This window comes from Myzus persicae, unplaced genomic scaffold (genome assembly GCF_001856785.1).
Source record: "Myzus persicae strain clone G006 unplaced genomic scaffold, MPER_G0061.0, whole genome shotgun sequence".
NCBI classification, from domain to species: Eukaryota; Metazoa; Arthropoda; class Insecta; order Hemiptera; family Aphididae; genus Myzus; species Myzus persicae.
Genome location: NW_019103749.1, coordinates 1 through 266256, shown reverse-complemented (window position 1 = coordinate 266256; position 266256 = coordinate 1). Strand labels below are relative to the sequence as shown.

The following is a 266256-nucleotide window of genomic DNA, read 5'->3' as shown; positions in this document are numbered from 1 at the left end:
AACATGTTACATGTTTATCGAACATATTTTGATATTATTTGTTATATATCATTATTTTTTATCTTTGACAAACGTTTTTTTAATAAAATATCATTTCAATATACTATTTTTGTCTAATTTCTATTGAAAAGACAAATTTACAAAAATTATTACAAGGGTAAAAATTGCCTAATTATTATGAATGAAGTGTAATTAGGGTCATAAAATGAAAAAAATTGTTGTTAAAATTATTTTATATGGCGTGATAAATTTAATGTAAGACAATATCATTATTTCATTATTTTTTTTTTATTTTCTTAAGTAAAATATTTTTTGGAGTACTTATGGAGATTATAGTAATCAAATTTCGGACAAGTATAGGCAGGTTTTTTGGCAACAAGTTGCGTCAATCGCATCGGCGATAAGACCACTAACACGAAGTTAAAAGTAATAATTAAAAATGATTTCTGTGTCGACGATTGCCTCACCGGGGCAGATTCATTGATGGAAGCAATTGAATTGCGTGACGAATTAATTTCAATTATGCGAGGTGGGGGATTCGAATTATCAAAATGGACTACGAACCATACAGATTTATCTCAGAATCAAAACAAAGATGAATTAAAGACCGTACCAATGGATAGAGAAATCGTGAAAACTCTAGGTTTATACTGGGAACCGAAAAGTGATTACTACATACGTACGTCGTACAAGTACCGTAAGTAAAAACTGAAACAACAAAAAGACATATTCTTGACGGCCTAGCAATGTTTGAATTTTTTTTTGAAATGTTTAAATTTAAATTTAAAAAAATTATGGTAAATTGAGTGTATCTTATACCCATACTATTGATTAAAAAAAATACAGTCAGTAGAATCAACATAAACAAATATCCGCCGAAATTGATAGCCGGTGGAATCAATAAATAAAAAAGCTCGGCGGAATCAATAAATAAAAAACCTTGGTGGAATCGATAGCCGGCGGAATTGATATTAAAACGGCGGAATCGCCGGAATCGATAAAACCCTGTTACTTTACCCATTCGGCTTAGTAGGTCCGGTAATATTGGTGGGTAAAATATTGTTGCAATAAGTTTATGGCGTTGCAACAGCCCAGTTCTATCACACATACAAGTACAGCAGGAGACATACAATAATTGTCTAAACGAGCTCAATTCATTTAGTATACCTCGTTAGCTGGGCTCTGACAAGAAGAAATTAATAGAGATTACACGGATTTGCTGATGCATCCACGAAAGCACACGGTGCGTGTATATATGTTACGGGCAATGTGGAATACCGGGCAATGTAAACCACGAATTTTTTTTTAACCAAAGAATATTATTTTTTATTATTATTACACCTATTTATAGTATTGATTTTTTTTAAATAAAATATTAATTTATTAAAATTAAAAAAAAAAATTTTTTTTTTATTTTAAAATCATTATTCATTTTATTCATTTATCATAATACAATAAACTATGAATTTTTCGAAACATTGTGTATAAACTTATTTTTGTTACTTATGGTACTGCCTATTTAAAAATCAAGTGTAGAAAAGCAGACAAACTATGTAATTGTAAGTGCCATGGTTCTAAAACTTGTTCAAATAAATAGGTAAAATCATAAAAATAAAATGATGATACTTGTTATTTATTTATTTTTTTGTTTTTCTATCAAAATATTCGTATTATAGTACATGAATAAAATTAATAATGATTGTTTTTAAAAAAACATTATATTATAAATATGTAATGATAATAATTTATAATAATAATAAATAATAATATTAGTTGGTTAAAAAAAATTCGTGGTTTACATTTCCCGGGCAGAACCACATTGACTGGGCAATGTACACATTGGCCGGTATTCCACATTGCCCGTAAAATGATATATATGCACACAACAGATACGGATGGCATCGTTAAATCGCAACAAGTAGGTGCTAATAACTTAAGTCTCGTATGGCGCCATTAAAGGTTATTTCAGTGCGTTACATGTTCCAAAGCACAGCCAAAAAATGTATCGCTTGTAATGGGTAATCTGCCCACGCTCCGAGGTAGTTTAAATATATTTTTTTAATATTAATAGTAACAGCCATACTACATTTAAAGTAAAAATACGTTAGCTGGTTCAATTAAAGACAATTTTTTGTTATTAGATGTGTTACCATTTGAGTCTGTTTATAAGAAAATAATAATTGTATATATAATTAAAAATTTTGAATCATATCTGGATATTAATAAGGTAATAATTAAAAGACAAAATAGAGCATTTGATGTTAAAATGGAATATCCTAAAAAAACGTTTGGTCAAAAATTCATTGATTATCTAGATCCAAAAAATTATAACTTAATGCCAATAAATATAAAAAAGGACATATTCTTTACAGAAGGTTAAACGTATTACTACAGGAATGAAGATTCATATTTGGTTATTTTCAATACTTTAATAAATTATAACGAAATATATTTTAACTTTGTAATTTAATATTAGTATAAGTATTCTAATTGTATGTATTGATTACTAAATTCTTGTAAGTTTTTTTTTCTACTTATAATTATGTTATATAACTCTCTACCACCATCACAAGCATGTGATGGATAATTTTTGTTTTTCTTAAAATAAAAAAAATAAAACATTGGGTTGGTTTTGACGCTAGGGTAAAAGAGATCAAAAACCCATGGTTTGACATAGAAATACGTCTTTTCTTATTTTTTTGTTCAACTTGATGACACTTTTGAGAGGATGTCTACGCACTATTTTTTGCTCATTGTGTCCCACGCGCAACAAAGCAAATTTATGTTTTGCAGAACCAACCATTATTAAAGTAACAACATATGGTTGGTTCTGATACATTAATTGTTTTGTTGTGCGTGGGACAAAGAGAGCAAACAGTGCTCTGACATCCCCTACTGATCTTTTTATTCTATCCCATAAGTCAAGGTTTTCAACCTATCACTAGGTAGTTTTTCAGCTGATTGGTCTAGTGACTTTTGCAATTCAAGAACCTTTCGTACGTATTCGACATTGTTAACCTAAATATTCTACCTCCACACTTCCTATTCTCCCTCCCTACAAGTCTCACTCACTCTCCCCTCCCCCCATCACTCTTTCTCCCTCCCATTTCTCTCTTTCTCTCTCTCTCTCTATTCACCCCTTTTTTCCATCTCACTACCCCTCACTCTCTCTCACACACACACAGTCTCTATAGTGCCTACAGGTCATCGTACCTGATAATCGGTGAAAATATTTAAATATTACAAAAATAATTTTAAATTAAAAATTTAAATAAATTTCATACCTGACCAATTTCCTAATTTTATTGATAGCCGGAATAGCGTTATACCAGTAGTTGCAGAACAATTAAATTGAAAAGTCGGGGGCAATACAAACTCTGATCATTTCACAATATTAAATAAATCTACTGAAAAATAAAAAGTACATACCACATGTTTTCTGCTATACAACCAAGTCTTTGAAACATTCACGTCAACACATTTCCCACTGTATAATATGACATTGTATTCAAAATTGGCAAATTTTCACAGACGAATACCATCTCTGAAAAAAAAGCAGCCTATATAGTAAAATGTTCAACAATATACGTATGAGCTATTTGTTATTAGAAATTACTTATATTATATAGCTAAAATAATCTCTTTAAGTTTTAGCTTTTATCTTACCTATACTTATTATTATGTGTTAATTTGTGTCTTAACTATTTTATTCAAGAACGTATAAGTTTTATACCTTACGAAAGTCATATTTCTTCACTAGGCATCACGGCAAATTAGTTATCTACTAGAACTCTGTTACTGGTTCATTTTTATTTTAATAATTGTATAATACACAGGGACTAGTTACCATTACTGATTAGCAAGTGTGTTTATTTTATTTCAATATTTTATAAATATCGTTCAAATCAATTATTTTTATTATTAATTAATTTATAATACATTAATTCCTGAAATATTGTGTTTAAGAAAATAAATAATTATTGCAATAAATCAGAGTTAGATAATATGTTATGTGAGTACCTATATGTAAAAAATAATTTAGTATAATAATAACTGCAAGCCTGGGCTAGTTGATGAAAATTTTTAACTGAGTTAAGTTAAGTCGATATGAAACATTTCAAAAAGTTTTAAGTTAATAGTTCTCCTAATTTTATTTTTAATTCAGTTAAGTTAAAATTGATTTGGATTCCATGACTGTAGCACGGAACTGTGCCATACAGTTAAAACCAAATTTTGGTTTAGAAGAAATAAAAACCATTATTTCAAAAAAAGTCTATCCTAATATTCATTCCTTACTTAAAGTAGCCCTGATACTACCTATCAGTTCTGCATCATGTGAACGATCTTTTTCTGCCATGCGTCGTATTAAAAACTGGACTAGAACATCTATGACACAAGATCGTTTCGGTTATCTTTCTGTATTGCACATCGAGAGAGATATTGTTAATAATCTAGACCTCGATATTATACTAGACGAATACTCAAAGAAAGACCGTCGTATAGATTTAATATTATAGTAAAAAATGTGAATAAAAAATATATAATGTAGAAAATATAATAACATATAAATTGATTTATAATATATTATTATTAATAAAAGAATTAAAAATTAATTTTAAGTGACTTTTTGTTCTGGGTCTACATCAAGTATGACTTTTTTTGTTTCTGTTTTTAAAATCAATTTATACTGTCCTGTGTAGACCCAGAACTATGGTTTTTGTTTTGTTTTAGTGGTTAGTATAGGCAAATAGTGGTGTTAGGTCCAATCGAGTCACAAAAAAAACCTGGAGCTTAAGCACCCCCTACTTAAAATGTCTAGTTGCGCCAATGATTTGGAAACTTACGACTAACTTTTTTTTTTAATGTACATTAATAGCCAGTTTTCTGGTTTTAGACCTCTGGTTTTGGTAGCATCATCAATAATAATAATTTTTACTATATTTATTATTTTATATTTTATAAACAAACTACGCAACTACGACTTGATAAAAAATAACTCATTATTTAATAAATGTTTAGCAATAAAAATCAGTTAAGTTAAAAATGTTAAGAATTGAAAATTATATTTAAAAAAAGCTGCAGTATGTGGAGGTCGCTCTGCTGTATATTAGGTTACAATTGGGTCACTGAAATGGATGGTGTTAAGTTTGAATTCAACGATAAAAAATCATTGTATACGGAAAAACGATTCTGAGCGAAGACGGTCTGTCAGTCTGTAATATTACTCAATAATTTAGTATATTCGATGATATTATTGTGATTAAAGAATTTTGTTAAAATTTAAACGTACCTATGTATTTTAAATATTTTTAAACTAATATTGTAAATGTATATCAGGAGAATTGTATTGAATTTTCAAGCTTTTTTGCCCAACAAATACAATTTTATTAAAATTTTATTAACCTCCTGAAAAAAACTAAATAAACTAAAAAAATTCAAAATTCAAATTGTTTGTAAACAGCAAAATTGCATTAAGTATATGAATTGAAAATATATCAAAATTATGTGAATTTCAATATCTGCAATTATTGGTTTTTTATTATAAAAAAATAAGTAAAAATCACTACATAAGAAATGAAGTGAATATCCAATGTTGTCAAAATTTAAACATCAAATGCTTATAAAATTTTAATTCGACTTTCCGGTAGAATTTTTTTTTTTTGGTAAAGGCAGACAAACTTATAAAGAATCTTGTATTAAGTTTTAAAAACTTAGATATAAAACGAAACATTTATATGAATTTCTAACTCAAAATATTGTGCACATTTTCGTGACTTTTACTTATTTTGTCAAAATTCAAAGTTTAAACTCTTATAAAAATTTGTTGTCAAAATTGTATGGTTTATAGAAAACGCCGTTATAATTAATATTCAGTAAAAATTCCATGTATATCTACGGTATTTTTTTTTTTTGAAAGTTACATCAAAAACCAAAATCGGTTTTGTCGAAAACCGGGTATCCGTAAAAATTCACTTTTTTCCTTAATTTTTTTGTTTGTTTTTCTTGCCGCTTTTGAAAACTATTGAGAATTTTTTACTTTTGACCCCTCGAAGTACCGATACTATTCAAATTTCTACCAGAAAAGATGCTTGTCGAAGAAAATCTAAGCACTTATACTCTCCCAAAATAACGTAATGACAGAAACAAAAAAAATAAAAAAATAAATTCTTATGGACATGATCATTATGTAGCGTATGTACGACGTGTAAATAGATGAGAAGTGCACAATGATTTGGCAAAAAAAATTAAAAGTACCCCTAGTTCAATAAAAATAAAACCACATGTAATTTTATATGTGAAAGAGTAAAAAAAAATATATGTACATTGGTACAAAAGTCAACTATAGTAATAAGAGATGTCTTTTTTTTTAATTGAACTATAAATTATAATTTATCTATTTATTTCATTACTATATTTTATTATATTATATAAAGATACCAATACTAGTATAAAAGTATAATATTTTTCATAATCACTCGTACGAGTTGATTACTGATTAGGATAGTGAGTTTACCACTCTGTGAACATTTTTGTTTTTTAGATACAACTTTAATATAATGTAATATTAATATATAATAGAACAAAGAAATATATATAACACTAAATTAATAATGTCCTGTATAATATGCTAACTTTGGATTTAAAAAAATTTATAAGTTATAAATTAAAATTGTGTCTTGTGAGTAATCACTTATAACGGGTATTTCTAAATTAAACCGTATATTAAATGTCTATTTCAAGTAGGTACTTAAAAATAGGTTATAATTATAAAATAACCCTACGATCAGGGAGCAGAAAAACGACGACGACGAGCGGCGTTTGTATATTATTTGATCTCTCGTATTTTATGCATTTGCTCTCAGAAATAAAATATGTGTCTACATAGGGGTAGCATATTATTTTTCATGAAATTAAATTTTTATTTGAAGTATAACAAATAAATTTAAGCACCAAAAAAATATGAAACCAAAATTAATTGCTTTAAACATTGACGCTTTCGGGCTTCGGCGGAATTCCTGATATTGTGTGTGCACTGCGGAAGGAATAAATCAGAAATACGAATGAACTTTTAAGTCTTGAAATATTGAGATTTATTATGAAAAAAAAACCGTACGGATCGCTTCATGTTTCTTGTTCATGTCTGCAGCTTTGCTAACTGAAATTTTAGATCGATTGCGTTTTTGCAACTACTTCGACAATCGCCACGGATTGTATTATAATTTATACTACGTCAATATGATAAAACCATAGATATATGGTATATTACAAATTTTTATATCAAGGAGGTCCGTGTTTGAGATTTGATCAACAAGATAATGAAATGAGGTATAACAATAACCGAAATAGTTTATAATTTTAAAATTTAAATTACAAAAATATATTATGCACCCATTATTTTAATTTTTAATTTAATAATTAATAAAGGTGGTGTTTAAATATTCGAAGCACAAGCATATTTATTTATGAGTTATTAAATACAAATCTTATTGTAATAAATGTGATTACTACTTTTTAGATGATTTAACATATCTAAAAGTATTTTGTGCCTAATCCATCACATTTACCGTTTACCGACTATACCCACTATAACTTGTAAAATTCCAAGTTAAATCGTTTCTCTAACTATCTACTATCTATCTACTATCTATCTACTCTCCCAAATTAATGTGATGACAGAAACAAAATAAATAAATTGTAAAATCAATACATTCATCGCTCCGCTCGGAATCTAAAAGAAGTTAAAAAGTTAAAATTTACATAACTTTAATTTTTTAACTCGTATACACCCAGGTTTGAATAACTACAAACATTTTGAATATTTGAACGCCAGTGTCTATTTATTTCATTACTATTTATTATATTATGTAAAGATACCTGTACTAGTATAAAAGTATATTTTTCATAATCACTCGTACGGGGTGATTACTTTTTAGGATAGTGAGTTTACCACTCTTTGAACATTTTTGTTTTTTGGATACAACTATAATAAAATGACATATTAATATATTATAATAGAACAATGAAATATATATAACACTAAATTAATAGTGTCCCGGAACAGCTAACTTTGAATTTGAAAATAATTGTAGGTTATAAAATAAAATTGTGCCTTATGAGTAATCAGTAATCACTTATAACGGGTATTTCTAAATTAAACCGTATAATGAATGTCTATTCAAGTACTTAAGAATAGGTTATAATTATAAAATTACCCTACGATCAGGGAGCAGAAAACGACGACGACGAGCGACTTTTGTATATTATATTTTGATCTCTCGTATTTTATGCATTTGCTCTCAGAAATAAAATAATATGTGGTACATCGTACATAGGGGTAGCATATTTTTCATGAAATTAAATTTTTATTTGAGGTATAAAAAATAAATTTAAGCACCAAAAAAATATGAAACCAAAATTAATTACTTTAAACATTACTTTAAACGACGCTTTAGGGCTTCGGCGGAATTCCTGATATAGTGTGTGCACTGCGGAATAAATCATAAATACGACTGAACTTAAGTCTTAAAATATTGAGATTTATTATGAAAAAACAAACCGTACGGATCGCTTCATATGTTTCTTGTTCATGTCTGCAGCTTTGCTAACTGAAATTTTAGATCGATTGCGTCTTTGCAACTACTTCGACAATCGCCACGGATTGCATTATAATTTATACTACGTCAATATGATAAAACCATAGGTGATAGGTATATAGTATATTACAAAATTGTATATCAAGGAGGTCCGTGCTTGAGATTTGATCATTAAGATAATTCAATGAGGTATGACAATAACCAAAATAATTTATAATTTTAAAATTTAAATTACAACAATATTTAAAGTACCTATTATTTTAATAATTAATTAAGGTGGTGTTCAAATATTCGAAGCACAAGCATATTTTTTTATGAGTTATTAAATAAAAATCTTATTGTAAATAAATGTGATTACTACTTTTTAGATTTAACATAAAGGTATTCAGTGCCTAATGTATCACATTTACCGTATACCGACTATACCAACTATAGTTTGTAAAATTCCAAGTTAAATATTTTCTCTGAATACTGTCGAGCACGAAATTAATAATTAATATTTTTTGTATTAATTTTGAGTGCATTGGTTAGGTATATTTTAAGCTATTCGAGATTATTTAAAATTTAAAATTTAATTATTTAATTTCCAATGGATATTCAATAATCAGCAGAGCGACTTTCCCAGTCCTTTATAAAATGATTTGATGTTTGATGTATGACGGCGTCACTTTAATTCGCGGTTCGACCACAAGCAGACGGCATAGTGATATTCATATCTTACTAAAAATTTATATAAATTAGAAATAAAAATTGTTGAATTTTGCGGGACATAAGAACTCCCGTGTACTGTACTACTGTGGTATGACTAGTATGTACAACACTATTTATATCTATTTAATTGTATAAATATGTTATTATTCAGCGACCTGGATATGCCGTCGTCGTTTGTGCTATAAGCGTATTTTTTTGTGTTGCGCGCTCGGGAACAAAAAATATGCCCCGACTTTACCCGGGTAGCAAATTGTCTGTGACAATAAATTTTGATTTTGAGACTAAAAAGTAAAATATGTAAGCCCCATAAGAATAGGTAATCAAACTTATACATCAACCTATACATCGACTCTTCGGGTATTATATAGCTGCAAGGCCATAATTTGAGTGCAGACGTCATATCGACGAACTTCTTTCTTCATTTAAACCCGAACTGAAAAAATCGAGATTTTTTGTAAAAATTACTTGAGTAGAATGAAATATGTGAGCAAATGTTTAATGTTGCCTTACACATTTCTCTTTTGTTCAATGAAATTATTAGAATTGTGAATCGTCTCCGACGAGTAACGACGGTCGGCTTTTGCCATAGATGATAGATATAATATAATATGTTGTTATCAGTTTTCGAGTTTTTGAATTCTTTGGATGACACGATACACTTTTTATTTCAGATTCCGAAACATAATATTATTCGGAGTGTTTAAATCTAAACAATTCAGAACACGGACCTCTGCGTATATTCCATTTAGATACACTACTGTCGCGAGTCCATTTTTTTGTCCGGCATCTCACAATATTGTTTTTAGTCTTAACGGTTAAACTATAACTTAATATAAAACTCTAGAAGTGTCGGGACATGAAAAAAATTCAAAATTAGGCTTTGAAATTTACAGATGTAGTAAAAAAATGGATACTTTAATAGTGAATATAATATTCTCTCTGGGCTCGGCATTAATATGTTATCAAACAATATTATACTTTAATAGTGTGCAGTATTTGCTAAAAAATTGTGTGATTATTAGGGCTAGGATTTTAATGACCCAAAAAACCTAAAAAAAATGACCTTAAAATAACCTAAAAATGAACTTAAAAAATGCCCAAAAGATAAAAAATGATTTTAAAATGTTATAAAAATGCATTATAATTATTAATTAATATTTCGGTAAAAAATTATTTAAATTATAATATTATAAAAAAATAGCAAAAAAAATGTTAATTTAGGATTTTCTTGATATGAATAATAAAGTTTGAAGTTTGGACTTATCATGCAACGGCCAGCTTAAAATTTTCTGAAAAAAACAACAAAAATACTATAAAATAAAAAATATATACGTATATTTTTTTTATTCTGAAAATTACGTTTAAATTGTATTGTTGCATTGGACAATCAGTAGCTCCTTCAAATTTTCAAATACAAATGACCGCCGATTATCTGCTAGCAATGTTTTGTAGCATGAAAAACTTTTATAGTATCGAAGTTTATTGTTGTAATATATAAGTGGTTTTATTATCGATAACGAGTATTAACACACTACTACACACTGTACTCTCCACATCACTGTCATTTAATTTAACGATTAAGATAACTCGAGGTATCGAAGATTATTCTCTATACTATCTCTATAATTGAAATATTGAATATGATATTATTTCTGTTATAAATTCAAAACTTTTATCGAGAACATCTAGTGTAAATGAAAATGTATAAAAATATTACCTAGATTTCAAAAAAGTATAAAAAATCCCCGTAAAATTGAAAAAATGACCTAAAAATGCTAAAAAAATGACCCTAAATCCTTAAAAGTACAAATAATGCAAAAAAAAGCAAAATAAAAACTATAAATTTGGACTCGAATATGACCAAATCACATTTTGTGCTTGAAAATCTATGTCCTGTAAATCCTAAAAAAAAATGCAAAATCCTATACTATCCTAGCCCTAGTGATTATATTATACTACTACACTATAGCGTAATAAATAATGTAATATATATACAGCCGTGTAGGTACCTAACTTAGGCTCTCACATAAAGGTAAGTGACGGGGAAAAAACCTTATGACCAAGGTTCGGGACTTATAGCATTTGCATACTTTTTTTATTTATTGCAAAATGTAGCAGAGTGCGAAATAAATTCATACCAAATCTAAAATTTGAATGTGCATCTTTTGCATAGTTCATACATTTTGCCGGAAACCGCTTATTTTTACGTTACTGTGCTTAATTTGCATATTTTGGAAAATTTTCCGAAATTTCAACTTCACAAATTTCACCCCATCTAAAAAAGAAATTAGTAATGCAACTTACTCGCAGTCTTATGTACCTATTTGCTATATACAACTCACAACTCCTTATAATTTTCTTGGTTTGAAAGCGTGCCATTCGCCGTTGAAAAACGACTGTGTTTCAACTGTGCTACGTCGAAAACTATACCAAAGAAACCATAAAATATTAATAGCAACGTCCTCCTCGTCGGACGACATTTTGACGACTACTTGATATACTTTGATTTGACTAACTATGTTTTATTTAGTGAGCGACAACAATGCTTTATTATGACTAAAGCAAAATGACTAATTAATATGACTTACATTTCTTCAGTCAATTTTGCTTTACCAGTGTGCGAGTGATCGCTCTTTTGTATAGCGACGACGAGTGTGGCACATATTTATTTTCCGTGTAGAGAATTCGTTCTAGAATCTAGATTATTATTATTATTGCGCGAGACGCTTACCATAACTTTAAATATTAAATTATTTAAAATAATATTTTATTATATTTTGTACTTATTTTAGATTAAATGTGTTCGAACGAAGTGTATACTCGTATATTCTTCTGCTGCAGCGATGTCCTCTCCCTGCTCCACTCGAGCGGAATAATACAGTGCATATTGGCAATCACGCAAACAATTGTATTTTCCTATTTTTTTTTTTCCGTTTGGTCCCCGCGTCAGAAGTACAATAAGGCGAGAAGCGAAAAAAAAAAGGTCGGATAGACAAACAATAAGAATTAAGAAATATAATAATAAGTGTGTTCACCGATTATTTTGTAAAGTATTTGGAAAAAAAATTTAAATCCAATGCGCCTTGAAGAAAATTCTAACGAAAAATATTTTTCGAATCAGACCACTCTGCGGTGCGTGAAGGGTTTTCTTGTAAAGCGTGTTTTGAGCAAAAATCACGCTATTCATTTTTGGTCGACAGTGAGGTTGACATTGAGAGCAAGCTGCACTCACACAATATTACACTCACACTAATCAGCAATTATCATTGAAGACAAACACAAATGTAATGAGAGACGGCAACAAGGTAAGGTTATGTAACAAAATTTCATTTTGTCTAAATATTGCCCCTTAATTTACTATATAAACTCACAAACTTTATATTATAAAAATATTAATGTGCTATGTTATACAACAGCGCATATTTCAAGCAAGGCTATGAATTCATAATTTACAAAGCGTAGTTTGCACGTGGTTTGTTTCGCCATATAGAAGAGGCTTATGGTTTGATGACTTCGGTGTATCTAAGTATATATAAGATGTATCGTGTATATGTATGCGAATGTACATAATATAAATATAGGTAAACATGTATAATTATTGAGGCTTTGGTATAATTTATAACAATTTCTTAAAGCGAGTATAAATCAGCTGACGTTCGGAAGAAACTTTTCGCATCCGCGTTAATTTTATTATGTTGGATGTATAATACATTAATACTGCACTACTGCAGGCGTCTAATAGTAGTAGGTATAAACATATTATAAAATAATATTATCATGATGATAAAACGGAAATTGTGCCGCGAAAAACCGGGGAAAAGATCCACGGATGGAATATTGTATAATATTAACGTGTCAGAACTCGTGTTATTTATGTCCGGTTTATTCCATTCGGATAATAACGAACGTAATATATTATAATAATCGTAAAATATGCACATGATAGGCAATATAATAATAATAATAATAATAATAATAATAATAATAATAATAATAGTGCATATATTTATATTATTGTTATACTCTATATTAGACGTGAACTGTGCATGCCACAACAGACTCGATTCAGCGGCCGATAAATTATTGCTTGTTGTATTGCGTATAATATAACTTAAACTATATATCATGTGGAAAATGCTTTTATAAAATATTGTTATCCTTTTCGAGTTAAACGCATTTTAATACACCCTACACATTATATACACGTAGTTAAACGTGAATTTGTAATACTTAGCAAAATGTGCATTTGAAAATTAGAGCTTTTTTATATTATATATTATAATATACAGGGTGTAAAAAAAATACCTGACAGATGAAAAATGAAAAATTGATACAATAGTCAAAAGTATGAAAATTGTATGGATAGTAAATGTTTAAGAATTCACTTATGTCTGAAAATTCACAAAATTAATATTTTGAAAAAACTAATTAAAATTAAATTCAAGTAGGACTTATACTTAAAAAAATATTAATACTCTTTAGACTGAAAACAAACTAATTAATTTTTAAATTAGACTTACAAATTGGCCGTTTGGTATAAAAAAAATAAAAATGTAGACCTTATAGGTACTTGAAGAGCGATCGTGTATGAACTACGAACAAAATAATTGTTTTTTTAAATATTGATTAGAGCAAAAGTTATTTAATTTGTCAAATATTTCTATGACAACTAGTATATAGTCTGATTATTTTATTTTTATAACATTACCGGCCGAGGCCCAAAAATATAAAGCGATAGACATAGGTATTATGATAATATAAAAAATGTTTACAGCTATTTTAATTAGAATAATAATATTAATAGTAACAATAATTATAATAAAACATCCAGTTGATAAATAGTTTAATGACAGTTAAAATCGGAGTCTTAAAAAATAATAAGAGAGAGATTTTAGTACATAATTAGAAATATAAGATTTAATAACAAATGAACAAGTACAAATCTAGTATTACAAGGGGGGGGGACTTTAAAATTGATTTGCGAAACTGTGAAAAGAGTGTAAGACTGTCGATTGAATTTGATAAAAGTTTAGAAAGAAGTGATATATTATGATATTATAATCCTTTAATTCAATTGTATGTTATTGTACATCTTTGTACAAATTATTCATCTTTATTTATTTTGCTTTAATATATGAAAATAACTCATCTTCTATTTTTGACTCGACATGATAATTTTTATTTTAAAGGTGCATATTTTAAAAGTTCAAAAATCATATAGAAAAACTCGAAATCGTATAAACATTGAAAACCGCAAAATGCCGCAAATTATTTTTCATTTGTGATTTGAGTTCATGGAATATTGACCAGATGTTGAGACAATAAATACAGTGCATATTACAATATGGTTAATTATGTATGTTGTAGAACACATGTCAACAAACACCTTTTATATAAGTACCTATATTTATCATATATTATTACACCCATGTATCATGTATATTCTAGTTTTTTGAACATACGTAATTTTCGTGCTTTATATAGATTATAAACAATAATATTTGGTGAATGATATAATCTTATATAAATTATAATATAATATACACAGTTAAAATATGGAACAAAAACATTCAATTTTTGGCTAAATTGAATTTCATTTATGTATATGATCAGACCGAAAAAAGATTTTAAAAAATATTTCGGAATAAACCAATATACTGTCTTTGCTTATTTGGATGAATTTTTGCTTGCCGCCGTCACCCCTCATCAAAAATCGAGTAGATCCCCGAGTAACTACACAGCTGGAGGCCAATGCTGCAGTTGCGATTTTCTACGGTTTCGACCGAGTGCGCGGCTTGAGTCGTTGAACTTTTTGTAGCAATATTAGACTTAAAAAATCGAAAAAACACATACGTTTTTCGAAATATTTTCCTTGTTCTCTCGTAGTCTTTTGTTGTCACCGCCACATGTATATTATATATTATTATATGTGTACGCATTAAAAAATTATATCAAACCGTCGATAATCTGACTTGAGCACGCACATATAGTGCACGATGAAGTGGATAGGAGGGGAAAATAAACCGGGAAAAATCGAGGAAAAGTATACTACCGCGACACACCCGCTGTCCTAACCTGCCGCCAATTGCGTACACGCACGAGTCTCATTACATATGACATATAATATTATATACACATTATTTATTACTCGACGCGTCGTCGTCAAAATTCACACGAAAAACTACATAAAACACCTTGTGTGAGTCGTATAATGGTGATTATGACACTGTGCACATTTTATACCTTAAATATTACTTAGGTACCTACCTAAACTGCGGAAAATGATTATTATAACTTATTGGTGGTTATTATTGACCTAAAAAAATACTTCTATAGTTCTATTTATTTATAGTAATAATACATATATATTATTAAACGTAACTGCTTAAGCGTTGTATAGTACTATTATACATATATAAGTAAAATGGTAAGTACTTTGTCTATTAAAATTGATTATAAATTATAATCGATGCTATAACATACCTGTTTGTATGTAAATGGCATTGCCACATGGAATTGTACCATTTTTCATATTGCTTGCCCCCCTCCCCCTCCCCTCAATTGACCTACATAAGAGAAAATACAATTCATTTGTGTGATGTAATGTGATATCCATTATTTTAAGATCTGTGTGTGACGCCCATCATGCAAACATGTCATGCCGTGTACATTATTTATAAATCTACTATATTATATCCATCTAAATATTTATAAAATGTACTTATTGAAATTTAGTTAACATTGTTTTATTTCATAGGTATGGAAAAATAAACAAAAGGTGTAGAAGATTGAAACATTGGCGTGTTAGGTATTATTATATTATCATCATCGGAACTGCACGCGTACACGCCTTCTCTGGTCCCATAATATTATTATTAGTTATTACTCATCATCACACGTCATATATACGTAGGTGCTTCTTTATAGGTACAGTGCAGGTATCGATCATCTCTGCATCGACCGACTTTGTATTATGATTAGACAGATAGTTTTAGATACCTATACCTCTACCTATATACGTATAATATAATAATGATAATACCATTTCAGTGGGTGAAGGCGTTTTCAAAGACGGCCAAGCGACCTAACTCCGCTATACCACCATACCATATACCCATATACCTATATATGATGCGTGCTTTGCCATACATTAAGGAAAAAAATTACACTTCATCGATGGAAAATAAAAAAAACCCAACTCGTAATGACAAGCCACGCTCACACCGCAAAACCACATTTAATCGTTTCCGTCGAAATGAAAAACGCACATTTTTCTAACGGTCTCCGTACTATACAAATTACATGGGTACATACATAATATAATATAAAGTTTCAACGTGTATAGGTAACAACAGGCAACAGCGACGCATCATATTATTATAAATCATACACTTTAACCATATACCTAATAATAGAAGGTACATCACAAAAATTGTGTTACGCGAGCAAATGGGCATCACCGAACGGTATTTTCCTGAGGTATTTCTCAGTATTTTTTAAGTCTCCATCAGTGGTTCTCAACTCCCTGCGAAACTATTGTAAAACATTTAATTGTTAATTTATTAAAACTACGAAAAAAAACAATTTACATACACAAATTGTTTATAACTCAATAATGATAATGCCTTCAAGTTTCAACGTCATAATATAATAATACTTACATAAAAATAAAAACAAGTAAAATAACAAACTTGCCGAAGAATAAACCTTATTTACACTGTCATCTAAGAATACGATCACAGGAAAGACAAAAAAGTATTATATTATTTGATTAGGTAATGAGATATTTCTAGAAAACTCTTGTATTATTTTAAAATTTGAAGAAAACAGGAAAAGTTTGAGTTATTAAAATGTTCGATAAATCGAGTTTAATATTGTACCTACCTAATGTAATTATTTTAAGGGAAATTCAATTGTCTTCAAGATTACGAACAATTTGACTAATTCGAGACATTAAGTTTGATATAATAATAATAATAATAATAATAGCAAAATTATATTTTCAAAATATTGTAGAAATATTGCAGTACAAATATTCCAAAATATTTTAAATATTTTTGTTTTGGATTGGAAACTTTTTAGTATATTATTGTATTTTATATACCTACACAATATCATATTTTTCAAAACATTTTGATACCTAAATAATGTTATGTTATTGTCATATTATATCACCTTATTTTCACACCGATTAACAGTAAGTCGGTATTGTTTCAAAAGTCAATAACAATAAATAATAACACGTTGTATAAATATTTTATGCTATTATAATAGTTTAACCATTGAAGTTGATTATCACAGTATTTTTTCTTTCTAAAATAAAAACATATAGCAATTCTTAATAAAATCAATACATTCTTCGCTCCGCTCAAAATCTAAAATTATTTAGCATATCTATATCTAATTTTAAATTTGAATGTTCAAAAACTAGAATTTTTTTATAATACCTAATATAAAAAATTAAAAATTAAATTAAATATAAAATTAAATAATAAAAAATATTCTATAAAATTATATAAAATAATGCATATGTTTTTTTTGAATATTTTTACAGTTTTTGAATATGTACGTATGTTTTTAGAAGCCTATTCGCATATAAATGCATATAATATACTTTAAAAAAATGATTGTATTTTTCAGATTTTGTTAGTGCTTATGTGTGAACATATTTTATTATTTTTTCAGCGTTTAAAGTTAAGTAGGTATTATAAGAATTAATAGTTGTTAAATAGCTTTTATGTCTGAACTATTAAATACATATTTGGGAGGGGGAATTTATATCACATTTATATTCATAAAACAATAATACTACTAAGTACTACATAGTGAAGGTAGTTACCTAAAAATAAATCTTATATTAAATAATGTGTTCTACAATTCTATGTAACACTACTTTTGGCCTTTGTATTCTAATTAATAATTAGTAATTAATATAGGTATCCAACAGATAATAAATACTTGTACCTAGAGATATAATAAATTATATATTTGATAATTAATGATAATATTTTTTTTATATAAGTTATTAATAAAATAAAATAAATTAATACATACAGTAAAAAATTCTAAATTTGAATATGAATTATGACATTTAGTTTTGTAAAAACATGCCAGTGGATGATTATGGAACAGGATGCCCTGTCAAATTTTGTTTTCCAGACAGTGTAAGTGACTGAAAAAATAGATGGTGATCCCTATCAAACTCAGATTTTATTTGTATGCAATACCATATGAAATTATTGAAATTGACATCGGCACAATTGAGACTGCAGAGTACATACACGAAAATTATTTTTCAATCAAATTAAAACGAAGGTTAGCGTCACCAAATCCAAAGTATAAGGCCCTATAGTAAGTCTGGTGATGCACCGCGGCATATTTCAATGCATAGGTCGTTATCATGAGACTTGCACAGGCTCTTGTGTACTCGGCACAAATGACTAAATTCACAAGTACATTTGTATTTACTGTCGCAACTTCTCGGGTCTGCTAAATTGCTAAATATAAAAATATTATACAATGTTATATACCTATAAAATATAAATAGTAGCTGAAAGTACTAACGTCTTTTGGCCACATTATTATTATCCGCAATCCTCCAATGAATTTAGCAATGTCCACTGCATACTCATCATCTTTAAGTGATATAACCTTCATCGTCTGCAAATATTATATTTTCGGTGGAAATAGTTACTAAATAATTATGTTTACGATATTATTGCTATATTACTATATTCATTGTTTCACCAATTAAGAAAATACGTACCTATACATAAATATATCAATACGTTGTAAGGTGCATACTCGCTTGTTCGTGATAGCTGTAGCCTGCAGAAGATGACGAAACCCTCTCTATGCGTGTGTCCAACTAATTATAAATTATGATAATATTATAATGTCAACTTCACCATTTTTTTTTTGTTTTTTATGTCAATAAATAATCAATATTATAATCATAATCAGTGGCGGCGCAAACATTTTTATTCATAATAGGTAGGTTTATGTGGCAATATTGTTGTTGTTAAACAAATTAAATAATCGCAAGTCGGCTGTGAGTTTTAATATATTTTTTTAAAATACAAGATATGTAGGTACAATGTAAAGTAATTGTTTCCCTGTATATATCATAATTTCTATGATTTCTTGTCAAGCAAAGGGTATTTGTTTAAGTTATAACACTATAACATATATAGCCATATAGGTATTATACTATTATATACATAATCTATAAGGAATACGCATATTCATCATGTTCCGACGGCATGAGTGCAAGACTATTATTTTATCAATGGCTCCGTAGTTATCATATTATTCGTATAGACAAAATAGGTGCTTAAGTATTTTTTTTTTTTAATTTTTAGGGAATATATAATGAATATTTATCACTTGATTCAAAAATTATGATGTATGAGTGGGAGAGAGGGTGGAGCCTCCCTTTTTCCCCTTAAATAATTTATGAAGATATTAACAACCAGTTATTGTCACCATGGGTGTACTCATACAGCTTTTACCTGATATGGCAATATTTATAGGTAATATCGATGGTATAGTACTGAAGTGCACAGGTGTGGTAAGTGACATAATTTAACAAACTGTTCAGTAGAGGAATTTGAAAGTGTACGCTTCGATATGCCACAGTACCTACTGTGTACAACGATGTGATTAGAGTATTTTGAGGTAGAAAAGAAATTAGGATTAATATAGTAACACGATTTTATAAATATACATGATATATATATTATAATATAGGTACATACTACGTAGAATTTAAGAGTTTTTACCTATTAATTACATAAAACTTAATATAATATGAATTATATATATATTAAATTCATAAGTATACATAATAATAATATAATATAAAGTTCAAAACAAACATATATTATTGCTTTTGTTTGATATTTTAAATAATGTTATTATCACTAATCAGAATCACCTTGTTAGAATTATGGTTACTGTGGTGTGGTGCGGTTTTAACCAGCTGGCGGGCTCATCGTCGTATAAACTATAATATGTAACGTTACATGAATTGTTATTACAATATTCAGTTCTTTTTTAAATTTATAATGTTTTATTTTTTACAACTATATCTATGTATCACTAGTTTAATATTTCCTATAGGAAAATAATATTAGGCAATTAATGATAAATTAACGACTAAATAAAACTAAAAAAAATAAAAATAAAAATACAATATACATAATATTTATTATTATGTTTAAAATTGTACATTTCGAATGGGGCTCATATAATATGATACACGTATAATATTATTACCATAGGTACTTAATTATAATATTATGTACGATGAGGAGACGGAAGAAAAGTAAAAACAAATATATATAATAGTTAAAATAGTAAAACCATCATCAAACGTCAAAAAAATAAAATATATAAACATGATTTTCCTTTCTTTTTCTCGTATAAAATACATGATAACGACGTGTGTGTATCATAAACGGATCGTGTACCACGGGCTGGTAATGAGGAGGGAAGGGTGCAATGCTGACGAAATAGTACACGATAAAAGATGAAAAACTGTAAAGCGAATATCGGTGGTTGATTTCTACAATATCCGTTCAGACGATGTGTGACCAACATCTCCTTTGCACAAATAACAAACAGTCGAGTCGCGTTCTATAGACATTGCGTTCAAGTCATAATAAAGCGATACAATTGTTCGCGTTTCGTTAGAAATATAAAATGAATCGTGTGTACACATAAATAATAATATTATACACAAACGCGCATAATTATTATAACGCAGATAACAATAGATATATACATCGATTAATATAATATGTACACGGTTGTATGACGATCGAGCTGGGACCTCTAACCTAACCGTGATGGAACGCCGAAATAAAAATTGGCGTTTTTCAAAATAATTGTTGTAGATACGGACAGATTACGAGATTTACGAGCGCCGGGCGAGGGCATCGTCCTATAATAAATTGTGGTTCGGTGGAAAAATCTTTTAACTTCTGTCAACGTCGGGATTTCGGTAAGACTATCTATGTACACTCACACGTATATTGTGACGATAGGTCGCACGGAGGTTGGGCGACGTCTCGCTGGGTGCAAAATAATCTACCGGTAAATGCAGTTACAAATGTATACTATAAAACAAATAATAATAGTTATATTATAAAATCTCCCCGACCAAAAGGTCACCATATCGAGGAAGCACCTAAACACGGTTGATTGGCAGGCGGGGGTAATTGTATATATTATAATATTATATATTGTAGTATAGCACGATATAATAGTTATATTATATTATAATAATATATTAAAAGTGAGCAAATGCGATACGAATTTATCGACAGCTAAAAAGGCAGTAGAGTAGAGTTAGGTACTAAAAATAACAATAAAATAATAATACAAATTTAAATTTAAAAACAAAACTAGAAACAGAAAGGAAAACAATGTACTTATCTAAAGATGACGCTGACGATCACGAAATCGAACGAATGCACACACCTTCATTAGTTTATTAAAAGAATGTTATATTTAATGTCAAAATAAACGTTTGGTCCGAAGCAGCGTTTCTGGGAGTGCTGGCCGATTTTTTTATATACTCATTATATCCTCATGACGATCTCGCGAATTCGATTTCGCGCGTGTGTGTTTTGGATATTCTATAATCTTCATCTTTTCCTTGGTTCTCTTCTTCCTCCTCCTCCTTTTGAATCATCTCTATTCTGTATATTATCTTATGTACACGACCACGATGAACAGTGATTTATGTATTGAATATATAATAAATAAGATGATCGTAGATCACCGCTAGGTCGAAAAATTAAAAATTAAAAACGTTGGTCAGACTGTGTATTGTTTTATGTATTTATAAATGGTTAACGTTTGAAATGGTGCCAAAATAGAAGGACACGAGAGTTAAGTAGGTACCTGAAAAAAGTAAAACAAATACATAATTACTACAAAATATACTATGTAGAAATCACATTTATGACAAAATTATTATAATGCGCACAAAAATACTAATAATAATAATTGTTATATAGTGCTTTTTTAGAGTTCATCTTTATCTTCATCGTCATTTATCTATTCTGGTGACAAATCGGTTCACTACGCTAAGGATTTTTTTTTTAAATTACTCGAAAGCAATGACGGTTGAGAGGCTTATAATATATTTTATACATAGATTCTATTAGCGCACTTATGTTGTCTTGTTAGTTTTTTTTAATCATTTCGGAATTTGGATTACGTAATTCTATCACTGTCCGCAATCGACTTGTGTTTTGTATTTATTACTTAGAGGTTAGAAGTACCTACTGACTTACGATAATCATAAAAAAATCTATAATCCATATTTGTTTTAAATTCTATAAATATTTAAATATAATACACGTTGACCTATTTATGTACCACTGTATATAGAGTACATATATTGACTTCATTAGAAGATGGAATAGGAGTAAAATATATATAGTAAATATAATACGTAAATTACAACCTGAAAAAACATATTTCCGGACATTAACAATCCAGAAGACAAACATGTTTCGATTCAGAATAAGTGTTTACAGAAAAAAATGCATAAAAAAATACCTCAACTGCATCATATTATCATCTTAACATATTACATTATACATATATGTATAAATATAATATACCTATAGTACATATATTAAACAGATTTGCGATAGTTGTGTCACGGCAGCAGATAAACGATTATTATATTATGCATATTTACAATTTCGTGATTATTGAAAATCAATAAAAAAATATTAAAAACTATGTTTTAATAGCACGCATACCTACATAATATTATATAACAAAAATATACAACGCATATTTATGATAAGATTTAATTCAAACATCGCGGCAACTTAGTGAATATAATTATTATTAGAGTTCACGCGATGTAAAGTTTATAGAAATAATAATCTGGAGAAAAAACCGAACGTGTGTTCATTGGAAATTCGAAAGAAATGTGTAAAAGAGCAACTGCAGGCGTATTGTTGAAAAAATATACATTTTATAATCGGGCCCGTAAAAAACCATCAGATGTCTGCATATCACTTCTACAAACGTATTTTATTAGTCACACGCCATCGGGAAAACTTTAACGACCTCGCAGAGGCGAGACACGCAGCGACTGACGCTCGTTCTCCAGTATTCTACGTATACACATATTAGGTATTACCATAAAATCGAGGTACCTAAATACCTAATCTATTTAACTGCCCACACTAATTTTCCAAGAATTTTTTATGTTTTGAAATATTTTTAATTAGCTTAAAATAATTTTAACTGATTTTTAGATTTTTAATTTGCTTAATGATGTTTATTCATTTTTAATTTTATTATAGAAAGCAGAATACTTTTCTCAACATTCATAAATATGGAATATTGAATTCATAGTTTCTATATTTAATTGCCCTTAAAATTTAAACGGGCAATGGGCATATTGCTGGAACATAACTTACAAAGTACTTGTATTGTATATAACTATATATTATTATCTATTCGTTAATGCAGTTGAACTGGGAGAGAAATTGAGAATCGATGTCTTGGGATAACACGAATAAAAATCTAAGGTTAGGTTTATATCTACTCCGTTAAAACTAATATGATTTGTATTTGTCATGAGCCATCTTTCTTACTACAGGACAGACAATATTATGATGTAACATTATTTATTATACGGTAAACCACCCACAACTGCCGCCACCGTATCTTAATCCAATAACGCGTTTTCGACTCTAAATAGGTATACATTAACTATACATTCTACAGTGATTTGTATCGTACTAGTTATAAATAATATTATTAATTTAGCCGAGGCCCAACGCACAAACTTTAAACTTAACAACCCATTAATATCCGAACATATAGCATTGGAAACCATTAAATTCTACTTTTGGAATGTATTTACTCGATAGAACAAACTCTTAACATAAATCATTGCCATACCATGCGATTTCAACGAGAAACGGCGATAACGACATTTTTGTAAGTAAGTAAATGAAAAAAAATTACCTACAAATTAATCTGTAAAATATTCATCATATTATATATTATATTTATTTATAAAGAACCAATCTATTTCTCAATAAATTTATATTTTTAGAAACATTTTTTTTTTATATGACAGTACCTAACTATATTGGGGATACTTTTTTTTTAACGAAAGCATGGATTTTAAATTTAGAATATTTTTTTTTAATGATTTGATTTATAAAACTCCACAATCGAAAAAGTAGGTTACCTATAAATCCCTAGGTCCTAGGGACTAGTAAATTAGTTACTATTTATTAATTGAAGTTATACCTTATAAGTTATAAGAGTCTATAAGTACCTATTAAAAGTTTAGATGAGCTGAAGGTGTACCAACATTTTGAGGACATATTACGAGGCGAGATGATAAAAACAAATAATATATAGAGTAACCACGCTGTAAAGCGCAGCACCAGAGTCGTCAACTGTAAGACAATTTGATGAATAATGGGTTAAAAAAATCACAGAAATCATAAAATACAAAATAACTCTGAGACAATTTCCATACAATAATTATCATAATTCATAAGCAATGATTGCATTATATTACCGAACTATATTATGTACTATAACATTATAACAATCTCATTTAACGATGGCTAGAAGCTGTGGGAAAGAATCGTAAAAACGATGTCATAAAAAATTTAAGTTCCATCTTAAATGACAAAACTTTAATCATACTAGACAGAATTGTAATAGTGTATTTGTATTGCACAGAGTAGATAAAGAAATTTACCTCGGTAATAGGTTTGTCATAATAATATCATAAATCTAAAAAATTCTTAAAATAATTATTACTGTGTTTGCTTAGTCGATTGACATCAATAAAAATTAATTATAAGCTATGTCACAAGATGTAATCAAATTTTAAATTTTGTTTCTTTTCATCACCAACTATATACAGATTATATAAATAATTATTATTTCACTATAATTATTTGGCTCACCGTGTTTTTTTTTGTATTTTATAGACCGAAAATATATTTCCTTTTTAGTATAAATCAAAAATTTAATCTTTTACAAATAATAAAAATATATACACATATATTGCCACAAAACCGGGTTTTTATGTCGTCAGATCAATTAAAATATATGCAGGGTGTCCACTGTCCGGTGAGGATATATTCATTAGCTGTTGAGGGGGAATCGTCTACCGGACAAAAACGGGTTTTTAGCGCTTTACCCATTAATTAAAAAAATAATTAAAAATCATGAAATGAAGGAAAATAAATTGTTGAAAAATCAAAATGTTCAGAAAAATAAACTCAACAAAATTGATATCTTCAATTGTTTCAAATATAAAAAAATAAATAGTTAATTTGTTGACTTTTTAACCAAAAATTTAAATTAAAAAATAAATTATATGTAGTCCTTGTTCATGGGAGTCTAGTAAAAAAAAAAACCGATTTATGATATATTTATTATATTAAGAGATATCGCCAATGGATAAATCTTCATGGGACACCTTGTATATTTGAAACATACAACCCTAATTATGTTACTAATTTTGGTTGATAAACATATAATATCAATTAATCATAGCCATTAGCCAATAAAATATTACTAAGTTGTATCTATATCATGTTGTATAGATTAAAATCATTGTTTATAAAAATTACTTAAAATATTATTTAATAAATACTTACCATAAACAGTGGTATTTAAAAATGTCACTAGAAAAGTCTTTGTAATTAGGAACAATATAGCATTCCTACCACTGCAATCAAATGGATCAACTACTGATGAAGTTCAACCAGTTTATGAAATCCATTACTGCCCTTACAGGCATGTCTGACGAGAGAGCTTTAACTCTTAAATTTCGATCCTCTGTCAGCAACACAACATCCCTAAATATTTTTTTGGGTTCTCCTAAAGCAAGTCAAAAATAAATAAAATACTATTCCTGTACTTTTATAAATGCAAATTTACCTTCCACTGGTGGATTTTCTACGGGTAGTTGAGAATTGTTTTTACATAGACTTAAACAAGTTGCCAATATTTTATCATCATTATTTCCCACCTAAATAATAAACAGCCATTAAAATGAGATTTAGACATTTTAATTTCTAGACCAACAAAGCATACAAAATTGTTTTCTTCTTCAAAACATGTAGTCGATTTAAAACTTGACCCTTTGGTTGTCACAAATTTCACGGCAGCTGAATCAATGTTTTTTAATATTTTTAAAGCCTGTTTAGCAGCGTCACACACTGTATCTCTGACCCATCCACCTTTAGCCAATCCTTCCAATTCAATAAGTACTAGTGTTGAAAGATAAAATTGTGTTAGTATTTTTTTTTATAATTCAAGTAAATCAATAATCTGAAAAATCAGACTTGTCTAAATAAAATGGAATGACATTTTGTTGCAATTGTGGATTTTTCATATTAAGATCAACCAATTTCATAAGAAAGAAGAATACAAGCTTGTCCATCAAAAATAGTTGTTTCATAGCAGAACAACATGATGGAATCAAGAGATTTTGCATTAATCCAAGACGTGTTATTTTCATTTTTAAAAAAGTTATGGGTTTGGTACAAGTTGGGTTTCTCAAACAACTGATTCAATTAGTATAAACTTGATACAAATTTTAATTATTATCATTCAACTTACCAACAGTAGGGATCATTAGAGTGCATGTATGTTCTTGTGCATGTGATAAAGAATATATTAATTTCTCTAGTTGTGGCAAATAGTCAATAAAACAATTGGTGTCTGGAACCACAAAATGCGGCTTGATTTCAATTTCAATACAATACGAAGCTTGTTTCAATATTTCCTAAAAGAAAAAAAATACAATAAGTTTACAAGCACTAAAATATATATAATATATTTATTAAAAATGAATATAATTCAATAAATTTCATACTTGTACACGTTTTTGTCTCAGTTCTTCGTTCCTTTGTTTCTGTTCCAATTCTTCTTTTCTACTTAGAAGCTTCTGTATTTCATTTGAGATTGGTTTGGCCTGTAACTCCGATACGGATTTGTCTTCAGATGGTCTTGATTTTAAATCATTTTCCTCATCAATCCAACTTTCAAAACACATTTCTTCGTCTTCACTCTAAAATAAAATATTATCAAATATTAAACACTGGATGGCAAATATATATATATATATATATATATTATATAAATAATATAATTACATCATCTTTGGGACTAGCTGTTTCGACAACAGAAATATATTCACTTGCTCCAGTATCAGTTTTATGTAATTTAAATACAGGTGGTTCAGTTCCACACAAAAATTCTGTGCCAAAGAACAATATACAGTTCACTCTATGGGTGAGCTCAGACAGGACCTAAATATATTTTATTTGTTTATTTCTAGATATGTCAACAATGATATTTATAAATTAATACTTACTCTATCTGAAGTAGTTGTAATAAATATAGGTTTTAGCTCGTAACCAATTATTGGTGTAAAACCACTAAACATAGAATCTTCAGGCAATTTAAGTTGTTGTCTTAAACCTAAAATGTATTAAACAATATATAATTTATGTAACCTCATACGTCTTTTTATACATCCGAACAAAACAAATAGATTTTTTCTCTTACTTGGATCACTTTCGTCAGGCTCATTCAAAACTAATTTGAAATGCTCCTGGAATTTTTCCAAATTGTTTACCAGAGAAGCTAATCGACACCAACAATCTCCAGTCCCACTGAAAAATATATATTGAGTGCAAAACATGACAGAAAATAACACAAGATGCATCTTTTACAACCAATAAGGGTAGTCGGGTATTGAACAACAACCAAACAACACATGGCTGTTGTGTACAGTGCATAGTTTATAGTGAATTCAGGCAGAGTCAAAAGTTTAGGGGATCGCAAATCCTCTGCATTTTTCATCAAAACAACCTTAGAGACTGATAAAAATTTAGGTACTTCTAGTGAAAAATGTAAAGATGTTTCAATTGGTAAACAAGTCTTCTTTACATGGGTCTATGCATTTATTTTATATTTTTAGTATCTTTTAAAATACTTAATATTAAAAATTGTCAAATTTATAAAATGTAAAATATTTATTCTTGTCAAAAATTTGCTAAGAATAAAATATTCCTCCGATTGATGGAAAGTAAACTTGTTTACCAATTAAATTCTCTTTACATTTTTTAAATCAATCGACCAGAAGTACTTGTATTTTTGTCAGACACATAGATTTTTCACATTCATAAATCAGTTTTGAATATTTTGCTCTGATGAATTAATGAAATGTGCATGAGGGTGTGTAATAAGGTTGATACGAGTGATTGGGAGGGAGTTTACACACACTAATGATAATTTACAACTCACAGATCTGTACTATTTGAATGTATTCAGTTATCACCTATAATATTGTCTATACAAAACCCCTTAAAAATTGTGCCTTTGCAATCCCTTTAAAATAATAATAATTAATTACTATGACCTGACATATGTATTTTAATATATCCAGACAATTTGACATTTTGGACATACCTCAGGAAAAATTTTGAATTTTGTAGTAAAAATTATAACTAATTTTAAATATTCAAGCAACATATGTTTTAAACAGTATCATAGGAATATCTAAAAAATAAATATAGAATGTTTAAAATGTCTTAAAGCATTTCAACAATATTTTTCCATACTGAGTTTACTGCTTGTCCCTAATATTTTAATAATACTGTGTCATGCTTTCAAGCTAAATATGGGGAAAATATAGGGTGCCATACAACAAATATAGCCCCAGGGCACAAAAACTCTTAATCCCGACCTTGCAACTACCCTGCATTGATTGTAGCATAATGATTTTTAAAAAAAACTTACGAGAGTTTATAATCCGAACACGATGGAGGAGGATTCCATACTTTAGAATTGCAAAGAAGCCAATCACACCATACCTAGATTAAAAATAATTTGAATTAAACCTTCCTTGATTTTAATTTTAGATAATCTAAATCATACCTTAATTGGCGGTAACAGAAAGTCTATGTCACTACCAATCAACTGTTTAGCTGTAGATCCATCATCTTTATTCAATATGTCTTTCAAAAGTTGATTGCATCGGTCAACAATCAAGCTAAACATTTGCAATGACATTGCCAATGCACACTCGTGAACGGTAGACCAATATCCTTGTTCTACATGTGTTTCTATAATAAACGAATTGTATACAAATAAACAAAACAGTACTTGATTTGTTGTGTTGTTAAACTGTTTCAGTGAAATTTATTTTGTTTACCTTTTGGACGACTGTATTCAATTGAAAACATGTTCAAAGCCAAATACTGCAAAAACCTTGTCGGTATGATTGGTATTGGTGTATTTGACAATAATTTACGAAATTCTCTTAACATTTGTAATGCTGTATCTTGAAAACTCTCCATACTAAAAATTAAATACAGCTTTAATAATTATAATTTACATTAAAAAAAATTGATGTTAACATTTATTATTTAATCAATCTTTCAAAAATGTATTAAATTTTTCAAGAACAAAAAGTAAGAACTTAAGTTGAGATACAGTAAAAAATTTACCTACTTATAAATTTAGCAATTAGTGATGTATATAATAGATTATTAAAATAAAAGGGTCAAGTAATGTTTAGTTAAAATACTCTGTCTAGCAAGACAACAAAAATATATAGTAGAGTATAAGCAAACAAGGGGGTTTTATTTACGCCTATGAAAGAAACCAAGGACTAAGGTTACTGGCCTTTACATTATATAAAACCAACCTAATGATAATGAGTAAAACACTAAGTTAAAACAAATATTTTATGTTGTACATAAAAAAAAAAGTTAATTTATAAAAATTTACTTTTAAAGGTGGAAGTTTGGGATCCTCTATAACCAGGTGTAATAAGTGAATTGATAATTATAAAAGCTCTTTTAATTAATTAAATAGTTATTGTTTTATAAGTTAGTGTTCAATATCCACCAACCAAGAGTAAGCATTATTTGGAGTATTTTGAAAATGACAAAGGCATAAATGATAAATTATAATAATACCTACTAAATAATTTTGTAGATTGGTTCTGAATACATACATAGGCGAAAACAACCCACATTGTATAGGGGGACTAACCCTCCTCCTAAAAAGAACTTTCCAAAAATTATGTATGCTTCGCATTAACTACTAACTTTTAAATTGAGGGTATTGGCAGAAATTTATGTGAGACCAAATTCCCTTCCCCTATTTGTACAAATGGATACAAATATATTATGTTGAAAAATGATTCAAAAACACATTGATAATATAAAGTAGATTTAAATGAAATTGAACTTACCCAACTTTAGTAAACAGCTTTCCATGAACATGGAGAAAACTTACAATAAACCTTTTATTAACCTGTAAGAACATACATTACATTAAATGTTAATTTATACTATTTAATTAAGTTGAACATAATTTGCTTATAGCCATAAGTATTTATTTACACAGTTCTACATACATAGTAGATACAAAAAATTAATTTTAAAATAAAATGCCAATTTACTTCAGACTGAGACAGTTTTGACAGTTCTTCCTCATCAATGTCTTGATTTGGTTCAGTGGATGATGTTGTTCTGTGAGAACGTTTACTGCCATCTGGGTGTATCCATATTTCTTTCCTTCTTTTACTGTATTTTTCTTTGGATGACATGGAACTCTCTTTTTCTTTAGCTTTTTCACGTTCACGTCTTTCTCTATCTTCTAGGCGTTTTCTATCAGTCATTTCATACTGTAACAAATAAAAATGTAAGGAAATGTAAAGAAAAACTCATTAAACATTATCTTACTTTTCTCCTATATTCTTCAAATAAAGATAATAAGCTATCTTTTGCTGACTGAAAAGGGTTTGAAGCCATCAAACTTCTCATGTAAAAATATACAGCATCAAGTTTTCGTTTTTCATACACAGCTAGTAGCGCTAATTGATTGTAAGGTCGACCGTTTTTAGGGTTTATTTGGTTGGCTTTGGTATACCATCTAAAATTATACTTGTGAGACAGATGTTACAATTTACATTAGTTCAATCAATACTTACTGTTTGGCAATAACATAATTAGTGCTATGATTCATGATATCTTTATACCTTGCCAAGTCTCCTAACGATATATATAATTTTTGAGATGATATTAAAGCAAGACCAATATTTCCAAGTTTTTTTGTAGACAGGCATGTCAGAGATACATAATCATCCAAATTAAAATTATAATGTTTTTCCAACAGTTTTAAAAGGTCATTCATATACTTCATACCCTAAGAGCATTCAATATTTTAATTAATAACTATTAATTTTAAGATTAATTTCTAAATGACTTACTTCTTCTATTAAATTCATTAGTAACGAGGTATAGTCTTTTACTAATTCTGGTGAGTCTTCATTTATAAGCTTTTTTAGATGTTCAATAATATTGTGGTAAAGGATTTTCCAAAAGTGTGTTTCAATATTTTCTCTTTGGCAAAATTTCATGTCTGATTTTAAAAGCTCTTTTAATGAATCTTTTAAAAACTCCCTTTAAATAAAAATATAATATTTATCAAACTAAAAACGTATAAATATTTCTAAGTGATTTGAGTCTTGTACAAACCTGCATGAATTAATTATTGGCCAATTTTGAAGCATATTTGGTTCAAAAACTAAATTTCCTATAATAGAATCAGCTTTTTTTATATCCAATAACAAAACTGGATAAATTGAAGCACGGTAACTAAAATTTAAAACTATTATTAACACACATGATTATAAGTTTTAAATTATTTAAATGGCCCTACATATAGTTGCGGGGGAAAGGATTCATCAAACCTCACCCAATTTTATTTTCAGATTATCAATGCAAACTTAGAAATTTAGCATCACTTTTTATCAAAATAATATACACCCCCCCTCTCTAAAACTGTTCAGAGTACAGCCTTGTTTAAATATTTATTTTTTTTAACAGTACCTTTCTGTGTATGGATCATACCAAGCGGGCGGTGCACTACCATAATGTGCACCTGAGTATTGTTGAGCATTTGCATTGTTAATATTCATTGGAAAATGTTCTTTAGCATGATGTGGTTCTATATTGGCAGGTGGATAACCAGCTCTGACATTTTGTTGTTTAGGAGATATCACTATTGGTTTATTCGGGTTATTTGGATTAAATAACTGTTTTGCTGGATACGAAGATTGGTTAGTTGTGGTTGTAACTGTCTGTTTTAAATAACCACTTAGACTAAGTGACTTGCTATCAGTAGAATTGACATTTACATTAGGTGGTAGTTTTATAATACCACCAATATTTTCTGATTTATGTGGTGCAGATTTTTCACTGTTATTTCTATAATCAAAAACAAAAATGTTATGCATATAAAAAAAGTAAAAACAATGTTTATAAAACTAACCTGTTCCTACGATTTCGAGAACGATTCCTCGATCGGTCATTGCTACAATTTCTAATAGATTTAGATTTTTCTTTTCTCCAACTTCCACCATTGCTATTTAAGTTTTCAGAATTATCATTACTCTGAGAATGCCAGTTAGAGTGAGTACTGCTAGATGGTTGGTCACGTAGAGGTAATGTATTTATACAATTTCTATCCTTACTGACACTCCTAATTAAAATATATGATTATTAAATTAAAATTTGCACATGAGCCATATGATTTGATTTATCACTTACTTCCTCTGTTTTCTATCTCTAGGAGAACTTGATGTCTTTTCAACAGTTTCTAATCTCTCAACTTCTTTTTTTGAATCTTCTGCCACTTTGGACATGTTTTCAGCTCGTTCCACTTCTTCAGCCCAATTCTATAAAAATGTTAAATGTTAAACATAAAACATTATTCTATAATATAGCTGTATAAGATAAAACTTACGATTGTACCACTAGGGAGTAAAACTGCACTTTCTATGGATTGCTTTGTACTAACAGAATAATTGTTTTCAGTATTATCCCTAGTAGTATGATCTACAGTTTTAGATTCATGATGACTACTATAGACTTTAGCAGGTAAACCAACACCTCGTTTACTTGATTCAGTTGAACTATTAACAGTATTAACAACTGCAGGTTGCTGTCTCCTAACTTCAGTCTTTGGTGGAGGTTGATTAGAATTAGTCCTATAAAATCCCTGTTCATGTCTTTGTGGTTCATTGAATCGACCCTTACCACTTCTTGGAGGTAATGTTTGACTTCTAGATTGATATGAACTGTTTTGTTTAAGTTCATCTTGAGATGGAAGTCCATTTGTTAACAATGCTTCTACTTCCTCCATAGAGATATGATAATCATCACAAAATTTTTTTCGCAATCTTGGAGGCAAATTTTCATAGTTCATTAAAAGCGCAGAATGTATTGGTTTACTAGGCACTTTTTTTTCTTCTCGTTTCTTACTACTGAAACTATGTGTCTTATCTGGGATATTTTGTACTGAGTTAACACGTGTATTAATATTCTTGGTAGGTATAATATCACTCGGAGTTATGATTTTTTCTGAAACAGCTGGTTTTTCATCAATTTTTTTAACCACTTTAGGAACAATCACTACATTAGGTGCTTTATGTGCTCTCCAATTATTATCATCATCACCTTTGGAATCGTTGGGATTTACAAAGTTTACTCGTGGTCGATCTGATCGTTTATCACTACTCCATTCATTAGGTGGCTCATAAAATAGTTGTGTTTTCTTTTGCTGTTTCCGTTTTAAATTGAATGTACTGTAATTATCAGCAGCCACACCGTTCATCTTTTGACCTCTCGGAAAATTTTCTTTTTTTCTACTTGGATTTTCAAAATGTTTGTTTGGTATAAAATCACTCTTCTTGGATGATTCAAGGTCACGATCAAATCCAGACCGTTTATCATCATCTTCAACATCTTGGCGAGAATTACCACTTCGTTTTAATGGTCCACTTCCAGGCCTGTATATTTCTACTTCCCTAGGAAACTTGTCCTTCCTTCCAAATTTATTACTCGAATCATCGCCTATATTAAAAAAATTGATTAAGGAAAATTAAAATTAGAAGTAGGTATGCACATAAAACTATCAACATAAATTTCAAAATGTTCAATATTTAATAAATACATAGGTACTAAAAAAAATACATTTTAAATTAATTAACAATATTCAAGTAATTTTTACTTATTGATAGACATTTTACAAATTGCAAGTTAAGTTTATATTAAATGTATGTTTGTTTACTAAGGTTAGATTCTGAAAGGAACTATGAATTGATTGTACGTTAATGAGTGTGATTTTTACTTCTATTCTCAAGTTTTAGAAAATAAAAATAAAATGTAATCTACAACCTTCCTTTCTAATTGGTAATTTTGAGAGTCAAGAGTAGAAACTTCTCAAATTTCCACAAAATAAATGTTGTTTTTTTTTGTAGTTCAAAAAGAAAGAACTGTAGGGACTTGAAATTTTCTTGAAATAATTAAATTAACTTTTCCTAGACATGATATAAATTTAAAAATATTTTGGCACTTTCCGAGCTATTTATAAACAGTTGCAAAATTCAGACTTTAATCGATTTATAACATATAAAAAGTTTTTTACCAATCAAAAAACTAATTTAATTCAATGTTTTCTATATTTTTTTCTTGCAACAATTCTAAAATATCAAAAATGTCTATTGGTCACAATTTCATTTTTATAATCATTAAAAGTTTATGATGAATAAAATGAAAGAAAAAAAAGATTATAGCTAATTTTACAAATATTTGTCTGATTATAACTAACAATTATCTTATTGACAGACTGTTACACGAGGAAGTGCAAGATAATTCTTGTTTACTTGATGTACCCAAGTATTTGACAAAAAATTGTAATGAATGAATAAATATTCATAGGAGAGTAAAAATAATAATTAACAGATATAAATAAAACAACCAAAATCAGACCACAACCTATGTGTTTATAATACAAAAATAAACTACTAAAAACCCTTATTATTATATTATTACTTTTTTTGTTTTGTTCAATTTAAATATAGAGATCTCAAGAAACTGAGTTCCAAAAATAAATATGACTCATTAAATTTGTAAAGCCTGAATGATTATGAAGTACAACCGGCCAGCAATTCACACAGAATATACATGGGCAGTCTATAAAGACAACATAGTTCAAAATTACATGAAGTAAAATGATACAATGGTTATCTCAGAGACCAGAGTAAACAAAAACTAAAATGCTAACTCGTCGGGACTGTGAAAAAAAGTTATCGAAATGTCACCGAATTTAAATTTTAAAGAAAAAAAAAATAACAAGTACGTTTCCGAGGAAAACTAGCTTCGCCTTCGCGCGGCCTTCAAAGGGTGAGGACACTATGTCTAAGGTGGAGAGGAACAGTCTCAACAGATTAAACGGCATTTGTGGTTTTCAGAGAAATTCAAAACGGCTTAAAACGCATATGGCCTCCACGCATCGGGACATTGAGTTTCGAACGGTAAAGCGCGGTACCGGATTCATCAAACTCACCTATGGACATACGCGACAGATCTCCATCAAGATTGGCCATGGTCAGGACTATAATAAACACAACTTCATTACTTCCGTACGACGAGTCTTCGATAAAATGGTCGAGGAAAATACGTACTAGACAATCGAAAATAAATATTAATATTGTTATTGTCGGCAACCGGACGAATTGAATGCGAATCGTATTATTATTTTTTTTTTTACTCATTAGTCGTTGTTTGCGCATAAACAAAAACAAATGGACATGTCTTATCAAAAGTAATGCAACGAGTGCCTTTATCACAGATCGTGGAAAAGCGTAACGGGTGCTGCAGTGCGGCCGGGCCGGGGGAATCCACGGCTGCCCAAAACAACGCACAAGCCATCACTTCCCGCTTTATTTTGAATATACCGTTGTTCGCTGATTAGCATAATAATATTGTAGTATTTTTATTTGGTTGCGGGAAGACGAAAAAAAGGTCAACTCGTCAAATATGTGCTCAATGTATTAAATAAGACAAGTTTATCAATAAAAAAATATCAAAAAAATTAATAATTGTAAGTGTTTGTGATTTTGACAAAATTCGGACTTATAAAAAAAATATGTGACTCTTTACTTTTAATGTCTCCAAACACCCAGCTATAAGAACAACTTATGAAGAACTTTATATAACACTTTTAAGCTTATCAACCAAGAACTAAAATTTCAATAGTAAATGTATCAAATTCATTTTACATATTTTGAACATTTAACCAGGGCTTAAATCAAAAAAAAATAATACCGTTTACCGTTATATGGATATCAAACGTTATGACCAAATTACTGTTTAACGTTATATGATATTAAACGTTATGATCGATTTAGCGTTTAACGTTATATGATATTAAACGTTATGATCGATTTATCGTTTAACGTTATAAAGAATTTAAACGTTTATAAAATGTTCCGTTTAACGTTTAAACGTTTTAAATATTAATTATTTATAACTTTTAAACTTTATGAAACACTAGTCTTGACTCTTGAAAAATTGGGGAGGGTTATATTATAATACTAATTATAACTTACTCATTACTTTTGTTTGTTACTACTAGTAACTTACTAGTTACTTCAAATTTATATTTTATAATTTAGGTATAATGAAATATATATATAAATATTAAATTGCAAGATAGGTACACGATGACACAACACATCATAAATTCATAAGTGATATATTATAATAACTAATAAGTATTTGTGATTATAAATTAAAATTCATAAGTCATAACATAAAACTATAAAAGTACCAAAGAAAGAATTTTAATAAGATAAAAATAACTTCTTAAATCTTAAGTGGAGTCACACGGTTGACTATGACTCCCATAGAATTCAGTTTGATTCATAAAAAAGTGCAAAACAAAAATTGTGTGGTTCTAGTGTTCTACACTTTCTTGTTCGATTGTGTCATCCAATTTCCAACTAGGTCCCACTTCAGGACCGCACATGTCTCCTCTTTGAGAAGGGCCAGAAGGGGAGTAGTATCATTATGCATATAGTGTGATGTATTATAAATACAATATACAAATATGAATAGATCTTATGATCTCCCTAGTCCCTACTAGGTACCCATTTGATATGAGCATTGACAAAGACCTTGAGAACATTTCAATGAACAAATACAGAACAAAAATTATCTTAAGATTTGGGAATGGTAAACAAGCTGACCCCGCGCAGAATACCCCACCATCGACTTGGAACCATTTTCATTATATTGGTAACCTTTGGGTCTAACATTATGTTAGTGCACCGAACCATTTCCTTGTTTTTCGGAGGTTCAGACTTCAGATCGTTGAGAACCAAGACCCAATCAGCTGATCGAGTTTCGCTTCTATATTGTTCTATGGCATTACCATCTCAGGTTAATACTTAATCACCGTGATACTATGATGGTAGTTACCTCAGTTTGTAGTATTTGTACTTGATATGCATTGCATTTGCATATAACTTGCTGTCTTAAGAATCTAATTTCCGAGGACATTATTGGTTTTTATTTTTGTTTATTCTTCGCGTCGGGATTTATGTTTTTCTCAAAATAACGAAGTTTTCTATAGGTACCTATAATAAATTAGGTAATAAACGTTATTTATAAAAAGTAACAATAAGTAATAACAATAATATTGGTACCATAATTATTATCATTATTGTTACTTTTTATAAATACATTACTAAGAAATGTAGAATCCGTTGAACGGGTTTAATACTATTTACCCAGACATTATTTATAAATATTTTCTACTTTTGTAAGAAAGCCTAAATATAATTGATAATGCGTATTATTTCTTTGAAATATTTATGGCTATTTTAAACGTTCATAGTTCCATGTACATTTAATTAATTTTGATTAGTACCTAATATCATTGATTATAAATACCTACGCCCAGTGAGCAATCTATAGTATTTATAATCAATGCTAATATTAAAGTCACTTTATTATTATAGTCCTATCAAGCAACAGTTCTACAAAACTAACTAAATTCTAATTATATTCTATAGATAGTTTTTAATATTTTCGTAATTTCCTTTGTTGTCTGATATGTTTGTTATGATTCAACATTTAATCGTTAATCGTTTTTTGTTGCGTTATTCGATATTAATTTTAATCGTTTATCGTTTCTGTTCCGTTATCCGTTATCCGTTTCAATCGTTTATCGTTTACCGATATGTTATCCGTTATTCGTTTCAATCGTTTGTCGTTTACCGATATGTTATCCGTTATCGATTTCAATTGTTTTTTGAATCGTTTAACGTTATACTCGTAACGTTATGAAAACGTTTTGAAGCCCTGCATTTAACAGTCAATCGAAAATGTTAATGAATTGTTTCTAGTTTCTATGATTAATAAATTTTGAATAATAAAAAAATAACAAAAAGTCTCAATGAAAAATCATTATTTTTTGTAAAAATAATCAATAAGATAAACATTTGGCTTCAAATGCTCATACTTTAAAAAAATATGCTACTTTTCGCCAATGTTTTGTTTAATTTCAATGAACAACCTTATAAAAATTTAAAATTTAGCTTAAAATCACATACTGATATCTTTAGTAGTGTTAAAATTGGTATTTATTTTGCTATAATTAAAAAAATATTGTTTATAAAAACTTTAAACATTCTGCTATTAGATAAGTATCTACTTCGGAACTCAAACACGGGTGGGCGGGGACAGGGACAATTATCACCTGAGTTACACCCACCCGCTGGCACCACTCAAAAAAATTAATTAATAAAATACTCCACTTGGTAATGTAGAGTTTAATAGGTAACGTACGAGGCGTCAGGCGTATGTTCTAAGCCGACCTGGAACAGAACGAACTTAGGGGAGTATTAAGCATTTACATATAGTCACGGTAAGCACTTATCGGCGACGGCATTTTTTTTTATTTTTTAGACCTAAGACTTAATAAAATTTTGTTTTATGGTTGTTCAGTGGGTACATTTTTTTTTTTAAATGGTTTTTATAATTATTAATTATCAATTATTACGTCGGTGAACTGCAGTTGACCGCAGCTGATAATTATTAGAATTACAAATGTTGTCGTAAAAAACCGTTTGCCGATAAATTTAGTTAGAATGATACGGTGTGATTACAGGTCGAGATAAACTTAGAGCTCAGAATAGTTTATCGTCTTGCAGCAAAATTAAAAACAATAAGTCAGGCATATGACTTATTTTGCAACCAATTTATGGTGAATGGTGATAAATAAATGTGTGTCTTTAAACATTTCCGACTTCCAAAATGAAATATAATGCTAAAAAATTCATAAGAACATATAAAAATTATTTAGAAGATTCTTTTGCGTTAGAATTTATTCATTTTAAATTGTATTTAAACACTAGTAAAAATCGTATTGTTAAGAATAACACAGCCCCTTTAGATTTATATAAAATAATACGTGAAGATGATCTTATACTGATGTGTATGTTGAAGATATTTCAAGATTTATCAAACATTCATTATTTTATTCATTTTAAGGAACTATACAGATAATTATGGACATTTACAGATAATAATTACTTTCCATAGTATATATTTCCATATGCATGCATACTTTTAAACTCGTAATACATTTAGTTTCATTTTTAAAGTATTATTTAGTTGAATAAATATTAATAATGTAGTTACTTGCTGTTTGCATATATTTTTTATAGTCATAAATTATATTCATTTATATTATCTAAAAAAAATATACCTAATTCATAATTAAGAAAATTGTATGGAAACTAGACATTTTTTTGTACAAAAATTAAAAATTTAAATAAATAATAATTTATACTGTAAACAGTGTAAACTTCAAACATGCATTTTTTAGAAAAATTATTCACACAAGTTCCCACTTGCTCTGGTATTCGCTCAAATTTTATAATCAGTAGGCTCTACCGCCAAAATGGTAAATACGCCCCTGTATAAAGATTTTAATAGACATATTCAGTATGCACATAGATACATTCATATTATTATCTACATATTGTTTTGTGTATAAAATTTGTTCTCCGTGGGAAGGGGGGAGGAGGTTGTGATTTGACTCCAATATCCACCCGGCCATTGTAGATACGCCTCTGAAACTAAATAGTAAATACTATTATAATCACTGACGCTGCAAAGTTGTGGAAATTATTATGTTACATATTATATTTATGAATTTATTACAAAAAAAAAAAAAAATATATTGATTAACGTGCACTATTATGAACATATTATGTGTTTGAAATGTTATGTACAATATTATCAAAACACGCGTGTAATTGTGAAATAGTATGTACCCACACTTACGTACATGATTATGTAATAACTAATATATTATTGTAATATTATACGTGATTAATAATATAGGCAACATGATGATACCTTAAAAAAAACAATAATCTCACAAACTTATTATTTTTTTTTTACCTTGAAAATTGATATTACATTAGTCTGTCCATATATTATATAGGTATAGTATATACCATTACAAACTAATTTTTCTATTCTATTTTGTCATGCTATATATACTGGCATTTATGATAACATAACATTTAGGGCCCGTCCAGATTTGACGGCTTTTTAGAGTTCGGCACGGCCGCGCGTTTGCGTCCGCCGCTTGCCGCAAGACAAATACGTGTCCAGTCGATGCGCCCGATGCGGCATATATTTTTCGATTGTAATGATTTAAAAAATAATTTAAATATTAAAAATGTATCAAAATAAGTACTTTTGTTTTACGTGGTATCGATAACCGGAGGTGAAACTGCTATTGACATTGTTTCGCCTAAAATTAAAATAAGTACTGATGCTACGCGGCACAAGGGGTTCGGCTTTTCTTTGACGTAAACCACCTAGTAGACTGATAAGTGATCAGATATTTTGCCACGTGGCATCCAAAAACCCGCAAAAACGATTTTTTGACGTCGTAATCATGCAAAAAGCTGCTATTTTGTTGTCACAAGTCGAGCTCTCTACATCATCTTCTCCAAAATAAAATTTGAAAATTAGTCAAATCAAATTATTACGCTTAACCATAATCTCCATAAGTGCAACTGATGCAGAGGGTTCTTAGCATCCTCAAATATTTTGCTAAATCACCACCAAATAATTTGATTCATTATATATGTACTATGTGTATTAATTTATATAACGCATTAATGCGGTGAAAAAAATTGTTGGTAGACTAGCATAACACAAGAACGATTTTCAAACTCATCACTGTTGAATTTATTTCAATATTTAACAAATCAATTAAAACAGAAGACAAAAAATTGCTTTAATATGGATAGTTATAAATTATAATCATTAATCTTTTATTTTAGTACCTATAATTGGTTATCATTAAAAATATTGTGATTAATAGAATAAAGTAATTTGTATAGTAAGCTTTGTAATATAATTTTAGCACTTTCAAAATGTTAGGTCTAAAATTGCGCTTATGCAATAGATGTATTTCATTTTATATAGTTTGTGTTATGCTATAATCGATATTTTTGCACGATAAAAAAAGAAAATGCGTACGGTTGCAAAAAGTTGGAAGTTAATAGCAAAAATCGGTACAAGTCTTGCGCAGTTAAATACTTATATATCATCCAGTGTCTGGAGGGGATGGTACATATATTACATGTAATACCTAAAATATACTTCCGACTTTCCGAGTTTTTTTTATACAATGTTTGCGCTTGTGCCTGTGGTTTTACATAGGTAACAAAAACCTACTTACAATTTTCTTCACTAAGCTACCAAACCATACCAAGAACTTCATATCTAAGTCTACAAACAGGGCTCAAACATAAAAAATTGAGTGTTTATGGAGACACTTAAAAGTAAAATATAATGTAAGGTAACGTGGAGCAAGACACCTACTCGGCAAGCAAATACAGGAAGAATGGAGGCATTCAGTCAATCTGACCAATGTCTTCGAAAGTTTTTTAAGAGACATTATAAAAGACTCTTCTGTATAGAGTACATTTTTGTCTGAGACTGAGCATCAGTTATGGATTAATCTTATTATACTGTCTTAATATTAATTATGATTAAAATAATTTACGTTTATTATTGCAGTGACGACTAAAATAAAAAGCAAAATATAATTTTTTTATTATTTCAATAATTTATGTTATTTTTATATTATTATTTATTATTTATACAATAGATTTTGAATGGAGACAATGTGACATAGTACACTCACTTGCACTGCATCCTTTTGACTGCAGCACGTTAAGTTTATAATACTGTTAGTACTTATTTACTTATTATGTAGGAAATAAAAATAAATATTAATATACAGAAAAATACTTTTACTATAGCGTGATGGGCGTAGAAAATAGACTTAGGGTGATACAAATTATAGTACCTATATGCGTCAATAGTATAGACGTAAAGTAAAGTATATTAGATTATTAGGTATATTATACTACCAATATTACTAGCTATTATATAACATAAAAAAGTTTTTATATTGATCATAATATCATGTATGTAACCAGGTAGCTGGTATATAGGTGTTTGTGTGTAAACATTATAAAACTTGAAGAATATACTCGAAAAATCGTTTGCAGTCATCTGCAGCATGACAATATTTTCATCAATCGACGAAAATTCTTCTCAGCATAGTTTCACACTATCAAGGCTACAAATGCCTACAGTGCGTCAGTGCGTGTAGTAAAGCTGCTTGAAAAATACGTATTTATTAATTTTTTTCTAGTCTCGAAGTTCGACGTCGTTGAGTGGGTGAGGTCTTTTATGCCATAAATCGTAATCACGTGTCTGACCTCTATTTTGTCTGATGATTTTAGAGCACACTTAAGATAACTAATATTAGTCGTAATAAAAAATACACAAACGGTTATGTAGGGCACCACTACTCCCCGATTACTAGGTGCTTAACACTGCAGCACCCGTCCAATCTATACGGCAGTTGATAACAGTATGGTATCATGGTGTAATATAGATCAGTGGTCACTGATTTATACTGCTGCACTGCAGTCTATATGCGTAATATAAAATCAACAATATTGTACATAATATTGTATGCATATATATAATTTAATTACAGACGTTTTGTATTCCCTCCACAAATAGATTATATCATCTCGAAAGCTAATTTAAGAATGAGAAAAAAACCGAAAAGTATTACGTTTTTGCCGTTTGTAATTCATATTATAGCGGGATCCAGTACAATTCATTATACACCCGTAGGTGTTCCTTGTGACAAGTCACAATAATTGAGTTAGGTACCTAAATCATTTCGTAACCATGATTTCGTACCTGACCAATTGGCTGTTTGACTACATCTTTCTGAGTTTGATTATTGTTTGTACGTTCCTTTACTATTATACGACGTCGACGTACGATACATGGAGGAAATTAAATGTGCCGTTCGCAAGGCCAGTGCCCTTTTTCGGGAATATATTCAAAATGTTTACGGGCTTAGAGCACCAAGTAGACGCGTTCGGACGAATTTATCAACAGTTTCCCAATGAGAAATTTTGCGGTTTCTATCAAATGAGCACACCGTTTTTGATGCTTCGCGACCCGGAGTTGATCAACACGGTGATCATCAAAGACTTTTCATATTTCACCGACCACGGAATTGACATGAACCCTTCGGTGAACGTAATGGCGAGAAGCTTGTTCTTTGCGACCGGACAAAAATGGAAAACAATGAGACAAAAACTGAGTCCGGGATTCACTTCCGGTAAGCTCAAAGGTACGCACGAACAGATCCGAGAGTGTAGCGATCAGTTGACAAACTGTATTTACGAACAATCCAAGGAAACCGATGCCATCGAAGTATACGAACTTGTCGGCAATTTAGCCACCGACGTGATTGGTACGTGCGCTTTCGGCATGAAATTGGACACAATTAATAACGATAATTCGAGCTTTAGACAAAACGTAAAGAAAGTGTTCAAACCCAGCGGTAAAGTAATATTCGCTCAAATACTTGGAGTGCTATTCCCGAAAATCGTAAAGTTCTTAAAACTTCAAACTTCTCCAGTGGATGTAGATGCTATTAATTTTTTTCATTCAGTGTTCGGCGAAGTCATTGAGTACAGGACCAAAAATGATGTGGTTAGAAACGATCTAACACAAACCCTAATGAAAGCGAGACAGGATTTGGTGATAAGCAGTGACTATAAGGGAGAAGGTAAGAATAAAGATTTTGAAAGATTAATGATAACTTATTATAGAAACATAAAAATCCTAATAGTTTATTCGAGTTTCGGGTTTTGGGTGCCGGGTATATTCGGGTGTTCAAACACCGGAATAAAAAAAAACTAAGCAAACTTTTGGGTGCAATAACCGTCGTGATTCGGGTTAATATTGATTAATAGGGGTGTTGAGTAATCTAAAAAAAACATAATTTATAAAAGTTATTTTTATTAGGTATTTTTCTAAAATTGTTATTGTTTTAATTAAATTTATATTTTTGGTATTTGGTCTCTATCAATACGACAATACAGTACCTATAATGTGTTTGTTGATACTAGACCAGACCCGGTCTACACGAGACGTCCATGGACACAACATGTGTGTGAACACGTCAATATTTCATATTGTCATTGACTGTATTTTGATTTATCCTAATATCAATTATGATTGAAATTATTTAATATACGGCTATTTAATCAGAATCAAACGATGGAATTAGATTTTAATTTAAAAATAAAATATTTATAGTATTTAGCTATAATTAATATTGTGAACACTGTCTTATTATTAATTATATTACTAAGGAAATATAAAACAACTAGCACAAAATTGAACTAACCACGTAAAATAAATCAAAACTAATAGCACGCTATTGAATCTTATAAACGAAAATTTGGTATTTCGTACGTGTGTAAGACGGAGACAACAAATGTGTCCTCTTAACATAATGTTCATCACACACTATTATCGTACATATTATGTGATAATCATCATAAGTATTTAGACTATTAATAATTATAAATTTTATATTTATTTATAGAAAAGTATTGTGAATTGGATATAATTGCAAATGCAATGTTGTTGTTTACGGCCGGTTCTGAAACTGTAACTGCCACAGCATCTTTCTGTTTTTACGAATTGGCATTGAATAAAGATATCCAAGACAGATTACGTGCCGAAATAATATCGTCAAAAATAAAACACGGAGGAGAGCTGAATAGTGAATTTTTGGAAGATCTTCATTACGCCGATATGGTTTTAGACGGTAATAAACATACGTATAAGTATTTAAATACCTATTAATAATAAATCATCTTGTAGAGTTTTGACGTAGATACACTCTAGTTTGAATTATATTTTTTTAGTAACGTACTACATTATGTTATTTCAGAGACTCATCGTAAGTATACCATAATTACCGCCCTGTTGAGAGGAGCTACACAAAATTATAACGTACCCGGAGAGTCATTATTGATTGAAAAAGGGCAAAAAATTTTAATACCAATTTATAGTATACATCACGATCCAAAGTATTATCCAAATCCCGATACTTTTGATCCGGAAAGATTTACTGCGGAGGAAAAATCTAAGCGACCAAATGGTACATTCTTACCATTTGGCGATGGACCTCGCCATTGCATAGGTATATTGATATTCCATGTATGATTAATGATTATACGAGATATAATATACACAACTTTACTCTCCATTCATCATTTTTAATTATGCAATATTGAATTTTATTTATAAATGATAATATGTATTTTTGCAGGAAAACGTTTCGCTGAACTGGAATTGAAATTAATTCTATCAAAAATATTATCGAAATTTGAAATTTCACCTTGTGAAAAAACGGAAATACCGCTGCAAATGAAAAAAGAACGTGGAATAACTTCACCAAAAAACGGAATTTGGTTAAATTTTAGGACGATTGTGGATTAATACTTCATAATTTATCTTAATATAAAAAAAATTGACTTCACATTTTAAAAAGTAACTAAAATAATTTTTTTTTTGTTTACGTTGTTGATACAATGATATATTAATATTATTCCTACATAATATTTGATTGCTTTAACTTGGATATAATTAAGTATTTGTTCAATATTTATAAATTGCACGTTTTTAATAATTACATTTTATAGATCGAATAAATAAGTTATTTATGACGTACCTATTCGAATTCGAAATAACATTAATTTAGAATATAATAATATTGTATGAATATATTAAAATATCATGATGACATGCAGTTACTCATAATATTGAAATTTGATGTAATATTGTGATAATATTTTATGGCCAATGGTTTTATGTGACTACATTGTTATGTTATGTGTGTCTACAGTTCTAAGTCACTGTCTGTTGAAGATGTTTTCAATTCATGATCACACTATCAGAGGTGCATTTGGAAATTTGCACCCTGGGGCAATATATATTTTAACCAACACTACCCTCTCAAAAAAAAAAAATTAAAACAACACATGTAAATTGTTGAGGTTAAAGTGTAAACACTTTTCCTCCAAACGGTCTTTTTACTATTTTTCATCATTTATAATAATACAAATTTACAATCTCCTGAGTGTTTCATTTGCAGCAAAAATATTAATAACATGATTATAATTAAGTTATGTTGTAATGTCATTTTCAATTTTTATAGGAGTTGCAAAACTCCTAACCGATTTGTATGTGAACCCGATTTATGTAAATTAGGTATTATCATGTTCAAATTGTTTCATGTTTTGGTAGATACCTAGAGGCTAATATTACTTTAGAACAAATTACAAAATTATAAATTTTATAATAAAAATATACAATGTGTATAGTGTATATATATTATGTATAGATTGATTTATTTTTTTATCATAAATATATTCGAAAATTGCCAACCATTTAAATTTGTCTCCGGGAAAAATTATTTCGCCTTTCCTCCCTAAATGCGCTCCTGCATATTATAACAATCTTAATACCTATATGTTATGTGATGGGCCCCTCTCAATAGGTTCTATTATACAAAACAAATAAAATATGTGTGTGGCAACTAAAATTGTCTTGTCTGATTATGACTGGCAAACAAATTGCCTCATCCCCGGTACATGTTATTATACCATACGTCACAGATAATAATATGTGGATTATACAAGTGCACAAAAACCAATAATTGCTAATCCAATGTAAGTTATATTCATTATTCGTAAAACAATAACAACTACATTTTGTAGATCTATATTAGGTATTATAATATCGTTATAGTGATACAAGCTATAATATTAGTATAGGTAGATATAGTTACTATTAAAATGTTACGATTGATTTACAAATTAAAAAAAGCATGTAGAATTAAATTGATTTTATCTGTAAAAAAATACTTGACTATTGTGATAATTTAGATATTAATGAGTAAATCACGAATGGCTCCTGGTTTTTGTTAGTTGATCAAGAAGATCAAGAAGGAAAGGATGTTTTAGAATTCTAGATGCTCATGCCATCACAGCATTATAGACAAAAATAAATTAAATTAATAACCATTATAATCTATATAACCATTATTACGAAACTAAAATAATATTTTTCTGTCTTAGTCATATTATATGTTGTTGCATTAACTGAGTATTTGAGTACACAAACAATACATGTTTAATATTTAACACAATCGTTATTCGTTATGGAATAAGTTGTAGATGTTCAAAGTGTCAGAGGTAGCTCTAGGGGGGCCTCTCTCAAGCCTGTAATGTTTCTAAAAAATTGTATATTTCTAAAACTAAAATTACAAAAAGAAACATAGTACAATATCAAAAGTTTTTTGGACATTATGACTTAGCCCCATCCCCCCCTCATTCATGTCTCTGGAGCCACCCCTGCAAGTGAGTTATATATCAGCAGATCTTCAGGATTATTTCAAGTCACAAATATTGTATCACGTCTCTGATGTTTTTTATATTTCAGGTAACGTCATACTGTTTATAAATATACTTTAAATTATGCACTTCAAGTGGAACATAGATGATCAATGAACAAATATGTAATAATCTAAGAAGAAAACATTAGTAAATATGCAAAACGCCTTGATTGTTTTTATCTCGGGTTAAATAAATTAACTTAAATACATAAAAACTATTAAACCGGAAAAAATTAGAAATGGCCTACGATATGCTGTGATAGCAGTATAATATACGTAGGTACTAGTATTACTTATTAGAGTAATCCCCGTATGACCGTATGAGAAATATAATAGCTATAGACTTGATAGTTATCCACCTATAGCTATAAAAAATAGGTATCATAGATTTTTTTTTCCGTTTGAACCGACAGCAGAGGAGGATCTGTGTAAACACTACTACTCCTAAGGTATCATAGACTTATCTGATATCGATATAATATAATACAATTTTTAAAAATGAATCATACAATTTCGTTTCATGCTTATTATAGTGATTGTACCCTGACCTAATGGCGCGTACATACTAGCGTAACAAAACGGAGAACTTGTAACCCATAACAGTGTTCGTATGTCATCATTTGCGTGTAACAAACCACCGATCCGCCGAATGTCGGTATTTTGGCGAAACATCAAAGGGTGATACTCGTTCACAGAACATTATCAATGTTGTTTATTACTATGTCTGTTGTCTGTAAATAACGATATTAAAGTCCATTGATAAATTAAATCTATCTGCAGTAGCTAAGCTGAAAGACAAAACAGACAATCTGGTATAGATAAGTATATAGGCATAGGTACTTAACGTTAACAGTTAACATAGCTACTATAAATATGTAAATGTGTAGACAATTTCAATACTAACCCACAGTTCATTCAGCCAAGTTACTATGGTCGCCAATAAAAATGATTTCGCATTTAATAAATTCGTTATTTGATCCCGTCATCTTAAGTCTGATTAGCATTTGTACGTTACTCCACTTTATTATTCGACGTCGACTTACGACAAATGGAAAAAATTTAATGTGCTCCATACAGATCCAGTACCTCTGTTCGGAAATACATTCAAATTGACAATTGGCTTAGAACGACAAGTAACATCGTTCGGACGAATTTATCAACGATTTTCCGATGCAAAAATTTGCGGTTTTTATCAGACGAGAACTCCGTATTTGGTGATTTGCGATCCAGAATTGATCAACACAATTATGATCAAAGATAAAGAATTCTCGTATTTCACTGACCACGGTCTTGGCAGTGACGAGTCGACTACATAATGGCGAGAAGTTTGTTTTTTTCCAAAAAATGGAAAACTATGAGACAAAAACTCAGTGCGGGGTTCACGTCGGGTAAGCTCAAAGGAACACACAAACAAATCCAAGAGTGCAGTGATCAGCTGTTGAAGGATATCAACAAGGAATCCTGCAAAAAGGAAGCCAACGGTATAGAAGTGTACGAAATTGTAAACAATTTGACCATCGACGTGCGACGTCATTGGAACTTGCGCTTTTGGTATGAAATTGGACACCATTAACAGTGAAAAAAACTTAAACTTCAAAATATACGTAAATAAATTATCGAAACCCGGCAGTAAAATAATTTTCTTCCAAAACCTACTCGGAATCCTGTTTCCGAAAATCATAAGGTTGTTGAAAATTCAAACAATTGACATCGATGCTACTAATTTTTTTCATTCAGTGTTCAGAGAAGTCATCGACTATAGGACTGATCATAATGTTGACAAAAACGATATTGCACAAACCCTGATGAAAGCGAGAAATGACTCGGTGTTAAACAGAGACTCAGCTGTAGACGATGGTGACGGTAAGTCATAACATTTTGATAAATGATTGACAATTATATGTGACAATAAAGGATAACGTATATTTATTTATTTATTTACCGCCCAGGAGCCCAATTTATTATAATTATTCACAAACATTATTAAATCTAATGGATGTTAATATGTGAAACACATGCCCAACTTTTACAATTCGTTGTTTAATATGTTATTCAGCTGTTTTAAAAATTAATATAATTTTATGGAGTTTAACTTTTAAACTATTTATTGATTTTATTCCTAAAGTCGCAGAAAACTATTGCGAATTGTATTTAAATGCGAACGCGATGTTATTGTTTGCCGCTGGTACAGAAACTGTAGCTGCCATAGCATCTTGTTGCTTATACAAGTTGGCTATGAACAAAGATATTCAAGACAAACTTCGTGCAGAGACAATCTCGACAAAAACAAAATGTGGGGGAGAGCTCAACAACGCATTTTTGGGGGATCCTCATTATGCCGAAATGGTTATAAACGGTAATGCATATAGGTATATACGCCATCGTGTACATTTTACCGATATTATTTTGAGATATTTTTGAGTATGTTTATTTTAGATTGTAACTTTAGTACCTATAGATGAACAATATTAATTAATGTTTATGGTACTGTGTTCCTAATTATCAACTTCGTTGAATAAGCCTAACCAACAATTTTATTTTCAAATTATAATAATATGGTATTGTATAATATAAATAATTAAATTATTTATAGTAGATATATGAAAATAATATGTACTTTCTACTTCTTATAGATGCTCAAATAATCGGTATATTATATTAATAATATTATAATCATCTTAGGGACTGCTTCCCATTTTGTACGTCTCTACCAAAAAATATCCTATTTATTATTTGAAATATATTCGAAATTTGAATATCATATGCTGTACATTTCCCAACGTAGACATTATATTACAAATATACTTGTCAATGTCAATATGCCAAGCACGAACACATTGTAGAACTGAACGTCCATTTTCCGCACTTGAACATATGAATGTTTAAAACTCGCATGAGGTCGTCTTTAACTCAAGAAAGACGGCAGGATTCATTATCATAACTGGGAAATGACAATCAACCGGGGTATTACCAAATAATTAACATTTAATGACGTAATTTGCTAAATTTGCAAAAAAAAACCTAGAAAAAATGTATATATACTAATGTGTATTGTAAATTGTAATATTGTTGTAATACATTTATATATAATGAATTATGTTGATATTAATTAATACATTTTTCATTTTTATCAAAATGTTTGATTAAAAAGGGCCCTCAAAGTTAATAGTGCGCAGGGCCCCTATTTGATATTTCTCTCGAAATCAGAGCCTGGGCGTCACAGCTTTATAAAACAATGGAGCGTCCAGGTTCTACATACAACTCAAAATTAATTTAATTACATAATGAATATTACTATCGTTATTGTATAGTATGTATATTTATATAATAACATTACCTTTCAAAAATACTAAATATTATACCTAGGTACTATTCCCAACTCAACAACAGTATACATAGTACATATTAGTAGGTACTGGCGGTATTTTAGAATACCAGTATACCGTATTTCGGTAATTACCGTTGTTGACAAAAATAATGTACCACTGTAATTACCGAAAATACCGTAGATACTGGTAGTAAACAAATACTGCGGATACCGGTATTCAAATTTAAAATACTGTTAGCCCTAAAATATATGAAATTTTTTAAATTAATTTTTCCTATTCTAAATAAATTGTAATATTTGTTCAGAGACTCTACGTAAGTACACCATAATAGCGACATTAACGAGAATAGCTACTCAGAATTATGAAGTACCCGAAGAATCATTATTAATTGAAAAGGGACAAACAATTTTGATACCAATATATTGTATACATCATGAATAATGATCCAAAGTATTATCAAAGTCCAGATACATTCGATCCGGAAAGATCAAGCGGAAGAAAAATCTAAAAGACCTAATAGTACCTTTTTACCGTTTGGCGATGAACCTCGTCATTGCATAGGTAAACATAAATAAATTATTAATATTATTAATATATTTATTTAAACCGGTATAAACTGGGTGATTCATTGATCATTGAACACTTATTATTTCAAAAAGTAAATACATGATTTTTAAAAAAAATGTTTACATGTTCTTATGATCTTTAAAAAACAACATTTTTAAAATATCTATATATTTTTTAATAATGTTTTGTAAAGACTAGAATCCATGTAAAAAAATATTTTCAAAAACATTAATACTTTGTGAATAATGGGTGTTTTGAATTAAGTTAATCACCTGTTATTCCAAATGCATGAATAAAATCTACGTAAAAATGTTCGAAAAAAAATGTAGAAAATCAAAAATGTTCGTAGTAAAATAGTCCAAAATAAACTGTTCTAGGCAAAGTTGTTTAGAATCGATAATTATAAGATATATATATTATATAAACAGACGAAAAAGATGTTATACACTTATACATTATACCTAACTATAAAAATGTATTTACAACATTGATTTACATATTTTTCTTTGACTTAATTTAACTAATTAGTAAAAATTAATAAACTATAATGTATATTATTCCTCTTTTATACCATTTCGAGTTTTAATACTTTCATTTTTTTTTTGACTGTGGGTATTTTTGATATATCAGACTATTTTAGTATTTGAACATGCACATTTTTAATTTAAAAAATTTCAGAGGACATTATTTAGTATAGAAATTTTCACCTCGAACTTTCTTGATTTCAGATATTTTTTCACGAACATTTTTAAATATTTTTTTCTCAGACATTTTTGTAAGGTAAGGCATGAATAATAAATAAATTCTGTAGTCTTCATTGATCATTATTCATGATGATATAATACACTATATTTATACCATATACTAATTCCATTTCATTTAAATTGAATTATTACATGAGAACGTTTTGCTGAATTAGAATTAAAATTACTTTTAATCGAAATTTGAAATTTTACCATGTGAAAAAACTGATATTCCTCTTATGTTTAAAACGGAACCTGGACTAATTGCACCAAAAAACGATATTTGGTTAAATTTTAAAACTATTGTAAGTTAATTAAAAGGTTAAAAACACTTTTAACTCTTACAAATAAATTATTTCAAAATGTAATATTTTTTAGTTGTGGGTATATGTTTTAATTTTTAAGTAATGTGTTATTATGCGTTTAGTACTTAGTTTTATTCCGTTTCTCGACACAAACAAAAACTATGTACTTTAACTATATTTAAATATTCTCTATATTCTCTATATTTTAAGATTCAATGATTAGTATTTATTTTATCTGTGATTATCAAACTATATTTTTTAATGGTTGGTCATTTGCTATATGTTGATGTACCTAAACTGTTTTACAAAATTTGCCTTTTATATTATATTATTGCAGAGTAAACATTTTTTTTCAAATGTCTTTGCTGAATTCAACATTTTTGAAAATACAATTTTTGGATTTATCCAGTTTAAACTTATCAATATAATATAGGTATATCGTATGTAACTACAAAATACAAAAATATAGAATCATCGCAAAAAAAAGATTTCATGGGTTTGTAATGAATGTTTAAATTATCTATATAAGTATCATGTTGTGATTTATGTCTTTCAAAGTTGACTATTTACTGTGAATTTGTATACGAATTAAAATATATGGTTACAAATTTTTAATCTTTGTTATTTGTCATTGCGTGTATACCCATATTGCCTGCCGCCGTGGTATTGTAAAAAACAACTTCAATGGTGTGTCGTTCAAAAATGTTCGACGATGGTGCTTATTTCTTATCTATATTAGTATAACTATATAACTTGTGTATAAATAGTCCCCATTCACCCAAAACACTGTCACCATGATTTTTGACTTTTTGTGAATGGTGCATATATATATATTGGGTAAATTATGTACATGCAAAATACCTCAATAATGAATAAATATATAAATTTAATTTCAAAACCTAATTATAGAATTTGGATGTTATATTCTAGTTCTAAGCGGAACGATAAATGTATTGATTTTACAACGATGTAAGTTTTTATTTTGTGTTTGTGTTATTTATAAAATGTTTATGGAAGAAAAATGCTGTGATTTCCAACTTTGGGGATGGTTACTAGCTGACAGAAAATTGGAACTAGTTGGAGTTTTTAGCTTTAGTTTTATCCTTGCACCTAAATAAAGATAAACAGTGTTCAATGTGTAAAAATCCTGACAATTTAATACGTGGTTTCGTATATGTTATTATTATAGCAGTTTAAAAGTATTAAAAATACATAAAAAGTACGGGCTAAACACTTTTGAAAAAATTCATCAAAATCACGGATGTTGACAAATTATTTTGTAGTTAAAAATTGTTCGAATTTTATAGCTAAAGATCATTTAATTTTCTCATAAGTACAACATCTATTATGGTAAAACAGATTGGTTAGGTACCTACTTTCTTCCTTTTAATGAAGGATTTCCTATTTATGTATATACTTAAACTATGAGTGTATTAAATATAAATATAATACACTTTTGATACACAATAAATATATTTTTTGAGTTTTAGGGGGATATAGGGATTAAGCCCTCTCATGAACCATTAGATACATGCTATGTATTCTCCACATGTACGATTCGATAGTAAAAACCCATACAGACCGAAAACTAAAATAATAATAAAGTGAGAATAATGTTTAATAATAATTTATAATTGGTAATACAGCTAAGATTACTAATAACTAATAAGTATAAATAGTAATTACACATTTTCTTGTATAATATAATACATATAATTTGTAAATCATACTCAATGTTGGTTGTATAAGATGTTATTAAATAGTGAAGTGCAAAGGACTTTTTAATAAATTATAATTATTGAAATGTACACCTTTAAAACTTTCTACGACCTCAACAATTCAAATGCTTATACATTTATAATACTCCATGAAATGTTTTGTAGGTATAATATATAGGTATGGTCCATTACAATGTTTAAGTTTTTATACAAAGTTTTTAACTTGGTATACATATAGTACTTCTAAATAATAATAAAAAAAAATCTTACATTTACATCTAAATAATACGAGTAGTTAAGTTTGACAAACCTGATATCTAAAAATATATTATATTTTTGAATTTTTCTCATTTAACTATATACAAAAATAAATAGATATTATATTTCTCATATAAATAAATAACAATAATACCTATATAGTAAGATGTTTTGCAGGATAGTTATCTTATTAGAGAAACTGCACAGTCGTAAAATACTATCAAAAATATAACAAATCATAAATCTTTAATAAACCAAAATATAACAACAGGATGTATAAAACTTAATGTCGATTATTGTTTTTGAAAAAGAGTTATCAACAACGCGACGTTATTCACCATAAAAAATGTGTTTGGTTATTGTCGTACAAACATGGTATACTTTGACGTGACTTTAACTGTGGGCGGAGAAAAATAAGACGATTTTTGTTTTTTTCTGTGTTGTCAATCGTTAAATTCAGTTTAATTTACCAAACGACGATGGTGATGAAGACGGCGTATATTTTTCAGAGGTACCGTAATCCGTTTTCATCTGCATGAAACTTCGAACACCGACTATAAAAATATTTTATTATATTAAAATATTTAGTTAATACGTCATTTTAATATATATATTACTATATTATAGTCCAAATAATGCTAATATTCCACGTTCAGAATATCGATACCATTTTTTAAAATTTTTTATTTATTAAAATAAAAAAATTTACAATTTGTGCATAGTGTTCGTACAATAAGCAAATAGGTTCAATAATGGAGAATATTTATATGAAACTATATTTAAAAGGAGGGAGGCTATCCAGTGACAGAAACTTTAAACAATTTAGTAAATCCCTGCACCAGCGTCTTTTTAAGCGCTGGGTGGGATTATTGGTCAGTTGGCTCCACCTTGAATAAGTGGGTTGGTGTGGGTGGCTAGTTTAGAGTGAAATTTTTTGAAATGGTAAGATGCAACTGAGGTAATAGTTTCAATTTTGAGGTCACTGTGGAGTGTGTTGTTAGTTACATATTAGGGTGGAGACGTCAGTAAACGGAGAGTAATTGATTGGAGTGCTTGAATTGTTGTTGTTTGGGATGATTAGGCACAGTCCCATATCAGTATTTCTTAAGCCCTAGGCTTAGGCCGTAAATAGGTAAAATTATTGTTCAACGGGGACTGACTTCAAGTGACCGGTGTTTCAATATATATTTTGTGGATTGTGGACTGTAGAGAACACAGGGGACAGGGCTATGTATTTGGCATATATATCATTATAATAATATTATATACGATCAGTATAGTGTAGCCAGGTATGCTGTATGGAAAGGGAGGAGGCTAAGCCCGAATAAATCCCCATTCACAACTTTTGTAAAATAATTTTTTAAATATAATATAGGCTAAAATAAGCTTGGTCAGTGGGGGGAGGGGAGGGGGGGTGAGCTTCAGCCCCTTATCCACTCTGGTTACAACTCTGTAGATGGTATACTACTTAGTTCGCTATAACATATGACTATATATTATGTACCAGTGGTACAGTACCACACAGCGATTAACACGCAAATATTAAAATGATTTTGATTTACCGCTTTCATTTTTAGGTTCATTCCACGGCTGTACCTCCGCAGATCCGAAAATGATATAAAAAATACTGGAGAAGAACAGTATGACGGCTCCCAGCGTGAACACGACCCTCCACTCGTCTACCGAAGTCTATAAGAATAAATATAATGTAAGTGTTATAATTCACTTAAAAATAATGAAAACCCGAGATTCCAATTATTAATTGTCGTATAGACGCTAAACGGCTATGGCTATAACTCGACGACTCGTGTACTTATTAGTAAAAAAAATAAAACACTTTAACGCAATATACTCACTTGATCGTGTACTATGAACCCGCAGACGGTGGGTGCCATCACACCGCCCAGAGCGGCCACGGCGTTCGTGAAGCCCATCAAAATCCCGGCATAATTGGGTGCCAAATCGAGGTGATTAATGTTGAAACCCACATTTGTACAGCAGCCGATGGCTACTACGAACACGTACATACATATGGCTGCGTTTGCATCTTCACCCATGTAGCCAAGGACCACAAGACCCAACGCACCGCCGCTCATCCCTATACGCGAACATCAAAAATAACGTGACGGTATAATATTCTACGCTTTTCGTGCACATATATTATAATATAATACATAGGATTTCATTTAAATCGTTCTCGGTGAAAAAATTTGGTAACAATTGATTAAAAAAATTAAACTCGATTGCTATAAACATATATTATTGCGTATAGCTTTTTATTTATAGCTATTATTTTACGTATAAATGAGTATTAACAATATAGTAATTATAGGCACAAAGAACTTTAATAAAAATATAATGATAATAATAGAAAATAAAAAAGAATGTATAAATAGATACATAATGTGAACTAATAATTTGAAATATAATATATATTATTCTTATTATGTTGAAGTGTTTTATATTTTTTTCTGACATTTAATATTCAACGTGAACTTATAGAATTATTATTGGATCAAGACTATCTACCTTTTTAATGCGTCAAAGTAAAAAATAATTATAGTAAAAAAATATTTATTTCAATTCTTATAACGTTCACAAAATCTATTTACTACAATAAATTGAAATTTAATTATTTTGAATTAGTATACATATTGAAGATTAAAAATAAAATATTCTTTTAAACTAGTTTTTACTTTCTATAAAAATATATGATTTGGTATTTAGAAAACAAATAAAAATAAAATTGAAAATTATTTTATGTATTTGTTATGAAATGATCAAAGGTGCAGCTCTATTTTCTGGATGTCATTTTACATTAATTTGAATTAAATTAAAATATAAACGATTTTAGTTTATTTATTAAGTACAGTTTTATCAAAATACATACCAACCATTTTCTTCAGTCCCTATTTACAATAAATCGATGTTACACATTACACAGTTAAACTACTACGTCTATATATTATGTTATAAGTATACAAAAATGCAACGTCTATAATATTACCCAAGGTATTCCAAAATTTACGCGAAAAGGTGAGAGAAGTCACATTTTTTTTGTTCATATAATCGGCAAAATATGTAACTGGAAACTGACACAGCCACATAGCCAAGTAAGGTAATGCAGATACAAGTCCATCCTGAAAACGTTTACCACAATTTGTACTCATTAATGTGGCTAATACATCTCGTTCTGTCATTTTAGATTCTGAGAGGAGCGATGAATATATTGATTTTACAAATGATGTGTGTTTTTTTAGTTTTTTAATTTTTAATTTATTTTTATTTTTGTGTCTGTCATCACATTTTGGGGTTGTAAAAGTGTTTCGATTTTCTTCAACAGCAACTCTTCTGGTAGAAAAGTAAATTTAATTGGTGCATTCAGGAGGTCAAAATTTAAAATTTTGAAAATCACAAAAATTCGAAAATTATTTTAAGTTAGAAATTCATAAAAATTTTTATTTTTCAATCTAAGATTTCTAAGAAAAGCAAGTTCAATTTTTATGAGCATTTTAAGTTGAAATTTTTACAACATTGGATATTCTGTTACTATTAAATATAAAATATCTAATGAACATAATATATTATTTTCTGCCGTTCTTTGATTATCATCGCACAAGTTCTTCTTTATACTAAAATATCCACTGTTTTTCAATATCAAAACTTTGCAATTCATTTTCTATAATTTTGAAGTCGTCTAAGTATAAATTTCAAAATATACCTGATTGTCTTTGTCTAAATGGATATTATTTATCGACTAATACACATATTTTATTTTAACGTTCGGGCTTGCAAATAAGCAAAGCAGTTGCATAATATAATATAATCATTAATCATACAAGCTAGTTCATACCGATTTAATGTCGAACTTTAGTACAGCACTTATAAACGTGGGCATTTCACTAAGCAGCAACCAAAATCCACAATTGTGACCAGCGTGTGAGATCGTAACAGCCCATACTGGCATTGAAGAGAATATCTCTTTCCAAGGAGTTATCAAGTTCTAAGACGAGCAAAGAAAATAAACAGTCAAGTGATTGAGTATACAAATTGAAAAAAATGTTAAACAATAGTCAAGTGGAGTATATTATAATATGTTACTAGTCACATAAACAACCCCCCCCCCTAAAAAAAAAAAAATTGTTTGTTTTTTGTATAAAACGTGCTTACTGTCTGCCAATAATATAATTAATATACTCTTATTATTTTAGGATTCGCATACCTTTTTTTCCGACACCGTTTGGGTTAGTGATGACTTAATGTAGTTTTTCTCAGATTGCGTAATTAGACGATGTGTATCTGGGCTTTCTGACCCAAGTAATAGCCATAATATTACCCAAAAAATTCCAAAAGCGCCGCTGAAGTAATAAATTGAGGGCCATCCCGATCGAGTACTGGCCAGTATTCCAGAACCAACTAAAGTGACAACAGTGCCAAATTGAAGACCTAAAATGGAAATCTGAAATTATTACTGAACTTTATAACAATAATTATTTTTTCACACGAGGCTCTTCAAAACATCTCGAAACTGTTTCAGGGTTAAGTCAAATTGTATCGTTTGATTAAAAATGTATTTATACCCCTATACGAACACTGGCCTATTAAAAAGTACTACGGGAACTTATTACATTTAATATCACTATTCACTATCATAGTTTACTAAGAAATAAATTTAACAATAATTTAACAAAATTATAGAAATATTATAGATAAACGTTACATCCCAAAAGTAGGTAACGAATAATAGTTTATTTAGTTTATAGTATCATAATATTCTTCCTCCGGCAAATCGGATTGGATAAACTATTATAATATAAAAAGTATGTAAATTCGTCACTAATATTAATATTTATAATACTATATTTTATTTATAATTTAATCTTTTACTATACTATTCTTATGAAATAAAAAATAAAAAATGTCACGCTTGTTGATAATATTTGGTAAAAAAGCAATGAACCATTATGCCCATTATGATGCCAAAGGTTATTTTTCTCTTGAAAAAAAAAAAAAAATTTATTTCGTAGTATCTTTAATCATAACGTGAATTCAGTTCTAAATAATTTATTCTATATTTCCGTTTTCTATATTAATTATTTTAAATAATATTGTCTGTAAAACATTCATATCTTTTTCACTGTAATCAATTTAAATAACACAATTTATATTCAAAAATAATACAATTAATAATATATTGATTTAAAGTAAATTTTATATAATGATTTTACATGTGAAAACAGCATAGAGTTGGCGTAAAATCAGTACTTTAATGTCTTACATCTATATATAAAAGTAATTTTAAATAATGTATAAATATATACAAGTTATACAACAATTTTATAAAGTATTTTTTTATGAGTAAAATTACAAAAGTATTCGTTATTCATATAAAATAAATAAGTATCAAAATTTCTGTTGGTAAATATTTTTTAACTGTTCATAAATAAAATGTCAATATTTACATACACTACCTACCAGAATAATATATTATTTACGTTATTTTAGTTGTAATTACAAGTTTATGTTTTGCATACTTATTACTTACTATGCATTACCATATAAGATTTTAAATGAGCTCAAATGTATTTGTTAAAAAAAAATAACCATAGTTATATGTGAAATAGCACTATATACTAGATACTTGGCACATAAATTTAAATAGTATTGTAACCATTTCTCATAATTTATAATTAATACTATTTGTTATTTTATAATTTATAATTTTTACTTAATTTTAATAAATATTTTAAAAGTTTATCATTGTTATTTGTTATTCAAAATCTATCGTAATATAGTGTTCTTAAATTACAATTTACAACTTCATAAAATCAATGTTTTCATAAAAAGTTGTCTATTTTTTATTTCATTAAATGCACGACATTTCCTGTTCTTTTCTTAATATTCAAGAAAAACTAACAAAAAGTAGCAAAAGACTGGAAAACTTACGTAACACCAGATCCTAGAAAATCGATTTGGTTTTTTCTTTGTAATTATTCAGAAAGAAATAACCGTAAATACTTAAAATAAATATTTAATAACTATATCAGCATTTTCTATAGACATGTAAAAACTAATTTTTTTGGTATACTTATTATTTACATGTTACATCACGAATCAATTTACACTATTCTACACTATTTTACGTATAGGTACTAGGTAGTTACTATTTCGGTATAAAGTTATATGTAATAGGTATGCAATGTTTTTGGAATAAATTCAACTAACTGAATTATAATTAATACTTGTAAGAATTATAATATACAAATATTATAAGTATATAAGAACAAAAAATATCCTTGGAAATAGACAAACTGATCCAACGGCATCCTTCAGAATCGTTTTTCGTTTTGTGACATTATTTAATTTATTTAATTCAAATTTAACTCATTTTACATTAGCATGACCTACTCAATTATGATATATTCACTTGTGGATATATGACACACTGAGTTCCAAGCTTTTTTTCTTCATATTATGTTATAGTAGTTATTTATGTTGTTTATTGTATCATGCATAATATAATATAAACATAAACACGATTAATATTAAAACTATTATTAGGTTAAGTAAACATTTATATAATGTGTAACAAAATTTAGTTTTAAGTCTTAGTGTCTTAGAAAGTTTTAGTAGATGTAGCAAAATAGAAACTGAGTTAAGTGAGAATAATTTAGAAGTGTTAGGAGTAGACAAAATAAGTTGGTGCTTCAGCGCAGTGATGCGGTCTCTGTAGAATAAAAAGCAACTAAATATTCTATTTTGATTATTGTGTGTGTAATAGTGTGCATTGAATCACCTTATACGACAGTTGTCAAATCATATGAATAAATAAATTAGAATTAATTAAGAACAATTAATAATAATTAAGAAAAATTAATAAAATCATAGAATAATGATTGAATATATAATCATAAGTATATTTATTTAGGTACTAATTATATTAATAATCTCAAGTTTTATTTTAGAATGCAGGATCAAATTGACAGTTGCAAATTACCATGCATTGTTTGCTGCAAACCAGTTTAGGCTAGCCTAAGTATATTATCTATACTATGATAGATGTATAGGTACATGTACGGTCATAAATCATAATCACAACATATTTATGCAGATTATAGTTGTCTAAAGACTAAAATATGTGTTCATTAGTACTAGTATTATTATACCAGTTTCATACAAATTTGATAATATTAAATGCAATATCTCAAAAAGTATTGGTTTTGTATTGATGTGTGCTTACTGCTTTTTAATTTAACAAGGTTACTTCCATTTTATTCACTGTAGTACCAGGATCCAGGATACTTCAATATCTAGCATTGAGGGGTTTCTGATAAAAAATTAGATCTTGTTGGAACTCTGGAGGAGACAAAAGTAAAAACCCCTAGTTTAAATTATTTTTTAAAAAAATTCGCAAAACAATGGGTATTTGCCGTAATTGATAGTTCTTTTGTTATAATTCAAAACAAATGACGGTAAGAACGGAATTTTCATTAAACATTTATTATAGAATTTTTTAGACATTTTAATGTATTTTATAGAAATTTGATTTTTTTCAATTTATTTATGGTAAAATGTTTGTAGTTTGTTGATAAAAAAAAAAATCACGAACATTTAATACAAGGTTCCTCATTAGTGGTTCTTAAAGCCTGCAGTTTAGACTAATTTTAAGCTGTTTTTACCGTTAACCTATTCACAACGTTCTATAGAATGCGGTATATTATATTATATCATATAATAATAAATAATAGTAATATAATATGACCAATATTATCTCCCCTCCCATATTCTCCTATCCTACTCGTATGTACAACACAGTATGTAACATAAAATGTTAAGAAATTTTTATTGGTCCTTATTGGTACTTATAGTGTCAATAGATAAAAACAAAAGGACAAGTAGGTATTCTTGAAGAATTTATGATTTTTTATAAATCAACAGTACAGAGATGTATGTCATGGGGTTAATAGGATTACATTTCTCCGAGATACTAAACTCATGATAGCTGTGCTAGAGTTTTAAGTTTTAATACATCGATAATAACGTATAGCAGTAATGTATGCAACAGATTATGTGTGTATTATACATTATGTGCATACACAGATATCTACTTAAGCGGTTACAAGAGGATTGATTACGAATTTAATACAAAGTTCATTGGAATTAAATGTACTCACTTGACATTATATTATTTATATGTTCAATGTCCTTTAGTATACTCATTAGTCGTTATATATTTCGCATCAGTTATATTTTTATAAAATAAAGTAAATTATATTTTTCAGTTATAGTTGAGCTACATATTTAGTCGTTTAAATCCAATGTATTCATTTAGATATAAGTAATAAGTATACTATAGTAGTATAATGTCAACTTTCAAGTTAAGTTTGTAAACGAATTAATAATATCTTCTATTTTTTTAAATTTGAATACATGTTTATCAAATATTTAAACATGTATCAATGTACTCGTATGTATAATATAATAACTATACTTGCTGTATAAAAATATATATCCTTAAGTATGGTGAAAAAATAAGTATAGAGATAATATTATGAAATTATTGTAGTCATATTATAGTTTATAGTCCCAACTTAATAAATTGATACGATTATATAAATACCTAAGCCTATATGCATGGGTCAGATTAATTTAGGATGGTTATTACGGACAAATAATAGTTTTCGAGTTGATCTTACTTCTGAAGAGGCCTCATATGAGAGTTCAATAAAATGGTTTACCTCCCAATACAAATCCAACGAGACGACCACGTTCATTCGGTGGCGCCCACTTGGCGCTGATACCATGTATCATTGGCATGGTGAACGCCTGTATATAAATAAATGTATAAAATTTTACATAATACATTATTGAAACATAACATTAAAATAATGTTATTGTATTCACATAATGTAGATTAATACACGTGGATCAAATGAACAGAAACCAAGTAGGTATTAATACGATATATAATTTATATTTGTAACAAAATTGTTAGGTACACCTATTAAATGTATGCATATAAACGTAGCTGTCATTTAATAAATTATTCGTAAAAATAAACCTGGATTTCTTCAAATATTTAATTAATGTTCGTTCAATTTACATTATCTACATGATTTCCTGATTTTTTTTGTTTGATAAAAATCAAAATTATTACTATTATAACAATTCTACACTCATACCTGAGTAAGGCCCTGCAAGAACCGAATAAGTACAAGCACCGGCCAATTGAAAGCGACCACTAATGATGGCGTGGCTAGACTGAGAGCTACAGTCAACGTCATACTCATGGCCAATAGCATTTGATTGTTGTATCGGCGACCGATCATGGCTGCTGGCAGGTTCATGATGAGATAGCCCCAAAAGAATGCGCTTAGGATCAAACTCTTCGTATGTTGTGTCCAATTGAATACCTTTTGATCCACATTCGCAGAATATATATAGTATTATAGTACAGTGAAACCTCTAAATACCGGACACTCTTGGTTGCTGAAATTTTGTCCGCTATTCGGAGGTGTCCGCTATTCAGAGGGTTCAGTTTGTAGAAAATACGTAGTTTTCTCCCCAAAAAACGTCCTCTATTTGGAGGTGTCCGTTAGGGAAAGTTTCACTGTATTTATATCAGGAAATCAAAAGGTCATAAAAAATTGACAATATATGAAATATAGAATATGATTGGTTAATGTGAAATAGTCACAAAATTCTTACTAACAGGAATGTGGTAATGCGTTTCGAGTAGGAAGTCAGTAGAATTCTTGTCAGGCGTCATAGCTACTATTGCGACGGATATGCTAACTCGCAACAGGTAAGCTGCGAAAAGGCATAGAAACAATAAAAAACTCTGCAGGTATCGAACGCCAGGAATTTTTCCACCTATAAGAAATACAATAAATTATATATTTGAAATAAATACACATGCCTACTGCAGTGGCGCATAGACAGTATTTTCAAAATGAGTCGCTAATTCAACTCACCCACATCAAAAGTTATTATACTTATTGATAAATGTATGATTTTATAAAATATTTATATAAAAAAGGGGTAGCTACCACAACACCATAACACATGGGATGTGTGCCACTGTACAGGTACCTATATAAAACATAAAATTTACATACGTCTATAATAATAATACTATATCTGAAATAATAAATGGTAGTACTGTTTGAGTGAAATTGTAACATATATATATCTTTATTTGTTATAAAACCTGGAAGACAATTTGTATCTATCTATGAATATACGACTCATATTAATATTGTGATTACATTTTGATGTAACAATTATAATGCAATCGTAAAATTATACTTCAAAACATAATATTATTACTCAACATAGTTGTATTGCATATAAATATTCTGATTAGATAAAGATTCAACTTTGTGTTTAGTAGAGCCGATGATCAAATTCATTATGTTGGATTTTTAGTTATTTTATTTGATATCTGGTAGCAACATATTAATATTAGGTAAGTCTTAACACACGTTATTATTATATTTTAGAGAGGGAATTCCTATGAATGTAATATATAAATAATAAATAATATTAAAATAAACATTATTTTTTAATCGTTATAGCGATTATGAAAATTTAAAGTTCAATTTCTATTGTAGGTACTTATGTTATAATCACCCTCATTATTGTATTCATCAACCGTCGTCAATTATAGTATGGGAGCTGTAAAAATATTGTGAAGACACTAAACAGGATCCGTATGATGAAAAAGTTTGAATACCTCTGACCTAGGTACTTAAGTTTTGAATAAATACAAATTAATATTTACGACTAGGCACTAATCTATAGACTATCTCATTGACCATGTCCATGAAAATTGAAATTTCCATGAATATATAGGTATTCAAATTGGATGCACTGCAAGGATCTTTCATCAATATCTCATAAGAAGAAAATGGAATAACCCCATCAGCATCAGTTTCGGTATCCATCTTAATATCTTGCCTTATTTTAATCAAACATAGCACTAATAATAAGATTAGACTGGAAACAAAAATTTCCAACATCCTGTTTAAACTTCTCAACCGATTTACCATCGAATGAATTATTAATACTATTCATAAAAATATAAAATATAAAATAACCTAATAAAAGTCTACCGACTATCTATTTTAGATTTAACTGAATATATTTTTAACAACGTTGTATTATAAAATGGTGTTATAATTATGATTGTAATTAAAATATCGGATGACCACAGTTGAAGACAAATATCTAAAAGAAAAAATACATAAATAGCAAATAACTGTTTAGGTGCCGACACCAGAAAAAAATAGAGGAATAAAATATGTTGAATTATCCAAGCATAAACTAACTGTCCAAAACATGAATAACCTGGTAAAAATAAATGTTATTATTTTGCAAAATTACATTTTTATCTGATTAAAATCATAGCAATATTCTAATATATATTCCCTGTAAAACAGCAAATAAAAATCCGAAGGATTATCATTGAGTCTAGCTATATATTATCATAGGCTATAGGTACCCTAATATGTTTACAATATTTAACTATCGCATGTCTTTGATCATCTTATGAATCTGTGTTATATTAATCAGTTACATATTACATACATACATATATATATAAATACCTATTTATGAATATTGATATATTTAAATCATAAAGACAATTAAGTATTTATAAATATTGGAGAACTTAAATATTTGGTCATGACTCATGAATGAGTTGTAAGGTCATTTATTGTGCTGTTTAGATGTTTAGTGATTATTATATTATATAGGTACACAAGCCATCACAAATTAAATAATAATAATAATAAATAGATTCTTAAATATTTGTTTTATACGCATTATATTATAGAGCAATTAATTATTTAAAAAATAATTAGTAAATATTTACTATCAAATATAAAGTAACATTCCCAGGTATATAAAATAATACATACATTAAAAAAAGAAATAATTAATGACTAATAATTTGCGTTTGATATGTGCTTAAAATTTTAATAATAATGAACTTCTTGATTTTGCGTATTCATGAGGCAGATTATCATGTACTTTTTTTAAACAAATTATTAATTTACATCCAAACAGAACAATGTTTATAAGTTATAATAATAAATACATAATTTAGTTTAACAAAAAGCCCTTTTTTGTATACATTTTAGTTTTTACAATAATTGAATAATGCGTAATAATCAGCATTTTACATCATGTTTTGATTATTTGCATTCAATCTTAATTCTTAATACATAACCATGTTTGATGAATTTATTATTGTATATTTAAATAATATCTAATAAAAAAACTTTGTACTGATTTATAATATTTTTGTTTTTAACAATATTTACTATTTTTCATTGATATATTATAAATCTTCATTTTACTATTGGGTAGGTAATAGGTATTAATGGACGAATAAAATTAATAAATTATAACAACGAACGGGAACGATATCTACGATAAATCATTATCTATAATGTTATCTATGGCCATGAATCATATCACTAACTATTGTGGTTGAAAGAGTGGATTAATATGCAGATTATTATAAATTAGTCTATTATTCTGATATAATATGTTATGCTTCGTACAAATGTACAATCAAAAATACTATTATAGATAATATTAGTAGATTTGAATAAAATAAAAGAGCTAGATGTACAAATTATAGATACTATAGAGTATAGACCATTAGAATATGTATAGACATTTCATCAACGGAATCAATAATGATTTTTAAGTCACAGTTCCAAAATCGTTATTTTTCCTCAATTTTGTCTTTAACTTGTACAAGCAAACCCTAGATATTGTTAAATATTTTGATTAAAAGTTAAAACTACGAGTATGGAGTATACCGTGTTTTCATAACTTAATTTTGCAAAAAAAAAATGTATAATGATGTTAATGTATGGATAATGATGTCTAATGTGTGTATTTTAATATAATATTCCTTAATCCTCAAAACAGTATAGATTAGGATCATTCTGTATAATATATCTATTGAATATAGCCGATAGGGCCCATAGGTAGGTAATATTCTTTTAAAATAACTACTATTTTGGACATATTTATGACTTCTTTTAAATTTCACAATTACCTGATAATTTGTTAGAACATTGTTCATTTAGTTTAAGTTGCTTAAGTACAGTGGCGGCATTTAGGAGTGTAGTATCCATCCCAACCCCTCCCTCCACTTAATAATTTCGATATCATATTATCATTCATAGTGTATACGAGTAACGTCGAACTGAAAATATGTTACTCCCCCTCTGCATTCTGTATGACAAACTAAATCCGGCACTGACATTGGGTTGAGTAACATGATCAGGATTTCATTTTATAAAAATAAAGATTATTGTAGAAATAATTCCATAAATGTAAATATTTAATACCTACGGAAAATTATTTTCATTAGCAATATGAAACGAACTTAATAATAATCTGAAAATCACAATACATTATTGTTTGTAACCTTGTGCTTTAAAACAAACTATAAACATATTGTAGTACTTACGTAGGTATATGGCCAACAGTATTATATAATACTGTTATAAAAATGTTTAGGATTTTCGTTTCAAATAACAATTTATTTATACGCACCATGGTTTATGTAGACCATATAATAAAAGCATAAAGCCCCCTAGGGTGCAACCCGTATCATATTCACCCAATACTATACATCTGTGTATTTTTACTTTAAAAGCTGTGGTCTAGTAAACATTATACATTTCAGCGTAAATGATTTTCCAGAACAGTATTACCTACATAATAATATAAAATACAAATACATATTTTAATTAGTGATTCACAATACTCACAGACAGTGGCGTACATTCAAACTTGCTCTGAAGGGGGGGGGGGAACAAAAACCTTCCCTTTAAGAGTACCCATTTTCCTTATCAATCAAACACGTATTAATAATTATAGGTAAAGTAACTAAACAAATACAAAGATTTACATAACTCATCATGGCATGCTATTAAATATGTACACGGTATATATAGAATATTATACGATGTATATAGTATGAGTAGCTGGACCATTAAGTCTTCCCTATTAAAATTAATTACAACATTAAATTTAATTGATTATAAGCATTAAATTTCAACTTCAAAATTTGTTGTTGTTTACTGATTACTGATATTTTGATATGAAAATTGTAATTAATATCAGGAACCCAAATTTTGCTCAAAATGTCTTCTATCTCACTTTACGTTAACAATTTATTTGTGTAATGTGCAATGTCTAAAATTTTATAACTGGATAATGTACAGTTAATATCTGTTGTCGAAGATGTGAACTGAGTGATTAGTGTATCAGATGTGGATGAAGGTGATAGTAGTGAGGAACTGATAACTATTGGAGTTGGATTCAATAAATTTGACAATGAATTCATTACTGAGGGTGGTTTTGAAAAAAAAATTGAATTTTCGGTTGTTTTTTTCAGACATGACTACTATTTATTTTACTTTCAAAACCTAAAATATATCGAATGATAACGATGTGATATTAATGATTAAATAATGGTTAGTTAGTATGCCACTTTATTTTGCTCTACAGTTTACAGTAAATTAGTAGCTAGGAATATAAAAACTGCATAATGTATACTTTAAGTTCAAAGCGTAACAACGAAATTACAAATAAATAACAATTCATCAATAATATCACAATTTTTTTTCTATGGCCCTAGAGAGGTTTGAACCCGAACCCCTCCTCGTATGTACGCCACTGCTCACAGATACAATTTTTAAAAAAATTGACCAAGAAGGTATTAGCTGTATAACATATGTCGAGTGGTCATTCAGTAGATCCTGTGATGGATGTGTTCAAATTCTAGTTAAATATAGGTAATTTATCATTATATACGAAAAACGATTCCGAGAAGAATCAGTTTGTCAATCTATATAGGCATATTACTAAGTATATATTTAAATATTGAATTACGTATCTATTATTTATAATACTATCATAGTAATTTATTTTACTATTAGTAATAGTTAAGATGTTATAAGGTGTAAATAAGCAATAGCATCCAATTAATCCAAATACTTTTAAAATGTCAAAAAATTGTGTATTGAAAAATATAAGTATAAGATATAAGTATCTTTTCTGATTGGAAAGTAAATCTAGTTAATATCTACTTTGGGAGCGTTAGGGGGTTAAAATAAAAAAATTCCCAGTCTTTTCTTTTTACTAGTTATTGAAAAACAGAATTTTTTCGAAAAAACTTGACTTTTTACGCATACCTACCTTGTTTACTAAAAAATTGACTTTTAATTTTGTTTTAATTTAAAAAAAACGAATAACCACAGATATTTGAATTATTCACAAAGCTTATAGATATTATCATTTTATAAAAATTAATTAATTAAAATATTTTGGCTAAGTATACCATTAATCTATTTACAGGCATTTTAAAATTTCTAGTTTTATTAGATTTTTTATGAATAAAGGTCGAAAAAACCTTAAAAGTTTAATAATATGTTTTTCGTGAGTTTTTTAAATAGGAATTTAAAAAAAAAATGTAAATCTACAGTAATTTTTTATGAGCATTTGAAGTTCTAATGTGACGAAATTCAGACTAAGAATAACGATTTTAGTTATTTCATTGTAATTCATACTTCATACTTGGCCACTCTTTATTTTACACGTATATATAGTTGTGCATATTCCAACTCTATATAAATTTCAAATTTGGTTTTGGTTGTTTTCAATAATTAGGATGGAAAGTACATTAATTTGTATTAATTTGTAATTGTCAGTAATATTGTGAAGTTTAAATTAATTTTGCATCTTAAAAGAATGTACCAGTGTAACTTACAGAGCATAAAACCCTACGCTAAAAATATGTACTACATGTAAATTTATATGATTTACTTGTTATTAACCTTATTATTTAAATACCACGAGTCTATGACAATGAGTTTAAAAGTTTGGCTTTGATTATTAAGTATATAATTTAATTTCTAGTACCTCACTATTGCATAAAAAAGTTTTCAATTTTTTTAGTTTCCAGTGTTTTATATTTGTCAAGGCAATCAAAAAATGAATAAATAATATTTAAAAAAAACCAAGAAAACAATTATGGATACCAAATATAGGTATATTGAAATATAAAAAGCATTTTAGATAAGACATCCAGATATCCGAGGGGATTAACGATTGCACGAAAAACGAAGCTTCTTATTTTAAAATATTATATTATATTCATAGCAATTCAATGTAAAATATTAACTTACCACCTGCAGGTACACCTATAAGATAAGACATGTAATCCTATCAAACTGAACGAAGATCAAGAAATTTTAATTTTTCTCAACCCTAGTTTCTGAAAACAGAACATTTTTCGAATAATATATTTTTATAAATCGATTTTATGATTTAATACTTATATAGGTATCTAATTTATGATCTTTAAAAGCCCCGTGTTCACGGTTGTTTTGTTTTTACATGTGAAATGATAGTGGGCATCAACTAACAGCTGCTACAGTTATAAGTTAAAACACTTGTGTGAGGTGAAATACGTTGTATGAAAATCTGCGTTATAATAAATAATAATTAAACAAGCATATATTTAGCTGTCAGAAATAAAACACACAAACACAAAGTCCGTGATTTCTTTATTTACTATTCATACCATCAGTATACCTTCCTAGTGCCTACAATATATTATCGTACCTATTATTACAAAGAAGTAATAATGTACATATTGACATATTGTATAGCTTATTAGTATATTAATTTATGACATAAAATATATACAATATATTCGTCAGGGGTGTCGTGTGGTGTTGAAACAGTTAGCATTGAACTAAAAAAAGAATGACAAATCATCACAATACATGTTGTATTTGACTTATAAAAGCCGATTTAGTTTTCACGATCGGAAACGTAGTTTAGTTGTTATGTAGAAATATAGGATTTTAATTGTATATAAATAACAATTTATATTATAAAGGTAGGAAAAATGTTTAACCAGCGGGCATAGACACGTCTTTCAAATTTGCAATTTTTTTATGTTACCTATTAATAAATTGGATCATTTTGCGTAAGAATGTGTAATCAAATCTCTGCATATGGATACCCTAAGCGCTAAAACTTTAAATCTATTGTCTCCAAGTCGTCTTGCCTTCTTGGGTAGGACTGTATTATACTCTTGTACAAAAAAATAGCACACAAGGTCAAACAGAACAATATAATTATTAACATAGATAATAATATATATTTATTTTATCAACCAAGTTAAAATATATTATAATATACTAATAATCATACGTAATGAGGTAGATTAGGAAGCTTAGATATCGGTAAACATTTATAATAATGTATATAGCTGGTGGAGTGACGTTGACATATTTTGACATACATTCAAGATTTACATCTACTACACGTTATAGGTACCTACTCAAGATTGGGTGAAAATTGTCTTCCACAGTAGCGGATTTCTCTATTAAACAAACGACATAAGGTAAAATAATCTACAAAAAGCTTATAATATATAGGTTACCCTTCATTTTATGCAAACTAAAAAATAATAATAGTAACCTGAACGGGCCTGCTAATACTATATAGTTAAAGCCTTTAAATTATAATTAATATATATATATATATTAAATTAATTATGGAAACAAAGAAGGCTCGATGGGGGAGATAGGTACATCACTTAGGCCTAACCCCAGAAATACACAACTATAATAATAATATGTACCTACATAATACACATAGATAGGTATCAGCAGTTACATTATAATACGATAGCCTGGTATAATTATTAATTTATTCTTATAGCATTATACAATACGAGATTGCTTACGTTCGGAAAATTCATCTTCGAGCAGACGCGCTTTGGACTGCATTTCGCTGCAGCTCGTGTTGGTGGATTAAACGGTGATTATGTGGATATCAAAAAACGGTAAATTAATTGCCACGGTAATACGTATGCGGATATATTATTATAATTATCACGTACAGACGACGAACGAGGAAAATAATTTATAGTGACGCGCTAGAAGCCGGACGACAACGACAAGACTCGTTCGCGCGACGAGACGGGACTGATGCGCTTTCGGCTTTGACGTTTGCTCGCGATAACAATAGGTACTAATGCAATGTTACATAGACGCGGTATAAAGTGTTCGGTTATCGAAGTTCACTTGCCACGCGGTTCGGTAACAGCGGCACCTGGCTCCCCACGCCTGTCCGGTCGACTTTGAGAGCAGATAACGCGCGACATAATTATTATGGCAAAATGATATTACCTACCTACCTGGGTACCTATACCGTTTATCACCCGATTTCAACAGCATCGCATTATGGCGGTTTGCTCGAAAACATACAACTCATAAGATAATAATATTATATCATTACGATGATGACGTGAATAACCAATTTAATACTAATTAACTTTATTCCAAAGTGAATTTTGTATTATCATACACAGGGGCGCCATTTTGCTTTTCGTATGGCTCTATGTCCGGGAGTAGGCCCGACGGCCTAGTTCGTACGCTTATTTAGGGGCGGCATTGAGGACACTCGTTAAATAGGCGGTATTTTTTGACATCATTATGATAAAAGGAACCCCAAAATTAAGTTTAGCCTACGTATAAAAAATCACAAGGTCCTGCCCTAATCATAGAAATAGATACCTATAGCCACCCAGGTCATTTGGAATGGAATGGTGGCGGTTTTTTTAAATTGTTTTTTTTTTAAATATGATGGTTAAATATCGTTTTAATAATTAATAGAGAAATATGTAAGTAGAATTTCAATAATAATAAAAAGGGATTACATTTGATACCAAACTGCTTTTAGTTTTCAAACTGGTTGTTTAAGGTAATAACCTGGTAATGTTGAAAATTTTCCGTTTTTATCACTCAAAAGTCAAAAGTATTAACTTTAGGCATAATTTTCTACCAGAAACCACGTATTTACTACTGACAGCGCGGATAGCCATGGTATCGGCCCACCGACTTTTTGGATTTTAACTCGCCCAATTTTTAATAAGATATATGTTATTTATTATTAGTCATATTTTACTGTTCAGAATTTGCTAGATTCAAATGTTTTTGCCCATATATACCTAAGCCGGCACAAATTTTACGCGGCCCACTGAGTTCGACTCTGTAACTCTTTGGGCTTATTCCGTATCCGACCGTGCAGGTATACGTATACCTTCCTATCTACTAGCTACAAAAAAAATAGTACCTTGAGTTTATTTTAAATCTGTATGTTCATATAATTATAAAAATGTAATCTAATTTTAAATTGATTATTTTTTTTTTTTTTTTGATTAAGGCTTCAACTACTAAGGTCATACGCCTGTGTAGGGGGGGGGGTGGTTGTTTGGAACACGTTTGTATGTGAGCAAGGATGTGTTGCTAAAAACCCGGATGGTCACCCATCCGAGTGCTAGCAACGACGGCTGGTACGTACGCTCAGAGCGTTGCCGCAGATTGAGCGTACGACCGCACCTCACCAAGGCACAAATTGATCATTATTTATATTACTTACTATAATTTAAAAAAATGTCTTTTTTTATGAAATTAAAATGCAAGTGCCTACATAACATTTTAAAAAATAAAATGTTCATATTACTATAAACATTAAATTCTAATACATGTATTATAACATACTTACATACTTATCTATTTGTATTCTAGATTCGATAACTCATATTTGTTAATTGTTATATACTTATATGAAGTTATTTATTTATTCTAATTTTCCTGTTAACAAGTAGCAGTAATAATACATAATATTAAAGTTATTATGATTTTGCATTAAATAAAGGTCATATGATAATAATAATAAAATTATTATGATATAATTATAAATTATAATGTTTGATAGGAATAACACTATTCACCGTACGGTGAGCAGTAGGTTCCTTAGCTTCGGTTAAAAGGTTTTTATTGATAATTTGTACTGCAATCTGTTTTTTACCCTTATTATTTTTTAATTTTTTAATTACAATTACCATTTGTTTATTTGATCAATTCTATTGTTTGTTTACTTAAATGATTGTTATGTTGTATTGTCCATATTTATTTATTACTATAAATTGTTATTTGTTTTATTCAATTGATCTTCCAAGCCCGTTAATAAATAAATAAATGTTATTACAGTCTTGGATGAGTTTAAATGTTCAATGTACTCGTCAGGTATAGTACTGGAGAGTTTACAACCGGAAGAGCTTATACTTTTACAGGTCATTAAAATCGGAAGAGCTTACAATAGCCACGCCACGTTGCTAATTCATCCAAATTTCCCCTAAATTGTGCCTATGATTATATTAAAAAATCAATAGTTGTAAGTAGGTACTTTTCAGGGTACCTATCCAATAAAATGGACTCTTGAAATTTATTGTGTATATCACTGTACTTAGTACATGATAGTTGTTGTGTGTCAATGTAGACGCATCCAAATATTTTAAATTATTAAATGAATAGCAGGTACATTAATCATAAGTCTAGGGCTCGAAAGTTGTTGCATTTGCATGTTTTTTTTTGGACCGTTAGATTTATTGCTAAGTGAGCTAGAAATTCATTCTAAGACACTACGAAAAACATATCAAAAGTTTATAGTGCATATTTTTGAATATTTAATGATTTTTAGAGTTTAGAGCATATTTATTCATTTTACATTTTTTTAGAGTATATTTTATAAATGATAATATATGGAGATTAGTAAATTAAAAAATAAATAGATTCATATTAAAAGAATTTATTAGATATTCTTGTATCGTATTTTTTAAATTTCCATTTGGTATCAAAAACAATGTTTTTCTTCTATTGATTAATATAATGTATAAATATTTATAAATTATAACTGCAGCTTGCTTTATCTAAAATAGAATATTATATAAATATTAAATGAATATAAAATAGAAACAGCTGCAATAGAAATACGATGATTTTCTATAAATATTTTTCTAAGGAAATAATTCAATGATTATTGTTGATGTACTGATGGCATTAATAGACCTACTGCCGAGATATTATTGTCAGTTCCGACTTATACGTATTTATTTTATTCAAGGAACATTTTGAAGGCATTTTTATATAATTTTTTTGTTGTTTAAATTATGATAAAAAATTAAAAATAAAAATTATTTTTATTACTTTGCTTTTTCCATATTTATAATTTTATAGAATATTTCTGTAAAGTTTTTGTTATCAGAAAAACATGAAAATTTTGTATAAAAAAATAAAATATAAGTGCATATTTTTGGAGCATATTTGTACTTTTTTAAGCGCATAAGAGCATGCATATTTAGTACTTTTTAAGTGCATTAAGTTCCGAGCCCTAATTCATAACATATGACATAGGCCTTGTTGAATGGCACAACATTAGGTACCTACCTAGGTCCTACGTATTGGACCACTAAGCAACCACGGGGACATTGCTCTCACAAAAATTACGTCTTTATTAAGTTTTTGGATAAATATTTAACATAATTTTCCATTGAAAACCCTATGGTCCTCTATAGTACAATACTACGTATTATCTACTATTTAATAAAACAATGTTTATTTGTTTTGAGAAGACCTTAAGAGTTAAGCCTAAAAAATACTTAAACATAATCAGTGTAGGCCTGGCCATATAGCAAACATCCCAGGATGCTTATATTACCATTTCATTTTAAAATTAATTTGACTCTTTTTGAGATATTTATGTGGAAATTTTGATTTGTATTAGTTTTTTTTTTATTATTATTTGTACAAAATGTTTCTTAAAAATATTTGAAAATGTAATACAAGGCTTTTCATAAGTTATTATTAATGGAAATAAAAAAAAAATTTGAGCGTTCATCCACAATAAGTTTTTATGAGCCCTGAAGTTAAAATTTTGACTAAATTCGTCAAAATTATGAATATTTACAAATTATTTTGTGTTAGAAGTATATTTAGAATTTCATAAAAATTTTTCTACTTATATGTAAGATTTGTAAACTCAATACAAGACTGTGCCACACCACGACACTCGATAAATCAATACACATATACATCTAAAAATTATTATATATTTCATAAATTGTTTAAAAAATATGTTATAAGAAATGATTACAAAAATATAATTATTATAACCTACTGGTAAATACCGAGTAAGGTAATTTAAATTTTGAGTTTAGGCACAGGGCCACCAAACCCACCCTGTACTTACATCACTGGGGAGGAACTCCTCCTGGTATATAATGATGTATGCAGAAATACAAATTAAATATAAAATATGCTTTTCAATTATTGATTGAGGTTGACACGTTTTAAAATAAAAATGTATAATATTATGTTTTTCAGTTTGTATGACTAAAGTTTGTAAAATTGTATAATATATATAGATTGTGGGCACCAAATTGTTGATTTTTCATGTTTGTGATTGTCTCAGATCTCAGTGTTACAACTTTACAAGTAATAATAATTTTATAAGTAGAAAGGTATGTAAAATATTAAAATTGATAATAATTTGTCTAACTCTTACTACATGTAGTTTCAGGACTATGCTTTATGGTTTAACTAATTAATAGGTCTATGGTCAGCAACACGATTAAATACCTCTAATCATGGTCAGCAACAACACCCGTCGAGATAAATAATATTCTATTTATATCAATAATGATAACACCTGTTGACTGCCTATCATGAAATTGGCAACTTTTATTTTCATATAAATATTATTAAGAATTATAACATCTTGCAATCAGCCCTAAACAGTTTTATTTATGTTACGTTTACATAATTAAATACCATTTCTTTCTCATTATTTTTCAATAAAAAACCAACCTTGTATCTTTATGGTATAAATGGGATTTGAAACCCAGTTTACCTTTGTCCATTGCATAAGACTATAATAATTAGGTAATTTGGTAGGTATTACTATAGGAATGAAATTTATCAGTGGTATTCAGCGACGCAACGAGAAAATAATTTGGGGTGGGGGATACATTCTATCAATATATATCAACATAAAAGATAACATGCTGGTAGCCAAAAAATAGGACAAGTCTTTTGGCTTCATAAATTCAATTAAACTTGACATCTTCTATATTCCCCAGAAAGTAACCATAGTATGGAATATTAGATATTAAGTAATGATTGGAAGATTAAATGATTTCTACTTAAGGAACATTTATTTTCAGTTATCATTAAATTTATTTTATTTTTTAATTGTTGTGAAACGAAGAAAGTACCCACTATAAACATTTTGTATTTACTTGTTAGTTATTTAAATAGGTAATTAAATTATGACCATTATAGTAATTAATGAATAACGTATCTAGGTATTTTAAATATTTAAGAGTTGTAAAATATTACCATAATGATAGCTAATAATGAAAAACTATACAATTCAAAACATTTTGTAAAAGGAATTCAGAAAAATATAAAAAGGTAAATATAAATATCATAGAATGTTTGTAGTTTATTTATGAATAAACTGCACATAATTCCATTAATCCATTAGTCGATATAGTAATAAACATAATACTAATACTCAGGTATAAATAACAAGATTTATGAAATCTGAATGTAGATCATTATTATGTTTTGTTGAATTTTGTAATTAAAAAAAATTATTATTATACACAAAAAAAAAGCTTATAATTTGTTGCATGTTTAGACAAATAAAAAATATTTAATCGGAATCACTAGCATCTGATGCACTTCCACTACTCTCATCATCATCTTCGGAATCACTTTTACTTTTTTTCATAGATGTTGATTTATCTTCTTCACTTGAACCATCAGAAGACGCCTAGACATATTTACAATAAAACATTTATAGAAGTTAATATGAGTTGGATAAAAAATATTAATTACCCTTTTCCTCTTTGATTTAGAAGTATCATTCTTTGTTTTCTTAGATTTGACGGGTGATTTTTTATCATCGCTTGAATCATCAGAAGATTTCTATAAAAAGAAAATAGTTTTATTCATAACAAATTATTATTATGAGCAGGAGTCTTGATAACATAAGTAATTATGACATAGGTTCATTATTAGAATAAATCCTTAATATGATTTACATAAAATACTATAAATTATCTTTATTTATACTAGGTAACACAATGAGATAATATCCAAAGTTTAATGTGAAGAACAATCACCATTCAAGGATAACACATGAAATATAAGCTATATTGTAAACGGTAAACCAAAGTGACATCCAGCACATGTCAACAAAATGAAAGATTTTAAGAATTGTACAGAAATATCATGAAACTAGATGAATGGGACACCATTTTCACTATATATCCTTGCAATTACTAAATAAATAAAGGCTAGAACTTTAGATAATATACAATAGATAGATCCATGGGATAGAAGTTAAGTTCACACTAGTCGATTCAGTTAGGTTGATTACTAATTGTAATTTCAAAAATTATAATAACCAGCATTGAAATAAAATGAGCACTTATTTACTTGGCTGAGATATTGTGTCTATTCCAACACGAGTTAATAATTAGATGTAATAGTGTGGTCTCTGCAGGACCGTATTGGACCACCAAGCAACCACGGGTACATTGCTCCCACAAAAATTACGTCTTCATTTAGTTTTTGGATAAATATTGACTGCCTAACATAATTTTCCATTGAAAACTCTATGGTCTTCTATATTACAATACTATACTACCTACTATTTAATAAGACAATGTTTATTTGTTTTGAGAAGACTGAAAAGTTAAGCCTTAGAAATACTTAAACATAATCAGTGTAGGCTTGGCCATTTAGCAAACATCACAAGATGTTTATATTACCATTTCTACATACACCATTTCATTTTATAATTAATTTGACTCTTTTTGAGATATTTATGTGGAAATTTTGATTTGTATTAGTTTTTTTTTTATTATTATTTGTACAAAATGTTTCTTAAAAATATTTGAAAATGTAATACAAGGCTTTTCATAAGTTATTATTAATGGAAATAAAAAAAAAATTTGAGCGTTCATCCACAATAAGTTTTTATGAGCCCTGAAGTTAAAATTTTGATTAAATTCGTCAAAATTATAAATATTTGCAAATTATTTTGTGTTAGAAGCTTATTTAGAATTTCATAAAAATTATTCTACTTAAATGCAAGATTTGAAAACTCAATACAAGATTTCTCATAAGTTTTCATTGAAAACATTTATAGAAGTTAATACGAGTTGGATAAAAAATTTAATTACCCTTTCCTTCTTTGATTTAGAAGTATCATTCTTTGTTTTCTTAGATTTGACCGGTGATTTTTTATCATCGCTTGAATCATCAGAAGATTTCTAGAAAAATAAAATAGTTTAATTAATAACAAATTATTATAATGCAGGAGTATATGTAATATATGTATACATATGTAATTACAACATAGTAATTATAACGTAGGTACGTCATTAGAATAAATCCTTAATATGAGTTACATAAAATATTATAAATTATCTTTATTTATACTAACACAATGAGAAAAATTAATAAATTAAATAGTATCCAAAGCTTAATGTGAAGAAGAATCACCATTCAAGGATAACACATGAAATATAAGCTATATTTTAAATGGTAAACCATAGTGACATCCTGCACACATCAACAAAATGAAAGATTTCATGAATTGTACAGAAATATCATGAAACTAGATAAATGGGATACCGTTTTCACTATATATCCTTGCAATGACTAAATAAATAAAGGCTCAAACTTTAGATAATTCACAATAGATAGATTCATGGCATAGAAGTTAAGTTCACACTAGTCGATTCAGTTAGGTTGATTACTAATTGTAATTTCAAAAATTATAATCATCAGTGTTGACATAAAATAAAGTTATGTATATTCTCTATTTAAATTGTATTTAATGTATTCAACTTTGGGTAAAGTAAATCTATGCTCAATTGTCTGTACTAGCATAGACACAGACATAAAATAGTTTTTTTAGAATTTTGATTACATTTTTTGCATAGTTGACATTTTTTCATGCATATTTTACAGTTTTTTTCTTTAGTAGTTCTTATAGCTTCTGAGCCCTATTCATAATAAACAATAATTGGTAATTAAGATTTTTAAAAGTCAAACATAAGTTCTAAGTGTTAACTGAGAATATCAATCAACATCTACATTAAAATATTTGTTTTTCATTGATTTGAATTTTTTTAATTTTAGGTATTATGATTGAGTATAGAGTATTATTTTAGCTTATTGTAATTCAATTTAAATTAAATTACATAAATAAAAACACCCTACGCAGTATGTGTAGAATAACGAATCAGTTAATGTTTTTTTATTATCATCATAATTAACTTACCTTTTCAGATTTTGTTTTATTCTTGCTATTATCATCACTTGATGAGTCATCATCAGACCCAATAAATTCTTTTGAAATGAATGAACCACTTTTAACAGGTGTTGCTTTCTTCTGTGAAGGTTTCTTGGGCGTTTTCTTAGAATCCTTGGATGATTCTGCTCCTCGTCCAGATTCTTTGAATTCTTTCATAGCTTCAATATATTCCTCTTTAGATTTAGCTGCTTTTTCTTCATATTTCTACAGAAATAACAAATGCTATTGAACACATCTTAATATTTAAAATCCAGAAAATAATAATTCTATGTGGGTAGTTATTGATTAGTGTCATTATGTAATATTGTAATTAATTGGTAAATTGGACACAATTGCAGATTTATATCAAATTTATAAATAAACCTTTTAAGTAAAGCATATTCATAGACAATTTTATAGTGAGTTATATTTAATACATAAAGGGTAGAATACTAAAAGTATAACTTAAACAATATAACTGTAAAAGCTATATTACAAAACAACAATTTGTATAATTTAAATTTTAGATGTCTGGGGTTCCCTAAACAAAATCTTTGGAGTTTCCATCTACCCACGTCTATCGAAGACGATAAACGCTATTGAGTATATTCAGCATTTTCATTATTTTCTCAACATCCATGGTTGATATCTGTGTTTTAATTAATAACTTATAATAATATAAATTATAGTTATTATTTATCTATACTTCACCTGTTTTTAATAATATTAAAGATATGAAATCATCAATTTATATGATTACAATTTTTTAATAATGATGTATAATATGTCTTAATATATGGGCTATTAATGAATTTTAAATAAAAGCAATTATTTACCGATTTATCACTGTTTGACATTTTTTTCCATAATTCACCTCCTTTTTTTGCTATATCAACAAATGAAATTCCTGGGTTATCAGACTTGATTTCTTCACGAGCTTCATTAAACCATATCATGTACGCTGTTGCAGCTCGTTTTGGTCTACCATCATCAGGTTTCTTCGATTTTTTTGACTTTCTTGGTTTTTCCGACTAAATAAAAATAACACAAATAACAGTTAAAATAAATCTTTAGTACTAGCTCTATGACAAGAAGATTTGAATAATTAGTGTAATAATATTTTATATTATGCACATAAGCATGCGCACATTGGAGGTTCCATGGAGACAGAGCTTCTTCTTCAAAATTTTTTTATGTATATTAATCATTTGTTGTTGTTTAAGTTTGATGATTTATAAGTTTAGAATATTAATAATAACTTTTATTAATCTAGTTAACAAGATATGTTTTCTAGAAAGGCATAAAAATCTAAAAGTACAAATTTATTTATATTTCCTTGATGTCATACATGAAATGTTATTTAAATTATTTTTGCATATTTATGATTCTTAGTGCTATTTTGCTTATTAAAAATTTAAACACTATTTTAATGTACATTTTCAAAGAATATCTATCATTTTTAGTTGACATTTAAGAGCTAAAAGGTCACATTTAAGTGCTATAACATTCAAGAACTGATAATGAACGACAATTTCACATTCAATCAACTGAATTTTGAAAACTTAACAATTAATTCTACAATTGGGGACATCTTTGTCCTAACAAAAACCTCTAATCAAGATGCTAAAATCTTCAAAAGTAAATTTAGTTTAGTTAAACATACAGTTAATAATATAATATACCCGAAAGTGATAGAAACAAATTAGGTTCATTAAAATGGATAAAAAAAAATTTCTGGCAACAAAAAAGAAAGAAAAAATATTATTTAATAATGTAATCAAGGGAGTAAAAATATTAGTTAATAGTTTCTATTATAGTAACAAGTTTTTGAAAAGATTAATTTTAATTATAATGTAAATGTAATTACATTCTAAACTTACACCTAACAATACCTTTATTTTTGTTCAAACTTACAATAGTTTTCGCTGATTTAGGTTTTTTATCCTTCCTTTTCTTTTCTTTCTTTTTGTCACTGCCACCACCTTCCTCATTTCCAGATTCTGATTCTGTTGTTGATGATGGATTACTATCAAACCTGTAACAGAAACAACATGTTTAAATTTTCAAAACAGGGTTAAACAGAGGATTGTTCAGTGCACCATTTGTTTTCTCTCTCACTACACGTCTGAGTAGAACTCATTTAATTTTGATTTTAGAATAAAAATACATACTATAAAATATGAGAATATTTTAGTGTACAAGACAGTGCGTTTTTTTAAAGTAACAGGTCATTTAAAATGTTGAAATGGTAGTTATTTATAAATACATTGAGTAATAATCAAAATAATGAAAAAAAGGCAGTCCTGCTGTTCGAAATATTGTAATTTATTAATTTTAAAATAGGTATTTTTATTCTAGAGGCAAAATTGAGTGAGTTCTACTAAAAATGTTTTGTTTATGTTGCGCACGGGTGTAAGAGAGAAAACAAATAGTGCGCTGACTTCCTCTTCAATAAAACATACTCTTCAGCGACATCACTCTCTTGTCCTTCGGGGTTGAAATCTTCATCTGTACTTTCATCTGAATCATCATCATCTTCATCACGTTCTTGTCCTTCACGTTTAACTCGGGCCAAATAAGCATCAGGTTCTGCTTCTTTATCAGAATCACCATAGTCATCTCCGGTATAAGCAGGTTTATCCTAATGTTTAAATATTAATAATTAATTTAAAAATATAAAATAAAATCACTTAATTGTATTACTGATTTTCCAGTGTTTTTCACTCTTAGCTTTTTGGCATTAATGAAATCGTAAAGACTTCCATATTCTTCTTTTTCAATACTACTAAAAGTATGTATAACTCCATTTTTCAGCTCAATTTCAAAATCAAAAGACCTAGTACTACCACCGCCTCTAGCAAAATTAACACTGGAAATTTCTTCAAATCGTATGTGTATAGGGGGTTTGTGTATGTAAATGAAGCCTCTTTCAAGTGGATAAACATAGCCAGCAGCAGCTTTATATGAACAGCCAATTGCTGATGTTCCAGAGTGACTAAAAAAATAATAAATATAACAATTTAATTTTGTTACAATATTACAAAATGTATAAGAATTAATACATAATATATATTTAATTAATGCTAATAAATAATAGATAGTAAATACTATAAATTACTGAAGCAAAACAAATTAATAATTTTGACCAAAAATTGACAATTATTAACCAAAAAACAACTCATACTAAATTACTTATATTTAATATTTAAAAACAATTAAATATTTCTTGTATTTTTTTTCTGTCAAATACAAATAAAAATCAGTATTTATTTAATGCATAATTAATTATTTACTAGATATTTTATATGCTACTCTCCAGAATTTTACTAATGATTAACAATTTCCAAAAAGAATTCTCTCATTATAGCAATAATATTATTAAATACAAATATAACTGTGAGTATCAGTTGCCAAAATTAATTGAAACTATATATTTCAATGTGATACAAATACATTTAATTAATGAACATACATACAGAGTACCAGAAGACTACACAGTTGGCCAGAAATCATAAGAAATGCTATGACTAAGGCCATAGCTGTATCTTTTTTATTGATTTTATAATGATGTTTTAGAAAAAAAACTTTGTAACTACAAAATTGTAAGTGGATTGTAGATTTTCCAATACAGATACTGAAAGATTCTTTTATCAAAGAACATTCATAATTTCATTGACTATTCAGGTTTTTGAAAATATATATTTTTTTACATACATTTAAGTTGTAAGCAAAACAACATTTTTAATTTTTTGAATCACGATATATATTTTTAAATTCTTCTTCCACACATATTCTGTACTTAGAAATCAAAGTTTTGAATTTTGGATTAGTAGGCTCATAAATTATAAGTACCTATTTAATGTTTAGACTAAGAGTGGAGTGGCATAGGGGTTTCAGAAAATGTTGATTCATTATTCTGCTCATTAAGCAGATTAAGTTTAAGCTTATTAAACTTTAAATAATTTTAACTAAATAATTACTTATCAGAAATTTAATTTGTATGTATCAAAATACACTTTAAAAACACACGGTGTCATACACAACAGTAATGAACTTCAAAAACTTAGGTTCTGAAATATTGATTATTCTTTGATAAAAGAACATCATTACATTATATATTTATTTTTAAGGATTATGCATTTCATAATTTGTTAATAACATTAAGTTATTACCCTTTGAAACTGGCTGGTGTTGTTATTTTTCTATTGACAATGGCTTTCATGACTTGAGCAAGAACTTCATATGTAGGACCAGATATTTCTTTAGTTAACTTTCCTGCATATTTTTCCTCTATTTCTTCACTAAAAATTAATTTAAAAAAATGTTCATATGACAAAGAACAAACCTCATGATGGTATAAATAATAAACTAATATTAAGTCAACAATTAATTTTTATTTTGAACTTACTCAGTGAATGGGAGTTCAATAGATGTTTCCTCTTCCATATTAAATAATAATACTAAATAATGGTATCTCGTTTGACCTTGTTTAATAGGTGGATCCAAACTGACTACAAAAAATATTTGACGACCATCTTTGTGTGGTAATATAAACAATCGGAGAACAGTAGTCATTGGAATTTTGTAATCAAATGTCTTACCATGAAGTTGGAAAAATGTTTGAAAAACTTTTATATCATAACGACCACTAAAATAATATTTAAAATGTCAATATAACTAATTTTTCAGAATAAATATTAAATTATATCTGTAATATTAATCACCGAGGAGTAAGACATTGCATTTCTCTGAATATAGCAATCGCATCACCAGATATTGATATAACACTGGCTTGCTTCATTACTTGATCATGGAATGCATCTACTGGATCTTGGTCACCCGCAAGCTCAGCTGATGGAATATGGAATCTCATTTCACATAGACTGACTGGTGTTTCGTCATTCTACAATAAAAATATTATGTTACTAATTAAGCAAATGTACATTATTTAACAGTTTAAATTGATACGTAATATTAAAATTATGCTGAAAAATGTAGTTTATTTCTTTAGAATTGGGACAAATAGTTAAGTTGTCTCTGTATGATTAAAAATATTCTTTTTGATTACCTGATGAAATTCCAATGTTACTTCATTTTTGCCAGTAGTTCATTGCGATACATTGTTTAAAGGTATTTCAAAAGCAGTCAGATTACCAATATCAAAACTCAATATTGATCCATTAAATTTAGTACTACCCCAGTTCCAGCCTTTAATGGCTAATTCTTTTTCCAACATATCCAAGCGATATGTGTTTTTAAAATACTTGGCAATTTTATCTTGATCCTGTAAAATAAAAAAGTAATTTTTTTTAATCCATATAAAATCCATATAAAAGTAATATCAAACTTACAGACTCATTGAAGCCACTGTATCGATGAAGATTACCATTTTTCAAAAATATTCTGATACCACATGTACCAACTAATTTTTGCCAATTAACAAATTCTATATCAGAAGACGTTAACTGTTCTACTTTGCCAGTTTTTACATTTTTAAATACAATATTTTGCTCAGTGAATTTTAGTCGTCCAGTACACTAAAATGAATACATACATAGTTAAAATCAAGAATAGGTACCTACTTATGCATTATAATTTATTCATAATTTAAAACAAATAAAATAAAAAACATTTATATTTATACTAGCTGGATACACAGGCTTTGCTCATTTGCAAATATAGGTCTATCTCTTTTCTGATATCCCTAAAAACAATATCTGAGGTTTTTGAGTATATAATGTACAAACATTTATTTGATTTTAAGATAATATTTTTGATCGAGGCCATGTAAATGCAACAAATTGATACATGCTTATACTTCATCTCCTCGGACCTCGAGTAACCAATGTCAACCATTTATATTAAAAAATAACTGGCTAAATTCCCTTGCCCAAATCAATTGTAGCTCTCCCTATAATCTATATCTGGATCTTAGACACAGATGTAACTAACTACGGTTAGTTTTTGTAGGTAACTAACTTTCTTTTATATCCATAATGTAATATTATATTGTTTTGCAAGAAATAAAGACATAATTACTATCTAATTTTGTGGTACACTGAAAATTCATATTCATGAATTTATCAGATTCTGATAATGTACATTTTTAATAACAAATATATGCGGATACGAGCTACCTATAAAGGTGTGTGACTAATATAAAAATATCAAATTTTAAGTTACCTTTTATCTATAACTTAACCCAAAAAAGAATTTAGTACCAATACCATTACTATTCTTTAAAAATGAGTTTATCTCTAGATAAATTGGTTTTCATTAATTTTATTTTCTTATTGTTAACAAATATATAAAATTATTTCAGTTAGGTATGAGAAAGTTATATCTAATAAAAATGATCACAATTAACATGTTGACTTTGGTATTTATAAAAATATGTTATTTTAAATAATGTTGTGTAAACATGATCAGTTCATAAGATTAAAATATTGTCGTCGTCACACAAAAAATGATCGAGTGAACATTTTTATAATTTTTTTTTTAATTATAAATTGTATGTAACATTATAATTTTAGCTTTTTTCACTCGATCACTGATAGCATGTTTACAACTATGTTGTGATTTAAATATCCAAAAATTTGACCAAGTGAAATAATTAAATAATTATGGGGTACCTAGGTAAAACAAATTTTAAATTTCAAAATAAAATCTTAATAATTTTCATTCGATCACTTTTTGAATGACAGCAAAGCATTTATATGTCCTCTACTGTTCAAATATTCTTCATTAAAAAGATAACTACCTACATGGCATAGGGTGACAATTTAATCAAACCACAATGACAGTTACAATGGAAAATACTACTTACCATAATACCCTTAACCTCAGCACGAACATCTTGGAATTCCAAATCCATACTTCAACTATATAATATGTAATTCAAAATATAAATTAAGCACTCAAGCAGACAACGGTAAGTTGTTGTATAAAACTAAAGACATTTAAAAGGACTATCATTGCCCAAACAAACGACGCGGGAAATTGATAACAAGTTGACAGCATGCTAACGGCAGGCGCCAATGACTCGTTTATCGGGGAGATCGTATACTCATTGGCATCGGGAGATCAGCTGCTGCAGTTGTCCGAAATATGATAAGAGAGATGTGCTTGATAAGCTTCGGAAAACAAGACAGTAATTCCAACCATCGGACAAGAAAAATCCTTACTAATATTGATAAAAACTATATTTTCAAATATATTCAAATTTTCAGTTAAGCATAATATTAATTCGTATAAAGTTAAAAATAATATAATGGAGTCTTGATAGTACTTGAAAGTACTTGAATACAACTAGTAAAAGTATTTAAATACTTTTTAGTTACTCGAATACGACAATACGTCAACAGTCAATACGTACCTATTTTAAATACTTTTAAGAAAAGTAATTATTGGACAAATAATTTTTAAATTTTTAAATTTTAAACTTCTGCGTTTTTACTTTTTAAAGTATCTGTAATTAAAATCAAATTATTTACTTATTCTTTTTAGTTTCTACAGTTATTGTATATTTTAATTTTAATCACTTAAGATAATCAAAATAATTTGAGAATTTATAATAATAAATAATATATATTATTTTTTTCTCTAAATTATATACTCAATTGAAAAATCAAAACTTCGACAAAAAGAATAGTCAACAAATGAGTCATTTCAGAGGGGGATTTGATTTTGATACAATAGGTACCTATATTATATATCATAGAAATTATAAATAAAAACAAACTCCTCTATAGAAGAAGCTGCTGTACGCCTGTACATAACTAAAATAATATTACTTCATAAGAAAACACTAATCAATAATCACTATAAATTGCACAAATATAAATATGGCATAACAATGCAGTTTAACTCCAGAGCGATTTATGGAACTTGCATGATGTCCAGAGCTTATGAGCATGTTTAAAAAAAAATGCAAAAGTCATCAAAAACTTATATCCGGGTCCTAATTATTTATCATTTGTCATACTTTATAAGAAGGTCAATCGTCGAGACTTGAGAAAAATATTGATGAAGACAAGAATGAAATGGTTGATGTTAGGTACTATAGAATATTTAGCAGGATCAACGATGGGTTCTCAAAAAGTATGAGATACAATTTCTAGAACTTGGTTTAACTACCCACCTCACATAATGACTCTCAACAAAATATCCTCTAGAACATGATTATATAACATCAACATGAATAAATCATTTATCATCATATGGGGGTTTAATTGTACCTAGTTCTGATTTTAAAAACAACGATTTAAGAACTGAAATTCTATATTTAATAAAATATCTAAAAATCAAATTCCAAGAGTAATCGAGTCTAACTAACTAAATTTATATTTGAATTCTTAAAAACGCCCGAACAGATGATACATTTCATCCGCGTCCACATAAAAAAGTAGATACAGTTTTATACGCTGACCTATATACAGTCTGGTCGATTGTCCTATTTAAAAGCGAAAAAAAATACTAAACCTGCAGCTGGGTAATCTCAGAGGAAACGAGGTGATGTTCCAGACAAAAGTCTGAAATCCCAAACTTTCTGTATAAATTATAATTTATATTCAAACCGCATCATGTTGCGAAGTCATATCTTTTGTTTCATAGGCACTTACCCAATGCGTTGCACGTATAACAAAAATGTTGGTAACACAACACTGAACACTTCAGCAATGTGTATAATAGGTGCATACTATAAGTTGTGCAACGCTTATAATTTCAACTCTATTGACATGATGAAATGAGAATCAGCACTTATCTGGACCTCGATTATAAATTATTACCGGTTGCAGTTTTAAGTTCGTGGATTTGATTTAGAACATAATCTTCGATAATCGACGTCCCCCTATACGAACATTCACGTAACCCTCATTTTTCATTTATTCGATTTAACTTTTTAGTCTATCATAGTATTAGTATATCCACTAAAACAACGGTAAGTACCTACTTATGTTTATTAAGTTATACAAGTATAAAAGTAGCACAGTTTCCCAGTCCTACCCTAGGAGAGAGGAGGTTTGATTAGTATTTATAGTGTATGTGAACACGACGTATAGAAAGACCGGAATATTATTGATTCAGCCTGATATGCTGTGAGTAATACATTATATTATCAGCACAGGAGAGCGGTTTGTTTACTACTCGAAAACCAAGGGCACACGATATATTATCAGGACCGAGTGGAAAATTAATGTGGCGCCAGCCGGGTGAGCTGGACTGCAGACCAGAATGTCGTATACATACCTACCAATGTTATACAGAGCGGGCCACAGAGTTTCCCGGTTTCCTATTTAGTTAACTCCATGGGGAAAACGCGGCTGTTTGTCTTGTATGTATACTCGTGGTGGCAGAGTAATAATTATTGGCGTTTTACGTTATTTCCTCTGCTTCTGCGGTAAGTACACAACTATATAAACTGTCACACCGGGGGGTTGTATTTTTTTTCGGACGTCTCTATAATAATTACTGAATCCGCGATCCTAGCATAAAAGCTCTAGAAAAGTGTTCGTTTTCCGAAAACTGGGTTCACCGCTATATTAGGTATTACCTATAATATTGTTGTAAGTACCTATGTGCAGTTCAGCAGTTCGTACAACACCGTAAAATTGCAATTGTTTCATCGTAATAATATAATACGGTTCAAAAGTGTGTAACGTTTTATGTTTTTAAGGTAGTTTTTCGAGTAGCTTTGTCGTTGTTTCGGAGAAGACGAAAAGTAATGGAAGTTGTAATACTGTATGAAATTTCGATTTGATGTTTTATTATATAAATAGTAAGTAGTAACCCATGTCGCATAGGTAAATCAGGGAAGGATCGAAATCCAAAATTAATACTGATTGAAATTTTTCGCATATTTTGTGTAGGTATTGATATGTATGTACATTGTACAAGGTGTAACAGAAAAACCTCATAAATTAAATAATTCTTGTTTTAATTAATATTTAAATAATCGTACATAGATTATACTCACGCTAGAAGAACGGTCTAATTTTTTTTATGTCTTAATTCTGTAAATAAAAAAATATAAATTTAGTTACATTTTTTTTGGAAAAATTCGAAGTAACCAATTTGCCAACCTAATTAAAAAAAAATTAATATGAAAAATGTTTTTATAAGTCAGAAGTTTATTTTTTTTATAGTTTTTTTAAAATATAAATATTTTATTTTAATAAATTCATTTAAATTTTAATAACTCATTTCAAAATATAATTTTTGGGAATTTCGACATTTTCTGACATAAGTAAATCATAAGATAATAATTAATAATTGTTTTCGTACGTTTACACGTATTAGTTTTGAATTTCTCATTTTTCAGGTCTTTCTGTTACACTCTGTTACTCTGTATACAGGGTGTTTCTGAAGTGTGTGAGGTAATTAGTATACGCATACTCACTATGATGCCACAATGAAGATTTTTTTGGAATTTTTTTTCTAACTTGAAAATCTGGGTTTTTTTAAAGTTATTTTTAGAATATTATCTCGAATGTAAAAATAAACACTCTAGTCGTATTTTTTGCAAAATTCTCTTACGAATCGAGATATCGCATCATTTTTGCGCTTGTCGCGCTCGAATCGCCAACTAAAAAAAAAGTCGTGCGACACATCGATTTGTATGAGAATACTGCAAGATAACCAGTGGTGATAATTATTTGTTGTCATTGATAATACACGATTATATATACATAGTCTGACTTATTTCTTTTGAAACAATATTAATAATATATTAATATGGTACTAAACATTGAGTTCTGCCCTGAGTCAAGGCGAAAATAACTACTACATTGCTAAACATGATATTAATGATATTATTATAGTAATATTGTATTGGAACAATACTAGGCATAATTAATCAAAAACAATACGTGTCAAATTATTTGTTTTTTTAATACGTTTAAATCGATGTTGGTGTCAAATATTATATTGAAAACAAACCATTATTCATATTGTGACAGTGGTGCGATAGTAAAATGTGAATTAATTCAAAATAAAAGTCTGGCAACCATCATCGTCGTGGATAAAAAATATCGAATTGCCGAATTGGTATTCGTATTTGGTTTTATTTTTTTTTTGGGGGGGGGGAGGCATCAGAAAAATTGGACAGAGTACTTATCTTCTGACTGAAAAATGTACTCATCTTAATTATTATTTTTTTCTAAATAATACACAAAGTCACTATACGCAGTGTAACGAAACGGGCATAGAGACATAGAGTACAGATACAAATGAAACTATAATTAAGTAAGTATGTAGATAACAATATGAAAGTTGGAGTGGTGTGGCGCGTTGTGCACACTCTGTAGTCTGTTGCGTATACGTGCTCTGAGTGTACCAATGTACCATAGAGTAAGGATAAAGTGTTCACAACGACCGGCTTTGCTAGCTTCTGGATGGATGACCACAATGGATTTTTAGTAACAAAATCTTTGCCACACACATACAAATACTTGATCCAAACCAACAGTAGCCCCCTACAAATAGCTAGTGGCCATAGTTGGCGGGTCTTAGATCTATACAAGCAATTATTTATAAATGAAAGTTAATATTAAGTAATAATATGTACATATCTAAGATTTCTCAAATGTGTATTTGACATTGACCCAAGTAAAGCGAGGTAACCATCTCAATACTTCTGATGTTATACTCAAATTTTCAAAAATTGAAAAGAAATCACTTCCCGATTACCACTTTCGTTTCAGCTAATGTAGTTGTCTAGCAAGTTTCAATTAATAAATTTTAAAATATAATAAGGTACCCAATAATATGTTTGAATAGTCTAACAAAAAAAATGTACATTTTTAACACATTTTTAAGACTGCAGTTTACAATCACCAAATTCATTGACCAAAAATAATACTCAAAATAATTAGTTACTGAAACAATGATTATTTGGAGGGCACCAGCTGGCTATCAAAGTTTAAAAAATGTGTATTAAAAAAATCAACTAGAATTAAATTACAAAAATAAAAATTGGAAGGGGTGCATAGACACCTGCAGTCAAATGCATTTTAAGAATAAAAAAAAAATATATATATATTGTAGGTAGGTAAATTCCCTGAAGACTGCAGTCTATAATCTTTCTATTTTTAAGCCCATCACATTATTTACATTAATTAGTTTATTAAACAGTGTTTATTTAAATGAAACAAGCTGGTTATCAAAATTTAAAAGAATGTTCATAAAAAAATCAAATAAAGTCAAATTATAGAAAGAAAAATTTGAAGGGGGCATGGGCATCCACAGGTAAATGCATTTTAAGAATAAAAAAAATACAAATAGCTCTATCATCTGCAATGTCAGTTGTATCATATTATTATTTATAAATAAATAAATAAATAAATAATATTATATCTGTGGATTCATCATTTATCAAGTAAAAATATTATAATATCTCTCGTCAATGGCAATTGGCAACCGTTGCGTAAGACGTAGACTGTGTTAACGGTTTAAAATCTCAATGAACAAACTGAACATGAACAAAAAATATTGAGTTCGGTTCGGTTTTTTATAAATCATAATATTTTTAGTTCGAAGATGTAGCGTTTCCACGTCTATGTTGGTTAAATGTGATACGGAGTGGTTTTCGCCGAAAGAGTCGATGTTTAGTTAGTTTGTTTTCATATACTTTTGTAGGTTTAAATGTACTTTTAGACTTAAATATGTATTGCCATGGACAATGAACTACTCAGGGGTATAGACACATATTTTCATATTTTTTTTTCCTAACTTGGAATGCATAAAATACGTGAGTCCGAACAAAAAAAAATGTGGTCATAATATCGTCATCGTGTTTTGACACGCAGAATAATAATAAATACATAGGTACATATTATATGAATAACATATTATACTCTTTACAATTTTAGATTAATTTACAGAAATACATGTTACAAGTTATAAGATACAATTCTAATTTATAAATGGTAATTTATTTTTCTAAATTAAACGTTTTAACGATTAATTTAGTGACACATACTTAACTTTTATTATAATATCTGTATGGTATTGGTACAATGGTACGTATAATTTCACTCACTAAAAAAATATTAACGGTGTGGTCGACCGCCACGCGCCCACGCTTATTTAATAATATACTCATATTCCAATAGATAAATAGGGTTAAACATACTCTTATGCCCCCCCTCAAAATTCTACTGTTATTATTATTTTATTTATTCTTTACCTATATAAGTAGTAAGTACGTTACATAACCATAATTGTAATTTCATTTATTCTTCGTATTAATTAATTCAATGTTTCAAAATGTAATATCTTTTAATATTTAATTGGTATCATATTAATAAGTTATTGAAAAAAATAATCACACCAAAATATTATGTACGTAGTATTATATAAGCAATAGTAATAAATCCTTGCATAAACGATAAACTATTAAAATAAAACTGAAAAAATCATCGAGAGTCTTCTTAAAGAGTATATTATTGTCCTGGTATCGAGTTCTAATGATTAATTTAACTTGTGAATAAATATAAGTTTAAAAGATAATTTTGTTCAGGGATAGATCCAGTAGGGGACGGGGCTAGGGGCTTAAACACCTTCCGACCTATTACTTCTCTATTTTTTTTATACTTCTATAGTTCTATAGGTCCTGATTTACTTTGGACTTTGTTATTTAATACACAATCAATCATACTTATTTATAACATTAAGATTATACTAATTGGGAAAAAACATTTTTTCATTTATAATTCTAGAATAAAATGTGTTTTGTAATTGTATTTCTGTGTTTAAAAATTTGCCCCCCTCTCCCCTTTGATCGTTGCTGTAGGTCCGTACCAGACTTTTTAGGTATACAACTAATAAATCATTAAATAAAGTATTTGAAACAAATTAACACATAATAACTAGGTAGGTTAGGTATGAATAAATAATGCATAATAATAAAAGCATGATTAAAAAGAACAGGTTAGTCATCGGTAATACAATTTGTACATGACTGCCCGGTCACAACTCATTACGCCGTACAAGGCCGTAGCAGGGGGGGGGTTAAAACCCCCCTCGAAATTTTTTTGAAATAAGATTTAATTATTTTTTAAATAAAGATTAATTTAATTTAAATTATATTTTTATATTTTCATATTTTATTAAATAATATAACATATTTATACTCTACCCCCCCTAAATAATTTTCTGGCTACGACCTTGACGCCGTAGTTCCATTAGTTGCCGAACGCTGCTAGTCAGATGTGTCAGATTTTCATTTTTCCAAATAGCCATCAATGATAGCCCATCACTGTGTTCTACCTTAAAGCCCTGCAAAAAAAGACTAAAAAGTTCATTCATTTTTGCTTTTTTTGCATTTCAGCTCATTGGTTTTATAGTTTGCTTAACTTTGACTTTATTTTTAGTTGTATTGTAATTATTTAGGTTATTTGTTTACATAAACTCACAATCCAGTAAAAAACTTACCAATCAGTCACGGATTTCAGTTGCCATAGCACCCCCCTTGGCATGAGTATACAGAATAAGACGGACCTTATAAAAAATCCTAGATCCGCCACTGATTTCAATGACTCCAGTCTCCAAGACCTAGACGACTATACTAGTTTATAATTTATACTCGCTTAGTCACCTGCGTTTACAATGGGTAAAAGGTTTAGTGTAAAATGTGAAAAAAATTGGTGTGTGGGTACTAATTTAAGGTAGTTTCTTTGTAGGAAAGAAAAGTTTATGTCTCCACAGGACTTACCTAATTGTTATTTGTTTTTTTTCCAACAGATTATTTAAGTAAAAACTTAATACGAATACAAATAAATAGTATAGTATTTGATACGAACTATGGTATAATTGCACTGCAATAGAACATATTAATATGGTATCACCCATTATTTTTCATTTTTTGTTCTGTATAATCGTGTAAAAAAGTAAATACACTCTGAATCGCATATACCTAATCAAAATCAATATAGTTCATAATATAATAAAATAAATAATAATAATGATATTCATCAAAATGTCAGCCAACAATTAGGTCTATACTTATAAAATTAGCTTTTTACAAAATCTAACCTTCTTATTTTACTTACATTTACAGATATTATATTGTAAAGGTAGAATAGAGGCCGTGTTTGTATTGCTCACGATGACGATAAACGAACTTGCTTATTATTGCTTATCAACAAGGAATCGGTAGCAAAATTCATCCATTATCGTAATCTATAATATTATGCACGTAATATAATATATCGAAACGTAATATTGGATTACAGGCTCCCTTATAATTAATAAACCACAAAGAAACCCTGAAAACGAATAAAAATTCTACTACCTAACCAAATTAATGGGACGCAATTCGTGTATACCTTTTTTCACGGGACGCAATTATAAACTAAGGTGCCCCGGATTCTTTTGGACAGTGTGGGGAATTATCAACACAATTTTATCTAGATAAGTTTTTTTTTAAATTAATTATCTTTAACGCATAATATTATATAGATAATTATTATGTTATGATTTATTTAATGTTTAGCTTAAATAAAAAAATAGGCTTATCTAGTTAATTTTAATATTATAGTGCCGGGCAATAGTATGGGACTGGATTGGTGCAACTGTAAAAACACAGCTCATTGATTAATTTCAGTTGAATTATAATTTTGGTCGTGTAAATTCATGCTAATTAAGCGCTAGTTATTTGTGCGAAAAAAAAATTGATTTTCGGAATGGACCGAGCTAGTGCAACGTACTTAACGAGTTTACGACCTTATAATATAATATGGCATGTATATGTTATATTTCATTTTACAGTCGGCACGTTGATACCGAGCTACATAAGTAGGTATAAGGACATTGACAATGGCGTAGGTAACCGATCGGGGTGAAACCTTTGATAATATTATAATAATATAATATAGTTTGACGTGGCTAGGTGGGTGCTCGGGACGGAGAGTAATTGTAGTGTGTTTGGGTGGGGGGGGGGTAGCACTACAGCAAAGTGAGTTACGCATAACAAATTTTTTAATAATTTAATATTGTATGGGTAGTATATATAGTAACCCGCAACGACGACGTGACTGCCGAAAACGCGTTTGACCGGCCAACGTCACCGCCGCCGCCGCCCGTCACCCTTCCCGCGAAAGAGAGCAATCTTTTCGCGTGACCCTTTGGCCCAATGATCGTGTGTGTGTGTGTGTCTCGGCGATCAACCCACTGTCGTGTGGCGGAAAGGCAGACAGCGAGTATCGCCGCCTCCGCCTTTCCCTGTTCCACGCGACGCCGCCGGTTCGCGTCCTCTGGCTCGCCGAGACACGCGCTTGCACCGCAGCACGCAAACGTAATACGTAAACGAGCGTGCGCGCGCGCGGTCGATCGAACAGCTGTTATCCCTCCCTCCACCCGCCGCGCACGAACGTGGTTCGCGTCCACCGTCGTCATGTGTGCGCCGCGTTTTCCGTCTTCAGTCAACCGTTTTCCGTCGGCAGTCGCGCGTCGTCCCGTCTCGCCGTTGCCGTCCGTCCGCCGTCGTTTACGCGGTTTTCCGTTTTCGCCGATTTCGCGCAGTGCGTCCCGCGTGATCCGTGCTTTTGATCGGACGCAATAGTGCCGCCGCGGTATGAATAAGTGAATCGTGTTTTTTCTTCTCACCGCATTCCTGCCGAAAAATGCTGGGAGTTTTCAAAAAACGGTGGAAGCCCAAAAGCAGGTTAGTTTATCATCGTCGTAGTGTGTCATTATATAACAACTACCGTCTTATCACCATCACCTGTGCGCCTCCGGTGGATATCGTACCGGCAAAATAGAAAATATTGCAATTATTGGTAGACGTGAATGTGATTTTTAGCTTGCGGTACCTGGAAGAGTCGGTACGGGTCGTATTGTGCTTTTTCTGAAAATAGTCTTTCCGAGATCTCGTAATAATAGGTTCGTTAAAAAAGTGGAGGATGGAGGATACTGAGCAATTATACTTAGGAATCTTACCGGCATTTCATTCCATTCTCTATTCGTATTTTATCTACAAATTACTTCTATTGGTTAAAAATCTAGGGATTTTTGTCGATTCTGCGTAATAAATCGTCACGAAATGTGTTTCGATGCACCTAAATAATATTATACCAAGAATATATTTTTAATGTATAATATCTTATTCGTCTTCGAGTCACACTCGATCCACTTATGTATAAAAAAAATACGTCAACGAAAAGTCATTTATGAAAATAATATATGATATTATAATTAACTGTATAAATATAAACAAATTATTTTTTGTCACGCCTGCACCGAAAATTTAGTTTTTGATGACGGTCGAAGAGTTGAAAAGCGACCTTTTGTTCCATCTAGCGGGCGATAAAGTGGGAATCCCCCTAGTGTCGGGTGGTAAAATGGAAATCCCAAAAAGTTGGATATGAGTATACCCGGCTCAACCAGACACTACTGAAATCTATACCACGGTTCTTACAAAAAATATACTCTAAGTTACGTCGTTTATTCATATTATAATCTCCTTGCATAATGCGTCAACATTTTTCTTTCATGAAATTGTTTTCGTAGAATGTCTAGTCGTTAGATTGCCTTTGCATTACCTTTGCCGTGATCGGTGGGCCAAAGACGTAACAAAAAATAGTGATTGTTGCTTGTCGGGAAGGTAATGTCAGTCTTGGGCGAAATGGGGCCCTCATATATGACTGAAATACCTTACTTGCCACACAAAATACTATTTATTTGGCTTATTTAGTGTTTATAATTCCGTAATGTTATTTTTAAAATTATGCTTGTTTTTAATTTTTGACATTTCCGAATTTTTTTTTGTTTCTAACACTTCTTATTAAAACCTTTCAAACGTTTTCAACAATATTTTAAACATGACATTTTGAATAGTCGTTGAAAACTTGGCATTTGATCTAGTTCTTGGTAAAATGCTATTGAATATTTAATAAACTTTTTTGTACAATGTAATGCCATATTAGTATTATAATCAAGTGTAGACTGTAGGTTATACACTTATACTTATAATGAGTATGAAAAATTTACGTTTTATTGAAAAAACGGTATTTTTTTCATTGTTATACTTAATGATATATTTACTTCAAATACCTACTGCCAAAGGTTTGTCATTAACCTGTTCGATAGATGGCCAAGTGGGTTAAGTGTCAGTCAACACCTATATTATTGTGTAATAATGTATGCATGTATGTATCGTTTTTTTGTATTCCTATTTTATTAATTACTATTAAATATCAATCAAGTCGTAGTTAGGTCACTGAGGCAGTTATGAAACGTATAATAGTATTTCTGATAAATAATTTTTACTACAATTTAATCTTTTAAAACTTAGGTGCCTTCATAAATATTTATTAAAACAAGTATTTCAAATATTTTTAAATTCTTAATAAATCCTTTCATATTTATTATTATATTTTTATAACATAAATTATTTCACTAAACCTTAGGAAGATAATAAATTTATAATTTATTTCAAACAAAAATTTGTTAATACCCCTATAGTGTAAAATAATTAATAGATAATACAAGAAGGTTATACGTAGGTAAAACGTATTTACTTTGAATAGAGGTTTCTATCGAACTGTCGTAATTCTGGTCATTTAAACTTCTGAAGTTTGTAGTAGGTTTTTAATTTTGTTATCTTATTGACTAAAATTAATTAATGAGTAGTTTTGAAATTCGGGGTATTTTGAATTTAGTGAAACATAGTTTACAGAAGTCGAGTTGGTCGGTAGTTGGTGTACAGTTTGTCAATTGTATGCTAAAAGTTTCAATGTTTCCTTTCCTATTCATTTTGTTATTACGTTTTTGGCCACTTTGTATGGTTAGGTGATAACCTTTAAGTTAGAAACATTTATTTTTCTTTAAAATTAAAACCATCTTTTGAAAAAATGAAAAAATAATAACTGTATTGGATTTTTGGTTTCTATTTAGAATAAAATAATAATAATAATGTATAATATTGTGGTACCTACCTATAAGTAATAAAAACAGAGTTAAAATTAACTTGAGCTATAAAGTAGTTTTGGTGTTGACATATAAACGATATTGGACTTAAATTATGTTATCTACTTATTGCTTTTAAAATATTATGTAAAGTTCAAGTCAACATTATCTTAAAAAGTAGTTAATATTTAAATTTATGAACAGTATTTGATCAATAAAAATATAATAACACAATGAATATAATGTAAAAGTAAAAACAAAGATTAAAGATTATAAAATAATGTTAATCGTATTGATATTCAAATAAATCAGATAACAATGATCGTAAACAAGCTGTTACTGGTAGGTATTTGATATTCAAAAAATCAGTCAACAATGATCGCACACGAGCTATAATATTAGACTCCACGTGCGCAAACGAATCGATACTTCAACAAACTTAAAATTTTGATAGGTGTCTCATAAAAGTTGAATATCCATAAATTACTTATTAAATTAATGTATTACATTTTAATAATGTTTGGTTGACTAGAAAACTTTGTTGAAGTAAATAGGTAGATAGACCCAATATATTTTTGATAGGTTTCATATAATTATACTAATGTTAAGAATGAATACAAGTAAATATTTATAGCCTATAGGCAGGGGCTCCATAAGGTGGACTAGGTGGAGGGAGGGGGGGGGTTGTTAAACCTGGAGTACAGGTTACTGGTTATTTTGGAGGCCCGTTGAAATGAATTTATAGTTTTTGAGATTTTGATAGGATTAATTATTTTATTATATTAAATACTATTTTATGATGCCTATATGCTAATATATGAAGTTTATATTATAAGTTTGTATACATATATATAATATATTATTAAGTTATTTTTATATTGAAGCTATGGATTGGTTATTGATTACCTATCCATAAAGTATCGATTATGGGACACTCGTATCGTTTCACTCTTGTAATGAGCTGTATTTGATTGCTTATGGAAGTTTTGTATAGGCCCCCCAAAAACATTTATTACAGGGTCCCAAAATTTAATTTGGCATGGGGTCTGCCTATAGGTATTGTAATATTTTGTAGATTTTTTATAGTCAAATTACCCTATGGGTTCCGAATATTATTAGATATCTTTACATTAGATATATTTAAAAATAATATAAAATTATAGTTACAGGAAAAAAATTATTGGGCATTAGTACGCTTAGTACGTTTAGTATTATATTAATTGTTATAGGTATTGTTATATTTTGCAGATTTGATATGGTCGAATTACGTTCTAGGTTCTGAACATTATTAGATATTATTTTCCATTACAATTTATCGTTAAAAATAATGTAAAATTTTAATATTAGAAAAAAAAATATTAATTAGAAATTAGTATGCCTAATACGTGTTAGTATTATCTATATGTGTATGTAGTACATCGTAATGTACACAGTTTTATACATTTGCATTTACAGTGAAATGTTATGGTCAATTATTTTCTTGCAACACAAACACAATATTGAAAAATAAAGTCGCTACGCTCTCTTGAATATGTATGAAGTTTTAAAAGTAAATAACATACACAATATGTAGTTGTATGTCTTTCAAGCGGGTATAAAAAGTTAATTCAAATTACAATTATATACGTAGCGTGTGCAGTCACGGCGATAAATTAAAAGTATAAATTACTTATTTATTTTTAAATTTCCTGTACTATTCGTTCGTATAACTGTAGAAATAAGTATTATACGTGTTTATTTGCACTATAAAAATTAAAAAAATATATATTTACAAAGAGTATAAAAGCAATTAAGTTGAGTCCATAAACTTTGTCCATCCATTTTACCCAATTCACTCCAAAAAATAGCGAATTAGCAAGTAATAGCAAGTTATGGTTTTCAAGTTATTGTTATGCGCGCAAATAATGTTAGCTATTATAATCTATAGAAATGTAAAGAGTATAGTGACATTTTAAATAGGAACATAATACTTCATACAAGTTGGTAATTTCATATATTATGTATTTAATAATGGGTGGTTTAGTATATTTTAACTTTTTTTTGGAAGTCAATAAAAAACAAAAAACTTATTATTTATTAATTTATACATAATATTATATTTTAATATATCTATACATCATATGGTTATACTATTAACCATATATTAGTACCTACACACTTTTGTTTTTACTGTATTTCAACAAAATATAATATAATCTTATGGTCTATTGGAATTAATTTATATTCATATTTCATTAAAATATTATGTTTGAATATATAAAGTATCGACTAAATATTATCAATATCACAATTTCCACAAATAAAATTATATTAAATAAGAAAAATAAAAACCAAGTGTATGAGTTTTTTAAAGTTCCCTCTATTTGTATTTTATTTTAAAGATATTTGAAAAATGACTTGTATGAATAAATTATAAAATTCATTTGTGTTTAAAATAATACTGTTTATGGAATTATCATCTTATTTATTAAAATTGTTGGTTGAATTATGTCCAATCCCTTATAAGTTCAATATTTTTCATTTATACATTTTTTTCTTCTACTTATTTTTTTCACTCAAATTGTTGATATCCATTCTATATTATTCTGTCTCATCATGCTTAGACCTTCATTTTTTTTTTCATGTGACTTGTAGTATTTGAATACTATTCTGATACGCAGTGTACTGTCTCTCCCACTTAATTAGGTCCTCTACTATATTCAACTTCTTTAATTTATACTTCCTATGAATCATTTATGGACAACTATTTATGGTAAAATTGCTTAATTATATTTTGTATCAATGTCAATTTCAATGACTTATGATACTTTATTATGGAACGTAGCAATTATCATAAATCCCGATAAGTTACAACGAGACATGGCGATTTTAAAACTTTTATTGCATCGCTCAGCACGGTGCAGTATGTGTTCACTTAAATTTTTATACAAAATCTGAAAACATCTTTGTTAAAAATTAAAGCTATTCGGCTAATATTTCTTTCAAACAATATAATACTGTTGTAAGTTATTAATTTTTACAGCTAGAAAAGCTATTGATGAAATCAAAATTTTACCTTTTAAAACTACACATGCAACTTAATGAACATTCAATATATTATTATGTATGGAATTTTACTTCTTTATCGCTAAGAAGATTAAATTGTTTAAAACATTTTTTAATGATTTAAAATGTTTATGTCATATTCATCCAGACAAAAAAATCGAATAGTAATAATAAGGGTTACAATTGGTTTTCATTACAATAGGGTTTAACATTTATTCTATATGTCACGCAAAATCGATTCAATTGTATTCAATGGTTGAAAATATGAGCAAAAGATAAGCACATATTAAATTTAACACTATTTAGAATACAAACAATCTTAATAGTAAATATATAATATAATAGTAATTTTATGTAAACATATGAATATTCGATATACCATAACTATTTTATAAAAATATCTCTAGAAATATATCCTCGTATATGTTTCGAACGATGTTTTTAATAAGTTGAGATAATATGTTAAATTATTATCAGATAAAAATTGACTATTTGAAGACTTTGTATTGTTTGTAAAGACTTATTGTATTCGCGAATTTTGGCGTAGGTCTGCGAAACAAATTATTGATCTCCCCGTGACCTCCAAAAATAAGTAGGTCATGTTGTACATATTCTGGTTTTGATATGGAACTTAATAGGTACTTGAGCGATATTATTAGCTATATCTATTTGAATTTTTCAGAAGCTCAAACAACGTTACCTATAGATACTAAATTTAAAAAAAATGTATTCGTTACCAAATGAGTGCTTATAATTCATTTTGATTGCACTGATACTATGATAAATTCATTAAAATTTGTATTTAGTAAGTCTCACGTTCTTATTTTATTATTATTTTTGTGATACTACAGGTAAAGCATTACTTGCGTACGTGTACATCAATTTTACCTGTAAAAAACGATTAAATTGGTACCTACAACAACTGTAAAAATTGATTTAACATTCTATAAAATACACTAAAAACACTTAGAAAATCATACTTAACTAGCAATATTACACTGTTGAATACAGTATAATACAGTCTTAAAATAGTTTAAAAAAAATAGTTTTAAGCACTTTGGGATGTTACCGATAAGTTATATATCAGTTTTACGTTTATAACAATCGATTGATGAACTAACAGATTTTGTAAATTTGTCAAATATAATATATTAAGTCGATTAAAATTTGTCCTGAATCTAGGTCTAACATATAGAGCAAAAAAAAACTAGTAGTCATATAATTTAGTTTTCTTTTTAATAAGGTATTGCCAAATGCAGTTATATAGATGGGAACTATATTTTTTAGTGTAGTTACCGTTTTCCTATAAAACTTGAATTTACTATATTCATGCATAGTTGAATTCTCAGCCTGAATTCTGTGATCAGACAATTCGAAAATTCGAACACTAATAAAATTGAACAATTGTTTTGTAGGTGGGAGAAACCATTAAAACATAATAGAAAAGTAGGTACTACTACCGTGAAATTCGTATACCTCATTATAACGGTATAGACATTTTTGTAGATATTAAGCTTAAATATATGCCTGTTCGTATACTTTATTGTTATTTAAAATGTTATTTCACTTTAAGTTTTTCATTTATGTAATTGAAATTATTAATTATAAATAATGTTATACCTGATGGCTGGACCGGCAAAACAACGTTGGTTTAGCACTGCTGATTCAATCTTTAATACCAAAAAAAGTTATTATCCCTGATATTGTTATCATTTTTAATATGTTTTTAAATTTACAACTTCACATTTTATTAACAGTTTTAAAAATTAAATTATTGCGATTTATTGTATAAAATATGAAATGTTTATGTTTGACATATGTAATATGTTTTTTGGTTTTTGTAAGTGTTATTTGTCTTCCGACTTACTATATACAAATAAAGGTGGACATTATTAACCAAACTGTTGTATAAAGTATACCTCTTATTGATTTATGATGAGCTAAACGTCGTTTTGCTCTATAGAGGTTTTAAGTGTTAGGGGCATTAAACTATTAAAGTAAGTTACTCATTCACTGGATGTGTTCAGTGGCGTAGCGAACTTGATATTTTTTTGGAGGATACTCGTAAATCAAATATTCCATCTATCATCCCAAAACCCGATATCGATTGTCATTTAGTGTCATATTTTAATTATCAGTGGTTATAAGTACTAAACTGTTAAATTATTACACATTATATTAACCCATTTGGCATATACTCACCATCATATAAAAATCTCAAAGGTGGCTGACTTTCACCATGCCACTGGATGTGATAAAATTGAACAATTTCACATAAAAACGATTGTGAGCCGAGACAATAGTCAGCCTCTATTCCGAAGGCTATTTTTAATTTATCCATATCAATTCAATTTTTTAAAGTAAAACGGAAGGTTATAACGGAATCACTATAGGTACCAATCGATTTGTTCGTTAGAAAGGAGTTTTCGTTAAAGGGAGACTAAAATATTCAGGATATAGGTTATACGGGACTGTTGTCATTTTCCGTTGTAAGGAGATTTCTGTCTTATAGGGGGGTCCGTTATAAGGAAGTTTTACTGTACTTATGTCCTATATACTATATTCATCGCTCAGCTCATAATCTTAAATTGGTACATGAGTATTTCTGATACTATGAATACAATGCCGATAATGAATCGCACTTGGTGTTTATTGTGTATCTTTTTCATTCGGTTATCTATAATCTGATAACACGAAACAGAAACCTTCACAATGCGGGTTCATTGGTTTATCAATGACTTAAAAAAATAACAATTATGCGTGGCCGCGTGGGTGTATCCACTACCTATATAGGATTCGCCCTTTTTTCTTCGTGTTGTGCATAAAATATACGAATTCTTGTTCTATGTAAATTTCATCCGGATTCTGCGGGTCCAGTGAATAATTTGCATTTCACTGTTGGTAATTTTTTTCCACACAATAGAAATTGCAGGTTATGTATTGCGTGGGTGTGAAATTATTGTAAGCTCATCATAATGTACATCCATACTTATATTGTGTAAGCACTGTAAACAAACTTATATCTGTATAGTAATATGATATGTTGAACATCCTTGAATATTAAGTATCAAACTCAATATAAAGTTAACGGCTGGTATAGTTTAGTACGAAGAAATATGCAGTTCTTTAAAGGCAAAATATATGATATTTTAACTAAAAAAAATAAAAAATGATTACTTATAACATAAAATTATATATTTTATAACATTTCTTGGTAGGTATAGCATTGTCAATGACGTATATCATCATATACTTATTTCGTAGAAATATATCATCTGCAGCTTATTACGCAGCACTCACGACAGTTTTTAATGTAAGTTCAATAAATGGATGCCCCACATTTAAAATGTAATATTATAAAATTATCATGTTTATTTTTTGTTGTTGAATATGATATTTGTTATTTTTGATTCTAAGCGATGGTGATGAATGTATATATTTTGATTACATATCGATTTCGTTTAACTTTATAATGTCACTTGAAGCACGTGAACACTTAAGTTGCATCAAATAAGTATATATTATGTCCCTATACATAATATAACATATATATTGTAACAATAATGTATTAATGTAAATAAGAAGGAATTAATTCGAATATAAATTGTAGGTAGCTATTACTGCATTAATTGAGGCTAAATGTTTGAAGTTTTTAACATTAAAAATAACTGAAGCCTATACGTCGTATTTTTATCGGTATTTTTCATATTGGTCACCGAAATGTTATATTGTTATATCATGATATTTAATTATTTATCTATTAATATAATTTTTGGATAGTTTTTGGTCCATATATTTTAGTTTTTAAGCAATGTGGATCTATAGTGAACTTCAGCGTTATTTGATTTATATTGTCATTAATATGTGATGAAGTGAAAAAACGATGATATTATTTTAGTTTGGAATAGTAGTTATAGTAGGCCTAGCTCAGTATGATAATAATATGGTAGTGTCTGCAAGTTGAATGTTAAATACCAAAAGAAAAGTTACTAATTAAAATGTCATTGCTATATTTTACTGTTTATTATTTTAGATTTCTATAGTTTGGCTTATGCCAAATGATGCACATGTTATTAATAACACATTTGGCATCTGTCCATTGCAGAAGTGTGTAATTTATTTTTTTACATTCCTTCTCGAGTTAGATATATAAATGCTATGTTTTGAGTACAATTTAATTAATAGCATTATGTATTATAGGTAAGTACGTGTGTGTACATAGTTTCTTTTATTTAAATATTTTATACCTCCGAAATAGGTATATCTTTTAAATATTAAAGCAATTTTTTGTTCATCGTTCTCGTTAAAATTACTAAATACTTTGACTATAAGACGGTTTTGTATTATTTTTAAGTTTAATGTCTCTGTTTTTAATGCACAGCATAGTTATGCTAGTATCATAGTGCACTATAACTCTGTTGTGGATTCATTATTACAATTTTAAATACCGGTGTTCTACAGTGTATATTTATACTATACATAATATTATAGGGGGTAATAAAAGTGGTTTAGAAAGAGTCATTGGTGTGATAATTAACTGCATATGCCAATATACAGTTCAAGATATTTATAATCTCAAAAATCAAGTCTAATAAAATTTAACTCAGACTGGCCTTTATTTTTCATAAGTAAAAAATGTGTATAAAATAATTTTGCTGACTAAAAAATATAAATTTTGTAAAGAATAGTTTAAATATTATCTGTATACAACGTGGCATAATAATACAACGCTGGTATGCTAATATAGTTAGGTACTGGTGTAAATATTATTAGATATATTATTTTTCTGTTGTCCAAAGAATTCACAGTATGAAATAAAAGTTCAAATCAATTTTTCTATTTCCTGTTGTCGTGGGGAAAAAGTCGATCATAATTGAATACCTAACAATTGGAGACCAAGAGAATTTATTTTAACGGGTGTAAATCAATATTTTAAACTGCTGGTGCCTGGTAGTTACCTAAAGATTATTTTGCTATTTTTCTTTATTTAAGATTTACATTGGCCATTGAACTGTATAATAAAACAATTTTAATAATTTGACCATTGCATTAGATTTTTAATTTTTTTTGGAAAACATAGTTTCAATACCTATATAATATTAATATTCAAAACCGGTCGACTCGATCGGATGAATCGCATACAACCACGAAAGAGGTAAATTAACGTGCTTCTAGCTGATCATTTTAAAATTAATGGCTTCAGTTATTGTATTCTTATATATCATATTATAATACGGGTATAGTATTATAATCGACCTTATAGTTACTGTAATCCAATGGTGTAAATATGGTAATAACAACACCGAAGAGCGTTTCGAACCAGTTCTTCACCAACACAAAATAGAGTCCAATGTTTTAGTTTCCATTATGTGTGGTACATATGGTATGTACATATATATTGTGTAATTTTTTTTAAAATGTGCAGATGTATTAGGTATATCAAGTATGTTATAGTTATATTGTATAAATAATAGTATCAATAACATGGTTACTTTGGATCGACTAGTTTGACAGTCGGAAGAGTTTACACATAATTGCATAATAATATATGTATATTATACTTATTTGTTTATCACAAGAAATGATGATTATATGCAAATTTGCTTAACATTGTTGACGTATATTCTAAAAAATAAAAACCTTTTAAGATTCAAACTTAACTATTTTAATGTGTAGTCTCCCCAGGGGTCAGAACAACTTATTTTTTTAAAATGTTATTATAATATTAACCAGTTAGAATACATTAAAAAAATATAATTTTTACTCAATTATGTTGACTCACTGTTGATCAATTAAAAACTTAGTATAATATAAGTATATTATACCTATATTTTCTCAAAACAAGTTTCACCATTACTCTGCTTATAAAATACAAACTTAATAAATTTCGTATTTTTGTGTATTTTTATTACCTTTAGCTACCTATAATTATTTAATATTGAAACATATTTTATTGTGTAAAGGTTTTTTTATTTAAAAATCATCAAATTGTTGTTTTAAATTATGGATATTGGTTGTATTGGTTATTAGAATCATCTCAAAGGAGTTATTGACTTTCCAACCAAAAAAAAAATTAATAAAATATACATAATACCAAATCTATAATACCTAATGAATAATTTAAAATTTTATTTTTAAGATAAATTGTATAAGATTCTGTATTCAATTAACAAAACAATTAAATACGAATATTTATTTAAGTTACATTTCACTTAGTATTCATAAGTATAACACTAATTAGAGAAATTGAAATTGACTTCACCGATATTTTAGCCACTCAGTGTATACAGTATCATTAACATAATATCACCAAAAGAAGGAGTCACATGGAGTAAGATCAATAAGTGACACATGACACAGGGCTAGGAGGCCAGGTCCCAAGCACCGAAAGATTAATTTTAAATAGCCCAGTATAGTAATATCACAATATCAGTATGACACACTATTACGGCATCAGTAGGTAAACGAAGAAAAAGCTTCTTGATCAAAATGTTTATATTTTTCATGTACTTATACATTATAATACTTCATATAAAATATGACATGAATGGCAAATCCGTTGCGCTCGAAAAATTAAAAAAAAAATATTTTATTTTATTTTTAATAATAATAATTAGAAGAATACAATTTTTTTTCTTGTTTATATAATTTACAATTTGGTTTTCATAATTTACTGATGGGTAGGAAAAATATCACAATTTTTGGAACTGAAAAACGTTCCATCCCTATCATAAAGTATTACAAATCGCGGCGGAAATCACTCATTTGTATAGTGGATATCAAGTACGAGTATTTCTCGTCATTGAGTAGGTCACTGTAATGTTATGATGGATGATGTGTTAAATACGAATTCAATAATAAATCATCACTTCATATTATACGAAACACGATTTTGAGCGAAAACTGTCTGTTAACCTATATTACTGAGGATATTTTATTGGTAATTTATTTTTTTATTAGTTATACGATCTGTTGAATTTATTTTTGTCAACAGCAAATTGCATAAATTATATAATAATAATAATAATAATAATAATAACTATGTTTCTAATTTATTAATACCGACCTAGTATACAGATAAGTATTGCTGAACGGAGCAAATAGGTTTGTTGTATAATTAAGATTTTAAAATAAATCTAAATATTTTGAAAAATTCATCGTGTATAGTAAATAATAATTTGAGTAATATGTTTTGAATTACAAAAAAAATATCAAAAATCGTTTTTTTATGTGTTTAAATGTTATTATTTAATGTGGTTAAATGTTTAACGTCAATCACCCATAAAAAATATATGTGTCTAAGTTATTTATTTTTAATTTCCAGTAAAACATATTATAATGAATCTCGTATTACATTTTTAACTGTTATGAATTACACCATGTTTAATGAAAGGTAGGTTAGATAGTAAGTAGCTATTTCAAGTAGGTATTCGTTATCAAAATATCAAATGCCTGTTTTTTAATTAACAAATTTGCATATAATAGGTCTGTTAACTGTAAACTCATTGTGATTAATAAGGACTATTTAATTATGTTCTTTGTTTCTTCATTCATTAGACTATATTTTAATCATATAATATATTCGGTGAGTTAAAAGCATTACATTTGTTTTTTATATGCTTTATCAATAATGATTAATATGCTAATTAAATTTTTTAATCTTCATGCAATATTCTGCTTAATTTTTATTTGTTGAAATGGAAAATATATAAATGTACACCTATTTAATCCATTTAAATTGTGTTTTTTAGTTATAAATTTTATTTTTATTTTTAAATAAATTTCTTTAGTATAAGTTATTTTTATGATTAAGAATCTAACTAATTAGCAATTACTTTCTAAAAAAAATTACAAATTAATAAACAACTATACAATATAAGACAAGAAAATCCATGTAGGTATATATTTTAACTTGAAAAATAGCATTTCAAAAAATTTAATTATTTTTTCTATTATAATTAATGTTTACTGTTAAAAGATACTACTCTTTACATATTTTTTAGTAATTAGGCGAAGGGCAGAACTTTATACATCATATCATTTTTACTTATTTTACATCTATGTAATCTAAATTATGTTTTTGGATGCAATTATAGTTTCATTTAAAATGTGTAGCTTATAAATTACGGTGAAACCAATGTACTCTATTATTTTTCGTTTAGTTAATAATTCGAAAAACAAGGTTGAGTCCTTTATATTATTTTGTACTCAAATTTAATTTTGTAAATATCTTGAGCATAATATACTTAGGTGGCTAGGTACTCTTATAACGTGTCATTTTTGGCAGTGAAGTATCTTTCCTAAATATTATTCTTTACGATAACGTCCTATGTTAAAAAGTCGTTAAAAAAAAAAAATAAATATATTATGTGTGCCCTAATCAATCATTTTAGACGATCGTTTGTTTATCGGTGAAGTGAGCGTTAATGCCATTATCGACCGTTCGCCAACTCATAAAAATCTCTATGAGTCCACTTTAAGTGAAACATTCTGTTAAGACCTATAGTGTCCATTACCTACTCTTTGTAGTGTTGTCGGGTTTTTTCAACGACTCTTTTAAAAATCAAAGAACAATAAAAAAGTATATGAGTACCACGTGACCCAATGTTAGTGTAATAATATAAACAATTTAACGAAAAACTTGTCTGGTGAATTAAATAATATGTGAGTCATCGTATGGTGCTTTTGTCTATTATTATCATATGATATGGTAAATGGTCCTGTCGGCTGTCAAGAACAGATTATACCTGTGTACTGGACAGATCGGTATTACTTAAGAATACGTGTGTGAGTGCGGTTTGTTTGTCGGAACAAAAAAAAAAATGAAAGAAAGTAAACTGTTTTTCAGATAAATAGTTGTAAACCTCATTTATATACCGTGTATAATGGTATGCGCCTAGTGTTTTGGAACTAGTGGTCTAAACCTCGGCATTCATCGCTATAGTATGATACTATTATTTCTTACATGTGTTTAACCCACCGTAATAAATTAATATTTTTAGGTATAGTACGTACTACCTTTATTGTTTAATCATTAATATATGTATAATATGACTTAAACTTTAATTTTTTATACCATATGAACCAATAACCATATACAATATTACAAAAAATGTACTTTGTTATAATGTTATTTTATTATTAATAGTTATTTAATATAATATTTTACTTTTGGCATATTTGCATACCGTATCAATAAACACGATTATTTACAATACAAATTCATTATTGTAACTCTTCAAAGACATTTTTCTAAAAATATCAGTTATGATTTATGGTTATGAATTTGTGACGTTAAAATTATGTTTATGTTTAGTTAGAACCATAGACTTGCCCATGATGTCTTATAAGTTATTTTAACAGTACCTGCCTACTTCCTTGTATTATTTTCTCATAAATTGAAGTAGGTACCTAATATATTAAATATCTTGAGACTCAAAAGTAAATAATAAATTAAATATTGTTAAATATTAAATAAATACGAAATTTCCTTTTTACTACTCACTTATTTTCTAATTTATTCTCATCACGTTTTTGTTTTACAACACATTACACATATTATACAGGTAAATAATTTGTATGACAACTTATAAAACCAGTTTTAATGAGGATATTAAACTATCAATAAATGAAGTATTGTACATAATTTTCTTGTTGTAGGTACCAATATTTGGGCACATACGTGGGTGCCAGGGAGTTATTAGTCCTTAGTTAGCACCCCCAGATAATTTTGAGTCAAAACTATTGTTTGAAGTGTAATTTTACGTTTGTAAGAGTGAGTGTAGTCTAGTTTATATTGGCAATGCACTATGTCACGGACATATATTTCCTGTTTCAATATGTTTAGTATATTTAAATTGAATATAGCAAATACAAAAACAAAAATGACGAAAGTTGTGAAAATGTATATGACCCTGATTCCATCCCTTGTTCATCGAAGAATATAATAGTCGTTGTTATAATTTTTTCTTATGATATATCGGGCAAAAAATGGTTTTTATTATTGAAAATCAGGTTCACTACTTCGATTTTTTTAACTCAGTAATATATAATTTTATTTGAAATGAAATTAATTTATGCCTGGTGTGTATAACTGTATAGGTAGCCGTATAAGGTTGGAGGGGACAAAGCTTATAAATACAATTTATACAAAGTTTTATAAAAATTCACACTTAAATTACTTTTGTTAACTAATTTTTAAACACTAACTATTTTGTCATGTTGATAACATTTGTTTAAACTAACTAGAAATCATGTAATATAATATTTGATATTATGACAGTAAAATAGTATAGTTTTCGAATTGTATTAATTATATTTCTTTATTTTTGGTTTAACCATATGGGTCTAAGATTTACTACACTATATTATTCTACATTACTAATAAATTAATAAAATGTTTCATATTAAAAATATTTCACTAACTTGTAAATTAAGGGGCTATCAGTGTGTTATTACATTACATTTAAATACAATACAAATCCGTATAATTATTCAAACATAGCTATTAAAACTTTAAAACTGAAATAAAATAAAACATTGTAAACATCTCCCCCAAAATCTTAGACTAAAGTTTTTGTGTACACCAGTACACCAGTTAACATAACATACATATTAATAAGAACAACTTATTAACATTAAGTTTTCTATAAACAGTTTAAAACTTAAATAATCTCTTAAATTTACTACAATCTACATGTTGACCTTATTCATAACTACCGCTTTTGATAAGTGATAACTATAAAATGTTATGTTCCACTATTGTTGACTAGATGCCCGTGGACCGTGAAAGGCAATGTGATGAGGACGCAGGTGCTCATAACCAATATATTTTTCTTAATATTTTTAAACACCTGTCAGTTAGTTTTTTGTTGTATTATAAACTTGAGAAGAGTAGTTAATTATTAAACTAAGATAAATTTTAAATACTTATTAAAATATGATATGGTTAGATTTTTTTAAATATATCTAGGTATTTATTGTATTCTGTCAATCACTGAAACATTACATTTTATAAGACTTTAAACCATCAAGTTTTATCTGATGACTTAAAGACGTAGGAATTTCTTGCAGAACAATAGTTCTCACCTTTCGGCCGGCAAGTTTTTGTAAAATCCGTTTCTAATTTAATAAAATATAAAAAATGATTTCGTTAGATGTATTTTGGTAATCATAAACTAATGAGCAATCAAAAAGCTTCATGTAGATTAAACACGTCTCATAAAAACGGTTTATAAAATTTCATTTTGATTTTGCAAGGCAATCTCAAAAATACGATTAAAACATTGAAGAAATATAAGCCATCGGTGATTATTAATAATAGTAGCAATCAATAATAATGTATCATTACTATCATTTATATTTTGTAATATATAATGTATTCTAATTTCTAAGTCAAATAAATTATAAATCGATGACGTATAGAAACAACTAACCCATTGGATATTTTTGACTTTTTAATATTATAATTTATCTAAATAAATTAATAATTACCTATATTAACTAAATTTTAATTTTTTTAGGTACTTAAATGGATATTTTCCGATACATTTATTCATTTTGTAGTTCAAATGCTAATATAATTGATATTATATTATTTTGAATATTTGTCAGTTGATCTAATGATATTATATTCAATTTTCACTAGGTAAGTACCTATTTATAAACGATGAAGTAAATTTTTTTCTGAATATCTAAATAAACAACAATAATAAAAGTAATGGTTTTTATTTGTATTACAATTAATGAATAAAAACTCAACTAACTAAATTAAACTGTTTGAGTTATTATGAGTTATAGAAAATAGTGTACAATTATTATTATTACAATTTACAGTTGCATCTACCGACAATGATGTCAAATTTATTTCCTCTGCAGTATTAAAACATGTCTTTATATAAAATTATTCAAAAATCCCGGTTATTATGCTTCCATAGATTGTATGACGTATCTATAGTGTTTCTACAACTGTTCAATATTTCTTAAAGTTTATGAAAACGTTGGTGAAATTAAAAAAATAAATGCTTTTCATATTTTTATATTTTAATCATAATAACCATATTGTAATCCGTATACATTCAAAATAAAACAGAATTAAACTTTAACCCCCATCGCAAAGTGTACATACCAACCTTTATGGGTACATATTATGTGTATTGTATTTAAAACTAAACTTTTATTATATTTTAATTATTGCAAATCAACTGCCGTTGATGCCAAAACTTTCTTGAATTTATAATAATTATTAAAATTAAAAAAAAAAAAAACAATAGTTGTAAGTATACCAGATACCTACCCCGCAAGTATATGTTTTAGTAACACTACATAATAATATATTTCTCTATTGGACTTATTTTTGAAACAAATGCTAACATTTATACGGTTTACCCGTTATCTTGTATACATTTATACATCGGTTCTGTCGTTGGATGCACGTGCAATATCACAGGTATATACCTGGTAATGTGTGACATCAACTTATGGCCTTCGACCACGAGATCGATGAACCTACTGCATTGCACTTGGCGGTCGTTGCGGGGCATTTGGCGGATAGTGTCTACACAACTAACATATACGTGCAGGGTATCGAGAAATCGCGTCACGTCACTTTGTAGCTTTATTATATTGACTAGTATTACTTGTATTCTGTGCTGGTATATCCATGAAAACCGGAAATTCATTCATCTGTTCTCGTGGCTATCGTGGTGTCGGCGAGTGTATCTGCAGGTGTTCGCATATATCTACAACTTGCTATACTATAGTCTTGTTAAAATTGAGTAATCCGAAAAGAAAAATTGTTCGTCATGGTTATTTTAAATATCACTGAAATTTGACTGCATATCGTATAAACAGACCACTCGGTAGTTAATGCGATGGAGATTTTTTAATATTACATTGCGTATTTTTAAAACAGCTGTGGGCTAAATCATTTTTATTAAAATTATGACGGTTAAAATTTGACTACCTACATACCTAAGAACATAAAATAATTCCACGTTTAAACATTAATAAATACCATTATTATATTATATAAATACAGTATTTATTTATAAGCTATTACAACCGCGGTCTAGGTATATAATCGCTGGATACAAAATCCAATACAATATGAAATCTGTATTGAAAGTTTTTTTTATACTGTCAAAATGTGAATAAAGAAATGTTTATAACTACTTAATTTTGGATTTCATACAATGTTTTAGAATATATTGGTTTTTCAATTTTGTGTTTTTTTATTGGATTTGTCATCACCTTTTGGAGCAATTCAAATGTTTTACGAACATTCAACTTTAAGGATGGTGTCTGATACTTAGTCTATTGATTTCAGTTGGTTTTAGAGAGTTGAAAGTACCTATAACATTTTAAGCACTTTTCAAAATAACTTTAAGGAGCAAAAAAATTAAGGGAAAACTGAAATATTTAAAAAACATCGGTTTTTGACAAAATTCATAATCACAGTATTTTTAAGCATGTGAAGTTAAATAGCACAACAATTTGCAAATTAATTTGTTAAAATAACATTTTTATTTTAATACTCATAGTATAAGATTTGAGTGTTTGATACGAAATTCATTAGAGGATATTCTTGTGAGTAGCCTGTAGGTAATGCAATTAAGAAAAATTTTTTGTATAAAACCACGTTTATTCATACACAGCATTTCAGTTCAAGTTTTTACAACATTTAATATCAAACTTATAATAACAATTACTACATAAACAACATTTGTTCTTACTTTGCTATGATTCAAAAAATATATAAAAATGTATAAACTCGAAACATTCCTTTATTACTTAAATTATCATTTTCTTCACACAACGAAAAATTTCACATTCACAAAATCTTCATACTTATTTTCAGTAAGATATTTACACTACCAACCTAAACCTATTTAATGTAAGCATATTATGGGCTTACAAAAATTAATTACAATACCTAATATATCAATATTTTATGCGATGTTTTTAGCAACTACCAGTTGAACACTTCAACATACGGTATTACGTCATAAAAAAAATATTATTTATTTGTATTTATAATGAATGGAAGTACTAATAGAGAAATAAATCATTAATAAATTATAAAATATCCTCAAAAATAAAAGCTCCATTTCCGCATAGAAATGGTTTTTGCGTATATTGTAATGGTTTATCATTGAATTCAAATATTGTAATACATCCATTACAGTGACCTACCCAATGACGAGGTACACTCAAATACTTGATACTTATTATACAGTATGACTTACAGGGTTATTATTTTTATGGTTTAATACTTTCATTAGCACAGTTAAAATGGTAATATTTTGAACTTTCATGAATACAATTCGTAGGCGCCTATGGGAAAATTTAAATTTATCATGTTATAGTGGCATTATTCATAATATTGTAAATTTATTTTTAAATTAGCATAATATAATTATAGTAATAACACAAACATTAAAGTTCATTAACCTCTCGTCATTTTGACATCAAGGGTTCATTAAAAAAAAATAATTCATTTCCAGGTTATACACCCCCGCCAACCTAAACATATTACTAAGTACAAAATACACTAGTTATTTTAATAATTTACCATGTACGTAATATGCAAATATACGTAAAATAGTATTTTGGACTAATTCTACATTTTATTTATTTATTAGCAGCTTCTGTTGTATTCTAAATAATTTGGCTCTCCATTGCTCTCACATGCTCTTCTTCTCTATCAAATGGAATCGCATTAACTATAATTTAAAATTGCTATACTTCATACAGGAAATTATCGTTTGCAAATGAATGTCACATATATAAATTCAACACTTATCGTGCAATATGTTTACATCATAATAATATCATAATTTCATAATATTATTTTACCATAATATCGATACAATAATATTATGCTATTGTTTTTGTCGCCATTCGATTATACTTAGATTAAAGTGATTAGTCAGAATGTACAGGGGTCTTAGTGGTTGTAACACTGCTGGTGGTCTACGCGGTTTACACGTGTGGTAATGACTTAGCTCGAACTACGAAAACATAATAATATTATACGCCGCATACGTGATTATATTATGAACTGTATATGCGTTTATTTAAATTATTATACTATTTTCTTTACATCAGACATGGTTCGACACTAAACAGATCCCGAGGATAGTTTGCTGCACATTGCCGCGGCCAGTGAGCCATTTCGGTAGTCTATTGTTGTAAGTCTCAAAAGACTTGTTTTGTTTTATTTAATCTTTCCCTTCCGGTCCTTGTGCATATTTATTGTTCATGTGTCTGCAGCCCGCACACATTGACTACCTATATTGTACCAATTTTTTTTTGTGAAATCTTATTCGCTTTTCTTCGGATTTATGTGCTTGATGTCACTTGCATGTGTGTTGTCTTTGTCTTTTAGCTATTCGTTCAGTAGTGCCGATTTATCGTGTTATTATATCTTTGATGCTAAAGAGCACTGAAATAACCTACAATCATAATGAAAGAAAAGTGCATCATCAGTGTTTGTACCTATGTTTTTAAAAAAAATTAATATTTTAGTCAAGTTATGAGCAGCTTATATAATATTGCAATTAAGAAATGATCATATCTAGCTGAAAAATTAAAAATATCGCTTTAAAACGGTGGTGTACCAACACTGATAATATGCTTACCCGGAAGTATAATAATTAATAGGTATTTATTCACTCAAATATTAAAGCTAACAACCCTAATTTGCTTCTACTGAACTCAAATTTGTTACCTACCTATGTTATATATGGTACTTGACACATGTATATATAGTTGTATGTAAGGCAGAGACATCACTTAAGGTATAACGTCCTTAATATGAAACATTTGTCTTTAGCTGTGAGAAATTTAAACATAATATTCTACAAGTGTTTGATTTACTATAACTGTAAATAATGGACATTTTATTGTGAGCAATATTAAATCCCAGAAATTCGTTAGATTAGAGCGGTGACAAATTAATAGTGAACAATCACAAACAAAAATTAACCGGTGGTAGGGTTGATATTCGTTGATAATTGATTGATAATAATAGCCAACTCCCTCCTATAACAAAATAATAATATTTATATCAAATATATTGTTATCATAGTTTGTTAAAATAACAACATTGATAACATGTGCCAAAATTAGGAGAAGTAATAATTATGGAGGGGATTATGAATTATAATCGTCCATTGGAGATGGTCACAAAAAATCGTGACCGGTTTGTAACCAAAGTGATCGGTTAGTAAAAGGAATTTCTTTTTTTTATCACCGATTCCAATTTTAAGGGGAAATAGTCACCGATTACAAGTAACGAATTTCTGGATCATACCCACATTACGTGGACCGAATTTACAATATAATAATGTTAGTTATTAGTTCAATACTAAAATAGTTTAAAAATATTTCGGAATATACGATGCAGTTAAAAACATTTTCAAAAGATTTTTACATTGGTTTTATGTATATAATAAGTTAGTACGTACTTCATTCGTCCACAGTTTAATTTAAGTTGTGTAATAAAATTACATTTTTAATTTTAGATTTTGTTATAACCCAAATTCTAATAATTTGATTAATCAAGTTTGTTTGATATAGAAAATAGTTGTATTGCGGTCGTTTCAATATTTTTAAATTATACATACCATATAATATTATAAATACAAGTTCGTAACATCCATTTGAATGAACCCGGGTACCTATATATTTTCCAATACATTACCTAGCCAAATAAACTCAAATAAAGTATCAACTTGAAGTTTACTTAAATGTCAAAACGAATTTTTGGGTTGCATTGTATAATTTAGAAATAAATTGCTGTACGGCGATTTGTTAAAAACAGAGTTCTACATTTACTTGATTCTTGATTGATTGATTTATCTATAAATGTTAATGTAAATATCGTGACTACAAGCATACAAGGTATTATTAGTGTTTTTATGGTTTTTCAGTTAGGTTTGGGTTTTTATCATCTAAACCTCATAAATTATTGTTCAATTTCAATTGTAAAACCTTTAAAGCCTATAGTACCCAATCGTTTGAGACTAAAACTTTAAGTGCCAATATTAACACTGAATGTATTTAGAAAATAGAAATCATTGTAATGTCATAACACTTTCTATTAATAGCGTATTGAATAGATATTATAATATGATGGATTATGGATGTGATTTAAAAATCTCGTTTGATGTGAGTCAAATGTAGAATTTTTTTTCCGTTACACTAGCCTACTTAAGAAATTATAATAAGTATAATGTAAATCAAGTTAACCTACATATTTTTTCGTGGGAATTTCAAGCTCAATTTATAATGTATAACTGTAAATAAGACTTATCGTTGTACTGTTTAGTCTAATTAAGTAAATTTGAGTATTAATTTTGAGCTAGTAAATAGTAAACTTATGCGTTTATAATTATACTTAAACTATTTATACCCAACTATGTACAAAAGATAATTATAGTTTGTATATATTTATAGATATATATTAATAATTATATTGTTTGATCATATTGACATCAATATATGGCCTTATAGATTAGTTATTCCTGCCAATACTACTAAAATTTAACTAAAATATTTTTAGTTCAAGTAATTTTTGCAATCCTCAGTCATTTGTGGTTTAATCTCAAATCTATGTAATTAAACTTCACTGTCTTGTTTTTATGTCTTCGCTACAATATATGGTTGGGAAATAATATTAACTGTCAAAGTTGTAGTTAAATATTCGAAAAGTAAAAATTAAAATTAAAATCAATAATATATTGTATTTTTTATGCATACATATTATTGTAGATTAATATTTATATTTAAGGTATTAGAACTAGGATATTCTTTTTTTTCATATTTTTTAACTTAAAATACTTTATAAGCGTTTGTATTTTCTTTTTTATGAAGTTTAAATATAAGTATAATATATAAAAATGAACTGTGGCATCTCGCTTAGCTCATAGGATCACTGCCAAGGACAATGTTACCATCATTTTTATCGTCATAAATAATAACGGACCACCAAAAAACGGAGTTCCCAAACATTTCGTATTCTATAATAAAATTGTGACATGTATCAGTTGTTTTTTTATTGTCGTGACTTGAAACTACTTTTCGTATTTATTTTGTTAAAATTTTTACTTCGTGACATTCAGAGATAATTCTTGAGATTAGGCATGATTAGAAATAGTGATGACTATAATCAAACTGTCTAATCCGTGGCGACGGTTTCTCTAGCCTTGTCAAGTAGATATACGCGGACTTTTAAGTTGTTGTTCTTTGTCACCGTTATAATTGTGTTACAGTTGTTAGGTATATAATAAACATCAAACCGCAACGCACGAGGGATGATCATGATGTTCAACCGCAAATTAAAAATCTGACATTTCCCAAATTCCCGAGTGCATTGAACTCGTTTAAGGATTGATACGTTAGTAATTTCTACATAAAAAAAACATTGATGAGCCTAACCTTACCATATATTTTTTGTTAGCCCGATACAGTTTATTTTAAATTTTTTATAAATTGGGTTTTTTTTGATTTTATATTTGAACTTATACTATACGATACTTCATAGTTAATTTGTATTTCTAATAGTTACACGGCTTCTAATCCGTGTATGGTATTTATTATAATATTTTTATGAGAATATTACTTCACTGAACAAATGTGTTCAGAATTGAAATGATGAATTATTATAGACATCTAGTATCTACCTAATGTATTAGGTTTATTGATATTTCACATTTTAACAGTAAGTAATGGATATTGCAACCACTGATATAATATTATGTTGTTGATACTGCGAAGGAAATATTTTCATATCTGACTTTCAAAGTGACATTTGGATTTTTCGTATGCTAAAACGTAGTAGTTAGTATAATATTGTATGAAATTAAACTATCAAAAATATTAATTATGATTTAAATAATTATAATAATTCTGCAAAAGAATCAGATAAATATTATGAATTAGTTGTAAGTATTTAGTACAAAATATGTATATTATGATTTTGGTTATGTATGTAATATTTTAAGGTCACCCTGTCACCCGTATAGTTATGTATGTAAATACATTTAACTTCAATGACCTTAAATGCAGTCAATGTGTGAGCTTTAAATAAATCAAATTTTAATCTCATCAATTCATAACATTTAAATATTAAATTATAAAATACAAAAATAAGTTACGATTATTATTTCATTTTCACCAACTATATTTTATACATAATGCATATTTTATTTATTAAGATAAAAATATTTATGTTTTATTGGAAAATTAATTGTAATTGTATAATAAATTAGTATGTGTTGAGTAAATACATTGTGAGCAAACTAAACATGTACACATAATTGTATTAGGTTGTAGTATGGGTAATTACTAAAAGTGAACCTAAGTTATTTCTTATTAATTAGATATCATAGTTTATTAACTATAATTATTGAGCTGTTGATGTATTAAATGTTATTTTTATAACAATACTGCAGATGATAATTAATGTAAATAAAAATACTAATATGCATAAACAAATTTTCATTTAAATATTGTTGTAAATGGTATTACTTCAGAATGTATACAACTTATAGAATTCTTCAGTTATAAGTTTGTACTTATTATAGTAAATATTAATGTAGTTAAATAATGTTACACGGTAACATTTATTGTGTGCGTATTGGTAACCGGTAGGTAATTCAATCAGTATCGATTTAACATTTATATTTTGTGTAATATTAATATTATATTATAAACATGAAGTAATATTGTTTAATGTTCTAAAATAACCTCAATGTAAAATTGACTTCCATATTATGCAATGTGATTTATAGATCTTCCTGAGTGAAAAATCAAACAGGTTTTTCAACAATAAGTTTTTATCAGTTTACTTTTGGTTTTGTTATTGTGCAATTTGTGATCGTCCATATAGCTTTTGAGTTTTTGGTCAACTAGGCGTCCTTCGTATTTTTTTTTAATTAAAAAAAAATCAAATCATGAGATTTTAATTTTTAAGCAAAACGAGAGCACTAATGGTTGTTCATAATCATGGTGTGTATCATAGTTTATTTTAATTTTTTTGTCGATCTGTAAAATACTAAAATGTATACAACATTATCTTTTTATAGTAGTATTTCACTTACATTACTTTTTTCTCTAATATTGACCGTTGAAAGCAAATATTGACTCAAAATTGTTTTACACACTAATAGCACGGTTATTTATCTATCATAGCTTTCAACTAAAAACGATTTACCTATCTATAAGTAAAACAGCAGCGTGTCTTTGTACTTAAGCACCGAGATGGACCAAACGAATAAACGATATATAAGTGTTGAAGTATCCAAAATCCAGTGTTTCTGTCTTTTTTAATTTTTTTTATAATTTAGAATACCACATCATTACTATAATAGTATAACTGCTTATATTATTAATATTTACTTCGAATGCATAATGGATAAAAAGGAAATGAAAAATATTACGTCTGAGTAGTTTGCTCGTTTACCAACCTACATTATAATTTATAATAATATATTGAGTGATTCTATAATATTCTATATTTTTATATTATTCCTATATGCGTACATTTAGCATATTATGCTATTTCTACTGATCACTCGAAACATACGTGTTGCATTGATGTCTGTAGATGACATAATATAATGTAAAATTAAACAATATATTTATCTACCTATACGTCAGCTATTATATAATAGTATAATATATTTATCATTAATAGCACTGTATATATAAACATCGGATGACAAATGTATAGAAAAGTTGTATCACTTATTATGTGGTGGTTCGAATTCCGAATTTGATTCCCTTTGGTGGCCATCTGCAGTACGTGAGCCACGTTTATATATGGATGGCTGCGCCTATATTTTTTTATAATGTTGACTGTTTCAAGTGAACAATCCTCAAAATCGTTTTATACTTGATTATTTATTTATATTTTTCATAGATTTCAACTAAAAACTGATAACCTAGGTATGTAGGTAATACTGTATGTCCAGACTCCTGTGCCAAGATGAACGAAACTAGATATACGAGTACAAGTGCCTAAGATTGAGTCCCTGTATCCCGTTTAATTTTTTTTAATTATATTTTAGAATACTACATGATTACTATTTACATTTATCGCATAATGGATAAAAACAAAATCTAAAGTCTGCTCGTATATTATAATAATACATTGAGTGATTCTATAATATTCTATATTTATATATTATTGCTATATTTAGCATGATGTACTATTTCAACTGTATCGAAACACGACATGCAGTTGTACCTATTGATGTCTGTAGATGACATGATATAATGTAAAAATTAAATTGTTTGTTTAGGTACTTACATATATATACGTCAGCTATAAAACAATATGTCTAATATATTTATCATTAATAGCTGTATAATATATAACCACTGGATGACATATGTATGGCAAAGATATATATATATATATACCAGTTATTATGCAGTGATCCGAATTTTATTCCCTTTGGTGGTCATCTGCAGTGCAGGAGCTACGTATATTATATAGATGGCTGGGTCGAGAACCGGTTCATTATACACAAGACACGCGACTTGTGGTCGATGTAGAAATGCGTGGGTGTCCGCGGCTCGTGACATTATCGCAGATGAACATGTTATTGGCTGTCTGTTTGGCCCGCTCGGTACCTATATCTATTATGCACAAGTCGGCGCTTTCACGACTCTAATCTAAATAAAATCTCCCTTGTCCATATCCCATGTTTGTCTGAAGTTCCAATAATATGTTTTCTTACAGAGTTTTTTTTTCAATTTTATTTTTTCCCCATTCGGTAGAGGTATGATAAGACAATGGCGATTCGCTATAAGTTCTGGAATTGAGTTTTGACCTCTTGAAGACTTCAGTTTTTAATACTGAAATATATTATGCCATTTATTAGCTGTTGTATTTGTTTATCTTATTTATCTCGGGACTATTTATTTGTGCTGCAGTTGGCCTAACCATAGGGCGTATAGAGGCATTATGTAAATAACTATTTGTTTATTACATAATAATAATGGTCCAATTTGATGATACGTCCAGTGCAATATATATAGTCTAGTAAATAGTAACATATTTGGGCATATATAAATACCTATTAAACGTAAAATAAACCTGAGAATGTGTGTTAATAGTGTAAATATTTGTTGTGGATTAACCAAGTATTGTTTATTGCTTAGTATAGAATGGGCAATGGGCAATCATAAAAAAATTTAAAAATTTAATGTGGATGGACATTATTCTAAACATTATTATTTGTTGGAAAGCTTAAATAGTGTTATTATTGGATCGAAAAGATTTAAATTTTATACGGAGGGTACCTATTTATAATAGTACTTAATTTAATTTGTGGACTTAATAGTTCATAGTTTATACACCAAACCAATAGTATTGAATGTTTGTCTTATATTGTAAATGATAATTTATTGTTTTATTTAATTCAATAATGATTCATAATCAGTTAATACACGTGTTGTATTATTTACGTGCAACGTGCTTATTAAATTAAAATAGGAACTCAAATATATGCAGTCCGAAACTAAATAAGAATTTCAATGAATGCATTTGTTTTGAATTTATATAAATTAAGATTTCATACATTGTTTAAAAGGAATTGTTTCACGGTTAAGTTATGTAAAAAAAATTGTTATACAAACCAAAATATTTCGCATATTAAATACGATCAAATACACGTATTGAACATGAAAAATCATTAAATTGACGAATCGTAATTAATGCAGTAAAACTGTAAAACGTAATGTTCATATCGATATTATATCATCAAATTATTATGCGAACAACTATCGAATCTAATATGTATAATATATGGAATTAGTTTTGCAATTAATTCCAAAAAATATTTACCCTACTCGATGAAAAATATACGAAAAATTCCTTCTGATCTCCACTGAAGTCACGAGTTGTTGCGTAATGAAGTAATTATGTTACTGCAGAAAAAGGTGATTTTTGTCTTTTGGATTATCAAATGAGTTTAACACGATCTATGCTATAGGGATATAATATTTAAATGTAGTTAAAATTTGCAGGGACTCAGAAATCCAGGTGAAAAGTACATTTGTACTGTTTTACAAAATAAATCAAAAACATTTAAGAACATCGATTGAAGCTATTTAACTTCTTTTATCTAAATTTCTAAGTACTTATTACATACCCCTAATTTTTGTATTAAATAATTAGTCGCAAGCATATTATATTTTGGTCAAAACAAGTCGTTTATTAAAATATAATATTTTGATAAATAATTATACAATTTAATTTTTATAATATAATTTATCTTAAGCTCTAACTGAATTAAAAAATACATAATATAATAGTAATTTGAATGTCAAATTAATATGGAATTATTTCAACATAATACACACATAAAAATACATTTGATCAGGTACACGTTAAAAATACTATAACTGTGAGTTGTGCAAATTATTCTTTAAAAATAACGAGTTATTTGATGAAATAATTCATATAAGTACCTTATAAATAATAATTATTTGTTTATCCATGTCTCATTTATCGAAGAAGAAAATAAGACGTAATCGCAACTGGATTTATTTTTTTATATTATTCTTATTTACTATGGTTATTTTGAAATCATTCGTTTTTTTTTCACATGGGTGTAAACAAGGTTATAAATGACACTTTTTGATTTTTTTTTGTAATGTATGGTTTATTATAGTCATGAAATGCATAAAATTATATCGATGCTTACGACATTTAATGCTTATCGAGTCATTAATATCGTGTTTTGCTGATCAACCTTAATTCCGTATTTATCATAGTTTGGCACATATAGAGTTGTGTAAATTGGCACGAGTTAACAGGAAAAATAATAATCACGATTTTGATGTGTAATTGTTTGTTTTATATCATGAAGTAATTAATAATAATATGCACACATCGTTAAAATAATAACAATGTATCTATGATTTGTTGTCAGTTTATCATATATAATACTTTTATTTACCGGTTGTGTCAGATGTACTTTACAAATATGATTAGAACGATTTCAATATTATTTATGTATAGGCCATTTAAAAAGAACCATACTATTCCACATTTCCACGAAGTTATTTATATAGGAAAAAAGCCTATGTTTATATTAAAATTAATTTTTTTCCATTTGTCGTGTATACACAACCCATATCCAAGAACAAAATAACTGACGTAAACAATTATATAATGAACTTATTGTAGAATCTGGTTATTAATATGACAACTAGGTACCTATGTGATATTATGTGTTAATAATATACACAAATAGTTTAGTGTGTTATAATAATTATTTGATATAACTATATAAATGTCTAAGAAAAATAGTTTAATACAAATTGGTTTTCTACGTACAAAATATTAAGTAATATGACGAGGTATAAAATGTATAGTATATGTAATAAGTGCTATTCGTACTAATATAATTTTTATAATAATGTATTATAGTTATTTCATTATTAACATAGTTTTACTTGACTGAATGGTATTAGTTTATTAATATTATGTTATGCATTTTTGAATACTTGTATACTTGTATTGATTTGGTGCCCCAAACTGAGAAAGTATAATAAAATATTTTCAAAAATTTGAACTAAGTATATTCTTCTCGAATTTCACGGTGTATCTTCAACTGACTATAAACTTTGTTTCTTTAACCCACTAGCATCTAAATCCTTGGTCTAAGAGTACCCATTGTTTTCAACGAGCAGCATATGTACCTAAATGAATTTACCGTAACGAAATTAAACAAAAAAAAAATTATATAAATTAAACAGAAATTCCCACAGTTCCGTAACCTAACTTACTTATTATCTTAATCATTGTCTGTAGAAATGCTTGTATTATGGAAAAATAAATTCAATTGCTTTCGATTTGAAACTATCTGTGACGATTGCGTAAGTACCTATAGTATTTAACACTGTTTTTAGGGATTAGTCAAGCATTATTGAGCGAACTTCTAAATCAGTATTGCTCTTGGGAAATGCGTCGTGAGCTGGACATATACCTATGTATATTTCTCTCTCTCTTCATCTGATTATTCATTATTTACATCACATTATATATTATACCTATGACCTTGTTAACGGTGTTTAATTTATTATGGTAATTCATACTTGGGTCAATAATTATTATTGGTAGTGAAATGAGAGTTTATTTATTCGATAACTCATGATATTAGCTCAAGAATTTCAAATGCATTATTAATTTAATTCGTTTATTATACAATTCTTATTGTATTAATTTTTTATTGATCTTATAAATATTTATTGTTTTTTTTTCTTCTGTATATTCGGTGTATGTACTTGGGTATTGACATAATATATCTAACCCAACCATGTATATTTATAGTACTTTACATACCTGTATACCTAAATTAGAATTTCCAATAATTCATGACTGAAGACTATCAATATAGAATATTGATTTACATTTACTGTCAACATATTTTTTTCTTGAATTTCTGCATTCTACCTGTCACTGAAAGATTCATTAGAATAAATTTAAGAGTTTTAATTTAATTCAAAAAATATTTTTTCAGTTAAATCTGCAAATTTGAAAATATTTAAAAATCTTATAATTTTTACTGACTGCGTTGTTTTTATCTGTGATATAAATTATTACAAACTATATTATAATCTAAAATTTATGTAAGACCATAAAGCTATTGTATAGTATTAATTCTCATCTATATATACCTAATAAACCATTTTAAACTAACATTTTTTTCTGGATTGATCACATTGATAGTAATTTATAATTGCATTAATTGTTGTATCCCATATAATATGATATGAATATATTATAATAATAAGGAAGCGATTACACTCACGTATGTTTTCCATATTGTCTTTAAACTATACTTCAAATACTATTTAATAATATATAATATATTTTAGATATTATGTTGTTATCCTTGGATTATTAACTGATAATAAAAACACACTTGACCGAATTCAAACCTTCTGATAAATTTGTTATAGTAGATTACTGCAGTAGTGTGTAGGTACAAGTAAGTCTATAAAAAACTTAGAAGTTTTGAAAATATTGTTTATAAATAAGACGTCTTATAACTATTTGATTTGCAGAATTACCAAGAACGATAGCGGTATTATAAAGTGTATCTTCTATCTAAATCTAACATTTTTTCACTGGGTAGGTACTAAGTTTTTTTTTTACTTAATTTAAGAGCTGCCAAAAATACAGCTGCAAGCATTATTTTACGGTATCACTACCACTTGTCCTCGATGCACTGTTAGTGAATAACAATAATTGGAGGTTAAAATAAAAACAAGCGTAACTATACAGGAAGTTTTTATTTTCATATTATTTTTGTTTATACGATTTTTGTGTGGACATTATATGTAAAAGATTTGAGTCAAGACGCCAGGTGGGTTTTTTTGTTTTTTTTTTAAATATGATGAGGGAAATGTTTTGTTTTGTTCATACAATACTTACTTGATTATGTAATACGCTTATAAGTTCACTGTGATACCGTGGATACAAATTTTAGATTTTGAGCAAAAACTACTCTTTTCATTATAATATTTAAAATTGAACACAATTGGTATACGTAAGAGAATTCATACATCTTAAAATGTTGTACAGTTGTTTCTGATAACTTTTTCCATTAATAAAAAACTGTTACATTTTATGATTTATAATATCCAACCAAAAAAAATATGTAGTTATTTTAAAATATGGACTTAATATTTAGAATAAATTTTCTATATTTATGATAATGTGTGGTATAACTTTGAAATAACTTCTTTCACTTTTGAGCTTAACTTCAATTTTAATTGAAAACATATGAAGTAAGTATAGACAGTTATGACAAGTTAGCAGTAACATAATGTAGGCACTGATTTTATGTGATATTACAATCAAATAATGCTTATTTGATTGAGAATTTACTATTTGTATCGGAAAATATATTTAACGATTTCAAGTTTTGTATGCTACGTAAGATTTCCCATGTTCTGATGATTGAATAATATACATGCGACAGCAGACGTATTGATGTTAAGAGGACGTGATATCTGCATGTGTTATCTCTGTCTTACAAGTGCGTAACATAGCAAATTTTATGCTCAGCAGAACACGTGTAGCTCCGTTAGTTTAAAAATTAGTGCGAATTGACCTCTTATAAAATCTAAAGGTAAGAATATTATCTAGGCAACCTCGTAGGTTTTTTATTATATTTTAATTTTTAACGCGAGTCATGAGTATTTTAAAATTGTAAATTTTTTATACTCCTTAAAATACTTATAACTCGCGTTAAAATAAAAATATAATAAAAAGCCTATGAGGTTGCTTAGATAATAATCTTACCTTTAGATTTTATAAGAGGTCAATTCACTTTAATTTTTAAATTAACGGAGCTACACATGTTCTACTGAGAGTATAATTTGCTATGTTACGCACTTGTTAGACGGAGACAACACATGTGGGTATCACGTCCTCTTAATGGTAGTTACAGATGCAATATTATGTAGGCTACGCTGTATCTCAGTTGAGCATCATTTGTTGACCATCATCTGAACTTTGAAATAAAGTTTACTATTTTTGAGTGTAACTTTGGTAAATATTTGCCCCCTTTTCCATTTTAGTTGAAAACATAATAAAATATTACGAAGTTGACTTTTAGATCGAAATTTCACAGCACTCGCGGAATGTACCGATTTTAAGTGATATCGCAATCACTATGATGCTATAATAGAATCGAGTCTAGATAATTCAGATCTCAGTTGAAATAAAAATGAATTTGACTTATATATTTTTTGAGTTGTATACCTCAAAAACATTTTAAAAACACTTTAAGGGGCAAGAAAAAAATTCTAGTTATTGACGCTCAATTATATAATATGTGGTATTTGTATCTTATAAATTCGATCAAGAAATATTGACTATTTGTATTGGGAAATATTTAACGATTTAAAGTCTTAAATGCTGTGTAAACTATGTTACGATGATTTAATAACAACATACACGCGGCAGAAAACGTATTGTCGTTAATGGTAGTTACTGTACCTAGAAAACTTATGATAGGCATACGCTGTAGTTCAGCAGCACAAATGATTTGTCGACCGTCACCCAATCCGTCAAGCAACTCGATAAAAAATCCATTAGTCGTTAACAAACGACGTCAAATATTGGGCGGACATAGGTTAGGTACGCACCACCACATTATTAAAAAAGAGAAAGAGACCAGACGAGTGTCTTGTGCTGATCATATTATATAGGCCGAAAACAGACCGTTCTTATACCCTACAGGTGTTCAGAGATTTAACACCTATTTGTTGGACAAGATATTTATTTATTTGTATATTTTCGTGAACCTACAGAGAATGGTTAGTTAACCCATAGACTAATCGCAATTTGCTTAAACAACAAATCATATCTGATTTATGTACAAACTGGTTAGTTTTTTCTTAATTAAACAATTTTTTTTCCATGTAAAAAAATATCATTCGTTTTTTTTTAATGAAAACCTGAATTTTTTATTCAAATACTACTAGACTCTGTCATCCTATCGTAGGTGCCTATTTTCGATTAATATTTTAATAGATTTTAATAATATAATATGTAGGTACGATCGTAGACACTATATATAATTAAATTTATGATTAAAAAAGTATCCTAAGAAAAACTACACTTAACTTAAAAACGCCTGATTAGTCATATATACTTAACAGTTGTAGTTATAGTTAATACGTTACTTGCGGTGTGTAGTGTGTTTATAAAAATACAAAAATAGATCTGTAATAGAAAACATTGGTCGTATTATTATTATACAGGCCTCTAAGCCATTACGGTTGTCCATAAAGTTAATAAATATTATTGTCATTACCGGGTTCATAATATAGTATCATTATATTAACATATTATACTTTATTGGCAGTGTGTTTACTAATCTCGAGTTTTGTTTGTGTGTCGAGGAGCCCACGCGGATGCCATTGTTGTCCGTCCTACATATGGGTGCAGCAAAGTCTGCAGTCGTACCTATAGTTTAATTTGGTGATACATACGTATATTATTTTTTTAAGTATGTTATTTTTTTATATACCGCGCAAACTTAACACGAAGTTACTAAATATCAGTATTTCAGCTTTCTATTTCATTTAGTTTGAGAGTTTTATTAGGTACGTCGACAAATATCTATATATTTTATTCTAGGTTAAAACTATTGAAATTTTTATCTTTTTTTATTCAATATCTATACTTTGATAAAATAAATCCAAATGAGTTGTAGTGAATAGCAAGGCGTATATTTTATGTATTCATGCATTGGTTTTCATTTTTCAGTAGATATATTAGTTTAATTTTTAATGAGTTTTTATACTTGGAAGACTAATTTTTTTTTTTAAATTAACCAGGCTTTATTTATTTACTCTTTTTTTAAATATTATATTTGTGTTGTATACTAATTAATTGTCAGATCAATTATTTCTGTACATTATCTATGTCATTTTTATAGAATACAATTAATTAATTGAATTTTATTTTTCAATATTTTCATTAGTATTGGTAATTGTTTTTTTAAACTAAAATTTAGTATTTCGTAAGAAAGATACGTGTAACATATTCGTAGGTACATTCATAATACTCATAACATGATTTTTGTTTAGACTAATTATAAAATAGTAGAAACACTTTTTCAGTTGTCAATGTAAGTTTTCTAAATTGTTAAAATAACTATACACATTTTCCAACTTAAGTATTTAAATTCTTTAGGCGTTTATCATTGATTTTTATAATAATTATAATTCAGGCTTCTAATAAATGTCTACTAATATTTTTATAAATAATACAATTAATTTTTATTAGTGTTTTTGCTGTCACGCAATGCTCAAGTTTTTTATCTTTCAATATTATAAATAATTTTCGTTAGCGTATATTTTATTATATTTACTTCTGCTACTACCTAGCAGACCGTAAACGACCTTCCACGGGGTTCAGCCTGAAGACCATTTAGTGTTGATCCCGCGGACCGGGGGTATGGTACATTCGTCTTACTTCATGAATTCAATGAATTCCAAGAAGTGTGATTTATGCCACCAATATTAAAATATCATGTAACAATCGATACACTCCCATAGCATTGTTAAAACTTTATTTTAAAAATGTTGAAAAAACCACAAAACTAAAAAAAAAATATTAACCGCATCGTTTACAGCTATGGGACTACGGGAGACCAACAAAGCATTACGTTATTGTTTTCTTTTTTTCATTTGTCCATTATTCTTTTCACGCTTCGGAAAGATGAGTAGAGTGGCTTACTTGAACCGAGACGACATGGCGTCCGGCATCATAGACTCGTCTAAAGGACGATATTATAACGTGTGTCTATTTTGGATTCGACCGATGTTTTTCGTGTTCTAAGCATGTGGGACATGGTCCAAAACGTTATAGAAAACAACATATTTATACCTTTCTTCGACATTCAACTTTCGCAGTATTGTATATAATTATTATGTTTACCAGAGAAGAACAACAACTTTAAGTTTTCGTCGATATTATTACATAAACACTATTTTCTGACTAAATTACGCCTAATATATATTGTTACCTATACGGAAGATCATTGTATTTTATTTTTTTTTTTTCAAAAATATCTTTATTTATTTATGTTCATGCTATAGTTAAATTTTAGGTTTTTTTATTAGTTAAAAACAACTACTTGTTGCACTGGATATTTAAATCAAATGTAGAGTCTTGAAAATTGTCTATTATAATTATTAATGATTTAAAAAAAACAAAATATGCTTATAAACTCCACTCAAACTCTTTATAATTTACCATAATACTCTGCTACAGACATGGTGTGCTATTATTATTTAAGCAATTACCTGTAAATCATTTTAAAATGTTAGCTAATAAGGAACTGAAATTTAAACGGTTTTTTTTTCATTTAGACGCATTCGTTTTACAGTAAGATAAAGTGAGTAGTATCTTATTTTTTGTATTTGATACGTGCATTATTATCAAATCAAGTTATACATACAAACATGTTAAACTCTATTGAATTAGTTTATAGAATAATAATATAAAATTCGCCCTCATATTGAAGTTTTTTGAAATAAAATATATTTACAATTCTATATATTTTTTGCCTATTTTCATTGCTCGGAAATAAATAAATCGTTAGGTTATACGAATAATGTGTCATTGAGAAAATTCTTTAGAATCCGTTACACTCGCTCGTTACTATATCCATTATTTGCTAGCTGGCTGCGACACGACTTAGTGTGACAATCACGTAAAACATATAAAACTGAATACAAAATTTTTTCGAGGTTTTGTTATTTTTTCTTTTTCTTTTATTATACCTATACACAGGACTTAATGCCATGAATGAAATGTATATTAAACACACGGCTGATGTATACACTATTACTTCCATCTAGTTTCCCTACCATTGCAAGTGGCATTCTCTACGATGGTAGTTTTAACGCACACGCAGCACAAGAGGTATTTCCATTGCCTCATATTATATATTATATTTATTATTATTATTGTTTTCATTATTGTTTTAGTGACTTTTTATTCAACAGTTCTTTTTAAAATGTTCATAAGTCATATTATATCATTGGATAACTGTATTGGGTATTATATTATACGATTCAATCTCGTTATGTAATATAACTAAACCGCAATAATACGTATACTTACAAAGTTACAACTTAATTTTATTTTCTATACTAATAATATATACTTACCAGTTTCCAGTGTATCTATATGTCTGTATTCAGGACTATAGCGGAACATAATCATTATGTTTATTGTACCCTAGACTAAATTAATTATTTTAATCCACATTATTATATCATTATTGTTATCTGTTTACTTTATTAATATTTTATCAAGTCCATATTTTAATTATACTAGTTTACAAGAAGTATTATTGTTGCATATATTTCACAATGTTTCACTTATATCATATTCATAGTGTATTCAACTATTTGTATTTTGTATGTTAAGTGTCGAAACTAATGGTTTAAAACAAAGTTTAAATTTATATTTTACTCATTAGACCTTTTATATTTACATAAATAATGACAAATATGAAATATACGTAATGATCAATAATATAAAACACTAAAATGTAAGATTCATGATTAATACTTCATCATCAAAATATATTAATATAAAAAATGAAGCAATACAAAATGTAGATACGCTGCGTACACCATAATTTGAAGTCACAGATATACAACTATAAAATAATAATAATGTTAATAACTATTAGATAGTTCACATACACATATATATACATATATATATATGGTTGTAGTACCTATGCCTATAATATTTGGCTGTCTATCCTTATAATATATTATCCTAGTATTCATGTTAATAGGTATCTAGTACACACACACACGAATATATGATTATATATTTATGGGCAATCACTAAAACTGTTTATAATGGAGAAAGAAAATTTTTCATGAATGTTGTGTAAATGAAAAAAAAAACGATAGCGAAGGTTTTTTGCTCTTTTTTGTTGAAACTATAATTTTGTGGTATTGTGGTTGATATTATAGCTAGCTATGCTTTGCTTTACAATTTACAGATAAATAAATTCAAACAAAAATTATAAAATATTTTAAAAGACTGTTATTAATCCAATATACTAAGTACTTATGTCCTAAACACATTATAATAGTTATAACCTAGTCCATAATAGTAGTTTATTGACTAAAAAATAATAACTTTCTATGTCAATACATCAGTAATAAGCATTTTTTTGATTTAGAAAATAATTAGCTTTAAAGTAAATAATAATATACAAATCTATAATTGTTTTTCCAGTTAGTTTATAAAATGCTAATTATATTAAAGTCCTATCTTTTTTTGTCGATGTATCCATGTTATTGGTCTATGATAAATACAAAATCCCAATTTAAGAACATTGTTATACTGTTGTATATAGTATCATTATTTGTTTTTAAATTACCAAATAATGCAAATATAAATCCCATATGAAACAGTAGTTTTTTGTGTGAATACAACATAAAATGTGGTATGGTAGGGTAGAGTTATACACTATTTAAATAGGGGAAGTAATAAACATTTTATTGTGTAATTAAATAAAATATCATTAATCAAAATAAAGTGTATGAGGAGGTTGTAGATATATATATATATATATATATAACTATCAACAAAAAATTGAATACCAAGTTTTCTGCCATGTTAAGCCACGCTTATATTATATACACGAATATAGTTATCTAGTAAATATTAAATTGTTTTTCATATAATATTGTTTTTTAAAGAATAAATAAAAATAAAAATTAGTTTACTAAATGCGTATCGATTTGTGACATTGTATCGAATATGATTTCCAATACAATGAATCCAATTAACTCCGCCTTTTTATCATCAGGTTCTATGTTTAAATAATTAATCTAATAAACGATGTACCACAAAATATCATGTGTTCTAACGTTCTAACCACATAGATTAGCATGATTGTTATTATTTTTGTGAAAAAAAAATTAGCCTATAAAACGTAGGTTTAGTGTTGTTTTTGTATATTATATTGAATTAGGTACCTATATAGCCATATAGGTACTCTTTTAAGTCTAGAGTGTATTCTTGTTTCGTTGAAAACTCGTCAAGCATGGTCATCTCTGTTCTTAAACTATCTGAACCAGTTTCCTAGTAGAGTAACCGACTGTTCGGTCGCACAGAGGTGGAAAAAATTGACTTCAGACGGTACCGACAGTATACCGCTTTTGACGTGATCATGTGGTAAGCGTATATAATAAGTTATGAAGAAGTGCAGCTGGTATATAATATGTCTTGTGTCTACTATTATAGTATGTTATTAAATATCATCGATTTAATTCATATTTCATAAAAAAAAACTTTATCAAAGTAAAAACAACCATTGTGCTGCAGTAATGCAAAAATTACCACGTTGTTAACTTACCTAATTAATATCAGGTACTTACACATTTATCAAATTTGGTAAGTGTTGTTCTGGAATATTTTTTCAAATGTAAGTGCAGCGTGTACGTACATCGAGTTTTTGATATTATTTTTTTTTAAAGTACCTAAGAGTAAATTATGACCTACTCAAAATGTGTTTTATTCAAATAAGTTTCGTTTAAGCGCACAACAAATTTGGTGATTAAAAGTATTATTTTTTTTTATGTTTTAGGACTGATACAATACTCCTAGCTAAAAAATATTTGAAATGCAATTTATATATTATTTAAAAACAAACCTAGTCTAATATTTATCTAACGGAAATATCCCCTGAGTATCTCGTTTCCCATGTATCTGATCTCTGAATTATTTAGGGCCCTATCTTTAACATGGATTTCTACTCTGTGTTACGAGTTTTGGAATTGAAGTTAACGTTAGTAATGTTTTATTGAAGCTACTAAATTATATGTTAGTAGGTTAATAATTTAATATTTACTGTGCAGCAGTGACGTTTGCCGTATAAAAGATACTTTAATAATTTATTATACAATATATAGAACTATGTATTGATTAAAATATATGTACATATTTACAACAATGAATGAATGTGGTTTAAAAGATATTCAAAATACCAATCAAATTTAAAATAACAAACATTTTAAATAATATTATTTTCAGTTTAATATTTTACGGATTTTGATTTCATTTTTGAGCAGTCTAGCACAATTAAAATTAAGATTTTATATCCGTAGTTGCAACTAATGTGTTGGATATGATTCTAAGATTTGATTCTTTCAACTTAAAGTACATTTTATTTTTCTTATTAAGTATTAATAGTATAGTTATCAATGAAATACAATAATATGAATTTTACCGTTAATTAAATTCGTGAAAATTCATGATGAAAAATATAGTGTTTAAAATAGTTTTGTAGAAATATACGGAACTATTTATTTTTTAAACGTGTAACTGTTCAGAACAGTACATTATGCATACTGGTTTAAATTATATATTATTACGCCGAATAAAATTTTACCAAATTGATGGCATCCAACAAGAAATAAATCAAAACTTGCCTTGAAGTACTGTACATAAAAAAATGTCGTGTCGTCAGTCACCAAGAGATTTTTATTTCAATATATTTTCTCAGAACTCCTTGAAAACTAACAGTGTGATACGATTATTAAAAATTAAAAATATATATATTTAGTATAACATAATTTAATTTGCATAAATTCTTATTATCTATTATACTGTGTAGATATGCATTGTGTGCTTTTATATCGTATATAATAAATTGTGTTGCTTAAGATAACACTTATAATTTTAAAGTTTGGTATGTCTTTTTTTTCTTGTTTGACTTTTTAGAACATAAGACTTAAAATATTTAAATATATTTCTTGAATGTAATTTTTCAATATATATAACTAGCATGTATGTACTACTGACTAATACATTTCACCATTATGTGTACAGATATATACTAAACACATTTTTTTTAATTTTTGAAATGTTCGATTTAAGTTAAGTTTATATTGTAATAAACTTATATTATAATCTTGAAATAACTATACAGATTTATTGTATAATATCTTTTTAATATTATATTTTTGGACAGTCAATAGAATAGGTACTTAGATTCTAAGTGGAGCAATAAATGTATTGGTTTTACAATTACTTGTTTTTATTTGTGTTTCGGTTTTACATTTAGGAACTACAGTAAAAAATCCCAGTTTTTTTCAATGCCACAGGAAAAAACCAAAAAAAATTACGGAAAACGGAAATATTTATGTTAAGTTTTTTAAGAAAATCGATATTAGATAGGAAATTGTTTTAAAAGAATGCATGTTAAGTATCTACATAAAACATTTCTGTTTTGCAAAAATAATATTTATATTGAGCATCGTAATAATAATACAAATAAATAAATAACAATAATGTGTACATTTTAGTCAGATGTTCTGACTAGCTCTAACTCAGAACTTTTTATGTACCAAAAAGTGTCTTCTATTTTGTTTATTTTTATGTGTGAATAATAATTGGGTAACCTAATAATACACAAATAAAAGTGGTGATGAAAAGATTCTATTGATTGATACAGACAATCGTTGGCTTTCACTGGACACCAGACGTTTCGGGTGTCTGGCGCCAAAATATTTGTATTGTTATTACTATTATTACTATTATTACTGATTTACTTTTACGGTTAAATTGCTTTTGTAAAAATTAAACTACATATTTTTATACAATTGTTAAAAAAACCATGCATTAACACAATATTAGCTGTGTAATTGGTAGTCTCACAATATTATAAATAGTTTATATGAAAGTAAATTTCTCACAGAGAGTGGAAAATAAAATAAAATGTCTATACCTTTGAGAAATTTAAATATAATTTTAGGGTCGACCCTTCGGACTGATATTTAAAATCAAAAGTTTATGTTGTCTTAACCTAACCTTGGTAGGGTGGCAGCATGATTAAGTACGTGATAAATTGTGCCTTATATATTTATAACATATCAAAATATTACTCACTTAATACTTATTAATATTAATTACTATGTAGTAAGGTGTACACCGCTGGGTAAATGTAGCAGATTTACACTTTCTTCGACCACTTTTCATAAGTCTTTCCAGCGGGTTGTGCTCTTGAATAGCAATAATCTTTAATGATTATATACCTTATCGAATTTTTTTCTTCATACACGGTCATTCGTTTGATAATCGAGATACAAAAAAAAACTATGAAAAACGTACGCCTATTCGGGCATAAACATCACACTTAAATATTATGTATGCCTATGTTATTATCTTATTTTTATTATCGTTGGTACATTTAAAGACCACTATCATGGTCGAATTGTGTGTACTTATCTATATATACAATATCATTAACCGTTACCGCTACGTGTTGTCATTATTTTCATACTCGCGATCAAATTATAAAATAAGCGATTCATCTGCCAAACACATATAAATATATAATATAGCTGCAAATAGTTTATATCATGGTTAGGTATCTGCTGCAATACACCTGCAGTATTGCAGTCTGCAATATACCTATAATAATATGTTAGACCTACATTATATATACATCTACATTGTTGGTACCTAGTCCTATTTTCTTTAATAATATCGTATATTTATTCGATACAATATTAGTATATAGGTACTTAAATATTGAAATATGATGTGGAGTAAATATCGAATAGTGTTATTACTTATTATATAATCATTCGTAAGTATTTGAATAATATATCTGTTGTGTCTTGTGTGGTAGACTGTTTGAACAGTTCGAACTGAACCATATTAGTTTAATTTTTCTAAGAAATTATAATAATTTCATTATACAACTGGTTAAGTAAATAAAGGTATACCTTGTAATTTATATAGTTATAAACCTGTATGTATCTCAATTATTTATATAAAGCTGTATTTTTCTTTTACGATAAAACTATATAATAATAATTGATCTGCCGAACACATATTATAGGCACCTGTAAAAAGTTTACCATGATTAGATATCTACTGCGGAACTGCGTATCTATTTGTAGGTAGTCCTATTTTCTCGAATAACGTCGTATATAAATTAATTTGATACAATATGTGACATTGTAACTATTGAAATATGATGTGAAATATAGAACAGTGTTATTAGATACAATAGATAGACTTGATTATGTCAAAAACAATATACAATTACAATATGGCATATTATTATATGTGAAAAGGTTTGTCAAACAAGACAACTCGAGACAAGAGTTCATTCAATTTCATGATTTAAAATTGTTCTTGTTTACAACGTTCAAAAGCAAAATATACAAATGTGAAATAAAAAACTATTATCAAAGCATTTGTAAGTATCTGAATGATAATAGCGTGTGGTAGACTGTTTAACTATATTTAGGTGCATTTTATTAAGAAATTCCATTTTACAGCCGGTTTATACCTTATACCTAAATTATTTATATAAAGTCACACTTTTTTGTTATTGACGAGGATGATTAATATTTCATTGTATGATTAACCTTACTTATTTAAACAATTGACTATCTATTAATGTTTACATAATATTCATTTTAATTTTTAAAACAAACGCTTTTAAACAGTTTATACCGATTGTAATATTATAGTAATTGTCTTTACAGATTTTCTAGGAGATAGTTACTATTAATATCGAAAAATATTTATCAAAATGGACGATTTTCTACAACAATATGTTTAACATGAACACATAATATAATATATTATATACATTTAGACTTTAGATTTGTTTATACATCAAAAAACTACATGATACTGATCACAAATGTTTTCGACACCTTCTCATATTCATACTGCCTATGTAATATGCATATTATTTGGAAATATTTTGCAAGCCATTTAACAGAAAATGATAGTATATTAATAAAAAATATATAATATGAATGTATTTTATTTTTGAACTACAGTATTATATATATATATATATAACTGTGTTTCAGTTTATAAATCAACAGTAGGTGATTTTGGGCCGTTAATTACAAATTGTAAATAAAAGATATGAGAATTGACATAAGTAATGATAATGATGGGCGTTGACAACTGTGAGATGGATGAAGTCGGGATTATGCAAGAATGTTTTTTAACTATTACCAATGTGAGATAATTTTCGATTTAACCCTTTCATTTTTATTTGATTTTATCTATCTCAGAGTGGGTTTAAACATAGTTATTAAAATGTGAAATATAGTTTTTACATTATACACGTAGGCTACCTACTTATTTTAAATTCAAATAAGTATTTCGTTTTAAGCACGTGTTTGTCTACTCATATACGACGTTAATATTTAATAATAATATGTAGGTAGAGTTTGTGTTTGAACTTCACTAAATAATATCTATACCTATCAGTAATAACTAATTAATTTAATGTTCTATTTAAATTTAAAAATAAAATGTTGATAGTAATAATAATATAATTATGTAGATGTATATACTCCGTGTAATCAACTTCTTAAAATTATTTTAATATTCCATAAAACTTAAAATTAACAATACAATTTTCTTTGATGTTGTATAAAACAAAATATACTTGTATGGTAAACTATAAACAATAATAAACTTAAAACAACATTTACAATTACTGAATACCTACACAATACAATTTATTTTATTATTTATTTTAAAAATCAAACTACATTTTTCTTTTACAATTTTTGTACTTCTATTTATGATTTTCATAACATTGTTTTTCATTGTTTCGTTTAAAATAACATTTTTGATAAAATACATTTGTGAAATTAAACATAGGTACAAATTCAATAAAGAGTTGTTTACTTTAATAACAGTTACACAACAAAGACTTTTTTCAAAAAATAAGAAAACAGCAGATGTGTTTGTATATACCTGCATCTATAGTGGAGGACGGAGATGTAAAAATGTTTTTATGCGAACTACATTATATCGTGCGTGTAGTTTTGATACTTTTATAAAGTAGACAAACTTGTTAGTATTTAGATACGTGGGTTTCACAAGTTATATTATAATATTATATTGTTGTTGAGGTCAAATTCATAGATCATATCTGAGATCATCGTTGCTCGCGTATATCTCTTGCATCTCGATTTACCGACGAATTAAATATAAACCACAAACTCTCAAATCATTCCTACCTGTAAACCTACGTGTATTCTTTATTGCATTATTACTTTTGAAATGCATTGCGGAGTATTAAAAATAACAATACAAATACATCATCTTAGGCTTTTTTTGTTCTATGTTTTCCACATTTAACTAAAGTACCTATCATCGACGAGCGAATGTAAAATAATATTTGTATAGTGTTTTCCTCTATAACAACACCTTCTGCAGCAGTTGATGTTATTATGGGCATTAGTGCCACTCCTCGCGTGTAGTATTATATTAATAATATAATTACATACCTACATTATGTAAACTATGTATAATTTACCATTTATATGGAGTTATAAATTCCCATGAACTAGAAATTCACAAAAATAATAATAGATAATAATAATAACGAAGAAAATAAAACATTGTGAGTGTAAAATACTATTTTAAAATAAATAAAATGTTTTTGAGTTTTGGTACAACATTTTTTTTCTAACAGATTTTTGAATCGCTTTGTGTATTACCATGATGGTAACGCAAATCAAAAATAATTAAAAGACATTAAATTAAATTCCTAACCAAATTTTACTAAATATTTTTCCACTGCACTATACCCAAAACATATCTATGATTCCTCAATTTTCTTTGCTGAGAAAGAAAATACCTACTTGCTTTTATAATATACACGAACGAGACTTTTATAGTGTTTTCCTCATATTACATTTTTAATATTAATAACATACATTGTGTAAAAGAGGAATAATTTTCCATTTATATCGAGTAAATGCACGAGGATAAGAAATGCACAAAATAATAATAATAATAATAATAATAACGAAGAAAAGAAAGGATTTAGTGTTATGACGGGCGTTCGTACGGCGATGATGAATGGCTTCTTAAATAATATAATGATCCTAAACGGTTTAATAGGCCTCGGAAACCTACCTGAAGGTATTGGTAGTAGTAATTACGATCGTCGTGGGCAGTCGACATAATATTGTATGCTACTCGGTATGCGTAACTGAAATTTGAATTTTTCTACTCCCACATTTAGGGCTTGGCACTGATACCTCGAGTTATCATATTTTGAACCCGTGGGTTACATCGGTATCAGATAATATATTATTTAATTTATTATATTATGTTACCGTATGTGCAGTTGAGTAGTTATCATATATATGTACTAGCCATACTTTGCTATGTCTATTATACAGTTCTGTATACATTGTTTCTACTTTCAAATATTATAATAATTTATTAAAATAAAATGTTATTGCGTGTTTCAGGGTGACGAAAAGTGAAAACGGGGATGATCTGATGTTGAGTTGTGGTAACGAATACTCTGAACCGATCAATGCTTACGTGCTTCCGGACTCTCGTATCGCCAAATTATGTTCGACCAGGTAAATACTTCAATATTAGTGTTAACTATTATTATTTTTTCAAAATTCTTACAATTCTTAAGTAAACTCAATATGAAAAAAAATATGGTGTTTATAAATGTTATCGGAAAAAACACACCGCATTGTTATTATGTGTAGTGTAGTATGAATTAAAATTAACTGTAAACACGCCGTTTATACGTTAAATGTATAATAAGTTCGGGTGTTTCACTATAATAATTGTATTTGAACACGAATGAAAATATTTGTGTTTACCATTAAGTATATTTGGCAATAACGCCCTAGCGATTGTTTTACAAAAATATTTCTTAAATTGTGTAAATCTAAATATCGTTGACTCTAAATTAGGCTGTGTAAAGTAATCACTTACTATGTTATACTGTTTGAAATTTAGTGTAGTGTTATAAAACAATGGGTGTTTAGTTATTTTAAAGTAATTAATAAATACGTTGTTTGTAATTTATGATATACATTTGATATTCATATCCTTTGTCTTTCTAAATATTTTTGTTCAGAAAATATTGTTTATAGTTTATACTAATCGATAGTCTTATATTATTGTTGTTAATATACATATAGTCAATAGACATTTAAATGAAGCTCAACTGCTTAAACATATTAAACATAATACTATTTAATATTATGCAATTTCTGTATTCATACAATTATTATAATATCTAATATACGATGATCCGCGTTATTTGGATTTTTTGAAAATCATGGTAAATCTCACTTATACACAATCATTTGTGTACGACTACGTATATTTTTAGTATATATTATATATTATATAATATCATATACTACGAGGGGTGAAAACTTTATATAGCTCGTACACGTTTGTGTGACTTGCTCGATCCATTACCACGATTTGTTTGTCATGATGCACTGCTATAATATGTAGATGATGTATTTTATTTTATTGCATTATTATTATATATTAATGATACTGGTTTGGTCAATAGTATAATGTGTACATTATGATATGATGGATATGTTATTTCCATACATATTATAAGAATGCTGAATGATACTGTTTGGGGTTGAATTTAAACTCTAACACTATTATACAGAATACACAGGTAGTGATTTAATGTGTACCTATATAGTATATATCCTCCTATACATAGACGGTTTTCATTATTCCACTCATGTTCAGTACAAACGACTACATCTAGTGATATAATAATTTTAAGTAATTTTTTTAAAATTTGTAAAAATATTGAATTGTTTATTCAAAACGGTTTATGAATTATTTAAATTGAAATGATGTATAACCCGTCTCTGGTCGAATTGCTCCTTCACATATTTTAATAATATAATAGTATGTGCAAGCTGTATATGAAATAAAATTGCACATTTTAAAAACCATAATGTATTTGCTGTGAATTTTCATTTTCATCAAACTATTTTAATCGTATGATTATCATATGACACGTACACATAGAAATAATGTACTTATTTGATCACGTGCACCGGACATGGTGTATGTCACGGCCTCGCAGACTCCAGGATTATGTATATTTATAAAATTATTCGTCGTGTGCCTGTAGGACAATAATATTTCAATACAGTAGGTTATGCAATATCAGTGTTTGGCACGCTCTTTAGGAATAATCCGGACTGTTCCTCGTTCTTATTAAAATAAAGAATTCATTCTTTTCCTTGTTTTAAAAAAAAAAGGAATTTATTCCTGTATCGTTTCTTTAAAAAATTAACGAGTTCCTTTTTTATTTCAAATAGAACAAAATAATAGGTAAATATAATTTATGTAAATTCTTTAAGATTTTGTAAGGCCTTAACAATTTACATTCAATCTAGTCGTCCATAATAATTTAACACGTTATACCATTAAGCTGAAATGTATTCACAAATGGTACTCCCAAGTTCAAACCACTATCACAAATGATTTTATTGTTCAATGTTCATGCTATCATCGACTCTATGACAACGATTTCCACATTTGAATAAGATATATTAATATAGTGACTATATAAGTCTTAACGATTAACATCGATTCTTGATAATGATGAGTATGATATACTAAGAAAAAAAAATATTTTCATTTCAATAATTTATATAATATCTGTGTAAATTAAAACTCGAAAGAAACGGAAAATATTGTTCTATTTCCAAACGAAATCAGTTTTCTTTGGGACTCGTTCCTTCCTAAGCCTAATACTGTAGAATGTAGTATTATGTACACTCGCGAGTGGTAGGGTTTATTGTGTAGCAGCTGTTGGGTTGAGACTGTGTTACGCGGCCCCGTGGAAGTGAAAATGGTATCGGGAGGGATACGACTGCGGGCGACCTTGAAACGTAAATTTTGTTTACGCCTCACAGACAGGGCTGACCTTTGGTTCAGATCGTGTGTAGTGCGCGCGGGGTTAAAGCCGAAGCGGACATAACTTTTATCGATCGGGTGGCCCGGCGGCGGCGGCGGCGGCGGCGGCGGCGTGAGTTTTCGACCATTACCTCTGATAATAATAATAATAATAATAATAATAATAATTATACATTGCCATCGGGGATTTTTTTATTTATTTAATAATATTATAGAGGCATGCATACACTCCACAACGCTTTTATGTAACATTATGATATGTATATACATACATTATAATCGTCATATATTATTATGTCGTCATTATAATATACATTTATACACGAACTGAAAATAAAAAACGACGACGAAGACGACTCGGTGTGGGTTTTCGATTGATAATAATTAAATTACATACGTGTTTGTAAACGCCGCGTGGCTATTATCGTGTAATAATTCACGCAAATCTCTCCAGTCCGCATGTTTTTTTTGTTTTCAACAATATACATTCTGCAGTTGGAAGACGTGGGAGGCCACATGTATATAGAACACGATAAACCTTTCGACATCCCGACGTGTACGTTTCACTTTTTTAAAATGCAAGATAAATTAATGTATGTAGACTAATATTATACACTTTTGGTTCTTACAGTCATTATTTTATTACGAACATTCTTGAAAATTCGCGTATTGATTTCACGTCGGAAAAATCTTACTCTCCTATATTGCTTTATTCGTTTTGTAATTTATACAATACCTCAGTGCCTGAATTAATAGTTATTATAAATAAACTCGACATATTTTTCATTAAAAATTAATTTTAAACGTTGCATAAGAATAAAAATTCAAAATTATTATTATAAAACATCATCATTGTTTATATTTCATAAGCTACATCTAACGAAATAAGTGAACAAATTAAGTATTATTTGGATATGGACATTTTCCTGTAGAAATTAGTATTGTCCTATTCAAAACGCCCTTAAAATAGTTCTAAACTCACTTACTAAACTTTAATTGAAAATTAAAAAAAAAACAATTTTGGTATGGTCACATCAAACTTTAAACTTTTATTATGTGGTCAATATTTAGGTAGTAGGTTATTTTATTTTTAATTGGTCAACGAAAAATATCAATATTTCTTATGAAAGTTTAAATGTACAATTTTTATTTTATTATGTTTGTGATGCAAAACATTAATTTTATTTTAAATATCTAGCATTTATTTGTTTTTGATAGTTTCTTTGTGATCCAGGTAATTTAATTGTTTTTTGCATTACCTAATATGTATTTATAAGGCTACATCAGTTGTGTTTAAATTGTATTTACTCGTATTATTATTTATTTTACGTTCATAGGTTTGTTCAATTCCGGAGTCGAACAATATTGCTCTTAATTATTTTGATGGGATAAAACAAACAGGATATTAAAATTGTATATGTTGTTTCATTAATTCTATTTGAAATACATATTGTTCTTGAGTAAATATAAGTTATACGTTAAGCCCGTTAAGGTGTATTAATGTATTACACTAGTCACTATAATATATATTATATTTATATATTATATAAATGATGCTATAATTAGTATTTAAATATATACAAACTGTACCTAAATGTATTTAAACGTAGGTGCATTTCGTAGAAAATTATAATCATATTAATTATACAACTCTAAACCGATTAGGCCACAAGTAACATATTACCTATATTAAATTCACGTTATTACATTATTATTTACGGCCAACTTTGCAATGACACTCAATCGTATATTATACAACATAACATAGGTAGGTACAACCGGGTATAATATTATATCGTATGCGATGAAAGTTATTCATTTTTTCGCGCGAGGACAATACGATCTTATTTCTTGACATTCACGACTCGCGTAAAACATAGGTAGTAGGTACCTTTCACTATTTTGTGGTTGTTAGCTGATGATAACATAATAATATTATACTGTGTAGAGTAATTTACCGACCAATAAAGGATTAGCTATTATCGATTGTGCACAATATAGGAAATAAGAAAACTCGTTGCACAAAATAAATTGTCGTGTTATAATTGGCCACTCGAATCTTAATGTTAATCCGGGGAAAAAAGTATTAACTGGTATATGCCAACTTGTTACCTTCGCAAAAAAAGTAATATTAATAGATATATACCTAATTATCGTGTATAAATTATATTATAAAATTCCTTTTTATAAAGATACCCACGTAGACGACACGTAGACAACAACTTAGCAATTTCTCGATCTTATAAACTGAATAATATCCACCTAGGTTACTGGTTAGTGTGTACTCTTGTATAGGTACTGACGACCGAAGGTTAAAACGTGAAATATGAGCATTGATATGAGAATGTCTATTTCATTAATATCATGACGTGATATGAAATAGGTAACGACGATATTTTAATAATATAGTAATTGTAACGTGCATCATAACCATATGTCAATATGACATTTATTATATTATTATAAAATAGACAATAATTTTTTATTATTATATAATAATGTTATTCTAGCATTTGGTGAGTACAACAATTGTACATAGATATTGAAAACAACTTGTTTGTTTGGTAAGATGATATCGCTGTAACCATATCGACTACTTATCCGCTATCGTGTATTTTGTGAGAAAATTATGTAAATATACACTGTTAATAAAAATAGAATAACTTATTTTATCTTGGAATCATTGAGATATTATAAAATAAGGTACCTTATAATTTTAAACCTCATTTTTGTTTGATACTTGTTTCCATAATATTATACAATAGATGGTACTCCAATAGCATTCTCACTACATTTTATCTTTAAATACTACATTCGAACTATAGGTACATTGTTTAGCATATTCAAATACCTACCATATGATTAGATACTTGGATTATAACAAAATTATTACACTTCAGAATCATCACATAGGTGATACAGTTTTCTTTTTTTTCAAATATGAACCACCATTTTTCACTGTAAATTGTAGATGGTTTTTTTAAATATTAATAACACTAAAACGATAAGTATCTGAGTTGTTAAAACACTCTGTACTACTAATATTGTACTAAGGATAATAATCTTCAATACTGGGTTTACATATATTGTAAAATATGTATGAAATATTAAGTCTTGTATTCATTACATACACATTACACTGACAATTTTTATGAATTCTAAAATAGGTACAAATATATTAATACTAATTTTTAGGCAATACTATAAAACATTTTCAAACCATCGTAGTTCCCATATTGTCAAACCTATTAACTAAAATATATTAAGTTACTTAATTTAGTACATAAATATATAATAATGTATTATTAATTTGTTTTAAAAAAAACAATGTGCTTTTAAAATCCTTACTACCTATATTATTCGTTATTACTGTTAAGACTTAGAAAGACAATACAAATAATATGTTTATAATTCATCAAACCTTAATTTATTTTTAATCAATTATAGTCATAACTAGTTATTATATATTTTTATGTATAGTATAATAATATATATTTTAGTTATCTTTTATTTTATCTAAAATATTATTAATTATTGAGTATTATATGAGTAACCTATATAATCTAGTTTCACTTTGAAATTACTATTTGAATTTGTAGCTTGTTGCAGTGATTATTTTTATTGAAATTTATCTTAGAGAAATATTTTGTTGTGCTTATTTGTAAATATTTACTTATTGAAAAGTCTGTAACTATAGTGATATATGTAATATTTTGTTTTTTAGACAAATGTTTCCGGTGTGTGATAACAACTCACATTATTCAGTAACATACGAAACACTAAAGCCGGTGTTAGTGCCGTCGGATACGGCATCTGTAGGATATGGAAAACTGGAAACTGTGCCGCCACCTATTGGTGGAGCTTCGGGAAAAATGGCGTCCATCAACGGAGGAAATACAACTACCCCTAATATTTGTATCGAGGGTGGTCGCATAGAATTTGTGAAGTCTCCAATAGATTGCGGTGATGAAAAACAAGACTACTTGAAGGTAATATTGATAGAGAGCGCTAAAGTGATTATTATTTTTTAAAATAGAAACTTTTTTGATGGCTTCGAATACTTTGAGCAATTAATAATATTATTATTCAGTAGGTATAATACAATGTATAATTATTATTCGTGTTCAGTTATTTTGTTAATTTTCATAAATAAAATTCAACACCATGAGTAATAATTATTGATTAAATAATGTATAATAATGTATATTGTTTAGAAAATATTCTATGAAAAATATAAACGTTATTAGTGGTCTTAAATTAAAAATTAACAAAAAACACGTAATATATACTTTCTACCTACTTTTAATAGACAAACATGTACGTGTATATAATCTACTGTATTGTTATTGGTAGTTTGTTCTATGGCATAGTCAAAGTATGACATGTATTTGTCTGAAATCCAATTATGAAAAATGGACAAAAAAAATTTTTTACAATACATTAAATAATATTGAAATAAAATAATAAATGACATTATATAATATTGTGATAATCATAGGTAAAAAATAATCCAAATAACAATAAGATATTCTAGCCTTTAGGAGCTGAGAAACTTGTACGTACCTATATTATATAGATGTGTATAAGACAATGTCAATATTATACAATATTTTTATACATTGAAAAACCAGCTGTTTATGAACACCCCTAAATAGCGAACAGCCTTTAATTCCCCTGCCGTATCATCTATGTATTATAGAGATTTCACTTCACTTTTTTTATTATATCGATACACATATCAAATTAAATTTAATGAGGAAAATTATAAGTCGACCTCTTAACATTTGTTTTCTGTTTTCATTTTAATTGTTGTTAATATCGTTTTGCCTTTTGGCTCCTGCAGTGAGTTTAATATAATATGAAGTATTTGTGAAGCGGCTTATGATTATATATTGTAATCCAGATCAACAGTAATGGGTTATTAGTTTAAGCCCTTCCCTAGCTTAGGTGAAGGATTACACACTTTGGCATAATGAAAATTATAACCCCAAGAGAAATCTACTCTTTAGCTTTCTTATAGTGAAATGTCGGCGCAACAGCTAGGCAATTTAAATGCGTCAGTGCTTAAATATTTTTAACTTCGTATTTATGATAAACATTAATTAATATTATGTTATTAATTGCAATTTCAAAATTTGTTTACAAAAATGTGCACATTTTTTAGATTTAGGTGATATTATTTATATTTATTCCCTAATGGCTAATACCAGATATAAAACCAATACTCAGTAGCTTTTTTTAATGATTGTACCTATATTAGTCTGCGTAAATATATATATTGCATTTCATCTTATTAGGATACTAGGTTAATATTATTATATTTATATTTGTATTTATTATTGCGGTCCGATTTTATAAACTTCAGTAGTATTACCAATATTATTTTGGTTATTACGATTTACGAATGACGGTCAAATGATTCTGTGATAGGGAGGCGTGGGGTATGGCTGATTTTTTTACATACACTATTTACCTTTAAAAATATAACTTATGGTTATCAAACCTTAAACATTGAAAAAAAGGTCACTTGGGGATCAGTTTATTTGATCAAACTTGGCTAAGATTCGTCTGATACCTATTTAATCGATGAGTGTATTTTATATACAAGTAGAAATTCGTATCGTTTTGCTTTGCTCTAGTGAAAAAACTGATTTTGCACAATAACGTCTATAAATTGGAACAGAGGAGAATCATGGCTTTTGGATTTTTTTGTTACTTATATGGTCGTTATATAGTATCTCATATAAGTATTATAATAATATTTATAGAAGCCGGTTAGGTGGATGACGTCACATATATTATTATCTTGCTGTGTTATTCTGTGACATTTTGAAGGAATATAGTATCGAAGCTTTCAAAAATGAAGGTCTGATTTTTTTCTTCTTATATAAGTGAACCTTTTTGTTGAAAATATAAAAGTCTATGTCCATTATTCTCACGAAATACTGTTTATTAAATTGGAACGTGCTGTGAACAGTATATAGCGGTCAATATAAAATTGAAAAGACCTCCGGGAAATATTGAATTAGAAACAAACTCTGATGATGAACTTCCTAGAATTTCAACGTTATATAGGTTTATACCATGAAAACAATATTGTTTCAACAACATATACAAATATTGAGAAATTCCCAAATATTTGTATACTCACAGGTTTGTTCATTGTGGTGTATGTAACATTTGGAAATATAAATATTATTTGTAAAAACTAAATAGATGTGCAAAGAAACAAAAGTTTTAAAAAGAAGATATTTTTCGCACATTTATTGGAGTGGTTCGCCGCTAGACGATTGTGCGTTAAATATCCGTAAATATTAAACACTTCATAAATCATTATATTTAGTCATTAAGGTATATTATACATATCTAAAATATATTTTATTTTATAAATCATCCTAACTTCAAGCGTACATTTTAAATTATCTTATGATGAAAATTACAATTTTTTGATTGGAAATTTATTCGATAAATATTTGAAGTTCAATTTTTGAAACGATTCCCCAAAATCAATTTATAAAACTATCAATATTTATAGCAAAGGGTTGAAAATTCAATACAAGGTGCTCATAAATATTCACACTTAAACCAAACAATTAAATTAATTAATTAACATAGCTATTTTTATATACATTTTAATTTCAAATTTGAACGAAATTAGATAATATATTTAAGCGAATAAGATTATTTCAGTTATTTTGTTGTAATTTCAAAATATTATTGGTAGATTAAAACATTTAATGTACATCGTTACAATTAATAGATACAATGGCATTTACAAATACAATAATTTCGACAAAAGATAATTCAGCCTACCGTATCATCTTTGATTATAAATATTAGTTTTTATAGTCAATAATATTACTAATAATAAAATACATTTTTTTTAATACCAGTATAAATTAAAAATATATACTTAGTAGGTAATAGGCCTGATCGACGGTCTTTGCTCAGAATCGTTTTTCGTATGCAATAATTATCAATGAATGAAAATTTTAAATTACATTATACATTACACTATTACAGTGACTTACTCAATGACTCGACACCTTCTGTACAAAAGATCGGTTATCTTCTTCACCCCTTCTTAAAATATATTTTTTTTACTTACTTCCATTTAGTATTTATGATATTTATTATAATTGTGATTTTGCCCGGTCTAAATATATATTCATCATCTTCAGAAGAGTATTTCATTTGAATTTGAATTTGATTTAGTCTTCAAAAAGTATTTCCAAGACAGAACGAAGAATATGATTGAAAAGACAAAGCACGTAAGGATCATATAATTTAACAGCCGCTTGGAGAATTCGGAAATGACAAACTTATTTTTTCAGAATACGTAAAATAAAAATAACTTTATATTTTTTTTGGTTTTTGGTCAGATTGGATAATTTATGAGAATACCACAATATTATTTTTATTATTATTTTTTTTTATATTTAGGTACATAAAATAATCATAATATAAAAGTACTTATATTGATAAATAATATAAATCATACAAAATATAAAACCAAGTGTACATGGTTTAAACTTAAAGACTATAATAAAATATTTACTTTTTTTTAGGCGGTATGTTACATTAATTAATTACAGTTGTTTTAGGTATAAAAGTAACTTAAAAAAAAAACATCTTCTCACTGTCGTTGTACCATAACATTTCATTAGAAATAATTGTTTAATAAGTCTTTAAGACATTGATAGTTATAATAATATAATAATATTATAGTATGAATTAAAACGAAATACTATTGCTTTCACATCACCTCATGTACTGCGAGTGTTTTAATTAAGACGCGGCCTATTAAGTATTATCGTTTTATCTATTATCTGATGCTTTAATATATTTCAAAGCTTTCTCATTTATTTCAACTAAGCTCGTCAATTAACTATATGGGCGTTCTTCTATAATAGTAATATAGTATGACTACGTCTCACTATACTACTTGGACTAGTTGAACTGGAAAACGTGATGTGTGATTTAAAATTAATTATATAATTAAATATAAATCGGCTTAATCAGAATTGCAGTTACAAAGATAACGATATTATATTTTGATAAAATCTTCTAGTAATGCGAAATTTTATGTTATTTGAAAGTTTATATATATGTTTAATGCATACCTATTTTGATTGTATAATGTATACATATACTATGTAATCGCGATGATCCGGTTAAATTGTATATACGTTATACTTGTATAATATTATAATGAATTATTACTTCAAGGTTGTGCACAAAAACATGATCGGCTGTCATCTGCCATCAATACAATATTTGTAGTAACATTTATTTCTCAATACATATTATATTTTGTACTGCCTCATAATTAACTAATGAAGTAATCAACATTTGTTTGCTCAGTGACTTTAAAACACACCTATATTTTCATTGAATTTTATTTTTCAAAAAAAAAAAAAAAAATAGTGTATTACTCGTGTATACTAGATATAATTTGAAAGCAGTTAAAAATTTGCTAAAGATTTAACGTGATTAGAATTTAAGTTTATTCATTTTTATTAATTTATATTTATTTATACTGAGGTCTGTGAAAGCCCATACGATTGAATCAAAGTTAGTAAGGAGGTAGTAAACCACTTATATATGACGGATTTGTTTTAAGCGATGTTACCTAGTAATTTTAAAATATAAATTGAAAATCGATGGACATTAATGTGTGTTTTAAAGTTTTTACTCGGTTTCGTCTTATTCAAATTATACGATTTTTATATTATTTACATATTTTATAAAAATCATCTACGAAGTCTTAGGACTTTTGGAAATTCAGATAATCCATTATAGTATAACAGGATTTCCACTACGTTGTATGCTTTTTAAAAATTGATCACGTAATTTATACTGTAGGTATATGTATATATGATAAAGTATTTTTTTATAAATATATATTTATGCAGTCATATAATGTGTACTATATGTTTTTAGTTACAAAAAATCAATTAGCCATGTTTTCCTCCCTTCGGGACTTTTCCTGGGGGACACACCGTCACGGGGATGCCATAAGAGGATAAAGGGAGTCCTTTGGGACCTTTAGAAAGGCGGTATGTGCCCATACACACACATAAACATTTTGGTCGTAATTCAAAATCGCACATAACGGATTTAACGACGGACGAAGAATGTGTTGGGGGGTCAGCAGTAGACTGCTTCAGATTGTCGAAACGTAATCCTTTTAAGAGCGAGGTCGCTGCTGGATTAGGTTACCAGTATGTATATAAATATATAAGGATTATTTCTCGTTTTAGGTGTTTGCATTGACGTTTTATATACTATATACTTTGTAATAGTGTGTAATTTGGGGTGATTGGGATATCTACAATCGAAACATATTAGCTGCTGTGCATAAGAAGTTTTGAGAACTATACGAATAATGTGGACCATAGTGGTTATTCTTTTAATTTATCTATACATTTTTAATTGGTCTTATAAATATAAATCTTTCATCAAATCCGATACATACATTTAGCAGTAGGAACTGAAATGCCAAACATTATGGTAGATTGGATTTAAAATTTAAATATCGCTTGACTTTTTACAGCAATTATAAGTAATGCATTTCGTTTAACAACATATTTCAAAGTGTTATCTCATATTAAACACTGTGATGGTATCTGAAAAGCCATCTATAAATTCAATGCGTATGTCAATAAAATGCCATCATAAATATTATAGTAAAAGTTTTGACTTCTAATCCTATTTTTTGTTAAATTAAAAACTTCACAATACCTATTAATTATTTTATTAGCTATTGCTTAATTGTAGTCACTTAGTTATACAGACAATACTTAAAGCGAGATATATTATATATACAGCAGTATTATATGTATCGGCTGGCTATATTATATCCGACTTTAATCAACTCATTATAGTATAATATAATACGAGGAAAAGGGCCTACTATACTAAATTTGGTATTATTTACAATTTAGAGTAACATATTCTACTTTTCATATATTTATTTATAATGGCCACGATGAAATTATAGCGAGCTTGTTATTTAATTTCGTATCATATATAGGTACCTTAAACAACCTACTATAATAACATGCCTGCGGGTTTTCTAATTTCGTGCGGCTTGGTGATTAGTTCAATAGTATTTGGTCAGTTTTATTAAGTAGATAAAAAATCGTACATAAAAAAAAATGTTAAATTTATGTCCGGTGTTTGACAGAAGTCGTACGCCTGAGATTAAGGAACAAATATATAAGTACACTAGGATAAAAAAAAATCCAAATGCTTAAAGCGTGTATAATAAAAAAAAAGTATAGAAAAAAGCTATTATGTTTGTTCAGAATATGACATCTTTAGAGGAGTAATGGCCGCCAAAGGCGGTTGAAATAAAAATATAACAATATATATACTAAACTGCAGCGACTGTTAGATCTTCCATCTTTTTGGCGATTTTATTTATTTTCTTTTTTTTCTCCAGACTCTGTGCGGTAGAGGGACAAGTGGAAAAAAATGACTTTTGAACGGACTTAAAAAAAAATAGGGGAGTTGCCACGGAAAAGGGACGTATAATAATAGTAATAATAATAATAATAATAATAATAATAACAACATTCTGGAACCAACAAAGAGCCTCGTCATCGTACACATTACTTCCAGCTTTTCTGACTAATGTGGTCTAAGTCTCCAACACGCAGCAGCGACCCCAGCACACCAGTGGCAATTCATTTTGATTCAATTTATTTTATATATTGTCTTCATGCCGGAATCACTTTCGCCAGGGTATTCAGTGGGAAATAATGAAAATCTGTACTGTCGCTAAATGTCAAAATGTGTACAATCTAACCTACCTACTCAGTATAGCGGCCTGCAGTCTGTGGAAAATTATATTTCTCCAATTTGTAAATAATGATAAAAAAATACTTTTTATTTTTCCATGAAGCAATATTGTACCTACCTGATGTTAACAGGGTATATAGTATCATATTATTTTGGTATTTGTGTTGAATTTACGAAATAATTGCATAAATTATAACTATCTAGATTAAAATAGGTATATGGTGATCCAAACCTGAAATGGTTCAATACAATTGTTAACATATTTATGGCATGAGGTTAATATTATACATAAACTTTACTTCACCAACTATTTACCAGGCGAAAATATTTTTAAAAAGTAATAAATTGTTGTTTGTCATTGGTTATTAATTTATTAAACTACATTCATCGAAATGCGCTGTACAGAATACGAACATATAATAAATAAATATTGATCTCGTCCTCTCCACCCATATAGTCCTGCAAGCTGCCGGGCTTAAAAGTTCAAAAATCATGTAGTACGTTGTTATTATAGTATTATTAATAAATACCTACCATTATTTCGAAAATGTATTAAAGCGCATTACATATTTACATTTAATCTACCATTATTATTATTATTATTATTGTTATAGTTTCTTTAATACGTTTTATAAAAATCAGTTTAAACAAATTTCATTAAACTCACTCATATATTTTAGATTCAGAGTAGAGTTTTGATTAAAGTTAATTTGTTTTATTTATTCGTCCAAAAGCGTGGCATCAAATACGACGTGTACTGAAAAAAGTCTTAGCTCAAAGAAAATTATCGTTTATCGAATACTTACATTAATGATTTAGAAATGTGTACCTTTCTTATTGAACAAACACAATTTTGAATTTTATCTGATGTAGCTTTATCAAAGATATATAAATAGATTATGCGTAACATTCTAGTATATATGTATATTGTATAGTGTATACCTATAATATTATGTTGACAATTACGCTTGGCAGTTTTTTCGACGTATTTACACTTGTACATCACAAAGGTGTTTTAATGGTATTATCAATTAGTATTCGTTTTGACAGTTTGTTGGGTTCTTGTGTTTCGTATGTAAAAAAAAAATTAATAAGAGGGGTCTAGAAATTAAATTGGATTAGTTGCAGCAGCAATGCTGTCAGACACATGACGTGCGGTATACACTGAACAATGTGCGGGTACACCCCACTATATTTCGTTACACATTTTCACATCGTATTTGTATCGCGATACACGTCATAGATTCTTCGGGGATTTTGACATTTAGTTGTGCTTTGTTGTATCAATAAAAGTTGTAATATAATATAGTTGTTTTATTTGGCGTTTTGTGATATGGTTTTGATAGACTCAAAAAACTTAAACAATACAAAAATTGTGTTTTATTACGAAAGAATAATTATAATAAATAACTATATAGTAGTGTATTACTGTATTTCAGATTAGAAAACACATTTGCATAAATACAACTTGAATAAAACACATTATTTCATCCACACATAAATAATTCTTATTTACGTATAGTAGAAAGCAAACAAGTATAAAAATACACATCTTAACATTGCATTTTATTTTAGGTAATTATATTTATTATTTATTTTAAATCGTGAGTTCGTAATGTACGATGTGCTATAAAACATGATTAATAATTTAGTGGATAGCGCGTTTCACTTGTTTTAGATTTAGCTAAGTACAAAATTCAATGAAATCCATTGAGGTTTAAAATGGGTATAAACGATGCAAGTCCCATAAATTATTCCTATGAAATACTTTAAGTAAACGTTAATGTGTGAATTTGTAAACATTCAAAGACAATAATATTAGACTTCGTATTTATAATGCCAAACTGTTCCTGAATCTAAATCATGATTTTAAAAGAACATTTCAATATTTTAAACATACATTTTAAGGCATGTGTAAATGTCAAGACCTAATTAGAAAAACTGATGAAATGAAGACATGAATCTAACTTTTTATGTTAGTGTTTTGACATTTATGTCGTTTTATAATTTATATACAATTTTTACTTATGAGTTATAAATTCGAAACATGTGACAGTATTTAAAATCACTAGTAATTTAATATTCTTGTAGTATTGGTAATTATTAACACGTAATAAGTCAGAGGATTATATTGTAATGAACGAAAATTAATGAGGTTTCAGACGAGTTGGTCGTAGTTAATAATATCGCCTGAAATGGCTATACTTGTATTATGATATACCTAATAATATTATGTTTGTACCGATATTATTTTACATTATTCTGCGATGTATATGGTGAGTAATTTAAACGGACGAAATCATGCCGAAACTTTTCGTGACTCGTATAATTATTGTTATTATTATTTACAAATATTTTTGGTCCATCACGTCCAGCGCTTGTTTTTTATATTTATAATAAATACGTGACTAAATTGTCAGTAGGTAGTCACTAATAATGCAACTCTGACGGTGCCATGTACCACGTTTATATATATATACGTCATATATAAACACACCATGTATACATTATGTATATATAAAATGTATATGTATATTATACATAGTTTTATACATAGCTAGTTTGCATCGAATGTAACAGCAGTGGATACAATTTAGCTCTTATTGTTTGCGTATAATATGATGCTAAACATGACTGTGACTCGCGCGTACCATAGTTGCCGCCGCCATCGTGACATATAAGTGGTCGTGAGATTTTCGGTCTCTGAAAAGGAAAAACGAAAAAAAAGCGACGGAAAAAGTCCGTGGAGGGCCGTAAATTATAAACCCGTATGGAGATAATTGTTTCGGAGAGGCGATCAATACCGTTCGGCAGAGATGCATTATATGGCTATTGTTTTTGGCGGATAGGTGCGTTCTCCGCTATTTGTAAAAACGTAGTTTGTTATTATGTTATTATTTATACTTCTGTACATATATGTACGCATACGTACCATAGCTAATGCTGCTGTACAGGATGGGATGCCCTATTTTCCCATAGTAATATGTTTAAGCGCTGACGCAAAAAAAAAGTTGACAACGCGGAGGTTCGTCGGGAACTGGGGAAGCCCACCGAGTTTTAGAAATTTCACCATTTCAAAGCCTATTAAAATGAGTTAGAACCATCAAGTTTAATACTTAATATATAGAGTCAATCAATACCGTTCGGCAGTGATGCATTATAATATGACTGTTGTTTTTGGTTAATAAGAGCGTTTTCTGCTATATGTAAAAAATGTACTTATTATTATTATACTCCTCTGCATCTTAGGAATGCACAAACTATAGCATGACGTTAATCCGGCCCATTTTCTAATTGTTTATTTTAAAAATTTGGCTTATTTTAATTATAGATTGAAATCTACATTTTTATGGAAGTAAAAATTACTGCGGCGAATAATTCAATATTTGCAGGTGCCATGACTGCCCGAAAGTTTATTATCCGAGAGTCTGGGAGGGTGTATGGAAGACACATTCTCCCCCTCTATACACACATAGAAATGGGACAGTTGTTTTAACTACATACTATGTTGTCAAGCATTATAATTGAAGTAAACTGCATTTGTAGGTTAAATCAACTGCAATAGTGCGTTGATCTAAATATAATATTTCAACTATTTGAAGGTATTGAAATAACTCGTAAAAATTGTTATTTTGAGAATCCAGGTTATTTAACTTAACATGTTTTGAGGGTTAAAATGACTACAAGTTAATGAGTTATTCTGAATTATTTTTACTCTTAAAATAAATATCGATGCACGTTGTTGTGACTAGCCTAGTTGATATAATAATTGATAGTGTGCTGTGTTCTTGTTTATATTATATGAATAACATTATTAGTTTGTTTTTTTTTTTTGTTAATATTTTTGATATTCGCGGTATTTTTGTTCTCGTTGTTCGTCTTTTCACTTTGTGTATTTGTGCATTTTATATTTAACGCCAGACGCTAGTTCACCTACGTCCTACAACCATAATATCATGACTTCTTTCTCTCTTGGCCAGCTTTTGGAAGTAAGTATATTAATGGTTATTAATATACTTAAAATTAACCTGATGTCACCTCTTCAGTAACTCGAGTTTTAATTGGTAATGAGGTAAATTGTATGTTATATTAAGATATAAACTGTAGTATTTTTTATGTTTTTAACTTTTAAGTTGTTCTCAATGTTTGTTTTATTTGAATCTAATCGCATAAAAAAGTATGCAATGGAAGACACCTGTAATATTATATTAAGCTTGTTATTTGTTATTTAACTTAATTTGTAACATTAAATTAAATACATTTTTTTATCTGCATTTATTTTTTTATAATTTAGACAAGTTTCATCACACGTTTGTTTGGTATCCTGTATATCTATTATTCGTGTTGCGAACGATACAATTTAAGGTACCTACCTATTGTATATTGAAAGGCAGTTTGTATTCGTTTTATTTTACCTCATTAGCATAGGTGAATATTGGGGGCTTAATCCTTCTCAAAACGTAATCAAGCCACATCGCATGGTTGAAGAGTTTAAAAATATATGTTTACATGGATGATGAGACAAACATGTTAAGCCCCCCAAAATGTGATCAAATATCGGCCTATGGGCTATGTTAATTACCTACAACAATTTTTTTATAATATCTTATAACTACATAGGTAAATTGTGGATATGACTTTATTTAAATAACAGTGTTTCTACAAATTTTAATTAAGTTAGGTAGTGGCTCAGTAGGTTAGGCGTTAGGTTAGGAAAGCATAGATATAATCCCAATTGAAGTTCGAGCCTCTCCCAGCTCCTGATATTTTTTGCAATAGATGTATAGAAATAATATTTATTTTAACTCCTTAAAATAGTTGAAATAACATTATTGATGTAGTTATACCGATACTTTTTATGAAGTAAATTAGAACTGAAACTGGCGTTGTATTAACTAACATAGTAGAATTAAACCAAGTGGTTACTATTAACTACATAGCGTAGTCAAATTAACACTCCTTCATCCTTAGGCGAAATCTAACGCTCGAATGTGCACGGAATTGACTTATTTGGTGGTCAAAACAACTCCACAGTTTTATGTGTGATACCCTTGAATGGCTTGATCTTATTATATTAAATGATCTTATTTAATTTTATTTTGTATTTGATACATTATAATTACCTTCACCCCCTTGTTTTATTTCTGGATCCACCACTCTACGACTAGGTTTCCGGTTCACACTTTGTGCTGGACGTACTTTACTCTCATATAATTTTGTTCATAATAATAATTTAGTAATAATATTGCGTATAGTGTATTATAGTAATAATCATAATAATATGCGTTTCGTCGAAAATCAATATACGCGGGAGGACTATCAGAATTTGATAGTTCTTGGTGCAGAAGGAGGCGGCACGCGGTGGGTGCATTGCTGCAGATGTCGATGCTGCGACCGACAGGCAATTATAATCGAGAGAGAGAGAAAGAGAGACTATAATATATAGTATATAATACACGCTGTTGCTCTTTGCCCGTAGATAATGGCAATGACAAAAGGTCTGTGTGAAAACATTGTGTTGAGTCGTGTAAACGTTTTTTTGCCTATAATATTACGTTTTCGTTTTTTAAGTGCTATACTCGTAGCTGATGTTCCATGTCATTCTGAAAAATGCGATTTTAATGTCACGGAATAAGAAATAATAATATAGCTTTAAATGTGGGTTCTAAATTAGCCACACAAATTAGTACCTACCTAATGATTATGTCGTGATATATTAGCACAAATATATTGTTATTGAATTTGCATTTTCCGAGTGAACGCACACAGCCCTCTCTCAAAAACTGTCGAATGCAGTTATAATGAAATGTTGTGAATGTCAAATATTATTTTATAGTTCCGGTGTAAATCTATGGTAGGTATTCATTATTTTATAATCATCGTTAGCGACAAATATGTTTTTAAAATTAAACAATAAATCCGTTAGACGTATTTAAATTAAAAGTGTCAGATACTATTTGTAATTTGTTTATTATAACTAATATGTACCTGTTTGATTGATCATATAAATTAAGAATATAAATAACTTAAGTACAAACGATTTAAATATGTTCTATGAGATAATAATCTATACACAAAAATTAATTTTTAAAATCACTAACGCTAAAACCTTTTGTTAATCCATATATTATTCACTTAAAACCAGCTGTAATATCAAATTTTATTTTATTTTATTCCATAATATTTCCATTTGGGCTGAAATTATTAAGAGTGATATAGAATTTTTTTTGCCTTCTTTTAACAAAAACTACATATGTAAAATATTGATTTAATACCTTTTCTAAGAAAAAAATAATTTTATAAATGATGATAAAATAAATAGTGTTTAATTTAAAAAAAACTTGGTCAAAGCATCAAAGCAAAATTTAATGGCGGTTATAGTATATATTATAAATTTATATCCATCAATTATGACTGCAGCTTCGTATTTAAACGAAAGCTTATATTTTACATATTATTATATCTACATTTTAGGATATGTCTAAAAATGTTGCATTTTGGTGGGGCTGGTGTGATTTATAAAGGGTCACATTTTCATTTATTATGACTATAAAATACTTAAAACATATGAGTTGTGACAGTTGTGTCCTAAATAATGTATCTGTCATATTGTTATAATATGTTTTTTTATTTTTTTGCTGGTCGTGTGTCGAATGTTGATATTAAGAAAACACAATAATAGTATCATCGATTATAATCATTATGACTATAGGTACCTATTATTTAAATGAGTTCACATTAAAATTTAAAAGTTATTAAAATGTAAATTTTTTAATTTGACATTTTTTTGGAAGTAATTTGATAAAATTGATAAAATTAAAATATATTTACTTGTATCAAATAGGTACCTTGAACTTATATATCTAATAAGTAAGTAGGTACAACAACCAAGAAGGAGATATTATTCTACTTTGTAAAAATGTGATAACAATTATAAAATATGATTCAGTTATTAACATTGATATTGCTAGTGATGTAATGTTTAAATCAAATACATAATTGATATGAAAATTGTAGATAATATTTCTACACTATATCTACATACCTATTAAATATCCCAAATGCGCAGTAATTTTCAAAAAAAAAAAAAATTTTAATCGAAACTAGCTGTGACCGAAATAAATATTACCATGTCAGCGGCCTAGACTTTATATTATCTGTGCCAATGTGTTGCATGTGAATGATTGACGTAATCGAGCGGGATATAAAATAAATCACCCTTCCCGTTGTGGCGTGGTTTTGTAATCCAATCCTTTTTTTCACTTTCTTTTCTCCATTTCATCGAATTCTTTTTTTTGTCTCACTAACAGCTACAATACACGTTCGTGCTGTGTCGCTGTAAGCATGTTCGGCCAAGGGTCGAATTTGTTCAATTTCCTGGGGGACCGGGTCGTCCTCGAAATGGCGATAGAAAATGACACATATCTCTTCTCTCTCGGCGTACAATGTATTATATCGATGTAAGATATACTTTATTAGTTTTTTTATTATTATTTTTTCGTCACGACGACTAGAACGACATTTTTTTTTGAGCGAACCGACAAACGTCAAACAACATTTTCTCTTATCTACGCTGTATTTTTGGAAGGGTGAAAATGTAATAATGGCACTCATCATTACCGTTTTCACGAAATTCAGAACCATTGTGTCACACATGGCACAGCAATGGAATTTTCCCCATATTATATTTGACGGGTATGTTCCTTTTGATTTGCACTTCGACTTTCAGTCTCCGAATAACTTATTTTTTTTATCAATTTCATAAGTTCAGTTCCAAGATCATGAGTATTCTGTAATATAATATACTTCAAACGGCCAATGACCTAGCTTTATTGATGTGACATAATATTTGTTAAACCATCCCCTTTTCAACTACAGATAGAGTATTTGATTTTAAAATACACGTGTTTCGTATGTTACTATAAAAAATTAAAAAATTCGTTGCATGATAAGTAAGAACACACTTACATGCACTCATATATGAAGTCTCATACATCGTTGCAGTGTTATATGCTTTTTATGTTTTTACATACATTATTTACTAAAAAATACTGATGGTAGTATTTAATATCAGTCTCTTCCCCTTAAATACCACTCGCTGTTTTAAGAAAAAATGGTTTAGAGATATTTTAACTTGGTGTGTTTTTACTTTTTACTACCCACTTTTAATGTAAATATTTTGCAATTTTACACCTAATGGCTAATACTAATACCCACCAATTTTAATTACACAAACAAGATTGTAATTATTATAGGAGGGATCAATTTCAGTGTTTTCTTAGTGAAGTTGAACATACATCACATTAGCTTTCCCCCTATAATAATATGTTTAAATTATCTCTAACATCATGCAGATAAGAAGGAAATTATATATAATGCTATTCTAGATCTCGTCAGTTGTCTTAAGCATAATGATGAATGGATGTTTTGGAAAGTTTTGCCACCCACGAATATTAGCTCTCCGGCCCTCATATCTACCCTAGGGCATAAAGGGTTAATACCGGGAAACATCATGATACACATCCTAAAGGGTTGTTGGCAAAACTTTACCAATAAACATGAGGCCTGGGGCATCATACGACATACACCCTCTTGACGTTACCATACTAATGGTTGTGGTGTGATTAAAAATCGAGAGCTAATGATGTAAAAAAAATAAAACAGGAGAATGTGGGACGAGTGATTATCTAAGGTGCGTACTAATTTGACAATAGTTTTTTTTTAAATCGCTGTCCTTAAATTATTTTCAATTGTTTCTACTGCACCTTAAACATACATGTCATTATAACCGTCGATGCTTGCACCAAATAGCTTTGCATAGCGCATGTGTTTAGGTTAATAAACCGAAAACATAATGTTTGACAAAATTTGTATTTAACTACTATTGTGCGATTAGCTCGGAGCACTTTTTTAAGATGTCTAATACTCTTTTCTTGTAACACATGGCTTATATATTTACATAGGTTTACACTATACATATTTTGAACATTTAAAACAAAGTTCCACGCAAGTAGGTTATTTTGTAACTTAAAAATCTAAAAATACGGATGCACAGTTTTTCGTTCAAATTTGAACGAAATTACTTTTATTAAATATACCAATTAGTATAGTTATATAAACTAATCAAGAAATAATGATTTGTGTTTTTTGTTGTAAATTAAAAATAGTATTTGTGGGTACTTGAAACTTAACTATAAGGTATATTATTGTATTTTATACGCATAATGACTTCTCTAATGTATTTTTTTTTATCTACTGAGTATTACTAATGCTTACTAGTAAAATAAATTGCTTTAATATTAAATATATTAAATTAATAGGTAATATTATAAACTGACAGACTGTTTTCGCTCAGAATCGTTTTTCTTATGCAATGATTTTACATCACTGAATTCAAATGTAACACCATCCATTGCAGTGACCCACTAATAACCTACTGCACAGCACAGTGACATCCACTTACCCCCTTTTTTGTATTAAAATTTTATTGTAGTACAACAATTACCATCAATAACATTCAATATTATTGAGACGAGTTCACTAAACTATAATAAAATCATTAAAATAAATTATATTACGCAGTATACCTATGATTATTATGCGGTAGTATTGAGTGATTAGGTCGACGAAACAATAATATTTAATGCAATGCTATCGTATAGAAACGTAATTTAAATCTGGGAATTCGAAATGTACATTGAACTTATATTAGTTATTGGGTAGCGAAACAAATGTAATAGGTACGTTTAAATGGGCTTTCGCAGGAACGAAACGAATTTAAACTATAGTATGCGAGTGGTGACGAATTATTGGTGTGCGTAATAGCGGTCGTAATTCCGGTGCACTTCCAGATTGTAGTCATTAGGTAAACTGTGGATTTCGTTTCCGGTCATTTTGCAGTGAAGACGATAAAAGAACGGCACAATGCGAGCGGGCAATTTCAAGGCCATTAGCTTTTCGAAATCGGCGAAAAAACTTTCTTCGCATATATATTACATACATTCCGAAACTTCGTCGGCAATTCGTGCTTAGAATATTTCCCGAAAAATACGAAACGATTGTTTTCACGTAATGCTCTATAATATTAGCTCAACACACTTAATAGTTTGCGCCTACAAACAGAACTATATTATATGACATTTTTATGTTCTTATACCTAGGTAACCTATACAATCAAAGCCGTCCTAAAGTTTTTCGGAACATGAGACGAACAATATCGAGGTAGCCCCTAAATCATTATAACACATTATGATAAAAAAAAATGCTGACAGAGATTTGCAAGATGTTAGAAAATTTGACCGACCTAGGTCATTCAAACGCTTTTATACTACGGAGTTAATGTATCTTTATAGTTTTCGGCATTAATGTAATAACACTCTGGCTGCCTGACAACTGTTTAAGAAGTACCTAAACATTATAACTAACAGTAATTATGAAAATATTCAATAATCTTGTTCATCATGGGTTGTAAATTAAGTCACCGTCCGACTCTTCTATGTCATGTTGATATGTAGTAACGAATTTCTACGAAGAAATTTTAATATTTTTACCGTTCTAACTTTGCACTCCGGCACCGTGACAATAATAATTAATAACAATCAACCGATAGATAACTTAAAAAGCGTACAGCCTGTTTTATAATATAACTGAAGAAACGAAATAAAATTGAATTATTGCAATTTCTCAATGAAAATGATTTTAGCAACATGACAAGCATTAATGAGTAACGCAGAGTAATAAAACAATCATAATATTATGTATTATAGTCAAACACACAATAGTCCAGGTCCATATGGTATTTTTACCCCTGGCCTCTAGATATTGTCCTAAAATGGGGCTAAATGGTCTTGCCAACAAACCACCAAAAGATTATTTATTATTTATCGTTATTCGTCTTATCAATAAATATAAATAAAAATGTTTGTATAAAATAATTTAATATATTATATTATTATAAACTTAAGATTTGATTTTCGTTCGACTGTTGCGCGTGTTCCACCGATGAAGCTGGATGCTTACGAATTGAACGAACGAGAAAACTCGGCTCGTTCGGTTTCCCGGGCCAAATTAAAACACTGCTCGCGATGAATAACACGGGACTGAGAGGGTGGTTTGTGAGATAATAACAATGAGCACATTCTCTCGGCCGAGAAGAGACCCTTGAATATTTTAATACTCTGGCTGGAGATTTAATTAGTTTTTCTCCGTGTGTTGCGAAATGTTCTTTCCCCTTACAGCGCAAAACAACCGAAAAATGTATTAAGAGATAAAGACCATTATTATGCGTATCATTTGTTTGAACGCATTTCCGCAAAACAATTCGTTATCCCCTGCAGTATCTCATTTTTGACAAAATCAACAATTAGTTATGACGCAAACGATGTACCACAGCGGTCAGATCATTTTAATTAGAGAGGGAGAGAAAACTATCGAAACGTTTTCTTTCTCCGTCTAAATTACTTTTATCGGTGTCATCATTGTTGTTGATTGTATTATTATAATTTTCTTTTTAAAATCGTATAAAACGGTATTCCATAAAAAATCTTATATTTTGTCATTGCCGGTTTTTACACATCTCCGACGTATTGCAACATAAAATCCAATTAACTTTTTTAGTAATTGAATTGTATCTGCTACACATTCAGAAAATATTTTCAAAAACATTACAAATGAAAAATGGAAAATTGATAGAAGTCAAATGAATGAAAAAAGTTCGTTCTGTTAAACTCTGTATTCTGTATATACTATGATATATTAAACATGTAGTAATTGTCACTGGTTCATTAAAATTGTACGAGGTTTTTAATATCACTGTTTATTTTATTACCGAGTTAGCACACTAACGGCAATTGTCGCCAACATAAATCATTATTACCTTTAACGAACGTTTTATTTATAGTAGTTTATATTTTATTCTGCCAAAACAGTAGAAATAGATTACCTATAAGATAATTTCAAGAAAAAACAACATTTTTTTACTAAACCGCTTAGCCGTTTGTCGTTGCAATTTATTATTATTTATTTTAAAAAAACTTGAAAAAATTCATTGATTTATGTAGTTGTAATAATTATACTGTATAGTGACTTGACTTATCAAACTCAGTATGACTTGCAAACTTTATATAAGTCTGCAGAGTTTTAACTCATGCATGTATACAATTTGTTTTTAATTATTCCGATGAAGTCTTATCTTATTATTACATACAAGTAGTTAACATTACTACTTAGGCAGTATAACAAATATAATATTATATATAGTATAATTTACAATTTATGCCAAGAAAATTTGAAAAAAAATATTTATTTATGTCATGTTATAAAAATGAAAACATTTCTCTGTTATTTTGAAATTTATATTCATGAAATTAGGTCACGTCTAAAGCAGTAGAAAATAAGTATATTGTTTCATTGAATGGTTATAATCTTTTTAATGAACTAAAAATAGAACGGATTGAATACGATCTGGATAATATTTTTATTTTAATTATTGTTTTCAAACTAGATTAGCACTGTTCGTTTGATGTTTTTCGTTTAATTAATAGTCACCGAGGACATAGGGAAAATTAAAATAGAGATTGAACCATCTACCGCAATTGATTAACACTGTGTAAATATTACGTGGTTCGTCCACTCAGATGTGTATTCCGGGAATAACTTACTATTAACTATAAATACACAGAGTGATTCACCAAGCACGCTCACCCCCAAATTTTAAATTTAATATTTAATTTATTCAAATTATGATTTTTGAGTTTTTAAATATATTCAAAGATCATTTTTTCATATTTTCTAATTTTTTTGTATTACCGTTAAGGAGTGCCATATGGCGATACTAACTTCTGTTTTCTAATGAGAACTACTCCTTTTTTATTGTAAATTATTTCGTGGATATTTGTTATGTACCTGATTCAGAGCTAGAGGTTTCTTAGTTATTGAAATGTTTGTATTATTAGGGATAATAGTCCCAAAAATTGATCTTAGAAAAATATAAAATCTATGTTGTAACTTGTACACTCTATTATACTTGAGTCATTTCTACAAATTATTATATATTGATTGATTCATAATTATCATTACACTTATTAAATTATTATAGCCTCCATACTTACATACCTATTATTGTGGACACGTGGACCTATTATTTTTAGTACACTAAGTACACAACTTGAAAACTACTATCGTACGGATATTGATTTTGATTTTTAGAAAAATTATCCACTAAATAATATACAGTAGAATAGAGGGGCTTACATTTGAAAAACAAAAGCTTTATCTCCACAGGTTACTCCTAGCACAAAAAATCTAAACCACTTAAAAATATAATCTTTAAGTAAATATGAAAATTCCAAAAATCATATTTTTAATATTTTTAATATTAACTGAATTGTTTAAGAAAAAGGAGGTGAGCATGCCTCGGTAAATCATTCTTTATATATGTATTTATTTTTTTAAATTACAATATCACTTGAATAGGTTGAAAAGAAAACGTGAAGCAATCGTTATAAATATTTAAAATTTTAAGCGGGTCAAAAGAGTACAATTTAAATCGTACTTAAACAATCTAATACCTATGAAGAGATGACGACGTAATATATATGCGATCGCATCAATCCAGGGGAATATTTTTTTAATAGAAATTCACCCCCTCTCCCCATTTACATTTTCGGAGGTGCTGCAGGTACCGATTGTCTATATCTGCCGCATATGGGCACGGATGAGTTATTTATTTGATTAGGTTTGTAATGAAAAATGAAATAAACGTATGATTATGTTTATTTTTCATCGATTCTCTTTCTGAACGGTAAGTTGCAGCTCTTTTGTACGATGGACTCATGCCAACTTCCGAGTGTGTCTCTGTGTATGTACTCGCGAAAGTAAATAAAAGTCGGTTATTATTGCCGCTCCGGATGGTGTTGTATTATTTTTGGCCAATATCCAAAATAACGTCTCACGATTTTTCCAAACGTCGCTCTGAAGAGATCCGTTTGTTTGTGATATAAAAAAAAAGTCACAAAATATATTTGTACTTATATTATATTTAAATCATGTCAATCATCGTTTTTTTTTGGTTACAGAGTAACCTAACAAGAATTACTATATGTTTGTGTATATTGGTTCGTCAGTTGATCTTTTTATTTTTGTAAACCTCCCCACCTTTATACTATATAAATGTATGTTTTCATGATGAATGCCGAAATAATGACGAGTTATATGTATATATGGCGTTCATCATGTCATTATATAATATGTATGTAAGGTCGCAAACAGCTCACTCAAGTATTATAGTTAGCTATATGTACCAATATGAATAATATCAATACAGTTATATATTGAACTATTAATTATTAACTGCATTGCTTTGTATCTTAATTAAATTGATGTAGGTACATATCAAGTTATTGCTCTTAAATTATCATTTTCATAGATTAAAATTTGAAATCAATAGTTTTTTTATACTTCAAAATATGAACATATTTATTTGTTTTAATCGTAATTCAATCATTGAATTTATTGTCATTAGATAATATCAAAGTAACAATAGCATATAAAATCTAAAACAAAAGGTGATATATATACCTAATAGGGTTTTATACATTTGTTAAAATAATTGAGTTTCATGATTTTATATATTTTTTTATGTATTATTAAAATAAAAATGTGCTGGTTATGAAGAAGAGAATAAATTTACTAAATTAAATATCGTGTGCCCCGCACATAATTTAATATTTAAAAAATAATGCTTCATTTGGTATTATTATTTTTTTTTTGTAAATAGTCGTAATAAAATTGTACGAATGCAGATATCGTTTAAGCTCTTGACTCATAAATCACAGATTAAACATAAAAAATAATTTATTATTCACAATTGGTATATCTTGAATACAACACTCATAAATTATATATGAATGGTTAGGTGCATATTTTACTATTACAGTTTGGGTATTGGGCTTTAAGGGTAAAACATAAAAAGTGGAATATTGGAATATTAAATAACTAATTAAATATTACCTATAGTATACTTATCAACTACCAAGGTAAATTTTATATCTACTAAAAATATCGTAGTAGTATACTCATAGTAATATATTTTATATGACTAAAATAACATTTTATTTGTTGAACTTAATTAATATCAGTTGCTTGTAAAATACTATTATTTATTATTTTTTGGTTTTTTAAAAGAAACATCATATTGTATAGTATATTAGTATAATATATTATAAAAGCCATTGTCTATCTTTAGATTAGGTAGTTTATTCAGATTTTGTTTTGTGAGGAAGGCAAAATTTATGAAATCCCAATTTTACAAGAACATTTAAAATACATAATATCATAGTTAATCAGCATGTAACATGTGTTAAACTTGTTATTTTTCTATCCTGTTTATGGGAAAACATCTAATACTTGATACAATTTCATATTTATTGGTTAAATGTAGATGGAGTAATAGATACTTAATAACCAACAACTCATTTTAAGTCTATAATGAGTACCAAAATATTATATTTTATAACTACAAGATGTTAAATTAAATGTGCTTTTAACAAATAAAATTGTTATTTATTTTTTCGATGATTTTTGTAATCAACTTAAAAAGGTAAAAAACCTTTCGGAAAACACTTTGGAAAACATTTTTTTCATTATGGACAAGTTAGAAACTAACGAAAATTAATTAAACTAAAAAAACTTGTTAAATAAAAAAAAAAACGTATTAAAACAATTTTAATTCGAGAAACTTCATTAATATTTTATCAGTGTACAGATTGAATGATTATTTTTTTTACATAATTTACATATTTACAATGTTTTTGTACAATTTGTTGTTATTCTATTGTATAATTATTAGTAATAGTTGTAAAAACTATTTCTATATAATATAGGTACCTATTTAGGTTAATAGTTTTTTAGTCCGTATCCACGTTATGCCTTGCACATTATTTGTATTGCTCTTATGAACTGTTTAATGTGTTATAAGATATAGAGTTATTCATATTTTTAGAAACCAACTTGTTATAGTGATATTTAAATTTCAGAAGTAATGGAAAAAATGAAAAAAATACTAATTGATTCTTTTTCTATATAATATTATTATTATTCTCTGAACCCTTAAGTGTTTTATTTCATTGCAAATACGATAAACAGGATTTTGTATTTGCCATATTTTCTTGGCACGTTTACACAGTTCGAAAACCCGTTTGAACAACCCCTATAGATAAAATTTGAATACCAATGATTTATGCGTCTGCACGAGCTATATGAATTTATAATTTTGTGTGAAATCGTTTCAATCTAAAATTAATAACCACAGACCACTGGAGTTTGTATAGTGTTGTTTTGAGATCAATAAAATACATTATATACAGCTTAATACCACTATATCGTATAACTGAACTAACATAAAAGTTGTTTTTCTAATTGTTTGTATACAATTTCACGATATTGTTTATTTGGTTAAAATTCCACCTATAAAATAACAAAATGGACCTACCTGCATCCAATTTTGGCGTTTGGTGCCCATAAATTACAATAGGAAAACTGTATATATACAAATAATGTGAATATTGTAGAAAATGTTCTGTTTACAAAAGTTAATTTTTGCCTATGATTTCACTTTCAAATACATTTGGGGGAGGGGGTAGACACTATGTAATATATATGTTTATAATTAACACAATTTGTTAAATGTTTAATTGTAATTTGAGGTCCACATATAGTCAGCATTTTTGGACATAAAATAACCATGGATATATGTTTACGATTTAATTTGTCCAATTCTTGACCTGTTATTGATTTGAATTGATATTTTCTAGTGTTGTGATTTGTAGTTCCAGTTTACAGCTCTATTGATTCGATTTGTAATATCTGTGTATTCTTGATTTGGTATTATTTTATTTATTTATTGAATACACAATTAAGTGCGTGTGTGTGACCTATATAAAACGACCGATGAATGTTGTTTTTGTAATGATAGATTATTTATATTTGATTTAGGCACATGTCCGGAAAAAACCTTATTTATATAATAATACAACCCTCGTTTAGGTGAGTTTTATTATATTTCTCATAAACAACAACTCCACTTATAAAATAATCAGGAGATCGGGTATACAATATATTATTAATATCTCGAGCGTCAGTCTTAAAATAAAATAATAATATAGTTACATATTATTATACTCTTAACTCGTCAAAAACCTCGTCCACACCTATGAGGTATACCAACGCATCACTGCCTTTTGAAACCGCATAAGCCGAGAGACGGTGGCACGGTGGCCAACTATTTCGCTAGTTCGCGTGCCGAGTTCTAAATATATGACGTGTGCAAAGTATAGTAATAGTAATATTAACAACAATAGACTACTCGATTCAGTTTAAAATTTAAAATTAGCGTCAAAGTGTTTGTTATTACTTTTTTTTCTCCATCCGGTCGAGGCTAGTTGAGTCCGATTTCATCGTCGGTGACGGTTATTTTATATTCAAGCGTATTCAAAGGATTCGCGGGCATTAAATATGTATGACAGCCGCTTCTCGCCGTGCGAAGTAAATTGCCCGAAAGATTGTTTTTTTTCACTATTACAGCGTGCGTAAACATCCGGGGTCCATCGAAGATCAAACGACGGAAGTATATTATATAATTTATTATAGCCCCTTGCACATACTCACTAAATATAGGTTATGCGAATAAACAATTGAAACGGGCACGGTCAAATAAGCACGCGATGAAGATATTATAATACTGTGCGTCTGAGGCTGTTTTAAAATATTCAAAATCGGCCCTAAAGTATATTACGTAGTTAGCTAAAGCCGCCTGGCTTTCTGGGTGAAATATTTAGTGGACTATAAAATATAATAATATAAGCGCTATTATACTCTATAAACGTGTATTATGCACCATAACGTAGTTATATATTATTATATATACATGCTTGGTACTTGCTCACGGGCAAGCAATAATTTTTTAAGTTACCTAAAACTTCAGCAGTTAAGTCGAGATCGAAAGAAAGAAAAAGTTTGTAATTTGATTTTTTTTTAATTTTTAGATGAAGTTTTTCTTTGGTGCATATTTAAATCGAGTTATGTGCGTTTTTTCTCCTTTAAATTGTCGAAATAATATTTTCATAATCTAAAATAACGAACGTTTCGCGCGATGGTGGGTGTATATAATTAAATATTAAACTAATAAGTATTAAATAATGTTCATAAGTATTAATGTATAATAAACCAACATCTATATGAAAACATCATATACATATGATATTATAGTACGTATAGAACTAGATAAACCTGTAACTAAAGTATAAATACATATTTTTATGTATCGATTTGCAAATGTTTGCGTTGTGACTGCAATTTAAATTAACATTAATAGAATTATGCAGGATCTACAGGAATTGCATATCAGTATTGGATGTTTTCGAACCTTGAATTTATGAATCTGTTATTTATTATTTTATACACACATACTTTTAATCCGGAATCCGGATTACCAGTAAATATTAAAATGCTATATTATGTTTAGTCATAGATTTCCTTCTGAAAGTAAAGTAGTTTCTTTCTTTTTATTAGTGCATAATTGCAGATTATTTTCTATTTATTTCAACAATATTAGGAATTAGAATCGCATACAGGCGTCTTGCGATATAATACGCGTTTGATTCCCGTAATTGTCTGTTGTACCCGTGCCTATATACTCGTAATATAATAAAATTGTAAAAAATCGTCTTGTTCTCCTTCCGAGGCCGATTACTTCCACTTTTACCTGTAGGACGAAGACGATAATAATAATATATGTTTTCCCTCCCCGCGTGCAGTTTCATCTATATATATACAATTATATATAATGGCAAATGGCATTTAACGAAACTCAAACGGAATTCCGTCTATTCTTTTTCGCGCTGTAGAGGCGTATTATGCGCTCTTAGAATGCCAGACATCCGTGTAGTCCGTCGTCCGGTTGGCGGCTTCTCTTTTGAAACTAACATATTTTGCCCCTCCCTACCGATTTTCTGAGTAAAATATAATATACCTACGTCGTCGCATTATTTGAGTTTCATATATTATTATTATTATTGTCGTTGTTGTCGTTGCGTACGGATACGCGTATATATGATGATATATATAATGAAATAAAAGGCTACGAACAGCCGTGTTTTTCCCACACGTCGAAAGTTGCCGCAGTCAGATTCCGTGACGCAGCCGATGACCATAAATCGTGTTTCTCCACCACCGCGTAGAACGCGTTCAAACCACACCCTCCGCGGTATATACCTATATACCAGCTATAATACCGCATGGTTAGATAACGTAGTTAGCTCTATTGTCTTTCGTAAAATTTCCTACGGCCATTGTTACATTTTTCTACGCGCGTTATTTTTTTTTTTTTTGTCAACTGTGTTAACACGGTATATATAAGGTAATATATAACATAATTATATTGTATAGATACTGTACGAAAATGAGTTTGGGGGACTTGACGACTTTGTTTAGGTTTTGGGCGCTTTTTTAATGCCCACGACACCCGGTGCGTAGTTTTATCGTGTATAATATTATGTTGTTAAAACATTAAAATATTATCTTTACAAGTCGGACGCGTCTGTTGCTGCAGGTGGGCGAGTGTGTGACTTGTAGCCGGGGTTTATTCATACATCGTTCATTGTACGTGTGCTAAGCATTTAGCCAAATATTTGGGTACCCAAACGTATTCATAAATTATTTTTGTAAGTTAACGGTCATATAGGTAGAACGAAGAAGTGTGTAGTTTTACAGTTATAATACGTTGTTTAATAGGGGAGATATTCTCTGCATTGTGTTAAAACGTGATGTAAAAAGTGAAATAAAATCGTCACCTTAATATTGTTTATTAATTATCTTTATATAAGTGACACTCAATAATAAACTTTCTGTATAATATTGTACTCATAGTTCGAATTAATGAGATAGAGTAGAGATCAAATATTTATCTGTTGGATTTAGATAATAACAGTAATATATAGAAAATAGATATTCGGTTTATTGTAGGTACACGGAGCCACGTGTCGCACAGTAGTGTCGTTCGTCGGGGTGGCTTACGATATAATATTATATCCTAAAGCTGTTTGAAATAAACTTATATACTCCTATATACATAGGTCTTAGTGAGCTTATCACAGCAACTCGTGAATAAATAACATAATCATGGTTTATCTTCGTCAGCGCACCGTCTGTGTATACATATAGAGGAATACGAGAAACGAGATTTAACGTATTTTCGAAATATTTTACATTTCGATGTTTCATATCTGTTTTGGTTGAGTTTTGGTGTTATGTGGATACGATAATAATAATTAATAATTTGACAGTGTTTGTCATACACCAGCACTCATACTACTCCGTTGATAGTATATTAATTATTAATATAAATAGAATATTATAATATACTATTTCATATACAATAACGCCACTAAGTAATATAATTTCTGTACTAAATGTGATACAGCACTGTGAGACTGTCGATTGTCGTGTTATTATTTTAATTATCATAATATCGTATGTATTGTATAACTTCTCATACTCAACAGTAGTCATATATTGGTACTTAGGCACGTGAGTCTTATTATTATACAACTATGTATTAATATTATTACTATTATTAAGATATTATAAAGTTGAGACTCATTCGTTGCTGTATTAATCGATTTTCGGTAAGCTTCTTAAATACCTACTCATACACACACACATTTATATATATACATGTACGTAAACGCACACTTGCTCAGATTATAATTCGGGAGAAATTTAATTTGAAATATATAACAAAAGACAACTCACAATAATACTACAACTCATCTGCTAAAGGATCGAGCGTCTTATATATATAAATATGCCTATATATCGGTACTATAGTATCTTTTCCAGTTTTAATTACGCCTCGAGGGCTTAAATGAGTTAAGGACTAAATAATAATATAATCTATTTTTTTCTCTCTCTTCCCTTTTTAACCGGCCCAACGAAAGTTTTGGACGTTTTAATAAATCGGGTTTTCACCCTCCTGCAGCAGCACAACCGTGGCAGACGGACGACAATGACGGATTCGCGCCGCGGTATTTCGGTTTTCCCTTTTTATTTTCCTAATGCCTACTACGCGACGACTGTAGTTCGAGTCGGTGTTAATATTTCCACCTGGTCGAGCCGAAACATAGACGCTTCAAACCGTACAATATACCCACGGCTAAGACATATTCGATATTATTATTATATAGTTTCAATAAACCTCAGTAGTTTATTATTATTAAAGAAATATATTATATATAAAATGTCGTTTTTCAAAATTAATTTTTGCTGACTTATTATTACATTTATTCAATAAAAAAAAACTTTCTTCAGATGCGTTTTGAGATTCAAAAAAAAAAACTATTGCTGTGTCGCATTTAAATATTGAGATGAGGGTTTTTAATTTGTTTTTAAATTATAAAACGTCCGGCGCACGGAATGGCAGTTCGAGTAAATATTTATTAATAATTCTATCAGAATTCGCTAAGATTATGTATTCCTTCTGTTTAATTACGCATCTAAGAACGTTTTCTTAACTTCCATGTTCCGAGTAGTATTTGGTAAACGTTTTTCAAATCAGTTATTTATAACAGAATTTTCAGAATTTTCAAATATCTAACGTACCTATCGTATATTATTATTATTATTATTATTATTATAACTACTTTATTTATTTTCGGGTAAGAACTCAATTACATACGAATTGTAATTTAGTACATTCAATATAGTATAAATAACATTTTCAAAATAATAAATATGCAAGTAACTTAATTCTTATAATTAAAAATCACAGAAATAAATCAATTAAAAATGTTGTCTTTTAAAACTATTGAAAGAATTAATAGAATTTAGATTAAAATTTAAAAACCTATATGTTCATCATTGGCGATAGACATAATTCTATTTACAGGAGCGGATAATGCATAATTTGTTAGTGATTGATGAACTAATTTTAAATTGAGAAACTGAAAAATTTAATTATGATTTTTGAAGTCTTTACAGTGTCTCGTAATGAAGCTAAATATTGAAGAAGATTTATTGATAATAATATGTTGGATATGGCTATTAAAGTTTAGATCAGATTCAAATATGACCACAAGATCACAAAATTAATTTACACCAAGTAAAGGGTGATTACGTATATTGTAGGTGTGATAAATTGAGGTTACGAGAACGTGCGATGGTCATAGTTTTGCATTTATCAAATTTTAATGGTAAATATGTGCGTATACAACGTACAAATGTGGTAGTTATAAACTCCGATAAAAGTATGTAACTTTGATGCATACTGCACAATACAATTGCATTTTCAAAATGTATACAAAGTTTGATAATTTTCGTCGAGACGACTTTATTCCGAACACTTTAAATATATAGTCACATACGTAGTACGTGCACTTATGCACGGCATGGAGACAACATTTAAGTTATTTAAGTATCGTATGTTATATTGGCGTGTGTATATAATATCGTGTCTGTTTGTAAGTATAATAACCTACAGAGGTATTTAAAATTATATATATATAATATATATATAGGTCTTATATCTTAATTGGTCGTATAGTACACTGCTTTTTTAGAAAAATGACTTATAAAATATATTATTATTATTTATTTTTATTTTTTTAAATATACTATTTTGTATATATTTATTATACTATTTTGTATATATTTATTATTATTATAACAGCAATCTAGAAATAGTATTTCTTAAATAATTAACCATATTATTAAAAATTAAAGTAAAAATCGTCAGAAGGTTTTAAATAAACGAAAAAATCATACTTCTTGTCGGACTGTAGTATATTTATTGCAATGCTTGTCACATAGTATAATAATTAAACTACGAATTATAAACCTATTGAAAATTGTATATAATATGTAGTGCATTTATCATACACACATACTTTTGTATAACTTGATATGACAGTAATCAAATTAACAGATAGATAGTGAGAGTATCTCTATAGTCTAAATAATTACGTCATTGTACCAACTATACTCCGTGACATACATAAAACTATAAAACTATATTTAGCCTAAATTATATATTGTCTTTTTAAAATAATATAAGAAAAAAAAATTTTTTCCGTATAAAATGTTATTTCTAAGAAATCATTTGAAAGATTATTCAATATCTTTGACGTTAAGATCAAAAATGGTAAATTTATATGACATATAAATATATAATTACACATTACACATTACACATTGTAATGTATAATGTACTCTCTTCAAACTCTTGACTATATTATAATATAGATTATCCAATTCTCGACTTCAAAACTCATAAGTTTGGATTTTTAAGACTGGCCTCTTTGGAATCTTGCTTGAAGCTTTGGTGCTGCAAATGTATAATAAATTAGCATGCTTAAATAATTTATAAATATAATCGAATACAATATAATAACTAATAAATACAACATTGTATAGACGAGCACTCGTTTTTATTCATCTCTCCGCATCTTAAGTAACATTCACCGGGTATTCACATCAGTAATATACACGATCATTTTATAATGAAAGGAACACAAACATTGTAAATATATATAAAATATGTTTTTTTTTTTCAAAAAACTTATCATTATATACCATCCCACTCACCCAGCCACCATCGTAGCCACCACCTTAGGCTCGGCGTGTCGCGTATGCTCCTCCGGTCCACGTTCACTCGTCAGGACACTAATCAAACAACACCGTCGCCTCCTGCCAACCTATGCAGGACCCGGAGGCGGCTTTATCTTATATTATGTAGTATACGCACATACAAATAACAACGTTCGGGGCCATTAATCCTTTCCTAATGCACCTGACGATGAGCATATTTACATTAAGCCAACCCCACTGGTGAAAGTCCCCTCGAGCTTTATGTCCACCACTATCTCTCTCTCGACCACCCTCGTCTGTAGCATTGCTACTGAAAGTATTTCTGTATTTTTAAAAGGTGACGGTATACTACACAGTATATACAATATACATATTATAATATTTTTAATATAATATAAGGTACCTATATATCATAGAATCTCGATAATTCCAATTTCTTCTTACCCCTTATTGAAGTGTTCTAAGTTGTGTTTAAGGTATGTAACTTGAAAAATACATTAGCTGAATTTATTATTATTCTCCTTGGGATTCGAATTATTAAGACTTGACTGAAGAATATCATAGGTAATAGAACTTAAAATAATATTTTTTTTTTTGTTTTTTTTATCATGTCGTTCCTTAGAATTGTTAAAAAAAAATGGAAAAATAAAGTCATGCAGTTGACAACCTCACTTATACTACACATTTTAATATTATTAGTATGTTATTTTCCGTCTGAAGGGGAACATAGAAAAGCTTTAGGGTCACGTGTCGAATTGAAAGAAGGTATAATATAATACAAGTGATTAAGGATGATTGAAAATTCTGGGCATTATATTATTCAAAGTCTGTGAACAAAGTCAATATAATTTTTCATTCACCTATATGTATGGAGTTTACTCAAATGTAGATAATGTCAATGAGGTCATGGGCTACTTTATTGAGTGATCAATCCCTAAAACCCTCCTGAATTCTCAGTACTTCATGTGTATACGCCAAAAACGCTTTTGAATTCTATCAAAACTGTCCACCTCTGCAGCTATTTCTTTTCGAATACACGTGTATGTATATGTTTTGTCTATGTGTGAATATTATTTTTACTATTTATATAATTTTGTAACATAAATATTATTATGATAATAATACATAGAGAGGAAATGAAAATAATATACATCAACTGTACATATTTTCCAAACCTACGAAATGAAAAATGTTTCCTTGTGTAAATACTAAATATATGTAGGTACCTACCAAAACGTAACATTATTTTTCATTTCCTGTCCAAATATTTAATAATATCATCTATACAATAATATATCATATATACCTATGTTTTACGATAAAAATTCTCCTACGTGCTTACCAATGTTGCTGTTAATTATAGTAATACCTACTATGTTTGTTCAACTTGCAGTAATAAGCCGTATTATAAAATGGATATATATATATATACACAGTACATACTATTTCCTACATTATGTAGGATGACCGACATCATTCGTCTCTATAATAAGTTTCGATAAAACGTCATGACGACGAGTCAATGTACTTATGTAGCTAATAGCTATATAATTTAATATACGCTTATGCAATTTTAATGCACTAAGTATTCACGATTCACGTTCTTCTTTTAGTTATTATTATTATAGCTATTGGGAATACTGCGCAGGGTGCTATAGTATAACGTATAATACATATAACACACACCACTGTTCACGCCTCCTTAAGCGCATTTCCTTTGAGAAAAGTCAATTATTAAATATTTTATGACACGGTTTCTTCCCCGCACACTATATACGCGTAGTTGCATTAAATAATATAACAAACTGCAGGGAGTGCATACTATATAATATTGAAGTCGAATTCATAAACATAATATAATATGTACAACTAAAGTGAAATACGGTCGAGTGAGTTTTTCGATTTCCAGCTCTGGCGTCTTAAATTTACAAGGGAAAAAGCTGCGGTATACAGCAGCAGCTGAAATATCACTGCTTCGTAACACTGCACAGTAGCTAGAAACATCAAAGGGTTAGGTCGTTATTTTTGGTGTTCTCGGAAAGGATCCGCTCCGATGACTTCTATAATAATAATTTGTCTTACCGTCGTGTAAACGACATTTTTCGGATGTTTGGAATGTTCGGCGACAACGACGACGTATATTATTATTATTATGATATATTATTGTATCGAATTTTCTAGTTCGGAAATAGGTAGTTAGGTGTACGCGTTTCCGATATTATATTTCTCTCTGACACGTGTAAATTATTACGGTGTATTATTATAATAATAGTGTGACACAAGAATATTATTATTACCGTGACGGAAAGACGACGACGGCGACACAATAACACGCGAGTTTTACGGAACGATGACGGCCATGTCGTCTCGCGTGTGGTGGTCGTCGTTCTGTTGTTACACTGTATATTATTATTTTTATTTTTATTATTTAGATGATATATGATGTGCATATTTTTTATTTTTTTTATGATTATTATTACGGAAGACAACGTATGAATGAGATTTTTTTTATTATTATCAATGTAATATCCGGCCAATGCTATAGCTGATTCTGTTCGTTTCCGTTATGTTCAAAATCGTATGTACATACTATGCGCATAAAAATCTGATTATACAAAAATAAAATCCAAATATTTTATACTATTGCATAAAATAAATACTATAAAATACGTTGAATTCAGCTAGGAATTTATGAACTCGCCAGAAAACAATCAAGACAAAAATATTATATTGTAATCAATTAGTTTGTAAACATATTATTTAGCCGTGTTCAATTAATATTGAGTAGTACTTATCTATAGTAACATCTGGCAGGTCTTAAATTGTGCTTGAGCGAGCTAATAATATGAATATTGTACGCAATAGAGTACAATTTAACCACCGTCCATTCCAACGAAAAAGGTCGTATCTCTATTTCAGTTTCATATTTTTTTCTTCAAATTGGTTTAACTGTTTTTCTGGATTACCAACGAAGACCGCAGTAACTGCATCTTATATTATATTGTTTAGAACGTCTTTGGTTGATGTATGCTACAACCAGTTTCATTGGGAATCTAGAAAAACAGTTTTACCAATTATGCAATAAATCATGATCTCGACGATGACCAGCGAAATAATATTACTATCTATACAAAAACAAATTTTAAAGTATAAAAAAAGTTGATAATGTTTTAATTAAATAAATCATCAATTTATTTTTAATTGTAATACCTATAAAAGCGTTTAACACTAAAACTTCCAGATAATATAATATGGAAAAACAATTCATAATTAAATAATTTGATTAAAATATCAATATACGTGCATGAGGTAAATACCTACAATATTATTTATGTTAAAAATATATTCGATGCAATTATCTATATTTACCATCAATCTTGGCATTTCTTCTTGGCACGTTAAACAGAATATTACTCAACTATTTGTTTTTCACATTCGTAAAATTGTTATTTTAATCAGACTAAAGCGCTATATTTTTCGTACATACTTGATTTAAAAATTACGTATCTCATTATAGTTAATATACGACTTATTATTTGATCGAAGATTGTACTAAGATTATTACTATCTAACTAACTAGTAACTACTACCTACAACTGCCCATTAAAGTTCTCTTTTTTTAAATGTTATTATTTAGAACAATTACTTTTTATAGGTATATAATATAAAACCTACACTTATTACGTCTTAACATCGTTATAGTGTACCATTGGGGTTTTCAGACATTTGCTATCAGCTGAAAGATTGTCCTGTTTTTTGTTTTTATATAGTTTCTAGTTTCCTATTTGCCCGGTGATTGACGACCTGCAGGCCTTGGTCGATTAATCTTGCTAGACCCAACTGCAGCCTCCCATGAGGATATTTCCTATAGTTTTCGGGCTTATAGTTAGGTGACGAGAAGACTATCGTATACGTTTTCAGTGACTTTTTCTAGGGTTTTAATATCACCTATTTAAATAAATGTGGGTTCCTATCATATACCTTATACTCAGTATAAGGTCTATGGTACCTATATACTGTTGAATATATAAAAATAAACTCGAGAAACTGCAATTGGTACAATATATTTTAAAGATCGAATTTCGAACCCCAAAAAAGCTGGCTCTTATTATGTAGGTAATTAATGAATTGTTTATCAACACAATTTTTTTTCATATTTTTCAACTTGTCGTCGTCGGCTGTACGGTATACATTTGTAACAAGTGTTCTAGACAAAATGTTGATCAAGTTTTAATGTATCGCGATACATTTTTTTCTTGGCTTCTACTAATAAGCTTGTCGCTGTCACTTTCGACGTTATTGATGGAGTCCAACATTTCACTACTGCTGAATGCCTTCCTCGCGTCCTCTCTATTTTTCAGTTCTCGTACAAAGCAATCGTTTGTCTACGTTTCAATTCGTCCAATTATTGTGGCCAAAACCTCCGTTTTTTCCTCTTATTTCGCAATTTTACATCGCATACCTTCTTTCTTATACACTATTTTCACCCACGTTGTTTCCGCATCGTCCCACCTCGTAATAAAACTGAAACACACAGAGGTTCGAAGATTTATCGACGATGGCCTTAATAAGACTGATTGCGGTTTCGGTTTTATCGCAAGACTGCTGGTACTTATTAGTCCCTTTTTGGAGGTCCATATTATATGGATACACATGTGTATAAATATTGATCTGTACACTATAGGTACAGCTGATTTCATGGTAAACCGTTGGACGCCAGTCACTGACGAAATTAATTGACACATACATGCAAAGTATTCGATTAATAAATTAATATGTTACTAGAATAACGACGTTTTGACTAGTTATATATTTTTTACTCTTGCTAATCTCAAAAAAAATCGAACCCCCCAATAATTAATAATTGTTCAAACAAAATGTACTACGATTTTTTTTTATCCTCTCGTAGTTTTAATGTACTTACATATAAGACTTATACTAACTAAACATTATTAGTTATACTTTTTATTTAGCCGTTTTGGATATATCATGTAATAACTTACTAATAATAACTAAGTATAACATCATTGCGTATTTACATTAATTTCAATTAATGATTTCAGTGTAATATGTACTAACTATTATATATATTAAATAGCGGTGCAGCGTAATATTTAGTTTTTTATTTTTTAATTCAATAGTGTTATTACGTGTATTGAATTGTCGCGAGAGGCACTTCTTTGACGTACTAGCTTTGTTGTCGTTTCTCGTTTACTCCGACAACAATAATGTCCCCTTTTTATAAATTCGATGGATACTACGGTTCATTGGCTATAGCCCTAACTCATTCCTCACGAAATTGCAAAAGAATGTATTTGCTTCAATACTTTCTTCCCTTCGTAGGTACTCGCTGGTGATAAAACTCTCGGTGTCACCTGGTTTTTTTTTTATATTTATCAAACAACTTTTTTATCAGTCAACCATGGTATGTAGTATGGGCACTATATAATAATGTCATGTTACTACATTCAGTTTTCACAGAAGCCGTTAAGTATTTCAAAATACATATAGTCAATAATATTATTATCGATCATAATAGATTAATAATATTAAAAACATAATTGTTCAGATAATATTAAAAATTTAAAACAATATTTATACAATCCATATTAGCAAATCATTTTTTACTTATTTAATACAATTCTTTAAGACATTTTGCTGTATAATACATTGTCTTTGGTTTTACAAACATTTATTTTACTTTAAATTAAACTGTTTTGATTCAAGCAATGGATCAACATTGTAATACTTTATAATTTATCGACAATATTATATGGTATGCAAATTTTACTTAAGTTTGTGAAATAGTTTAAATATATATATAACAAAACCAATATTAACTGTTTTGAAGTTTATGTAGTATGTGATTATAAAAATGAATACCTATACGTAATACAATAATTAAAATAATTATTTTATTGAGGATTTTAATTTGAGCTTTTTTTTATTATTTGATTACAAACAAATGGTTATAATAACTATAGTAGGTAGTATGACTATCATAAACTTTTAAAATATTTATTGCTTATACCTATTTTGATACTACCTATTTTGTCCTTGATGAATGATAATAGAATTGAAGTAACATATTAACTGTGCATATTACATTATATTTAACTCTTCCTTATATTATATATTCATATTATTTTACTGCAAACAATCATTAATCATAATAATTATATATAATAAATTCTAACATGATTAATAGTTTTAGTATCAGTATAATAATTTGCTAAACATTATCAAATTGACTAACGAATAATTGATCGATTTGTCTTACAGGAGTATATGGAAGCGAAAATCGTGCAACTGGAATCTGAGTTGGTCGCAGAACGGCGAATCACGCAGAGGGAGAGGACGCTAAACTCCAAGCTTCAAAAACAATTAGCTCGGGTGAGTACAATACATAATATCAGTTATAGTTCGTCTCCGATTTTGCGAAACGCGTACAATATTCTTTATACCGAGGGACGTGGTCAGTTAGGCAAATGAGGGTGACCCCCGCGTTGGCATGGCGACCAACTGGATAACAATCCATGCAGTCTTTTGTATGTGCTCTCTGTAAACGGACTGGCGATATTGAATTCTCCGGCAAACGACGGTCCCCCCTCCCTCTGACATCGTGTCCCCTTACTTCCATGGTTAGTACATAATATAGGTACCTATGTATTAAACGGGTAAAAAAGGGGGTTGAATCAGACTTGATATGTTATTGTTATGGGCTTTGTCGAGATGACTTACGATTCAAAACAAGACTTTTATCCTTGCGTGGTGTAAGTGTACTGCAGCTTCTAACAAAATCTGTTTATATTTTACCGGAGATCGGAGAGAATTTCTATGTTTGAATATTTTAGTATATAAATCAGTACTTATACACACATGATGTATGTATAAATTTATATATTATAAATTATAATAAACAAAGTACCTATATATACATTATTTATAAGTAAATATAATATACATATATAGGTAATGTGATTCAAAAGCCAATACCTATCGTAGGTTGCTATTTTATTTTATTTTTTCAAAATGATTTTTTATTACCTTCGAGTACTTTTTTGTAAACCATGCGCATATTATATTAAAGGTTCCACGCGGATTGAAGTAAAATATTGTTTTTTGTTTAAATTCCATCCTACGTCATATAATATGCATTATGCACCTACAAATTGTTGATAGTATTTATTTTTCGGTCAGTTAACAAACATAATAGTAATATATTACAGAAAACTGCATGAACTCTTTTCTATCTTGATTAGTTCGCTAATGGAATGCTGTTATTTTCTAAATAAATAAATTAATAAATGTAAGCAATGAAAAATATTATTTTTGTTAATAACAGCTACTTATACCTACACTTATATTAGTGACTATTCACTAACACTTATATTAGTGACTATTCACTACCTTTGTTCAAAATCGAATACTTGAAACACAGTTTGTATATATTATTATCTGGTAGGTACCTATTGTAGTGAAGAAAAAACAATTATCTAAGAAAAAATAGTTAAAACAATGAAAGTTAAAATAACCTCAGGAGACATAATACAACATATATTTTACAAAACATCTGAAGACAACTTAGATTCAGCTGTGTCAAAACTGTCAACTGTGCATGATTTATTTTTTAAGTTTCAAAGATAAAAATATAGGCTTCTCTGGAGTATACCTACCATTTTTTTTTGGCAATTCAAATTTCGATTACTCAGAGGTTCGATAACTGCCAAAGAAAAAAGTTATTTATTATATCTGTTTATAATGACCGACTTCGCAATGGCGTTCCTCGACCAATTTCTAGAGGGGAGGAGGAGTGAGCCCGATCTACTATACTGTATACATATTATATTGTATTATTATATTTGAATTGTGGGGAGAAAAAGTTATGATGTTTTATAATAATATTAAATACTAATGTAATAAACATGCGAATACTATTCTTTTAAATTTTGGCCGTTTTCATATTATAATGAATCTCAATGAACTTATCTCTGGACTTGCTTGTAAAATATAAAAACATTTAATATTAATAGGCACAATAAAATTATAAATTACTTTTAACTTACAGAATTTACATAATAGTATTAATTAGTGATTTACATAATGTATTATAGCTATTACGACAAAATGCATTCATTAATCAATGCAACTAATCGTCAAAACGATAAGAAAATAATCATCCAAAGTAAAAATGTTTATTATAATTTATAGCAATTTATAAATATATCTGATTATATCTGATTATATCTGATTATATCTGATTTGCGGTCGTTAACATAAACACTAAAATAATTTTGTGAGATAGACATAATTCGATTTATGAGTATATATGTATTATATACAGTACATATGTATTACCTCGCGGAGTGTAATAACTAATAATCAATGATGTCGATTGAACTACATGTTTTTATATTCATTTTTATTGAAAAATAATCAAATTTCAATAGTTTGGATTTAAATCCCGTGGCTATGATCTGTGAATGATAAATATTTTTTACTAGACTTATAAGATTATCAGTAAATACACACGGTTATTTTAAATGTTTACTCACGATAAATAATAATTCATAAATAAAAAATGAACACTTGAGCAGTAATCATAAAAAAACGTATGGCTGCAGGCTGCATACACTTCAAAAAAGTAGATGAGAATAAAACCCTCGCAGACGCATAATATTTATAGTCACGGCGAATTGTAGGAAGACGACAAATCATATTTGGACCCTTCTTGCGCGGCCGGATTGTAAACGTTGAAGGTGAAGTCGCCCAACAGCTCTGACTTCTTGCACGGACGTGCAAGCGACAGTGTTGTATTTGCGTAACGCGGAGACATCGACCGGTTATGCCGTCCCACCTTCTCGGTGCGAAAATGTTTGGGTTCGATGACCGGTTGTTCCTTATACCTCGCGGTCGAGCACAATATCTACCGGCAACAAGTGTTTGGGATGCGACAGTGGCGTCCAATTCTAGGAGTCCATCATTGGCTTGCATACATGGCGTTGTATATTTTGAAACTGATCGCCGTTCCAGAACTGAGCGCAAAGTTATGTTCACCCGACGGGCCTGCGAACTATGCGTGACAGCAGGCCTTGAAGTCTCAGCCGCTTTACGTCACTCGTTTTGTCGTGTAGTCGAAGCAGGCCACGGTCGCGGTGGTGAACTAGCCGTGCGAGATCGGACAGTCGACGAAATATAACGTCAGACGATGGCCCAGGCCCACACCTAGTCACCGATATGGGCCACCATTTCCATCATTATTAATGTCCAGTATAGTCAGCTGGGACCGACACCCTACACTGTCAGCAGCTGATGCACTACCTGACTTAGCAATACAACGGGAATGAAAAAGTATCGAACTAAAATGCAAAAGTGTGCTTTTGGATTTCAGTACATGCAATAGAATAATCAAATATTTTCACAGATATTAGCGTTCAAATATTTGAACCTTCGGTGATTTGCACTGTGTACTATTATATTTTATGACATCCTCATATTTACTCCGAGTGCAATAAAGTCATTAGCTAATGGACTATATTTTTAATGTATTAAGAAATTTAAAAGTTAAAGTCTTAGAATTGAGCGTAATTGTAGTGGTCCATACTATTTATTGAACCAAGATCAAATAATCGATGATATAGAAAATATAAATAGATGTATTATAATTCTTATTATTTTAACCAATCCTATAATTTAGTTTAATAAACTTAAATTAATGTTTATAATAAAATAGGTTGTCATTGATTCAGCTATGGTTTTTTTTTTTTAAGAGCACTATTAGAATTATTTATTAAAACATAATATATTATATATATATATAGCTATTTACAAAACAATAGCTATTTTGCCATCACCAACAACTGTTAACTTAAACATTTTAAAATTGCTCTAAAAAATTTTTCGTTAAAATTAAATGAACAGTATTTCGTCGTTTTTAAATTTTTTTTCCCTCAATTCCATGTGATTAATAATAATAACAAAAAAAAATTTTGATCGTAAAATGACATGAGATACACACTGTATATTATTTAACGCTCGTGTGAATGATGTACTAAATATATATACCTAATGTGTATAATATATGTTATATATTTAAGCTAATGACAATCCCTCTCGGCTCTGGTTTATGTTTCATGTGAAGAGTTAGAGTGACAACGGTCCTTAGCTTTCCACACAACTTCCCCCTTTTAATTTTGAAAAGTGCTGCATTTCGTTTGTCCGAAACAAAGAGGTAGCGAGAACAATGTCAAAAAAACGTCCACTCAAAAGAGTATGACGAAATAAAGGAGGAGATACCACCCTTGTTTGTTGTACGCGTATTGTCCTCGGTAAACGAGTAATCTTTTAGATCAAACAAAAATAGCGTTTACGCAAACATAATCATGGATTGACTTATTGTATACAAACATTTTTGGGTTTTCGATTAAAAAATAAACGTAACAGAATTTGGATTAATTTCTTATAGAAAATTGTTTCGTGTCCGAATATGATAAATGTTTCTCGCGCGGACGAGTTGCCAAGAGTGAAGTCGTCCCGGGGGGCGCATAAAGAACTTCAATATATAGGGGAAGTTCTTGTGAAATCTTATTTAACCATCTGAGACCTTTGTGTTACGGTTCAAGTATCGGCCAAAAGTGTTTGGCTTTAATTGGACGTTACGCCTGTTGGTCAACTCAATTTTCTAAAAAAAAAAATGCTCAGAACCTCCTGCATGTATACAGGTTTACACCTAAGTTATGCACTCATACATTTTACATCCACATCACCGTTAGAGTTAACGTAAATGTGATAGCTAATATTGTTTTAGAAGCTGAACTTGTATTGTTTTATTTCATTATTATTACGCGTTATACAAATGCATATATATATAAATCCATATATTGTACAGTAGAATATTATATTAATATGTCGAACGACGATATCTCAAATTGTTCGTAATCTGGAACTCCATTGAATCCTCTTGAAATAATTACCATAATTATTACAATAGAATTCGATAGGTACATCAAAATATTTTTGATACCTTGAACTTTTTTCTATTCTCTTCGAGTTTCGACACAACGAGAGTTAACTCTCTGTATTTATACAACTGTTATTCAACGCTACACAATTGATGTACATATGAATATTTGTAAAAGGTTCGTGAGTAGTCTATATATTATATAATCAGCGAATTCAAATTAACCTGGCGTTTCGATTAACAGCAATACTCGGCTTGGCTATAAATTACATTATGCAAAACACGGGATTGCATTATAAATACATATACTATAATAATAATACTTTAGGGAGGTAAAGCGTATATCGTACAAATAGGGTACCTTTCCGACAATAATCCCGTAAACTGGATTATTTTTCGATACAAATTTAACTCGTTTATTATATTAGGAAAAAATTATTTTAAAACTGTATTTACATATATTATATTTTGTGTACCTACATCCAAGTTCTAGACTGTCGATATTTTATTTTCAGTAACTATATCATTTATGTTGCTTATTTACATATATATCGTTTTTGCCTTATTATACTATTAAAATATACTTGTATACTACGTATACATAGAAGTAAGGTTTTATTTCTAATTTTCATATAATTTATAGCTGTTTTTTTTTTCATAAATTTTATTTTACATTGTATACTTTGTATACTTGTAACATGTTCAGGACATACAATCGCAGGAATAATATTAATTGTCTTATGAACCAGTCAATATTGGTTCATGCACAAATAATTTAAACATAATGCAATATTAACTTTTTCTCACTTTATTGATTTCTTTTCTATAATATTATGGAAAATGTAAAACGAAATATATATTTTTTCGATAATAATTGTATCCAGGTGGCTTTCCTTCACCCTTGTATGCGGATGCCGTGTATTTTGATTTACGTTTCAAAAGCAATCCCGTTTTTAAGAGTCGAGTCTCGCGTTCTAAAATTTATCGCATCCTAACAGGAAGCCAACGAACCGCGGTATAAGCCGGTAAATACCACTCTTTCCCCTATCCCAAGACATTACCCTATACTGCAGAAGGTATATAGTAACCGACTCTGGAATTCCTTTAAACATCCGGTATAGGATTTGCCCGAAAAACATCAATCATCAAAGGCTAACTTCTATATCACAGCTTGTGAAAATAAAGGCTAAGAGAAATACAATCGTAAGTCGTTCGAATCCCTTCGTCTTTAATATAAATTACTTATTTTTTTCGGACTTTCGGGGTAAAATAAAATAGGGGGTAAAGCTATTTGGGTTCTAAACACCCTAAGTCGTTTTTCCCCGTGCGAGGCATGTACTTTATACAGGCTGGTTGGCCAATCCAATTTAAGAAAAGGGAGCAGCGCTTTTTTGGAAACAATAAATATATCGACTGTTAGTAGGAAAAAAAATAAAAAGTACCTACAGGCCTTTTGTATTTCTAATACGTTTAAAATTATACGTCTGAGAATTGTTTGGTCCTGTATTTTATAATATATATAATCTATGTGTAATGTACACTTATAGTTACTTCTTATACATATCTACCCACTATTTGTAATGAAATTATTTTTTCAACGATCGATTAAAGTTTAAATATTTCTGTAGGCTGTATAGTAAAAGTAAATTTTATTAAATCTGTTTGACTATATAAATATATTTATACCGTTTGAATTCAACATTCGATTATTGCTTCTGCAGTTGGAATAGGCACATTAATAATTACATAATTTACTAATAAACAAACTATATTTCATTGTAATGCATATTAGTTGAAACTTTTTAATCAATCAAAATCGTATTTGTGTGTTCAAAGTTTTAATAGGTAGGTAGATATAGAAATGTGTTTTAATAAGTACTTATATCTAAATGCTATTGTATTATTTCATATATTTTAAACTCGTAATCAGATGTTTTATTTTTGTAATTTATTCGCAGAAAGTATTATGCATTTTTTTGTCAGTATTGATTATTGTATTTATAAAAATGCATTATAATATAATAATGTAGGGTTCGAAGAATTTTTATGTCTTAAAGAGTTTTCCTCTATGAGAATTGGATGATCGTCGGCGGAGGGTGACGTGCACATATAACTCTTTTTTGTTTTTTTTCTCTACACATAGGGAAAAATATAAATCTAGTGGCCATTAAAAAAGCTTTCTTCCGTGTGTGTGCTCTTTGTCAATTCGGACCGATTTTACGCGCCGTCGACCAAATGGAACGTTTAAATCTCGTTTTGCTGGCGTCTACAAAAGTATAGAACCTCCAAACGACTGTATACAGATAAGAAAACCCAATTTAATCTTAAAAAAAAAGAAGAAAAATAATACTTTCTGTGTAACGGTTTCAAAAACCATGTAACACCAACTATGTTTGTTGTTGTTATCACACGGTGGTTAATGGTTATAAAGCTCGAAAAGGAAAAAGCTTTTTTAATCCAACCACGTGACGGGAGTATAACGCTTTACTTTCTTGAAAGTCTCCATTTTCAACAGCGGAATTTGGTAAATCCTAAGGTTCTACTTTTACACGAAACTATGTCAATAAATTATTCAAAATATTTTTGAATGGTTAAGACCTCAAAAGGGCTTACTGTGCAATATTCGAATTCCATAGCATCAAACAAATTGAATCTATATTTATGTACATGACTCTCTTTTCAAACATTCCGTTTAGGAGTACGAGTTTCAAAACACATTCTGTTATTATTTTTCTTAGTTGATAGAAAATTATTATCATTAAAGAACATCGACAATTTAGTAGATATACATAAGGCATAAAGATGATATTATCACTCCTTTTTTAATTATAGACAATTAATAGGTACAATAATTGATTACTGTAAATAATAAATAATAGTGGTACAATTTAAGACTTAAAATCAATCGTTTTTAAGAAATCTTGCGAACATTTAATCTAGATACACATTTATCTGTACAATACATCCAATTTAGAGTTCAGTTTTTTACCCAATTGATGAAATATATTAATAATTCATGTACCTCCATATACCACCATGTACCTGCATGTAAATTAATGTAAATAATAAATAGTACCATTTCAGATATTGTTAATATATTTGGTGCATAATAGTTAAGTTACTTACGATTTTATAATATTGTTGATTTATTGGAATTTAGTGTTGGAAACTGTACAATTACTAGATAATTTATTAGTACGTATAATAAAATTAGTTGGAAGTTAAATAACCCTGAAGTAAAACGATTTTAACAAAGACGTTTGGGTAGTCAGTTGTAATAATGTAAGGGTTCACAAAACTTAATGTTGCCAAGTTCTGATCTTTGTTTTCGAAATGTTTTTCTACGATAATATAAGCTTGGAAGTACAATATTATAATTTTCAAATAATTATAAAAATTTAAAACATACTTATCATTAAGTTAATTTTACCTTTTCAACCATTAATAGTTGAAATAATTGTTGTAAAAGTAAATTATACCTCATAGAATAGCACTAATATTCGAATTAAAATTTTTTTTCGTATTGTCAAATCAAAATATGGAATGTAATTGTTGTAAGTATCTAAAATCTAAATGAAAAGCCATTATTAAAACTCAAAGTTATTATTTTTATAAAGTTATTTTATCCAACAGGATGTACCTACTATTTAAATATATTTGTGCTGCATAATATTATTATATTATTGTGTCGTGACCATAATAAATATTTTCTTTGTATACTCGCAGTAACACAACAATAATAATAATACATTTCCTACAATACTTAATAAGTCATAACATATATTGATATTTATAAATTAATTGTATTGCAATATACTATTGTCGATATTCTATCCATTACGATAAATAATAGTCTCTTAATTCAAACCGATGAAAGCTTTTGTGTTTACCACTGCTTTTGTGTTGGTGTTATAAAGACTATCTAACCCTGATTGGAAGTCTCAATTTCTCTTTACGAGATATCTGCACATTCTTCGATCTCTTTGATGCTGACTGATCATACAAAAATGTTCTGATACATTCTTATTAGTTATTCCACATAATAAATACTAAATTTACATATATAACTACGTGGCACTACGTCTTGATCTTAGTGGATTTATGAATTTATGATGTATCTGCATTAACTTAAAAACTAGAATCGATACAATATTATAAATTAAAATCTACATTACTCATGTAATCCAAAATCAACAATTGTGAATATTTCTGTTGTTAGCATTGAAAATATATAGGACATAATAATTATTTATATTGTTAAATTATTTAAATTATTGACAGTAAAACGTATGCCATTAAATATAGATTTATGAATTTTTCGAAATTAGATAATCTTTGTTTCTTCCTACCAAGTTTTTGTTATCATGCAATATAATTAAATGATGTGTTTAATGTACATAGTTGAGTAATTCGTATTTAATTACCGGCTATCGGACGATTGTAGAAATTAATAGTAAAAAAATACCGATTTCAGTATTTTACCTCGACTGTGTTCCTCTTTTTACATAATATTATAATTGTTATATATTATATTATTATATAGGACTCTAGAGATGTCTCGAAGAGGATGTATAACAATATGTTATTCTCTTGGTATTGTCTTGGGTTTTATATCGTTCAATTATAATGTATGTAGTAATTTATGAGCATCTGCAATACCTGTATATTTATCAGGAGAAATATCATCGTTGCCCACTTACGGGCAATCGCGTACGGTAAACGTATGAAAAAATTCGCTATTATTTTTTTTTGTTTATCGTGTGGTTGTTGTCCATACATATTATATCGGTCTGGGAAACACGCGTGGGCGAGACTTCTGTTTATTAACTGCACACAACTAGCCATATTCGTTTTCGCTGGGTATATTTTATACTATATATAGTATATATATACAGGGTGTTTTTTTAACGTAATAAAATAGTTCATTTTTAAAACAAACATAAATATTTTATTTTTTGGTATTTTAAGTAAAAAATATTTTAATTTTTGTAGCTACCGGCTAAGATAGATAAGGGCTTATAGATTTTATAACACTTTTAAATTCTAATTATTTCATTATTTTTAATTTTTAATAGATTATAATAATAGTAAAAATATCGATAGTTGAATAAAATGTATATGATAATAGTCAGTAGATGATGTGACGTGAAATTAAAATCTTCTTTATAATCAAGTATTGCTTACAAGACATAATTGATATATTATGTATCGCTTTCGACCGTTTAAAATTGAATACTCAGTATAGTGTACTAATATATTATAGTGGCTACAACTTTAAAATCATATACCTAATATATTTTAACGCCTCATTCTGAACCCGATTTTAAACATGAAGCTATACTAAATTCGATTTGGCGTTCTAAACTATTTTATTTGAATATGCTTAATTATTGTGTTTACGTACCTAGAACTATGCAATATGTTTTTGAAACACAACATATTTTGCCTGGAAAAACGAGTGCTTAATGATAACGAAAATTATCTTTGAGTAAATTACACATTATACACGTCAATTACCGTATGTATATACTTATTACAATACATAATATACAATACGTACTTACAAGCACACTACACATACCGTGGGAATAGGTCCACCTATGCTCTTTAGATGCCAGCGAGGAAATTGATTTCGCGAGCGCCCGCCAACACGGAACGCCGGCCCCGGCATTTATCGTGTATGCGGCACACACACTTGTTGCACACTCTCTCTCTCTCTCTCTCTCTCTCTCTCTCTCTCTCTCACACACACACACACCGACCGCAAAGATCATGACGTATTCTTTACTTTGTTGTCTTGAAGTCTCGTGCAGACACCGTTGTTTTATAACGTGTGATAACTGCGTGTAACGGGATTTCTCGAATTATATTAGTTATAAGTACTTTCTATATATCTGTAATATATTTGGTTATAAAATATAATATGTCTGTCCTTAATATACGTGGTAGTTCACCGATAATTTTCATTTCCGATTTTTTCCATTTATCCTTGGTTCTTATTTAGAAAACAGAAGTTTGTATTACTGCATGATACTCCTGCTTGAATATTACAAAAAGTCTTATGAATTTGAAAATATGGTCTTAAAGTATATTTAAAAATTCTAAAAATCAAAATTTCAAAGCATTTATTGTAAAATGAATAAATGAGTGTGAACATGCTCGATGAATCACCATGTTTATAATTATTAATTTGTTTTATTTAATTATGAATATCGTCATATAGACCCTGAACTCATTTGTAGTACACTGAATATACAAAGTGGGGTAACACCAAATATTTCGGCAGGATGACATTTAATTAGGTATTCGATTCGGGTCTTACAAACAATTATTCTGTAAAAAATTCAAATGTTAAATTGTTTTCCCGAAATAAGGCTAATATTAAAATTCAAATCCTAAAAAAAAAATCCCTAATCTAATGAAAGGTCATCTGGACAAAATATTTAACGTTAAATTAAATCGTGATCCCACAGTAATATATGTATATATAAATATACATTATATTTATGCGCGTTAGGCACGATGTGTGTGCGCACCTATCTATAGTTTTCAACGACAGTGGAATATAATTTGTGTGTCTGAGACCGTGAGCTGTATAAACTACCTATACTCTGCAGACTATAGTACACGAGGTTTATCTTCAGCGTACGTTTCAATGTAAAAAATGTTGGAAAAATTATGCATGTTACAATACTACGAGATGTTCGTGCTCAACAGTTCATGACGTTACATTTCCTCATCTAAAACGTATCATTTAACGAGTCTGTTATTATATATAATAATTATTCTAACCTGTCCGCCGCCACGTGTATCACTAGCATTTTGCTGTCATATAAACCGTGGCGTGATCATCAAGCACTATTATTATTCTTAATTTTCTCATTATTATATTATCATTTTTCCCAATCGTCCCCCCCCCCTTCCGCCCCCTCAATAAATGATAAAAAATATTGTTTTTGTGAATTTAATATGTACCTACCTTATATAACTGCATGTTGTTGAACAAATGAAAATTACGTTTCTTACGTGTTGTTGACGTCTACTCATTTATATCGCATGCTTTCAAATGTAATATTATCTAAAAAGAGATTAATCAGTATTATTTTTTTCAACTACACCATTATACATTTATAACCATGTTATATAAGTGAATCAAAATTATTTTTGTTAGTATAATTTCAAACTATAAATTCCTATAACCGTATTACATTCCTTGCTTAAATTTCACTACGAACTACTTAACATAAGTATAAAGATAATATTAATATCTTTTTTTAGTTTGAGATATTTTCGTAATTTTATTCAGATAAACACACTGGAAAAACAAAAACGTGTTAATGCTCGTTTTCAACTTAGCACACCCTTCGGTCTATACCTACTTCAATTACAACGATAATACATTTATATTTTAATAAACGCTTAATATTTTTTTTTGACTATTAAATTCAAAATACAACACAACGAAGATAAGAAATTCAAACCGTATTATTTAATATTTCTTGTTTAATTAGAAGTTATTATTATTACGCCAATTTACTTTTATATGTATTCGTATTTTATTCTTATTATATTTGAATGTCTTACTTGTGTTATACATTAATTAAACGTGTTAAATTAGATATGCAATTTAGCGTATATTATGTGCATCATAATGATTTTTTTTCCATGTAAATATAAGCATAAAATAATTAAAAATACAAAAATTGAGTATTATTTCTTTATCATCTAAATATTTTATATTTTCATCTGTAAAGATGATTATTCTATTTTGGTTATATTTAGATATTTAGTGTTTATAATTTATACGCTCCATATATTCTCCAGAAAAATATATTAATAGGTACCAGGATTTGTATTTAGTTGTAAAATGATTTGCGACTAAATAATACAATGGTAATTGACGACTATATTTCTAGTTGAACAAGTGATCTGTGCCAGGTTTGATGGCGCATGCACATGTGATTTTTCTTTTCCAATTAATGCTGTTGTTTTGTAGATTTACTAGAATACATATTTTTAAGTGAAAAACGAATTGTGCAAATTAACTAAAATGTCACTTACTGATGTTTGAAAAACGGATAAATTCAGTAAATTTGTTAAATAATTTGTGCATTACTCGTAGGTACTTATTTACATTAATTAATTTGTAGGATACACGCATATTTACCTACTTGTCTTTATTATACTTTCTTAAATTACATTATGTATCGTAATAAAAAATAAATGATTTATAGTGCATTTTTTCAAGCTAAAAATCTAAACTGTCTTATATCTACATTCTACATCGAAAACCATTAACTTTAATACTTTGAGCCATAAAACTTTTTTTACATTTACGAGACATTTTATAACTCAATTTCAAATTTTTGCGTATCTGGTTAGTTTATTTCTTTAACATATTGTTTTTATATGCGTGAAAACCTATTTTTAGTATTGTCAACTGTTTTAAGTTTGTAACAGGATCATTACTTATTTAACATTTACTATAATAAATATTACAAGCAAGGAATGTGATTATGTAACATTTTTCTTTTAACTTTTAGTCATTTTAAAACTTCGAATATCATAATAATTTATGTCAAGCAATAAAACAACTGTATGTGAGCAATTTACTTTTTTTATACAATTAAACATGCTACTGAGATAATAATTTGTGGTTTGAGTTATTTTAAATTATTGTTGAATCAAGATTCATACGTATATATATTACAGTAGATGATGTTAAACATCAAAATAACGTTATTTTCTAGTAAATAAAGATAATTACTAACAAACTAGTGATTATCGTAGTTTATTTTTTTGAGTTTGATATCGATAATTTCTACACACGATGGAAAATGTTGTTGTATAATGTTATATTAGATACTAGATAGCATTACAGCGCAGTAGATAGAACTTCAGACTAAGATATTCTCTAATATGTAAATAAAACATAAATAAGCTTAGTGTGGCTTACTAGTGTAGAACTTTACTGCAACTATAATAACTGTTATAGATAGCAGTTTTGTCAGTCTTTCACAGAACGTATCGGATCGACATTGGCATTATATCTTCATATTATTGTTGTATGTTAAAATATTCTTAAAACATTGTGTTAATTTTCTTTAAGTTGTAGTAATATATTTTTAATACAATTTAATATGAATGAACTTGAAATGAAAAACAAAGTTAACAACATTATATCTGATATAGTTAAAATAAAACGTAGAGATAATAACTCCTTTCTGACCATTTATAAGTACAATATTCGTATTAAACAATTAAAACATTCAACATTTGTGTTGAAAACGCCAAGAGAAGTAAGTTTATGAAAGATTAACCATGGTACGTAAATATGATATTTTAACAATAAATAATAAAGAGACTATACTATACACTATTACGTTGCAATTAAAGAGTTGTTCAATATTTTGCATTCGACTCATTCTACTATTGGCCCATGGCGGAAGATGTAAAATGGATTCTGAATTAAAATCAAAATATTGCAATATCACAAACGAAACTATTATGGCATATTAAAATCTATGCACACTTTGCCAAAAAAAGTTAGCAAATCATGAAAGAAGCTTGGTTTCGAAACTTATTTTAAATTCCACTTTCAATTCAAGAGCTCAAATCGATTTAATTCATACGTAATCTCAAAATATTAATGTATTAGGTACTTAAAATCGTTTTCCGAAACATAAGTATAAGAGATCTCAACTTGTGCCATGCAAAGAAATTTTGCTTGATCTCAAAACGATGCTTGAATAATCTAAAGAAAAATAGATACGACTTCGAGAAGCAGGATGATGTATAGTAGTCTTATGGACGCTAAAGGCTATCAAAGATATCACTGTAAAATGAAGTGTAAAACAAATAAATGTATCTGTCAAGTAGTTGGGAAATTATGCCATTCAAAATGTCATAGTTCAATATTATGTGAAAATAAATTATAATATAATAATTTAAATACAAGTTAATAATTAACTATAATTAATATTGATTGGAATTAAGGTACATCTTTAGTAATTAACGTTATAAACCTTGTAAAATATAATTATTATCTATTAACGTTAATCGCTAGCTAATAACGTAAATATAAATTTAACATCTTTTACTGTAACATATATATTATATTAGGCTAAGGTAGTAAATTCATGATTACATTATAGACGTTAGGTACTAGAGATTTTTTTCAACGTAATAAATAATAGTAAACAAATTAGATTTAAAACTATATTTAATCTGAAAAACGTATTAGTTGATGTGTCATAGGTTAGGTCTATTAAATAATACTGCTGGTTTATTTTAACTGTGCAATAATAATAATTTAAAATGAAAATGATGTGGCTTATTAGTGCAATATTATGTTTTCTTTAATGTATTATTTCTAACAGATCTAACTATTTTTTTATAATATATTCTCTATGTATAAAAATGAATCCCTATTTCCCTTGGTCACTGCATCACGTGTGAACGACTGCAGGACCGATTTCGCTAATTCTTTTTTTGTTATGTTCGTAATTATCAGGACGAAGTTCTTATGTAAAAAAAATTAATCCGTTTAACTTTCTTAAATTTTTCTATTTTAAACTATTAGGTTGTCATTCTCATTTAATTATTTTATGTCATATCATTTAAGCATAATGCACTACTAGAAATATTCTCGAAGGAATGTTCCCAGGAACTTGGAATATTCCATAAATATTTCTTTACCTCTAGAGGACAAACACTTTTTACGAAATAAATCGAATTACTTCCAGGAGCTTTAATAAAACAAAAAAAGTAGTTAGGTATTTGAATAACGGATTGTTATACAATTTAAACTTATTTTAGACGGAAAAATTTCATCAAAAAGAATATTATTTAATATATTTATTTAATATATAATGAACAACACATGACGTTTTGTCCTAGGCAATTAAAATATTAAGGATATTTTGTGATAACCTGTTCTTACGTTGTCCTGTCTTAATTATGAATATTGATTTCGTATTGGCATAATTAATAAAAAAAATATTTCAAATAAAAAAGGTGTTTATTATTATAATATTTTTTGATAATATACAACATTCTTAGTTTTTTTTTCTTACGGGTATATAAATAGTTTTGTTGGTATTAAAATATTAAAATAATAATTATTAATATTAATCTTTTAAGAAAAAATATTCGCCAGTTCCATCGTTCACCACTTACATTAGAGTATCGTAGGCATATTTTTGTTGCTCATTTAAAAGGGGAACGTTTCTTAGAACAGTTGATTGTACATTATCTATATCTAGATCTACAAAATAAAAAATATTATTCATATAGAGTATTTACCTATCGTTGGGTACGATAATAATAGTATAATATAATATAATATAGTACCTATCCTACCAATGTAATAATATAATATAAATATAAAATATTATAACATAATATCCTACCAATGTTTTTCTCAGGGTCAACTATGCGTCACCCTGTCAATTGTGACATCCAAATTTAATTTGTATATTTTTGCCCCCGATCCAGAAAAAGTTGATAACGTCATTTACAAAGAAATTTTTTAAGTCTTTGAACTATCAAAATACTGGCATAATTCATATCTTTTATTCCATCATAGTTATACCTACAAAATTAAAAAAATAACTCTAATTTTAGCACTTTGTACATTAAATCTATTAAATAAAAAAAGTTGCAATAATCATCAATTTTTCTATTTCAATATTATGAATAACCCTCAGTGACGATGTTAAATTTATATGGCTACATTACCACGGAGACGTGACTAAAAGTGGTCTAAAATAAAAATAACTTTTTCACATCCAGAAAATAAATAGCAAATTAATATCTGAAAAATCTTGCAACAGCGAAGCATTCCCGGGTCAGCTAGTAATAATATACAATTTACACGTTTATTTTAATTTTTAATTTGTTTTTAATTTTGCGCTTAACATTCTTAATTTTTTCTTACATAAGAACCTTCTCCAGACAATAAAAAATACGACAAAAAAAGAATTAGGGAAATCGGTTCAGTTGCTCACGCGTGATGCTAACCAATGGAAATAAGGATTTATTTTTATTTATAGAGATTTGCATAAATATATCTATTTTAATTTTAAATATTCTATCTAGTTCTAAAAGTTCTTATACATTTTAAAATTGTATTACAACACACACACACATGTATAATATTTAATATAATTTTTTAATCTCAAGTATAAGATATTGTATACTTAATTAGTTAAAGTTGTACTTACACTTTATCTATATACACCAGAATATGTACGTATACTTAGTGATGTATCAATATAACTAAGACACGTGCTATGAATACGCTATTATATATATTATACACGTGTCTATACTGTCTACAGTGTTTGGAAACTTTCAATTTGTAGCACCATGGGGAACGTACGTGGCAAATTGAAAAGATTAAATATAAATTTGTAAGTGCTATTGTTGTCTTAAAATATATAGCTATCGAAGTTATATCATATTAAATGTGACCCTCACCATATAGATTTATGGTTGCCAGACTTTCTAACTTTTGATATCGCTTAATCGCACGAGATCCTCCGACACGCGTAAATCTAACAACGCAATGAGTTCACTTACGAATAACCCATTACCGCAATATATTATTATTATATGTGTATCTCGACGTGCCGTCGCGTTATTTAATCGATTGCCCTGCTCGTATACGACCACGTCCATGTCTTAAGACTGCGTTTATGTTCACTTGTTGTATTTTGTAGTTATCAGTTAACCAGGGCCATATACATATAGTTGTTATGCCCACAAACAAACAATAAATGCCATCACTAAAAAGCTATACATCAATATAATACACTTTTCTATGATTAAGGTACATTCATTTACAAATCCCAGACATTTTCTACCTTGTAATATTTTATTCTAACCGTGTACTAAAGTCCAAAAGTGAATTAAAACCATTTATAAATTAAAAGCCCTTTATTTTAGAATGTTTATGTAATTGATGGTAAAATTATAAATTTTATAGTTTTTTTGGATTCTTCTTTCTTGCATAATATTCTTTTTTTATACTGTCAAAAACGTTTTTTTCCAGTTAGGTTAACTCAAGTTCCCGATAAAATAAATTATTATAAAAACAATATATTATATTTATATCATATTTTTAATAATGCCCATTAGTTCAAATAATGTTACCTACATATTTTTGTTTATGCACTCGTGGCCACCTATCTATGTATATATGTATACATATAGGTGCATCTAGGTGTATCTTTCACCTTGGATTTAACTCAACTACACGGCCGTGTGATGTTTATTTTTCACCTACACAATATTATTTTTATTTGTTTATCGATAGTAATGCTCGCGAAGTATGTTAATTAGAAGGGTGCAAAAACTTTTAAAATGAATGCTGCATCTGATGATTCGATGCATATGTATGCGCATCACGAATTTTCTAACACTGCACTCGTGTAGGAGGAGAAACTATATATTAAATAACGCACATACAATACTTAACCGTTGAATTGCCATGTGTGACGCTGCGACGATCGCCACCGCCGCGGGGACCGCAAAAACTTTCTGCACCGCTTTAGACCGACTGTATATATGCGTGTGTGTATGTGTGTGTGTGTGTGGGTGTGTGTGTGAGGTGACTGCAAGCAGTGGTGGTGGTATTGAACATTTTAGCCACGATTTGCTTTTATGTTCGTTATTTATGCTGCACTTTAAAGGGCTCTCGGTAATCATAAACTCTCCGCCAAAACAAAACGAGTGTGTATCCGAGGACTAGGAAGGTGGGGGGGGGGGGGTGAAGAGCTGCCGTAGTAGGCTTAAGTATTGGGTGGGTAGCTGCAATGGTGCAGGGAATGTTCGGGCTGCCGCCGCTACCACCGCTGCTTTTGTACGGTTTCGTCGGAGCGACTTGTGTGTGTATGTACGTGTGTACAGCCAGGAGAGGGAAAAGTTGAGAAGGGATTTTGCCTCCCCCGTTATGATTTCGGGCGCCAAATATTAACGCAGCTAAAGCAGTGGTCCACGCCTTCATAACCCACCCATCCATCCATCTTTCTAATTCTGCCGCCTTTTTGCTGGCAAAGTTTTAATCTGCGAAGAAAGTCGATCGAAAATTGTACTCGTGTATATCCGTCGTATATATGTATATAGGACCCGACAACGGCTCAAAGACCATAAAAGAAATTATAAAAACTTTCGTTGACTTTTACGACGTCGACGTTTAATCGAAATGTGCACTATCTGCATTCGTTCGGTCCCGTTTCTCTTATAGTTATCTGCATTATTTGCACAAAAGGTTAATTATTACCGTCCTCAACTACACAGTTATCTTATTAACAGTTTATTAAAAAATCGGCTTTGATTATGATGATACAAATCACATATTTTGCTGTTCACATGGTCATAATGCTCGTTGGCTTATATAAACATTTTTAGGTAGGTTAATATATTGAATCTTAGTATTTTAATTATTACCATAATACTGAACAGAGAGCATAAAGATTATATAATATTTTTGTATTTTCCACACTGTAATAGATCTTATACAGTTAAAAATATAAAAAATGGAAAAGGAAAATTGTAATTTTTATTTAATAAAAATACGAGGAGTGTTAATTTAAATTGGTTTTCGCCATATAAATAATATAGTATAATATTTTTTTATTGATTTGTGTGTTATTAAATTATTAAATGTCAACTTAAAAATGTATACTATGTATAATAGTCTATGAAATTATTAACAAACAGCTTTTAATTAACATTGCAGTATTGTGCAGAACTATGAGTGGCGAAATGCTCTCCGCTGGACGCCCTGCACCGTTTTGTCCTCGATTAACCATAATTTATGTTAATGCGATTCTCCCATAATCCAGTCGTTTAGTCGCATAAAGCGCAAAAAAATGTCAGCCTTTCGGGCGTTGCATATATCCCACGGAGCTTTAAAACGTCCCTATCTTTAGGGGTTGTAAGTTTTTTTAATCAAGTTGGTTTGAAAAAAAAGTTTGGCTGTAAAAAATTTAGAAACTTAAAAGAAGTTACTGCTTATTATCTTATATTGATCTGTTTTTTTTCTCGAAGTTTCGATAAAATTAAAACGAAACCGTAAAAGTATAGTATGCTACCTATATACATATTATTTATCGTTTTCATCGTGTTTAATCCTTCACCCTGCAAGTTATAATACCTTTTAACCATAATAATGTATGTACTGGCCTATAACAATATAATATATATAGTAGGTTTGATATAGATTTCGTGATTACAGATAGATTGCGGCTTTCCGACCGCGTTTCGAATCATCGGCGTTGACCTGTGAGTAAAGAAGTGAAAAAAGGAAAATCTGATAACTCACGTATATATAGATATACACTATGTATACAAACGCGTAGGTAATGTGGGCGATGAAACAAGCTTTTTTTACTTCTTGCGTGCATCGTTTTAAATAAATGGAAGTGCACACAATTCCTCGAGGGTGTAATTCCGATGGCCACTCCTCCTCCTCTCGGGTCGTTATGCTTTTACACCCTCTGCTCCTTTACCGGACACGTTAATAAATAGCAATCGTCAGAGGTACTTGCAGTGGGTGCGTGAGTGTTCGTGTGTGTGCATATCGTATACAATATGATATAATATATAAATAAGCATTTTATTACTCCGTGGCACGCGCATAATACCAAAATGTATGTGATGAAATTATAAAAAAACATATAAATGCTATATTCAATATATGTATAGTGAAAATGTATTAATAGGTATATTGTATATATAAAAGGATGTTTAGTTTGCCCGGTGGTGCAAAAGCGAATATTTTATAGGTATAATCGTGGACTTAATAATCAAAATGCAACTGCTATAAGAGAATATAGCAGTTCTCTGTTCCTGAATATTTTTGTCTTATTTTCATTCCCGTATATATTTCTTCGGAGATAATACGCGAAGTGAATTCCGTGGCGTATATACCGGATAACAAAAGAAACAAAAGGTGGTGTACTGAAGGGCAAATGAACATTATTTTTTTACAATCATTTTTTTTTTCAAAAGTTGGAAATCATCTTTAACGATGCTTTTGGAATCGGCACAAAGGACTATTGTAGATAATGAACGGATGTTCTTTTGTTACCCTCCAGGAAAACAACCCTCTCTCTCTCTCTCTCTCTGTCTATCTGTCTCTCCCTCACACCATCTCCTTTCGTTTCCCAATCTGGCGATTCCACCGCTGCACACCACGCGGTTGTGTTGTCGTAACTTCAATCACCTCGTGTGTCTAGTGGATTTTATTATCCTCACGACCTTTACTGTTTTTCGATACACGCTGCAGAGAACACAGTATATCGACTATCTCGATAGACTGTAAAAAAGTAACTTGATGTATATATGTGTAATAAAACGACTAGCAATAAAATATATTTCATACTATGTTTTAGTGTGTGTATATATATATAAACTAAATAATAATATACTTTCAAACGTTTCCGTCAGAAAAATTTAAGTGTTAAAAGATAAGAAAACTGCCTCCCCCGGGGATGGGAAGAAATGATTTTATTTATATATATATATGTGGTTTCAAAATTTCCCACACCAGCGTCGACTCGATTTCGATGATCGTAGTTAAAATGCGTTTTGACTTTTTTAGAAATAATAATAGCAACAAGCTTTATGAATATTTTATTTGTTAAGATATTATTTTTGAGGTGTTTTTAAACCACGTTTTTAAGTACATTAATGCAATCATATACTTCGTAATGGCAGGAATAAAGATAGCTAGAGGGAGAGTGTTCTACCTGGTTTTACTTTAATAGATAGAAGAATCTCTAGAATCGCTAGAAGTGTATCACAGCCGAATAATCCATTATTACTTATTGGTAAAAGTACTATAAAATCAGTTAAGTGTAAATATTTTCAAATTTGAGTTCGCTTAGTGACAGTATCTCTACATTTCGCTTCACAGTAATATGTATCATATTTTAATAAATAAATAAATATTAAATGTACTTATAAGACGATTGACGAAAAATGACTGACGCTTTGTAGTTTAACACTGACGCATCACATCTTGTTCAAATTGAGTAAATATGTTACGAATAATTTTGATACACATTTTCGATTTATTATCCTAATTTACAGAAATACAGAGTATAGCTTCCCATTTATAAGCTGTTAATATGATACCCATTCTAGTTACGTTATCTATTTCTATCACTAGCATTAAGGTACTAATAAATTCAATACCTAGAAGATACCATTAGAAAGACTTAAAAAACTATTTATTATTACATAAACTGTGGATGTACCACTTGAGCAAACGTTCTTGGAAAACACCTGTTAAGACTATACTCGGTGATGATTAAGGTTGGGTTATCCGTGGATATATATCTGACACGCAGGCGGCCATCCGTTGTGTGGACGACTACTCGTTGACGGACGGAGGCCAGTAAAGAGGTGGACAGTGAAAAATTCACAGCCCCCCATGTAATTTAATGAGAATTTAACACCACCGCCGTGTTTCGGTCCTCTACCGTCAAGGCCTGTATTATAGTTGTACCGATGCAGTGGCGTTTTACCGCACACAATAGGTGTATAATATGTGTATTGTGTATATTTATATATATACATTGAGATTTAACGGCCTCGGCTAAACGGCCAACTCGGCCGTGGCGTCGAAAAAGCTCCCAGTGATAATATATTATATACCATTATTAATCCTCCACATATATATATATATATGTGAATACATGTATATATTTATATCGGTTAAATCGACGACCACCCTCGCGCGGTCCATGTATAAGTAATTGACGCAGTTGTGGGCGAGATAAACGACGCATTCCCGAGCGCGAGCACACACACACACACACACACACACACACACACACACACACGCACACGAACAGCTAGCCGCTGACCTTAAACCGCAGCCTATTATCCGCGTCGTAATTCTTCTCGAGACCAAAGACTGTTTATCGGCAATACATATTAATATGTTATAAATTATGTCTCTCAGTGTGCGCATTTGAAAACCAATTTTATGGTACACTCTCAAATGCATAATAATAATAATACGAGTATAATACAATGTACACACATACACACATACACACATACGCACACACACTCCGTATTCCGGTTTTTGTACAATTGTGTTATTATTGTCGCGGTGTATAATAGTTATTTCGATAAATATCTATCACGTCTTAATTGCGATGGGTGTAATTTGTGGGCCCTAAGGGGTAAATGGTTCATTTTCACTCAATAACTCGCGCATTTCGAGTAAAATACCGCCTGCAGTTGGATTTTCAAGAATATTTTCTTCGTCCTCAAAGGATCGTTTTAAATTATTTTTATAATCCAATGAACTGTCATTTTTCTGTTATTTCATTTGCTATAATATCAGAATGTAGGTGCATTTATAAAATTCAAATAATTGTTCGATTGTAATATATGTGGAAAAAAACAGTTATGTTTGAACTATCACATTTAATAACATGGATTATTTTTATAATTTTGTAATATAAATAGTTATTAATTTTCACAATAAATAAATTTGATAAAGACAGCATTGTGTTTCCATATCACTAAAATATTTTATCATTTTAACAGTAAATAAATACAATATAATAAGAATCTAATGAAAAACAATTATTATAATCAACTTGAGTTCTTAATTTTGTAACTTTTTTCAAAAGTAAACGAGAGCAACATTTATTTTTAAATTATATTTTTTTGGGTCGGTTATAATTTTTCTCGACTCGGAAAGTACGAGTGTATTAATCCAAATTAGCTTTAAATAAATTTTTATTTTATCTCTGCAGTGGTGGCTGTAAATATAGCACTTTAAATTATATTATATAATTGTCCGCTCGATAAGTTTGTTAGGGCCAATTAAATATTTAAAGCACTTGGGAATCAGTTACCTGTGCCCAAAACGCATTAAAATCAGCCCATAAATTTTCACAAACAATCTGTACTTGATGTAAAAAAAATATATACATAACATAATAAATAACAGTAACGTCTTCCACTTTAACGATTTAAACGAACAATATACTTTCTGTGAATATTGTGTTTGAATATAAAGAAAATCGTCTAAAATAACAACAGAAAAATATGTAAAAATAGTGTACACAATACATATTGTACTTATATTGTATAGTGAAGAGTATTATCAAGACGTATTGTTAGGGTTTTGAATTTAAAATATTTTAATGCAATTATGAAAAATATTGTAATACATGGTATTATATTTTCAGTTAATGTTTATCACTCATCAATTAAATCTCTGTTAGCTATAGTATTTATTGAATTTATTATTTAAAAAAATGTTCTTATTTATAACCATAAAGTTTTAGATATATTTATATTTTTTTTTTTTGTTTTTTTTTTTTTTTTAATAAAAATCTCGTGGTGACAGATTATTGGGAAACATGGTATTTTACAATTTAATTTTTAATTTTCACATAAATGAAAAATTTCAAAAAAATACATTTTACGAAGTAGGTATTCATACTCTATAAGTATTAAATATTTTAACATGCTATATTTTAGCTTTAGAAATAAAGTCCCTTTGTTTATTACTCACCAGTCACCAGTCACTACCGTCAAAATTACAGTCATTTTGGGTTCACTAACAGAATGATGATGAATCGTAATGATATAAAAAAATTTTGATTCATTTCACTTTGATATTAATCATCTAAAATCAAATATTCTGTTCAAGCAATTTTGTTTTTATTATCTTACTTTGTACTACCTACCTAGTATTTAAGTAATTTTGTTTTTACCTTAATACTCTATATTCATTGCATTATTCGGCTTTGGGGGTCAAATTATAATCGTTATTATTTAACATAATTTTACTATAATATTCTCATTATACAATATCGGATTCTCGTGGACTAACTGAAGAGTGCAGTTGTGATGTAAATCTCTATCCCGTTTATATTTTAGATTTAGTTGATAACATCGTGATAATATAATATTTTATGCAATTAAAATTTTTTAAACACTTTAAAAATATTGCAATGTATATAATATTATTAGACGTCTCAGAATATTACAATTTATATAATAGGTACGGATGCTTTCAGAAGTTCATAAATTATTACTACGAAATTCGTAAGCACGATACGGTTGCCAACACGATCGATTATCTTCGGACCGTTAAACACTGGGTCATCGACGGGTATATGTATACACTATACATACCCAATGTCTTAGGTGTAATAATACCTGTCGTGTATTCATTAATCATATTTATGACATGCAAGAGCGCATCGCAAACCTGTAGTTGTCGCCGTGAAGTCCTTTGTTCTTCGCACTGAAAGCTTGTTATTCGGCGGGTTTCCTTATAATAGTTATACTATCCTTTATAAAACATAAATACAAATAATAATAATAAAGTACTTATATTGATAAATCACACCGCGTGATATAATTGCCTTAATTATTACAGTATTAAGTGTCAGTTAAATAAATTAAATACCATTTTTAACAAAATTCATTCAACGTCCGTTCATTATTATTACTATGTTTATTGTTTATTAACAACAAGTAATTAATAGGTAAAATGTCAGAATGATGAAATAAATTACATTACCCGAAATATTTACGTGTTTCAACTTTTAAGGATATTTATTAGATATGTAGGTACCTAACTGTATGTATTGCCTTTGGTTAAAATATTATGCAATGTGTTTATCATACAATCTATGGAAATATTAAATTTATTCTTGTAGAACGCTATCGATTTGTGTTTAAAAATTATATTTTACTACGTTTGATAAAGTATGCAATTTTACACGCATATATTAAATTTAAAATATCCGTCGCCGAGATTTAACAGCAGTCTGCAGTTGTTAATAAATCAAAATATCTTAAGTCCTTATATAGTTGTGGGTTGGTAAAGTGAATAAAAATAGATGATCTGTTCAATAAATTATAATAAAACACAATGATATTAATATATTCAAAACTGTGTGTGTCGCATGTATTCACCGTACTCTCCGGGTGGATAAAATAATTAAGGATAATGTCGATTTGAAAAAAAAAACTATAACTTGTAGTGTACAATAGTAAACTAATATATTATACATATTTATTATAAATTGAGGAACTTTCGATTTCAATATTACGTTAACCAAATACGAAACATTTATTAAAATGAAATCGAGTAATCGAATGGTTGCGGCGACGATCTCGTGGCCACAAATGTATTTGAGATAATTTCCGTTCTCTATGAAGACTATAAGGACATTGGGTTCGGTCGTGGTAGCGTGTTTGCAGATGATTGGTTTACGATTCTCGTAGTATATTATTATCATTATTATTATTACTACTATTATATTATAGCAATATCGACACACGAAGACACTGCGTCCGAATTGCACGCACAAAGTTAAAGCTCACCTACGTTTAACGTAGTTGAACGTTTATGTTTGTTATCGGTAAACGGGTATGGCCCTCAGCGGTGTTTAAATACGCCATTGCAGATAATATATTATACGAATAATATCTTGGCATATTATTAATACTTAATAGCAGCGCTTAATCGATGTAAATCGTAGATATTAATTCGGAATGGCAACATCTTAAAAAAAAAATTTATTTATTATTTTAATAATATCGTGTTTGATTATCATTTTTCGGTTGACAAATTATGTTTTTATGTTACCCCATACATGTAAAATAGGTAGTATAAAGCGAATCGTTCGCTCGTTACACGCACACACACGCACACGATCGTATATAATGTATGCGGTTTATTATTATTTGGTTTTTTCATCTTCCACTAGCTCTAAACGACTTTTAAAACCATCTCCTTTCCCGGGATTTGAGTTATGTGTTTTTTGGCGACGTCGTGTGTATCATAATGGCTTTTCGAAATTCCATCGCGCTCAGGCAATCATTTATACATACTAATATACGATGTATGTGTCCTCGGATATGATTAGGCTCACGATATCGAAATACAATTGTGTGAGCACACTGTCCATTCATGAAATCGGTTATGCGTATCATAATAACAGTATGAAATTTTTAGGTTATAATATAATGATGTCATACCTTTTCTCTATAAAGCTATAAAAGAGGTTGTACCTAACCAGGTCGACACCTCGAACATTTTCCATAGACTTAAGAGTCTCTATCACTCTCTTTCTCTCGATTTCTTACCCAAACGTGGTAACTCTCTTAACCTTCTCTGTACTCCGACGACTGCTTTTTTCTTCCACCGAGGAAAAGTGCAGTGTAGTCGAGCCTTAACAATTACATTTTTCCGCCGCGGTGTTGCGCATCATACATTGCTCGTTCCGGTGCGCAAGTGTGATGTGTTATTGCATACACGTGACGCCGGCTTACTGCAGCAGACAATGACTGCCGCTACCAAGATTTTCTTCTTTGACAACAATAAAACGCATCCTTCGTTTCGGGACTTTCAAATGTGTAGGAGCCACGAGTGTTCACACGATATGTGGTAACCGATAGCAACTCCTCATCTCCAAAATACACAAAATCAGGTGGTGTATTTTGAAAATACTAGGAATAATAAAAACTAAGCTGTACAACTACAGACTGTACATCAAAATATCAACAAAAATATTTTAGAGTCATAATATTCTACAAAATAATGTATTTTAAAATGTAAAATTTAATCGTTTTTTTTTAAATTGAGGTACATAAAGTCAAGAGTCTGTAATGAAAAATCGTAAAAAGTATGACAATTTTTCTCGTTAGTAGGGTGCAGGTATACAAACGGATTAAATACAATTTAGTACCCCGTGCCACCGTTTGTAATCGGTCTTAGATACATAAAAATCATCTATGGTTCTAACCTTTCATTTACTATAGATAACTCAACTAAATTTCTATCCAACCTGGAAACGTCCCTCAAACGTTAGGGCACGATGCATTAATATGTCAGTCGTTTTTGATCAAACGAGGAAAATTAAATGAAAATAAGCTGTGGCTTATCATTCATAACACGTCCTTTTTATTTGACTGTTTGTTGCAATATTAATTATTATGTATGTAACACGTACGGACCAGTGGAAATGTAAACGTATAAATTTTGTATCGTACAATATAATATAATATTATTATAATTTATATAACATAAAATAATAATAAAAAAAAAAAACAAAACCGTAATATCTGCCGAAAACATTAATTCAAAAAAAGACTATCAAATGCGTCGTTTTATGAAGCATAAAAAAAATAACGAGTAACTCTCGGGATGTTTTTTTTTTATTGATTTATTTTTCGCTTGTTTTGTAATTACTACGTGATTTAATAAAACAACCTACCTACCTACCAATAAACGGAGATTGGCATTGCGAGTTATGAGTTGTGATAAAAATAAATAGTAATATTAATAATATTCTCTCTATCGTTTGAAATGCGTTTATTCGAATAAAAAATGAACACGTTCGTTTTTACTGCATTGACAATGTGCCATTCTCTTTAGCTACACTATAATATTTTTAATAACAATAAAACGCTTCTGGAAAAGTAATACAAATTTTAATAAATATACCAGTAGTATAGATACAAGTATCCATCATAACTTTTTTCATTCTCTTTTATCCAATTTAAATTAAACCAAATCAATTGTTCAAAACTTTCTCCTGTAAAATAAAATAATAATGCAGTTCCTTATACAAAAGAAGTCGGATAGTTTTCATATAGTTTTATCTTCATTTGTAGTATTTAAATCACAAATTGTATTTATGTAACAAAATTTAATAGTATTAATATTTTATAATTATATTAAATATACATTTAAATTACCTTTAAATATATTTTCTTCTGCCTATACCAATATTATTTTGTACCTACTGAATTATGAATGCATAGATAACGATTTTCAAAGTTAAATTAAATTAAACCATTGAATTGAAATTTATTAAAGTTACATAAAATATCGAAATAACTGGATTGAAGATAAGAGAGCCTTCGCCTGTTATAGTTTTGGAAAGGAAATAAGATTTACATTTCTTAGCTAGAATCTTTGAACTCTACAGGAATAGTTGGAATACAATAAAACAATATATTCAATTTTAGACCTCTATAGAGTTCGATTTAATATTTTCAATTTATTTTTGGATATATTTTAAGTTCTAAAAATGTGAATAGCATAAAATAGTATATTTATTATTTACATGCAAAAATAAAATAGTCAAATGTCATTGTTAGAATGCAAATTGCTTCATTTTTTTTTTTTTTGTAATTCGAAACACTGCCACCGAACACAATAAACAAATACTATGAAACACAATATTCTATTGGTTTCGTCGTCTTATATTTTGGTGTAGTAAACAATCGTTTGCCATTCAAACTTTGAACAGTTAAATGTTCGAATTTCAAATAATTTTAATTAATTCCGAACTTGACAAGGCTCACAAACATCCATCAAATACTCAAATCTAGACATGACAAACAATAAATGTCTTGGGCGAATTACATCTACCCCAGGTTATGTGCCAAGACCCCTTTGTGAGACTGATTCTGTGCGTTACGACGGTATATTAAGTTAGCTTCCGATATTCACAACTGATTCAGGTCTAAATTAATTCCATAACCCTTTGCCGCCTTTCTTAGAAATTCTAAGGAACACCCGTCTTGTTATATTAGTTTTCCTCCACCAATTACATGTGACATGTTCACGGTTTGTTAGTTTTGTATTTCAAAATATCGTCCATTTCAGATGCCGTACAAAAATATAGACAATAGTCGATGTCCGCAAGTCTTCTATAATCCGCAGTTTCCATCGAATCTCCATTAAAAAAAAAAAAATCATAATAAAATGTAGTTATATGTTATTATACAGCGATTTTTTCTATAAAAGTGCAATATAGTTTTGGTTTTTGTTTTTCTATTATTATTATTTTTATCTTTTTAGAGAATAATATACATAAACACATCACAGTCTCGCCGTATATCAAACAATCAAAGTCCCTGTAAAGTATCCCTAAGAGGATACCGTATTTTTTCCCTTCGATTCCGTCGATTTATAGTATTATATACTACATACTATATATATGTGTGTATAGTTTTATTTTTTTTACATCGTTCACCTGTTTTAGATTAAAAGATCCGTCTTCACCCTCGTTGCTGATGTGATGCGTCTCACAGAGTGTGTATCCCTAAAATGCAATTCCCCTACGTATATCCTGTATATATATAATAATAATATAATAATATAATACAAGTATATAGTGACTTTCCCCACCATTTTTAATAAGGGGAAAACGCATTCCGCACGCCGAAAGTCACCGTATATAATACATGTATATGCAGCTCGGTGTCGCTCGAACCCACCCCCTCCATTTCCCAAAAATCGTTCATCCCTCCCGAGAATTCCACGATTTCAGCGATGCAACATAATATCTCGTCACAAAATTATACCGTTCGCGGAAATACAACGATAATATTCGAGTGTATATGAGCGGAGGTGTATATGTGGCCGGGTGACCGGGATATACAGAGTGGATCGTCGCGTCATGTTGGGAATATTTATGCGGAAAATGGAAAACACATTTCGTGTATCCATCTCTGCATATATATATAATATACATCCATATAGGTACCAAATAGGTTATATGTTTTCTATTTGAAATACATAAAGTGTTATATTTTACTTATCTTTCGAGAGAATTCTCCGATTTCAGTGCCTTTGCGGGTTAGATACGACATAATATATCATGTCAGAAAATTATATCATCAAAAAAATACGGAAATATAACGATAATATTAGCGCGTACGAGTGACAGGGTGAAACCTATATGTATACTGGTGATCGAGCTATACAGGGTGGATCGTCGCGTCATTTTGGAAATTATTTATGTATAAAACGAAAAACCCAGTACGTGGATCCGCCTCTGTATCCATAATATAATCTTAGGTTATGTGTTTTGTATTTTGTATTCGAAATGTATTTAGCCCATCCCTGTACGTAACCAGTTATTGCATATAATATAACGTGGATAACTCATATTTAGAGCCTATTCACGGCTGAGTATTCACCTTACGTGGTACCTACTAGTATAATATCCATTATCCATGTTAATAATAATAATGTTTTTGTGTTATTTGTTATATAAATTATAATATCATGTATGCCTACGCTCTTCTGAGATGAGTATACCTTCCTATCTATATGCGCGCTCCGCTTTCGTGTGTGTTTGTCACACGAGCCTCGTTCGTTCTTAAAATATGCAAATGCGTAAAGAACGCGACGACGGTCGCCGGCGACGAATTCTACTCTTGTTAAAAGCTTTTGTCATCTAATACGAGGCGATAAATCTAAAAACTCTAGGATACGACCAGAAAACATTTTGATGTGTGAACAAGTGCACCACGTGTATGATATATACATTATGATATTATACGACCGAACAGTGTACAATTGTGAGAGGGAAGAAAAAACAAGTCGTCTGCCCATAGTGCCTTACGGACTAAACGTTAAACATAAGGTTCCGTGCACTATGAAACGGTGTGGTTTTCTCGTTTCAATCCAGTACACATAAATATTTTTTATAAACGAATATGTACCTACGTTATAACTCATGAGTCGATTGCGAATTATTAAACACAACGTTTTTTTTTGGATTTAATAAAGTAGTCGTAGAGTGTGTTCATGCCCTACATTTTTTATTTCGAAGGTCAGTGAAGGAGAAAAATCAATTCCACTTATGTAAACTCCATATCACTTATAGTTTATTCGTCTATTATTCTCTCTTCTCCTCTATTCCCCAAAATTTCTCAAACAATTTGTACATTTTTTATATAATTTTTACTCTAGTATAGTTTTTTGTATATTTACAATTATTAAAAATAGTTTTCAAATTTAAATTAAATTGATTATTGACCTTTTATGTTATGACATTATTATTATGCCTCAAAAGTTCAAAACATTATAAAATATTGTTATCAATAAATTACCACTGTAAATTACGGCTGGAAACACATATTAGCAGACTATAATATAGTATTTGTGTAAATAATAAAATATTATTATATTTTCAAGCATAAAAACTTTAATGTAGTATTGAATAAAATTACAATCCATAAATGGGTCCCCTCTCCCATATCTGCAGATAATATTATAATCTATAGATACGACCTTGTTGTTGTGCATCACTAAAAATATAAAAATATTATTCTAAGCCCGTTTTTAAAATTAGATGTTATTTTTCAAGAGAAAATCACCTCTGTTTAACAGTTCGAACCATTTTTGTATCGAGCGTTTGTAAAATGTGCAATGTTAAGATTAAATTGATCAGTATATTATATTTAGGACATTTAGGTGTATAAATTGTAGCAATACTTCATTGAAACTGTTATGTAAACCAAAAAAATAAAAATAAAACCGTCAAAACCAATCTCAACTGGCATTCATCAATATAATTGCATCGTTCGATAAAAGATAACTTTTAATTGGTTTTCCTTTGGCAGTTTAGTATAATCGAGTATGTATATAAATTAAATATATTTATAGGTACCTAAACACATTGATTAGTTTTAGTATCGTAATCTATAATATGAAGTCATGAAGATATTTGTTGGCCCCACACAGAGCTGATTTAATTAGTGTAATTAAATGAATATTACTTATGTATTTATTTTATTAATTATTTCAATTTTTAATTTCACAAGCAGCAAATAATTCAATATTGCACAGTTGCAAGTACCTACAAAAAATGTGTTGGTGGTGTGGGTGTTTATTACCAACAACGGTAATATTCCGATAGTATGTACGAATTACGAGCCCTGTATACGTATTTTTGTATATAAAATGGCAAATAAAAACTACGCTGTGGTAGTACCTATATTATAATACACTTATAATTAAACATCAAATATTACGCATAAACTCGTAAATATTTTTTTTTATGTGATTATTAAATTACCCAAATGGAAAATATTATAATAATCCAAAGTATTAAATCAATAATATCATATTATTTTATAGAATAATAGCTGTCAATAAATTCGTTGGTTAAGTTGTATAGTTGCTATTATTCTTATTGTTACCTACACTATAGATAACAAAAAATACACAATTTTTTGTGTTTGTTGATTTTTGCATTGGAGCATATGAGCTGAGATATATTTTTTGTATAATATATGGTAATTATACTTCGTTAGGAAACGTTAAAGTTTCATTTTATAATAAATTGTGAACCACTAATTTGTTTGTAACCGTGTTATTTTTTTAATGATTTGACGTTGTTACATTTTTTCATGTTAGTAAATGTTTGATTCTTATTTTTGTTAATTTTCTTAAGACTTTGTTTTCTACACCGAGCGACGGTATGGACTACTTTTTAAATTATATTTTGCCGTTTATTTATTATTCTACAGTAATTTTTATTTTGATTGTATTAATACATGTATAAGACGTGACTAATTTTTTCACAGTTAACAGTCTGCAGCAGTGTTTTGTTTCGTTAAGTATTATACACACACTTATATTATAGATATACGAGTATATTATACATACACGATGAATATTACTTTTATCTCGTCCTACCATCAAATTGTTTACGTGTTTACGGTGATTTTAGTGATAAATAATAATAATAGTAACGGTAGGTAGTCTATCTCCATCGAACATGGTTTTCGAACGGCGGTCTCGGTTTTATAAAGAAATATATAGAATCATGGAACATAAGAAATCTTATCTTCTAAGTAGAGCTTTAAGGATTCAATCGTAGAACTGTTGAGTTTTTAAAGAACTACAAATATTTTCCGTTATCTTTACACAAAAACACTGTTTTTTAAACGAATAACCTGCAAACAGTACTCATCTTTTACGCATTTGTTTTTCAAAATATGCAATTTTTTAGCTTATTTATTTAGTGGTTTCTATAATACCGTATAGGTAGATAAATTTCCTGAAATTCCATTTGTGTAATATAATGTAAATCAGTTCGATAAAATTGCACGAAATCGTGTAAAACACTCAGTAATAGGTATTATAATATTACACACGATACTATTATGGTTTAGTCCACTTTTTTGGTCGAGTTCATACTATTACATATTGTATACATAACTATATAGGTACCTATATTATTAGTTCATCGCACGTGTATGACTATTATAATGGTGAAACGATCGTTTTATCGTGTAAACATTTCGGGTGTAAGTAGTATCATTCGCCGCCGCCATTTGGAAATATGAGCGTTTTATTGTTGGGCTAATGACTTGCGTGTCTACAACACACATTCACACTAACGCACATGTACAACACAAGTACACATGCGTACTATACAGAATATAATACACGTATAAAAGATCCATTCCGTGGCGTTGTCAATGTAAACACGCTCGTCTCTGCCGGCGAGTGGGGTATGGAAAAGGATCTATATGTAATGAAAGAAACAGAGAGAGAGAGAGAGAGCAATACGGTACAAGAGTGGATATTTGACGATATAATATTATGTTCCTTAGATTTTTTTTTTCCTTTCTCGGCGAGCTGCAGCGCGGAGGGCGCCGCCGCTTAAAATAGTGTTGTGATGTAGTGAGCTGTGCCCCAAAGGTTTCGTCAGGGCCGAGAAAACATTTGGTCTGTACGCCGTCGTCGTCATCGTCGTCGTGGTACTACAACAAAACGGTTTTTACGGTCGCCCGCAGACGGTTCTAAATAAAAACCTACTCAAAGACCGGACCGTTTGATTGATCGCACCCTCCGGCGGCGCTTCCCTTCCGCTCGCTCGGCCGTTCCAGCGCGGCAGAGGTCACGGCTACCAGACCGCCGCCGCTGGCTCGCAGTCAAATTACACGCTATTATTAATACATTAATATTTCTGGTTCGAAGAAATTCCCCGGAAGCGCAGGTACATTACCTACCTATAATATTAAGAATTAAGATTTGTATTTTAATAATATTATTATTTTTATACCGTTGTGGCTGATACTTATCGTAACTGTATAAATCGGCCGCGGTATTATTCTGATAACGTCCATCCCGTCACGAGTTCCACGTCATCGGAGTATAATTTATAGTCAAAAATAACAAATAAACTCCAAGAATTTATTTACATAATATTATTATCTAGTATACCCGAGTAATTAATCAATAATTTTTAAAACCTTGTTTTTTATAATCCACGAGTAATCTTTGGTATTATTGTATAAGCGTAGGCAGGTACTATTTATGTATATTATATTGAATTTTATATTATTATACCTCTCTCGCGTCTCATGTGATATTTCTTATATGTATATGAATATGATACATATTAAGAAAATCAGTTTAATATGGTTTTATCATTTGAATCTCGACCCCCGGTTAACGTACGGTCAGTGGCGTGACGGTATACTTAAATGTGAAAGAGGGGCACTTTATTCTCACTTGCTTTTTACCTTTTTACACTGCCACCTTGATATTTTTAAGCAGCTCAAAATAACTTTGTGTGTGTACCTATAATAATTTTGTACACAATTTATTACGATGTAAAGCCATATATATTTGAATATATTTTATTGTTATTATATTACGATATTGAAATTCATGTCTGTAACTATTATATATTTATATACATTTCTAACTATCTACTTAGGTATACCTATTTCAGAAAATTATTGACTGCAGTTATATAATTCCTCACTCCTAAACAAGTTTATCTATTGTCCGGACTTATACGTAATAATTACAATATAACATAAAGAAATTACCCTGATAATTCACTTTTAAATTTATTTTGATTCTTTCACTAGCCAATTAAAAAAAAAATCTGTAGTTAAATAGATCTAGGTATACAAAGGTATAATATATATGACTAGATAAATCGACTACACGTCTTTCAATATTTTTTTTTACATTTTCGATTTTTTTTCTTGTAATATAGATAACGGGTTTTGTTTTCACAGAATAAAACTGATATCTAAAACAGGATAGTGACAAAATCGAACCGACATGTTCGACAAATTCAGCGATTTTATATTATGTGTTTTCGCGTCGAACCCATATTATTGAGTGTGTGCTAGAGTAAGTGTATATAATATTATATACTTACTATGTACATGGAAATTCTATTCAATTGGATGGTATGCCGATTATAGAGTGGTGATATAATAAGGGGATGGAAGCTGAAAAAAGGAGAAAAATATATACGTTATTTCCGAGAGACGTGATGTCGTGTAAATTTGCACTCTTATCTGTGTAATTTTCCATTTAATAATGTGCGTGCGGAGGTGCCCGCTTTTATTTGGTCCACATATATGTGCACTTAAAATGCAAAACGAATATAATATAACGCTTACGTGTAAACCTGTGTTTTCAAAACGTATTTGCAAACAACTTTACGAGTGTATATTATTTATATATTTATATAAATATGCGTAAATCCACGAGGGATGTGGTAGGTATACCGCACTATATACATCAACGTGAATGCGTTTTCGTCGCGTATTCAAGGCACCACTAAGAGGTGTGGTTGTGGAGAGGTGTAGGGTGGGGAAAGGAGGGTTTGTGACATTTACGTGCAATTACAATTTCGTGAAAAAAAAGAAAATAAATAAACGAAAATAAAACTGAAATTTCTTCACGCCACGTCCATATAGACGATGAAAGTGACGTTATAAAGCGTAACGGTAGGTAGAATGTACAACGTATATACATAATAAACATACATATATATAAATAGAATAATCGACGAGGACGAGTGTGTGCGCGTGGAAAGCTTTTTAAAATGTGTACTTTTTATGGGTTTGCAATATTCCCGAGGGTTACTTGAACAAAAGCTACTAAAAAACAATTACCGTGACAAAAATTAACGCAAATACATTTCTATTCGGAACAATATATCTGGTATAATATAACTATACGAGCAGAGAAGAAAGACTAAAAAAAAAATAATTCGCTGTGGTTTCGTGTTTTGGATTTAAATCCGCCACCGAGGCCTTTATTATATATACTATATAGAATGATATTATGATTTTCACTCTCTTTTCCGGCTGAGACGTATACCTACATTTATATATAAAATAACATCCGGTGGGTATATCGAACGTATATATATATAACTCCGCTATGTCCTGTATAGAGAATATGTATGCAAATCAGTCCCTCAGAAGACGCCATCGTTTTATTATAATATTTATCTACCTACAATGTACGCGGGTCTGAAGGGAAAATAGATTAAATATTATATGAGTATTACTATTACTATTACTACTATCGTTCCGGCATTAAGTGGGATGTAGGTGCGCTTTAAAGAAGTTTCGCAAAAGGTTTTCATTGCTGAGATGGCTATTTCACCGTTAATTGAAAACGAGTTATACTATCTTCCGCAGTGGTATATGGGTTCGATTTCGGGTAAAAAACTAAATGTTTTTTTTATATTTTTAGGTTTGGACAAGTTCAATTATTTATTCCCATGCGTCAATCCCCGTCAATAGACTCGTTATATTATTATTTTCATTTTGAATGGCGTACCTATATATAAGCATGGGGTCGTCCTGCAGGTCGTGTGTCGTTCTTTTCTGTTCTCTCACCATGCTATCGCGAGCATTGTATAGCGGTCGGGAGCGTCGCGTCATTAAGACCTTCTACAGCTCGATGCTTTTGTCACCCTCGCCTCTTCGTACATAGCGACCGTATGATCCTATTACCCTGGGCCACCGTGTCTTGCGAGGTTTATGAAAATATTTCTCTCTCTATCTCTGTCCGTCTCTTTCTCTCTCATGGGTATTTAGTTTCATTAGAGACTTCGTTTCGGTGGAGGATAAGTGATGGACTGGCGGTGTGGGAAGGGCAGGCGCAAACAACATATACATACAGTAACACAATAATAATAACAATAATAATAATGCAACTAATATTATACAAACGCAACGCGTCGTTTATGACGGTGCGGAAGACCGAGAACGAGCCGTAGTCTTCTCTGCGCCCGGAGTCGTTCTCTTTATTTTAGCTCGACTCCGCAGTGAATAGTTTAGTTTCGGTTGAAAGAGCAGCCACTCTCATCCTCTACGCGGAACACCCCCTCCCCCCTTCACCATGCGATATTCACGGAAAACCGTGCATATTATATAATAGTATGCGTATAATAATATATTTTATACTTTGCGTCGGGCTTCTTCTTCCTGTGTATTTTTAACGAGGACCGGTAATTAATAACAACAATAATGATAATAATAATAATATGTGTAAAATAAAATATATATATATATTACGAGTTTATTCCTACGTATAATATGTTTCATTATTTTATACTGTTTCCTCTTTAATTCCGTCGTAAACCTTCCGGACACCATAAATGCATATATATTCGCGGCGAATTATATATAATATATTTGCACTTGTATTTTTTTCCTGGCGTTAAATACGCTCACTTCTCCCTCTCCCTCCTCTCAGACTGCAGGATTTTGTCAAGGGGGCGCGATATTATATATAGGGGCTGCCGAGAGGAAATTCCCCAAAAAACAAAACATGCAGCGAAACATCCGGTGACGGTTACCATGGTAATCCGTACTGCACGCGCGCGTGGGTTGCAACTGCCGGTAACTGATACGCCGCAAGATAAACAATGACTGCGACCAGTTTAACGGCATGTTGTGCATGCATTACGTCCCTCGCATTGCACTTTATTGTATGGTATAGATATATATTGCAAACGCGTGGGGGGTGGAAGAGGTATCGATTCGCCACATAGGACCTGTCGGCGACTAATTAATAACATCGTGTCTGGTTAATACGGTATAATGTGTTTAAGCTCGTGATTTTCGATTCGACTCGACTGGACTCCGACTCCTAAAAGTCGGACGCTCTCTCTCTCTTTCTCTCTCTCTCGCTCTTTATCTCTCTTCATCTCTCTCGCTCTTTTCGAGTTTTGACCCTCTCTGGTGAATGCTTCTGCAACCATTGTGTATACGTACACCCATTTCTACTCTCACCCACGTGCGAAATTTGAGAACGGTGTAGGTTTTCGTACGCTCACGACCTTTTTCGTTATATTATACGCTGCTTGTTTTGTGAAAACCTAAACTGACTTTTGTTGAAACACTTGAAACGCGCTCGTTTATAAACATATCACGTCACACGTGAAAAACACTAATAGTAATAATACCCACACACCACTTTAAACGTATTACCCATAAACTGAACGAGACGTCTAAACGCGAGCGTCGTATATGTATAATATACATATTTCGAAATAGCTATAGAGGCTATAACTATTAAGGATACTTGGCAACGTTACTGTTTAGTGAAACGATTGTCTTTCAGAAAGAACAGTAGTTGGAAACAATAATAATTATAAAGGCTCGTGCGTGTGTATGTGTCTGTTTTTCGTGTATGTACACAGGTGTTCCTTGCGACGTTCTAAATTTACTGAACGCTGTAACTGGAAAATAACTACGGAAGCGGCTGACCGGGTATTTCAATAAATGAAGTCGAACTCACATATTGTTTTGTCTTCGTCTTACAAACTCATAAAGTTATAAAATTAACATACCTATCAATTCGCTCGTCCTGAATAATCCATTTAACTGTTTTATTTTAAATATTTTTAGACTAAATTGCTTTAGAATCAAATTTAAAAGTAAGGATATTATCAAAAGGCCCTTGTCTAGGTTTGTTTTTGTATTTGCATTTTGAACATCAAGTTATGAGCATTTCAAATAGTTCTCGGCTATTCTTGTTTAATATTATTATTGAATTATGTATAATATATTACTACTGGTATTTTAATAGTACATATTATAAGTAAACTATATACGACTATAGTACCTATAATTATATAACTACAATTTACTTTATTTTATCATAATTCATTTTTGTAATAATTCGTTTATTTATCAAAGAAAACAATATATATATTGTTTAGAAATAATTATAAAATATTGAATAAAATTGTCTATAGTTGAAAACATTGACCCAACAAATGCGTACTTAAATGTATTTAACTCAAATAAGTTTTCAGAACTTTCGCGCCCGGGTGCTATTTTACTTGCCCTCTCTCATACTTACAAAAGTCAAAATTGTATTATAGTCATGGCACTGCACAATAATATTATGTTTTAATTAACATTTGGAAATGGTTTTATGCAGAACCAAACGGAATAACGGTCGCGGGAAAGTAGACCGGCGGTGAACGTGTTTTCCATAGACTTACCGACTGCAGACGGACGAAATTACCTGATCACGGATCCCTATATAATGTATTATGTTTGTCGTTGGTTAGGTTAAATCTTACTCGAAAAAGGGAATCGTTTAATCAGTTAACGGGCACCGTTTTTCTTTAAGACAAATCAACGGAAAATATCGTGGTTACCCGTTCGTCAAAAACGTCGACCATATGGTCGGAGGTCACCTTGACTGAGGTCCAAATTGTATTTGGTACACTTGCGGGCTGGTGACTCCATTAGTTTGAGCCGTCGTTCGGACCATTTTCAGTGCGCCTAGACTCTGCTAAATTTTTTTCTCGCAAGCCACATCGAGAATATAATATTATTATAATGCTTACAACAAATTATTATATATAATATTACTATAATATTATTCGCTTCAAAGGTTCACATATTTTTCATATATTTCGTAGCTAGTTATAGTCGGAACAATTTTTTTTAAGACTAAATTGAATTTAATTACACAATTACACTCAATGAATATGTCTATTGCGATTTGGTTTCGTAATGTTTTATTTATAAAATGTATTCTTCGGAGATCGATAGATACGCGATGTACATTGTACACACAATTATACTTAATGTAAATAAAATATCACTCGTACGGCATATAATTATGGCGTGCACATAAATTATGTTGTCGGTTTGGGGGCGTTTGATGTACTGGAACAATGGTTGATTTGGACTGATGCATTTGTCGTAATAATAACACCACTCCACTTCAGTCGGAATATTAAATTTAGTAAATTGATCATTAATCCTCCACATAACAATTATTATTATCTACTTGGAAACGTCACGTGAAATGGATCTACATTATATTATAATGATTTCACGTGATGTTCGTGATCGGACGAGAACAAAATATAATTTAATATTACTTATGATAATTCAATAATTCACAAGTGTTGATTTTCCGCAGTCTTATATTTTCCGGTTTTGTAAATTGTTATTTGAGAAAACCTATTTTCCAAAAGTACTGTACGGTGGTTATATTGGGTTTGGCTTATTGAGCTCTAAACGGGGTACACATATAATATAATACAATATATATACCTAGTACTATATAGGTACGCATGTAATACTGATTTCAATCTGAGCGAATGAAGTAAAGCTCGTATACGAATGTTCCTATATAATCTTCAAAATGCGTGTGAAACGCAATTTTCGTATTTGGCCATTAGACATTTCGATCTACCCTCCGAGTCTCTAAATCCTTTTTGGTCCGTCTCGTTTCATTCTATTCTTGATTTGATTTGTCAGCAATCGAAATTGGCTTTGAAGTCAATGGTATTTCCGTGGCACGTATATATGATGAGGTGTATACCGCGAGCTTATATAATACAGCATTGGCTTCAGTAGTTTCAACTTTCTGCTATTCAATACGATTTTAATATATTGAACAAAAACTTTGAACCTTTTACTAAAATATTTTTTAATATTGTACAAATAAAGTCGAAATAGAAAGAAAAATATTACCTCAATATTACTTATAATTTATAAAATATGCGAGCGGCATACCAGAAGACTATTATAGTGATAGAGGTTAAATATTAATGGAATAAAACACAATATAATATTATGTATACATAATACATATATATTATTATAGTGGTTAATAATAAGGGTAAAGTCAAATATAAAAGCGTAAATATTTAAATTGCTGCTAAACCATAATAATTGTTAACTAATGTACATTGAAGAATATACATATTTGTAAATTGAAACAAATTATGTGTAAAATGTAAATACATTATGTGATTATAATTTTGAAACAAACTTATACAGAAACTAGTTCGTTAATCATTTTGACAACTTACTACATGGTTGTAAATCAATCATCACCGTTGAAACGTCTTTAGGGTAAACCTATAACATGTACACAGTGTTGAACGGGCTTTGATAAGCCCCTTTTAGAATAACGTTATCTTCTGTTTTGATACAAAGCAAGTAGTAAAGTCACAATTATAGACACATATGTGATCTTTAAATCTTTACGAACAAGTCCATTATGAAAGTATAAAAATTATACTATTGCATCACTGTTGGTTTTATTTAATAATTGAAAAGTGAAAACACGATGATATGATATTTGTATACGATGATCGGAAAATATCTGCAGCAAAATAAAAAAAAAACATGTATAGGTAGTCTTGTTTCCATTGGGGTACAAGAGTTATACATCTGATACAGAGGTCGGTTATAATCGATGTTTTCGCCGTGTCAACATCAATAATAGTTTTTTTTGCATTTATATTGGTTAGAAAATCGTCGTAAGTCTATATGTCGCGTAAAAGGTTTTTTAAGCTATTTGGGGAAAAAAAAAAGTATAAACTCATTTGAAACGCAATGCGAAATCGATAAAATCCGAACGGAAAACGACAACGACGACGTTATCGGGTTAGGCGTCTCGTATGGCGTACATTATAGTAAAGTTAGGTATATATGTATATATGTATATGGCGTGGTAAAATACTCTTCCGGTAAAGCATTCGAGAGGAAATGAAAACGTCCTATTGATATTGGATTTAGTGACTCGACTTATAGCGTCAATGCTATGCGCGTTGAGTAAAAATCGATCGACAAGTCCAGTGGATTTTCCATATTCTCCAGCCCCCATTTCCACCCCCCCTCAGTTATTCACAGGGTTGTTACCCGAGTTAAAATGTCTATTTGCTACATATTATACATGTATATCACACCTATTGCTGACGGACGTCGTTTCCGAAGTCCATACCTATGTATAATATTATAATATATTTACACACATTATTACATTATGTGTTTTTTTTTTTTTTTTAAACGGATACCGTGATAATACTATGCGCCTATAATATCCTACGACCTGTCCTGACAAGTCGTAGCATGAATAAAATATAATATATTGTATAAATAAGTGCAGGTGTCCAGGTGCCAGGTTGGTCTCTGAAACACGTCAACCGAATCTTTTGCGAAATCGCTTTTATGCTGCACGACACGTGACTTAGAACTAAGCTTTATAATCCTCATGGTAGAAAAATGCAGCTGGACACAATTTATTTATCGAGACAGTGTGTGCGGGCCATAACCTATAATGTGTCTTAGGGAATCATCGGTGATTCGCGTATCGAGCGTGTCGAAATCACACATAAAAATAACATCCCCTCTGCCACTGTCGTTGAAACTCGTATGAGCCGTAATTACGACAGAGTGATTCATTAAACACCGCAAGTTTCCACGAGCCTCTACAGCAATTATCGCGTGTGTATATATATTATTTATAGTGAATCCGTCTCGAATATAATTTATATTTAGCCCGACTTAGCTATGTATCATATTGTGTAGGTATAATATATTAAGTATGTCGCTCACCACAGAGTGTCCTTCTCCACTATGGATGCAGCATGAATTCCGATCCTAGGCTTCAGTTGTATAACATGGTCGACGGATAACTAATTCTAAATGTAACTGTTGAACTCGACCCGTTGGATGATGGTATACGATTCACTAGCCTCTATAGATATGGGTACTATATATATTGTACTGGTCGCGGTGCAGTATCGTCGTATTTATATATTATATCCCACGCTTGTATTATATTCATATAATGTTTATACATTTCTCAACTTTCACAAGCGTGCGGGCCTCAACTTAAGTGTATCAGGGCATCGGCACTTAGCGTATGTTTTAGTGTCGAAATAACAAGCAAAAATATCCCCTCAGACGTCGGACGGTCGAAACTCGTCCGAGTCGTATACATACACATAGTGATTCATTAATCACCACGAGTTCCACGAGCCACCTCGCGGCGATTTTCGTGTTTGACCGTCTCGTATATCATACAGCCATTTAGGTAAATCATATTATGTTGGTATAATATATATTAGGTATGCATCGTTCACCACGTGTTCAGACGTCCGTCGTTGTGCCCGCGTGTCCTTCTCCTCTATCGGAGTTGCAGGTGCTGCGTGCCAAAAGCGTCATATGAATTTCGATCCTTCAGTCGTATAATATATGATCGGCGAATAACTAATAATAACCGTAACGGTTGAACTCGACCCGTCTGATGATGATATTCGATTCACTATATGGTATCTAAACTGGTCACGGTACAGCTTCTTCGTCTCTGTTCTACACTTATTATGTAGGTATTCATATTAGGTATATGATATTTATAAATTCCTCAACTTTGAGACTTGCATTAGTGTACAACCATACATACAACTCGATATTATGGGAACTTGTGATTTGAATTCTTAAATATTTAGATAATAAGCAGTTTTATATTTTACTTCTGTAAAAACTAATCACCGAAAACGATTATAATAATATCATGTTTGTCTCTGCTTATTCTAACCGCAGTCCTTTACCGCAAAACCGTCAAACTATATAGTTGTTTTATCAATTATTCCACATTCAAGTACACTCGATGTTCATTCGGCGAGATTTATTCATAGCCCGTAGGTCATAGCCGATTACTTTTCCTCTTTCTCGTTTCAACTATATGACGATTCTGGATTCGTTTTATACTTACATCATAATGTATACCCATACTACACACACACACACACACACATATATATATATATATATATGGCATTTTAAATGATAAAATTAAATACAATCATCCTGTTTAAACTTTTTTTTTACGACGTTTTGAATTGCTCAAAAACGCTTGCAAGTATATTTATACTCATAAAATTTACTGCACATATACACTTACTGTCTTTATGGATATCTCTGGAACACGAAGGGGTACGGATATATAATAGTTTACGTCCTGTGCGCGAGTACACACTTCATACTTCAGATTGCTTTCTCCCGTAAAATCGTGAACGAAAGAACGAATGCCCCCCGAGTATTCGATTTAGGTTTTATTATAATAAGTAGTAACTGCAGCTGTATAGTTGTCTTCGGATTTTGTTTTTCGTTTGTTTAAAATATATATAATAATCGAAACAGCCAGGGGACGGGATATTATATGCATGATGTTATTTATTATTATGTTATATATATATGAGTTACTTATAATTAGGACAGAGGACTTGTAGCATTTGCATATTTGTTTTGCACGATCACAAAAATAGCAGAGTAAGAAACAAATACGTTTCATGCTGAAATAAGGCTAGTTTTGAAATTTTATTTTGCATATGAATGCATATTTCCGGTTTTTTTTTTATTTTAGTGCATATTTCTTCGATTCTATACGTTAAGATGCATATTTTCAATCATTTATCATTTTATCAATATTTTTACCATCGACGTTTTTATTTAATTTAAATATTTAATATACAACCAAAATAATGTTGAATTTAAAATTATTTTAGATGTTGACCATATTTATATAGTTGTTTACTCTTCCCACACGAATGTTTTTCCTAGAGACACGTCTCGAGGACTGCCGATTAGATTTATTATCTGGTTATTTATTTGATCGGTAATTAAAAATGTTAATAAAATATATTCTTACAAATGATCTCATTTAAGATGCATACTTTTAATGCATATCTTGTACATTTTAGTGCATTTTTGGTTATTTTTTTAGAGCTACAAGTCCTCTACTCTAGTTATTATGTTATCGGCAGTCGTCGCATAGCGTAGATCTATTGGTACGGCAAAAGCTGCGCTGTACATGTAGACAAAGTAATGAAGGACCTAATACGTTTTGACTGGCCTTTGATGGTGCAGCGATGAGGTTGTATAGGGTGGTGGGAACCATGATGGTGTATATAATATATTAAATGTATATATTATACGCGTATACATATAGGGATACAAAAAACAACCTCGGAATATTTCATTATTCCCGCCGTTTTCGTTTACAACGTTTGAATGCGTAATGTGAACTGACGTGTCTGCCATTTGTTTGGCCGTCGTCGTTGTCTACCGCTGCTCGTCCTTTTCCTCCATCGTCGTCATCATTACCATCATCATCACGCGTTTTCCGCCGCCGACGGTTTTCGCTAAAGTTTATCAATCCGACGACGACGTAGTTGTATGGAATTAAGTCGAAAACTGCCGAGTGCAGTGCATATTTTATGCGTAAACGGAATGCGAAAAAAAATAATACCCTATTTGAATTAATTTTTCACTCAAACGATGCTGCAGAATTGCGTATATACATCTATAACAAACGTTTGTGTAGGCGGAAATATTTTTTCAACTGTACTTATTTAATTTATTGGGATAAGATGACGTGCGGTTTTATTTCTAAAATACTCCAATAATATAGTATTTTTCAATAAATGCAGACATATTTTGTAAATCTTTTCTCCGCTTTTGCCACCGTTTTGGTGGCAACAACTGTTTCATATTTTATACTTTTGAAACGTTTTTTTTATTTTATTCGACATTAACCGAACCGTAAACTTTTTTTGTTCAAAATCATCGGAAATAAAATTAAAAAGATTCGAATTTATATCATCACTTACGTAAGGACTACTCTCCGAAATACCTCGAAATCATTTTACACAACCACCATATTATTCATTATATATAGTTAGCTGCAGTCAACAATTCTTTCAGTCGGTATTTGCTATAGTACGTTAAATTGTAATTTCAGTTTCAGTTCTATGGGCTCGTAAAAATAAACAGTACAGCGGTTAATTAAAATAACGTTTTATGATAGTTAAGAGTTATTATTAAAACAAAATGCTATAATATTTACGTTTAAGAAACCATGCAAGCTCAGTTTTTTAAAAATATTTAATTACGTTTAAGCATTTCACATTATATATATAGTCATATAGGTATATATGATTTAACTGTATACATATATATATATAAATTAAATTGAGCAAAATTCGTAGTTTTGTATTTGGATTTGGGAACATAATATAATGTTACACTACATTAAATATATTAATAACTGCAGTGGTGGATTATAAAATATGTTTTACATGTGTTTTTATATTTTCATCAATTGCGTTTGTCCAGAGATTAACGTTCACTTTGGTTTAATAATAGCAACAAATTATTTTTTTTACGTTCTTTAATGAAACATTTTCAAGCCATGCATACAAATTAATATGATGATATTTTATTACACAAATCATCGTGAAATGAAGAAGGGCCGACAAAAAATTCGAGGTATTCAACTGTCGTTTTGATGACGAAATGCGTATAGCTCATTTCAAATAAAGGTTCAGCGAGTATACATTATACTATAGCCACATAGGAGGTATATATTATATATGTATGTGGTGTAGAAGTAGAACACCCGTTGTCTCGTCCATTTGGTATAGGGATATATAGCTGGTTTATAAAATTGTTCTGTTTGAAGGGTGGAACGAAATATTTAATACATCAAACATACGTTGAAACAGAAAAAATATTATTTGTATTATGTAATATACGCGTATGCAGCGTATCTAAAACTTTAGAGATGAAAATAGTTGCGCTCAATCTGTGCGAGTTGCGCTGCTATGCTGCGCACGCTCCCCCGCTACGGACCCTCAAACGTTTTAAAACTACAAAAACGAATCAGGAAATTCGATTTTGAATTCATATATAAATCCTAAATAACAAAAACAATAATATGGCGAATATAGGCAAAATAGCTGGTAGTTTAATCTTTAATCCAATAAAAGCTAAATGTGTTGACGGGAAATTTGTCGTACGGACGATTTCAAAAGGGGTGGAGTGTGTCTATGTGTATGTATATATAATATAATATATAATATAAACAAATGTTTTGTTTCTGCAGCTGTTTTGACTATTCTACCCTTCGGTGTTCTGCGTGCAGTTTAAAAATCCCACCCATATGTATACGTGTTCAAAATAATATGTATTTAGGTGCAGCAGGCCACCCGCGAGCGTGAGGCCGTGTCACTGTATAGGAAACGAAATATATATTTTCGCACCACGAGGGATGCATCAACTTGTCAACGATCGATGCTTTCTGGTGTAAAATTTTTTTTTAAGACCGTCATCAATATATATCAAATGTATATGTTTTGAAAAAAAAGTAAACAGTTTACCTTAACACCTAGTCTTAGCCCTCCATAACATATCATAATATTACGACGATACATATATTATACAGGTACTTAATACACTTTATTTTAATATTCGTTTTAATATCGTTAAAAACACATTTTTAAGAGTCAAATTAGGTATATTTTAATTTAAAATTTCTTATTTACTGAACGCTTACTTTATGAACATAATAGGGTATAATATATATTATAATAATGCTTGTAATACTATTATTTTAAGCAGAATCTCCATAGTTGTTTTGTGTAAAATTCAGCTTAATAAACTCACAGAATCCGTATCCCAGTTTAATTTTCTATATACTTAATATCCACGATATATTTTTAATGCCTTTACGTGTATAACCATTGAATAAATATTATTTTATGAGAATTCGGAATTTTTTTTCTCGGAAAATAAATAACTTATTTTTTTTTTAACGTACAATTCTCGTCATGATCTTAGTTTTCGGTGAAGATGTTTTCACCAGCCGGTGCACGACGATATTTTTATGTAATTTTTCCGAAGTGTGTCCCACATTCATATAATAATAATATAATACATAGCATGTTCTCAGTAATATTCCACATTTTACGATTCAAAATATTTGCATCTGTAGCGATTCGTTCATACCGTTCCAGACAATTGAATTTGCACATCCTTTTATGTGCTCGCGTCGCGAAATTCGTTTCCAAAACTGCACAATGTTATAGTTTAGGTACAACCACGCTTTACATAAAAATCAACAACCCTGGTTGCCGCCGTCGACATATTATTATCATTATTATAATAACACGCCCACCTCCGGTTTCGGTAATTCGATTACGCAACCGGAAAATATGTTTTTCGTTTTCCGATTCCGCTCACGGTATACCATAATAATAATAATAATAATAATAATAATAATATAATCCCGCATGACTAGTACTATCATCATCGTTGGCTGATGGCAGTTGGAAATTGTTATTACCGAAAACACCTTGTCATTATTGGGTTCGGCCTATGAACGTTTATATTAGAGTGGCGGTGTAGTGGCTTCTTTAAACGGCAAGATAGACTTAATATAATACTACTCTAGTTGTAATAGCACAGCGCGATTTTTACGACCGGATAAATTCGCCGATTGATATTATTCGATTTGGCGAAACGTGGTTCCCCGATCGGTTTTTCTGGAGGCGTTATTAAAAACAAAACGCCAATATAAAAATAACTTCGATTACTACACTGCCGCCCCCGCGCCGCCGGATATATTATAGGTTTAGGACGTTTAGGTATTAAGACGGGAACCGACGTTAAATGTGAAGTGATGGTTTTTTCCCCCGCAATTTACAGTGATCTCTTATATAGGTATAAAGAGCCGGCAGACGAGCATTAAATACTTATATCTAGGGAACATTTCGAAAGTTATAAAATTTTATCTGCCCTGCAACAGAATGCGTATATTATAATATGATATAACAATTTTGTAGCACCTATAATATAAGAGTTTTTTACAGCCCTTTTTTTATTTATAGTTAAGTTTTGTCGTGAGCGTTTGTATATATTATACAACAATGTGAAATCCTGTTCTATTTTCAAAGATAATATTTTTGATAACCTATTTATAATACATAACTAATAACTATAATATAAATAACAATTATTTTTTTGAAAATAAACAAAAAAACACAGATGCTTCTAAAACTTTTAATAATTGCTCTTTGATATAATCATATTCAATTGGGAATCTTTCCATGTCTGTTATGGTATTATGTGCTAAATCGTAGCAATTAAACACTATAATATGTATCTAATATATGTGTGTACAGACGAGATACGTAGGTACCTATACAACTTGTATTTAATCATTTTAACTGTTTTGTATATAAATGTATAGGTACATTTTTACTTTAGTATAAATTATAATAAATAAACATAAGTACAGACAGTAATAAACGAATATTGATTTATCAGACCATAAATATTGACCTCTTGAATTGTGAACTAATTTACCTATCATTTGATTAAAATGAAATTGATATCATATTTTATATTATAATAATATTAATAGGTATAAATTGTGTTTAAGCAGGTTGTTGTATAATACTATAATGTATTTTTCATAATTTGTTACTATAAGTTTACGAAATACAAGTGAATGAAATTAAATAATAATATTATAAATTTAAAATATAGTTACCTACTCGTTCCTACTTACAATCATTTCCAATATTTATTACCTATGCGACTTAGAATGTTTTATATTTTTTACTTTTACTATGAAATTAAAGTACGAAACACTACCTGAGCACTGAACACTCACTAAGCATATTATGAAGCAAAAAGAAAAATTAAATTTTTTCGAAAAACTATGATGAAGGTTAGATTATTTTTTTCATTTGATTATTAAGTATCACCTTTTTTCTGACACCAAATCTCGTCGAACAATAGGTGCCGTCAAAGAATTTCTATTTTTAAAACACACTTACTTTCCATTCGCGTTGCGTTCGTGTTTATTTAAATTTATTAATGGGTGTTGTGTGTAGTATATTAGTATATACTATACATATTTAAGAATCGTAATTTGGGCACTGTTTTAAAATAAATAATAGTAATGATCGTAGTAAAAAGAAGAATGTGTCGCGCTGGCCCGGCAGTTTGGTACGCCTGCCCCGCCAGCGGAGGAATAAAATACGGTTCGGCGGCGGCGAGTGGCGACGACCAGCGGCTGAGCGGCTTCAGTAGGTAACCGATCGCGTACTTGTTCGCGCGTGTTCTCCTCTCACAATCGGGATACGAAAAGTTTTTACGATTTTTCAGAATTTCTTACGTGATTGAATTTAATTTTTTATACACCTCACTCGATAACATCACTCGAACAGTTCGTTCGCACCATCGGTATCGGTTTTGACTCCCCGGGCCGACATAGTTTTAAACGTAATATTTTCGTTGTGTTCGAAAAGTGAATACGTACCGCACGGGTAACGCATTGGCGATGTGAAACTGCCGAAATCATCGCACGCAACACTCATGGCATGGGAACTAACTTGTCCAAAGGGAGAAACGTGAGTGCCGGTTCCTATATGGTTTTTCCAATGTGCAGCGCGCATCCGGCCGCCCTCGTCTCGTGCGTGTATTAGGCCGCCGAAGTTCCGCCGATGTATTGTATAAGTTCTTTTTGGGTACGGTAAATCAAAGTGCGGTGGTGGTGTTAGTCGTTGGTTGGTGGTTGTTGGTATAGTGGTAGTGTGGTGATGGACCGTGCACGTCACTTAATATTATGACGTATTATTTTTAAATACTTTTGTACTTCCAAAGCATATTATATTTTTACTATAACACGTGCGTTGTATATTTTTCGATATAATAAAACAGAGCTCGCAAAACGAAAACAATTATTTTATAATAAGATTTTAATTTGGAAAATGTGACTCCGAGGGAGGAGGGTAGTTTCATGAGCAAAAAAGAGTGAGGAGAGGGTAAGGAAAGAGAGAGAAAAAGGGAGAGTAAAAAAGGTCGTATATTTTATTGCAAGCAGTGGCGGCGGACGTATAGTATTGTACACGGCGGTGGTGACCGGCAACAGCTGCGGGACGCAAACCGTTAAAAACTATACGCCGACGTTGTCGACGGGAACCTTTCGATCGGCGTCGTAAAATTTTACAATGGTCATTATACAATGTAATAGAAAAAAAAGCCTTCTAATTTATCGGCGCTTCGTTTCGACGTTAAAACAGCCATATAATCATATTATCGTTCTATTTAATTAAAAATACATTGTCGTTCTATTTTTCGCAAAACGAAAACAAAAATGAATATGTATATAATATAATGGCAAATGAATAATTTAATATAAATAACAAAAACCGCTGTGGTTACAATAATACTATGATATCACGAGTTCGTTTATCCACATTTTTTTTGAATCAGCAATAACACATTTTACTTACCAACGTAAGTACTTCATATGAATTAGAAGAAACTGCCTATGCATACAATTGTTATTTAATAATTTATTAATTATTATATATATATATAGCGAATATTTGACATTCAATTAAGGTATTATTAAGAAAGTTATTAATAAAGTATACAATATATATTATATATATGATAATAAATTGTCATTTGTCGTTGAACTTGAAATTTTTATTTTTTTTTTCGAACTGCCAAAGCCATTATTATTCGTGTTGCATGCGTTTAAGCTATATGCATACATTATTTTTTACATATTTGTGTGAGTGTGCATGACAGGATTACTGCAGGATATATCGTGTTTAATTTACAATTTGTCTTGTATTATATATCTAATATCTATGTATACCGACTAAAGTTCATTGAAACGAATAGCGATACATTTGTTGCGCACATGTGGCCGAGATGAATGTTTACCTCAAACAGTTCCACTGCGTGTTTATAACATCAATATTAATTAGAAAATTTTAATCAATAAGATCTTTTTATATTTTTTGAACAATAATATAAATTATACAGAAAAGCGCGTTGAAATTCACTTTTATTTAAAACACTTAGGTAAATATTATTTAATTATTGTATTTTATCTAACCAACTAAGTAGCTGAAAACATTTATTCCATTGTGAAATACCTATTATGTTATATTATTATATGCGAAAAGATAAAAACATAGCCTGTCCTTGAATAATTATTTAATATTTTAAAACTATATGATATTTATCTATACAATACATAGTACATAATATAGTATTGATAAGAGACTGGTTATACATCTTCAGTAATATATAGGTATCTAATTGAATAGCGAAAAACATTTTTTACTGATTAAATATCAATTTTTAAAAACATGATTACCTATACGCGGGTGAAAAAAATGTTTTTGAAAAGAGCAATTAATATATTTATTGAAATCGATTAGAAGTATAACTTTTATGACGGTGCCTAGCTGAAACTTTTCAAAAAGTATTCAATAATTGAAAGTTTCACTGTGTTAAAGCTTAATAAAGTTTAAGTAAAATTATTGAATTATTATTGGATCCTGCAAATAATTAATATATGAATACCTTCGTATATGCTGTAACTAAAAATGAGCCATAGTTCACAATAATAATTATGTTCTAGTACTTTTTCTTCGAAATTGCATGTTCAGAATATGGCGTATTATCCAATTTTAATTCAAATAGATCTTACTTATTTCGTTTTAAAATTAACAACATGATCAGATTTGTTTTGTTAATAACTGAAGTTCAACCCATTAAACAACAATATAATACTAAATTAAACCACATAATACAAAACGAAATCATTTGGTCACGAATATACAATAATATAGTATCTTCAGGGTCGAAGTTCGACAATAAATCTGATGACATGTAAACAAAACGTAAAGTATTTACGGTTCGTTTTATAGTTTTAATGTTTTTACTGTTTCGATCGATTAAACCAAGCATACAAAACCTCGGGGAAATATGTAAAATATTTCTATGTTCACGTGGTATTCCAAATCGAGTATAAAAACAGCTACAATAATAATAACCAGAACTATACACCGTATTTTTCTTTATATACATGAATGCATTAGGAAACAGTGATGAGTAAAACGTCAAGATTTTAGTATACAGTTTATGAGTTTATAGTTAAACTTTTGGAGGTTTTTTTTTTTAGGTCAAATATCACGACTTCCGTATATTACATTTTATCATTTCAACTTTACTTCCTTACTTCCTATTCGCGATATCTCTATAATACTTGGGCGGGAAAGTTTTTACTCAAACTGGCGCCTATCGGACGCCTATTGTATTCGATGACAAAAATATGATGCTTTTCATGACACTAACTATACATATCGCACACACATACACACACATATATATGTGTACACTTCCCCTCGTCAATAAACAATATAAACTATTACCGTTAACTGTATAGTGTGTTATTTGACCTTCGACTCATCTCGGATGGATTTTCGTAATTTAAATGGATGTCTATACGGCATTTACTATTTATGAACGCGTAAATAATTATATAAAGTTCTAAAACAGAATATTATTCATAATTAACACTACTATAATAAACTCGAAAACAAACGATGAAGTATTTTGAATAAAACTAATTGAGAACTGCTATTATAGATTGCTAGTTCGTTTTAAAATTATACATTTTTATTTCTTAAATTAATTATTTCTGCGATTTTGATGTTAAACGAAACATGCAAGGGAACTAATTGATTACAGTGATGTGTTATTATTCTAAACCCCTTTGCTCGTAATTATTTTTTGCTTATGTTACAGTTCTAATTATACGAATTAATTTTACAATACAAAACAGTCTTTAATTACAAAGTATAAACATAAGGCTTTGTTTAAATAAAAAAATACATTTCCTTTAATTCTTTCCCTCTTACTTTTTTTTATTTCACATTTTTTAGTAACCATTTTTCTACCTAACGGAATTTCTGAGTGTTCATTATTATTTGCGTTGTAAAACGAGTAGTTTTTAACATTTTTCTCTGTCCCATTACCCGTTTAATTTCTCTTCCTTTTTAATCCTTTAATTTCGTTTGCACATTCTGCATATTCGGTTGTGTATTCCGCATATTATGCATAATATTATATTATAATTTTAATACATTTCAAGCAAATAAAATATATCTAAGCGAAATTGTGTACGTCACCGCAATGACTTACTGTAAACATATGAATGATTATTGTAGTTGCTATATAGTATGATTTAGAACGAGCGATATGTTCAAAGTTTGCTTTTAACGACATCCCATTTATGCGTTGTTGGCTTCAAATTACGAAAACCCAATTTATTTGTGTATACGCTTATCAAACTCTACGAGTTGTGATGTGATTTATACTTACTGTACCTAACCCATTTCTCTGGCTAAACACAGATTTAATTTTTGACTTTTGACTAATTTTCTATACATATCATATACCTATATATTAGAATTTCAACTACCAAGCTATAATTATTTTCAATATTTTGTTCCAAAAAATATTATATGCGTATATAATCATTTGAATAGTGACGTAGTCTATGTCACGTACTCAAGTATAATATATATTGTATAATAGAAATCGCTTAATCATGCGATATCGAAAGTAATCATTTTGTTTAATCGCAGTGCATAAAACAATTTAAATGTTTTAATGTAGGTACAAATACACGCTATTTTGTAAGTATCTGCTCCACCGGTATAATTATATTTTAAAACTTTTTTTCCTTGAAATGTCGTTTGAACAAATATGAGGAAAAAATCTATTAATTTAAATTTTAGAAACCAATAATTTAATATTATGTCACTTTGATGTGGACAACTTGCATTAAAAATATACCTATACTGCAAAGTTAGTGGTATCTATGTAAGCATTATAAATTATGATACTGATTTACTGTAAATATAATAATAATATAATAATAATAATATAATATGTTTCAATTTTTTTAATCATTATACAGGATGGTCATTTGTTGCCCTATATAGAATAATATGTTTATAAATAATATGTGTATCACAACATATTTGTATATCAGTTCCTACGTAATTAGTTTTATAAAAATTCATATAAATACATAATATAATATAAGTAGGTACCTTTTTCGGTTTTTAATGCAGCGTTTTACAGTGGTTGGAAATAACAATAGAGTTTAAAAAAATGTAATCTGTAAAGCGGTATCGTTGCATAAAATATTCGTGTGTACCTTAGGTATAATAATGTACAAGCCATGGAGGTTTTTTAAACCACTCGACTATGCTCTTAAATTTGCGCTCTTATGCGTTTATTTTTTTCTTTTTGCGACCATGTACCAAATATATATTATTATATTTGTGCACGTTTCCTTATCACGGTCTTTGACGCAATGTCACGGAAACGCGACCATCGACTGTCATTGCACGGCTGATCAGTTTGATCTTCCGTTTTCATATATTTCCGGAGTTTTTGGGTGAACTGTAGTAGGAAATTGACGATAAAGAAAATAAAACCATAATATAATATTGTAATGTACAATTGGCGAAATAGAATTATAAATAAAAATTATGATATAGGTATTGCACATATTATAGTTGTCGAGTCGACTGCTGCAGCAGTAGTCGACACGCGTAATCAATGCTTTCCGTCACGCCGAGCACTGTCGACGATATTGACATCGACGTATACTTCTAGTTAATATTGTTATTACATAACCTCGGTTGTATGCGTTTCAGAGTCTTGAGTTTTTGTTTTGTTTCGATTATTAACAATACGTCTATCAGTTCAGCTGTTGTTTATTATACTCTATCGGATCCGGAAACTGAGGATTTACAACGTGCAGCACCTTGTATATTACATAACACGCGCATACAAGGTGATTTTTTTACGAAACTCAATTTTTTATCCGTCAGTTTTCGTGTTTTTCTGGTTATTAATTCAAAACGTCTTATTTAATTTTTTTCAAATATCCTTTTAATGCATAATTGTCCACAATTCAGTTACTAAAGCTAACACGAATCAAGCGTTGAAGCTACAAGACGTGACGAAATACTTAACACATTTTAACTTCATTTACTTCTCCGCTCATGTTAAAAATTTAAATTCTATTGTAAATGATGTATCAACCTAGCTACACATAATTACTTTGACGTTGGTTAGTTAATCATAAATAAAGAGGTATGTTAAGAAATAAAACCCTCCAACGAATTCTCTTTATAAATATTACTACATAGTACATAATTTATAATATGTGTACTGTGTAGGTGTTCATACCAAATTCCTAAAATATATATATAATATAAATTATGCAAGACTTGATAATTTGAAAACAATACATTTTTAAAGCCCAGATCGAATGACTACCTACACAAAAACATTTTTATTTTTATATCTATAGATATATAGACATAAGCAAAATATTTTATATAGTATTCTGAAAATCAATGCAAATATTTTATGCGTCAAAAACGTCACCGGTAATATTATTCACTAAGTATGATGTATATATTATAATGGTACATACACAAAAACATTTTTTTTTTTAAACGCTGTTCTGTGAATCGTCTTTATCCATTTCGTATTGTTCGGACGCCTACAGCACATTATCGCTTGCACATAACGTTTTTTTGCAAGCTTGTTCGTTTTAATTCTGAATAAAAAATCCTCTTTTTCTCGCAGTCGCTTTTCACATTCAAATAAATATACGGGAATACTGTTGTACTGTGTAAAACCGTTTCGACGACAGCGAAAAAGGCACATGTCCTTAATACAGCCGATCAGCGATAAATTAAGTGCAGCGCAGACCGTCAAGTAGCACTTTCGGATTTTCATCGTCTTGTTATACTACGCTCCGAGTAGCTTTTATTATTACGAGTGGTTCATTCGTCGACGGTTTTTTATGCCTAATAATATATTACATCAACCACCATCGTGTATTTCTGTACACACGCGTGTATAATATGTGCATATTATAATATACGGTGGTATAGTGGGTTTTTTTTTGTCGTTCGCTGTGCCTTTTCCACTATATCGTTTCGGTTTTGTGTAGCCAATTTGCGTAAAGCTTTTACGTACAATATTCCGAAAACACAAATTTAACAGAATTGAACCTAGTCACGCGATTCTATTTTAGGCCTGCAAGTTGGACAACGAGCGACAGGTTTTTTTTACATTAGACTGTGTTAGTTTAATTGCATTCGGCCGACTGTCAAAACGTTACGAATGTCGTCGGTTTGTTTCTGTCGATTCCCAGTGGTTCAAAAATAAAAATATGTATATGCATCTAATATCTTCCTTAGTTATACTTCGAAGCCTCCCCCCACTATCAACTACGGAAAACTCTCAAAAGCTTGAAACGAGACATCAAACTCGACCGTCTCTCTCTCTTCCTCTCTCTCCCTGAAATCTTCCGCGGTCAATCATGTTTGGCTTGTATAATATTTTATATTACTTTAGAGCTCATGAATTTAATTATGTTCTTTAATTTTACACAAACACGGTAATAATGTAATATTTAAAATGATAAAAAATGAGAACTAAAATTACATGATATATTATGTAAAGTATTATTATAGTGAATAATACATTTTGTACACCGTTGAGGTTGGAGGTTTAATAATTGCGTACCGTTCAATCACCTGAAATGTATTCATAATGACGTTTTATTTCGTTTTCTTGTGCTGTCATAAAACAATTATGTTAAAAATTATTTTATTATAAGTTTTATGTTTTCGATTGAAATTGTCATCGCTGTTCGTGTTTACTACGAATACTGCAATCTGACTAGTTTTTACTACTCAAAAAACGTCCTCACATAGATTTCTGCTTGTTATTTTACTAAGAAATAATACTAATCTCATTGATCACTGATTAACGGAATAGGTCAAGGGAAAATGTCATCGGATCGGAACCCTGATGGTGTATATTCTATAGCTGCGATGCAACACAGCCACACAGCTGGTGTAGAATATAGATACATAGTATAGATTTCGAATTTTTTCGGCTTTTTTTGTGGGAGGTCCGTCGGAAAACGTCATCTAACGTTTCACGTTTAAATAATAAACAACGTGCCATGACAGCCAGTTAGGGCCGAATTTAGCTTATATAGTATATTGTATCGCACGCGTAATTGAACGATAATAATACTAAAGAAAATAATCGAAAAACAGGTATAGGTATCGGGTGTGGTGTATATTAAGGTTTATAATAATATATTGTATTATGTGCCTACGCGAATCCGTACTAAAGACTATACAGGGTGTTTCGCCTCGTAGCAGTCTTCGGCGAACACCTGCTCTATCGTGTTCGAGCTAAGACTTACATAATAATAAAACTACCTGTCTACCTATACAATATTTGAATTTACTCGATTTAAATTAATAACCTACCTGTTAAATCTTTATGACATGTAGGTACACAAATTAACTCTATATAGTTATTAATAATATGCTATATGTACATTGTCTATCTATTATTATCCATGAAAAAGTAAAAAGAACATTTCAGTGTTTTTGTATCAAAAATATTAAATATAAATAATTGCGTGTCAGTGGGGGGGGGGGGGGAGATATAAACATACGCTGATAAACACCCTGTATAATATATACAGTACGTATATGCGTTTACCTCGTCTTATGAGTATGTATTATAGAGTCACACAGTCGCACGCATGGGACCGCCTGTCATAAAAATGTATATAAAAAACGACGAAAATGAGACTTATATATTTTTATAGTTTTGTTTATTACGCGGAGAAGGAGCAAGACACTGCGATATTGTCGTACGGCAACGAGTTAATCAACCGAAACGTTGTCGCGAGGAAGCCGGGCGGAAGAACCCGATAAAACGATAGAAGAAGAAGAGGAGAAAACCATTTTATACACACGACAAATCTATGGCCACTGGCGGGCGTACCGCGCGGAAAGAGGAAGAGACGATTTTATTTTTTTATACTCTTACATATTATGTCGTCTTATTTTTGTTAAACTTTTCCTATACCGGCTCCGGTATACGACGATGATTATGACACACTGCACGAATGCAATACGATACTCCAAAATAATAATAATGATAATAATGAGCGCGGCCGGACGGACCGGAATCGGGTTTCGAATGCGTTTTTATCGTCGTAAATATTGTAAGACGGATATAATATTATATTCAAGAGCTGCGGAGTGTGTAGTTCCACATCACAGTGTGTTTTATCACTGCGTTCTGTCATCGTCGGGATGATGTGAACTGTGTGCAGATTAAGAATATTATTATTTCGTTGGTCGTTTCGTCCGATTCGTGCGACAGCCGACTACATCTGATACACCTCGCGCCGTGGAGTTGGAACCGGAAAGAACGTATATTTTAACGTCATGTGGAGATTTTTCCACGAACTAGCGTGTAACAATATAGTAGTTACGATCCTCAAAATATGTGTCGTTCCATCATCATGCAGCTATGCGAATCCGACATACGACTTTTATAATATAATATTTACCGAGGAACATTATGAAGTGTATGATCGCGTTTAACGGCCGATGGGTATTCCTCTGCAGTCCTCCCCGAGCTAATGACACCCTCTGCAGCTCTGTAGACTTTAATGTATTGTTGTGTATCGTTTTCCATATACCCCGACGCTGTACAATATGTAATGATATTATCATGTGATAGGTAGGCCTGACGAGGAGGAGGAAAGGTTAACTCCCTCGCCCCCGGCAATTTGGGACTATTACTCATTTTTCAAACTAAAGAAACAAATAAGAATAACAATTTTATGAGTATTCTACTCCTAACAGTTACTCGACAAAGTCGATGATAGTGGTCAAAAATAGTGGGGCCCCGAAGTATTACCCCCAGGCTTGGGTTTCTCTCTCTACTGCCCTGTGTGTAGGTTAGTTGGTTATTAATTGTTGTAGGTTGTACCTATCAATATGGCATACACGTCCCGAGATCTTTAACGTTTACCCGATGTAACGTTTATAACACTCACTTTATTCTACTTCATTCCGAAAACTTTACTATATGTCGTGAACAGTTTGTTGCGGTAAGTTTGGGGAGAACGAAAATCGTGTTAAAAGTTTTGATCACCACGTGTGCAGCTGCAGTAGACATGGCAAATGCTCAATAATATAATACGCGTTGTGCTTTTTTAATTTATTATTAACGTATATTCCTACGTTAAAACCTATTCTTACGTTTTAGTTGAACATATTTCATTCATCACGAGTGATAATAATTTGGTTTTTCGAATTCGACTTTTCACCTAATCAATGCTGCACAGTTAGCAGATATTGTTCCTCAAATTATAGTTTTACAATTATAGTAAAAACTAATTTTAAAAATATTATGCGCCTTTTAATATTGTGTCATGTAATATATTTACGTGGTGAAGGTATATCATATTATTATTACTCTATTTTTTTTCTTCGTAAATAAATGTTTGTATTATAATAATTAATAGTATTATAATTTATAATATACTTCTGTGATTATATTCTTGATAATATTGAAATTTTTATTATTCAATCATAGTATAGTATATGTTGCAGTTTCGTCTGGACTGGTGTCTATATATATATGTATTATATATACCAAATATATATGTACAGCTATATATATGTAGTATTATATTTAAGTGGGTGGGAGCAACTACATATTATAGAGGGATGGGTGGGCAGTGGATGGCAAACGACTGGCCGTTGATTACATATTAGTATACTTAACCTTGGGGTGATGCGGTGTGTCTGGCCCCGGTTTCTCCGCCACTGCCGCCGCCGCTGCAGCTGACTACCCGATCTGACAGTGCGCTTCATAATAATAATAAGTACCTAGTACCTACCTACCTGATAATACGTATAGTTGCGAATGAGCATATATTATGCACTTTATGTTTATATATATATATATATAGTGTAACAGAAACACTTGACAAATATAAATTTAAAAAAAAAAATTGATAAAAACGAATTATTGAATTAAACGTATGACAAAACTTGTAAAAATCGTATGTACAATAAATTACTTAAGAAATATATGTGTATTCTTAAATTCCCAACAAAAATATTTTTAAAAAAGTTAGGTATTACGTTTTAAATACATTTTCTCTAATACAATATTGAATAATTGCAATCATTACAACTTAAAAAAATTGTAAAAATTAACCTTTAAGATTCAAGTTAATTTTTGTCTTCAAAATTTGTCTAAATTTACAAATTGGTAATTTTAATTTTTCCAAAAAAAAATTGTATACCTAAGACGATTTAATATTTAATATTTTCAGTATTAAATAATAAATATAAATAATGTTGTACTTTACCTACTTGAAGCGCGAGCGTCTATAAATTAAATATTTAAAAAAAATATGTCCATTATTGATTAGAACAGATTAGTTATTTTATTTGTCAGATTTTTTTGTTACATCTCGTATATCCACTTATTTTGTTATTAAAAATAAAAAATGAAAATATTATTACAACATTATAATAATCATTTAATACCATATTGTGTGAAACAAGTCAATGGTCACGTCATCAAGGCTTTTTCTTAAATAAAAAAAAAAAAAATACAATAATAATATGTTCTCTCGGCCGTCTGTAATTATTATTTATTTGTAAGTAATAGCCAATAGGTACACACACGCATGACTTGTTACGCATCGTGTTGCCGGACGCACAAGACACGTGTGGCGCGTCGCCGTCTGTGTGCTCGGCGTGTAGAATAATAATATTATTGTAGTCATCCGCTCAGCCATAGAGTGTTCCGTTCGACAACAATAATTGTTGATACACATATTTCGTCCGTGGGTTTTGGTATAATATTATGCTCTCACGCGATCGCGGTTACTGCCACCGTTTAATTACAAAATACTATTACTAAATTATATATTATTTTTCCTACGATACAACATACTTAGGCGGAAACGATCACAGGCGATCTGCTACGTCCGGTGGCGATCTCGGATTTCCGCGGACTGCGCAGTCAAGTAATAATGTTACATTCGTTTTTGACATGTTCGTCTTCCTTATGATAATATAAAAGACACTTATATATAATATCATAACAATATATATATGCATATTTCAGGACTTCAGATATATAATAATATATAATATACCATGTTTTGCTTGCATGATGTGTACCGAAAAACACTCGCGGCGCGGAAATGACACGAAACGCGACCATATAAATATCCATTTGTCGACAGCACACACACATACACACTCGTCCATCGGTCTAACGAAAACATAATATATTATTATAATAAATATTAATATAAGATGAAAAAGATAATAAAATAATATAACAACGTAACGCGTATTTGACACGACTCGTTTGCATGCAGATATATCTGTTAGTGTCTGAGTACAGTACACGTACTATGTAAATATATTATAGTAATAAATATTTTTTTATAAGTTAAATTTATTGAAAAAAATTCGGTTGCCAGAGCAAAATTGAGACCGAGAAAACATTGTTACGTCTCAGTAGTTTTTGTACGAGCCACTGCGAATTATTGAAGGCATCCGAGATTGTCGAGACCTCAATTCGGAACACGCCAAGTTATAAAATCACAACAACGTCAGTCTGAGGAAAACCACAGTCTCTGCTGGCCTTTAACTGCGCGTCCGTCGACGTGCCATTCGGCCCTCAATCAAAAATCGTTTTCGCATCGTCATCCGCGATTGCGTATTAATACGCTATAACATGTTTGAATGTGCGTCGCTCGTGATGTGCGTCGATTTTCACTTTAGTGCCAACGCCCAACAATATATTTTCGAGCGACCTTTCGATGTTGCCGTGAGCGAACGCCATATCATATTGTATTATAATGTACAGTAAAAAAAAAAATAGTCCAGGACTACGGTATACTGAACATCGATTTCAAACGATGCTGGGAGGCTGTCGCCGTAAAACGTATCGTTCGTCGTTCACAACACTCGTGTTCCGGTTTCCGTGTTTCGCGCCGCGTACATGTTTTATTTCGACTTCGAACTTCGGGTTCATCGTTTGATTTGATCCATTTCAGATATCCGCCATCAGCCACGTCTTGCATGTCGGCGCATTACAACCACTGCAGTGGTCTGAAATATCAGGTTAAAATAATCGGGTTCCCACCATTTACACCTTGTCTTGTAGAGTTTAATATTATAATATTCAACTTTTATGAAATAGGTGACGCGTGTTACCAATATGCGTATTGAACTATTGAATATGGTCACGGGACACGATGAAGTGTATAAACCCTACTTTGACGTTGAATAATATACAAAATTACAAAATATGTAATAACTCATTGTCGACAACCTATTATAGTACCCACAAATGCTATGTAATAATTATAATATAATGGATATAAAACTGTTTGTCGGTCATATAATATTTTAGAGGCTGTTATTATTATTTATCTATGCGGGGCCTCTAAAATGCGTTTGCACCTGGGTCCCAAAATTGTTATCTCGACACTGCGTATTATTCCTGAGTAATAATTATAGCTGACGTGCTATATACTACAGGGCGGTCCATACGGCTATCACGCTGTATCTATACACAATGTGTGCATCATGGTATTTTAAATTATAATATGTAATATATGTATAGGTTCAAATGTTTATAATTTAAAACTCGTGCGATACAACGATAGATACGTCATGAAATAAACTCACAAACACTGAAATACAAAACATTATGTTCTGATATATAATAGGAAAAAACCTCATCACTCTTTCGCGGCAAACCACGTGCAGTTTTAACTTTGAATAACCTATTTTTTCTAACTGGAATACCAGGCACAATGGTCAGTACTCTATACGCGACATACGTTCATATGGCAAAAACTAATTGATTGTAAATCCAATCCAGATGAATTAAAAAATTTTCAATTAGAGGTAACAAAAATTGTTTGAACCGCCTCGGTATACAATTAACGTATTTGTCAATTATATTGTGGTCACCAAACCGGGAAGATAAATTTAAAATAAAATACATCTGTCAATCAAATAATCAACTTGATTATTGATTTATCGACCATTAAAGCCAATATTGTTTTTCTTCTAGAAAATACGTTTAGTAGAAGTCAAAATGGTAACGTAAAATATAGAAGTTTAATTCGGGGATGATTGGCGGTCCCGAAACACTTTATCTCGGGACACCGAGATAATATTCAAAACCGCTATAACCTTATTACGTCCGGGTCCTCTATATACTCTGTTGGTCATGACCAGGGCTTGGGACTTTATGCATTTGCATATTTGTTCGGGATGTAAAAATAATAAATCTTATCCTGTACAAATTTGTGTTGTGGTGTTAGGAGTTAAAGTTTAAAAGTTTATTGTGTATATGTTTGCATATTTTGGAATTTTTTTCTACAAATGCATATTTTTAAGATTTATTGACTTTTATTGCATATTTTAAAATAATTTTTGATTATTTACTCTTAAATCCATTTTTTAGTAAACTAATTTTATCTACATGATTTTGTTGGCAATAATATCGATAAAGCGATAATCAATAGCGTTACGGGGAACCCATTTTATTTTTAGCTCTGAGGACAATAATATTTTTTTTATTTAATCTGTCTTTTACAGTACTATTTTGTTTGCCAGTACATAGTCATCGGCTGACTACGATCGTCATCGTGTGCATGTATCGTCAGTAGTTGTCGTATTTGTATTTGTATTCGTTATTTTTTGTATTTATTAGCGCTCGTATTTGTGGTATAATATGCCAAAAGAAAAAAAACACAAATTAGTCGATTGAGAGGTTTCATTTTGGAATTTGGGTATAATGTATTTTCCTCAGACGGAAGAATTTTATTTTGCAAAATATGTGAAATAAAGTAGAAATGAACGACGATCTAGTGTAATACAACATATACAAACAATAAATACAGATAAATAAAGACGTATGAAATGTTCAATACAAGAACCCAGCAAATGATTAAACAAACTAATACAACTAAAATATAATTATAAAATGATTATTTTTCATTACATAAAAATGTTAATTGCCAGGTAAAGAAGATGCTAATTGTTAAAAAATCCATTTTTTTTAATAATATTGTAGTTTATATAAAATATAAATTTTTAGTAATATGTACAAGAGATATGTTTTTTTATGATCTATGATGTGCAGCGGTTATAAGGTATAGTTTCGTCGGTCGTCGTGGGATTATTTATCAACCATTAATGACTACCGTTCGTCACAAGACTAGCACTGGTTGATTTACGTTGTTATTGTAATAGATTTTTGGGTTTGCAATAAAATTCAATTTTCGCACGAAAAACAATTTAATAATACTTTAGGAAAGTAAATAATAGTTAAATACTTAATTTTATATTGATATTAAATAGAGAATATTATTGTTTAATTTTTGAGCACTATTATTTTCGTATTGTACTTACATAAAAGGGCAATAATCAAATTATCGTTCGAAAGTCGTATAACCGCTGTGACGATGCACTTTGCACAGCTGTATAATAAAATGTATTATTTATTATTTATATACATACAATTAGTATTGTGCATCATGGTCTGACAATAGTAGTTAATGTTTTCCGTTTCTTTTGTTTTCAGCGTGAGTGGTTGCAGATGGATGTGGACAGAGAGAGAAGACTGCGCCTGGACACGGAGGCGAGACTCAAGGGTTCCAGTTCCGAGGCAGACAGATGCCGCGTCAAGCTGTCGACTCTGCAAAAAGACTTCACCAAGTGAGTTTTTTTTTTGCATTATTATTATTATAAGCATGGCCTGTCATCGTTTTGATTTTTCCTGATGATCGCCCCCATCTACACAGCATATATTGTGGTAACTCGACGTTGTATAGTAGGTAAGCTTCCGAGTAAGAGCAAAAGTCGGCGCACTTCAAACTGACAATCGCTTTGACCGTTATAATACGGTACTTACTACGCACGTCTATGTGAACATAATACAATTTGTGAATGTATAAATATGTAGAGGGTTCCGTGTTGGTGTATTATTATTTGTTATTATTATTATTATTATTGTAATCGATAAATTCCTATGCCCGTTATCCACGTTTGGTTCGTAATTTAGCATAATAATTTATTTATCACGATAGTTTCCCTAGACGGAGACAAAGATACAAAACAATAAGGAGACGTTAGACGTATAATAATAATATTATTTTTTTTACAAGCCGATAATAACTGGTTTACAGACGTTCTTTTGACGACATTTATTTTATATTTTATTTGAGCACTATTCATATGTTTTAATATAATACGTAACTATGACCTATCATTATATTTTTTTAGTCAAATGTTAACGTAGAGGGTCCATACAACAAATTACCCATGCATTTTATTTCGGTAATCATTTTAACTTTATGAATTTAATTTGTCACACCAAATTGAGTAAAATTTTTATTCCATCCGATACCATTTTACCTGTTTTTTTTTTTATTAGGCCTCACTATTTTTTACACTTAGAAAATTACACGATAGGTACCTTTTTCCCCTTACTTGCCCGGATGTCGGTAACGAAGATTTTCCTCCGGGATCCGAGCGTCGCGCGTATTATATACCTATAACATTAAAGTATCATCTTATCGTCGCCGTCACTTTATCAGGATTTAGAAAAAAGCCGAGAAAGCTGGATTTGAAAACGCTCGCAGAGAAATGCATTTGTATGTGGTTTTATCGTGTTTGTGTGTGTGTAGCAGAGGAGAATTTTTCTGGCGCCTCTCACTAACAATTATTGATGGTTGGAGGGGTGAGGGGTGAGAGACCCGGTTTTCCTGGCCGTCGCGAATATCAAAGCGCGGCTGCGGCGGCAGGCACAAAGCCAATCGCGTAACCCGCATCGGACAGCTAATAAATCGGTCTTTCTCCCGTATATACACTACAACCAACGGCTAGTTGCTTTTACAGCCTTTCGCGCCCTTTCGCAACATGCAGACGTTATAATTATCGGGAGACCTTAATCCCGGGGACGAGTGGGGACGGTGTCGGAAAGGCGTGAAAAACAAGCAAAAAAATATATATGTATCTAAAAGAGATCATGTACTTAAGCTTTATACCGCCACCATCACTGTTTCACTTTATTTATATAATATATACCACTCGGCCGGGTACCAAGGACAGTTCAGTTTTTGCGGAAAATCCTTTAAACCGCTCCTCTGTCGTCTTTTTTCTTTTCGCTTTTATCTCTTTTATCTACCTACCTATATATAATATATTATGTATATTATATGTATAAACCGTTTGAAAAGCGTCTGACAATTTACATATAATTATCGTCCTTCTCCAACCCCGGCGGGTGGTTATCTATTTTCCGAAACGGGCACATACACTCCGATAAATATAAATTAAATGTACGAAAATAATAAATAAAAATATACTGTTATGTTAGATAGTGCCAAGTTAAATATATAATATAAGTATCCTAGTGGTGTAGGTACAATTATAACGATTTTTTAGATTAATATTTTCACCAAATGCTATATTGGAATACATATCCGGTATATTATAAATATTTAGGTATAAGTGATTTCGAAGACGAATATTTATAATTTATATAATAGCGCGGCTAAATTATCTGAAAATTGTATTATATATATATATATATATATATATATTAGTTGGGTAAAAAAAGTCTTATATCATAATGTAAGACAAGAATATAATTTAATATTAATAATTGTATAGTATATTCAATTGTATACATGTAAAATATGAAGATTGGTGATAACTTTTCACTTAGAAATTATATAGTTCATATATAAGTAAAACAATATTGTACGTCATCCCGCACAAAGTCTCTTGTAATGACACTTCCAACTACATCTGTAATTAATATACTTATACTATCTATGATACACTTTTTTTTTAATAAGAAATACACATTCTGTAAATTATGACAGTACGATAAACATGAATTGGCTGATAAAAAGAAGTGGTGACACTTTTATTGCTTATAATATTATACTATATAGGAAATAATAGCTATTATGATTAGGGTCAGATTTTATTGAAACAAAAAAACAAGATATATGCTCTATTTATTTTTATTGAAATAAGTAAAAATGTATAAATCGAAATGTGTTTAAAAATATTTGTTGTTTATTAAATTGAGAACTTTCATATTTTACGACTTCGGATCATAACAAATTCGTTGAATACTTGATCAAATTAGTTGGTTTTATGATTGTATTTTACCAACTGATATACAATTGAATTGGCTCAGAACTAAGTTTACCAACAATATTCTATAACACCACCACCTCTATATTTTGTCGATAAATGTAGAAATGTGTTTACTTACTGGAAAGCGCTGGCCAATGGCCCATAGAATAGTGTGACGATGAGTTATAATTTAAACCTAATATTTTATTATTATTGTTTTATTATTAGTTGAAAGCTTAATTTGTTACCAATATAATAAATAGGTACTGTGCACGTGCTTCGAGTTTCTACCGCCGTTTGGCATATTTTATTCGCAAGATGACCGCAATTATACGTGGGAAAATACAAACAAATATGTAGGTATACCTGTATACAAACTGCGAAATCTCAATTAAAACGGTACGACCGCGTTAAGCGCATAAATCGTGTGGTTTTTCTCCTCCGTCGCTCTTGGTATACACATTCAAGTATATAATATACAATATGAGCACGCGTGAACTCGTCGTAAAATACATACAATGGACTCGTGTGTGTGTGCGTGTGTTTGAGGCTCTTGCTCGAGCAAAACTCGGCGGAACGCGAAATATTCTGGGAGTACTCCCCCGCGACTACTATCATCATCATCATCATCCCACCTGCCTGCCTGCCTGCTCACCCTTCATCATATATATATATATAATATAATTTAACACCCAGCCTTGAATATTAATTATGCCGGAGACTTTTTTCCCGGCCTTTTGCATGTATGTATATAGGTACATTGTTGTGTGTGAATACCGAATAAATACGTATATAGGCAGGGACTATATGGGCGCGGGCGTGCAGAAAAGGTCCTTCCTCTCTCTGCAACGTGAGCACGGGTCATTTATTCACCGCGCGAATGGGGAGAAAACAAACTCGCCGGTGTCGGACTGCTGCTGCTGCTGCTGCAGCTACGAATACGACGACGCTTATCCACCGGAAAATCGGAATTGTTTGAGTTCCGGTAGGGGTGATGGTGGAGGTGAAGGCGGTGGTAGTCGTGTAGTGGCGGTAGATGGAGGGTTTGGGGGGGGGGAAGGGTGGGGTGGTAGACGATCGTCGTATACGCTCGCTATATATATACCCGGCATGCCATAATGTATATATACGTATTTATATTATTTAGGGGAAGGTGAATTATATCGAGAGAGGTATAAAACGCAGCCCACACGAGCGTGCAATATATAAAATACATACACATAAGGACCAGCGTCCGTGTCAGCGTTAAATCTCACGTCGTTAGAAAGGTGCGCGTGTGAGCGCATATGTATATATAGTAAAAATAATATAATAATAATGTCACCGGGTCTGCTGTAGACGTCCCTCTGCATCCGCATGAAGTATATAATATATAGATGCATGGTTAAAAGTGAAATACCGGGCCAAAATATATATTATACGTGTTCGAAAATAGAAAAGACCCACAAAGGGACCCGCGAGGCCATGACAGGCGATGCGCCTCCCGAGTGACTAATATATGTTTACAATCTACACAGTGTGTAGCTTATATGTATAGTTGGATTTGGCCACGAATCACTTCGTTCCCCTCCCACAGTACATATATTATACATAAGTATGCGTCGCGTAAATATTATTCATTAACAACGACGACAAAGACACGGCGATCTATTTAATAATAAACAACAGCTTTTCGGCGGTATTTCAATTTATTATTATTTTCACACGTGCTAACGTTATTTAAATTTATCCATTATCACATTACTATACATTGTGTATTCTGTCGTCTAATAAAATGTTTGAAGTCATCTATCTGCTCGGTGCCCTGAACTAAATATCTTCGATTACAAAAACTTGACACAATTTTACAAAATTTGTAACTTTGGAAACCAATGTTTTGATATTCGTGGCGATGCTGCAGCAGGGTGGTGATAATAGTTGTAAATTTAGGCTACAAATATTATAAAACATGTTGTGTCACAAATTAGTTTCTAAAGTGCGGTTGTATATTATGTAGTGGAAAAATTAGAATTTGGGCTCCAGAGTCCTGGACTGATGGACGTATTCTATACATTATTTATTTTACAAGCGTCCTTTTTTCCTCGCCCTCTCCCCCATAAAGATTCGCACAAGATGGCCTAGGGTGGTCTCATACGCATTCTATCTGTGGTCGAGTACGACGTTATGTTTATATTGTGTGTTTAGTGCGTGCTATTCGGTCTTACGGGTCAGCGTACTCGTTCACGCGTTTAGTTACACACTGCACATACATAGGTACTTGGTGTAATATTTCTACCCCTCGGATGCGAGTTTATCGCGGTGCCTACAACGACGACGTCCCCGGGATTAATTGGGCGGATTGTATATATATATATATATATAACTACGCACTCGTCGCTGATAGGACGTACATCCGTTTTCCATCAGCCGACCGGTGTTTTGCGAATGGGGCGGGTCAGAGAGGGGTAGGGGTATAGTCTTGATGTCGTTATTTGGGCTCGTAAGTTGTGTGTGCACCGCAAAACACGTATTATTTTATTGCGTTTTTTCACGACCGCCTGGGAGAATACGATTTTTGAGGGTTAAAAGTTTCGGCGACGATCATAATATATATAATATGCAGGTAACCGAACGCGTGTGTATATAGGTATATGAGCCAGTGCAGTGCACGCGAGTGTGTGCGTGTTTTCCACATTGCACGTGAAAAACGCTAAAGAGCATGATGTGCATGCCGCAATATACATATATATATATATATGTATATACATGTTACATATAGTAGTCTATGTGTAATGTAAAAGTCGTTTGTTATAATATATCATAATATATTATACTTTACGAGCTGGGTTTTTTTTGTGATTAAATGTGAAACCTAGCACACGCGGTGTCGATGATGATGATATTGAGCTGCATGCGACGCGTTTTCGGTAATTATGCTATACATAAGTACAATACAATATATTATAAATATATCATGTGAAATAAATTGCCCACATTATGTATTATGCGTATAATACAACGGGAGGCGAAACGTGTAATCGCTATTATACTGCAGCTATGCATATTATACGTAAACAGTAAACGTGTCCGTGGGGGTGGAACGTCTATTTCAAAGTCCTTCAAAGACTTTCACGCTACGGAAACTACATATTATTAACATATTAAATATTTTACGTATTCATGGAACCGACTGGTTGTATAATGTACCTATATTCGTCGTCTAATCGACAATATTTTAAACAATTAAGCAAGCGCTATATTTTTTTAAAAATATAAACCCTATAGGTAGTTGTTAGGACGTAGAAAACGTGTTAATTCATAGAAACCGTTTTTTAAAAATGTATCTTGTATTATAAAAAAATGTAGAAAAATAAAACATTTTTGAACAAAATGCGGATTTAATTTATTAATTTCACAGGATCGATTATTTAAAAGGCTTACTATCATAGACTTAGAAATAAACGGAACATCAGGTGTATGAAACGCGTGCAAGATTCTTACTAGCAGAATCCTATTTTCATAGTTAATCAATGCGTTGAACTGATCACTCCAATCGGCTGTCCTCGAAACAGTACTTTCATTTCTCTCACACTTATTATGATAAAACTCAAGCTGAATATCTCTCTTTACCTATCAGTTTGACAAGACCAATCCTCGTTTATTCCTATAAGTCTATGTGAATTATTATATGAGAAGGTTGGGGTCCTAGATATACCTGGGTTAGAACTCTAGAAGTATTATACTTATATTTAAGCTTGTAGGCGTTTCCTACCTGCAAAGTCAAATCATCGCAATGTATTTCAATGGTTATTTATTGGTTACCGTTATTGCTGAACAATATTTAATTAATATTATGTTATTGTAAATAATTATGAACTCGGGAAAACGCTGTGGCTCATTCTGTAGGTAATATGGCGATGACGGCTAGACAGATAAAAATATTATAATATAAAAAGTCATACATTTAAAATCTAGCTTTTAAAGACGACGATAAAAATAAATATAGAAAGAGGTTATATACGATATCGTTTCCAGTATAATATTATATATCACTTTAACGATAACCGCTGCAGCATTGACTGCTGCAGTCAGACACGTCGATATGTCATTCGAGTTATACGACGTTTGTTCAGTGGGGTGAGGGCAAACACCCCCCGGTGTTGTGTATAGGGTAAGGTGAGTGTGTGTGCAGTAAAACGTCACATCATAGCCAATTCATAGGTATATAGTCTTTCCCCTTTCTCGAGGACGAGCCACTGATTGTGAATTATATATTATATTATTATGCTACTCTGGCTGCACACACTTTGATACGAACGATTGGACACACGCGCACGCTTGTCTGTATCTGCAAAAAAACAATATCACACGGTAACATAATAATAACATTAATATTATGATCAGTACATAACGGGGCCGTGCAGTTAGCGAACTGGCACACGAATACCCGCGACTGTATGATGCAATGGTGGTAATAATATTATGCGCAGATCGATGATCAAACACGATGCAATTGATCAACCGTATTTACAAAGCCGATTTATAACGTCGCCCAATAATAATCGTACACATTTATTTTATAGGATATTTAGCACCTACGATATAGTTTTGTCCTGGTTCGGAGAGGTGGTTGCGAGTATTTTTATACTGTCCGATTCAATGATCCGACCCGATTCGTCGTATTTAATCTGTTGATGATTTTAATGTAGATTATAGATAGTAATAATATTCATGGACATATTATATTGATACATAATACATAAGTCAAGTCTTTTTTTACCACCCATTCATTGGAATATCGGATGTCCGCGGAACAGACGTTGGACTGAGGTTCAAGCGGTCTGCGATAAAAGAATTACAGCATGTCTAGTAAATGGCGTAGATGGAAATATTTAAAATTCCTTGGTGGAAATAAGTCCCCTCATAATATTTTTTAAAAATTGTATACGTATGCCTACTTAGAAATAGGACATTATAGGTACTATGCACTTACCCTTTAATTGGGGCTGAGGACTAAGTGCACCAATTCACTTCGTAGTTTATATCACTAAACTTGTAGGCATTAGAGCTACGGAAAGTTGTGTTCACACGAATCACACGCAAACTAGTCACTATCGTATGCATTATAATATGTTATCGGCGCTCTTAACCTACCCATTAAAAAAAAATCTTAACCGCACACAAATGCCTTCGGCGGGCATCGATCTCATGGCATAATATTTATTTAATATACGGGTATTTGCGAGAATATTATATTATTATTATTCATATATATACGTGTAATTGCACTAAGACGGGCGGGCTATATATTATGATAATAATAATAAAGCCCCGCGGACAACCACTCATCTCGTGAACAAAGACACGATCTTTATATATTTTTGTTGTGAATCGCGTGATTTAAAATTAATACAGATTTCGCGCCGTCGCACGCACTGCAGATTACCAGTACCTGAGTTGTATAATATTTCAATGGTGATATTATCACCTATACCGGAGTAGGTAAACAACTCATTTCTCCGTTTCCGCACTGTAATCGTAGTTCAATCGTTGACTTCAGAGCTTATTTGCTTTTATTTGCATTGGTACTCAGAAATCGTTTGAACATAAACACAGTTGGTCTGAATGTGTATATATATTTGCGTAAGCTAATCGAAAACGGTTGCAGTCTTAAAAAAAAGAAATAAAAATGTTAAAGAAAAAACGCGATAAATTCGTCCGCGAAGAACACATCAAATAGAACGTAGGTATATATTATAATCGATTGGGATTTGTTTACGGTACATAAAATATACATCGAAAAACGTTTGAATAATAATTTACAAACGCTTTAGTAAGTATAGGTACCTACAGAAAACATTACGAGTGCCGAGAAAATTCGTTTTCCACGACTTCTCGTGCAGGAAATAAAACGTCCTGCAACTATCGAACTGTTTACACTTTTAATAATTTTACCTGAATTTGAAAAAAAATGATCGTTTTTGAGTTTCTTAATCGTAACAATATAATATTATATATTTATAGCCATTATACCTGTATAATATATATGTGATAAATCTATGTTGTTTATTTATTTTTTAGTTGATTTAAGTAAGTATTACTATAATGGTATATTTTAATAATTTTCATTAAATTTAGTCACACGGCCTTACCTGCAGTCATTAAAAAGGCGGTAGCAAAGGCTGCACTATACTGCTGTGAAACACTCTGTTGGTACCTATATATTCGGGGTAGGTATAAAATATTATTATATCGGATCTTATCTCGGGACTACGAGTATACACACGGGCCACGGTATAGTTACCGCGAAGTGATTTGATCGCACATTATAGTAAAAATATGCCACAAAGTTGGAAAAGACGTGTGCATGTATAGTCACAATGTAAGTACATATTATATTATTAGCCTGAGGCTAACGATGAATGTCCGGAGCTTTCATATGAGCGTTTATAGAGACAATGGTGCGGAAATGGGGAAGAAGTTTAGCCAGATCATGCCATTTAACCGTCGACTTCCGCCGCTCGGGCAAGTATTATATACATACACGAGCACGCCCACTTGAACTTCGATGGCGCGTTTAGTCCCGCTAAAATAATTCAGCCTCCCGGGAAGATGTATAATAATAATAATAATAATAATATAATATACGCGAGCGCAATAATATAATATGGGCTCCGAGAGGACGACAAATTGCCTTCCGAGTCTGTCATAAACATTCGGCGCCCATAATTTAGATATTTTAGATGTGCTACGGCGGTGGAAAGGGTCTTTTATATAGCTTACGGCACTTAGGTCGCCGCCGTTGGTGTCCAGTGGCGAGGGGAGGCGTATCTGCGGAGAAAGGTTTATATATTTTTCTCCTTAAACGAAACGCCACTCTGATTAAAATCACGCGGCCTATCGATCTCGCGCCCGCACAAGTCTTGCACTATTGCACTGCTGTTGTCCGTCCTAGTCGCGACCCTCATCCGTCTCCGTCACGTGGTGCTGGTATTGTTCGTCCTGAAGTCGTTGTTCTCGCCTCGAGATTCGAGATTCTTGCAAAAATATATCCAGATAAGGTTTCTGATTTTTAAATATATTTATTTGATTTTTTAGTTCTTCATTTGATGTTTTTTTTTTTATTTTAGTCGTGATATTGTGTTTGGTTTCGCAATCATACAACTAGTTTCGTTAAAAGTTGAGATAATAATTGTATGTTACAAATCGTTCTAAGTTTTTATTTACAAACTCTGCTGACTATTATCGTATTCACCTGAATAATCAACGTACTCACGTTAATCTACCATTTGTTATTGACAGTTAGGGGTTAGGACAGTTGTCAGTGAGGAAAATCGTTCGTAAAAGCAATAATGCATTAGAAAGTAATATAAAACGAAAGAGAAAGAAAGTCACCTGACGATAAAAAATAAAGTAAGTTTGTGGCAGTGGTTCTTATCCAAATAAAAGTTGATTGCGCTTCAGCGGGTGCCCGTCGACATTTTTTTTTATTTCTAACGACCGAAATCATTTTTAGCGAACATTTCTCAGCCGGTACATCCGGATGTGGTATATATAAGAGAGAAGGAAAAAGGTAAATTCTTGAGAATTTAATAAAACATAATTTCCCTTTCCTATATACACATATTACAATATTCATAGTACTACCTATAGGTACGTTACATTTTACCAACATAATATTAAATAAAATATAAACCAATTTATAACAGAAAATTAGATGAACAGACATCAAAGAAGTGCTCTTTCGATGTATATATACGTGTATTATAAAATTGTGTTTAATAATAAAACATAGTCATAATATTTTCCAATGTTCTCGTGTCCCGTTGCGGAGGTTAATTATTATTAATTCAAACGTATTTTTGAAATCCCATTAAGTAGGATTTAAAACATTTGAGCTTTTACGCTTTTACGGACACGCGCACACTAAACAGCAAATACAATTTATAAGTTATGATAATATAAACTCGTCACTTTTTTTTCCATTCTCCGCCCTCACCTCAGTCACTGGTCGAGGTGTACGTACAGATTCAGCGGTAGCCATACGCAATATATCATATATATATATATATATACATAGCTGGTATGTGGTACACTATATTATGTTTAGTTAGGTACAACTACAGAATGCACTCATCGTCGACGACTAATTAGCGATGCGATGTGTGTGTGTGTGCAACACGATGCCATTAAACACCGGTGCAGCGGAGCGATAGTAATAATACATATTATTATTATATATCTTGTGCGCATGTACGCATATTATAATTATACCGACGACTACGCGACGTCCTCGAGCAGAAATGTCGTCTGACATTTAATTTGTCAACGTATACCTACACCGGTGCACTTTATTTCCACCGTCTCTCTTTGTCTGTCACTCTCGACGTGGTGCACTGTAACTCTCTCCCGCTGTTTAATCGGCTTATCCCGAAAAAAAAAAATCGTCTGAGCTCTTCGGGATCGCGTTGCACGATGCGTTTTATATCGCACTTGCGAACGTATAACTACGTCATATACTACACTGCGATATTAGTGTAGACGGATATTACGCGTTTCGCTTTAACTTATGATAATTTATTATAATGTAATTGGTATTTATTTATGCCGTATATGCGACCATCGTTCCCATACCGTTTCCGCAACCGGAAGTTCGCGATGTTTTACGACGCGTTGTGGTCAAAAAGCGAAAATATTTCATATCATTATGATGGTCCTGCAAACAAATCCCACCGGTCATAGTGACGCCTTCCTCAAACCTATAGGCCGAGGTTAGGTTATTCTATTTTAACAGCCGTTCCGTACGACTTTTTCGATTCGATTTGTCTATGATTATTGTATATATACCTACTCGGCTTTGACAAAACAAAACGACACACCTGTTGGCTAATATCGTAATCGTTTATCGATTGTATATTATACGAATAAAATATTGGTTTATGTTTCGTCGTGTTCAAATGTCGGAACACGACTTAACCAATTTTATAAGACCTAAGTGTTATGGCTCCATTAATCAGAGTTATCCACCCGATCCTAACCTACCCGAAATAGAGTATTTAATTGATTCGAAAATTTAACTCTAGCATAACAAGGTTCTAATCAGAATACGGACTTATAATTGTTCAATTAAAAAATAGGTACCTACTGCTTTTGTCCGATTGTCAGTCAAATAGGTACAGTGTTTAAAACACGACATGTATGTTACATCGTAGGCATTAAACCGGTTATGATTTTGTCCGACTATATTATGGAGGTTTACATTATATTATGTTTAATATGTAAATCAAATAATTAAACGACCCTAATGTTCGAGACAAAACGTATTGTATAAGAGATTTAAATTCCATTTTTATCAAGACCAAGAAACGGTTATTATTCTCATTATTACCTATTATTTTTTCTACCCACGAAATCAGAATTTATAGTTACAATTATTACAACCAGCTACGGTGGTCATATTATATTATATAGATGCATAAATATTATGGCCTCTCTTTTAACTGAAAAAAATATCTTACCTGGTTTTTAAAAACTTCTATTCAACTATCGGTCTTAACACATAGGTTAAGTATAAATATTAAATAATATTCAACAAGAAAAATAACTTATTCATAATTTTTATTTACCATGTAGAGTAAGACAGGAAAATAATTTTTTCATGTAAAAACGGGCCAACGCAATTGTGATGGTATATAATATTAGTTTTAACTTTAAAGTAGTCGTATCCGCAGGCTTGTAATAATTATTAGCATAAAGCCAAGTCAAACTGAAAAAATCTATTTACACTCAACATTTTTTTACTAGTAATCAATAGTCCCAATTATTTCCATATTTATTTTTGAAACATGAATTCGAAATTGTTGTTGTACTACCTATAACGACTATGCCTAAAGCTAGAAGCGGTTATTCCCATAGGTAGTTGAAAATTGAAATCGATCGATGTAAATATAATGTCGTAATATAGTATAAAACCCAAGTAAAATATCATATATTATTATTAATTTCAATAAAAAGTCTAACTGGTCCTTTTTTTCTTTAAATTTGGCTATACCGTTTGTGCCTTAATAAAAACACTTGGCAAACTTTAGTTGTACTCTGTGGCATTTCATAGTATACCTAAATAGGTAAAGAAAAACGTCATATATTTCGAGCTAGCTATGAATTATAAATTATAATATTATATAATATACGATAACTTCACTTAAGTGCGATGAAAAATACATAGAAACCAATAGTCGGCGGGTCCTATTATACTCGACTGATTTTCGAGAGGTGCACACCGTAAGGTAAGTATATTGTATGATAAAATGTATTATTGCGAACCTTTTTTGTTGTATAAATAATAATATCCTTTCGTTCTTTTTTTTACCACCCGTAGACGAGCGTCAAGTAGCAGTCGTGGTATTATATTATATTTATATTGTTTTCGACGAGCTGCTCTAAAAGCCAAGCCGTAACCATCATAACGGCGTAAAAATGAAATGTATGCAATAGAGCAAGAATTTATTCTGATTCGCTATTTTGCTATGATCAACGGTCATCTAAGTTTAAGATAATGTATTAATATCACAATTGAAATAGATTCGCATTTTCTTTACTTGGGTTAAATTATTATCTTTTAATATAATTCCGCAGATACATGTATAGTATTTTTATAAAATGTAATCGAAAATCTAATGAAACGTGCTCAAAAAAACGGTGGTTCATTTTTGGGATGGATGATGCTTACAGAGCGGTTTAT

General features: G+C 29.4%; 6 protein-coding genes, 1 long non-coding RNA gene and 1 pseudogene across 8 annotated transcripts; 4 read left to right on the top strand and 4 right to left on the bottom strand.

Annotated features, from left to right (window-relative positions):
* Positions 1-360: 360 nt before the first annotated feature.
* Positions 361-705, top strand: LOC111035202 (the record flags this gene model as incomplete). Its single annotated transcript, XM_022316724.1, has 1 exon — positions 361-705. A coding segment is annotated over one exon (345 nt), but the record flags the coding sequence as incomplete, so codon positions are not given.
* A 17692-nt stretch (positions 706-18397) lies between these two features.
* Positions 18398-19202, bottom strand: LOC111035201. The gene is made up of 3 exons (XR_002604629.1): positions 19072-19202; positions 18870-18965; positions 18398-18802 (listed from the first exon to the last, which is right to left on the bottom strand). It is a non-coding gene; the product is annotated as an uncharacterized LOC111035201 (long non-coding RNA).
* A 1587-nt stretch (positions 19203-20789) lies between these two features.
* On the bottom strand, positions 20790-36007 carry LOC111035194 (telomerase-binding protein EST1A-like). 2 transcript variants are annotated; one of them, XM_022316718.1, is made up of 23 exons: positions 35754-36006; positions 33150-34258; positions 32954-33081; positions 32676-32885; positions 32234-32611; positions 31880-31999; positions 31612-31804; positions 31333-31547; positions 31085-31274; positions 30802-31026; positions 30592-30653; positions 29545-29690; positions 29268-29455; positions 29130-29203; positions 27894-28000; positions 27700-27806; positions 27479-27634; positions 27199-27393; positions 26943-27108; positions 26415-26590; positions 26259-26349; positions 25976-26198; positions 20790-22214 (listed from the first exon to the last, which is right to left on the bottom strand). In XM_022316718.1, the coding sequence occupies exons 1-22, from the start codon at positions 35977-35979 to the stop codon at positions 26062-26064; spliced, it is 4599 nt and encodes a 1532-aa protein (XP_022172410.1). In that variant the 5' UTR covers positions 35980-36006; the 3' UTR covers positions 20790-22214; positions 25976-26061. The 2 variants fall into 2 exon arrangements, with proteins under 2 accessions (XP_022172410.1, XP_022172411.1); XM_022316719.1 differs by lacking the exons at positions 20790-22214; positions 25976-26198; positions 26259-26349 and having other exon boundaries at positions 26544-26651; positions 35754-36007.
* Positions 36008-43217: 7210 nt separating this feature from the next.
* LOC111035199 (probable cytochrome P450 6a13) lies at positions 43218-47009 on the top strand. Its single transcript, XM_022316723.1, has 5 exons — positions 43218-44390; positions 45216-45440; positions 45567-45818; positions 45948-46168; positions 46524-47009. The coding sequence occupies exons 1-4, from the start codon at positions 43496-43498 to the stop codon at positions 46115-46117; spliced, it is 1542 nt and encodes a 513-aa protein (XP_022172415.1). The 5' UTR covers positions 43218-43495; the 3' UTR covers positions 46118-46168; positions 46524-47009.
* Positions 47010-48975: 1966 nt separating this feature from the next.
* On the top strand, positions 48976-53400 carry LOC111035200 (annotated as a pseudogene).
* A 1315-nt stretch (positions 53401-54715) lies between these two features.
* Positions 54716-73095, bottom strand: LOC111035196 (sialin-like). Its single transcript, XM_022316721.1, has 11 exons — positions 72789-73095; positions 64707-64867; positions 64177-64407; positions 63733-63820; positions 59217-59440; positions 58848-58997; positions 58002-58134; positions 56851-57092; positions 56557-56683; positions 55465-55548; positions 54716-55391 (listed from the first exon to the last, which is right to left on the bottom strand). Exons 1-11 carry the CDS (start codon positions 72829-72831, stop codon positions 55351-55353), a joined length of 1524 nt encoding a protein of 507 aa, XP_022172413.1. The 5' UTR covers positions 72832-73095; the 3' UTR covers positions 54716-55350.
* Positions 73096-78367: 5272 nt separating this feature from the next.
* Positions 78368-88260, bottom strand: LOC111035197 (FACT complex subunit Ssrp1). The gene is given in 14 exon segments (XM_022316722.1): positions 78368-78724; positions 78790-78879; positions 80142-80231; positions 81248-81484; positions 82096-82290; positions 83174-83294; positions 83722-83900; positions 83963-84254; positions 85432-85560; positions 85668-85907; positions 85984-86162; positions 86328-86543; positions 86611-86796; positions 88086-88260. Coding segments are annotated over 14 exon segments (2322 nt in total). The 5' UTR covers positions 88134-88260; the 3' UTR covers positions 78368-78604.
* Positions 88261-97674: 9414 nt separating this feature from the next.
* Positions 97675-253349, top strand: LOC111035195. The gene is made up of 5 exons (XM_022316720.1): positions 97675-97922; positions 144047-144163; positions 150232-150496; positions 187233-187343; positions 252967-253349. Exons 1-5 carry the CDS (start codon positions 97882-97884, stop codon positions 253102-253104), a joined length of 672 nt encoding a protein of 223 aa, XP_022172412.1. The 5' UTR covers positions 97675-97881; the 3' UTR covers positions 253105-253349.
* Positions 253350-266256: the final 12907 nt, after the last annotated feature.

What these genes read in the sequence shown, in the direction of transcription:
- LOC111035194 (XM_022316718.1), bottom strand. Translation starts at nt 35,979, where the DNA reads ATGCGCAAACAACGACTAATGAGTAAAAAAAAAAATAATAATACGATT. An exon ending in TGAGACAAAAACGTGTACAA is followed by an intron (nt 27,109 to 27,198) that starts GTATGAAATTTA and finishes TTTTTCTTTTAG; the next exon opens with GAAATATTGAAACAAGCTTC. An exon ending in TTGAAGAAGAAAACAATTTT is followed by an intron (nt 26,350 to 26,414) that starts GTATGCTTTGTT and finishes TTTATTATTTAG; the next exon opens with GTGGGAAATAATGATGATAA.
- LOC111035199 (XM_022316723.1), top strand. Translation starts at nt 43,496, where the DNA reads ATGATTTCGTACCTGACCAATTGGCTGTTTGACTACATCTTTCTGAGT. An exon ending in CAGTGACTATAAGGGAGAAG is followed by an intron (nt 44,391 to 45,215) that starts GTAAGAATAAAG and finishes ATTTATTTATAG; the next exon opens with AAAAGTATTGTGAATTGGAT. An exon ending in TGGACCTCGCCATTGCATAG is followed by an intron (nt 45,819 to 45,947) that starts GTATATTGATAT and finishes GTATTTTTGCAG; the next exon opens with GAAAACGTTTCGCTGAACTG.
- LOC111035196 (XM_022316721.1), bottom strand. Translation starts at nt 72,831, where the DNA reads ATGCAGTCCAAAGCGCGTCTGCTCGAAGATGAATTTTCCGAAC. An exon ending in CGTTGGATTTGTATTGGGAG is followed by an intron (nt 59,441 to 63,732) that starts GTAAACCATTTT and finishes TTTCCATTTTAG; the next exon opens with GTCTTCAATTTGGCACTGTT. An exon ending in TAAAGTTCGACATTAAATCG is followed by an intron (nt 58,135 to 58,847) that starts GTATGAACTAGC and finishes AAACGTTTTCAG; the next exon opens with GATGGACTTGTATCTGCATT.
- LOC111035195 (XM_022316720.1), top strand. Translation starts at nt 97,882, where the DNA reads ATGCTGGGAGTTTTCAAAAAACGGTGGAAGCCCAAAAGCAG. An exon ending in CGGTGGAAGCCCAAAAGCAG is followed by an intron (nt 97,923 to 144,046) that starts GTTAGTTTATCA and finishes TGCGTGTTTCAG; the next exon opens with GGTGACGAAAAGTGAAAACG. An exon ending in GCCAAATTATGTTCGACCAG is followed by an intron (nt 144,164 to 150,231) that starts GTAAATACTTCA and finishes TTTGTTTTTTAG; the next exon opens with ACAAATGTTTCCGGTGTGTG.